The sequence below is a fragment of the Phyllobates terribilis genome, unplaced genomic scaffold, assembly GCF_046119375.1.
Source record: "Phyllobates terribilis strain yellow unplaced genomic scaffold, ASM4611937v1 Scaffold_2__4_contigs__length_985480577, whole genome shotgun sequence".
Classification (NCBI taxonomy): domain Eukaryota; kingdom Metazoa; phylum Chordata; class Amphibia; order Anura; family Dendrobatidae; genus Phyllobates; species Phyllobates terribilis.
Genome location: NW_027362762.1, coordinates 372013713 through 372302070, shown reverse-complemented (window position 1 = coordinate 372302070; position 288358 = coordinate 372013713). Strand labels below are relative to the sequence as shown.

General features: G+C 43.8%; 4 protein-coding genes across 8 annotated transcripts in view; 2 read left to right on the top strand and 2 right to left on the bottom strand.

The window, feature by feature from the left end:
* The window catches only part of GPR45 (G protein-coupled receptor 45), a 25015-nt gene extending 21476 nt beyond the window's left edge, over positions 1–3539 (top strand). For both annotated transcript variants that reach the window (XM_073670489.1, XM_073670492.1), the window contains one exon: positions 371–3539. In XM_073670489.1, coding sequence (XP_073526590.1) covers positions 494–1615 — 1122 coding nt within the window. In that variant the 5' untranslated portion in view covers positions 371–493 and the 3' untranslated portion in view covers positions 1616–3539. The remainder of the gene's footprint in view (positions 1–370) is intronic.
* Positions 3540–10524: 6985 nt separating this feature from the next.
* TGFBRAP1 (transforming growth factor beta receptor associated protein 1) lies at positions 10525–53079 on the bottom strand. Its single transcript, XM_073664749.1, has 12 exons — positions 52980–53079; positions 48331–49065; positions 39019–39213; positions 36382–36536; positions 28159–28241; positions 27191–27532; positions 24538–24595; positions 21414–21557; positions 17577–17723; positions 14320–14479; positions 11552–11985; positions 10525–11323 (listed from the first exon to the last, which is right to left on the bottom strand). Exons 2-12 carry the CDS (start codon positions 49031–49033, stop codon positions 11135–11137), a joined length of 2610 nt encoding a protein of 869 aa, XP_073520850.1. The 5' UTR covers positions 49034–49065; positions 52980–53079; the 3' UTR covers positions 10525–11134.
* Positions 53080–53089: 10 nt separating this feature from the next.
* Positions 53090–59133, top strand: CUNH2orf49 (chromosome unknown C2orf49 homolog). Its single transcript, XM_073664751.1, has 4 exons — positions 53090–53442; positions 55885–56051; positions 57008–57359; positions 58720–59133. The coding sequence occupies exons 1-4, from the start codon at positions 53341–53343 to the stop codon at positions 58774–58776; spliced, it is 678 nt and encodes a 225-aa protein (XP_073520852.1). The 5' UTR covers positions 53090–53340; the 3' UTR covers positions 58777–59133.
* Positions 59134–77035: 17902 nt separating this feature from the next.
* Positions 77036–211305, bottom strand: FHL2 (four and a half LIM domains 2). Of its 4 annotated transcripts, none has more exons than XM_073664748.1 (6): positions 211205–211305; positions 130559–130737; positions 89275–89449; positions 88805–88974; positions 84971–85157; positions 77036–81188 (listed from the first exon to the last, which is right to left on the bottom strand). In XM_073664748.1, exons 2-6 carry the CDS (start codon positions 130712–130714, stop codon positions 81037–81039), a joined length of 840 nt encoding a protein of 279 aa, XP_073520849.1. In that variant the 5' UTR covers positions 130715–130737; positions 211205–211305; the 3' UTR covers positions 77036–81036. The 4 variants fall into 4 exon arrangements, with proteins under 4 accessions (XP_073520849.1, XP_073520846.1, XP_073520847.1 ...); XM_073664745.1 differs by lacking the exon at positions 211205–211305 and adding an exon at positions 192279–192506; XM_073664746.1 differs by lacking the exon at positions 211205–211305 and adding an exon at positions 192183–192293.
* Between the last annotated feature and the right edge of the window lie 77053 nt (positions 211306–288358).

Below are 288358 nucleotides of genomic sequence, written 5' to 3'. Positions count from 1 at the left end.
CATGGGCACATAGCCTAAGACTTGGCCTGTACAACAAAGATTATGCATTATTGATGGAGATTGGTAGACCATGTCATATATGATGATATATGGCAGTAATGTCAGTATCCTGTGGCTTTATGGTATCAGTCTTTTAGGCCACTTATAAATTGTCCGCATGTAGGGTGAGTGGGAGCCTGCTGTTGTTGCTGGGAACAGACTATTCAGCGTCCTACAATCAGTCAGCCTGCATTCTAGAAGTGGAGCAATAAATGTCTCCTGGGGTTTGTCTTGAATAAAGTTAAGTAACTGGTAAAAACTGTGCAAATAACCTTCAGTTTATTCTGTTTATATCTATTTTCTTCATGAGGCTTTCTTGTTTTCTTACCAGATATATCAAGACGTGGAAAGAGATGGAACAGCATTCATCTGACACATGACAACAATAATGTCTGATTTGTGAAGTCGACAAGTCAATGAAAAATGCAAATAGAAGAATATTCCACCTGTTACCATGAGCTGCAATAGCACACCTCTTGTCAGCTGCACCTATTCTAGTATGAATGTGACAACAGGGAGCCAGGACTCCAGTTTTAATGCATTCCCTGCCCCACTCAGGATATTATTGGCAATAATAATGGCATTAATGATTGCCATTGCGTTTTTGGGCAATGCCATTGTTTGCCTTATTGTCTATCAAAAGCCAGCCATGCGATCTGCAATCAACCTTCTTCTTGCAACACTTGCGTTCTCTGATATCATGTTGTCGTTGTTCTGCATGCCTTTTACTGCAGTGACCATTATCACTGGGAGCTGGCACTTTGGTTCACAATTTTGCCAAATATCAGCCATGCTCTACTGGTTCTTCGTATTAGAAGGAGTTGCCATCCTACTCATTATCAGTGTTGATCGTTTCCTAATAATTGTTCAAAGACAGGATAAATTAAACCCACACCGTGCTAAAATAGTGATTGTCACCTCTTGGATATTTTCTTTTTGCATTTCCTTCCCATCTGTTGTAGGGTGGACATTGGTTGAAGTTCCAACACGAGCGCCGCAATGTGTTTTGGGATATACAGAATTTTTGGCTGATAGGGCATATGCAGTAATGCTAGTGGTAGCAGTGTTCTTCATCCCTTTCAGTATTATGCTATACTCTTACCTATGCATCCTAAACACGGTGAGACAAAATGCTGTCAGAATTCACAACCATGCAGAGAGCTTATGCCTCAGCCAAGTAAGCAAGCTAGGGTTGATGGGACTGCAGAGGCCCCATCAACTGAATGTTGACATGAGTTTCAAGACCAGAGCCTTCACTACCATACTGATTCTCTTTATTGGCTTCTCACTTTGCTGGCTTCCGCATTCAGTGTTCAGTCTATTGTCTGTCTTCAATAGGACTTTCTATTACAGTTCCTCATTTTACGTCATCAGCACTTGCATTTTGTGGCTCAGTTACCTGAAATCTGTGTTCAATCCCGTCATATACTGCTGGAGGATAAAGAAGTTTCGTGAGGCCTGCATGGAATTTATGCCCAAAACATTTAAGATCCTTCCCAAACTTCCAGGGAGGACACGGAGAAGAATACGTCCTAGTACAATCTATGTTTGTAACGAGCATCAATCGGCAGTCTAGTAAATATCTTCAGGGATTCTTGTTGAACAAGCACAGAATACTTTTGCCTGATATTTTGCACATATCTTTGCTTCATGGAAAGTGAAAGTGCTCCATGCTTTTACATAGACATGCTTCTCTGATGCTATTTGTAGAGGTCCAATGTGTTAAGTCTTTTATGGAATATAATAGGATTGCACTGACTTATGTACATATTTGTAAGGGAAAGATGACTAAGCAATAGAGAACAGATTGCCCAACCATTTGCAATAATGAAGTAATAAATGTAGCATTTTCATGTATTTGTTCTGTCTTTTGACTTTTGTTTTGCAGAGTGCCTTCACAAGTTTGTTGTACTTTGATTCAGGGTTTCTAGTTCATTTTTCACCTGCAATTTAATATACAGGGTGGTCCAAAAGTAGGTGGCCAGAAAATAATAACATTTATTTTGATTTATATATAAAATTATATTTACTAACACAAGCATAACATTGACAATTAAATTTTATTCTGAACAATAATACAAAAGCCCTTAAATTTTATCACCGCAGGTGCTCAAACTGTTTTCCATTACAATTTGCACAGCTTTGAAGTCGGCCTCTTACTCTTCGACAAATTTTTTTGCACAAGTCTCTTTGGGTATTAATTTCTTAAAATGCATCTCTTATGTAATTTTTCAAATCGCTGACACTTTTTGGTTTTCGACTATAAACTGTGTCCTTGAGTACTCCCCAAAAGAAAAAATCCATTTGGGGTCAAGTCTGGTGAACGTGCCGGCCAATCAAGTGGGCCTCTTTGGCCAATCCATTTATTAGGAAATGTTTCATCAAGATACTCGCGGACTACTCTTGAATAATGTGGAGGGGCCCCATCTTGTTGGAAATAAAGTCCATTTGAATTAGGCTGTTGCTGTAACTGGGAAACAACTTGATTCATTAGAATTTCGAGATACTTATCTCCTGTGACTCTTCCATCAAAAAATATTGGTCTTAAAACACCAAAACTTGAAATACCACCCAAAACATTGACACCAACATTGATTCCACCTTTCATTTTCCAAAGAGTCTGTGAGGAATGAAAAATGGAATCAGATTGGTTGCTAAGGGCACTTTACACCATGTTTGATAAATCTCCCCCTTCATAACCTTATTACACTTTCTGTCCACCTACTTTTGGACAACCCTGTATATATGGCCAATTTAATACATTAACTGACACTAAAGGCCCCAAATGCAAGATAGCTGCACCTACTGATACATGTGAAATTGGACGACACTCTAATCTGTATTGAGGCATTCTGACTCTCCCTGGACAGATAATATTGGGCAATTTGAACTTTATCCAATACTTTTGTTATCTGGGAGATGAGCCACTACCAGTGCTTCACAGCGATTTTCTCTGCTCTGCTAATGAGAAAAGACGTGAACACTTAGCTGTGTATATAAGAGTCAGAAAAGATAGCCATAAGCCAACTGCTTTCGCATGTGTATAGCCACTTTAAGTCAAGTGCAGACAACCGTTTTCTCGCCATCCGAGAAAATCGATGCGGTTATGCTAATCACACCTGATCAGAGTGTGAACAGATGTTCAAAAAAAGTTTCTTCACCTTCTGTATGTCAGTTCGTGAAAATTGGATGACCCTCTTATGCCAGCCGAGTGTGGTCCAATTTTTTTATTTTTTCCACAGATCCATAGTGGTGAAGGGGCGAAGGCCATGCTGCGATTTTTTTTTTTTTTCTCGAGCCCCATAGAATTACGTTGGCATGAGTGCTATCTGATAAAACCATGGATAGCACCCTTCCAAGATATACGGTCGCCTGCACAAGCCCTTAAGGTGCTTTTACACCTAGCGAACAGCGGACTAAATGACCTGTGGGCAATCATTTAACTGCCTGTTTACACTGACAGACCACAATCACGATGTGCACTGAACTATCTGCAATAAATCGCTCAGTGTGCGTAAACTGTCATTGTTCTCTTTGTTTAGACAGGACGATGTGCTGCCGAGAATGATAATCTTTTGTGCTTCCTATCGAAGTAGTAAGGATGTACTTAATTTTTCACACACTGCTTCTATATTTTGGCTTAGTTTTTGCTAACTGAGGATATGGTGTAATTTATCATGCGTTGTTGTTCACCTGAGGTTGTATTTACCTAATATTAAGACCTAATGACCAAATGTTTTTTTGCCTTTCATACGTAAAATCATACCTGTAATATAGATTTTAATGTTTTAGTTGACAGAAAAAAAAAACATTTACTTTGTATTCAAATGATAGGTCCCCTCAATTTGCATACTTAGCACTTTTTCATATCTCAATTGAAAGTACTCAATTAGCGGCTCTGCACCTCAGAAATGACACTGCAAGAGCTCAGCCACGCACCTCTCACACAGTGTCAGTGTGCAGTGATGTCTGGGGCTGCCGCTCCATATTGTGCTATAGACAAGAGCTAGTGATCAGAGTGCACACTGACACTCAGCATAGCTGGATTCCTACAAAGCCAGTGATTGACAACGCTGAAGCGAGCGCTGCCTGAACTCATTCAAGATATAATTTTGCAGCATTTTTAGTGAATAAAACTAACCTAAGGCTGTGTGCCCACGATGTGTTTAAGCGTTTCCGCAGCGGCAGTTCCGCTGCAGAAACGCTTAAAAAAACGCTTGGTAGAAGGCCTGCCATGTTCCCCAATGATAATCCACATGTGCTGTGCACATGCTGCGGAAATTTCCGCTGCGGATTATCATTGCGGAAAAATCTACAGCACTACCAATTATATTGCGTAATCACGGCGTTTTCGCCGCCATTGACTTGCATTGAATCGCTTAATATCTGCATGACTACATAGGCACATGTGGATACTAAGTGATTCAATGTGCGGATGGTACCCCGGTCTGGAGAAGAGGAGACTCTCCTCCAGACCCGGGTACCATAGTACCTGTAAAAAAAAAAAAAAAAAAAAGAATTTAAAATAAAAAAATACATTATACTCACCTTCTGATGGCCCCTGGTCTCCATAGCGATGCGTCCTGGCTTCCTGGAGGCTCGCGGTGGTCGAAAAGGACCTTCCATGACGTCATTTAGTCATGTGACAGGTGACCTGTCACATGACTAAATGACATCATGGAAGGTCCTTTTAGACCACCGCGAGCCGCCCAACGCACCGGACAAGGAGACCATCAGAAGGTGAGTATAATGTTTATTTTTTACTATTCTTTTACTATAACTTGATCACACTATATAAATCCATGCCGTTTGCATGGATTTATATAGTGTGACCAAGTGGTCAAGCACTTTCCAAGTGATGCTAAAATCGCTTGGAAAGCGCTTGTCAACCCGCATGCGGAAATGCATGTGAAAAACGCTTCACTTACGCTTGTACCTGGCAGGAAAACGCATGTACAATCCGCATGTAAAATCCGCATTTTCTGCCAGTGAGATGCAGAAACGCTCAGGAAAAATCCGGAGCATTTCTGCATCGTGGGCACATAGCCTTATTACACATGTAATCTGCATCCAAAATGCAGCATTTTTACTGCCAAGAGAGCAGGTTTTGACCGCAGAAAAAAATGCATGTGAATATAGCCTAACTATTGAATTTTCCCGGTCCTAAATATACAGGAATATACAATTACAGCAGATATACTGTACATAAGTAGCTATGTCCTGTCCATTTAAGAATACAAGTTTCAAAGTTACTTCTCTTGAAAACGTTCAACATGTGCACATATTTATTGATACATTTAAAAGTACAGATACCACCTACAGTATATTTATTATGCTTGCTTTTTTTATGCGACAAGATATTCTGCAGCGGTTTACAGATACCATCATTCACTGGCTCCATTGGAGCTGAAAAGCAAAATTCCCTATCAGTATGTCTTTCAGATTATGGAAACCCATGCAAAGCGGGCTGAACATACAAACTCCGTTCAGTTGTTGTCCTTGTTTGGATTTGATTCCAGGACCCCAGCGCTGCAGACAACACTAGACCTAAAAGTTCATTTGGAAGCAGACTTAAGTCACGGCACCACTATCAGAATTTGGTCAGTAATTTTTCACAGGAGTGGGAGGCAAAACCCATCACATGAACACAGACCTTGCCAAATACAAAATTGGTAATGCAGACTGGTAGTCATGGCTTTACCAGTGTTGTATAGTTAGGGTAAATACGCAACTGGGGATTCACTTGCAGAAAACCCAGTGCAGAAATTGACCTGCGTTGCAGTTTTGAGATCCGCAGATTTTTATTTTATCCTGTAGTTGTCTGCGTATTTTACCCTTCTCAATGCATAAGGTGAAATGTAGGTAAAATCCACACTTTATCCACAGTAAAATACGTAGCTGCGGCATTTTTCGCTGCAAATGTAAAAATTCTACAGGGGATATGACTTATGAAAACATAGGCCCCTATTTATCATTACCTCTGCGCCTGTTTTTTGTTTCATTTTGTGCCTTTTTTTGCTTGCATCCAATTCATTCCATTTGTACCTTTTTTAAATCTATATTATATGTACGAGCATGTTTTTTTTCTGCTTTGTACATGGAGTTTAGCAATTCCAGATGTTATCACCTGATTCATCAATTGGGATTTTTGAAAAAGTAAAATTTGGCTCAACTTCATTCATGTCCCCCCTTGGTGTGTTTTTGAGTATGCCAAAGCGACAAGACAGGAAAGAAGCCCTTTTTTACTTTGCGCCAATTTCATGAATTGTGTGCAACTTTTTGTTGAATTTGGTGCCAAAAAAAACGGCAGCTAATACCACTAAAAGACAAAAATGCAAATGATGAATTGGGACCTATGTGTATCATGCAGGTTGGTAATCTACTGGTGCTCCCCAATTTCAATATGATAGTGCTGACGTCTGTAGTATTATTATAACTCCAGACAGGATGGTTTAAGTAGGGATTTTATTTGCAATATTGAGCAAGAAAAATCTGCAATGGATCTCAGTACAGAAGAAATATTAATCTCATTAACTTTCCAGAGGGAATTTACAAATCTCATTCACATATGATACAATACACTTTGTTGATCCCAAGGGAAATTACAGACCTGCTAAAACTGAAGCATCTGAATTAGGGCTACAAGTCCCAGCCAGATTGCAAGCATACTGACCCGAACTTACAGCTTTAGATCTTCATAATAGTGTTATTTCTTGGTTGTGGACTTGCGACGATAATGCTTATTCTAAAATGCGCCTCTACATTAGGGCTGTCTGAATTGAGGCTAATGGGAGTCATGTGCTATTCAGTGGTATCAAAGCAGGAGTGTTCTGTATTATTAGGTGACTGAAGTAGACTTAAGAGAAGGTAGTACTGTAGGATAGGACTCATTTAAAAAATGATACTCTCAAAACTGATGAAAAACAAAGAGGAATGTTCTTTGTTAGAATTAATGCAGTAGATTAAATATTTTAGAATGGAAATGATGCAAGGGGAAGGGTTCTGCATCATAGGGCTGATAATTATGAGAGCCCTATGAGTGACACAATATCTTGGAGAGTCAAGGATGAGGGGCGAATTTGGGGAAGTCACTTGTTTTTCTTCTAACGTATCAGTCACTGGTGTAGTTAGACATGGAAATAGAAATGTGTAAAAAAACAAAACTAAGTTGGGAAAGGCGGTGTTTGAACGTGTTAATTGTCACATGTCTGCAATCCATTTAAAACATGATTATACGAACCAATGACTTCATGATTTACTCCAGTATAATTGCCTACCAATGTTTTGCATGGAACATACAGCATATGTGCTTGATAAGTAATACAGTATATCAAAATTGAGAGTGCAGTGTTCAGCATGTGATCCATAATGGACATCTACAATATAGGCCTTAAAGCACCACTCCAGCTCTTATGCCGCTACAGTGGTGCCACTAATTAAGATCCCTGCCGCTAGATTTATACTAACCAGCCACTGTCTTAATCTGTTATCGTCGCCCCCCTGGTCATCTTCTGCAGTTTGTGACCTGCCGGATCACTCAAGTGTTTGCAGGGCGAACCGGAAGTCACAACTCCTTGTAAGTCTATGAGAGCCAGAACGAGGCCCTCATAGAACTACATTGAGAGCTTGTAACTGTTACTTCGGCCTTCTGATCACTCAGAAGTTGCGGTCACAAGAGGGCGGCATGGTGCTGGGAAGAGCTGAAGACAGCAACTGGTAAATACTAGGTTTAGGGGAAGTTCGATTAGTAGCACCACTCCAGCGCTGAAATAAAAAAAACAAACGCTGGAGTGGTGCTTTAAAAAATATACCAGACATAGACAAAAATAGAGGTATATTAAAAGTGAGACTGTCACCCTGAAATGTAAACTGAAAGTATTAACAGTTATGTAGGGGACTTAGCCCATATAAAAATCATGTTAGTAGTACCATTATTACTCTGTGACCCACTGAAGACAGGAGCAGCACATAGCCGACCTCTCCTCCCCTCTGCAGTCACTCACAACACTTGTGTGTATAAGCGGCAGTGCAGTGACCAGAGGCAGCACCAGCGGTTAGGATTCAGGAAAGGCTCATTACGGCCAAGTGAGAGCTGGCAGAGTCAGGGAACTGCTCAGTATGCAAATTGAGGGAGGCGTAACAGGGCACCAAGCTCTTGGCCACACCAAGGGTGCACCAAGCATGCACATGTGCTTAGTGGTTTCCTAGCAGCTATTTTACCATGAAGGCCTGCTGCACAAAGTCTCCTCTTAACAGTTGTTGTAGAGATGTGTCTGCTGCTAGAACTCTGTGTGGCATTGACCTGGTCTCTAATCTGAGCTGCTGTTAACCTGCGATTTCTGAGGCTGGTGACTCGGATAAACTTATCCTCAGAAGCAGAGGTGACTCTTGGTCTTCCTTTCCTGGGGCGGTCCTCATGTGAGCCAGTTTCTTTGTAGCGCTTGATGGTTTTTGCAACTGCACTTGGGGACACTTTCAAAGTATGCCCAATTTTTCGCACTGACTGACCTTCATTTCTTAAGGTAATGATGGCCACTCGTTTCTCTTTACTTAGAATTTGTATTATGGCAAGAAAAAAGCAGCTAACAGTCTATTCAGTAGGACTATCAGCTGTGTATGCACCAGACTTCTGCACAACACAACTGATGGTCCCAACCCCATTTATAAGGCAAGAAATCCCACTTATTAAACCTGACAGGGCACACCTGTGAAGTGAAAACCATTTCCGGTGACTACCTCTTGAAGCTCATCCATAGAATGCCAAGAGTGTGCAAAGCAGTCATCAAAGCAAAAGGTGGCTACTTTGAAGAACCTAGAATATAAGACATATTTTCAGTTGTTTCACACGTTTTTGTTAAGTATATAATTCCACATGTGTTAATTCATAGTTTTGATGCCTTCAGTGTGAATGTACAATTTTCATAGTCATGAAAATACATAAAAATCTTTAAATGAGAAGGCGTGTCTAAACTTTTGGTCTGTACTGTATACTGCTAATATGATTTGTATAGGGACCAATTTCCCTACATAACTGTTAAATAAGTTCAGCTTAGGTTCGGATTTTTTTTTTTTGGGGGGGGGGGGGGTATATATAATTTATATATAATTTATGTTCTGAGGAAGAAGTTATGTATTACTTCGAAACACGCTGACTTTTAACCTGTAGGAATAAACCTCATTCAAGAGCACATAGTGTCCTGGATCTCCATCAGCAGCGAAGGTTAAAACACATTTTACCTGGAACATATATTGCTTCGGTCTGATGACCAGTGTTCTGCGGCAGCTGATTAATGCTTTTGGAAAGTTGCAAATGTGCAACAGCATGAGGTGAGCGTATTACCTTCTTATCCATTCCTTTGTTTTATCAGTTAAGACTCTATTTGCGCTTGTTTTGCTATCCAGCATCTCTACTTAGATTTAGAAAGAAGCAGAGCTGAGAAAGCTAGCCCCGCCCACACTAGGCTCTCTGCGTACATATCTACAGCCAGTGAGGTGCTTAGTTGCCAGGACTAGTCCGGCAATGTTAATCTCTTAGTGATAAAGCCTTCACAGTTAGTAAACAACAGCAGCACATCGGCACTTTGACAAGTGACATATTCCTGAACTCTGTGTTTCAGCCTCTGTCTCCTGCTGTCTTCAAGTTACAGAGCAAAAAGCTGCTGACAGATTCCCTTTAAAAAAAAGTCGCAAGTCTGTCTAAAGCAAAAAAAAAAAAGCACCAGATTGAAGATGCTGCCGGAAAGCTTGAATCAGGCAGGGACTGGAGTGAGTTGCACCAAAAAAATTCACCATTTGGTAAAAGTTGCATTACATGAAGCTGTTTAAAATATCTGGATAAGCAAAGTTACTGAGGAAAATTCAAAAAGAGGACCTTTCACCAAATTTTGTATGTTAAACAATTTTTCATGTTGAATAAAATTATATATTTTTTTTATTTTGCCTCTCTGTTGTGGAGATCTTAGCAATCAGAGTATTTGTCACCTGATTACTAAAGTAATGTCCAAATGGGTGTAATTAGATAGTTTCCCCATGGGGCGGATACTACTACTCCCTGTATGAGTTGCTTTCTGATAACTCATTAGTTGCCAAATACTTTGATCGCAAATATCTCTGCAACAAAGAGGCAAAAAAACAATAACTTTTTATTCTGCTCTGCAGCCATAATTACATCCTGTGTCCAGTTCAACATGAAAAGTTTGGTGAAAGGTCATCTTTAGGTTACTCTCGTTTACAACATGCAAACATTGGTTGGAAAGACAAGAACCAACCTAGAATTTTCCAACTGGACCGACAATATTACATTTTAAAATGATATGCACAATAGTAATAATCAACCATATTATACATATTACATGACTAAGTGGAATTTTGGAGAAAATAAGCCATGGTACCTATAAACTTATACATTCTAAACGAGTTAAGCTTTAGTAGACCAATAAGCCAAAGTAAAGAAGTCAAATAAATTCCAAAAAATTACAAGTCATCAGGTCGCAGCACACTGAAATCATCTTTAATACCATGATGTGATTTGAACTTTACAGGGAAAAAATTTAATATACAGTAAGACGTCTCTTCTTCTGCAAAACACATAAAAGAACCCGTGATACAGTTGGCCTCCTCCTGTGGAATGTTCTGAGCAATCATGGTTTCATCTGGTGGGAGAGAAGTGGTACAAAGCAAAATGACATCCATAATGGACTCTGCCAATAATCACCTCCACCAGTTGCTTATGCCGACATAAATCATTTTTCCCCCAAACATGAATAAACCTATGGTGTACAAGCATTGTTTAGATACACCACCCTCCCCCCATCACAGCATATGCAAAATATCTTCAGTGCAAATACCTTTAAAAATGCAAAAAGCTTCATTTGATTAAGTTCAAAATAATGATTCATACGAGGTCCATCTCCGTTACAAATGCCTAACATTGTCCCTGCACCCTCCTCATTCCAAGTCATAACCACTGACTTCCTCCTTCACAAAGGTCGGATTACTGTTTTCATTACTCCGCATGGACGCTTCTCAGCTCTCCTCCATGGAGATCTTATTGTGAGAAGTAACAACAGCTATTCCTGGGCTCAATGCTTTTCTCTCAAGTTCGTTTATTAGGGTTGGACATGTGGCCGTCAATGCTGCTGTTAACACGCAGGCTGGCAGCACAATGGGTATGGACAATATGCCCATTGGTGTTTCTGACGAACATTGGTTCTTGGAATGGCTTCCGGCACACATGGCAAAATTTCTTCTCAGAAAGAATTACAGGTTTCTGCCTCATATTCAGCTGAAAAACAAAAGAAATAAAAGACTTTAATTTGCATTAATCCTCAAAATCCTCACTTGTAAGATGCTCCAAATTCATGAAGAGTTGGGCACCTTTTCATGAATCAGGAGCGTCTGACTCCAACACGTCACCTCATCAAGACCGGCATGAGCAATGCCAGTCTTGATTAATCGGGCCCTTAGTTTAAGATAAAGTCATCTAAATGTAATCCCAAAAAATATCTTATACCTTTTCTTTCTTATAAATGATATTTTCTGCCCTCGCGAGTCCTAGTGCCATTTGGGACATCCTTAATGCATGAACGTGCTCCCTCATGGCCCCAGCTAGGAATGGGGAAAGAAGCTGCACAGACCAGTTTTCTGGCAATAGCCGCAAAACACTGGAAGCATCAAACTCTGTAGGGTGGCTATTCAACAAGTCTACAGCAGCCACAGTCAGTGAATTGTCAGGCGTGGTCTGTGTGAGGTAGGAAGAAAGAAGGCGCTGGAAGAGTCTCTTACGATAAGAGGCATCTCTACCTAGGGAGTTCCATATACAATAGTTCTCAGCAGCAGCAAAGTCTTTCAAATGATGAACCAAGATATTTAAAGCCTGATCATGTTCCTCCAGCTTCCCGTGTAATATTGCCCGCTCCATGTGCAGATCTGTGCCTTTGATTTTATCTGAAGGATGAAAAGATAAAACAATTTAAATTAATATGCAAGAAGAAGTTTAGGTTCACTGTGCACAATAAATTACAGCCCAAAGTACATTTTCTGTTAACCATAGGGAAAGAATCCTCCACACATGTGGCACCACTTAGGTTTGGAGGAAGAAAGGATTGGGCATATTAAAATACCATATTTCTCTGTTTTTCTCTAAACAGATGACAAAAGACAATCAGGCTGCTCTTGTATACTGCAGAATGTGTGATATATACAGTCTTTCTATGTGGTTGTGTGGTATAAAGGGACAACAAAGCTCTGTATCTTATAGTATGCCCTATAGTGTTCCCATATATAAGATCATTAAGGCCATGGCAAACGCTCTCTCACATATCCAGTTCTTAGCATCTCCAGAAACATTAGCATACTTTATGAATGAATGATATCAGAATCTCATCTTTCAAGCTATACTTTTATGTAATGATGACATTAATTAAAGTAGGTTGTAACTTTATAAAATTGCAAAGTGCTCGTAAAAACCAGCAGCTTTATAATTTACTTGTTAATAAAATCCTCTCCATTCTCAGGAACTCAGTAATTTTTTTATCTAATTGTTTATTACTTGTTGCCTAGGTTACCAGCCACTTCTGCAGTCTAGTGGTGCATGTCTGAAAAGGATGAATACTGCCAGGGTGGAGGCCAGTGTCCACAATGACTCAGTTGACTTCATTAAAGTGAATGGCTTTGTCAGGGTTCCCTTCGGAATACAGTTTTTCAGGGATTTCAGCAGAAACCAAAATGTAGTGCTTGACGCATTAATGTGAACCTAGCCTTATAGCCATTAAAATAATTGATAAAACACCTGAAGATCAAAAAGCGGATCAACAAAATAACATGCAATTAAATTACCTTCATTAATACACATATTAAAATGCATCATTAGAACTATACAAACACGACAAACACAAAAACAAGTGTGTAAGCCAAGCATGATGGACTAACACAATATAACCCTAAATAGTCATAAGGTGCACAATATCAGCATATCACAAATCAATACCATCCCTTATGTAAAGGAAAGTATAAAGTGTAAGTCCCCAATGTAGTCTGTAAATAATGCTCCAGCGATAGATACCACCAAAAATCTGCGCAAAATATGGAGAGAACAGTAAAAAGTAAAAGCACAATGGCTTGGTCAATAGTTAACCCAGTCAAAAATACTAAACTTTTCTCCAATGGCCTCATCCAGGTGAATCTATTGTCGGTCCATGCATTAGGCGCCTGGTGCATTAATATGAACTGACTCATGGTGGGTGCTGGCTGCGTTATACAAGCGTTAACAGCTCGGACAACAGCATTCAACTTTTGAAATCCAGTGGGATGCTTCCGTTCTAATACCCATCACCCCTTCATCCCTGCGACGCAGTCACAAAGTGCCTATGGATTGCCATGGAAGGTGGGGCCTAGTGAAAGCCCTGTCACATCCATCATAGCCGTCACCTTTGCAATCCAGACTCATGTATTACTGTATAAAATGCAAGCGAACAAATGATTGCAGGTTCAAGTCTCCAAGAGAGACTATTAAAAAGTCAAAAAAATGTTAAGAATATTAAAAAAAAAAAGTGAAGAATGATTTCATTTTAAAATAAGCATATTAGGTTTTGCCATGTTGTTTAAAGTCTAATCTATCAAATATAATGTTAATTTACCTATAAGATATACACCCCCAAAAAGTGCACTAAAAAGTAATCAAAATGGTGTATGTGCCTCAAAATAATACCAATAAAACTTACAGCTCACAATGTAAAAAATTTGCTTTCATATCGACTTTTGACTTAAAAAAGGTTATCACTCTTGGAAGAAGGGTAGGAAAAAAAACAAACCACAAACTGAAAATTGGCCCCATCAAGAAGTTGGTAAAGAAAACAGCCATTCTAGAATACCTATTTAATATGCCTATAAAGAAAACGACATTAATACTTGGTAGGGTGCTGATCTCTCCCTATATAATGCAGTTTAGAAATGTAGATAGTATGCTTGAACTTTTGTGCTAAGCAGGACCACCAGGTTAGGCACCGCAAGAGCATTCAGGGTGATCACTATCAGTGGGCTCTCCTCACATGTAGGTACTCTGTTAACACTTCTGAACAACATACAAACTACATATTAATTAGACAAATTGCATGTAAAAAAAAACAAAAAAACATTTAGCTGTTTATGCAATAAAAAATACATATAGAAATGGCAGGAAACGCAGAATAAATTTGCCTACAAGGATAAATAATGCACCCAGGACTAAACTGCCCCCCACACTGCCCTCCTGCCTTCTGACAACTTGTCCCCCACACTCACCTATAAGCAAGAGAACCCGATACAGATCCGACTGCTGTAGGAGATTCTGAAACCTCGGACGCAGATCTTCTAGCTCAGCCTGGTCTGGAGACTCCATGGACGTTACACGTAGGATTTCTTCAAGATACAGCACAGCCAGGTGTGTGTGGTATTTTTCTTTCTGTTCACAAAAATGCCAATATAATGTAATTTAAACAAATGTACTAGAGCAAACTGCATGGAATATCTAAATATACCTATAAATGTGACACCTAGTCAGATATGATAAAATATTATTCATTTTATTAGAGAAGTTAAAAACACCCAAACAATAATAAATAGAAGAAGAAAATACCCAGGTGTTGTGGACATCCGGGGTCAACAGGTGAAATGACAAAAGGACAAAAGGACACTGATCTCAATAAAAAAGGTACACCATTAAACTCGCCAATCTAATAATGTTCAAATTTAATCTAAGAGTGCAGTAAAGTGCATAGTGCTATAGATATTCAACCACATGGGTTTGAGGGCACTCACAAATCACAATTGTAGTAGTACACTGTATATGTACACATAATGAGGCACATAATGGGTGTATATATTAGATTGGTGAGTTTAATGGTGTACCTTATTTATTGAGATCAGTGTCCTTTTGTCATTTCACCTGTTGACCCCGGATGTCCGCAACACCTGGGTATTTTCTTCTTCTATTTATTATTGTTTTGGCGTTTTTAACTTCTCTAATAAAATGAATAATATTTTATCATATCTGACTGGGTGTCACATTTATAGGTATATTTAGTTTTGGTGGACACACAGTTATTCAATACTGTTAATTGTCGGATTGATGCCTGGAATATCTGTGAAGTCCTTTCTGAACGTCCCTATAATAAGGTAATTATTGGGGAAATGTAACTGAGTGAGTGGGCACAGCAGGTGACATCCATCAACAGCATCTGCTCACCTGTACATTTTTTTTTGTTTTTACCTCCCACCAATGATTCATAAATCGCAAGGTGCCCATTATGATTTTCAAACTCTTTGATTATTATTATTATTTAAAAAAAAGACGACAAAAAAAACATTAAAGTATTGCAACATATTTATGAAAGAAAGTGTGACTATCTTATTGCTTAAAGAAGCACTCCCATTAACTTTTTTATTCAGTAAATGTGTGTATGTGCATGTAATGTAGTGAGATTGTATTAATATACTCATGTCCAATGCCGTTCTTCTCCTCTTCTCAGTGACGTCACCACAACTGAGACTATGCAGATCAGTCTGTCTGTGAGCCTGAAGTCTCTTTTACAATGTAAGACTATGGCACCTCGTTCTGACACTCCACAGACTTACATTGTAAAAGCCACTTCCAGGTTACGCAGAACGCAGTGTGACCCAATCTGTAGAGTGGTGACATCACTGAGAAGCAGAGAAGACCGGAGCTGGACACCGGAGAGAGCTGCGGTAAGGGAGTACATTAATACACTCATACTATATTACTGGCATACTGTATATACACACATTTACTGAATAAAAAAGTTAGCAGAAGTGCTTCTTTAAAAAACATGTGCATTTTAGATTAGACATTTATGTAATCTATTTGAGCCAAAAAGAAGACAATTTTTCGACAAATTCAAAACTTGAAAGCTCAAAAGATGACGTGGCTTAAGAGTGTCTAAATCGGAGTCATATTTATGACTAGTTTTCAACAATGTGTTGCAAAAAAATCACTTCCAAACTGGCGACGTTTGATATGGTTACACTATACTTGCATGTACAGATGCAGCGTAATAATACGTTTACTTTATGTGACTTGTTCCCTTTATTTTTTTGTCCACAATTTTTGCCACATTTCAATTATTCATTTTGGATATAAATATTAAAAACAAAATTGGAAGCCAAAGTACACCAATTCTTACTTTTGGACATATTTTATGAACATGAATATGCCAAAATCATATATATGTCGAAAACTAAGACAGCAAATAAAATTTTTACACAGTGCAAAATTAGACACTTTTCATAAATATGTTTGTTTTGCTTTGCCCTTTACAGTTTTCTTTCATGTCATTGAGGGAAAGTATTCTTTGTTTTATTTTTTTTAAGCAGTCTGAGCCCCTTTATCATTTTTATTCCCTGGTGTACGTTGTTAGTAACAGAAATGGAACATTGTATTATTAATTGGTAGAAGGCCTGCCATGTCCCCCAATGATAATCCACATGTGCTGTGCACATGCTGCGGAAATTTCCGCTGCGGATTATCATTGCGGAAAAAAACGCAGCACTACCATTTATTTTGCGGAAGCGCTGCGTTTTCACCACCATTGACTTGCATTGGAACGCATGGATTACACATCACTGCATATGTAGATGCGCATTCCATGCGTTTCAATGTGCGGATGGTACCCGGGTCTGGAGAAGAGGAGACTCTCCTCCGGACCCGGGTACCATAGTACCTGTAAAAAAAAGAATAAAATAAAAAATAAATATTATACTTACCTTCTGATGGCCCCCGGTGTCCTTGTCTTCGCTTGCCGGCAGATCGCGGTGGACTGAAGGACCTGCGCTGACGTCATTTAGTCATGTGACGGCAGGTCCTTCAGTGTACCGCTGCCGGCAAGCCAGGACGGATGGAATAAAGACTCCGGGGGACATCAGAAGGTAAGTATAGATTTATTTTTTTACCATTCTTTTACGGTCACACTATATAATTCCATGCCGGTTGCATGGATTTATATAGTGTTACCAAGTTGTCAAGCACTTTCCAAGTGATGCTAAAATCGCTTGGGAAGCGCTTGTCAACCCGCATGCGGAAATGCATGTGAAGAACGCTTCACTTCCGCTTGTCCCCGGCAGGAAAACGCATGTACAATCCGCATGCGTTTTTTCTGCCAGGGAGATGCAGAAACGCTGAGGAAAAATCCGGAGCATTTCTGCATCGTGGGCACATAGCCTAACAGTATACAGTTTTTTGTAGTATACAGTAAAAACGTATGTCTCAAGTGTATAGAAAAAATATTGTTTGTGGTATGAAGGGAAATGTAGCCCGGCATGCAGCAATACTCTTGACTTAAAAAAGATGCACTAGACGAACCTGGCACTACGACGTGGCTTCAGTTATTAACACAGATGTCGGCATTTTATTAAAAAGCAAGTTCCATTGTCTGTCATCTTTCTAGTATTAGAGATTTCAGAAATTTTGTAGAAACATACAGGGGTCATAGATAAAGTTAGTTGTACATCGTTTGGTGCATCCGTGTATTTTATAAGGCCGTTACCTGAATTTTCTTTTCCATGACTAAATGTTCCAGGTAGATAAATAATGCCTTGCGATATTTGCAGAGATGACTGATGATCTTATCTGGACAGAAGCCAGTCTGGAACTGTTCTTCTAATGACCGTTTGGTAAAAATCTGTACCCCAACCTGAAAGATTTCACAAGATGTAACAAGAAATAAGAAGAAAACCAAAAGAAATAAAACGAGTCAAGTTGGTATGCATGCAAAATAGAAGAATGTTCAGACTGGCCGAGAAACAGACAAAAACCAAAACAGAAACAAAATAAATAAGTAAAAGCAATAGTGCATATAAATAACATTGGGTACTTGGTAAATATCCTTTTTGATCAAAAAAAAGCATAGAAGCCATCCCATCAACGCCAAGGTGTACCCAAATCAGGATGGTCCTAACACTATTGCTTTTACTTATTTATTTACAGCTGGGTATTTATTTATTTTGTTTCTGGGTTTTTTTGTTTTTCTTTTTAAAGAAATAAGAACAGTAGAACTGATGAATGATATTGATTTAATGGGGTTATCCAGGACACTCTCTTTTACAATGTGCCTAAGGCTACAACCCCACTATCAGTATATTTCCTCAGCATTTGCAAGCCAAAACCAGGAGTGGGTGATAAACGCAGAATTTGTGATCTTGTTTCTATTATACCTTTTCTCTGATTGTTCCTCACCTGGTTTTCGCTTACAAATACTGAGGAAAAATACTGACCAAATACGGATAATGGGGCCATAGCCTAAGAACGAACAAGCAAGTATTTTCTAACTACCTGCCTGTTGTGCCCGGCACCCATCTCTGCTAGCACAGAGCTGTCACAGACCACCGCTACCGGCAATCAAGAGGCTTCCGCTGACGTCACATTGACAAAGCAGTGGCTTCTCTTCCACACTACTGTGTTGACAGCATGTGACTGCTGACATCATGCTGATTGACAGCCAGCTCCCCACTGCCCAACTGCAGGAAGCGGGCTGTCAATCAGCATGGCATCGCAAATTGCGCTTCGTCAACAGAGCAGCCCGGAAGAAGAAGAGCTGCTCTGTTGATGTGGAGAAGCTGAATCACCGGCTGCAGCGGTCAGTGACCGCTCTGAGCCTGCTCCCGGTACAGCAGGCAGGTAGTAGCCTCTGTTAGTAACTACCTTCCTAGGTTTTTTTATTTGTTTGTTTTTTTACTATGGGCTTAAAAACTAAGTCCTGGACAACCTCTTGACTATCTCCTGTAAGGTACTGTTAGAGTAGACTATCCCTGTAAATACAACCTGTCCATTTTGTGTGCAGGCACAAAGACACCGTAAAATCAGATACGATTAATGTAATGCATTTTATTGTTCATGACACAACAGTTTGAAACTTTAGTGATTGCTTATATTTGATGCATGATGTTGGGGTATGTTCAAATGAGACTTTTTTTGCAGATTTTAATAATCGCAGCAAAACTGCACCTTGTTTTCTAAAGATGTTGCAGTTTTGACACAGTTCGTAAAATAAAAGGCTATGAAAGTCACAAGTGAATAGATCTTCAAAGGGATATTTCTATCTCAGACTTTAATGGCTGAGATAGGAAAAAGTCTATCCAAGCCCAACAACTGGAGCTGGAGCTATGGAAACAGCTTGTTTGGCTGAACTATAAATGTAAGATACTGAAATAGTGGAGCTTAGCTGCTCTTTGCTTTCCGAAGATCCATCTCCAGTGATAGAGTAGATATTTACTATAGAAAATATGGAACCACAATGATCTCATCATTGTAGTTAGACCATAAGGAGAGTACACTGTGTGCACCATTATTAGGCAATGTGTATTTTTGATGATTAACTTTATTATTGAACAACTACCATGCTGTTGGTCAGTCCAAAAGGTTAATAAACCTTAATATTTAAGAAAGTAAAAGTGAGGCTTTGTCTTTCTTATGAGAATATCTATGTGTGAACAATTATTGACGAACTATTAGTGTGCAGAATTATTATACAACTAAATGAAAAAAAACATCTCAATTGTTTATTTACATCTATAAAAGTGAGAATAATAAGGACACAACTTAAAATGTACGAAAATACATTTCTGACATTGAAAAAAAATGTTAGTGACCAATAAAGCTGCCCTTCTTTTCAATAACAGTCTTGAACTGTCCATCAATGAGGTCTGTCAGTTTCTTAATCTGTTGACAATCAACTTTTTGGGCAGCACAAACCCCAGCCTCCCAAACACTGTTCAGAGAGGTGTACTGTTTTCCTTCACCACAAATCTCCCGTTTAAGAAGGGACCACAAGTTCTCAATAAGGTTTAGGTCAGGTGAGGAACGGGCCATGTCATTATTCTTTCATCTTTAAGGCCTTTAGTGGCTAGCCAAGCAGTGGAGTACTTTGATGCATGTGTTGTTAAGCATAAAAATTTTGTTTTTTTTTAATGCAGACTTGTTCCTGTACCACTGCTTGAAGAAAGCGTCTTCTAAAAACTGGCAGTCTGTTTGAGAGTTGATTTTGAATCCATATTCAACTCAAAAAGATCCAACTATCTTATCTTTAATAATACCAGCCCTTAGCAGTAATCCACCTCCACCTTGCTGGCGTCTGAATGAAAGTGAAGATCTGTATCCATAACTGATCTAATCACGGGCCCATCCATCTGGTCACTCATCTCATCAGTCCATAAAACCTTTGATATTTCTAGGCTCAGTCAACATCTGTGTCTTGTTCAATTGTGGTCGGGTTTCAGTCTGCCTTACCTTGGCCATATCTCTGAGCACCTTCTACTTTTGGGCCCTCCAGGGAAGTTGCAATTCTGGAATATGACAGCACTGGAGGATAATGGGTTCCTCATCGCTTCAAATTTGATTCTACTCAAATCTTTGGCAGTTAATTTGCGTATTATTTTTTTCAACACGTTTTTTGTGACTCTCTTGACTATTTGCAACAAATTTTGCAACAACATTTTTGATGATTCTGTGTTCACACCAAAGTATGGAAAACAAGCTGCCTAATAATTCTGCACACCTTGATAAAGGGTGTTGATATCCTTAGGGTGCTTTGACATATCGTCTTTGCCCACGTTTGCGCTCTACTATGTCTGGGTGTCCGCCTCCAGAAGGTGTATATGCCCGAAAATGATGCATTTCAGAGCACACATTGACTCTGTTGGCACCTTTATAGTCTATGGCCCCATCGGTGCTTAAGCCTAAATCCCGTTTTGCGGGGGGTGGGTCCGGACATAAGCCCCGATGGGACCAATGAATGTGGGCAAAAACGCTGTGTGAAAGCACCCTCATTACACAAATATACATCACCTGATTTGCTTCATCTAATAAGCATTCAAGTTTATACAGCTTGGAGTTGGAAAATATGTATAAGAATGATGATATGGTCAGAATACTCACCTAACAATTGTGCAGACCGTGTATAGATTTAAGGTGCATTTACACTGTATTATATTCGTGAACGTGCATGGTTCAAAACGAGTAAACAGGCGGCCATTCACCCGATGAACGAGCAAAACGCTCATTAAATGGGTGAAATGATCTTTTGCACATCTAAAACATCATTGTTGTCAGCGGTGCATAGTCCTGTATGAACAGAACTCGCACCGCCGAGAACCATGGCAGCCTATGTGCACTGAGCAATTTAGTATAGATCGCTTAGTGTGTATCATTTGCTTTGGTCTGCCAGTATAATTAGGCAGTCAAATAACCGCCAATCAGTAAAAGTTTACCAATCAGCGGTCATATCATATCAATGGTCGGTCCATGTAAACGGACCTTTAGGCATGGGAGTACTTCTTAACCATGCATAAAAAACTTACTGCCTTAACCCAAGCCAAGAACCACAAACCTGCTCACTTTTCTGCATAACCCAGTCTGCATATTGCCACACCAGATGCTGGTCTTTGGAGAAAGTCAGAAAATCCACAATATACTCAAACAGGTCTGGCCGAGTGTTGTCTTCAAGCTCACCATTCACAATTCTTACCCAAATCTGTAAAAAAAAGTCAAAACAAAGATTTCTTCATAAAAACTCTTATGTATATATAATGCTTTATCCCTTGAAGGACCGAGCGATTTTTAGTTTTTGTGCTTTAATTTTTTCCTCTCTTTTTTTCCCAAGAGCTATAACTTTTTTTATTTTCCTATTTTTCTACTGACAAAGCAATATGAGGGCTTGGGTTTTTTTGGAGGAGGGTGGGGGGAACCAATTGTACTTTTGATGACACTGTCCATTTTTCATGCGGTGTACTGGAAAATGGGAAAAAAGTTCCAAGTGAATTGAAATTGTAAAAAAAAAATTTAAAAAAAACACAATTCCACAATTGTTTTTTGGACTTTGTTTTTCAGCGTTCATTCTGCATTAAAAATGATCTGGAAATATGATTGTCCAGGTCAGTACAATTCCGACAATACCAAATGTGCATTTATTTTTTTTTAGTTACGGTAAGTGGTGCAGAAAAAAAAAAAAAAATCAGTCAGTAACAAAAGAAAAAAAAATTAACTTGAGTCACCATGTTCCAAAACCCAGAACATTTTTATTTTTCGGTCGCTGGAATTGTGTGAGGGCATGTTTTTTGTGTGGCATCTGATGTTTTTATTGATACTATTTTGGGGTATAAACAAAGCTTTGACCACTTTTTATTGCATTTTTTTATTGAGTTGCAGCAACCAAAACCCCACAATTCCGGCATTTTGATTTTATTCTGTTAACAGTTTTTACAGATCACATTAATTAATTTTACATTTACATAGATTGGACTTTTCTGAACACGTTGATACCAAGTATGTGTATTTTTTATTTCTTTACATGTATTTATTTTTATCTCAGGAAAAGTGGCATGATTCAAATTTTTATATCTTTGGAATTTTTTTTTAATTTTCTTTACTTTAATTTGTTAGTCCCCATAGGGTACTTGAACCAGCAATCATCTGATCACTTCTGCTATATATAGCAATACCACAGTATTGTTGTATATAGTAATAGTCACTATTTTATATGACGCCCGGACTGGACATAACAGAAAAGATCACATGACAAGCAAGGGGCGGTCACCAGGCACCTGGTTGTCATAGCAACTCTTCGGCTCCCCGTGAGCAAGTTGAAAGGAAGCCAATGGCCGGATTGCAGCAACAACTGACAACAGCATTTACGAGGTTAATAGCAGTGATCGCACTCTGGTGCTATCTACATTGGTATCATTGCTGAGCCTAGTGATATGGCTGTCCAGTCAACCGCTGCAGCCTATCAACAAAGACAGGAGGCTGCAGCAGGGAGTCAGTCTGGAAGCGGCAGTGGATATGGATGCATTTTTTTTTATTTTTAACAAGAGGAAGCCAATGGAGTAAAAAAAATAAAATTAAGCACACAACTCCTTTAATAAGTGAGTTTGTCAAATCCCATAAAATCACAGATATTTGTTAATGTCAGTAAAACTATAATCAATTCTCTACTATAGGCAGCAAATCTGGCAGCTACAAGCTTGCTATTATTTGTCTCACACCCACCAACTTCCTTTTTTCTTTTATACGGATTTCTCTGGAAATCTACAAAAATGATATGTAATGAATGATCAACAAAATTGCTTACACAATGTCTAACAACTGTACACATTTGACATGGTGCTGTAAAATTTCACGCTGTACATTGGAGAAGTCACATTTGTATGTACGAAAAAGACAGCAATGTCCTATGTATATAATCTAACTGCAAAAAATGGAAGATGTCATTAATATTCATTAGATACGGTAATTATAAATTAGATATTTCTATTTACTAAACGGTTGTATGGGTTGTTCACATGATTTTTTATTCATTTACGGAATTTAAGTAAGGTGACACGCGGATAAAAATGGGCCCGACAAGGGTATTATCATCTAATAAAGTGATGACTATAATATACTTACCTTGTAATGTCTTCACATCCTGTTCCATCCAGATGTGTCCGGATCCCAGAATTCCAAGCGGCGGAAGTTCGTCAACCGCCATATTGGGACACCCAAGTGATGGGTGTCTTAATATGGAAACCGCTGGTGGTACCAGCCTCTTGCGCGGTACCACCAGCCGAACACCGTCGTGAACACACCGCACACGCCGCCGCCGGGATCAGCCGAATGATTCACTGACCGCCGCCATCTTTGTACAGGAGGAGCGCATGAGCAGTTTTAATGTGACCGCCGCTATCTACCTGCACAAAGATGGCGGCGGTCTGATTTACTGTGCAAGGAGACAGCTCAAACAAGAGAACACATGAGGGAAGAAGACAGCACAGGGGTGGAGAGAGAGAGCAGACTAGGGGGAGAGCACATGGGGTACACAGGTCAAAGAAGAGATCACATGAGAGAAGAAGACAGCAGATGGGGAAGAGAGAAAGCGCTCAGGGGGGGAGAGACACAGAGCACAGGGGGGAGACAGCTCAAACGGGACAGCACATGAGGGGAGAACACAGCACAGGAAGGAGAGAGACAGCAGACAAGGGGGATAGCACATGGGGTAGACAGGTCAAAGAAGAGAGCACAGACGGGAGAAGTCAGCACATGGGGGAAAGAGAGAGTGGATAGGTGGGTGAGCACATGGGGGGGGGGAGATTCTCAACGCTGCAAAGCCTGCCCCCATCAAGACATTACTGACCTCCCGATGCGATAGCATCGGGCCTCCTTCTAGTACTTTATAATTGGCACTGTTCTAACACCGGTTTAGTGCCAATTCCCCTTAGCTGTTTCTTTTCAGTTCAGCAGCGCTCCAGCAACCAATTGTGTAGAGAATTCCAGCACAGCCCCATTCATGTGAGGAAAGGAGCAGCAGCGCTACACCAGCTCTGTGGTCCGGTCATTATCAGGCTCCGTGGAGTCCCACAGGTTGGTGATGGCATAGATGGAAATACCCTTAATATATTCATGCACTAGCAGAAGAGATCACAAAAGCAGACTGAGGTTACAGTATTAAAAAAAATATGTCTGGTTGATTCAATTACCTGCACAGCAGTGGCATCCTGCTTGTTGTAGTAATACAATAGACCAAGTGCAAAGTACCTGAAGCACAAAAAATATGAACACGTTCTGTTAGATGTAAAGTTATATTTATGGTAAAACTGACAGAGGTTTTAGGTACACTGGTCCTGACTGTGGCACCGATGTTTGGCCTTATTCTAAATGGGTTTTCCCATCAGCTACAACTTTCTAATGTTCTTTGTCTTCTGATTTAAACCAGTTCCAATGGCTATGTGCCTATCAAGCTCTTAATTCACACCGTACATTCAGCACTTGCTTTTCCCTGGATCTGAGTCTCCCTAATGTACATGTCATCACAGTAGACATCACACACATGGGCCAGATTATGCTCAAGGAAATACCCTCCCCACATTGGCTCCTGATTACACATAATTATCAAATGTCTCACTATTGCCCCAATTTCTGACCTCCTAATATATGGCCAATTTCAGATTTTAAGTGCAAATAAGCTTTGATCCAACAGGAGAGAGGAGCAAAAAGTTTAATTTTGAATCAGATCTGAGATTTGGGGGAAAAACGCCTCAATTGCAAACTGGTTCTGATATCCCCTTTTAACAAGTCTTCACATTGAATTGTTAGCTAATAAATACAGTTGGTGGTAATCATTTTACAGAACCAATCCATGGACAACACTGCGGCTCAGTGGTCAACAGTGTAGCCTTCCAGCACTGGCATCCTGCAAAGAGTTTGTAATTTCTCTGCATGTTTGCGGGGGTTTCCTCCGGGTACCTCCCACACTCGAAATACATACCGATAGGGAATTTAGATTGTCAGTTCCCAACGGTGACAGTGATGAAAGTGATGGTGATGTGTAAAGTGCTGTGGAAATTAACGGCGCTACATAACCGAGTAAAATACATAGACTGGCCACATTAATAATATGTCGCCAATGGACTGGAGCCCTGAGAACCATCTCCAACCTGACGGCATCCGCGGCTCTTCTGAGTAGCCTAATCTAGTAAGTGGTTCTCATGCCCCCGGGGGTACAGGTACAGCGGTTCTGCAAACTCTATTCAATTCTACAATAAGCCAAAACTAACAGACACTACATTGTCTTTGGTCATTTAGGCCCTGAATGCTTAGTTACTAAGGTGTTAAAATGACTTGCTATCTTCTGAAACAAACATTCAGGTCACTTTGACACGTGTATAATAGAAAGTAAACCAACAATGAGAAACAATACATGAGAATTTCTGGTAAACTATCTATTTGTAATCAGACAAGAATACAGAGAAGACTATGAAAGCTCAGATTCCTTACTAGTTTAGCACTAAATCAGATAAATAATGTAGAGGAGCTCGCAATACCCAATAGATAAAGGTTCCCAATCTGGAACCAGATCAGCACTTGTCACTTTTACAGTAGGGATGACAAACTGCCCAATCGCAGATGCTTGGCAAAACAGACCACATGTGTGCTAGGCCAGAATTATACCATACTTCACATGCCTGTACACCAATGAGAATAGGTGTTCCCCATATTGTTCAGTTGTTCCCCCATGGCTGTGAAGTCGGTAAGCCACACCAACTCAGACTCCTTAATTTCCCTGACTTCCGACTCCACAGCCCTGCCTCACTACTGAGCGTGTACATAAAGTGCAGCACAGATTCATCTCAACTAAAAGCAGAGATCCTTAGATCAGGAACAGAACAGACATTTATAGGACATTTCATATCTCTCCCAAATTCTTATGAAAACATTTACAGCACATCCTGCATTGTACTACTGTACCCAATTTATTTTAGGAGTCGGTCCATTTATGCCGACTCAGACTCCACCAAAATGGACACCGACTCCACAGCCTTGGTTCCCCCATGTTATTAATTAAGTTTTCCACTTTAAGGAAAGCGGATCCTAAATGCTCTTATAAGAAAAATGGATCCCGAGGTTCGGGTCTCAATGTTTTTACAGTAGTGGTGACGGTTACTTCAACAATGTGCATCACCACTGCAGCCAATCACTGAGCTCAAAGACTGTGCCAATGTCAAAACCATCAGAAGGAGGTAAAGATGACCAGCCTTTCCGTTGTACAAAGCACACCTTTTCATGCAAGGCATATGTACAGTAAGTTATAGTTCTAGGGATGGAGCAGAGCGTATATCATGAGACTGACTCTCTAACAGTCAATGAGCAAAAGAAACTGTGGGGCAGCACTTCTCCAGCAATCAAAATGGTGCCACATGAGTAAAGAAAATTCATTTGTAATGGCAATAATAAGAATTCTCCAAACAATAAATCAGTCAGTCAATCACTGAGCCATCTTCCTCACCACTAGTTTGTGTAGATAAGCGTGCTTCTACTTATCCGAGGCTTCATGAGCACATTGTTATTCAGAAATATACCCATCACAGCCCTAATAGGGTACCAGCCAGTGTTAGGGTATCTCACTAAATAGAAGATTTGGTGCAGAAACATTGCTGAGAATGGCCAAAAAATTATGGTGCAAAACAGATGGGAACCATAATTTGCTTACTAAAATGAAAACAGTCTTAAAGTGTTAATGAATTCACCCCCAGGAGTAAAAGCACAAGCTCTTACATGTCAGTGTAAGAGTCTGGAACCCCATAGGCCTAAATGGACAGTTTCACACATTACGGCTATCTACACACCACTTACTTTTTGTGCTTCTCCAACCAGACCGCACTGTCTGACACTTCACAGGAATTTTCTGAGACCAACAGATCCAACAGGCTCTCGTGATCTGCTTCTGCATAAAGTTTTAGTAAGGCAGTATCTACATCTTCCTGGTAGCCATTTGCCACTTCTGTGCTGCGAATTTCACTTAAATAGGACATGAGAAAACGTTTGCAGGTAGCAACTTTTTCCTGGTCGCCCCGTGTCAGCTGATTGAGGTCGGCATATTCATGCAGGGGAGGATGTGCACGGATAAATGCAGAGGAGGATGGCAGGAGAAGGGGGTAAAGAGAGATGAGTTCCCGGATGTCAAGGTGACTGCTTCTGCAATACAAGACAAGGAAAAACAAACTTAACAAATACAAAACAAAACATAAGGAAATAACATTTTCCTATTTTCAGAAGGATGTTTTGTAACATTATTACTAACTGAAATATCTGACCAGGGTCAAAAGGGATTAATGGGGTTTGCTAGTTGTTCTTTATTTTATCAGATGCATTGGAGACAAGGTTATGGCACTTGCTATTATAGAGATATGACAGGTTCTCCTCCTGCCCTTGTTACTGCAGCTTTCCTCACAGGTTACACCAGCTCCGCAGTCCATACAATGGAGGCTGGTGGAGGAACATGTGACTGGATCAGTCCATCAACCTCCTCCAATTGAATAACAATGCACAAGGGAAAGCGGTTTTTCAATTGGACGAAGCTGATGGACAGGACAGGTCCCATGCTCCTCCATCAGCAGCCATATTGTGGACAGGAGATCTGTGTGGACTGAAGTGCAGGAGGAGAACCTGTAATACTTCTATATAAGTAGTGAATTTCCCCTTTCATTTTTACTTACAGTGTCTGATAGGACAGATGACTATACAGCCATACTAATTAATATGAGGTCACCTAATTACCACTGCTACACACATCACATTCTGACCAATTACAGCTATTTTACCTGAATAATTCCTTTGCTTCTAAAAACTGAAGCTGTGCAAATTGTATAAAGCCAGCCTGTTGTAGGATTCTTCTATACATGACCTGCGGAGAAGAAACACTGGTTATGGAGCTTGTAATGCTAGAAGACTAATGGGACTGCTGCTGCATTACTAATAATACAATAAGAAGCTGTACACTCATCGCAGTATATACATATAAAACAAAAGCTTTAGCCAGATATGGAAAAAATTCTGCAAACTAAAAATGTTTTCAGAAATAGAAGTGTTCGGAATTTATTTTTTGTCAGTTAACTAAATGCAAAGTGACTTAACAAAACAGAGGCACCCAGAAATGGGCAACATTGAGGACCGTAGATGCACTGGTCGGTCAAGGAAAATGAGTGCCGAAGATACATCATGATTATTTCCCATCGAAATCAGAAGATGTCCAGCAGTACCATCAGTTCAGATCTGGCAACAACCAGTGGGACTCCCCTACACCCATCAATGTTCTGAGAAGTCTAGCCAGAAGTGATCTTCATTTAAGAATTGTGGCCAAAAACCATACCTTCCACATGGAAACAAAATTCAACTATGCACAAAAACAGAGGAACTGGAATGCAGAAAATGGCAGCAGGTGTTCTGGACTGAGGAGTCAAAATGTGAAATATTTGGCTGTAACAAAGACAGAAGAAGAATCAACACCTTCAAAATGAGGATGTTACAGTGGCATGTAAAAGTTTGTGCACCCCTAGTCAAAATTACTGTTATTGTGAACAGTTAAGCAGGTTGAAGATGAAATGATCTCTAAAAGGCCTACATATACATGTACACAGTTGTGCTCAAAAGTATACATACCCTGGCAGAATTTTTCCGTTCTTGGCCTGGTTTCAGAGAATATGAATGATAAAAAACTTTTTTCTCCACTCATGGTTATTGGTTGGGTGAAGCCATTTATTGTCAATCTACTGTGTTTCCTCTTTTTAAATCTTAATCTTGAGCACAACTGTATATGTATATAATATATTAGTGATTTTTTAAATTTTAAAAATTGCAAAAAGGAAAATGGGCCGATGCTAAAGTTTTGGCACCCTTGGAGATTGTGTGCACTCAGATAACTTTGAACAAGGTTTCAGACCTTAATTAGCCTGTTAGGATTATGGCTTGTTCGCCATCATCATTAGGAAAGGCCATGTGATGCAAATTTCCCAGCTTTATGAAAACCCAGCCTCCTCTAAGCTTGTACCAAAAACAGCAGCCATGGGTTCTTTTAAGCAGCTTCCAAGCAGTCAGAAAATGGTGGAGGCCCACAAGGCAGAAGAAGGCTATAAGAAGATAGCAAACCTTTTTCAAGTTGCCCTTTCCTCTGTTCGAAATGTAATTAAGAAATGGCAGTTAACAGGAACAGTGGAGGTCAAGATAAGGTCTAGAAGACCAAGCAAAATCTCAGTGAGAGCTTGAAGATTGCTAGAGAGACAAATCAGAAACACTGCTTGATTGCAAAAAGACCTTCAAAAAGATTTCGCAGACTCTGGATTTGTGGTGCATTATTGTACTGTTCAGTGACACCTGCACAAAAATATGGTCTTCATGGAAGAGTCATCAGAAGAAAACCTTTCCTGCGTCCTCACCATAAAATTCAGCGTAAGAAGTATGCAAAAGAACATCTAAATAAGCCTGATGCATTTTGGAAACAAGTTCTGTGGACCAATAAGGTTTAAATAGAAAGCTTTGGCCACAACGATCAAAGGTATATGTGGAGAAAAAAGGGCACAGAATTTCAGGAAAAGAAAATCTCGCCAACCATTAAGCATGGTGGTGGATCAATCATGCTTTGGGGTTGTGTTGCAGCCAATGGCTTAATGTGCTTCTGATTAGGTGATCACCTGAACCAAATCTTAATGTAACGAGGGAAAGTATAAAAAACACTGCTGTGGTCTTCACAATCCTCTTGCAATAGGTCAAGCTGGATGCCAAAACAAGTGCTAGGAATAGCCCAAAAGTAATTTGAATGAAAAGTAATTTTTAACCATGCCAAAGGAGTTGAAAAGAAAAGTCTTGAGTGAGGAAAAGGGCGGCTCAATTCTGGCTTTACTAGCAAAGGGATACAGTGAGCGATATGTTGCCTCCATCCTTAAAATTTCGAAGAGGGCAGTCCATTACAATTGGGTAAAGCAGCAGACATTGGGGACAACAAAGCTACAGACCGGCAGAGGGCGAAAGCGACTCTCCACTGACTCGGATGGCCGTCATCTTATTCGAATGTCACTCAGCAACCGAATGGATGACATCAAGTGACCTACAAAAGGAATGGCAAATGGCAGCTGGGGTGAAGTGCACGGCAAGAACAGTTCGTAACAGGCTCCTAGAAGCAGGCCTCAAGTCATGTAAAGCTAGGAAAAAAGCCTTTCTTCAATGAGAAGCTAAGGAGAGCCAGGCTGAAGTTTGCCAAACACCATAAGGATTGGACCATAGAGGACTGGAGTAAGGTAATCTTCTCTGAGGAGTCTAATTTTCAGCTTGCCCAACACCTGTTCGTCTAATCATTAGACGGAGACCTGGAGAGGCATACAAGCCACAGTGTCTTGCACCCACTGTGAAATTTGGTGGAGGATCGGTGATGATCTGGGGATGCTTCAGCAAGGCTGGAATTGGACAGGTTAATCTTTGCGAAGGACGTAGGAATCAAGCCGCATACAAGGTTATCCTTGAAAAACACTTGCTTCCTTCTGCTCAGGCAATGTTCCCCAAATCTGAGTACTGGTTTTTCCAGCAAGACCCTGTCATGGCCAGCCCAATCTCCAGACCTGAACCACATTGAAAACCTCTGGAATGTAATCAAGTGGAAGATGGATAGTCACAAGCCATCAAACAAAGAAGAACTGCTTACATTTTTGTGCCGGGAGTGGCATAAGATCACACAAAAGCAGTGTGAAAGACTGGTAGAAAGCATGCCAAGACACATGAAAGCTGTGATTAAAAATCATGGTTATTTCACCAAATATTGATTTCTGAACTCTTCCTGAGTTAAAACATGAGTATTGTTGTTTCTAAATGAATAAGAACTTGTTTTCTTTGTATTATTTTATTTGAGGTCTGACAGCACTGTTTCTTTTTTTATTATTTTGATGATTTCTCATTTGCTGCAAATAAATACAAAATTTTTAGCTTTGAATTTCGGAGCCATGTTGTCAGTAGTTTATAGAATAAAATAAAGTACATTTTACTCAAAAATATACCTATAAAGAGAAAAATCAAAGAAAATGAAAATTATGCAGTGGTCTCTTAAATTTTGATCAGGGGTGCCTAAACTTTTATATGCCATGGGTGGCAGGAAGAACAAACCAATCAATTTTGTAAAAAATCAAGCCAGATATGTCACTTGAGCAAGGATTACCAAGCTACTTGCCTACTTTGGACACATCATACGAAGAGAGCAGTCATTGGAAAAGGACATCATGATCAGAAAAATTGAAGGAACAAGGCAAAGAAGAAGACCAGTGTGAGAGCAGGAGTTATACTTTATCTATCCTGACTCCATTTTGATCTTTGTACTTGCATCTTCTGCTTAGCAGAAAGGAGTTTGAGCTGGTATGTGTGCAAGATAAGGAGTCTTTTGGAATGTCTTTGTCTAGAGACTCAGAGAGAACAGAAACGAAAGTAGAAAGTGAGAGATTCCTAAAATACAAAAGCTGGGTGTCAGTAGCGTTACCTTCAGCTAATTAGATGTATGTATGCTAATGCCAGCACACATTTAGCGATAAGCTGAGCCAATTATATTGTTTTAAAGTATGAATACTAATAACCTATATAAACCTTGACCAATGATGTAATAAACACAGATCTAGCCTTATGCTCAAATGTATCAGTCATGGCTCTTCCGTGCACATATTTGAATTAACAATTTTGGAACAGGCACAACGTCTCACATTATGTGGCGACGACAACCAGCAACCCAATGGCTTGATCCTATCAAGATAACGGCAGAGAAAAACGTGGACTTATCCAGGCTTGCACAATCTTCCTACAGAGCAGTCATCCATCAAGTCGCCATGGCTCGAGATTGAGCAGAAGGCCGTTAAAATAAAAAAATATACATAAGGCAGTTTGTTCACAGAAGGGCTGGAGAGTGGGTACAATAATGAGTGTCTGCAGGCAACAGTGCAGCATGGTGGAGGTTATTTGCAATAGCATCAGGAAGGCATCTGATTAGCATAAATGAATACATTTTGAGCCACTTTGGAGGTAAAGCACGGTCACAGAAAATACGGATTTGATTTAGATTTTTGTTTATTCACTTTGCATTCTCAGAATGGATATAAATAAACTATTAACACTTCTTTGTTTTCCTATGCAGCATTTTTTCCACAGTACTGGTTATATATAAACATTTATGAATATTAGGCGCTTTTCAGGTTGTCAAGTGATGATCGACAGTGCTATTATGAAGTGCTGCCTGGACATGGGATTTTCAGCTTCCAAAATCTTTATAAAAGAACCTTGTTCCTTTTCCTTGGCGTTGGTTACAGTTTCCGTTTTGGAGCTACATTGCATAGAGACATACTTATAAGGAGGACACATATTCCTACATATTGCTACCTCTAAATTTAGATGAACCAAGAAGCCAAATGTGTCTCTCAGTTCTGAAAGACATCTAACATCCATTGTAATGAATGGAATACATAAAGCTTTATTTTACCTGTGGTTTAGATGTGATGAACAAAAAAAAAAAATAGCAGTTATAGAGCTTCTCCAGACAAAAATATTTTATTACATCTGTAATGATCTGTTTTTCGTGTATTTAGCACTCATGCAGAAGCAAGTCATTCCATCACTGCACCCTGTCTATTACACTCTACATTGCTATGTACACTAGTATACTCACTTCCCTGAATTCTACCTCCAGACTGCTTCTCACCAATTCTTGATTTTTCCATTTCACCTTGCTTTCTGTTCCCATAAACAATAATGTCATCTATTCCATGATGACAGCATCGTATGGGCAGCTACAGAGCCTCTCGTCTTCTCCTGTTTAACTGTAAAACAGGAGCTGTCTAATAAACATCAGTAATAGTGATATGAGTTTGCGTCTACCTCCCCACTTTGGGAGCCTTTGTGAAAGTTTTGGTTTACAAGGCTTCGGTGACTCAGTGTCACTGAAGCCTACTTTGCAATTTTGCTATGCAATATGCCCAGCGTGGTGGCCCTGATTTGTGATAGACACAACAATAAAAGAACAAGTATGAGATTGAAATATGGAATTCAATGATGCAACACAAAAAAACTTTAGCTGTGGAGTTTCTCTTTTCAACAGCTGTTTAATGCGGTTTACCCACAGGAAGTGGTAAACCTATTTCACAAAGCATGATTAAACCACACATAACAAAATGTAGGTTTGGATCCCAGAACAGTCCTCTATACTGGTTCTTGTAACTGGGAGTTTAATTTTCACATGAGTTTCTCCAAATAAAAATGAACAGCTGAATTTATAAGAAGCAGAGGTAATTTACAATAAATCTATTGAGTGGACTTCCCCACAGAGGATTAAGCAACATATGGATATGAACCTTTACGTTAGTAAAAGGGAATCTGTCACCAGATTTTTGCTACCCCATCGGAGAGCAGCATGTTGTAGGAGTAGAGACCTTGATTCCAGCAATGTACTGGGTAGCTTGCTGCAACTTTAATAAAATTTCCGATTTATCTGCCGCAGATCTACCATTTCTCTGAGTGCTGAGCTCCGTATAACCCACCTAAAACACTAAACCACTGATTAGCAGCTTTCTGTGTACACTGTGCATAGGCAGAAAGCGGCCAACCAGTGGTGGAGGCGGGGCTATACAGAGTTCATATATATGGAAGACTACCTGGCAGTAGGTTTACTAGTCCTCTAGTGATAAAATTACTGATTTATCAACAGGAGATTATCAAAAAGTACAGCAAGAGCCTGGAAAGTGACACATAGCTGGAATCAAGGTCCCTGTCTGTACAGGGAGCTAAGATAGATTCCTTTTAAACCAGCTTCATTCATAACATAGCCATTGTAGCGGTCCATAAGAGTATTTGGGTAATAATACATACATTATTATTGCATAGTACATAGCTCAGGACAGTGCACTTCTCTAAAAGTGTCTGACCAAATATTATATTTATATATATATATATATATATATATATATATATATTTACACACACACACACTACAGACCAAAAGTTTGGACACACCTTCTCATTTAAAGATTTTTCTGTATTTTCATGACTTTGAAAATTGGACATTCACACTGAAGGCATCAAAACTATGAATTATCACATGTGGAATTATATACTTAACAAAAAAGTGTGAAACAACTGAAAATATATCTTATATTCTAGGTTCTTCAAAGTAGCCACCTTTTGCTTTGATGACTGCTTTGCACACTCTTGGCATTCTCTTGAGCTTCAAGATGTAGTCACCGGAAATGGTTTTCACTTCACAGGTGTGCCCTGTCAGGTTTAATAAGTGGGATTTCTTGCCTTATAAATGGGTTGGGACGATCAGTTGTGTTGTGCAGAAGTCAGGTGGATACACAGCTGATAGTCCTACTGAATAGACTGTTAGAATTTGTATTATGGCAAGAAAAAAGCAGCTAAGTAAAGAAAAACGAGTGGCAATCATTACTTTAAGAAATGAAGGTCAGTCAGTCTGAAAAATTGGGCAAACTTTGAAAGTGTCCCCAAGTGCAGTTGCAAAAACCATCAAGCGCTACAAAGAAACTGGCTTACATGAGGACTGCCCCAGGAAAGGAAGACCAAGAGTCACCTCTGCTTCTGAGGATAAGTTTATCCGAGTCACCAGCCTCAGAAATCGCAGGTTAACAGCAGCTCAGATTAGAGACCAGGTCAATGCCACACAGAGTTCTAGCAGCAGACACATCTCTTCAACAACTGTTAAGAGGAGACTTTGTGCAGCAGGCCTTCATGGTAAAATAGCTGCTAGGAAACCACTGCTAAGGACAGGCAACAAGCAGAAGAGACTTATTTGGGCTAAAGAACACAAGGAATGGACATTAGACCAGTGGAAATCTGTGCTTTGGTCTGATGAGTCCAAATTTGAGATCTTTGGTTCCAACCACCGTGTCTTTGTGCGACGCAGAAAAGGTGAACGGATGAACTCTACATGCCTTGTTCCCACCGTGAAGCATGGAGGAGGAGGTGTGATGGTGCTTTGCTGGTGACACTGTTGGAGATTTATTCAAAATTGAAGGCATACTGAACCAGCATGGCTACCACAGCATCTTGATGCGGCATGCTATTCCATCCGGTTTGCGTTTAGTTGGACCATCATTTATTTTTGAACAGGACAATGACCCCAAACACACCTCCAGGCTGTGTAAGGGCTATTTGACCAAGAAGGAGAGTGATGGGGTGCTACGCCAGATGACCTGGCCTCCACAGTCACCAGACCTGAACCAAATCGAGATGGTTGGGGTGAGCTGGACCGCAGAGTGAAGGCAAAAGGGCCAACAAGTGCTAAGCATCTCTGGGAACTCCTTCAAGATTGTTGGAAGACCATTTCCGGTGACTACCTCTTGAAGTTCATCAAGAGAATGCCAAGAGTGTGCAAAGCAGTCATCAAAGCAAAAGGTGGCTACTTTGAAGAACCTAGGATATAAGACATATTTTCAGTTGTTTCACACTTTTTTGTTAAGTATATAATTCCACATGTGTTAATTCATAGTTTTGATGCCTTCAGTGTGAATGTACAATTTTCAAAGTCATGAAAATACAGAAAAATCTTTAAATGAGGTGTGTCCAAACTTTTGGTCTGTGCTATATATATATATATATATATATATATATATATATATATATATATATATATATATATATATATATATATATATATATATATATATATACACACACACACACACAGGACTGGACTGCAGATCTTCTTTAACCCTAGAACGCATACCTGTTAATTGTTTTCTATTTTCTGCAAGATTTCTTTAGTTAGAATTTTTGAAACTCTAGGTATTCCTCAGGTATATAGTTGTTTGTCATTTCCAGTTGTTCATTTATTTATTATTTGCACACGGGCCTAAAAGGCCCCAGGTATGTGAAAGTGTAGATTTTTATGGTCATGCGTTCGAGGGTTAATAGAGAAATACCAAGAATATGGTGAATATATTCATATAATATATATAATATATATATATATATATATTTTTTTTACAATAAATCCATAATTAAATTTTGCACACCTGAAATTTCTCCTTTGGAATATTATGCCGGGCACCCTTGGCAAGGACTAAAGCTTCTTCTACTCTCTGGTTTGATAAAAGGTCCTGTATCTGCTTCTCCAAAGGTAAGGGGATCAGTACATACACCCCATTACTGGTTGCTACTATTACCCTTCCTGCAAAACAGAGGAAATAAAAAATATAATTAATAATTAAGATATAACATATGATGCATGGCTTTATTCCTGAAGAAAAGGACCTGTCAGCAGATCGAAAGTAAACAGTTTTTGTTGTTGTTTATTTTTTGCTTTTGTTTTTTTAAATCCACCATACGGTTCCTGGTATATGAGCTTTTTATTTGATGCCAATTGTTAAGGTCTTTACCAACGGGGTGTGGCTTTCAGGATTCTCCAGAGACCTGTCTTTAGGCTGCTCTAAATAATTACCCTACGAATCTCTGGAACTGTATGGTGGTTTAAAACCTGAATACTAGGGAGCAGTAGGAATAAAATAACAGCAACAACTGGTGACAGGTCCCCGTTAAAGAAAAAGTGACAGCTACTTCATGCCTTGGGCAGCATGAGTCCGGCTGCAACACTGCACACATGTATGTTTAAATGGCAGAGGGGACGATGTAACTCAGATGACTTGTCCTAATGGCAGGTCTCCCTGCACCGCTGACCCAGACTGACGGGTTCCTCCGTGTGTGTACACAGAGAGACTTGTCAGTGGGAAAGGCTAAACTAAAGAGAGGGAAGAAAAGTGAAGTAGAGTGTAAAAGATAAGAAGAGAAGAGGATAAGGACAACATGAAGAAGATTAATGCTGGCACATCGTGGAAGCTGTACGCCAGTATATCACACCCGTATCCCGGTAAGGATGAATGCCCTGTTGATGAATCTAATGAAGGCTAAAAACAATGCGCGCACCTCTTAAATGTTTTTCCAACTCATGCACGTGATGCAGGGGCTTCCTAAATATGGTGGTCATCTACAAGCTAAATTCTTCAATGTGTAAGAAGAACGTTTTAGTTTAGCAATCCTTAACAGTTTGAAGTGATGTTTCGGTCAGACTGTTCTCCATGGGTGTAGTGCCAAGTTCTTCTTCACACCTACTCAGGCTCCCCTATTAAATGCAGTGCAGTTTATCTACTACCAGATATTTTTCTTTGCATTTACTTAGAAAAAACTGCTGTAATCACATGGACAATTCTTTGGGCTACAGATTTTAAGGATATTCTCTAATACAGTGCTGCCAATGTGACATTTTTGCGGCCCTGCTGCCACCCTGCATATAGGCACACATGCTGGTCTATTACACAAGAGGAAGGAAGCAAGAACACATAGTCCCGAGAGTGAAACAAGTGAAAATGAGGGAAGAAGACTCTTCCTTTATCAGTGAGGGAAATATCAAAAGTACAAATAAAAACGATAGCGCAGAAGAATGTGTGTCTCCTACCACTTTTATAGGTAGATTAATACAGCGAGGTAACATAAATCTGACACATGAGTTTTCTTGAAAGCTACCCCGAATGTTGTACTTGTGTGGACACAGTCTCAAGATGAAACTACTTTAATCAGAGCAGAGAGGTGTCAGAATAGAGAAGGCAGACAGAAGAGATTATTTTCTGTCCTTCCAGCATAGTCCTCTGTCAGACAGGATCAAACAGGTGATACAATTGCTAAATAGTGGAATCTGACCCTTTTTTCACAGAAATGGTAGTATGCAAACGATCATCTCCCTTCGGAGGCATAAAGGTTTAGAGACCATCTCATCAAAGGGAAGATTCAGGTGAGTGGCCACACCGGGCTCCGAGACACTGTACTGCAAGGTCATTTCAATTGTGGGAATTCTTCCTACTATCACCGTATGGTAATTGTCGCAAGGGGAAGCTGGTGTGCTGACTGATAATCACCTGGCGAAGGCTCTGGTTCAGAGCCGAAAATCAGATAGTGCTTCTGAAGACTCCAATAAAAGGTATTTTCCTACACTTGCTATGTCACCACCTTTCCTAATTGGTCAGCACACCACCTTCCCCCTGGCAACAAGTACCACTTTTAACCAGCTCAGCTCATGAACAGGTAAGGGTCTGGTGCAGCTTCCCGCCCCTCCACTGTGTGTGCGCCCACCCCACCTATATTTGTTCTCCACCATTACCACCTTTTTTCGACTGTCACCATATGAGCCAAAAACAAACAAACATACTGAGACCTGGGGAAGTATAATCATCATAGATTGTTAGAGTTGGAAGGGACCTCCAGGGTCATCATATCCAACCCCCTGCTCAATGCAGGATTTACTAAACCATCTCAGACAGATGTCTGTCCAGCCTCTGTTTGATGACTTCTATTGGAGGGGAACTCACCACCTCTCGTGGAAGCCTGTTTCACTCATTGATCACCCTCACTGTCAAATAGTTTTTTCTAATATCTAATCTGAATCTGTAGTGCATCATCTCCAGGATACATTGGTATGATCACTTGAAACAAAGTATTGCAAGGATTACACATCTCTGGATACCTATTTAGTGTAACGTCACACCGTATTATCAGAGCAGAAGCCTTATTATGATCATGGCCATGAATCATATCAGGAATGGAAAATACGATCATATATAATGCTATCATGTATGTAAAACATGTATAATTATGACTGTTACCTTCAAAATCCTGCAGAATGATACCTTCCTTAAAGGGCAGGCTTTGCTTCTGCTGCTGATCCAGCATGCTGTGCACCGTGATAAACTCTTCATCCAAGGCCAGCACGTAGGGAAAAGAAACTGCCGCGCCAATAACATTCTCAGACCAATGAACGGGCGCACGCTGGGAGATACCAGCTACCGTGGCAAACATCCCTAAAGAGGCAGAAACAAATCTGTCAGGTTATATAGAGAATTGTCCAGAGTGGCAAAAAAGTATCTAAAGTACTTGTACTGCAAGACACCTGTGCCAGATATTTGGGCCAGAATTCTGATACATTTAGCTTAGTAAATTCTTCCCCAAACGGTTAAACTTAAAGATATTTCAATGAAATGTTCTTGCACCTTATACATAAGATCTTACAATTCAACTGACGGCAGAAAAAAAATACATTCCTAAAAGAGAATGTGTTAGCAGCATTATGTAGAGGAATATACCCCAAATCCAGTGATGTGTCACTTACGGAGCTGATTCGTGTAGTTTTGATAGAATCCCTGTTTTCTCTGTTGTAAATGTAGCAGCTATCTGAATGCTGAGCTGTGTATAACCCTGTCCACACCGCTGATTGGCAGCTTCCTATGAACACTGCATTGTCAGCAACCTGTCAATCAGTGGTGGGGCAGGGGTTACAAAGATTAGCTGGACTGGCTTCTAAATGAGACCTAGTCCTCTAGTGATAATCACTTACTGATAAAACACTGATTAAAACTACAACACACAGCCTAATAAGGGACAAATCCCTAGGATTAGGCTTTGCAGCCCTATAATATGCTGTTTTCAGAATACATAGCAAAACCCTGCTGACAGATTCCCTTTAAAAAATTAACGAAACATAAGGGTGTGTGAAACAATTGCAATTGAAAGTGACAACAGGAGCATGGGAGAGGCAATTGCAAGTTTTGCTATTGTCCCTGACACTACTGGTAGCATGAGGCTGTACCTGCTGCCCATTTAGGTTGCTCAGGTAGTTCAGCTCTTCCTGGATGGCACCGTCCATATGTGTAGTCACAAGTAGGTTTGCTGTGCTTCCCAGCACAATCTCAAGAGCATGGAGCAGTTACCAAGACACGGTCCGCTCCATGAGGACAGGCAGAAAGGCCATCACCTCAGCAGCAGGACTGGTATCTGCTCCTTTTTGCAGGCAGGAATAGGAGAACTGTCAGAGCCCTACAAAATTACCTCCAGTAGCAAATGGTGTGCATGTATCTGACCAAATTGTGGGGGGTAGTGTGAGGGCCCGATGGCCTATAGAGGTATCTATGTTCACTGGAATTTGCCAGAGAACGCCAGAATTAGTAAATCCACTATTGGCACTCTTGTCTTCACAGATGAAAGTAGGCTCACACTGAGCAGACATGACAGACATGAAAGAGTCTGGAGATGTGGTGGTGAATGTTATACTGCCTGCAACACCATCCAGCGCAACCAGTTTAGTTGTGGTTCAGTGATGGTTTGGGGGAGGCATATGTTTGGAGGGTCACACGGACCTTCATGCGATCAATGATACCCTGACTGCTATTAGGTAGTGAGGTGAAATCATCAAAGCCATTGTCAGATTTTACACTGGTGCAGTGTGCCCTGTATTCTCAACAGTGCAGGACAATGCCCAGACACATGTGGCCAGAGCACGCAGGTAATTACTGGATCAAAAAGGCATACTGATGCCATTAAATGGTCCTGACATTCCCCAGACCTGAATCCTATTGGGATCCACTAGGACATTATGTATCAGACATTGTCGCGAGAGCATAAAGGCATACAGGGTGATACACATCACTAAGTCACATTATGGCTTGTTCTGAGGAAATTCACTCCAGGATCTGGGTGGGATTTCATTTTTTTTTTTTTTACTTTAATTTTCAGAATGGTTTGGAATCCAGCCCTCAGTTGGTTGATGATTTTTATTACCATTATATGTTGTTGATACGTCATTTTGTTATCAGCGAATTACACAATTCACAACAGTAAAGATGTTCAACTTGAATCTTTTGTTAATCGGGAGCCGATGTGTGATTTAAGCGTTCCATTCAATTTTTGGAGCAGTGTATATTTACAGCCTGTGAAATAAGTATTGAACTTGTCACCAATTTCATAAGTAAATATATTTCTAAAGGTGCTATTCACATGAAATTCTTACTAGATGTCGGTAACAACCCATCCAATCTACACAGGCAAAGAGATCTATAAATTAAGTTATGTGTAATAATGAGAAATGACACAGGGAAAAAGTTTTGAGCACATGAATAAAGAGGTGCAAAAAGCCATGGAAAGTCATGACACCAGCTGAAATCTATCAGTAATTAGAAAGCAATCCTGCCACTTAGTGAAAAATAGTATCAGCTGGTTCAACCAATGGCCTATAAAAATGTGCCTCCTTACCAAGGTGCCACACAAGAAACATGTCATGATGGGTAAAACCAGTTAGCTGTCTCAAAACCTTTGCAACCTTGTGGTTGTAAAACATACTGATGGCATTCTATTTCTAAACTACTGAAGGGTCCAGTGAGCACTGTTGGGGTGATAATCCAGAAGTGAAAAGTACATCATTTCACCATAAACTGGGCCATGACCGGGTGCTCCCCACAAGATTTCAGACAGAGGATTGAAAAGAATTATTAGAAGAGTTGTCCAAGAGCCAAGGACCATCTGTGGAGAGCTACAAACAGACCAGGAATCAACAGGTACAATTGTTTCAAAGAAAACTATAAGTAATGCATTCAACCTCCATGGCCTATATACATGCTCACTATGCAAGACTCCACAACTGACCAAAAAGCATGTTCAAGAGCATTTAAAGTTTGTTCAACAACATTTAGACAAGCCTGTGAAATGCTGGGAGAATACAGTCTGGTCAGATGACCAAAATTTATCTCTTTGGATGCCATAATACACATCAAGTTTGGAGGCCAAAAGGCAGTGCATATCACCCCAAAAACACCATACCAACAATGAAGTATGGAGGTGGGAACCTCTTGGTGTGGTGCTGTTTTACACTGATAAACTTCATATAAATGAAGGAAGGATAACTGAACAAATGTAGATAGACATTCTTAATGAAAATCTTGTGCCATCTACCAGCATAATGAAGATGAAACAAGGGTGGACATTTCAGCAAGACAGTGATCCCAAACACACAACAAAGAAAACTCTCAATTGGTTTCAGAGAAAGAAAATAAAGCGGCTAGGAAGTTTCTCCATACAGGAGGCGTCTTGAAGCTGTTATCAACAACAAAGGCTTTTGTACAAAGTATTAAATAACTTTCAGTAAGTGTGTTCAATACTTTATTCCTGTGTCATTTCACATTATTACACAATTTATGAATTTCTATGGTTTATTTTATTTTTCTGTGTGGATTGGATGGGTAGTTACGGACATCTGGTGAGAATTTCAAGTCAATAGCACCTATAGAAATATATTTACTTAGAAAATTGGTGACGTGTTCAAGACATATTTCACCCGCTGTAAATATCTGAATCCGTGTCATCCCAAATCAAAAATGAAATTTCTCTCAATTCCATTGCCTAGACAAACCAGGTGTAACATTTACAAAGATGGTAAAAGACAATGGATATTTCAGGCAATTAAAGCTCTTATCTATTCCTCTTTAACAGATCAAAGACTAAACAATTGTAAATTATTGAAAGATATTCCACAAACTGAATGGAAAGTATTGTAACACTGGATCTTACATAGCGCAGCTCACTACATGGGACAAATGGCAGCTATAATCCAGAAACAATGGATTTATATATTATGTATGTTATACACATGTATCAACAGCCAGGAAAACACCTAAATGTAATCTGCTATATTTCATATGTAAATATCATTAATTTTATTAGTAAAAAAAAAAAAACAGTATAAATATGTATATTTTTGGCACTTCTATACTTTCCATCTTTTTGATATACAGAATGTGCTACTTACATTGTGAGAAATATATGTAACCCTGCACGAGATTTCCAAAACACATAAGGACCAGGACTTGTGGACCTCACCGGCTCCCATAATTCTTGGACTGTGTGACATCACACGCTGCTCTGACAGTATTGCCTTGTTTTTTCGCTTTCAGGTACGCCAAAGGCTGGGGCTGCCTGATTGCCCCACTTCATTTTTTCTGAAGACCTTCTATATACCTGCCGAACGCGGGTCGTCTTGCTTCTTTATTCCAAGTGACTGAAACCCAGAACTCTGCTGGACTGTATAGTGGTGAGTGGGGTAATTACCTACACCGTTACTGTATATAATTTTTGTTCTCTATGTATGCATGAGCATTCTGACCCGTGACTTGGTACACATGCTACATTGTAAGGGTGGATTCAATTAAGAGGAGTCTCTTTTGTTATTCACTCACTTTCATGTTTTTATAATTAATCACTTGCAGTCTGATTTGATATCTACCGCAGGGCTTGCAATATAGTGTACATTGTATATTCTGTGGTAAGACGACTCGCTCGGCCACTTCTGGAAGTAGACTCAGGAACCCGGGTTTTCTCTGCAGGCTTTATTATATGGCATAAAGCCCTGCAGCCCCAGCAAAATAAACACTGCCTTACTGGCAAAACAACAAAACAAAACATAAATGATAGCACAGTCCATAGCAGTGTAGGGTTCTCTCACACACAGGTTGTAGTCCCAGCTTTCAGCTCCTCTCTAAGCTGTGGCCTTCCAGTCTGGAGCCTTTGCCACTGCAAACTCAACACAACCAAGAAAAAAAAAAACAGGACTGAACATTTAAACGTTGCTCAGCCCCACCCTGAGGTGGAGGTATGGGGAATGACTTCCCTCCCATCTCTATCTCATTCCCATAAAACCACACCCTTTAAAAAAGGTTCACACAGGCTAGCAACCTGCCTGACACATACCTCCCCTCATATGTCATACCAGTGACTTTGTCACAATACAGTCTCACTATTGTTTTTGCTGTGATTTACATAGCCTTTATTTGCATATATATTTATTGTTGCTAATATTTAGATTTTCTTTTACTCCAGCGTATGTACATACTTTCTCATAATGAGTTTTATTTGCGGGCATTCCTATAATCTGGCACAAGTGTATTAGGTGGTTCACTTTATATATACTGCTCAAAAAAATAAAGGGAACACTCAAATAACACATCCTAGATCTGAATGAATGAAATATTCTCATTGAATATTTTGTTCTGTACAAAGTTGAATGTGCTGACAACAAAATCACGCAAAAATCATCAATGGATATAAAATGTATTAACCAATGGAGGCCTGGATTTGGAGTCACCTCAAAATTAAAGTGGAAAAACACACTACAGTCTGATCCAACTTTGATGAAATGTCCTTAAAACAAGTCAAAATGAGGCTCAGTATTGTGTGTGGCCTCCACGTGCCTGTATGACCTCCCTACAACGCCTGGGCATGCTCCTGATGAGGTTGCGGATGGTCTCCTGTGGGATCTCCTCCCAGACCTGGACTAAAACATCCGCCAACTCCTGGACAGTCTGTGGTGCAACGTGACGTTGGTGGATGGAGCGAGACATGATGTGCCCCAGATGTGCTCAATCGGGTTCAGGTCTGGGGAACGGGCGGGCTGGTCCATAGCTTCAATGCCTTCATCTTGCAGGAACTGCTGACACACTCCAGCCACATGAGGTCTAGCATTGTCCTGCATTAGGAGGAACCCAGGGCCAACCGCACCAGCATATGGTCTCACAAGGGGTCTGAGGATCTCATCTCAGTACCTAATAGCAGTCAGGCTACCTCTGGCGAGCACATGGAGGGCTGTGCGGCCCTCCAAAGAAATGCCACCCCACACCATTACTGACCCACTGCCAAACCGGTCATGCTGAAGGATGTTGCAGGCAGCAGATCGCTCTCCACGGCGTCTCCAGACTCTGTCACGTCTGTCACATGTGCTCAGTGTGAACCTGCTTTCATCTGTGTAGAGCACAGGGCGCCAGTGGCGACTTTGCCAATCCTGGTGTTCTGTGGCAAATGCCAAGCGTCCTGCACGGTGTTGGGCTGTGAGCACAACCCCCATCTGTGGACGTCAGTCCCTCATACCACCCTCATGGAGTCGGTTTCTAACAGTTTGTGCAGACACATGCACATTTGTGGCCTGCAGGAGGTCATTTTGCAGGGCTCTGGCAGTGCTCCTCCTGTTCCTCCTTGCACAAAGGCGGAGGTAGCGGTCCTGCTGCTGGGTTGTTTTCCTCCTACGGCCCCCTCCACGTCTCCTGGTAGCGCCTCCAGCCTCTGGACACTACGCTGACAGACACAGCAAACCTTTTTGCCACATCTCACATTGATGTGCCATCCTGGATGAGCTGCACTACCTGAGCGACTTCTGTGGGTTGTAGAGTCCGTCTCATGCTACCACGAGTGTGAAAGCACAACCAACATTCAAAAGTGACCAAAACATCAGCCAGAAAGCATTGGTACTGAGATGTGGTCTGTGGTCCCCACCTGCAGAACCACTCCTTTATTGAGGGTGTCTTGATAATTGCCAATAATTTCCATCTATTGTCTATTCCATTTGCACAACAGCATGTGAAATTGATTGTCAATCAGTGTTGCTTCCTAAGTGGACAGTTTGATTTCACAGAAGTTTGATTTACTTGGAGTTATATTCTGTTGTTTAAGTGTTCCCTTTATGTTTTGAGCAGTGTATAATGACTTGTCATTTTTCAGTACATGTGTTACGGTTCCTATGTGTTTTGCTCCTGGGGAGTGCTTATTAGCGCAAAGGTATATCCCTATCTACGGTTTCTGAGGGTATTATACTGTGTTGGTGGCACAGTGGTGACATTATACTTTGTGGAGCGATACTCTACATCTGGAGTGAAACTGTGTGTGTAGGGGGTTTCACTTTGGGGACACCATACTTAGTGTGTGTGTTGGGGTTGGGGGCATTTTTGGAAGCATCATACTCTAATGGCCATAAAAGGGGGTATCGCTGGTGAGAACACTAAGGGACTTCAATGGGGAAATAATTGCTGTGTACATGTCCTTCTCCTGATTTATAAAAGTTGGGAAATATGACTCCAAATAATATATATATATTTTGTGGGGTGGGGCCAACTTAGAACTTTTCCTATGGGGCCCTGTAATTCCTATGTACACCACTGGGGGAGGGGGGTTTGGAGTTATACAGAGCTCATGAATATGGATGTCTACCTGGCAGCAGATTTACTAGGCCTCTAGTGATGATTTCCTGCTGATAAAAGAGTGCTTTCATCAAAACGACAGAAGGCAGCCTAGTAAGTGACACATCGCTGCAATCAGTGTCTCTATCTCCACATTATGCTGCTCTCAAATTAGGTGGCAGATTCCCTTTAAATGAATTTTAATTAAAATCACATGTTTAGAGTTTTATATAAATGCATATATTCTGTATAAAATAAAGTTATACACAGTCACTCGCTATCTGCAAAAAACCCAAACTACTCTAGCGAGGCATTCACCCACCGAAGCCAGTCCAGCCTGAGTAGCTGCAGTCTCTCCCTCCCTGGTTGTGATTGAGATTGCCTGAACGGCCCGGGTCTTCACAGCCCACCTCGGACCCTCTCTAATGCACATGCAGTTCATGTTCGTCACAGCTCTGCCAAAACATCTGCTTTGGGATCAGGAAGGCTAGGGCTATGTGCAGAGCAGGGAAACAGAGAGCCAGGAGGAGTGCAAACTGCCTGGCAATAACGAGGATCGGGGGTGGGCTGTGAAGATGCTGGCGGCATAAGGACGGTCAATAACAAGGGCATGATTGCAGCTACTGAACCTGAGCTGGTCTCGGTGAGTAAACTCCTCTCCATACTTGTCTGGACGTTATTTGCAGACAGCGAGTGACTCTATATAACTTGATTTTGTATTTGTATAAAACATTACACATATGATTTTAATGACAGAATAAAGGTTTCAAATGTAATGGGACCACTCAAAATACATTAAAGCATTGTACAGGTTCCCTTTAATAAAGATATGTTGGATTTATTAACTACTGATACTTAGACAATAACTACATTTTCACAGCATTTTTTCCCCCCATCTCTAACAGGCACTCCAGTTGCCTGCAGATTGGTGAGGTCCAGGTCCTTTGTAGTCTATGCTTTCTCTAGAATCCGTACTCTGCTCTGTGTTCATGCTCAGACAGCTGTGCGCTCCTGACTATCGAGATGTGCACTGTTGGGGGGTCTACTGAGTGATCAGTGGGAGTCTCATGATCCAGACTTACACAATCTGCAGGATATTTCAGTGCCTACCAAACATACGCAGTAAAAGTTTAGTTACGCTTTACTAGAACTCATAAATAAAAAATGGATATGTTATACAGACGTGAAAAATAACTGACTACAAAAAGTGGATTACTGGTCATCTCTCCAATCCAAAATATTTTAAAGACTGAAAATGGGGGACTGGGAGGAGAGAACAAAATTAAATATTCAGGGTTGCCGCTGCCAGAGATAACTCCCAAAGAACCAACAGCTATTGCCACATAAGTTGGTAATAATGCTCTTGTGGTGGGCAAAAGACAACATATTCAAGGAAAACATACTGCAAGAATGCCTTGTCTACCCCACGTCCAAGTGCTTTGAGATGGTAGTGCTAGCAATGGCTTCACGTGATTATAAACTTATAGAGATTTCCTATTGTTTCATACAGTAAAGGAGACTGAGGCTTAATTACAAAACAGAGATGAAACCAATTAGAAGAGTCCATGAATGCACATACTATGCGTTACATAGGAAAAATAATTAGTATTGCAGTCGCAAGTCGTACTTATTGCGCTAAGGCAGATGCCAGCAAGACCGCACAGGACCGCTGAGGACAATGCTCATCTGCAGCGGTCACATGCCGGCATCTTGTAAACAAAAACTGTCCAGGACTACCAAACCATCAGACCAGAAAAAAACATTTACCCCATCAAAGATTGTATTATTATCTACTGATTTGCATGTAAAAGTAACCAGAGTAAAAAGACTGCATATTCATAAGTTTTATCAGGTAGTGTATTATATTGAATACATACAAAATTAAAGAATTGTGCAGTCAAAATGCACTCTAAATCGCAGTGTAATGCAGGTGAATTGGGTTGCATTGCGATCAGGACAAGCAAATCGCAAAAAGTCCAACTCATTCCGACTTTTTGCAACTTGCTGGTCTCTGTACCTTGCAATGCCATTCACCTGCATTAAGCTGTGATTATAGGAGCCGCCGTGAGACCAGTTTCCCACCCAAAAACACCGGGTAACCCCAGAATTATAAAAATGTCAGAAGGAAACATTGATTTTTTTTTTTTTTACCTAATCCTCCAGGTCCAGCCAGAAGAAACTCCTCTCTACTGATCCTCTTTATGATCGGCCTCTTCTGCTCACTGGGATAGGGGAAGAGATCCTGGCAGTGTCCAGTATTATAGTTCAGGGTGACATAGCGGCTGCTGAGAGCCAGGCACAGAAAATGCCCATCTGCTGCTAGGGCACAAGGCTGCTCTGGTGTGGACACCTCCCGTACTAGCTGGACCCGCTCCTGAGCCACACTGAAGATCTGTACAGTACGTCTCTTAGACGAGATCACACAAACCTCCACACTGAAGGGATCCCCACTCACCGGATTCTCATTGAGGGTGAAGCTGAGCACCCCTCGAATCTTAGTCCCTGCAATTGGTTCAAGAGAGTCACTGCACAGCAAAGATATCGTGTTGTCACACAGCACCAGCAGTCGCCCCAGGGCAGAGGCTGCTCTCAGTTCACATATTGGCTTCTTTAACCCCAATTGTCTCTGCTGTTGTCGGGTGGTGGTGAAGCTAGTGTTAAGGTGGTCGGATGGCTGGACCAGGGCAGTCACTGCAGTGTTGTTCTCTTCTACTAGCAGGAGATGGTGAATGCAGCCGTCATTGGTGCCAATATACAGGTCATGGCCGCAGCACTCCAAGCATTCGATCTGTATTCCTGGGGGAAGATGTTCCTTCTCTGAAGCGCACACCAGTCTAAACGCCTGCACACTCATGGCAAAACGGAGAGAGGGAGCCCCAGGGCGTCCTGGAAAGGTAAAGACGGAAACAATGAGCAAAGCTTCTGCAAACATCAGCACCTTATTACACAGCATCCCATAATGTCTGCATAGTCTAGAAAATCTTCAGCATTTATATACCCCAAAATTTTATAGTCCTGGTAAAAAAATTAAAAAAAAAAAACTTAAAACCATCTCCTGTATAACAGGACTATCACCGCCCTGACAGGCGTATAGGTCCTTTGTATATAAATAGCCACAATCTATAGCTGTAGGGTATCAGTTTCACTGGGATGAGGCAGTGCAATATCCCCGCAATATGAGAAGGGAATGTAGGCAGACGTCTTACACCGCATTACCTCTATTTTTCAGGGTTATGCAGTTTCAATCTGAGAGTCACCAGTAATGGGCAGGATCCCTAGCAAGATCCCCCTACACACATTCTAGCTGCTGAAGTGAATATGAAGCGTTACATGGCAGCCACCTTAATTAACATAACTGAAACTAATGCAGGCAATGCTAACGAGCAGAGGGCCCTCTACCACTAAATGTTTTCCTAGCAGTGAATTTAGGGTATGTTCACACATGGTGAATATGCTGCAGATTTTCTGTCCAGATTTGTAGGTGGGAAACCTGCAGTCTATTAGGGAATGTTCGCACTCCAGAATCCTCCTCAAAAAGACACTATAAAGGTACGCGCACACTGTGACCCCGATTCATCAAGGTGTTTACGCCAGAAAACTGGCATAAAACACTTTTGGAATTTTCCCGCCAGTTTTGACCAGCTCAGCCAAAATGGATGGAACTGGGTAGAAGATGGGAGATGGCTACAAAACGGCTGTCTTAATGGATCAAGTCCTGAGTCTTTTCACTGAGATTTTGGAGCAAACATGAGACCACGTTCACACGTTGAGTATTTGGTCAGTATTTTACATCAGTATTTGTAAGCCAAAACCAGGAGTGGGTGATAAATACAGAAGTGGTGACGTGTTTCTATTATACTTTTCCTCTGATTATTCCACTCATGGTTTTGGCTTAGAAATACTGAGGTAAAATACTGACTGAATACTGAATGTGTGAACGTGGCCTTAAGCAGAAACTCAAAAAAAATCATTGCACGTACTGTAACATTAATAGGCTGCAAGAAAAAAAAATATACTGTATTTTTCGGACTATAAGACGCACAAGACCATATGACACACCCCAAATTTTGGGGAGGAAAATAGGAAAAAAAATTTAATTTTGAAACGGGGGTCCGTCGTATAATCTGAAATTAGGTTACCGGGGGGCAGTGGTGGTGGAGTGGGGTCACAGGAGGCAGGGTTGCTGCAGGAAGACGGCGGCAGGAGTGGGCCGAAGTTGTGGTCCCTGGGCTGGGAGGAGGGGGTGTCCCGGCAGTGCGAGGCTGCGGGCCCTGAACTTCAAGAAAATGTTGGCGGTGAGGCAGGAGTGGAGGCCCCACTCTGTACATTAATTTCCTGGCAGTGGGCTTCAGTAAAATGGCCCCCAGAGGCGGCACATGTGCAGATTTAGATCGCAGCTCAATGACTTCAGGAATAAAAACTGTTGCAAAACTCTTTAAAGTCATTTCAGAGAACATTTCAGGAAAAGAAAAGCTCCTCCAAACACTCAGGTCCCCCACTACCAAGAAAACAAAAGAGTACTTTTTTTTTTTACGCAGTTACAGTGTGAACATAACCCTATAGGGACAGCAAACTGGATGAGATTTTGCCAACATCATCCAGATACTGCAGTAAAAAATCCATACAGAAATTAAAGGGGTTGTTTCCTTTCAGATTCAAACAATGCAAGTCTCCCTGTGCCTGGCAATAGCGATGACGCTGACGTCATGTCAATCAGTGAGCTCAGCAGCTCTGCTAGTATATAGGGATACAGAACAGCTCCCTCAGAGTCACTGAGATCAATTATTGGTTGAAGTACTGTCAAAGTGACATCAGCGCCAAGGGAGCAGTGACCGAGACTCAGTGGTGAACAAGGGGGAGGGGAGTACAGTTGTTGAAAAAATTCCTTCCCGACTCCTCGTATGGCAATCAGACTAGTTCCCTGGTTTAATGTCCCATCACAGAATCTAGTGTCCATAATCTGTTATATTATATTTTCCAAGAAAGGCATCGAGGCCTCCTTGTACTTTTCTAGTGAACCAACCATTACAACATCGTGGTAGAGCGTTCCATAGTCTCACTGCTTCTGTCAACGTCTATTAAAAGCTGGACAAAGGCTGCCACAAGGAGGAAAGTGGCTGTGTGCAGTTACACGCTCCCCCATTACAACAGAATTACCCCATATGGGTGCATATCCCCCATTATCGCCAAGGGGAATTATGGAAACAGCTAAGTAAGGCTCCTTTCACACAGCGTTTTTGCCCACGGTCATTGGTCCTTTTGCGGCTTATGTCAGGACACCATCCCTGCCCCGCCAAAAGGGATTCGGACATATGCGACAACAGGGCCATAGAATATAATGATGCGGACAGAGTCAACATGTGCTCTCTCGTGCATCATTTTCGGGCGTATACGCCTACTGGAGGCGGACACTCAGACGCAGTGTCTAACAGGATTCCTGTTTACTCATCTTCTGTGGCTCCAAAGTTAGAAATGTGTATGGTCAGAATACCACGTAAAGAAGCGTGGGAGGTTTAGTGGCTGCTGCTAATTGTCAGTAGTGACACATGTAGGGTGTAGTCTAAGGAAATGTATCACCACTGAAACTATCTCGGACATCTCATCACACGGGGGAAGGAGGCTTTCCTGCTCATTACAGTCTTCCTGTTTAGCATCCTTCCACTGAAGAGCTCTGCAGTCAGCACCATTCCAGCAACAGATAGCCGACAACATGGGACAAAAGCCAAGGATTGAAATGTTTGTTCGCTAGTAGTGAAGGAATTACGACAGGCAGGATTTGGTAATAGGAGCCATTTAGCTTTTAAACCAAAGTAAAATGAGGGATGAGACCATCACAGTGACACCCATGTGCCAGAGATTCAACACTTGTGCAAAACTGGAGCAGATGACTATAGCAACCAATGAACCTCCAGCTCTACCGCTACAAGCTTCCAATGCACCACTGCTCCCTTCAGTAAATGATACCCACAGATTTTATACAATGAACATATTCTAGGCCAGAAAGATCAGCAGAGATTTCACATTAATTAGTGTCCAGCAGTGAGGCCATACGTTTCTATATGTCCCAGTCTATAGGGGTCAATGCACAATGGAGACCTGTATATGTCCGCGCCCTAGTATACGGATTCCCTATCTGCTGCCACTCCAGCAGACTGCACTGAAAAGAGCCAATACAGCCACTTTACTAGTATGTAGCGAGAGCTGCCTAAATCCAGGAGGGTCCTGGTGACTGATGCTGCATTGCAGTCTTAAGACCACAGAGCAGAAATCCCATTCAGCCCCTTACTTTTATCTGGATAATGACCAATACGCCATCACTACTGCTCGCTCAGCTTTCCTACACTCCTAAATCTTCTTTATGTGCTGCGTCCACTACTCCAGCACTGCTGAAAGCACCTAGGAAGGAGCTAGAAGTGTCACCCCCTACAGAAGAGGATCAGGTACCTAGACTGACACATAATGGACGTTAGTGTACCGTTTATAGGAATCACTGCCTGCTGCAGCCGGAGGCCATACCTACAGGGCACCGCAGCCATCAGGAGTATAGATCAGCACAGGTGTGTATATATATATATATATATATATATATATGACACATACATACAAGTACAGGTGTCCAGCTCGGATATCATACACTATATACGAGTCTACGTGAGTGTATAGATGTCACTGCCCGTGCGACCATCCCCAGTATGGCAGCTCTCTATGTGGGCCCTCCCTGCCTCCTGTCCTGCTGCACACAGCTGTGATCGCGCACAGCACACGTATGTCGTGATATCAGGGTGTACGGGGGATAGTACCTGGCTGTGCTCTGGCTGCCCCGGGCCTCCTCTCTGTCACTGTCACGTGTTACAGAGAGAGGCGTCGCTTCAGTGACACGTGACCTTCTACCCTGCCATTGGAAGCGCTCACGTGATAGCTATGCAGAGCGCGGCGGCGTCCATCTTTCCTGTGGGCACTGGATAGACTTTATATTAGAGGCCATTACACTAATATTCCCCTAGTCCTCCAGGCCCGTTCTATGTCTAGCTGCTGCGCACATGGACATGGAGTGCTTCTGGTTCGCACAGTCACTCATATCACTTAACTCGAAAAGGCACCGAATTTCGTGGCACCTATGATGCCACTTCCGGTGGTCGCTAGGTTTTGTGGGAAGGATTAATGATGGCTGCTGTTGATGTTAGAGCAGGAGGGCAGGAGAGTGATTTTCTCTTGCACCCGGAGCTGCTGTCCAGGGACTTCCTGCTGCTGTCACTGGGGCAGGTAAGACATCCATATGTCCCAGAGGCTGCAGCCATGCTGTAATCTAATCTGCCTGATGGATGGGGCCCATGCTCTATTATATGTGATGTTCTCCATTCCACTGAGAAGTCAGTATTCTGCCAGTGGTCAGGGGCCGCTTCATTTCTGAAGCCATGGCCGCTGGAAGCCTCCTGACTACTAATTGTCATCAATCAGTTCTCTGTCAGATCAGATGGCACCCTGCATCCCATACAGCCACCCTCCAGTCTATGGAAGTTTCCCCGCCAGATCTTCTAGTGGATGCTTGTACATGTCTGCTGTATGGCCTCACTAGGAAGTTAGCGTTGGATCATGTGCTAATTATATGAACATAACATTCACAGTTGCTCCTCAGCACTGGGCATCAATGTGCCACCATGCAAAGAACAACCGATGGCATTGTCAATTGTGCAGCAATTCTTTTTCTAATGATGATAGAGGTTTTCTGACAATGGCCCCCACCCTGCCCCCCGAGCTTTTGCATGTAAAGCTCCGATCCTCTGCCTTTTCATCCCAATGTGATAAGGTACTGCCCATAACTATGGTAAATTGCATGATGCTGTGTCCACCATGACAATGGGACCGTTATAAAGAGTCTTTCTTTCATCCGCTGACAGTGCTCTGTAATGATCTGGTTTTCATACGCTAATTATTGCTCTACTGAGGGTATGTTCACTCTGAGGTTTTTGGACATCGATTTTTCTGGCTGAAAAAGTTACAACCAAACAAAATAAACATTTTGTGGCGTGTTTTCTCTTCTGTATTAGTTGTTTTTTCTCCTTCCCTTGTCAGGTTTTGTGTCTGGTTTTGTTTTTTTTTGTTTTTTTTAATGCAGTGATTTCTCAAGAATTTACATAGTTTCTTTTAACATATAGAAAAACGGAGCACTGTGTGCAACATAAACATTTTTTCTCATTGGCATGAAAAGGAATCTTATTCAAAAACTATTTGAAGAGTTTTTTTGTTGTGGGAACAGACCCTTTGAATACGCTTCCTATTTATTACAATGGGAAAAGATGCTCTAATGCACCTGGTGCTGTTTTATTCCACATGAAAAAACAAGCATCATGTTAATTGTTGAGGTGTTTCTGCTCTAAAACCCTCCAAATTTGCCCTCTGAATTAATTGAAGCAGAATTAAATGTCCTTTACACGAAAAAAAAAAAAGTAAAACAATGCCAAAATCGCTCCCAGAAACTTAGGTTATTGAAGCTTTTTTTTTAACAAGAATTTTTAAGCTGAAAAAATCCACATCAGAATACTTCATCTGAACATACTCTTAAAGGAATTTTCTACAATGCTAAGTACTCTGGTATGCTATCATATGTTGGTTCATACTGTGATCTGGCTTTCAAAACTCCAACAATACTTGAAGGTGGAGACAGCAGCACAAACTACTGACAAATTTGTCCAATAAGGTGGGGTGTGATAAAATAAGTTCTACTTTTCTGCTCCATTCCTCTCTCCATATGTGACCACTGCAGTCAATCACCAGCCTCTGTGGTGCTCTTATGTACCTGTAAATCATCAACAAGCAGACTAAGTACCAGGAACTCACTAACAGAGGTATAACAATTCACACTTGTTTCTCTCTATCTTGGTATGTCTCCTGCTTACATCCCCTGCCATACAACTAGCAAACTTTTCTTATCTCCTGTCTCTTAATTTATCCCTTTCCTTTAAATGTCTGATCTGTCTCCCTATGGCTTCACCCTTCTGTTCTCACCTTGTACCTTTCATGTGCAATTAAAGGTATATAAATTTAGAGCAATAGGTCTTTGTGTACCGCTTCTCAAGTGCACATCAGAAATATGCAAGAAATGTCCTAGAAGTGAGCAGAAAGTAAGAGCTACAACTGTTTACTCCCTGTCATTACCTCTTTATCTTTCCATACTTTCACCATACTTGCCTATGCCTTTACAGTTTTTGCCCCACTAATCCTTAAGGTGCTTTCTCACTGTGTTTTGGCACCCGCTCGCTGGTCCCATCAAGGCTTATGTCTGAACTCCCCACAAAACAGGATTCGGGTGTATGCGCTGACGGGTCCATAGACTATAATGGTGCCAACAGAGTAAACGTGCTCTCTGTTGAGCATAATTTTCGGGCATATATGCCTACTGGATACGGACACCCAGACAGTCTACTACGTCTGAGTGTTCGATGGTGCTCTAAAAATAAATAACAAAAAAATATATAATAGCAGCCTATTAAGATGAAAGTAAAAAAAAATGTGTATATAAATCCACATAATAGGAATAAAATCTGTCTGTAACAGTTTACAGATTGTTTCCAGGTAGCAAGAGTACATTTATTTTCTACATATGTGAACGTAAATGGAGCCTCACTGTATTACATTTCAGCATGTTTTAGTAAGTGTTTAACAATATCTGTTTAGCAAATGTCTAATATTTGATTTTTGTTTCAGAAAAATATTGAAGTCGAAGATGCTGTGAATGACAAGGAGAAGTTAACAGAGCTCTTTGTCCAGCATGCTATGCCCCTTCCCCAAAGACAATTACCCAAGAGCCGATGGGGTAAACTGATGGAAAGTAAGAGGGGAATAAAGAAACATGAAGAGCCATACAAGAAGAGGTGAGACTCCTGGTACTCTGGGCACCAGAGAATATGTAAAGGAAAGCTTGGTGCAGAGACATTTGCCCTGACTTTGCAATTGTTAATTTTGTTCCTTAATGCAAAATTGAGCAACTTTCCAAATAGTCTTTATTGAAGAAAATGACTACCTTTCTGCTGCTGTAGATTGTGTAAGTCCTTTACATAGCTGGTTGTCTTGCTGAATCTGTCAGTGTAACTGCTGTGATATTCCCTGATCACTAAAAGAAAGGTAGCAGTAAGGCAACCAACATTTATGAAAGCAGACACCAGCTCACCTGTCCAATGTGGAAAACTCTGAAGTATGTAACCACACCAACACCAAGTGTGTTTTGGACTACTTTAGAGAACTACAGATAATCCACTTTCGAGATTAGGAATAACAGTAGTTAAAATCCATAGTTTATTGGTTACGCTTAAAACATAGTGATAAAGGAGAAACAAACGCGTTTCTGACATGACTAGGTTGTCTCGTTTGATATGCGTGGGTTTTAAATCTTGAAGCTTGATTATCCGTAATTCTCTAGTTAACTAAAATGTATCACCTCTTGGTTCCACTTGGCTTTGGACACCTGATCTGCCTTTGACTATAATTGGCAGCCTGCATGGAGTTGACAGATTCTAGCCATATGGTATAGATATGCCATGGCATTTGTCCAGGGATGACTCCTATACGGAGCGCAAGGTAAAGCAACAATTGCGTATTGCCAATGGGACAGCCAGAAGCCTCGGTGAGCAGTCCTACTTTTGCAGCATCTACATGACCTGTCAGTACATATGGCTCCTTGCTGCAGTGCTGTACCAGTGTGTTCTGCTTTTACGTTATCCTTGTTTTCCCTGCAGACTTGGTAATATTTCCCCCTACTGCAGCTTAATGGAAATGTGATTGATGCAAATTTAAACTTGCATACTGACTATGAACAGTATTTCTGTTCCAGTGCTGAAAATATCAGAAAACGCCCTCTTATAGTATTTGATGGGGCCTCCACCAGCACAAGCATAAAGGTGAAAAAGACAGAGAATGGACATGCAGCTCAGCGGCTTCATCAGTCATGCACAGAAAAAAGCAGCACAACAGTAAGATCAGGAGCAGTGCCGACCAGTCCCGTGCCCCACCATAATAGCTTGTCAGCCAGCAAAGAAGCCAAGGTCCCTACTGGAAACCATGAACATTCGACTACCACCAGACCAGGGTCCAATACTGCAACAGAGAAAGTAAAGTCCCTGTCACCAGTCAGTGGAAGTGTCAAAATAAAAAGGGCTGCTCCAAAGGAGGACTCTGATGTGTTGGTATGTATCTATGCCGTGGATTGGTAAATACAACTGAAAACGCTGGCGTCTTTCTGTTTCGTAAATGCCGTTGGAGTGTACTTATATACAACACTAAAGGAAAGCTGTCACTGTGAAAAATGACCCAGACCTTCTACATTGTACTCTGAATTCACTTTCATTGCCCTGTAGTAAGTGCATATTTCTCATACTCTGTACTGATGAGTTATTTAGGAGTCCTGCTGTACTGTTCAGAGCTTAGGCATTCAGGGGTTACTTAGACCTGGTGGGCTTACTATGGGGGCATTTGAGTGAGTTCAGAGATAATAAATTACATTAAAGAATATTTGTAGAGATATTCTAATAAAGGTTTGGTCTAATAAAATTAAAAAAAAGCAGTTACTGAAATTACGTGTGCGTTTTAATCACTAAGGCTCCAGCAGCTTATTGTTTTCAGCGCAGTTCTGCCAGCCAGGAAGCTCCATGTCCACCTTGGGTCCCACACAGTTTCCTCTCCCTTTCCTTCTATGACATGCTTGATAGACATTGCCTGTCAGGCTCAGTTCATTAGCTAATCAGCTGCCTTTTCTATCACGGCTTATGCTGAGACAGAGAATGGGGTTAGATGGGAAAATGGAGGTTATGGAAGTAAAGCTTCTTAGATCTCTGGACCATCATTAAAAAATGGAGATCAGTGAAGTATTTAAAAAAAATAAAATAAAAAAAAAAGCTACTAAATACTGTTATTTCAAAGACATGTAAATAGTGGTTTATCTCGACAGACAATCCCTTTAATCACACACTATGCAAGTTTTCAGCTTTCTTTATGTGACATCTTTTTTTAAAAAAAATGTAGAACTTAAAAATTATTTTTAAGCACAACATATCTATAAAATATAGTACAATAGTTGACAAACCTTGACTTCCATTATATGGGTTTTCTGGGAATTTGTTTATTCACATCAGATTGCGCTTGTTGAAAATAACAGGCAAACACCTTACTCACCTTTCCTCCCTCCAGCGCTGCGTCTCCGATCTTTGACAGGCTCCAAGGCTAATGTTATGATTGCAGCGCACGTGACCGCTGCGGGCAATCACTGAGCTCAACAGCTCTGCCAATGTAGAGTCCAGTGATTGCCTGCAGCATTCATGTGTGCTGCAGTCTTGACATCACTGCTGCAGTATATTATTGGAGAATTTAGTGCTTATCTTGACTTTACGGCAATGTTCTTATATAATGGCGACCGTAGACTAATAGTGAGGAGATAGTCATTTGGTAATGCGCCAGGCACTGTGGAGTCTGGTATTAAAAGAAAAGCTGTAAAACTGTTCATTTCTGCTCTTATCATTGGCACATTAAGAATTTCCCTTTCTCTTCCAGAATGAGGAGAAACCTACAGAGGCAAAGAAGAAGATCCACCATGTTACATGGCCATGAGTTTACATGAAGGAGATCTAATTTTAGGACATCAATCCTGGATGAATGATAATGGTATTTAGTCGCAAAGATGTACAGACATTGCCAACACTTTTCTACCAGACGAGGACGTGTTACTGGTGCATGAATCTGTTCAGTGTTTCTCACCTTAGACGTTTTCTTCAAGAACAGCAGCCCTCGCCGTCACGTAGATCACATCCTAAGACATTCAGTTACTAATTTATTACTGTGGACTCTCATGACAATGGTGCGAGGGGAGAAGAAGACTGACACTGTCCTATAAGTGATTGTAGTGTGTTTCTTAGAACTGTTAATACATGACTATTATTTTTATATTATTAAATTGTTTGGATTGCAGTGCTATTTTTATTCTTTGTGATGCCTCTGTGAGGACGCCATTCTGAATGGAGGGATTTTTGGGCTTGGCAATTGGTAAGGTAATTCACGTAGTTATTGGTAAAGTAACTAAGTACAGCTTCATACTGATTTCTTTCGAAAGTTTAAAAACAATAAATTAAAACCTTTATAACAATGGTACAATAAATACCAAAATTTTTCAGCGTCTACCTATAAAAATAGTCTTGTTTTTTTCCAGTAGCCCAAAGCTACTTAACCAACACATTACAAAAAAAGATTAAAAATTGGAAAACCATTATGTCTGGTCATTCACAAAAATATTCTGAGATATATTTTATAGTATGAAAGAAAAATCGAAAGACAGATATTCACCAAATATATTAATAAGAACAACATGTTGTATTTCATTGGTTAACTCTTGAGAGAACATACAGTCCTGCTCATTATTATTGGCACCCATGAAGTGTAAGTACATAATGTGGAATTTCTCCTGAAAAAAATGAATCAAGTGAAAGTTTTCTTGTATAGAGCCCTCGTGTTGAATACAAAAGATCAAATGAGAAACAATAATTTAAAACAATGGGAGGGGAAAATAGAAAAACCTAAAGCTTGCTGTGATACTGGTATTGACACCCATTACATTAATTTAGTATGGAAACACAGTTTGACTCGCCTGTGGTAAATCACAAAGAGATTCACCTGTGATTGTCGGTGCTTGTGTGACATGAATTAGCCAATGAATGATGACTTCAGTGTTTTAAAAAGCCACATGGTAGGCCCTGTTCCTTTGCCACAATGGTGAAGACAAAGGAGCTGTCTGAGGACATCAGAACTGCTATTCTTAGCAAACACAAGACTTCCAAAGGGTATAAGGCCATCTCCAAAGACCTTGGTATCCCAGTTTCAACAGTTCGCAATGTTGTTAAGAAGTTTTCACGCATGGAACCGTCAAGAACCTCCCTGGATTTTGGGGGGAAAGAGGAAAATTGACAGATGTCGTCAAATGTTGGTGTGAATGGTGGAAAAAAACACACGCCGCACACTAGACCAAGGAGATCTTTATGGGCGAAGGCCAAGAAAGAAACCATTGCTAAAGAAAAGACATAAAAAGGAACGACAGATCTTTGCCAAAGAGTACCTTGACAAACCACAATCCTTCTGGAAAATGTTCTGTGGAGAGATGAAACAAAAATAGAGTTTTTGGCAATGCAAAGCAACAGTTTGTTTACAGATGGCCTAAGGAAGCTTATAAGGAAAAGAACACATTACCAACAGTTAGGCATGGTGGAGGATCCATAATGCTGCGGGGTTGATTTACTGTGTCTGGTACTGGAGGCCTTGACCGTACCACAGGAATCATGACATCAGAGAATTATTGAGATTTTAGAGCAAAATCCTATCCAGGGTAAGAAAATTTGGTTTGAGTCCAAGATCATGGGTTTTCCAGCAAGACAATGACCCAAAGCACACATCCAAAAATACACAGAAATAGTTGAAAAAGGAAAAAATTGACTGTTTTAAAATGGCCAGCAATGAGTCCTGACCTCTATCCATTGAAAATCTTTGGGGTGAGCTGAAATCAGCCATTGGGAAAAAGAACCCTGCAAACATTCAAGAGCTTGAACTGCAAAGGAAGAGTGTGAGAAAATTCCAGCTGAGAAGTGCAAGAAGCTTATAGATGGCTACAAGAAACATTTGGAGGCTGTCAGCAATGCCAAAGGGTGTGCAACCAAGTATTAATTAGGGGTGTCTTTATTGCTGCCCATGCTGTTTATTCTGTTTCTCCTTTGAAACTGCAACATGGAAGTTGAAAAACAATGTTTTATTGTTGTATTACCTTGGACCACTAATTAAAAAATCCTGAGGATATAACTTTGGTACATTTCCAATTATTTCGGAAGATATTGTACAGTCTATGAAAAAAATGAAGGGGTGCCAATAATGGTGAGCAGCACTGTAACTCAAAACCATTACTGTGTCCTCAAACTTGGTGCTTGTGAATATCACACTAAGAGCTCGCTCACAAAAGCGTATACATCGTACGAGTGCTATCTGATATATATATATATTTTTTCTAACCGGATAGCACTTGGACCAGTGTTATTCAATGGGCAGTGGTGATGCACAATTTTTTTCACTGACAGTCTGTCAGTGAAAAAAATTGTAGCATGCTGCGCTTCCACTTTGAAATCGAACGCCGCTCACCCATTCAAGTCTATGTGTACTTGGAAAGTATCGGACTGCACTCGGATGACATCTGAGTGCAGTCCAATTTCCTCTGACTCGTAGAATGGAGAAATTTTGTTCTTCATCTTCTCATCCGAGAAAATCGGATCACACTATGCTGACACTCTGATTAAACTGACCAATCTGTCCAATTCTCTCAGATGAAAGAATCTACGGCTGTCTGACCGTAGCCTAAAGGAAGCCCACGTACCAAAACCCTACCATCTAAATGTCAGCCCACAGTAACTGAGATAGTAGGATTATAGAATACAAGTAAGACTCTTTTCACACTAGCATTTTTCCCATTCTGTCTTGTTCTCTGGTATTTTCAATTGCTGCTATGGATCAGTCGGCATGGATGCTAAAAGTGATAGAATCACAAAGGAAACATGACAGACAACCTTTTAAAAATCAAGTGGCTTAGTCAGCATTTCTTGGAAACCATTAAAGGAGGTCTATCAGCAAAAAAATGACTTTTCAAATGACGCTCAGGCGCTTGGTGCACCCCTGACTTTAGTTCTATAGAAAGGCACAGGGAGTTCTGTTAATTGGAAATGTGATATTTCCTCCCTAGAATTAGTGATCATCCGCGTTCCAATGACCCCCACCAATCTAACATTTATCTTATTGTGTATAGGTAATTAGTAGTGATGAGCGAGTATGCGTCATTAACCCTTTCGGCGAGCACGCTCGGGTACTCGCCGAGTATCTTGGCGTGCTCTGCGTTTCATTCATTGTTGCTGCACCTGAAAGTGTCACGGCTGTTAGACAGCTGTGACATGCAGAGATATCCTGTTCTCCAGGCTGGTGAGGTGGCGAAGGCGTGGCTATGTTCCCTGTCAAATTCATCGAATCTGCCAGCGTTTTCTACTCCAGAAATGCTACTCCGGTTCTGACTGGAGTAGCATTGCTGGCAGGTGAACGCCACTTACCATAGGCGCCAAATTCATTAAGCCGCGTGCCCCTCAATGAATTTGACACCATGTAGTTTGTCAATACTGGCATAGCGTGACCTTGCACTGTGCCGGTTTTGATGAGTCAGCCCCAATATCTTTAGAAATGATTGGACATGTATCAACTGTTTATTTTTAGAATTCAGGACAGTCCCATGTGCAGCCTATAGAACACAGCTAAGCTTTTTTTATTATTTTTTTCCTATTGTAGCATTCCAGGAGCAATCATTTTATTTTCACTTTTCCATTAATGTAGCTGTTCGAGTGCTTGTTTTTTTGTGGAATGAGTTGTATTGGTCAGTGGCACCATTTTGGATTACATAATTATTTTTTATTATCTTTTTTATTGAAATGAATGGAATAAAAACAGCAATTCTGTTTTTTTTTACATTTTAAATTATGTGATGTTCTCCATACTGCACTGCTTTGAGCTCGACACTGCGCAAACGCGGCTCCCCCCTCCACACTGCGCAAGCACGGCCGGCTACACACCACGCAAGCGCGGCTCCCCCCTCCACATTGCGCTAGCACGGCCGGCTACACACCACGCAAGTGTGGCTCCACACTGCGCAAGCACAGCCGGCTCCACACTGCGCAAGCGCGGCTCCAAGCGACACACTTTATTCTAGTAATGGTGCAACCGGGGAAAACCATCAATTTGAGTGGGCAACGATGCACATGACTGAACAGAAAATGAAGCACGCCCCTATGACTAAATGAGCAGGTACGATCTAACTATATAATGTGCTTTTTGGACATCATTACAGCGCCATTTTTAATGAGCAAAAACGTGCTAGTGATGCACATTGCATCTCTAACAACGCACTGGAGACAGCTTAGATGCTTGAAATAACATGACAGGTTCCCTTTAAAGGAAACCTGTCAGTAGGATTTACCCCCATAACGTATTGCGTGCTGAATCAGCCTCCTAATCATAATTATAACTAAGTCATGATTATAAAGAGGTAATTTTCTTTTTGCTGCAAAACTGAAGTTCATCAATCCGAGTTTATCAAATTTTGTCAGATTCTCATCAATTTTCTTCTTTCCACCACATCCTTAAAGGTTCTTTCCTGTTGCATGAGTAGCAAACTTTGGAGATAGTCTTGTTCCCTTTAGACTGCTTGTGCTTGGTGATCATAGCATTTCTGGTCTGCTCAAAAAGCTCTCTTTGCCATTTAGAACAAGGAATGTGAATAAAACCGGTCTTTTTAACCAATCCCTTTAAGCAGCAGAGCCACCGTTCATAGGCTAATAAAGTCATGTGAACAGCAACAAAGTAGAGACAGGTGAGACTGATTCTCAAATAACAGGAGAGTTTATAAATATCCAAGCAGTTTCACTAAACACTTTAGTATTTCAGGAGCTATAGTACATAGTATACTTAATATTCAGGGGTGCCAGTAATATGGTCCACAATTGTAGATAAATAACTTTTACATGTTGATTTTTAATTATTCTGTGTTTAGTATGTTTTTTTATATGTATATTGTATTTAATGGAATATTCATGATGCTGAATCTTTGGTTCATATATATCAGACAATTTGAACAATGTTGAAATTTGTATATTATTTATTTTTCTAATAAATTATGAAAAAAATGTTCTCATGTAATCCATACTTTTGATTATAGGATTTCATGGTTATCGGACAGTTTTAGTGTATCCCATTCACTCTCTCAATATTTCCACCAGAGGGCGCACTGAAAAAATAAATTTCACACAATAAACCTGTTTTTGAAATTAGACATTTTTCTTCTTTCAGTTTCCTTGTTGAAGTGTACTGTACATACTTTATTTCATAGAATAGCTAAAAAGTATTCTGAGAAATACAGATCCTTGGAAGGAAATAATAATTTTTCCATATCTTCATACATAGAAGAAATCAACAATTTATGCTCAGATTTTTGTGAATATAACACATCGTCAATGTACACTACGGACAAATGAATTTGAATACCTACACATTGTACTTACACAAACTGACACAATTCTAAATCCATAGGCATTAATACCGAGTTGGGCATCTTTTGCAGATAAAACAATTTCCACTCGTCCTCAAAGACTTTAAGATTTTGTAGTGTGTCTGTGAAAATTTTTGCTCATTCTTCGAGAAGACAATTTTTAGGTATGACACTGATGTTGAATGAGAGGGCCTGCCTTGCTGTTTTTCCCATGACTAGTATGACACTGATGTTGAATGAGAGGGCCTGCCTTGCTGTTTTTCCCATGACTAGTATGACATTGATGTTGAATGAGAGGGCCTGCCTTGCTGTTTTTCCCATGACTAGTATGACATTGATGTTGAATGAGAGGGCCTGCCTTGCTGTTTTTCCCATGACTAGTATGACACTGATGTTGAATGAGAGGGCCTGCCTTGCTGTTTTTCCCATGACTAGTATGACATTGATGTTGAATGAGAGGGCCTGCCTTGCTGTTTTTCCCATGACTAGTATGACATTGATGTTGAATGAGAGGGCCTGCCTTGCTGTTTTTCCCATGACTAGTATGACACTGATGTTGAATGAGAGGGCCTGCCTTGCTGTTATCCCATGACTAGTATGACACTGATGTTGAATGAGAGGGCCTGCCTTGCTGTTTTTCCCATGACTAGTATGACACTGATGTTGAATGAGAGGGCCTGCCTTGCTGTTTTTCCCATGACTAGTATGACACTGATGTTGAATGAGAGGGCCTGCCTTGCTGTTATCCCATGACTAGTATGACACTGATGTTGCATGAGAGGGCCTGGCTTGCTGCTTTTCCTTGACTAGTATGACACTGATGTTGAATGAGAGCGCCTGCCTTGCGGTTTTTCCTTGACTAGTATGACATTGATGTTGAATGAGAGGGCCTGCCTTGCTGTTTTTCCCATGACTAGTATGACACTGATGTTGCATGAGAGGGTCTGGCTTGCTGCTTTTCCTTGACTAGTATGACACTGATGTTGAATGAGAGGGCCTGCCTTGCGGTTTTTCCTTGACTAGTATGACATTGATGTTGAATGAGAGGGCCTGCCTTGCTGTTTTCCCATGACTAGTATGACACTGATGTTGCATGAGAGGGTCTGGCTTGCTGCTTTTCCTTGACTAGTATGACACTGATGTTGAATGAGAGGGCCTGCCTTGCGGTTTTTCCTTGACTAGTATGACATTGATGTTGAATGAGAGGGCCTGCCTTGCTGTTTTCCCATGACTAGTATGACACTGATGTTGAATGAGAGGGCCTGGCTTGCTGTTTTTCCTTGACTAGTATGACACTGATGTTGAATGAGAGGGCCTGGCTTTCTGGTTTTCCTTGACTAGTATGACACTGATGTTGAATGAGAGGATCTGGCTTGCTGTTTTTCCTTGACCAGTATGACACTAATGTTGAATGAGAGGGTCTGGCTTGCTGTTTTTCCTTGACTAGTATGACACTGATGTTGAATGAGAGGGCCTGCCTTGTTTTTCCTTGACTAGAACTAAGGGGCCAAGGCCAACCCCTAAAAACAACCCTATAGTTTTATCCTTCCACGAAACTTTACAGTTGGCACAAAGAAGTCATGCACGTGTCATTCTCCTGTTTGCCAAACCCAGACTTGTCTATCAGACTGCCAGATAGAGGAGCATGATCTTTCATGAAACAGGACACGATTCCACTTCATCAGAGACAAATGTCAGTGTGTTTTACACCACTGAACCTGATGCTTAGAATTGAGCTTTTTGATGTAAGGCTTTCATGCATCTGCTCAGCCATAGAAATCCATGCCATGACATTCACTGTGTAGATTTTGAGCTCATGGACTGTACAGACATCACATGGATTGCCAGTTTGTGGATAAGTTGCTGTGGTTCCTAAACACTTCCTCATTTTAATGATATCATTCAAAGCTGATGGTGGAATATTTAGCATGCAAAAAATTTCAAGAGCTCACTTCCTTCCAGGACTCCTTGTTCTTTACCATGAAGATAGTTCCTTATGACATTGGCTGTATGTTTGGGGTTGCTGTCCTGGTGCAGAATAAATTTGGAGGTAGTCATATGCCTCACTGATGGTATTGCATGATGGATTATTATCTTCCAGTATTTCTCAGCATTCAGGAATCCATTATTTTTTACCAAATCCTCTTGCAGCCCCAAATTTGCAAGGAACCTCCACCATGCTACACTGTTGCGTGCAGACACTCATTAGTCTATTACTCTCCAGCTCTTCAGTGCAGAAACTGCCTTTAATTACAGCCAAATATTCCACATTTTGACCCATCAGTCCAGAGCACCTGTTGTCATTTTGTAAGCACCACAGTTCCTTTGTTTTCATGCATAGCTTGTTTCTATATCAAAGGTATGGTTTTTGGCCTTAATTTTTCAATGAAGACCAATTTTGGCCAGACTTTTATGAACATTATATTATTGTAGCTGGATCCCATTGGTTGCTGCTAATGCTAAGCTGATGTCACTGCTGGACATCTTCCGATTTTGAAGGAAAACATGAATTCTGCCCACTCATCTTTGCACAATTGTTGTAATTCAGCCACATTGGAGGGTTTCCGAGTATGAGTCGCCTTTTTAAGGTCATGCCACAGCATCTCAATCGGATTAAGGTCAGGACTAGTGTTGATCGAATAAGTCTCATTAACCCTTTCCGGCGAGCACATCTGACAGGCAATCTGACATGTCTGACAGGCAATCTCTGCATGTGTCACAGCTGTCTAACAGCCGTGACACTTGCAGGCGCGGCGATAGTGAATGAAATGCCGAGCACGCCAAAATACTCGGCGAGCACCCGAGCGTGCTCGCTGGAAAGGGTTGATAAGACATACTCGATCAACACTAATCAGGACATTGACTAGGCCACTCCAAAGTATTAATTTTGTTTTTCTTAAGCCATTCAGAGGTGGACTTGCTGGTGTGTTTTGGATCATTGTCCTGCTGCATAACCCAAGTGTGCTTCAGCTTGAGGTCACGAACAGATGGCCGGACATTCTCATTCAGGATTTTTTGGTACACAGCAGAATTCATGGTTCCATTTACCACAGCAAGTCTTCCAGGTCCTGAAGCAGCAAAACAGCCACAGATCATCACACTACCACCACCATATTTTACTGTTGGTATGATGTTCCTTTTTTGAAATGCTGTGTTACTTCTATACCAGATGTAATGGGACATCCACCTTACAAAAAGTTCAACTTTTGTTTCGTCCGTCCACAGAGTATTCTCCCAAAAGTCTTGGCGATCATCAACGTGTTTTCTGGCAAGACTGAGACAAGCCTTTATGTTCTTTTTGCTCAGCAGTGGGGTTCATCTTGGAACTCTGCCACGCATGCATTTTTGCTCAGTCTATTTCTTATGGTGGAGTCATGAACACTGACCTTAACTGAGGCAAGTGAGGCCTGCAGTTGTTTGGATGTTGTTGTGGGGTGTTTTGTGACCTCTTGGATTAATTTTGGTCGGCTGGCAACTCCTGGGAAGGTTCACCACTGTTCCATGTTTTTGCCATTTGTGGATAATGGCTCTCACTGTAGTTCGCTGGAGTCCCAAAGCTTTAGAAATGGCTTTATAACCTTTTCCAGACTGCTAGATCTCAATTACTTTGTTTCTCATTTGTTCCTGAATTTCTATGAATCGCAGCATGATGTCTAGCTTTTGAGAATCTTTTGGTCTGCTTCACTTTGTCAGGCAGGTCCTATTTAAGTGATTTTCTGATTGAGAACAGGTGGGGCAGTAATCAGGCCTGTGTGTGGCTAGGGAAATAGACCTCAGCTTCCTAAAGATGTGATAAACTACAGTTAATTTATGTTTTAAAAGGAGGTGGGGCCAATCACTTTTTCACACAGGACTCTGTAGGTTTGGATTTCTTTTTCCCTTAATAATAAATACCTTCATTAAGAAACTGCATATTATGTTTACTTGTGTTATCTTCGTCTAATATTTAAATTTGTTTTGTGATCTGAAACATTTAAGTGTGACAATCATGCAAAAGAATAAGAAATCAGGATTGGAGCAAACACTTTTTCACACCACTGTAAATAGACCCCCTACCTTTAGCCAATTTCAATAAACTAAGGGACATTGGCTAGAATCTAATATATCAAAGGAGTTTTCCCACGAACAAAGGTTCATTTTATTCACTAAATCTTGGAATGAAAATAAGGTCCATAATAGGAAGTGATTAAAAAAAATGTTCCTGTATGGAGATAATCTTATAAATGTGCTCCTGCTGTGTACTGTAATGGCCATGTTTGACCGTGCTGGAACATAGTCTGATCATACCACAGCACCTGGGCAGCATTTTTTTTAATCACATCCAATTGTGCAACCTATTTTTATTTCAAGATCTAGTGAATAAAATGAATTTTGTTTGTGGGAAAACCACTTTAATACCCTGTAAACTGCACTTAGGGACTTTAGTCGCTCACAGTTGCACAGCATACAAATTATCTAGTATGCAACAGTGGTCTTATATATGCTAAACTATTTACTGGATATTTGAGAATATTACTTTATAAACATTTAGTAAATACATTTTATATATAATTAATAAAAGTTATATTTTATACACACTACTCCTCTCCCTCTTTCCCCTAATATATTTTTTTAATTGTTTGCCTGTCCCTCTATAGTTCAGCAACATGGCTGTAGAATGTCCTTAAATGGTTAAAGCATTGTATTCTTCGGGAGAAAGGTTTTTCTTAGACAGCTATTGATCTGCGATGGATCTGGAAGCAGTCCATTCTTCTGGCAAAAAAGTTGGAGGGAAAAACTCATGCACTGTATGAACCTGCCTATACATATAAGGTAAAGTTGCACAATTTCAGCCAACTATCATATGCAAATTTTACATAAATTTGCCAATGGCAGTCTTATTTCCAATTTAAGTATGTGCCAGGATTAAATGTGTTTGGATTTTTTTGACTGATGTGTAAAATACGGATGACACACAGATAACAATACGAATGGAAAACCGCCCGATTTTTCATTCCTTCGCCTGACCACAGTCTTAAGGAAACAAATATAAGTTTTTCTTTTCTTTTTATTTTTATACAGAAGTATGTAATATAGTGCAATTTGAATCCAACAGATATAATACTGACAATGTGTAGTTTTTTTTCATTGTTGCAATTCACTCATCCATTAAAACACGCAACAAAACATCTTTATTGTGAAATGTAGCACTATGTAGTTCTATAGAATTCTAATAAGTTCTATTTAAAATATAGTTCTATATAAACTCTTCTTCTGCTTCTTCTACAATATATAGCTTTATTTTGTATCCATGTTACACTAAAAAAAGAAAAAAATGTTTCCCTTACATGGTGAACATTAGCATTACTTATTATTTAAGATTACTCCGTTAAAATTTTCAATTAATTGAAAGTGTTCTTTTACATCATCATGCTTAAAGGAATTTTCCTATCTGGACAACCCCTTTTTTAGGAGGATCTGCTGGCAATCAAGTAATTCATCCTAGCAGGTGGGGTTTTATAAAACTTCAAAAACATACAGAAACAAACGACATGTGTCTATATGCTCACCATGTAATGCTAACTTAGGCCACTGCCCTACTATCAGTATGTGGTCAGTATTCAGTCAGTATTTTTTCTCAGGAGTGGGAGCCAAAACCAGGAGTGGGTGATAAATGCAGAATTGGTGACTTGTTTCTATTATATCTTTTCTCTGATTGTTCCTCACCTGGTTTTGGCTCCCACTCCTGAGAAAAAATACTGACCAAATACTGACCACATACTGATAGTGGGGCCGTGGCCTTTGCTCAGAAGTAGTTAGTCTGCATTATTTTAGCTAGTTATGTGCAGCATGGTTGTTTTCATGCTGTAGAGCTTAAAGGGGTATTCCCATCTCCAAGATCCTATCCCAATAGGCACCGCAGGACCTTAGGTATCCATGGTTACGACCACTGATATAGTGACAGTTAGCTAGTTGGTGGTGGTCGTAACCGTGGATACCTAAGGTCCTGCAATGCCTGCACATGAGGAAAGAGACATAGTGAATCAGAAAAATTATACTACATTTCTAATTGAATGTATTTGCTAATATAATTATTATATCACCTACTACATATTTGGATAGGATCTTGGAGATGGGAATACCCCTTTAAGCTAGAAGGATTATCAATAGGGATGAGCGGACCCGTGGAAGTTCGGGTTCGACCGAACTTTAGTTCTAAGATGAAATGGAGAGTCTCTTTTCGAACGCACATTCAGCTGAAGTGTATTGCGGCGCAGAAACCTTTTGGGTCCGTGCAATACACGCTGCTGGCCAATCAGAGGCCAGCAGCTCACGTCAGCGTGCATATGACTAGAGGCACATGGCAGTGCCATCATGCTCTCCCGTCGCTTGCACGCTGAAGTCAGCTGCTGGTTTCAGAAGAGGATGCTGCGCGTCAGGCAAATGGAGGGAAGGTGTGTATAATTGTGTGTGTGTGTATATATATATATATATATATATATATATATATATATATATATATATATATACATATACATACATATACACATACACATACACACACACACACACACACCAGGATGGGGGGGGGCCCAGTCCAAATCTTGTACCGGGGCCCATTGGACTCTAGTTACGCCTCTGATGGTATGCCTCACCTTAGGTGAACATTGGTGCATATTAAGCCTCATTTTCTTTAAGCCATGATCCTTTTCTAGACTTTCTAGTGAGGCTTAAAAATTGTTTAAAACACATATATCTGCCTGCATGCCATTGTATTACAAGGTGTGAGGTAGGTACACAGACAACACAGCTCTGTTACATATTGACACTGTGTGATGCTGTCTGCTGCCCATTATGGGAATCATGTCCCCCTCGAGAGACAGGGAGGATGAAATTTGTTTTGTTCCACAATTTAGGGAGAGGACAAATATCTACGTGACGATTGTATGAGATGGCACACAAGTGAGAGATATACACTAGAAGCATGGTCATGAAACTGCATGTGAGACAGAGGCATTTCAGCTACAAATGGTGCATTAGTAAGTGATAAATTACAATACATCTATATGGATTGCATACAATTTGTAGGGAAAACTACTAAATACCACAGGGATGACAACACTCCTTTTTGCTGTTGCTAACCTTATGAAGCCCCTGTAAGATGAGAATCTATGAATACAATATACATATACAGTGAGTGAAATAAGTATTGAACACATCATCAATTTTTTAAGTAAATATATTTCTAAAGGTGCTATTGACCTCAAATTCTCACAGATGTCGGTGACAACCCATCCAATTTACACAGGCAAAGAAATCAAACCATAGAGATCCATAAATTAAGTTATGTGTAATAATGAGAAATGACAAAGGGAAAACGTATTGAACAAAGGAAGAAAGAAGCGTGCAAAAAGCCATGGAAAGTCATGTCACCAGCTGAAATCTATCAGTAATTAGAAAGCAATCCAGCCACTTAGTGAAAAATAATATCAGCTGGTTCAACCAATGGCCTATGAAAAGGTGTCTCAATACCAAGGTGCCACACAAATACATCATGATGGGTAAAACCAGTGAGCTGTCTCAAAACCTTTACAACCTTATAGTTGCAAAACATACTGATGGCATTGGTTACAGAAGAAATTTTAAGACACTGAAGATTCCAATGAGCACAGTTGGGGCCATAATCCAGAAGTGGAAAGAAAACCATAACCCAAATCCTTCAAGATTTCAGACAAAGGATTGAAAATAATTATCAGAACAGTTGTCCAAATGCCAAGGAGCACCTGTGGAGAGCTACAGAAAGACCTGGAATCAGCAGGTACAATTGTTTCAAAGAAAACAATAGGTAATGCATTCAAACTCCATGACCTGTAAGCACGTTCACCACGCAAGACTCCATTTCTGAACAAAAAGCATGTTCAAGTGCTTTTAAAGTTTGCTGAACAACATTTAGACAAGCCTGTGAAATACTGGGAGAATATAGTCTGGTCAAATAAAACCAAAATTTAACTCTTTGGATGCCATAATACACATCTTATTTGCAGGCCAAAAGGCAGTGCATATCACCCCAAAAACACCATACCGACAGGGAAGTTTGGAGGTGGGAACATCATGGTGTGGAGCTGTTTTTCAGCATATGGCACTGGCAAACTTCATGTCGTTGAAGGAAGGATGAATGGACAAATGTACAAAGACAATCGCCTACCTTAATCCAATAGAAAATTTATGGAAGGAACTAAAACTCAGAGTTCATAGAAGGAGCCCATAGAACCTCCAGGATTTGAAGAGTGTTTGTGTGGAAGAATGGCCCAAAATCACACCTGAGCAATGTATGCGACTAGTTTCTCCATACAGGAAGCATTTTGAAGATGTCATTGTCATCACCAACAAAGGCTTTTGTACGAAGTATTATCTAAATTTCAGTAAGCGTGTTCAATACTTTTTCCCTGTGTCATTTCTCATTATTACACATAACTTAATTTATGGACGGCTATGGTTTGATTTCTTTGCCTGTGGAGATTGGATGGTTTGTTATCGACATCTGGTGAGAATTTCAGCACCTTTAGAAATATATTTACTTAGAAAATTGGTGACATGTTCAATACTTATTTCACCCGCAGTATACATTTATGTGTATACATATATAAATATATACACACACATAGATAGATAGATATCTATATATACATATATCTATCTAAAGGGTAACATTTCTCCATGTGGAGTGTGACTTGCCTAGCCTGGCATGCCAATGTGAGGAGGCTTATAAACCTTGCACTGATCCACTGGGAAATTAAAGATGCAAATTGCCTCTTTAGAGAGGAAGAGGACTTGAACTCTAGTGCCACCCATTGGAAGTAGCAATCTTAAAAGTCACTATCAGCCCTTTAATGACCCTTGCCATATGATTTAGGATTAGGATATTTTATGGCTTTCATTCTAAGTTGTATGGCAATTTTTATATATATACAGTGATGAGCAAAAGGGTAACAATGTTTTGAACTTTTTAACTTTCAGGTTCTATATATCACCATCCACTACTGCTTTGAACGTGAGACTACCATCATTTTATAGACAATCATCTTGGCTATCTCATACATAAATTTGACATGCAACTATTTAGCATATGATTAGTTATGCTGATTCTTGCCATGTCACTGCATTGTTATTGTTTTTCTCCTGGTGGTGGAAAAATCTTTTTCTTCCTGTATACTACAAAAATATAACCTATTCCGACATTTCCAATAGATCAGTGTGTTAATAGGTTGATTCCCAAGCAAAAGGTCACTGGTTCGAACTGAGGAGCAGCCATGAAGAAGTTTTCCCAAGAAAAGAGAAACAGCATCATCCAGCTCATCGATTGTGGTCTCTGGGGCCAAGAAAATTGCCAAAGTGCATCGCATGAGCGCCATGACAATTGGAAGAATAGAAAATGAAGTCCGTCCATCCATTCAAAAGCCGAGAGGTGGACTTCTAGGCAAAATCAATAAATCAGCTCATCACAAGGTCTATCAGTTCTGGCACAATAAACACGGCAGTGCAAGTGACTCGTATGCTTCGTAATAGTTAGATCACAGACGTCCATGCAAGCACCATGCAACACACGTTACACAAGTCTGGAATGGTGGCCCGAAAAAAAGTGAAGAAGCGTCAACTTCAATATTGTAATAACAATCGTCAGCTCAAGTTTGCAAAAATGTATGAAAAGTGGACAGTAGAAGATTGGAAACAGGTGACTAGGAGCGATGAGACGAAAGTCAATAGACTAGACTCTGAAGGGTGCAAATAGGTCTGGAAGAAACAAGGAAAAAAGGGGCTAATGGATCGATTAATTAAAGGAACTGTCAAGTTTGGTGGAGGATGCCTTGAGATATTGGGTTGTTTCACAGCCAAATGCGATACTTGACCAGGATCTACATGTGAGTATTCTAATAGAACAAATTACTTCGTACACTCAAGTACTAAGGGAAGGAAAAGGAGAACATAATTTTCCAGCAGGGCAAAGACCCGAAGCGTACATCAAGATTGGTGAAGAAATGGTTCAATGACAATGAAGTAGAGGTGGTGAATTGGTCCACACAGTCCCCAGACCTCAACCCAATCGAAGTCTTGTGAGTAGAGTTGAAGAAAAAACTGTATACATACTTAAGTGAGTCGACCAATATGCACCAACTTTGGGAATGTGTAGAAGAGAGCTGGCATCAGATTTCCGTTAGGACATGCTTGAATCTGATGAAGAACATGCCGAGAAGGATTCAGGCAGTGTTGAAAGCCAGAGGTGGATTTACAAAATACTAACAAAATAATAAAAATTTTAATTTAGATTTTAAGGAGCAAAACAGTAACAATGCAGTGTCATGACAAGAAACTGAATAACTAATCATATGCAAAATAGTTGCAAGTCAAATTTATTTATGAAATAGCCAAGATGATTGTCTATAAAACTATGGTAGTCTTATGTTCAAAGCAGTAGTGGATGATGATATGATGATGATATGGACCCTGAAAGTCAAAAGCTCAAAACATTGTTACTCTTTTGCTCATAACTGTATATATATATACCGTATATTCCGGCGTATAAGACGACCTGGTGTATAAGACGACCCCCCTACTTTCCTGTTAAAATATAGAGTTTAGGATATATTCACCGTATAAGACTACCCCTTTTCCAACGCATACCAAACACCGGTAAAAATTAAAAAAAAACAGATTTGAATTTAACATGGTCCTTTTTTAATTTAAATTCTTATGACATGCAGGAATATAGCAGGAAAACTGTCACTCATAAACATATTAAAATAGGGGGGACCCCACGTCATTTTTTGGGGGGGTCCCCCATTCTAATAGCTAGTAAAGGCTAGGTATTCAGCTGGGGGCTGATATTAGTAGCCTGGGAAGCTCCGTGGGTATTACCCCCTTCCCAGGCTTCAAACATCTGCCCCAGCCGTCTGCTTAACCTCCGCTAGAGACTATAATGATGGTGGATCCCACGCCAATTTTCTTTTTAAAAAATCCTTTATTTTAACACTAAATGACAATTGAGGGGTTAATAAAGATGCAGTCCCTAAATTATTATTAATTTTGTAATTAATTTTTCCCAAAAATGTTGACGTGGGCTTCGCCATATTTTTGTGTCCAGCCAGGTACAGCAGGCAGGAACGGGCTGCCCCCAACCACCAGCTGCCTATTTGTACCTGGCCGGACACAACAATATAAGGAAGCCCTTTTTTTTTTAATTATTTCATGAAATAATTAAAAAAAAAAAAGACGTGGGGCTTCGCCCTATTTTTGTGTCCAGCCAGGTACAACTAGGCAGCTGGGGGCTGGAATCTGCAGCGCAGGGAGGCCCAAGCTTTCTGGCCCCCCCCCCCGCTGCAAATTGCAGTCCGCAGCCACCCCGGAAAATGGCGCGTTCATAGAAGCGCCATCTTCTGGCGCTGTACCCAACTCATCCAGGGCCCTGGTGCGGTGGCTCACTGGGTAATAAAGGGGTTAGGGCCAGCTTGGCATTATCAGCTGGCCCTAAGCCCCAAATTCATGGGGTCACGCCAATATTAGACATGACCGCCATGAATTTCTAGTAAAGTAATTAAAAAAAACACAAACACCCAGAATAAAGTCCTTTAATTGAAATAAAGACACAATTTTTTAATGTTCTAAATTAAACCATACTTACCATCACGCCCATTCCAGCTGAAGCCAACGATCTCCTGCAATAAAAGTAAAATAATAAAGCAACCTCATCCTTACCTCTCCATGGTTCCCAGGACCGGTCCAGCTCTGCTACATTCACATGACAGGCTGCACCGCAGCAGAACGCTGCCGTTCAGCTTGCCATGCGGCAGACACTGAGAAGCGCAGGCATGCTTGTGCTCCTCAGTGTCTGACTGTGACGGCATCCAGATGAGCCGAGATCATGTCCAATGAACTCGGCTCACCTCATGCACGTCACTGACAGCGTGGGAAAATTCTCCTGTTCCCCGCATGCGCAGTAGAAGTTTCCCACGCTGTCAGTGACGGACGTCCAGGAGGTGAGCTGAGTTCATTGTCGGCTCATCTGGATGCCGTCACAGCGAGACACTGAGGAGCGCAAGCATGCCTGCGCTTCTCAGTGTCTGCGGGATGACAGGCTGGATGGCAGCGTTCTGCTGCGGTCCAGCCTGTCATCTCGATGTAGCAGAGCTGAAGCTGTCCTGGGAACCATGGAAAGGTAAGGATGAGGTTGCTTTATTATTTTACTTTTATTGCAGGAGATCGTTGGCTTCAGCTGGAATGGGCGTGATGGTAAGTATGGTTTAATTTAGAACAATAAAGAATTGTGTGTTTATTTCAATTAAAGGACTTTATTCTGGGTGTTTGTGTTTTTTTTAACTTTTACTATGGGGTTAGTAATGGGGGTGTCTTATAGACGCCTCTCCATTACTAACCTGGGCTTGATGTCAGCTGGCATTATAAGCTGACATCAACCCCAACCCTATTACCCCACTGCCACCGCTACAGGGCAGTGGGAAGAGCGAGGCTAAGTGCCAGAATTGGCGCATCCTATGGATGCGCCATTTCTGGGGCGGCTGACGGCTGGTGTTTCTAGCCTGGGAGGGGGCCAATATTCATGGCACCCTTCCTGGGCTATTAATATCAGCCTCCAGCTGTCTGCCTAGCCTTTGCTAGCTATTAAAATAGGGGGGACCCCACGTCATTTTTTTGGGATCCCCCATTTTAATAGCTAGTAAAGGCTAGGTATTCAGCTGGGGGCTGATATTAGTAGTCTGGGAAGCTCCGTGGGTATTACCCCCTTCCCAGGCTTCAAACATCTGCCCCAGCCGTCTGCTTAACCTCTGCTAGAGACTAAAATTAAGGGGAACCCCACGACAATTTTTTTTTAAATAAATCCGTTATTTTAACACTAGATGACAAGTACAGTAACCAGCACTGTCACTGTACTTCATATATATGTGACTGACATGTTTCTATCTATCTAATCTATGTGTGATGCTCTATTCTTTCTGTTATAAATTGTCGGGTACAGATGCTGAAATGCCAGCCGGCTTTTTTAAAGAGACGGTGCATGAAAACACTAATATTTGTTTTAATAAATCCTTTACACTAAATGACAAGTACAGTAAGCAATACTGTCACTGTACTTCATATATATGTGACTGACATGTTTCTATCTATCTAATCTATGTGTGATGCTCTATTCTTTCTATTCTAAATTGTCGGGTGCCGGCTTATGCCGCTGCTGAATTGCCAGCTTTTCATATATTGTCACAGAAGCGATGCGAACTTCCCTGCTCCGGACACAGCGCAGCGCTTCTGTGACAAGTGAAAGCTGTCGGCACAGAAGCCCTGCGCTGTGTCCGGAGCTGGGAATACGCAGCGATGTGTCAGTTTCAGCACAGAAGCGCTGACTGTCTGGACCTACCGCCGCCGTATTTTAACTCCCTCCACCTTATATTAACTCCGACATGGCAGGGATACGGCCACGGCAGCTTATTAACACCCCCAGAGTATCCCCGCATGTCAATTTCTGAAAGTTCAAAAGCATTACCGGCGTATAAGACGACCCCAGACTAGACAGAAGATTTTTCAGTCTTCAAAGGTCGTCTTATACGCCGGAATATACGGTATATATATATATATATATATATATATATATATATATATACATATATATATATATATATATACAGTCATGGCCAAAAGTTTTGAGAATGACACCAAAATTATATTTTCACATGATCTGCTGGCCTCTGGTTTTTATTAGTGTTTGTCTGATGTTTATATCACATACAGAAATATAATTGCAATCATATTATGAGTACCAATAGGTTATACTGACAGTTAGAATGAGTTAATGCAGCAAGTCAATATTTGCAGTGTTGCCCCTTCTTCTTCAAGACCTCTGTAATTCTCCCTGGCATGCTCTCAATCAACTTTTGGACCAAATCCTGACTGATAGCAGTCCATTCTTGCATAATCAATGCTTGCATTTTGCCAGAATTTGTTGGTTTTTGTTTGTCCATCCGTCTCTTGATGATTGACCACAAGTTCTCAATGGGATTAAGATCTGGGGAGTTTCCAGGCCATGGACCCCAAATCTCTATGTTTTGTTCCATGAGCCATTTAGTTATCACTTTTGCTTTATGGCAAGGTGCTCCATCATGCTGGAAAAGGCATTGCTGGGCGCCAAACTGCTCTTGGACGGTTGGGAGAAGTTGCTCTTGGAGGACATTCTGGTACCATTCTTTATTCATGGCTGTGTTTTTAGGCAAGACTGTGAGTGAGTCGATTCCCTTGGCTGAGAAGCAACCCCACACATGAATGGTTTCAGGATGCTTTACAGTTGGCATGAGACAAGACTGGTGGTAGCGCTCACCTCTTCTTCTCCGAATAAGCTGTTTTCCAGATGTCCCAAACAATCGAAAAGGGGATTCATCAGAGAAAATGACTTTGCCCCAGTCCTCAGCAGTCCACTCCCTGTACCTTTTGCAGAATATCAGTCGGTCCCTGATGTTTTTTTCTGGAGAGAAGTGGCTTCTTTGCTGCCCTCCTTGAAACCAGCCTTTGCTCAAAGAGTCTCCGCCTCACAGTGCGTGCAGAAGCACTCACACCAGCCTGCTGCCATTCCTGAGCAAGCTCGGCACTGCTGGTAGTCCGATCCCGCAGCTGAAACAGTTTTAAGATACAGTCCTGGCGCTTGCTGGTCTTTCTTTGGCGCCCTGGAGCCTTTTTGACAACAATGGAAGCTCTCTCCTTGAAGTTCTTGATGATGCGATAGATTGTTGACTGAGGTGCAATCTTTGTAGCTCCGATACTCTTCCCTGTTAGGATATTTTTGTGCAGTGCAATGATGGCTGCACGTGTTTCTTTAGAGATAACCATGGTTAACTGAAGAGAAACAATGATACCAAGAACCAGCCTCCTTTTAAAGTGTCCAGTGATGTCATTCTTACTTAATCATGACTGATTGATCGCCAGCCCTGTCCTCATCAACACCTGTGTTAATGGATCAATCACTAAAACGATGTTAGCTGCTCCTTTTAAGGCAGGACTGCAATGATGTTGAAATGTGTTTTGGGGGTTAAAGTTCATTTTCTGGGCAAATATTGACTTTCAAGTACAGTAATTGCTGTTAAGCTGATCACTCTTTGCCATTCAGGAGTATATGCAAATTGCCATTACAAAAAATGAAACAGTAAACTTTGGAAAAATTACTATTTGTCTCATTCTCAATATTTTTGGCCATGACTATATATATATATATATATATATATATATATATATATATATATATATATATATATATATATATAATGTATGAATACATGTATTTATATATTGTATGTACTTTATATACCAAGTGCTGTTTGCAAAATATTTCACAACTGTGGCTGTAGCAGTTCTAGTTAGAATGTGCCGGTCTGTAAAGTAGACCTGCATTGCCTGTCTAAGGGTAGGAAATAAATTTGACTTTATAGAAAATTGTGTATTTGTACTTGGAGGTACGAATGCTATAATTCATTACCAATGAGGATATCTGTATTCTAAACTATCTGTAAATATAAAGTAATCATAAATATTTTAAAAGTAAATTGCTCATAGACTACTCAACTGCACTATGTAAGGAGCTAGATATTACAGCTTGTAGATGTTGCATCAGGGAGAGGTTCTTGGACTTCTTGGTAGAGGAACGTTATATACTACTATACTGAAAGAAAACTCCAAAAGTAGCATGACATTGATGTGCTTTACTAAGCAAAGTAAAAACATGAAGAGAGCCATTAGGTGTAAATCTATGTTCACATTAGCGTCATTTCTGTTCATATCAGAGCAATTATTTTAGATCTGCCTACATATGAATTCTGATGAATAATGAAGGGCCCTATTGACCTACAATTGGTCTGTCTCATCTTCCTTGTTTTTTTTTTAGTATTTTAGCCATCAAGTAAGGTAGCCATGTAATATCATTACAGCAATGTGCTGATATCAGTGTATATTTTTGTCATGGTACAATGATAGACCCATTGTAAGTGCCAGCGTAGAAACATGGTGCCATAAGGAAAGAAAATGTTAAAGGTTATCAATAGTTGTTTCCAATCCCATAAATTTCCTACATTCCAACTAAAGCCATGTTTACACTGCATTTCTGCATTATGCCCGCGGGTTTTGTCTGAATCCCAGAAAAATGTGATTCAGACAGAAACCCCCAAAATGAACTCCGTTTGTATTATTTAGATGGGCACAAGAACATAACAGACTCCATTCTTGTGAAAGTCTGAAAAGACAGACACTTTTAGAAAAAAAAACCTCTTGAGTTCTGTTCAGGATGTAGCAGTCTTCGGCTCACTTGAGGGTTCCATCTGAATCCTGTTTCTTGGGAAATTTAGACATAAAACCCATATGTAATGCAAAACTGCATTGTGGAAAGGGTGTATGCTTTTATAAACATCACAATGAATAAAAGAGAAAATATATTTGTGAATAACTAAAAAGAAATAAAGTTTGTACATTAGCAGAGTACCGTTGTACATACTGTAATAAAATATACTTCTAATATATGACGCCAGAAAACATCTAGCTTATAAAGTTATATGAAGCTCTAACATTTGTAATTAGCATAATCTATCATCATCTATCATATACAATCTGCTCAGGAATATCAAGGACAAACACGCCTGGGCTCCTGTATTAGGGAACAGCACACAAATTGCACATATTTCTTGAAGCATATATGTTATATTGTTGATTTCTGCATTTGTTTATCTTTTCCATATTTCCTTTTATATATCCTTTCCACATTCAGGACACAGAATGTCATCTCTTTCTGTAAGAAATCCACGACCCACCAAGGAAATAGCACACTTCTTACAATTAAAGCAATCACTGTGCCATTGACGTTCCTCAAAAGATATGTATTTCGTTCCTCCAAGCCCTGGTAATTGAAAGAAATCACAAATATAAAACAATATTACAGTTTTGTGGGAAAATAATTAGTATAACATATTTTATTTATTGAAAACCCTGGTGTTTGTATGTACATTGGATGTAAAAAGTCTACACACTCCTGTTAAAATGGCTGGCTTTTGTCTTCTACACAAATCATACAAAGAACATTCTTTTCAGAACTTTTTCCACCTTCATTGTCACCCATAATCAGTACAAATAAATTGAGGATCAAACTGAAGTAATTTTGAAGAGGAAAAAAAAATCAAAACTAAAATAATGTGGTTGCATACACTACCGTTCAAAAGTTTGGGGTCACCCAGACAATTTTGTGTTTTCCATGAAAACTCATACTTTTATTTATCAAATGAGTTGCAAAATAAACAGAAAATATAGTCCAGACATTGACAAGGTTAGAAATAATGATTTTTATTTGAAAGAATAATTTTCTCCTTCAAACTTTGTTTTCATCAAAGAATGCTCCCTTTGCAGCAATTCCAGCATTGCAGACCTTTGGCATTCTAGCTGTTAATTTGCTGAGGTAATCTTGAGAAATTTCCCCCCATGCTTCCTGAAGCCCCTCCCACAAGTTGGATAGTCTTGATGGGCACTTTTTGCGTTCCAAACGGTCAAGCTGCTCCCACAACAGCTCTATGGGGTTGAGATCTGGTGACTGCGCTGGCCACTCCATTACAGATATAATACCAGCTGCCTGCTTCTTCCCTAAATAGTTTATGCATAATTTGGAGGTGTGCTTTGGGTCATTGTCCTGTTGTAGGATGAAATTGGCTCCAATCAAGCGCTGTCCACAGGGTATGGCATGACGTTGCAAAATGGAGTGATAGCCTTCCTTATTCAAAATCCCATTTAACTTGTACAAATCTCCCACTTTACCAGCACCAAAGCAACCCCAGACCATCACATTACCTCCACCAACTTTTTTCCAATCTTCCTCTGTCCAATATCTGTGTTCTTTTGCCCATATTAATCTTTTCCTTTTATTAGCCAGTCTCAGATATGGATTTTTGTTTGCCACTTTGCCCTGAAGGCCGGCATCCTGGCGTCGCCTCTTCACTGTAGACATTGACACTGGCATTTTGCGTGTACTATTTAATGAAGCTGCCAGTTGAGGAGCTGTGAGGCGTCGATTTCTCAAACTAGAGACTCTAATGTACTTGTCTTATTGCTCAGTTGTGCAGCGGGGCCTCCCACTTCTCTTTCTACTCTGGTTAGAGCCTGTTTGTGCTCTCCTCTGAAGGGAGTAGAACACACCGTTGTAGGAAATCTTCAGTTTCTTGGCAACTTCTCGCATGGAATAGCTTTCATTTCTAAGAACAAGAATAGACTGTCGAGTTTCACATGAAAGTTCTCTTTTTCTGGCCATTTTGAGAGTTTCATAGAACAAACAAATGTAATGCTCCAGATTCTCAACTAGCTCAAAGGAAGGTCAATTTTATAGCTTCTCAAATCAGCCAAACCGTTTCTCAGCTGGGCTAACATACTTGTGCAAGGGTTTTCTAAACATCCATTAGCCTTCTTACATAGTTAGCAAACACAATGTACCATTTAAACACTGGGGTGGTGGTTGTTGGAAATGGGCCTCTATACACCTATGTAGATATTGCAATAAAAACAAGACTTTTGCAGCTAGAATAGTCATTTACCACATTAACAATGTACAGAGTGTATTTCTGATTCATTTAATGTTAGTTTCATTGAAAAAAAATGTGCTTTTCTTTCAAAAATAATGACATTTTAAATGACCCCAAACTTTTGAACAGCAGTGTATGTGTGAACATCCTTTTATAATTGGGAAAATGATTGCGTTCACTATTAACTGACTACTATTTAAACTCATGTTTAATAGTAGTCAGTACACAGCCGCTGTCATTTACTGGGATTCTGATTAACCCCATATAAAGTTTAGCTGTTAGGATTTTCCTGACATTTGACATTTTCTTAGCTGCATTTTACAGCAAATGCCATGATCCATAAACAGCTTACAACACAGCAAATGTATATCATTATTGAAAGTTATCAATCAGGAGATGGGTAGAACAAAATTTCCAAGGCATTAGATATACCATGGAACAGTCATCAAGAAGTGGTTTGAATTTGGTACAAAAGTGATATTAGCTAGAACTGGACGTATCTAAAAAATTAATGAAAAAGACAAGAAGAACATTGGTCCAGGAGGCTGCCAAGAGGTCTACAGCAAATTAAAGGATCTGCAGGAACTGCATGTGACAACAATCTCCTGTATTCTTCATATGTCTGATGTGTGGGGTGGGGTGGCAAAACAGAAGCCTTTTTCATATACAGGAAAACATTCATGCCCAGCTATATTTTGCCAAAACTTACACTGTGTCTGCCAAAAGCATGTGAGAAAACTTGTGGTCTGAAGAAACCAAGACTGACATTTTTGTCCATAATTCCAAAAAGGTATGTTTGGCGCAATGCCAACACTGCGCATCCCCAAAAGAAAACCATCCCCACATTGAAGCATGGTGGAGGCGGCAATATGCTTTGGGGCTGTTTTTTTTCGACAGTTAATTTTGCACCAAAACCTTCAGGCCTCTGCTAAAAAAAATTGAAAATGAAGAGGAATTTCACCTTTCAGCACGATGACCCTAAGAATAACTCTAAATCAACAAAAGAATAGCTTTGTCAGAAGAAGATCAACGTTTTGGAATGGCAAAAGTTTTTAAATTATTCTTGGTATGATATTTTACATGACAAAAGCCTGGCATTTTAACAGGAGTGAGTAGACTTTTTACATCCACGCTGTATAAGTCAAATGGGTAGTTCCACTAGTGATTAACAGCTATCTCTGCATGCACAGTCATAGAGGGAATTTGATCAATCAGGAAATAGGACCACCCATTGGTTCATCTGAACGATCAATACAGACTGACATCAAATATCTCCTATTAGTATTTTGTGTCATTATGAGACTGTTGTGCACTAAGATTGTTAATTATAGCTATTGAAGTTAATTGTATCTATTGTAGAAAAAATGTTACATTGTTGCCTATGGGACATATGCATATCCACAACATCCCATCCTAGGGTTAATACTTTGCTTTTCCGGTGCTGTTAATATGTGATCTCATCTAATTAGTGAGCTTTATATATTTTTATTCTTGTCATTTTTGAACTTTATCTACGATTAAGAGTCAGCTAGACTTGAAACGCATCAGTATTTTTCTATGGCCTTGCTACTATTTTAATGAGGTCACAATAGAGATTTTTTTTTGCTTTTAATTCACTTTGCTGGATTGAAAAACCTTTTTACCACTTCGATCAAAGCTGCTTGATACCTCACAAGCCTTATGCCTGCACAGCGGAGTGGATTGGCCAGGAACCAGATCGAACAACATTCATATAATTGATGCTGCATGTACAATCTGAGTTTCCCTTTAATATTTAGTAACATAATTAATTGTCTACATTTCATACATCTCAGTACTTTTTTAAAGTATAGGTTAGATCAGGGTTTGTTTGACACTTGACACTTCCACGTATCAGCTGTAATCATCTTGGCATGGAGTGGAATACAACAGCTCCATACACTGTTTAGTGCCCGCTGAATACTGTGTCTACTGGCAGGGCTAATCACAGCTGATTGGTGGAAGTGCCAGATGCTGGACCCCCAATCATCTTATATTCAGTACTTATCTTAAACATAGGTCATCGTTATAAAAGTAGTGGCCAATGTTTTTAATGTCAGATATAATATACTAAATATAAAAAAACATTATGTATATGTACCACTTATGGGACTGGTGCATCCAGCACATTTCTTGGCATACAAATTGCAGAAGCAATTCAGGCAATAAGCAAACTCATCCCGGGAAGTGAATCTTTGCCCAGACAATGGTTTCTTGCAGCCCGTACAAATAAAACACTCCTTATGCCAGGGCTGATCCCGATAGGTGACACCTCCTGTTGTGATGGCCTTGAATGAAAAAAAGAGTTGATATCAGATTTCATTTTAGCTTTTGGAAATAAATGTTTTAATTGCCTTGAAGATATGAAATGGTTTAAAAACAAGACTTTAAAGAGTAACTAAACATTTATATATATTTTTTTGTCCAGAATGTTATGAAACTTTGCAAATTTATTTATTAGGGGATTAGTCTTCATTCCTGTGAATGAATCACGTTAGTGGCTTCCAAAACCCTCCTTTTCCACAATCTGTTTGCCTTTAGCTGCATTGATACCAGAACGTAATCATTTGGAGTACAGATGCTGGCAGTGAAAAGGTCAATGCCTGTCTCCTCCTCTGAGTGTTGTGCTTATCAAAACAATCTCCTGCAGCAGCTTGTCTCCATATTTAAAAGGGTTGTCCAGGACTTTTACATTAATGGCCTATCCTTAGGATAGGTCATTAATATCTGATCAGTAGGGGTGTGAAACCTGGCGCCTCTGCTGATCATTTGTTCCCAATGTGCTCAGTTGCAAAACTACACAGCACAGCTCCATCAATGGTATAGTGGCTGCGGCCTGGTACAGCACATCCGCCCCTATCCGAATCACTAAGCTCCGAGGGGGTGTCAGGTGTCGCACATTCACTGATCAGATATTCATGACCTATCCTAAGGGTAGACCATTAAAGGGGTAGTCCCATCTCCAAGATCCTATCCCAATATGTAGTAGGTGTGTTAATAATATTAGTAAATACTTCCAATTAGAAATGTAGTATAGTTTTTCTGATTTGCTATATCTCTTTCATCATGTGCAGGTCATTGCAGTAGCTTAGATATCCATGGTTACGACCACTAGCACCTGGCTAACTAACTGTCACTATATCAGTGGTCGTAACCATGGATACCTAAGGTCCTGCAATGCCTGCACATGAGGAAAGAGACATAGTGAATCAGAAAAACTACACTACACTTCTAATTGGAGGTATTTGCTAATATTAGTATTATTACACCTACTACATATTGGGAAAGGATCTTGGAGATGGAAATACCCCTTTATTGTAAAAGTCCAGAATAACCCCTTCAAGATTTGTTTACATGAGTAGATAATCGTTTAAATGATGAACGATGCAATCAAAACTCACGATTAGTAAACTTTGTCAGGCAAGTATTTATATAGGAAGACAATCGTGAATAAAATGTTTGAATAGTGATCATAACATCAAACATTGTGCACTGTGATCACACAGACAGATAATCTGAAGTATAGGTGTGTTCAATGCTCAAATCCCACAAGAGCTCATTCACACGTCAATTTTTCATGTATGAGTGCTATCTGTTTTTTTCATGGATAGCACTCGTACCTATTATGGTCTACGGGGCTGTTCACATGTTCAATATTTTTACTCCAACCATGTGGCCTGTGAAAAATTGCGAAGACATGTCAGATATTGATCAGAGTGTTGGATCAAAATTGGCAATGCAAGTCTATGGGTCTGTGAAAAAAAAATCAGGATTCGGATGCCAACCGTGTGCTGTCCGTTTTCACTTACTGATATGAGAAGGTGGAGACACTTTTTTTCATCAGTGAAGAAAACTGATGAAACTCGGTCCGTTTTTCATAGGCGTCAAAAAAACAGACGTCTCAATAAGGTCTAAGTGACACTATTTATTTCGATTACATGAATTCATAAAGTATTGTACAAACATCTCTGTTAATACTGTACAAGAAAATGAAATCGAATTAGTGAAGTGGAAAATGTTTTGCTAATCACGAACATGTACTGTTTCCAATGCTCCACAAGCTGCTGAGCTATTTATTGCCTTAAGACAAGTCAACAATCTCCATTTATAAAACACAACGTTCTAAAGTTGAACAAAGTTTTTCTTTGGTTTCCTATTCAATTTCATACACCATGAAGGATTGTTTATTGACACGTAAACTTGCTCAACCCACTCACATTACACAATTATCATGAATGATGGGTCGTTAGCATTAGAATCGATTATTGGCCAGTGTAAATGCAGCTATTGTGAGACACAGATGCCAAGTTGACTCTTTCACTGGCATCATCTGTACTCCCAAATAAACTAGGGAAAAGAATGGCTTTGGAAGCCACTGACATGCATTTTTTTTTACAGGAATGAAGACAAATTCCCAAAGTGATTTACAAAATTTCTTAACTTTCCAAGATGGACAAAATTATTAAAAAAATAAAATAAAAGTTTAGTTATTCTTTATATTGTCCTCTTCTATAAAGCTGGTAAAAAAAAAATCTCTTGAGCTTTTACTAAGTCATATGTGTTTCATTAAACGCCCGTTGACAACAAATGTTACAGCTCCCAGATGTTATTTCCAAGAATTACTAGATTCCTGAATAGCTAATCTGTCTAGTTCAGCTGTGATATATTCCCTGCTTTGCCATTCAGGAAATTGGGAAACCTGCACAACAATCCTAATGGCAACCATTACAACTCCCACCCAGCATTCCCAAGAACGGAAATAATAGAGAACTTGGTAAGTATATGGAATTTTTATCAGTTTGATGCTCAGCAAGTCCTGACATGCTTGACATCTTTTCAACAATATTTGAATATTCTTAATAAATCTTATATAATGATGGGAAACTGTCACTCTGGAGCCAAATATCGACCATCATTATTTCCTCATGCTCCATCTGAGTAACATTGCCAAAATGAAAGGGAACCTGTCATGTCCCCAAACATTATTAACCTGCAGGTATGGGGTTAATCTGCAGGTGATCTAAATCTTGAAATTAATGAAGGCTTCATTGAACTGAGATCTCGATCTGCGCATATGCCATTTTATTGAAGACCAGCCGTTAAATCAAACTGCGCACGCGCCACCCATGCTAGCTTGAAATTTCAAATAGGAGGCAGGTTACTGAAGAAACAGTGACCTGCCATTGAAACCGTGGAGGCAGATGGAGGGGCCGGAACAGGAAAAGAAGACCCTACCCACAGTCCTACCCTTCTATACTGAAATATCATTAGAAGAAAATTTCAAATCCTGATTAAATAAGAACCACAGATCGGATTGATTCACAAAATGTATCAATTTAATCAGTATAGCAACACCATTATGACCATACCTTTACTTTATATTGCTAAATCCTGCTGACAGGTTCTCTTTAAGGGCTCACTCACACTGCCATATTTTCTCTCATGCGAGAGAATTGGGCCAATTACTAATGACCATCGGATCAAACTCTGTCAGAATGTGAGCCGAGTGGCTCCTTACTGTGATCCGAATCTCTCGTATGAAAGAATCGTATCACAGGTACGGAGAAGATGGAGAACTTAATTTCTCCATCTTCTCCATTGTCTCTGATCGCGTACATTGGACTGCACTGATATTTGAGTGCAGTCTGATGATTGACAAGCACCCATAGATTCGGGTGCCCATGATCCAAGTTTCGAGCCCATTCGCAGTATGCTGCGATTGTTTTCTCATGCAGAATTGGCATGAGAAAAAAATAGCAGATCTGCACTGCCCCATAGTATAACATTGACCCGAGTGCTGTCTGATAAAACATCGGATAGCACTCGGCCATGTTATGCACCAGTGTGAGCGACTCCTTAAGGAGACACAGTTTATTACTTTTTACTAATAAACTGCTGGAAAGACAGACATACTGTGGGGATTTTGATCACCTACTTTTTTACACTGGACGCAGTGCATTGCAAACTGCTTTTCATAACATGGCACACAAAAGTTTTGGTTTTCTTTGGGGATGAAGCTTTTTGTTCCAATCGGCTGCTGGCATCGGGCACAAATAAAACAAGTCTCATGCCAGCTGTTCCCCTTGTATTCCATCTTGCGTGTTCCTGTATGGCAATAAAAAAATGTTTAGCTCCTCACTGCCAGGAATAGAACTATTATATTAGCCCAGAGAGAAACAAAATGTGCAAAAATACAGAGTGAAGAGACACAAACAAATCTAATATTTTTGATCATTCTTGATAAAATATACTCAATGCTACATTATAAAATAGTATTAAAAGACTAGGTAGTTAAAGCAGTTACAAGTATTAGCACTTAATAGTAGTGAAAATAGAAATATAGGAATAGTGAACAAAATTCCTTTTTCTTTCCATCCTCTTACAAATCCCCCAAAATGAACTAACCTGGCATAATTGTTTTCTTGCATTCATTGCACTTGGAGGAATATTCATTAGAGTAACATTCAGTACAAATGAGATGCTCATCCTTTGCAGCAAATGGTTTATCCACCAATGAGCGCTTGCACTGGAAGCAGTGAAAACAGGCTTCATGCCAGTGGCGATCCTTGTATGAGAGATCCTGAAACATTAGTAGGTCATACATTGATTAATATAGTCTTGTATTTTAAGGCAGTTGTACCAAGTTTGGAGTTTACCCCATATCCCTGATTGCTGGGGGTCTAACCCCTGGGATCACCACTAATATTAGTATTTGGGCTCTGGAGAACTCCATGTGAATGAAGTTAAGGTTGATCATGTACAATGTCACTTTTCTGTATGGGACTGCAGCCGAAAGTCAAGAACATTTGGTCATCTCCGTCAATCTTATAGAGAATGAATGGAGTTGAAATGAGCATGCTTGACCTCTGCTCCCTTCAGACAGGGTTCTCCAAAGACCCCATTCTTGGGAATGATGTGTTCCCCCTTGTCCAGAACCCCAACAATCAGGAAGTTACTTCCTATTCTATAAATAGGGGATAACTTGCAAAGTTGATACAACTCCTTTATCAATGTTGTTTGGTTCACACAACACATATTCAAATATCCACTTATTCTACTATAATAACGTACAGTCCTTAAGTATGGACCTATCAATTAGTCATTGGGGCGAGCAGCTCCAATGAGTGTCCTTCTCAGTGGAGGACACAGCACATTTGTGCATTTCAATGATTTCCAGATGAAAGACATAACACGGCTCTGTCCATTTAAATGGGACGTGTTTCAGTTCCCTATAAAGTGGGTGGCTTGGAGTGCAGCTGTGCACGGAAAATGCTGAGGGTGAGGAGACCCATGTCTTTTGGTTCTTCAGGCCAGAGGGGGTCTTAGCAATCAAACACCCACCAGTGGTAATGTTATTTCACATGTTAGCATTACAAAATAAGAAACACCACTTTAAATTTCACAGAATTATTTTTCATTTTTCCTCTTCTCTGTATTCTCACCACTGTAATTTAGCTAAAAGCAACAAAAACCGATGCCGATAAAAACCAAAAAAATCACATCCAGTTTTAGTTTTTTATACCTTTTTTTTAAAAAATTAAAAAGTCAATCTGATTGTTTGGCAACTCTCCAACTTTTTTTTAGAAACGCAATCTTTTTTTTTTTAAACTGTATTTAATATTTCAGCACTTTTTTCAGCCCCATTAGAGAACTTTAACATAAATTTCATAATTTTTTTTAGTTGTTTTTTCTTTTTTTTTTTAACTAAGGTAATGAAATATTGTTGTATGTAATTCCCTTATGCCTGTGCACAGGGAACTGTTAAGGCATATCTTTCTATGTCCTAACATTTAACAGGTATTTTCATGACTTATTAACAACCAGGCTTGGACTAGCCAACAGGGAAACCGGTGAATCTCCTGGTGGGCCTCTGTGCACGAGTAGGATCCGATCTTCCTATATGAGCAGTAGTTGGCACAACACACATGATTCTCTATGTACAAACAAAAGTAGGATCTCATCATTCATTTAACAAACCACCCAATTTATTATTATAGAGAATCATAGGCAAATTTGGGAATTAGGGTAATGTAATATTTGCATGTAGCTGAACAGTGGTCCTCCAGAGCCAGTTATTGGTGGGTCTTTGTCACCTCAGTCCAACAGTGGTAACAGCTGTTGCAGAATGTCAGTGTCATCCCCTTGAGTCCATGCTACTACACATGAAAGGACTGTTGGCTTTCCCAGTTCTTCTTGACCAAAAATCAGACAGTGAATAATCCCCATCAGTGCTGACTCCTCAGTTTCTATGATATTCACTTATTAATCTGCAATTACAGATTTGAAGGGGGCAGGGGAGACTCAGCAGATAACATTTTGTCTACCAGGCGGAGTTTGATTTTTAATACCACTGGAAGTAGCAGATTTTCACCTGTGCTCAGTTACTACATTATATATTTCATGCCGTTCACAAAACTGCCAAACTTATTTCAAAATCAATCATCATTTATTTATCACATCATCAAAAAATTAAGAAGTTCTCTTTTTTTTGTATTTTACTAAGAGCTGCCAGATCACATGATCTGAATAAATCTGTCACATTACATAATGCAGATTCTGCAGAAAACTTGGCAAGGCTAGCATGAGCAATAATTCTCTACATAAATAATACAATGACTTCACACAGGATATTTCCCAATGTGGAGGAATCTCTAGCAGTCCAGTAAGGAATATTCTTAATTCCGGTAGATATTAAACATCAATAAAATGTTACAGTGGCTTGAGAAAGTGACTTCATGTGACTTATGAAGGTAATTGCTTGCACCAGTACAGTGTCCATTTTAGGACATGATCAGATATCAAAATCAAACATCAGAATGATGTCAGTTTGAGGCTAAATACCCTGTCTGAGAACTGATTCTCACAAGTGATTTTGACGAGTGATTCTGACAAGTGATACTGACGAGTGATTCTGACGAGTGATTCTGACGAGTGATTTTGATGAGTGATTCTGACATGAGTGATTCTGACATGAGTGATTCTGAGGAGTGATTTTGACATGAGTGATTCTGACGAGTGACTTTTACAACTGTAATAATAATAAAAAAAAAGTAACTGTTCGCTGATGGGACTTGAACCCAAAATCCTGTGTCCCAAAGCCAGTGCACTAACCACTAAGCTATTAACTTAGTTGTAAAAACCTTGGAGTTCTATTTGGTTATATGATATTCAGTGCAAACTTGTCTAAAACTCATTGGGACATATACACAGACTGCAAGCAAGCCAAATTCAAATGATGTGTGAGTCTGATGTGTGACTTTCTTCAAACATCAGAATCAGAATCATAATGACTTTTAGTCACCCTGAGTATTTTCATGGTTGATCTCATAAGACAAGAAAAGCTGCCAGCTACTATCATTTGACTGGATAGTGTAATGGCAAGGCGTTAGTCTCTGAAACTACAGTGTCAGAGTTCAACTCCTCACATGAATAAGATTATTATAATTTTTTTTAATTATGACTATTTAGCAGACAAACTACAGGGGTGTTTTACTTTTAATATCTGACACTCTGATTGTCATCCTGATCTGTTAAGAGTTTCAGACACGCTGTCTATTTGCATGGTAAATTACATAGCCAAAGTAAATTGGGAGGCAATAATTTACTACATATCTATTTCCAAGTGACTTTATATTTGCATAATTTCTTAAAGGGGTCTAATGATAAAATGTCTTTATTGTAAATTTTTATTTCCATCCACCCAAGTACTGACTGCAAACTCCCAATTTATCATTTCTATTGATTAAATAAATGTTATATTTTACAAACAATTTAGTTTATGTGTCACATATGTAGGTTTTTTTATAGACTAAAATGGGTAAGATGTACTAAAAAAATGTTCTTTTGACTATGTTTTCTCAGATTTATGTCATATTGGAGTTTTTTGGACATACAAAGTTGACCACGTATTTTTGGTCACCAATAAACATTTGAAAGATGTATACATTATTTATCCACTATTCTCATTGGAAAACATATAGAAGTGTTTAGCAGTACATCTCAATATGTCAAAAACATAAACATTTTCCAATCTTTACCATTAAAAGTCGAATGAGAAAAGAAAAATATAGTATACTTTAAAAAAAAAGCTATAATAGATGTAGATGGACATAGAAGGACATAGATGATACATGTGTCAAAATTCAGACAAATGTAGTTCGACATATGACAAATGCTTCCATGCATTTTTTACATATACGTCCTACGCAAACATCATACGTCTGCAGACATACAACATCAATTCATGAAGACCGGCGTTGTTCACGTCAGCTTTTGACAAGGGGTCATAGGTGTCTGACTCATTGAGAGGCGCATTTCTCGAAACGAATCTGGAGTGTCTTAAAGGGACCCTGTCAGTCACTGATAGGACCGCCCACTGGACCAAAAATCCCAGAAAGAGCAGATGTTTAACTGAGGAAAACACAGGTTATACTGACTATTTTCTCACAAAACAATATATCAATCTACACCACTCCTCCTGCTCTATAACATGATGCCTGCAGATTAGCCTGCATTGTTATGGTGACAGGTTACCTTCAAAAGTGGCATGTACCTCTGTGTGCACCTCACCACAATCTAACTCTGGTTCCGCCTCAGTCCTGCCCCAGCACCACCCATTTTGGCAGAGCTCGCAAAAAAATTAGCAAACCTCACATTGTGCAAAAATGTTGCAATTTTTCAAAGTGTGTTATCTAGCATAAACAATTTGATGAATTTGGGACATAGTGTTCATATAAATGACCACTGTAGATTACTAAAGTTTGCAATTTGTACACTGCTGTAAGAAAATATCTTTCAAGCTTGGCTCCATATTTATAAGCACTTTGTGCAAATTTTTCTTCTAGATGCATCATGTCTAATTTGGGACTGGAAAGGTAGATACAACCTCTCAAATAAGTGGAAAATGATTTCCCTACATTAGTCCATGTTCCCACGTAGCCTAAACACTGTGTTTTTTTTCTGCTGTGTTTTTTGTAAAGACAATCTGTTGTGTTATCTAGTCCAGGCAGAGTGGATATGATTTCATGAAAACTCATGCCCACTGTGCATTTAAAGATGCTATTGAACTCTTCTTTTTTGAAGCATTTTCTCTATAGTGTTTATGGGGAACCTAACAAAATGCATATAAAAACCGCAATTGTGTTTTTTTTTTAAGTCCAGCATCACAATGTTTAAAAAAAAAGCAGCAACATATCTAAACCAAAACTGCATAAAAAGGGAGAAACTCATCCAGAAAAGCATAGTAAAAATGCAATAATAAAGTGCATTGGTTATTGCATATGATGATGCAGACACTTGCAGAAAAAACCCAGCAGGGAAAAAAAATTTTTTTCCCCGTGCGAACATTGTCTTAGTCAAACTTTTTTTTCTATTTTTTCCACACAAAGGTTTTTTTAGACGCTGGCAAACCCATCATTCAGAAGATGCTTCTGAAAAATGTTGGTGCTGTTTTTCCTGAAGCATCTTCTTTGGTTGCTTATTGGTCTCTTTTTTTAGGTGATGGTGTTTTTTTTTCTTTACTTGTATTTATAAAATAGTGAGAGGCATCCAAGTTGAAGCCACTTGAAAAATAGTCAGGTCACTTCTTTTAATCACTTGGCGTCTTTACAAACGTGAGGTTGATAAAATAAGCTCAAAAGACTAAACATATGCACAGAAAGTCTTTTTTACCTTGAAATGTACATGTTCATTCGCTTCAACATTTATTTAGAGCTTTTTCAGGCTTGTTATGGAGCGTTCCCACCTGAAAAAGACGTGTGCACATACCCTTGGGGTTTTGTAGTATCTTCTAAAGTTCCCAACAAATATGGACCAGGTCTTGCCTCCCAGAATACAGACCACGACACTGCCGTCTTAATGAATCTTTGAGAGTGAAAATTTACTACTGATTATGACGTAATATTTACAAGAAGAAGCTTTGATATCCATGTTTATATGTTGTTCGACTGACCCACAGACGAGCAGGTAAATCCCGCGGGCGGCCCCTGTGCAGGAATTCTGCCTTAGACCGTCACCCCCACTACATGTGCAGTGCTAGTCAAGGCCACTTGATGCCCTATACACAGACAGAAGCAGCATACAGCAATCATTATTATTTTGAGAAACTACCCAATATACACCCCACACCATTACTGACCCACTGCCAAACCGGTCATGCTGGAGGATATTTCAGGCAGCAGATGGCTCTCCACGGCGTCTCCAGACTCTGTCACGTCTGTCACATGTGCTCAGTGTGAACTTGCTTTCATCTGTGAAGAGCACAGGGCGCCAGTGGCGACTTTGCCGATCCTGGTGTTCTCTGGCATTTCTTTGGAGGGCCACACAGCCCTCCATGTGCTCGCCAGAGGTAGCCTGACTGCCATTAGGTACCGAGATGAGATCCTCAGACCCCTTGTGAGACCATATGCTGGTGCGGTTGGCCCTGGGTTCCTCTTAATGCAGGACAATGCCAGACCTCATGAGGCTGGAGTGTGTCAGCAGTTCCTACAAGATGAAGGCATTGAACCTATGGACTGGCCCACCCGTTACCCAGACCTGAATCCAATTGAGCACATCTGGGACATCATGTCTCGCTCCATCCACCAACGTCGCGTTGCACCACAGACTGTCCAGGAGTTGGCGGATGCTTTGGTCCAGGTCTGGGAGGAGATCCCACAGGAGACCATCCACAACCTCATCAGGAGCATGCCCTGGCATTGTAGGGAGGTCATACAGGCACGTGGAGGCCACACACAATACTGAGCCTCATTTTGACTTGTTTTAAGGACATTACATCAAAGTTGGATCATCCTGTAGTGTTTTTCCACTTTAATTTTGGGGGTGACTCCAAATCCAGGCCTCCATTGGTTAATAAATTTGATTTCTTATTGATGATTTTTGTGTGATTTTGTTGTCAGCACATTCAACTTTGTACAGAACAAAGTATTCAATGAGAATATTTCATTCATGCAGATCTAGGATGTGTTATTTGACTGTTCCCTTTATTTTTTTTCAGCAGTGTATTATTTTATACATGCATAAACTGGCTGAGATGACAATAAGGAGCAGTAGCTGAAGACCCAGCATGCTTCCTCCCAAGATCTCTACTTATAGCCACAGGGCCCCTTCCCCAACTATCATATTTCAGCTTTTTGCTGCTGCTTCAGACCTGCGGCTGTCTGGCGTGAGCATGTATTTCGACTCATAGAGCTAGGCGAGCCCTTATCCAGACACCAGGCTTCTGAGGGGGGTCCCAAGATGGTAAGTCTGAGGCAAGGCTAACATTGAAAAAAATGTGCACTCTCTCTCCTTCAAGGTAAGAAAAAATAAATTCATTTTAAAATTCTTGTCATCACTTGCTCCTCCATGGGGAAATATAATTCCCAGCATGCCCTGACAATTGCAGACCTGCAAGACCCGCTAGGAGTTGTAGTCTTTTCCACAAATTGCCTTTCGCAAAGGACCTTTTATAATGGTGAGTTCACATGTCTGACAAAGGCGCAACTTCAGTGCAGCCACAAACCTCACTGACATGCTCTTTCAACACTAAAAGGCATAGTTTTCAAAATGATTGTTAATTGCCACACAGTTTTTCATCAAACTGATTTTTATTTGCGGAAAATCAAGCAGCCATTTACAATCAGTTGATAAACTGCAAGATTTTGTGGTAAAACTGAACGTAGATTCAGTATTGGGTCCCATTATGAACACTGCGTGTGCACTTTTTACTTCCAGGATATGCTATACCATAAAAGTATCTTTAGGAATCGCACCGATTAGGTGACTGGGGGCCCAGGAATTCCTGCCTCTCCGCATTTTTATTTGTGGAGATGTGGCCACATTTCTATTCAAATGTATAGAAAATGTGTTGGCTTAGATTTAGCAAATGAGGTGGGCACTGTAGCAAGCCAGGTATGCTAGAGTAAGATCCTAGCACTGCAGGTCTTCATTAGATACACCTGACTTGCTTTAACTAAGAACCAGGGCCTGTGTTCACTATGTGTGTCAGTCTGCTGAATGAAGCAGAGTGGAGTGTGCTGCTGGTGAGTGTCCAGCCAAAATGTGAGCTATAGGTGGGAGAGAGACAAGCCAGAGTCCCTCTGTATGGAGATTGCATGGGTCAGCTAGGAAAGCTGAGCTGTCTATGTGTCTGAGCTGCAGAGAAATGTATGGAAGCTGCAGCCTGCTCAGTGTGAACTATGCTCAGAGTTGAATACTTCTGTTTTTGCACTGGAAGCTGCTGGAGCTCGGCCTCTTCTGTGTATGAAGTTTGCTCTGGGAGAAAGAACTGTAACCTGTTCGGACGAGTCCACTCTGTCATATATGTGCCATGCTAAATGATCTTTTTCTTTGCTGTTACACCTTTGTGCCCAGTAGAGGCTGTTTTTGGTTTTGTATCCCTTGGAGTTTTATGAAAGCAATAAAACTGCATCTGTTTTGACCAAACCACATTGTCTTTGTGAACGCTGCCTAAGGCCTAATGCCTACCAGAGAGAGTGAATCCCTACAGCACCTAGAAACAATTTTACTCCTGTGCGATTAGCACAAACAAGACATCAGTAAGTGCATACATTCTATGTATATATTAACATCAGGGACAAGGTATTTTGGTGCCTTAGGCAAATGAAGCCATCGGCTCCCCCCCAACCACAAAGCAAAGGAATGGCTCAGAGACTAAGGTAATAGGACACCCTACCCCCTTTCCCTCCGATGGGTTAGGTAGCAAACTCTGATAACCACTTCCAATAAAAAATTGTTACCATTTAAAAAAAAATGGTCATCAAAAGTAAAAAAAATGGGGTACTTTAGCGATATGACTTAACAGGGAGTGCAATTTCAAAGTTAGATTCAAAATCAATCTTTTTTTACGGACCATTTACACAATACAGGGGAAAAATTAGCGATATTCATTCCTGACATCCTATATTTTAAATGTAGAACCCAAGGATAGTCATAGAAACTAATAATGCGTAACTATAATCGGGGCAGTTTGGTTTCAATTAAGGAGTCCAGCATTTGGCAGATACCCTAATGGAAAAAAAACAGCCCCCCATCATAAATAAGGGATATGTCTGATGTTTTTTGCTTCTGTCATGCGGCAAATACAGTTTGCATAAAACTGATGATGGTTCTGGTGATATATTCCGGTTCTGGTGACATATTCATTTAGTGATGGTTGTTCTGGTGCTGTATTCATGTAGTGATGAGAATTCTAGTGATTCTATATTCATCATCATAACCATTATCAGTACATGACTACAAAGCCAAAATCATCATCAGTAAATAATTAGTGCAACAGAGCCATCAATAGTACATGAATATGGCACCAGAGACATCATCAGTAAAGAAGTATGTCACCAGAACCACCATCAGTACATGAATATGTCACCAGAACCCCATCAGTACATGAATATGTCAAGAGAACCACCATTAGTACATGAATACATCACTAGATCCATCATCAGTGCATGAATACATCAACAGACCCACCATCAGTACTTGACTTCAACCTCCAACAGTACATGAATATGTCACCAGAACCACCATACTGCCCACCATGCTGCCCTCTTCAAGCTGTAACCACTCCTTACACTGTCCCCCTACACAGTATGATGGTCACACAAACATTACCCCAAACAGTATGATATTCACCACAGCCGCCTATCCAGTATGGTCACCATAGTCCCCAGTATAATGACCTCCACAGTCCCATATACAGTATGGTTACTAAAGCTCCTCATATACTTTTCTGTCCCCCCTTCACAGCCCATCATTTCATGGCCCAAATGCACAGCCATTAATTTCCTGGCCCCCGCACAGCCCCTCATCCCCCCCCCACTACCTCTCATTTCATGTCCCTCTGCATAGCCCCTCATTTTATGCCTCCCTGTACAGCCCCTCATTTTATTCCCCCTCGTCTGCACAGCCCCTCATTTTACTCCCCCCATCTGCACAGCCTCTCATTTTATTCTCCCTCATCTACAAAGCCCCTCCTTTTATTCCCCCATCTGCACAGCCCCTTATTTTATCCCTATTTGCACAGCCTCTCATTTTATTTCCACCTTTTCTGCACAGCCCCTCATTTCATTCCCTCCCTCTGCACAGCCCCTCATTTCATTCCCTCCCTCTGCACAGCCCCTTATTTTATTCCCCCCTGCACAGTAATATAAGAATTAAAATAAAAATAAAAAAAGCTTATACTCCTAATCCCAGCTCCCATCCACATCTCCTCTTCTGTGAAGTGCAGCAGTGGATGCTGGATGGCGCAATGACGTCACTCAATTGCGTCACCCAATGTCCCCTGCATGCACTGCTGTCTCCAACAAGGCGCAGGCCGGAAGTGGCCTGCGTCTTGCTGGAGATCCTGGCGGAGCAGGGAGCTGATTACAGCTCCTCTGCTCCTGTCCCGGGTGGTGCACACAGCAATTGTATTCACGTCTGACAGATGTGAATACAATTGAGTGAAGGGATGCAGCGATGTCTAGGGCGCAGGCAGAGAGAGGTGTGAGTGGTGTCAGTGACTGACACTGCTTCACTGTGTGCCCGTGACCCAGCCATCACTGTGCTGAATGCCTGCGGCCGGAGGAAGGTGATGGACGGCGGCAGGCATTCAGCAACTTTTTTTTCAAAGTGCGCCCCCCACGGGTGAGCAGGAGGTAGCTCCCTAGGCAGGTGCCCACCCTGCCTACGCCTTGTCGCGGCCCTGATTGACATTATGGTATATGGCAGTGCTATAATAATAATGGATAACTAAGGTACCTACTTTTGAAAGGAATCTGTCACTAGGTTTTTGCTACCCTATCTGAGAGTAGCATAATGTAGGAGCAGAAACACTGATTCCAGCAATGTATCATTTACTGGGCTATTTGCTATCATTTTGATAAAATCATTGCTGCAGGTCTTCTGGTTCTCTGAATGCTGAGCTCTGTATAACCCCGTCCCTGCCACTTATTGACAGCTTTCTGTGAACACTGTGCATAGGCAGAAAACTGACAATCAGTGGTGGGGGACAGGATATTTCAGAGCTCATGAAAATGAAGGACTACATGCAGGGCTGGACTGGGTCAAAAAAGCAGCCCTGCCACACAAACCTCACCAGCTCACATACTATAAAGGTATGTGCACACGGTCGGTATTGGCAGCGCTTTGAACGCAGCATACTGTATGCTGCGTCCAAAGCGCTGCACGCAGGTCAATCCGCATGTGTTCATTGAACCATGCGGATTCCCCGCATTCAGTACATTGCACTGATATAATTTCTCATGCTACGATCCGGAAAGACGCGCCACATATGTGTCCGCAGGTGATCCGCAGGTGCACGGAGACGCATAGTGGACATGGGATGTCTACAAATCCCATCCACTATGCTGTAACATCTGGCCACTGCGGATTGCACGCAGCACATGTGTGCTGCGTGCAATCCGCAGCAATTACTTATCGTGTGCACATACCCTAACACTTATTACCCCGATCAGTGAATTTTCCTTTACTTTGTCATGCCCCTCACTCTCCTAAAATGGGTTATTTGAAGAGCCGCATGTGAATGGCGCCACAGTGCATATGATCGGCCACGGCTCTATTTACATGGTGCTCAACAGAGCTCCGATTCTCGGGATCATGGGGGTCCCAACAGTTGGATCTCCAGCGATTGGACAGTTATCCCCTATCCAGAGGAGAGGGGATTACTTGAGATAATCAATTTAAACAGGTTTTCAAATATTTATTTTTATTTGCCCATAGTAATATTGAAATTACTAAACCAATATTGACGCCTCTCTGACAACAGAACAGGAGAAGTGGTACTGTGCAGTGTATATATACAGGACAGGAGAAGTGGTACTGTGCAGTGTATATATACAGGACAGGAGGAGTGGTATTGTGCAGTATATATACAGGACAGAAGTTGTACTGTGCAGTGTATATATTCAGGACAGGAGAAGTGGTACTGTGCAGAGTATATATACAGGACAGGAGAAGTGGTACTGTGCAGTGTATATATACAGGACAGGAGGAGTGGTACTGTGCAGTGTATATATACAGGACAGGAGGAGTGGTACTGTGCAGTGCATATATACAGAACAGGAGCAGTGGTACTGTGCATTGTATATATACAGGACAGGAGGTGTGGTGCTGTGCAGTGTATATATACAGGACAGGAGGAGCGGTACTGTACAGTGTATATATACAGGACAGGAGAAGTAGTAAGTATTACAGTGCAGTATATATATATAGAAGACAGGAGAAGTGGTACTGTGCAGTGTGTGTATATACTGGTACTTAGATTTGCACGGTCTCAGCCCGGCACCTTATCACTTCTGGAACCCTTGCCCCCTTAACATAGCCCAGCTCTGCTTCATGAACACTGTCATTTTGTAACCACATTAGTATTTTCCCAGTGAATACTGGAGGAATGGTACCTGTGTGAATGACTGCTCTGACAATGACAAACTGTTCAGAGCAAACTCTGCAGTTAGAGGCATTAGAAGCTATTAATTAGTGCACAATATACAAGACTAGCTTTTCAAAGTCAAATCTGTGTCAGGATTGCCCTCCTAAACTCATAGACCTCTGAGTTGTCCAGTCATTTGTTTATTTACCTACCATAAAGATAAGTAGATAAGCAGATAACCTCAGACTCCACACAGAATGCATGACTCACTGATACACAATGGTACACTGACAACAGTAGCCAGGCAGCCCATTTTATGACCTAACAGACCAGCCCACCAGGCATCTGCCCGATAAGGCAGATTAGCAGTCCGGGCCTGACTACATATGAGCAGGTTTACGTCTAGTAGTATCTCCTGTGAATAAAACTTTATTTATTTAAATTTCTCAAAACTACGGCAAGCATTCCCCATAAATTCCACATTGCAGGAATCAGTCTCTACATTATGCTGCTCTCAGATTAGGTAGCAAAAATGTGTGGTGACAGATTCCCTTTAAATATTTCACGAGAATGATTAATCTTAGGTAATATAAAATATTATGCTGAGACTGTAAATGTCTTTGTCTAGTCTCCCAGAGTATTGTGTATATGCAAGTGTTGGGCATACACAGGTTCTGTACAGTGCAATCAGCAGCTACATAGTCTCACTTTATTTATTTAAGATGAAGAAATATTGTCCTGAATAATCCATTAAACTATGAGAACAGAAATAACCAGCCAAGAACATTTCTAGAGGAATATGCTCATACACACACTACTCAGCTTCAGTTTTTATTGAAATCACTGTCCAGAATAATATTTATCCTTCAACTCAAATAAATAAAGAGAAATCCAAGACTTCTTCTGCTGAAAGTTGTGTTTTCCTGAATTTTTTACATCCATTTATAATCTACTTCATGTCATAGTTTATATGGCTACCATCTGCAAATATGGACAAACAACAACTAATAATAGGATTAGGCAGTAATATCCTGCTGCCAAAAATGTCAAAACAGTAAAAAATACATTGTTTTTTTTATGGAGTGATGATCCCCTTTGTATGCATACAGCTGTAAATTATACTGTGGACCTCACACTGCAAATTCCACGATAACCAATCTGGCTAATAACTTCATGGTAGGTTTGTGTTTGAAGATGAAATAAGGAATGTGGTTAACGAGTCTCTCCAACTAAAACTGGCGTTTCAATTTTGGGCTTACCTGAACCTAACAACTATATAATTGGGATTTCTAATGTGGAAAATAGAGAAGTGAGGCACAAAATATTCAAACTTCAGCAGAGCAGAATTAATCAGGCTATCTAGTCAGATCTTATAAGTAGATAATAACTTAAAGCGCACCTGTCAGCAGGATTGTGCCCAGTAAAACACATACACTGTCAGGTGGGCGCCATTACACTGAGTAAAATGATACCTTTGTGATAAGGCTCATTAAAGGGTCAATATTGATTTTTAGGATTGCTACTTCCTGTAGGTGGCACTAGAGTTCTAGTCCTCTTCCTCTCTGAAGAGAAAATTTGCATATTTCCCAGAGGAGCATTGCAGCTTTAAAAGTCTCCTCATCTGAGGTGCTTAACATGTTACTCTCCGCAAGGAGAAATGTTACCCCATAGATACCGGTCTAACGCCTTTCATCCAGCCAAACCAGAACTCACACTTTGCACTGACGAGGGGCAGTGCCTTTAAACACAGTGTCTGCAAATTGAGTTTCTGGTATTGGCTCTTATTCTAAGTCATGTGATAAGGCTCGTTAAGGGTCATTATTGACTTTTAGGATTGCTACTTCCTGTAGGTGGCACTAGCGTTCTAGTCCTTTTCCTCTCTGAAGAGACAATTTGCACTTTTGTTGATGAAATCAGTCCAGTGGTTCTTTTATAATCTTTATTTTCATTTCTGCCATAATGATATGGTCGTGCTTTAGGGCGGACCTTTGGGGAGGGGCTCTGCTTATGTATTCATATGTATGCCTTCTGACAGGTCACTATGCTTTCAGTGACCTGTCTACTATTTTAAATACTGCCTGTGGAATTTGTGTGCCAAACATGAAATTTACATTCAGCAAAATGGACCCCACCGCCCGCGCATGCACAGTAGCATTTCTCGCTTTACGAGAGATGCTACTGTGCAAGCACGGCCTGTGGTGTCATATTGCTGCCATAAGGCAGACATAGGAATACATAAGCAGAGCACCAGTTATAGGCCCTCTCCAAAGGCCAACCTGAAGCATGACCATATCATTATGGCAGAAATTAAAATAAAGATTATAAAAGAACCACAGGACGGATTTCATCAACAAAGATATAATTTTACCCAGTGTAATGGTGCCCACCTGACAGTGTATGTGGTTTACTAAGCACAATCTTGCTGACAGGTGCGCTTTAAAGGGGTTGTCCGATCTCTAAAAAATGTCCTAATATGACAAATACTTACCGGCTCTAATCCCTATGGAGCTCAAGCTGGCCACTTCCTTATTCTCCGCCAGGACAAATAGGAATGATGTTCCATTCTTTGGCTAACTTACCCCTTAGGCTTCTGATTGGCTGCAGCAGTCAAGTGAGTGTAATAGTATGTCTTTCAAAGCACATCCAATGACTTCCCTTCCCTTGTCTGAAGAACAGGACATCATTGCTTGCTGTCCCAACAGATAGCATCAGAATGTCCTGTGCACAAGGGTTAGAGAGGAGGATTAAGCAGACCAGAGGAGAAGAAAGAAAGGCGGGCTTATGAGGATCAGAGGATATGTGTGGGGAGGTAGCGGGAGTTTAGGTCAGAGAAGTATGGGGGAGACATGTTATGGACAGCCTTGTAAGTCATTGATAGTATTTTAACCTGAATTCTCTGTGTAAGAGATAGGCAGTGAAGGTACTCGCATTGGGGAGAAGAAAATGAGTAATGAGTGGATAGCTGGATTATCCATGCAGTATAGTTGAGGATAGATTGGAGGGGAGCAAGGGTGTTGAATAAGTGGCTAGAAAAAAGACTGTTGTAGTATTCTATAAGATAAATGATAAGATAACTAAAATTTTGTTGATTTAAAGTAAAATTCAAGAAGTTTTTCTAATTTAAAGGTGGCAGCAGGTGGTAAGAACTTAGATGTACAGTATCAAAGACAGGGCAAGGTCAAGGGTTGCACCGAGGCAACAATTGTCTAAATTGGGGAAATTGTGAGGGCATTATTAGTGATTGATTGGTTGATGGAGTAGTTGAGTAAGTTGGTGGAAAGATAATGAATTCATAGAATTACTGTATATTATGAGCTGTGCCAGATCAAAGGTATAGACGAAGAAGAGTAAGGCTATGTGCCCACGATGCAGAAATGCTCCGGATTTTTTCCTGTTATTTGAGTGTTCCCTTTATTTTTTGAGCAGTGTATATAAAATGAAATACACAGCTCAAAAAAATAAAGGGAACACTCAAATAACACATCCTAGATCTGAATGAATGAAATATTCTCATTGAATACTTTGTTCTGTACAAAGTTTAATGTGCTGACAACAAAATCACACAAAAATCATCAATGGAAATCAAATTTATTAACCAATGGAGGCCTGGATTTGGAGCCACCCCCAAAATTAAAGTGGTAAAACACACAACAGGCTGATCCAACTTTGATGTAATGTCCTTAAAACAAGTCAACATGAGGTTCAGTATTGTGTGTGGCCTCCACGTTCCTGTATGACCCCCTACAATGCCTGGGCATGCTCCTGATGAGGTTGCGGATGGTCTCCCGTGGGATTTCCTCCCAGACCTGGACTAAAGGATCTGCCAACTCCTGGATAGTCTGTGGTGCAATGTGACGTTGGTGGATGGAGCGAGACAAGAGTTGAGCCACCCCCGTAGTGTTCGGGTTCGGTTCGGTCTGGGGAACGGGGGGGCCAGTCCATAGGTTCAATGCCTTCATCTTGCAGGAACTGCTGACACACTCCAGCCACATGAGGTTTGGCATTGTCTTGCATTAGGAGGAACCCAGGGCCAACTGCAACAGCATATGGTCTCACCACGTGTCTGAGGATCTCATCTCGGTACCTAATGGCAGTCAGGCTACCTCTGGCGAGCACATGGAGGGCTGTGCGGCCCTCCAAAGAAATGCCACCCCACACCATTACTGACCCACTGCCAAACCGGTCATGCTGAAGGATGTTGCAAACAGCAGATCGCTCTCCACGGCGTCTCCAGACTCTGTCACGTCTGTCACATGTGCTCAGTGTGAACCTGCTTTCATCTGTGAAGAGCACAGGGCGCCAGTGGCGACTTTGCCAATCCTGGTGTTCTGTGGCAAATGCCAAGCGTCCTGCACGGTGTTGGGCTGTGAGCACAACCCCCATCTGTGGACGTCGGGCCCTCATACCACCCTCATGGAGTTGCTGCTGCTGGGTTGTTGCCCTCCTACGGCCCCCTCCACGTCTCAAGGTGTACTGGCCTGTCTCCTGGTAGCGCCTCCAGCCTCTGGACACTACGCTGACAGACACAGCAAACCTTCTTGCCACAGCTCGCATTGATGTGCCATCCTGGATGAGCTGCACTACCTGAGCAACTTCTGTGGGTTGTAGAGTCCGTCTTATGCTACCAAAAGTGTAAAAGAACAACCAACATTCAAAAGTGACCAAAACGTCAGCCAGAAAGCATTAATACTGAGATGTGGTCTGTGGTCCCCACCTGCAGAACCACTCCTTTATTGAGGGTGTCTTGATAATTGCCAATAATTGACATCTATTGTCTATTCTATTTGCACAACAGCATGTGAAATTGATTATCAATCAGTGTTGCGTCCTAAGTGAAGTGGACAGTTTGATTTCACAGAAGTTTGATTTACTTGGAGTTATATTCTGTTGTTTAAGTGTTCCCTTTATTTTTTTGAGCAGTGTATATTAAAACCTGTAGCTTAAATCTCCTAATCATTCATATCTCCAAATGAGACATAAGTGATTAGTTAAACAATTCATTTATTTACTCTGATACAGTCTGTAAGGGAAATAATATGACAACAGTTGTATTTTTCAGATTCTTAAAGGGAATCTGTCAGCAGGATTTTACTCTCCAAACTATTTATATGTGCAAGTAGCTCTTTCAAAGACAAGTCCAGCAATACCTTAACATTTGCAGTCCATTCTTCCATTACTAAGAAATCAGCATTTGAATTGATATGCAAATGAGGAAGTAGATCTGAAGCCTCTGTCTTTCCAACCCTATTATTATTTATTGTTATAGCGCCATTTATTCCATGGCGCTTTACATGTGAAAAAGGGGTACACATACAAAAACAATTGCAATAATCTTGAACAAAACGTGACGGCGACTGGTACAGGAGGAGCGAGGACCCTGCCCGCGAGGGCTCACAGTCTACAAGGAATGGGTGAGGATACAGTAGGTGGGTGTAGAGCTAGTTGTGCGCTAGGTGGAACGATGCTTACTGCAGGTTGTAGGCTTGTCGGAAGAGGTGGGTCTTCAGGTTCTTTTTGAAGGTTTCCATGGTAGGCGAGAGTCTGATATGTTGGGGTAGAGAGTTCCAGAGTAGGGGGTATGCACGGGAGAAATCTTGCATGAGATTGTGTTAAGAGGAGATTAGAGGGGAGTAGAGCAGGAGATCTTGTGAGGATTGGAGGTTGCGTGCAAGTATGTATCGGGAGACTAGGTCACAGTTATATGGAAGAGACAGGATGTGGATGGCTTTGCATGCCGTGGTTGAGGTTTTGAACTGGAGTCTCTGGGCAACGGGGAGCCAGTGAAGGGATTGACAGAGAGGAGAGGCCGGGGAATAGCGGGGGGATAGGTGGATTAGTCGGGCAGCAGAATTTAGGATAGATTGGAGGGGTGCAAGAGTATTGGAAAAGAGGCCACAGAGTAGGAGGTTGCAGTAGTCAAGGCGGGAGATGATGAGGGCGTGCACTAGTGTTTTTGCAGATTCGTGGTTGAGGAATGTGCGGATTCGGGAGATATTTTTGAGTTGGAGTCGGCAGTAAGTGGAAAGAGCTTGGATATGTGGTTTGAAGGAGAGATCAGAGACCAGGGTTACCCCAAGGCAGCGAGCTTGGGGGACTGGGGAGAGTGAACAGCCATTGACGTTGATAGATAAGGTGGGGGGGATGAATGAGATGGTGGAAAGATGATGAATTCAGTTTTATCCATGTTAAGTTTTAGAAATCTAGCAGAGAAGAGGGATGAAATAGCGGACAGACATTGTGGGATTTTGGTTAGTAGGGAGGAGATATCGGGTCCTGAGAGGTAGATCTGTGTGTCATCAGCATAGAGGTGATACTGAAAGCTGTGAGACTCTATGAGCTGTCCCAGGCCAAAGGTGTAGATGGAGAAAAGCAGGGATCCTAGAACTGAACCTTGGGGGACACCAACAGATAGGGGGCGAGATGAGGAGGTGGTGTGTGAGTGGGAGACACTGAATGTCCTGTCTGTTAGGTATGAGGAGATCCAAGATAGGGCCAAGTCTGTGATGCTGAGAGATGAGAGAGTCTGTAGTAAGAGGGAATGGTTCACTGTGTCGAAGGCAGATGACAGGTCTAGGAGGAGGAGGACAGAGTAGTGTCGCTTGGGTTTGGCAGATAGTAGGTCGTTGGTGACTTTAGTCAGGGCAGTTTCAGTAGAATAGTGCAGACGGAAGCCAGATTGGAGGCGGTCAAAGAGAGAGCAGGAGGAGAGGTGGGAGTTGTGTTGTTCCAGTATGTTGTTCCAGTAGTTCTATGTAGCTCTTTCAAAGATAAGACCTTTATGTGAACAGTATGTTCTACCATAACTGAGAATTCAGCATTTGAATTGATATCCAAATGAGGCTGTACATCTGAAGCCTCTGTCATTCCAGTCCTATTTCCCACCCAGCGGCACCTCCTCCTCCTTGACTGACAGCTCTTTTGCAAGAAGTCACACAGCATAGAGGCTGTCAGTTAGGAGGCGAAAATAGTCAGTGAATAGAGATGGAGTAACAGAGGAGGCTTCAGATAAACAGCCTCATTTGGATGTCAATTCAAACACTGATTTCTCAGTAATGGTGGAATGGACTAGCCATATAAATGTATAGCTGGACTTGTCTGTTAAAAAGCTACATGCACATATAAATAGTTTGGGTTGTGCTGACAGATTCCCTTTAACTAGAGTCATTCTGGTCATAATGATATGTTTCTTAGAATCAACAGAATAAGACAATTGTAGTGTTCAAAATAATATCAGTGTGTTCAAAAACATGAGTTAAGCACAAAATCTTTATACTAGTTTTTATTTCCAAGCATTGGGAACATTGCACACTGTATTTTAATATATGCAAACTGGTCCATGATCCCTGATATGCAGTAAATAGGTCCAGCACCATAGTAAGAGAAACATGCCCATATCATGATGCTTGTACCACCATGCTTCACTGTCTTCAGAGTGTACTGTGGCTTGAATGCAGAGTTTGGGGGTCGTCTGACAAATTTACTTTCATCAGTCCACAAAATGTTTCTCCATTTCTCTTTAGGTCAGTTGATGTGTTCTTTGCCAAATTGTATCCACTTCAGTGCATTTCTTTTATTTTTAACAGTGGGACTTTGCGGGACTTCTTGCTAAGAGATTAGCTTCACACAGGCATCTTCTAACTGTCACAGTACTCCCAGGTACCTTGAGACTGTCTTTGATCATCCTGGAGCTGATCATTGGCTGAGCCTTTGGCATTCTGGCTATTCTTTGATCCATTTGAATGGTAGTCTTCTATTTTCTTAAACGTCTCTCTGGTTTTGCTTTCCATTTTAAAGCCTTGGAGATCATTTTAGCTGAACAGCCTATCATTGTCCGCACTTCTTTATCAGTTTTACCCTCTCCAATCAACTTTTTAATCAAAGTACCGTATATACTCGTGTATAAGCTGACATTTTCAGCACATTTTTTAGGCTAAAAAAGCCCCCCTCGGCTTATACTCAAGTATATACTTACATTCCAGCTGTGGAACGTTGTGGTGGAGTTGCGGTGGCGGAGGAGCGGTGCACAGGCAGTAGCTGGCTGCTGCAGCTACCATATGTGCCCGCTGCTAAAGAAAATGAATATTCACTCTTCTCCACATCCATGGGAGTGGAGGGGGAGTGAATATCCCCGCAGCTCACCTCAGAGTCTGAGGGCGCATGGTATCATGCACTGCTCAGATGCTGAGGTCAGCTGCTGCCAGAACAGGATGCAGCGCTGAAGCAGTGGGAAGGAAGGTGAGTAGAAGTGTTTATTTTTTTCATGTATGCAGTGATGGGGGCCATATATACCAGGATAGGGGGCCATGCATATGAGGATTGGGGATGAGGGGGCCATGCATACCAGGATTGAGGATGAGGGGCCCATGCATACCAGGATTGGGGATGAGGGGGCCATGCATACCAGGATTAGGATGAGGGGGCCATGCATACCAGGATTGGGATGAGGGAGCCATGCACACCAGGATTGGTGATGAGTGGTTTATGTTTACCAGTTTTTTGTGGTACATTTAGGTGCCTTGGCTTATATTCGGGTCAGCTTATACTCGATTATATACAGTACGCTGTTCTTCTGAACAATGTCTAGAATGACCCATATTTCTCAGGCTTTCAAGGAGAAATGCATGTTCAACATGTGCTGGCTTCACCCTTAAATAAGGGCCACCTGATTCACACCTGTTTCTTCACAGAATGATTGACCTCGATAATTGAACTCCATACTGCTATTATTTTGAATACTCCCCCTTTCAATTAATTATTCAAATACACAGACTCAAAAACATGCAAATCATGAATGCTGAGTCAGTTGGTTTCCTTAGAATCTATTGCACCAACTGGTAAATTGTTTGACATGTGGTAATATAATTTATACCAAAAACAATGATTAATCTGGTTAGTCATATTGGACTGCTATTATTTTGAACACTACCGTATACAGGACACAGCTCCATTGGGGTAGGATATATGGCATAGCTCTAGTAAAGGGACATCTTCCAAAATACCAGCCCTCCTTACTATTTACTTCAGGAATGTGTAGCTCGTTGTATAAATCTTTAAATCGTGCATCGTATACACATTCCAAAACCAACTACATTTTTCACTAATTTTTGCCAGATCACTTTACCACAAAATATGCAAGAGTTTGTAATCTACGTACTGGTTTTACAAACAATAACTTGAAATGATTACATGCAATGTGATGGCTTTATTCCAATTATGTTATTAGTACCACATGTAGTTGTTAGTCACTGAACAGAAAGATATTAGAAATAAGCTAAATTAAATGCTATTAACGATGTCATTAATCATACATCATTTTCAAAGCAGGGGAATAGCTAGAAGGGGGGCAAAGGTAGCAGTCGATCAGGGACTTGGTACATAAGGGCAGCCCTATGGACCCTGTGACACATAAAAAGATACCAGTATTATAAATGGCGAATGGTGAGTGGAGACCCGTTCTAGATGTTGCATTAGGGCCCAAGATACTAGTGACAAATCCCTAGGGCAAATCCTACACAATGTTTCTGTTATGTGCAGGTTATGAGAGGAAACGTTTTCTAACGTAATGCAGAATACTTAAAATAATAATAGTGGTAATTATAGTCTAATGCTACTGTTAAATTTCATCTTTACCCAAGTGATAAATCTAACACATTATCAATTTTTAGGGTACGACCACACATACCTGAATTGGTTTGGGTTTTCTGTTCAGATTTTCTCTCAGAAAATCTATAGTACGTATTTTACAGTAGCAGCAACGTGGATAAAAATTTCAATTTCCGATTCACAAGCTGTAGATATTTTTCATAAGAAAACGTATCTGTGATGAGGATTGTCAGTTACTGTTGTGGGAAAAATGTTCTTATATTGCAGAACTTTCCTATTGAGTTCAATGAGAAAATAATAATATGCAAAGAAGTCCATTGGTGTGCAGATTTTGCTACAGATTACCTGCAGGTCAGCAGCAAAATCCGCAAGGTCAGAATGAAGAAACTTGAGAAGTTAAATGGAAATTCTCATTAAAGTCATGCTGACCAAACCACGGGCAGCATGAATCAGAGCCTGGTTGCACAATCTTTCTCTGAACCTCAGCCGCATTTCAGAGAAAACATGCGGTAGTTGAAAATCTGGCCAGAGACTATAGTGAGAGACGTCAGTAGACCAATGTGGGTTTTGGCCAGCTTCTACCTGCACTGTTCCAGTTGACTGACAGGTCTTTCTCTATGTGCAAACATGAGAGAGACCTGTCAATCAACTAGAGTGGGGCGGGGAAAAGCTGGCTGGGTGCCACACTGGACCTGTCATTTCTCAGAGAGAGACATATCTGACTGCAATCACACAGCCAGGCTCTTAATGGAAGCATCATAGGGCTTCCTTAGAGGTGTATAAGGCCTGCTGGAGGTTTTTCTGTTGGATTACACAGCTAGTGTAGCATGCTCCATTCGATTCCCTATCAACAGAGATATTCTCCCCTTCTAGGGATTCACTTCCACCTCCTGCAGATTGTACATCTGCACAGGTGAGGGGGTGGTGGTCAGTAGAGAGGTATGGTTTGTGGGTTGTAAGACCTGTAATGTGTATGAGCCCTTAATTCAACATTCATGAATACGGTTGTGACTTCAGTGCCTATATGGATTAATAGAAGAAGGAAAGGAACTGTATATTAACCCCTTAATGACATATGACGTATAGGGTGATAATCAGCCATCATCTGCCTCTAACAAATGTGGGTGGAACAAAGCTCCACCCGCAGCTTTTAACATGTCAAATGCCCCATCAATCTGGCGCTGATGGGCTTCCATGACAGCCAGGAGTCTGCTGAAGACCCTTGTGCCTGTCATGACTGTACTTGTGTGAAAGCCAGACTGAGACTAGCATTCATAAGAGTCCGTGATTTTTGCTATGTACAGCAATACTGTGGCATTGCGGTATATAGTAGAAGCGATCAGACGATCGCTGGTTCAAGTCCCTTAAACAGACTAACAAGTACAGTGAAAAGTAAAACTAAAATGTTTTAAATAATATGAACATTTTTTTTTTATAAAAGTTCAAATCACCCCCCTTTTCACCCATTAAAAATTAATAAATAAATAAAAATACACATATTTGGGATCACTGCGTTCATAAAAGTCCGTTCTATCAAAATATAAAATAGATTAATCCGATAACAAAAAAAAAAATCAAAACACCAGAATTGCACTTTTTCGGCCATCGCAACAACACAAAAAAGTATAATAAGAGGCGATCAAATCATTTTATCTACCCCAAAATGACATCAATAAAAACATAGGCCCGGGGTGCAAAAAATAAGCGCTCAAGCAGCTCTAAATCCAGAGTAATAAAACCGTTCTCGGAAAATGGCGTCATGAGATTTTTTTTTTTACATATTTCTGAATTTTATTTCACCACTTTAATAAAGCAAAAACTTTACATGTTTGGAATCTACTTAATTGTACTGACCTGGAGAATCATATTGCTGGTCATTTTTACCGTAAAATGAACACTGTAAATAAATTTTAAAATAAAATTGTGGAATTGAGTTTTTTTTGTTATTTCATTACAATTGTTTTTTTTCACTCTCTAGTAGAGATGAGCGGTGTTCGACTCGAACTGTTCGCCAATCTCAAATTCGAGCTGTTTTGGGCGGTGTTCGAGTCGTTCGACGAACCCGAACGATTTGAAAAAAATTCGGCTGTTCGAGGTTATGTTCGATAACTGTTCGTGCACCAAAATCATAACTGTATTTTTTCTCAGTAATGCTGAAAATTAATATTAATACGCAGTTTGAGTGTACAGTGGGGTGGGGGGAGGGGCAGGGGATGGATCTCCGCAGGAATAATGAAGATCTCCATTTTTTTTCTCTTTCCCGCATTTACAGTGGGGAGGTGCAATCTGTCAGCCTATCAGCAGCGCACACACGGAGCGAAGTGCTTTTTTTCACACAAGCAAGGGCATGTGTCATTGGCAGTGTATGTCACATGTCCTTGCCCTATAAGACCCAGCCATTTTCCCCGTCGCCACCATTTTCTCACTGCTGCAGCTGCGTGTTAGACGGCACCGCTGTTGCTGTGTGCGCTATACTTTGTTAATTTCAAGCCAATTTTCGCACAAATCTACAGATAGCTTGGGAGTAGGGAAGAGTTGTGATTGCAGTCCTTTTAAGGACTAGGTTACAGCATTTCCTATGACTTTTATCAGGCAGGTCTGTGCTCTTAAATAGATAGGTTTGGAGTAAAGACTAATTGTAATTGAAGTCCTTTTCAGGGCTAGGTTACATCAGTTCCTATCACTTTTTGCCAGGCAGGTCTGTGCCAGTGCTGTGCAAGTTTTTTTCACAGCATTTGGCTAAATCTAGCAAAGCTAATCCTTTTTGGCCTATTGCAGAGTGTGTTAGTCAGTGGAGTAGCCCATCTGTGTTGCAAGCTACACCACCTGTGTATAGAATACAATTTTTTTTACTGCACCTAGTGAAGTAAAACCTTTTGGGCATAGCATCATTCTATTAGTCCATCTATACTAACCTCCACCAGGTTGCAAATTCAATATAATTTTTTTCTGCATCTAGCTCTGAAAAAATATTTCGGCTTCTAGCAGTGTGTGGGACTTGTTCTATTAGTCCATGTATACTAACCTCCATCAGGCTGCAAATTCAATATAATTTTTTTCTGCATCTAGCTCTGAAAAAATATTTCGGCTTCTAGCAGTGTGTGGGACTTGTTCTATTAGTCCATCTATACTAACCTCCATCAGGTTGCAAATTCAATATAATTTTTTTCTGCATCTAGCTCTGAAAAAATATTTCGGCTTCTAGCAGTGTGTGGGACTTGTTCTATTAGTCCATCTATACTGACCTCCATCAGGTTGCAAATTCAATATAATTTTTTTCTGCATCTAGCTCTGAAAAAATATTTCGGCTTCTAGCAGTGTGTGGGACTTGTTCTATTAGTCCATCTATACTGACCTCCATCAGGTTGCAAATTCAATATAATTTTTTTCTGCATCGAGCTCTGAAAAAATATTTCAGCTTCTAGCAGTGTGTGGGACTTGTTCTATTAGTCCATCTATACTGACCTCCATCAGGTTGCAAATTCAATATAATTTTTTTCTGCATCTAGCTCTGAAAAAATATTTCGGCTTCTAGCAGCGTGTGGGACTTGTTCTATTAGTCCATCTATACTGACCTCCATCAGGTTGCAAATTCAATATAATTTTTTTCTGCATCTAGCTCTGAAAAAATATTTAGGCTTCTAGCAGTGTGTGGGACTTGTTCTATTAGTCCATCTATACTGACCTCCATCAGGTTGCAAATTCAATATAATTTTTTTCTGCATCAAGCTCTGAAAAAATATTTCAGCTTCTAGCAGTGTGTGGGACTTGTTCTATTAGTCCATCTATACTGACCTCCATCAGGTTGCAAATTCAATATAATTTTTTTCTGCATCGAGCTCTGAAAAAATATTTCAGCTTCTAGCAGTGTGTGGGACTTGTTCTATTAGTCCATCTATACTGACCTCCATCAGGTTGCAAATTCAATATAATTTTTTTCTGCATCTAGCTCTGAAAAAATATTTCGGTTTCTAGCAGTGTGTGGGACTTGTTCTATTAGTCCATCTATACTGACCTCCATCAGGTTGCAAATTCAATATAATTTTTTCTGCATCGAGCTCTGAAAAAATATTTCGGCTTCTAGCAGTGTGTGGGACTTGTTCTATTAGTCCATCTATACTGACCTCCATCAGGTTGCAAATTCAATATAATTTTTTTCTGCATCTAGCTCTGAAAAAATATTTCAGCTTGTAGCAGTGTGTGGGACTTGTTCTATTAGTCCATCTATACTAACCTCCATCAGGTTGCAAATTCAATATAATTTTTTTCTGCATCTAGCTCTGAAAAAATATTTAGGCTTCTAGCAGTGTGTGGTACTCATTGTATTAGGTCATCTATACCAAGCTCCACCAGCTTTGAAATTAATAATAATTTTTAGCTGCATCTAGCCCTGAAAATAATTTTTCTTCCCAATAGTGGTAGCAATAGAAATATGGGGCGCGCCTGGCTAACAATAATATACGATTCATTACAAAAAACAGCCTAGCACACTGCATTAATAAGATGGCATCATCGTCTCTCCCAGTTCTAGGCCTACTACGCCGGCTAGCATTCCTGTGCCTAAAACACAATGTATGGGTCCGCGCTAGCCACGATGCTGAGGGGTCTAAAGCTGCTGCTAATGCTTTATCACAATTCAATTGGCAGATTTTCACAGAGCTCTTCCCCAACGCCCACCCATCGGGCAACAGTTGCCCACCCTCCCTATGGGGTCTAGTGGCGAATATTTGATGCCATTAATCAGAGCGTCAGTTGCCTCGTCGATGTGGCAAGCATACGGTAAGGCATGGGAAGAGTGGACTCGACTAGTAGCAGGCAGACAGGTTGACCAATGTGAACAAGCCAGATCACAAGTCACCATAGAATTTCTCCACCAGCTAATGATGAGGGGCATATCAGGGGCGTCAGCGCAGCGGTGTCTGACCAGAGTAGCATTTCACTTCCAACTACTGAATTGGGGAGATGTGACACAGATTCATCATCAGACAATCCATAAAAGGGTGGAAAAGGGGTCAGCCAAGTCAGGAGTGTAGACGTCCCCTCCCGTGTCACTAAAACTGATTTCTCACATCATATCCCTAACACCATTAACATGACACTCACAATTTGAAGCAACACTACTGTCTACTGCATTTGCGATCGCCTTCTTCGGGGCGCTATGCATAAGCGAATTAGTCCCTCAATCCAAAATTACCACCAGTGGAGGCTTATTACACCAGAACGTAGTCATAGCCAATAATGCAATACGTCTACGCATACGCCAATCGAAAACGGTTCCAGCGGGCAGGGGCACTTGGGTACTTCTACAACCCACAAACGGTACACTGAGTCGGGTAACAATAGTAAAAACATATATAACCATCAGATCACAAATTAATTTCTTCCTATCACACATTGATGGAACGCCATTATCAAGATACCAGTTCCAAGCTATATTTAATAAATGCATAACATCGGCAGGGAACCACCCCAAAGATTACGGGACACACTCATTCCGCATAGGTGCGGCCACGGAAGCAGCAAGAGCAGGACTGTCAGAAACGGAAGTTCAGAGGATAGGGAGATGGCGATCCACGTGTTTGGCGAGATACATAAGACCGGACTTGTTATCCTAACGTGGTTTGTTTCTTTTACAGGTGACGCTAAGCCAACAGTGTGGGTGATAGGCCACTCGTATATATATTGGGCAGAAAAAAGGGCGAAAGTCCGCCCAGGCGGGAGGAAATTAGAGTTTCATAACACATATTTCAACTGGAGAGGTATTAGAGGCCTGCTATGGCCACAGGTACTAATGGAGGTAATCAAGGTAGGGAGAGAGGCAAGAGGTCTGGTCATCTTAGTTATACAGGCCGGGGGAAACAACCTAGGTCATCATAACTAATGGCAATAATGAAACTAGACACTGAGCGCTTCAGAGAATTTTTCACAAAACTAACTATAGTATGGTTAGAGATTGTGCCGATAGCGGTATGGCAAGGTGCACGAGTCATCACGGCCATCGAACGGACAAGGCGGGTAATAAATATTCGGATGGCAAAATTTAGAAGAGACAGAGGCGGTGTAGTGATACGACACCGACAACTGGAAGGAGATAAAGCAGGCCTCATATGGCCTGACGGTGTTCACTTAATGGATATTGGACTGGACATATTCCTGTCAGGACTCCAGGATGGAGTGGAACAAGCGTTAAGAGTGATGGGTGGGGGTCAGAGTCCTGCATACGAGTACGCAGGATCCTCCGTGGCCTGGAAATAGAAAGGACATGTTGGAGAGCTACACTTGTTGGCCAACTTGCCACAGTGGAGACCCAGGGCATGCTGCAACAAGCTGAATTATTTTAGAAATAAAATGCCTTTCTAATGGAATGAGTATAAAGAGTTAATAAAGCTGTGACCGATCCTCACCCATCCAGTTGTAAGAGTTACATTATTGTATTGTCAAGGAAAGGTGGGCGGTAGGGGGGCTGAGCGTCTGGGTTTGGTTGGGGGTCCCCACAGTCTGCCTAGGCTAGATGCATTTAAAAATTCTTATTAGATACACAGGCGGTGCAGCTTGCTTCGCAGCTGGGCTACTACGCCCAAAGTATTGCCTAGGCTAGATGCAGTTAAAAATTCTATGCTGACTAGCAGACACTGAAGCTTTGGAGCAGACCTCTGAGTAAACAGCTCTTCAGACTCAACCATCTGTGTTACCCAAAGCCATAGTGTATGTAGTTTCTTACAGTTAAAAGGGGAGGGGGGGAGCGACCCAACCCACCTGAAATTGACGATGCCAACGTCACGTAAGACACAGCAAGGGGACTCCAAAAAGAGTCTCCATTTTTTCCCAAAATTGTGGCACAGACACCACTTAACCCTAGAAAGCATACCTGGGGCTTCGCAGGCCCGCCCTGTTAATTGTTTTCTATTTTCTGCAAGATTACTTTAGTTAGAATTTTGAAACTCTAGGTATTCTTCATGTATATAGTTGTTTGTCATTTGACTTTGAGTTATTCCATGTTATTTGCACACGGGCCTAAAAGGCCCCAGGTATGTGAAAGTGTGGATTTTTATGGTCATGCGTTCTAGGGTTAAGTGGCATCAATTGCCCCACAGTTGCTTAAAACGGTTGGTGAGGTGATTTTACCAAATCCTCAAGCTTTTAGTCTCCCCAGGATGACACAGGGGTAGAAAAGTCCTTGCGAATCCATGATTTGTTCATCTTTATGAACGTGAGTCTGTCTATATTCTCAATGGACAGCCGCGTGCGCTTATCTGTCAGCACACCACCAGCAGTGATGAACACACGTTCAGAGAGAACGCTGGCTGCAGGGCATGACAAAATCTCCAAGGCGTGAGTGGCGAGCTCCTGCCATTTTTCCAGATTGGAATCCCAAAATGAGCAAGGGTCCAGTGACACAGTCATGGCTTCGATGTTCACTTGGAGATACTCCTGTACCATCCTCTCTAGGCGTTGACTATGTGTCAGACTTCTTGTCTCCTGTGGCCTTGCAAAGGATGGTCTAAAAAAGTGGTGAAATGATTCCACAAAATTGCTGTTACCAGCAGATACTGTGTTACTGTTACGGTTTGAGTGATGAAGACTCGACAGTCACACAGTTTGCAAGTTAGAACTGTGAGATTCACTACGTGCACCACTGGTGTTTTGTGGAAAAGCACATGTAAGATTCTGCAACAGCGTCTGCAGATACTCATGCATGCGTGAATCCCTTTCTATGGCAGGAATTATTTCAGCAAATTTACTTTTGTACCGGGGATCTAAGAGTGTGGCAACCCAGTAGTCGGGATTACTTCGAATTCTGACAATCCGAGGGTCATGTTGCAGGTAGTGCAGCAAGAAGGCACTCATGTGTCTTGCGCATCCAGGAGGACCAAGTCCTTGTTGTGTTGGTAGCGAGGTAAGAATCATGCTTCCTTCCTCTGCCCTCGTCCCCCAACCTCGCACAACAGAAATGTGATCAAGGTCTCCCTCATCTGATGAGTCTTACATGCCCATCGCCAGTTCGTCCTCCACGTCTTCCTCGGCTCCTGCACCTTCCTCAACAGTTTGGCTGCTACCATGCGCCCTTGTTAATCCCTCTCCCCCACCCTCCCATGCCTGCCGCCTTGGTGCTGCCGACCGTCTGGACCTTGGAGATGTTATCCCTTCCGCATACGACTCCTCCTCTACTTCCTCCACCTCCTCTTGTCCCACCACCTGACTCTGAATTCTGTTTAACGTGTGCTCCAGCATGTAGATCACCAGAATAGTCATGCTGATAATGGCATCGTCGTCAGCACTAAACATCTTCGTCGCCATTTCAAAACTGTGCAGAAGGGTGTGTGGCGCCCCTGTGGGTTCAGTCGCCACAGAGTTACTGCATCTCACCCAGAGGTGTGGTATCTCACCCTCAGGTAAGGAAGGAGTATGGCTCGGGACCCTAACACCTGCATCCAACACATACCCGCAGTGGGGGTAGGGCGAGATTGCTCCTAAAGGGTGAACACAGTCCCAGGTCCCTAGCTGGCGGGAGGGTCCTATGTAGTGGGTGCTTAGGGGAGCACATGACGGGGAGAGTATAAATAGGAAGCCATCTTATAAAGAGCAAGCCAGTCAGAGGAGCTGCATGAGCTCTGCTTCGGAGGCGGGCCTAGCCTGGGAGGCCCAGGACTGAAGGAGAGAAGAGAGGAGTGGGAGCAGGAAGGCTCCAGGAACCGAAGGGACCATAGGGGTACGGGCCGTGCAGAAGGCCACCCGTACGCCCGCTGCTACCAGGAGGTAGAGGGGTCAGGCCAGATAAGGGGAACCGGTCCCTCAACTAGCGGAGAAACAGCAAGGCTCAACTAGAAACCGGAGGCTGCAGCTTTCCTTGTACTGCAAGCCAAAGTCCACACCAGTCTCACTAAGAAGGTAGCCACATAGGACCCAGGGGACGGAACACATGTCGCCCGCCAAGGCCCGAGGATACCGGATAGAAGTGTCACTGGGTGTGAGGTGCAGGGAGAAGGCCAGAGAAATGACACAAAGAAGGGGGTCCTGCTAAGTACTCTGGAGCTATCTGGGGGTGGACTGAGCCCCTCACTGAGTACGCACAGCACGACGGGGGAGATTGCTCTGGTACCTGTAATCTGGACTGCAACAACTGTGAGTAAAGATCTTGGGACTGCATCACACGGACTCTGTGTTCATTACTGACTCCCTGCACTACAACCACCATCATCCACGCACACTGCCCTGAAGCTACACTCTTCCTGTGGGGAGTAATAATACCATTGCTGCAAAACCACCAGCTTCAGATGACTGTTCCGCAGCGGCGGCCCCTTTGCCCGCACTCCACAGGTGGCGTAGTCGGACATTATAAAACCCATATATACAAATTACCCTTGGATTGACCACCCTGGGTCACGGACCGGGTCACCACCACAGTGACTACAACCCCCAGCGCCCACGGCCCAGGGGGCGCGTCAACTTCATAGGTCCCTGATCTGAGACCACTCCTGCAGCGTGATTTGCCCCACCTCTGGATCTCGTTGGCCCAGGCTATACGTCAGAACGTATTGCACCAGAGCTTGTCGGTGCTGCCACAGTCGCTGCAACATGTGCAGAGTTGAATTCCACCGTGTCGGCACATCGCATTTCAGCCGGTGAACTGGCAGGCCCAACGACTTCTATAGAGATGTAAGTCGTTGAGCTGCGGAATGCGAACGGCGGAAGTGAGCATACAGCGACCGTGCCCTCTACAGAAGGCCATCTAGTCCGGGATAGTGGGCTAAAAATTGCTGGACAACCAGGTTCAACACGTGAGCCATACAAGGCACGTGTGTGACATTGCCCCGGCGAAGGGCCGCACCCAGGTTTGCAGCATTGTCGCACACGGCCTTCCCTGGTTGCAGGTCCAGTGGAGACAACCATTCATGAAACTGGGTCTCCAGAGCTGACCACAACTCCTCAGCTGTGTGACTCACATTTCCCAGACATTTCAAAGTAAACACTGATGCCGTTGAGCCCTGCTGCCAGCATAGTAAGGAGGTGTGCAGGATTCCTTCTGTGCAGTTAGAAAGCAGGTGGCATTACCAGACAGGCTTTGGGTACAGGTGGAAGACCGAGAGGAGGTTGAGGAGGCAGAAGCAGTGGAGGAACTTCGAGATAAAGAGGATTGATGCACAACTCGTGGGGACGGTAAGACTTGGACAACAGCCCCTTGTCCTGCTGTCACCATAGTTACCCAGTGCCCAGTCAGCGACATGTAACGCCCCTATCCATGCCTACTCGTCCAAGTGTCTGTGGTGAAATGCACCCTGTCACACACAGAGTTTCTCAAAGAAGCGGTGATGTTGTGTGCGACATGCTGGTGGAGCGCAGGCACACCTTTCTTTGAGAAGTAGTGCCGACTGGGCATCTGGTACTGGGGCACTGCGACGAACATAAGGTCTCGAAAATCCTCTGTGTCCACCAGGCGGAAAGGCAGCATTTCTGTAGCCAAGAGCTTGCAGATGGTGAAATTCAACCTCTTAGCTTTCTCATGGCTAGGAGGAAATGGTCGTTTACTTGTCCACATCTGAGGGACCGAGGGCTGGCTGTTGTGCTTAGACGGGGTTGAGTAGGGTGTCCCCGGCAAACTGCCGGTCTGTGAGGAAGATGCAGGCGGACATGTTAGGTTGCCTTGATCCAAAGGTGGTGCTCTCAATGTCAGAGAGCGCTCAACACCAGCAGGTGTTTCCACTTCCAAATGAACTGACGACCTGCCAATCAAACTGGCTATTGCGGGTAAAGAGGTGGCAGGTCTGCGTCCAAAAACATGTGTGACTGCTGTCCCCCCAGTCACAGAGGATGAAGAGGCCGCGGATGCACAAGATGGGGCAGACGGTGGTTAGCCCGGCCCGCTAGGCCGCATTGTAGCAAGGGTGAGCATCCCACTGCAACTTATGCTTCATATCCATGTGACGGTTCATGCATGAAGTACTCAAACTATGGATTTTTTGGCCTCTACTTAGCTTTTGGTGACAAATATTACAGATAACACGAGTTGGGTCATCCTTATCGATCTGAAAAAATGCCCAGGCTATGCAAGGCTTAGAGCCCATGCGACCTGAAGAGCCACTACGACTTGTGGTCAGAGGCAGAGTTGTGGTTGAGGATGCAGTTTTTGACGTGCTTCCAGTACTCCGTCTCTGTCCAGGAAGGCGCAACCTAACCTCGTCGTCAATAGCATCTGTGATGCCCCGCTGCGCTTGGTATCACAGATCCTAGAAGAGTGCATTGATGGAATCCTCCACAAGAGGCCCCCATAAACATTCACACATCTCCACCTTCCACCTCAGACCAGCAGAGGGAGCCCGTTAGGGATATAAATAGGGAAGGTGGAGCTAGGCAGTTCAGTTCCTCTGAAGAGTTCCTGCAGTAGAGAAGCCTAAGAGAGGTCAGTCTGCAGTGGAGCTCAGTCTAGTCTAGAGAACTCAGTTAATAGCTCAGCAGTGGAGCACGAGGCTCCTGCTAGCTAGATTCAGGGAGCCCAGTTACAGCTTAAGGTGTGCCGGCGCCATAAGATCGGTGAAGCACGGCAAGCTGGCGTTAGTGTGTATAGCATAGTGAGGGCCCGAGTAGGCCGAAGGCGAGTGGCGAGTTAGTACATAAGGGGCAGAGGAGCTTAACCAGCTCACCCCGAAGCATTTACCGGACACCGGATCAGAGCTTACTGGGATCTCTATGACCCAGAATCCCTGGAGAACTACAAGTCCCAGGATCGCTAAGGTGCTGATACATAACAGAGCCAGAAGACGCTTAGGCCCCGCATACTGGGAGCGTGAACTCCAAGACAAGGCCCTACCACAAGGTCAGCCAGCGCAGGACAGAGACAAAGTTAGGCCTAGCTCCAGGCAGGTCAGAAACTTACTACGCAGAGGCAAGAAACAGGAGGCCCTACACCCGCTCATTGGGGAGGATCCTGATATGCACCCTTCACCCTACAGTGCTCCGGGATGTGCCTGAATTTCCACCAGTAAAAGGTACTGAAGTGACTACCGTGTCCGTTCCCGTTCTTGCTCTGACCCAGCTGGGTCTCGCCTGTCCTGCATTCCCCCTGCATACGCTTTTCTGAGGCCTAGCTCCACCTGTGGGGAGCTATACCATCGAGCTGCCTTATCACCGGCCTCAGTGGACTGCTGCAGCGCTGGTGCTTCTCACCAGATACCACAGGTGGTGTCACAAACTCTTATAAAATTAACTGTTATCCACCCTTTTAAAGAGTGACCCCAGGGTACGGGCCCGGGAGCCGACCACCGCGACATCCCAAAGGCCAGGCAAAGGCCCGGGTACCGAGTCATCCCCATCCCCTGGGCTAGTCACATCCTCCTCCACCTCCTCTGCTGACCTCATCGACTGGCTGACTGTGGGTTGACAGTAAGTGGGATCTCCAACCTCGTCATCATCACCCTGTGTGTTCTCACACCCGTCGTCCTCAGAGCCAACCTCTTCCTGCCCTGACCGAAAAGTCAAGTTGTCGCTCCAATCAGGTATTTGAGTCTCATCATCGTCTTCATCATTGTCTCCACCAACAGGAGTTACAGTTTGGGAACGAGGGTCTACATTATGCTCAGAACCTTCTTCATCTGGTCCTGGATCCGACTTATAAAGATTCTGGGCATCAGTGCAGATCATTTCCTCGTCTGGATTAACAGAAGCTCTGGAGCAGATCTCCGTTTCCCAGGCTATAGTATGAGTAAACAGCTGTGCAGACTCAACCATCTGTGTTACCCCATACTCAGACGGGCAGCTGGAGACTTGGGAGCTGTGAGGAAGCAAGTGCGATTCGGGTGACACCTCTGATGACTGGAGTATTTGTGATGTTGAAGTTGAGGTGGAGGAGAGCCCACTTGAAGGAGCACTTGATATCCGTTGAAGCACCTGCTGTTTTTGTGCCTCATCTGGAATTTGTAGCGATGGGCGTGTCCGTAAGAAAGGGATCGTATCACATTGTCCACGAAAAGAAGTAGACATCTTAGTTTGACTGGAAGATGGTCTTTCTTCTGCAGATGCTACCCCCCCCCCCCCACCGCGGGGGGGCTCGACCCACCAGCGGACAGGCACCAGTATTGGGAGAGGGGGGCTGGCCGTAAGGGTCCACCGCGGCTCTGGCACAAACCCGGCGACACGGAGGTCGCACGGGCAGGAACGGACTGGCCGTGTCGGCTTCGCACTTTTTTGGTTTTAGAAGGGCATGACATGCCTATATCTGTGTCTCCCCCTCCTTTTACTCCTCCACCTCTTTTCTTTTCGCATGACTATATTTACTTGTCACTTTTCCATTTGTTAGTTGTGTCTTCTGAGCAGTTTGTCAGCTTTTGGACACCTTTGAAGGTGTTTTCTATGTGTTTCTATGTGTTTTTGTTTGCCTGCCATTGGTTTTAAGGGTGTTCGAAGGTGTTCTTCGAACAGTTCGACGAACAGTTCGGTGAACATACGGGTGTTCGACGAACCGAACCGAACTCGAACACTACGGGGGTGGCTCAACACTACTCTCTAGTAGATCGCATGATAAAATGAATGGTGTCATTCAAAAGTACAACACATCCCACAAAAAGCCCTCACACGGTTAGGTCTATGGAAAAATAAAAAAGTTATGGCTCTTGGAATAAGGGGGGAGGGGGGAACCAAGGCACAAAAATGAAAAATCTCCCGGGCCTTAACCCCTTACTGGCCCAGGGCGTATTAGTACGTCCCAGACCTGCACCCCCGGTTCAGTGAGGGCTCCGGCGCTGAGCCCGCACTGAACCGGACACATGTCAGCTGACATGTGCCCGCAACAGCCGCGGGTGCAAACGCTAACCACCCGCGGCTGTTAACATGTTAAATGCCGCTGTCAATCTCTGTCAGCGGCATTTAACAGCGCCGAGCCGGAAGCGCGTCACTTCCCCGCCCATCGGTGACCCCATCACGTGATCGCGGGTCACTGATGGGTGGTCATGACAACCCTGGGTCTGCAGCAGACACCAGTGGTTGTCATGTAAAGATTACTATGAGCGCCATCTAGTGGTTGGCGCTCATAGTACAGGAGCATTTCTGCTACATACAGGTGATCTGCTGATGTAGTAGAGGCGATCGGACAGTTCCTGCTTCTAGTCTCCTATGGAGACTATAGAAGCAAGCAAAAAGTTTAAAAAAAAAGTTTTTAAAAATATAAAAAAAATATAAAAGTTTAAAACACCAGAATTACGTTTTTTTGTTCGCCGCAACATTGCAATAAAATGCAATAACGGGCGATCAAAACATCAGATCTACCCCAAAATGGTATTAATAAAAACGTCAGCTTGGCGCGCAAAAAACAAGCCATCATTCAGCCCCAGATCCCGAAAAATGGAGACGCTACGGATCTCGGAAAATGGCGCCATTTTTTTAAAAAAAATTTTTAGCAAACTTTGGATTTTTTTTTTCACCACTTAAATAAAAAAGAACCTATACATGTTTGGTGTCTACGAACTCATAATAACCTGGAGAATAATAATGGCAATTCAGTTTTAGCATTCAGTGAACGTGGTAAAAAAAAAAAAAAAAAACATCTGTGGTATTGCACTTTTTTTGCAAATTCACTGCACTTGGATTTTTTTTCCCGTTTTCCAGTACATGATATGGTAAAACTAGTAATGGCGTTTAGAAGTACAACTCGTCCTGCAAAAAATAAGCCCTCACATGGCCATATTGACCAAAAAATAAAAACACTATGGCTCTGGGAACAAGGGGAGTAAAAAACGAAAATGCAAAAACGGAAAATCCCAAGGTCGCAAAGGGGTTAAGGTAAAGGGATTAAAGTAGGATGCTAAGTTGTCCACTTTTATTTTCCTTTATCTTAAGGCTGAGTTCACACGATGCGTTTTTCATGCGTTTCCGCGGTGTTTTTGCAGTTGCGGAAACGCCGCGGAAACGCATGAAAAACGCATGGTAGAAGGGCAGCAATGTTCCCCAATGGAAATCCGCATGTGCTGTGCCCATGATGTGGATTTTTCCGCAGCGTAAACGCTGCGGTCAAAAATCCGCAGCATGTCAATTAATTTTGCGGAAACGCTGCTCTTTTGCCGCCATTGACTTGCATTAGACCGCATGGAATCCGCATCACTGTATATGTTGATGCGCTTTTCATGCGGTCTAATGTGCGGATGGTACCCGGGTGTGGATGAGAGGACTCTCATCCAGACCCAGGTACCATTAAAAAAAAAAGAATAAAATAAAAAATATATATATTCTCACCTTCTGACGGCCCGCGCTGCGTCCTGCCGGCTTCCCGCGCACTTCGCGGTTGAATGAAGGACCTTCGCTGACGTCAGAGTCATGTGACGGGTCACGTGACGCTGACGTCGGAAGGTCCTACAGTCTTCACTGCCGGCAGCCGGGACCGATGAAGCAGGACACCGGGGGCCATCAGATGGTAACGTATAGATTTATTTTTTATTTTTTGACATCACACACTATATAAATCCATGCCGGTTGCATGGATTTATATAGTGTGAAGTTGACAAGCACTTTCCAAGTGATGCTAAAATCGCTTGGGAAGCGCTTGTCAACCCGCATGCGGAAATGAAAGTGAAGACCGCTTCATTTCCGCATGTCCCTGGCAGGAAACCGCATGTACAATCCGCATGCGTTTTTTCCTGCCAGAGAGATGCAGAAACGCTCAGGAAAAAATCCTGAGCATTTCTGCATCGTGTGCACATACCCTAATAAAGGAATTTTTCCAACAAAACCGTGGAGAAAGAAACCAAAAAATGGTGGTTGGAAACAGGATAAGAACATAGATGTTAATGCTTCTTTAAGGATAAAGAAGATCTTCTTGGATCGAGTAACAAGATAAATGAGGAATTTGTGGACCATTCTTTAGTAGGAGTTTTCGTTCTCTCTTTTTTTTTTTTGCACAAATCCACTACATTTTGACTGTATAGACTCATTAGCAGTTTTGTCTGCCAGCATGAAATGATTTTTCCCTTTAAACAGTTATTGGGAAATTATATTTGATTGTTTCAAGTAACAAATCATAAATAAGAGTTGAAAAGTTCAGACTGATGAATTCCTAAATATTTCTCTGACTTCTTTCCAACTTTTGAAATTCCTGGTGTCCCATGCAGAAAACAAAAATGGGATACAACTCCAGAGAATTATTGTTTGCTTTCACTGGAAGAGGAAAAAAATGGAGACATTCTCACTTTTCTTGCTTTTTAACACAACTGGATGAAATAGTGAATCGAAAGAGTTTTCAAGATGTCCAACAACTAGATTTTGAACTGAAAAAAGGAAATTATATTTAGAACAGAAAAATGTGACTTTATTTTAACTGTGAGTTCCAAAATGTGATTTCGGAAGGGAAAAAAAACAGAATTGTGTGGATTTCTTCTGGCTGCCTTATGCTGCACTGACTGGGTCATGTCAAAGAAGAGAGAGCATAATGTTCTTTCTTTGTATGTGTTTTAAACAAACAGGCTTAGAAGATGGGAGCACAGTTATGTGAATACATACCACAGGAAAGTACTGATGCCATGCGGGACGCAGATACATTTCCATATGTAGCAGTCGACATTGTAGAGAACAGTATTTATCTTGATACTTCTCCATCTCAAGTAGGGCAAGTCATAGGACATTTATTAAGAATTCAGATTATGGCCTAGCCTGAGTACCTGGAACCACTGCTTATATAAATTTGATCTTTGTAACATATTTTCTTCAGAACACACCCAAAAATTATTCCACGGTCAGTCACCATCGATCCAGTCATTTTGGCACTTTTCAGCACGGGCATAACTATAATAGGGGTACCCAGGCCTAGGGGGCCCAAAAGTCCCCTTTGGCCTGTATGAAAAAAAATTACTATGACTTGCAAATAATGAGGGGCCCCATTGGAGCTGTTCCATTGGGTCCCACAAGATTTAAGTTATGCCACTGGTCTTTAGTAGTAGCAAAAAGGCTAGGCAGCACGTGCACAGAGAGCTTGACAGTCAAGACGTTCAGGAAGACCGGATCTCTCGGTCTATGGAAAAGTTTGGCTGACTAACCAATCAGAAAGCAGGCTGTTTCCACAGCCAAGTAGCAAGTCTTATGCTCTGTTTAGAGGGGTTGTCCGGCCTTACGCTACAAGCCTGCAGCCATTCTATGTGACTGCAGACCTGTGAGTGGGTGCGTGACCAAGTATGTGCTGACCAGATGGGCACGGCCTCGCTCAATGCAAGTGTATTGAGCTAGGCCAGACACAGTCTAGTCGGAATGTGGCTGGAAGTATGCAAATCGCATACTTGCAGTCACATGGCCACACGCTCCCAGTGCCGTAGAATTCTCACAGCATGCAGTGCGCGCAATGTTAGTATTAACAAGTCTGCAGTCATATAGAGTAACTATAGACTTGTACCCCAAGGCCGGACAACCCCTTTAGAGTTCCCTGGGATGCAGTTCTTTGTCACTTTTTAGAAGTTAAAGTGAAAACCATTGCACCTGTGTATTTCTTAGATTTTGCCAAGCATGGTATCCTGCACCAAGCCTGGCTGTGGAAACCATTCATGAACTGATGTTAATTGTTACAATTGTCATAGGCACTGCACCATTGAGAAACATTACAAAATTGCAAAATACTACTGATGGGTATGGAAAAAACATCATAGGTTTGTGGTGGAATGGGAAATTACACTGAAAACCAAAATTGAAACGTTCGTATTTAATTTGTAGATGCACATATAGGTGTCACGCAAGGTGAGGGAAGGAACAAGTGAACAATGACAGAAAGAGGGGGAAGGGAGCCCAACAACTAGGGAAAGGAGGAGTGGAGACACCTAGGGAGATCTAATATCACACTGACTGCCCTATCGTCCCCATATAAGTTCCGCACCTATCGCCGAGCAGGAAACTTAATCCCTGAATGTCCCTAGAGCTAGGCCCTAGGTAGGGAGGGGATGGGGTGAACACTAGTCAGGCCCCACTGTAACTAAAGACAACAAGGTAAACAAGCAAAGGGGATACACTTAGCTTCAGAAGACACCAGAGAGATAACGCCAACTGTCCTCCAAGGGAAGTCCAAGAAGAAACTAGCCGACTACTAGTACTCCAGGCATGGACGGAGGAACATAGAACTATCACTCTGGAGACACTGAGAATTTTTAACTACCAAGCAAGGGTGTGTCAATTAGCAGCAGAAGGTTAAGGAAATAGGATATCACTACACTACAGAGATGAGAGGATCAAGAAGGCATCTACAATGCCAAGCGCAGTGACCTTCTACAGCCGGATCTAGAGCGACTGTCTTTCACACTTGATACACCCGTGACAATAGGCCCTGATTCATCATTGACTTTTTGCCTGTATTTTTGTCTAGTTTTGTGTGTTTTGTGCCTTTTTTGTTTGCACCCAAATGATTATTCTATTTGCGCCTTTTTTGAAGTCTATGTCATGTGTGCTCACCTGTTATTTTTTGTTTTCCACTTTGTGGGCGGAGTTTAACAATTCGCCTGATTTTTAATTTGCAACTTTTTAAAAAGACAAAAAACTTGGCGCAACTTCACTACCATCCACCCGTGGTGTATTTTTGAGTACACAAGTATTTTTGGGCAACTTTGCCCTATTTTTTGAAACGTGCAAGTTTTTGGACCAAAAAGTCACAAAAACAGTTCAAGACAGAAAAAAAGACTATTTTTGACTTTGCATCAAATTCATGAATTATTTTCACCATTTTGAAGAATTTGGCACCAAAACCAGCAACTAATACCACATGACAAAAAAAGGAAAGTGACTTGAAAAAAAGTGCAAATGATGAATTGGGGTCATAGTGAATGAGTATGATTGCCTAGATTTGTAAAACATTTTTGCACAAGAATAATGTTCAGTGCACATTTATACTTAATGACCTCAAGATTATTACTTATCTTGTCAACATGGCTAATTTGTGGCCCATCTCTGGGCTGTTTTTTCTGTTTTGTCATCTTTCTGTCTGTTCTGTCCATCCCTCTCATTTTTCAGTGTATCTCCTTCTCCTTTTTGTTTGGTCTTTCCTGTTTTTCTTGTTCAACTATGTAGATTACTCAAGAGCAAAGTCTATCAAGGAACCATGTTTCACACCTACCTACTTTGCATATATAAGATATTACATATAATTAACCCCTTCCTGACATGACCAATTTCCGTTTGCTTTTTTTTGTTGTTTTTTTCTTCCTCTTCCAAGAACTATAACTTTTTTATTTTTCTGCCCACAAAGACATATGAGGGCTTGTTTTTTGTGTGATGAGTTGTACTTTTGAATAGTGTATTGGAAAAAGTTACAAGTAAGGTAAAACTGTCTGTGAACAAAAAATGCAATTCTGAGAAGCGTTTTTACAGTATACACCGAACACAGATTTTACACGTAAATTGGGAATTTTGAATATGTAAGATTAGTCCAGGAGGAGAAAGAAATTGATTTTTCTGATAAAATTCATTACACAGTTGGTATTTTCATGTGTACTACTGATTTATAAAATAAAAATTTATCTAGCCAGCCATTACATCCAGGTAGAGAGCAATTGTAGAGATGGCCGTGTATCTGCTTTCCGTTCCTGTGTGTGGATCCTAGAATCGTGACCTACATCTATAAGCTATTTATGGCACACAGATAAAAATAAGATTTTTTTTTCTGAAATGGTCATTGTAGATGTCACTTCCAGTCATAATTTTTTCAGCTTATTGACGGCTATAAAAAATCTTTTGAACTACTTACTTCAGTAATCAGAAATATCTACATACCTTGCCATCACAGCCGATTGGCTTCTTGCATTCTTCACAGGAGTTGGAGTACAGATTCTCATAACATTTTACACAATACGGGTTTTCTTCCCTCAGAAGGTACTTTTTTCCAAAAAGAGATTCCTTGCAGTAATGACAATCAAATCGCTCAGTCATTTTTAATACCGTTCACATGTAACCTGTAAGAAATCAAATAATTAACACTTAGCAAAAGTGCAACTGGAAAAGCTTCAAGAATAGGAGAGTTTAGTATTCACTTTAAATCATATCAGCCAAACTAGTACTAGTAAGTAGTGATGAGCGAGCATGCTTGTTACTCGAGATTTACGAGCATGCTCGGGTGTTTTCTGAGTATCTTCAGCGTGCTCGGGTGTTATGTTTCAATCACTCTGTGCTCATGATTTGCGACTGTTTGACAGCTTTAATACATGTGAGGAATGCCTGTTTCTTAGGCAGTCCTCACATGTATTAAAGCTGTCAAACAGTCGCAAATTATGAGCACGGAGTGACTGAAACATAACACCCGAGCACGCTGAAGATACTCGGCGAGCACCCGAGCATGCTCACCGAAAGGGTTAATAGCACATACTCACTCATCACTACTAGTAAGGCTTCTCACTGATCCAGAACTCTAAAGTGGATCTGTCACCAGATTTCAGAGTGCAAACTGTGAACATTAATAAATAGATCTTGGACCGATAAAGCTTAAGTACTTACTTTGAAAATTCAGAGTCAAAAAACTTTCAGACTGGGTTATACAGTCTTTATGCAGACGACAATATAATTGGTCCAAGTGTGATCAAACAAAACATAGGATCACACCTGGATCAATGTTAGTCTATGGGATCCATATCAGATTTTTTTTCCTCGGACAGTGTCTATCCAAGGAAAAAAATCGCTGCAAGCCCAAGTTTGTTACAATGTTCGGATCAAACTTTTCCATGGAAGTCAATGAGTGAGTGGAAATCAATGACATCTGAGTACAGTCCAATTTCCACGCACGGCACAGTGGAGAAGATGGAGAAATTTAGTTCTCCATCTTCTCCTCACAGTGTGCTTCTATTCTATCATTCAAGAGAATCAGATCACATTATGCTGACACTCAGAATGTGATCAGAGTGTCATTTGCATAATCTTCCCGATGAGAGAATCTACATCCGTCTACACCTGCTATAATATTGTGACATCTGGTGACAGATCCGCTGCTGCATCTTAGTCTTGGAGACTCTTTGGCAACATTATATTACAACAAGACATGGAGTAGACAAAGAATACATATGACGTACATATCTGCAATTGTAGTATAGTATATAATTAAAAGTCATTAGTAATATTATTTTTACAATGTGGTTAACATATAACTAACATCACTAGCCTTGAAAAATATCTATTACTATAATCATTTTAGTAAAACTCCTATGCCCACCGTACAGTTAGCTCATAGGTAACAAACCCTTTATGCAGTCCGAGCCTACAGGCATGTATTATTACCCTTCCTATGCACCTTGTTCTTGGATACCTACTTAGGTACACTGGACATGAAGGGTGGTATTATACCTAGACAGTGACAGATTCGAGACACTGGCTGCACGATTGTAGACAGGTATGCTTACTCTGAAATGCTGCAGCTATCAGAGTAAACATACAGGGCCTGATTCATTATTGTATTTTTACCTGTTTTTTGTTTAGTGTTTGGTGTTTTGCGCCCTTTGTGTTTGTACCAAATTCATCTCTCCTTTTGCGCCCTTTTGAATTCTATTTTATATATGTTCAGTTATTTATTTTTTTTATTTTACCACTGTGAACGTGATTAAGAATTTCCACATGTTTTTGCCTGTTGCATCATTTGCAACTTTTCAAAACTTTGCGAGATAAGTTTTAAATCTACTCCAGTTTTCCCCTGGAGTAATTTTATGTACAACAGAAATTTTTATGCAATTCTTGTGACATTCTTCAAAACGTTCAACTTTTGTGCACTAAAAAGACGCAAAAAGACAGAAGAAAAGACCATTTGTTTTACTTTGCGCACAATTCATGAACCGCATGCACCATTTTGACAAAATTGGCACAAAAACGTTAGCGAATGCCACAAGGCAAAAAAGAAGTGACTTCCAAAATGCAAATGATGAATCAGGCCTATAGTACTTTGGGGATTATGGGTCTGATTATTTGATATAATAATAATGGGCGTGCAGGAGTAAGAAGCACCCAATTCATTAAGAGGCATACGTCACATTGAATTACACATTGAATTAGGCATATTTTATCCCAGGTGGATCTTCAAGGACTGGAGTGAAAACACCAAAAGTAATTAAACTTTTGAGCAATTTCAAATTGCACAAATGTTGCTTTTCAAAATGTTTTAAGCCAGAAATCTAGTGACAAATACTTTGGTGAACCGGAGCCTATGTGTCTTGGCTGACTAGTCTGAGGCAGGTCCCCAGTGGCTTTTCCTCTCCCCAATCCCTTTGACTGACAAGGGTCTATCAATGTACACATATGGAAGCAAGCTGAAAACCCGCCTCCCGGACTAGTCAGCTGACAGATAGTCCCTGGAAGGCTTTGCAAAGTATGTTTACTCTGAAATGCTGCAATGTTTCAGAGTAAAACATACCCTTTAAAATGCACCAAATTTATCACAGAGGTTTATGCTGAATGATACATTTTGCAGTAGCTTGGTACACATAGTAGCATTTTAAGCCACATACCCTTCAATCCAAATCACACCGCTCTCCATGAAGCCACACCACAGCTTTAAAAGTGCGACAGAATTTTAGACATATAATAGGTCTAAAACTACATACTCTAATAAGTGTCAAAATTAACCACATTTTTTGCCAAAGTCAAGATGCACTGATCATAACAAATCTGTTGCAGTTTTAAAATGACCAGTTTGGTGTATAAAGCTAAATAATTATCACTCTGCGTATAAAACTTTTATGTTATATATATATGTGTGATAAAGATGAGAGAGGAAGATATATAAGTTATAGCACTAACAGAAGGCACAAGCAGAAAGAATGCATGATAAACAGGAGACACCCACTGAGCTCAGTGCTTGCAGCTTCATATATACTATATGTCAAAGGCAAATCTTTAAAATATTAAAAAAAATTCAAGAAATTAGCCAGCATCGTAATGGAACCTGAACCTCTCCAGGTATATAGTCACATATCTAAGAATTAGTTTCTTTCCGTGAGTTGCACATCCCCTTTATCTAAATGAAGGACTTCAGTGCCTTATATTTGTCACGCTATATCTTGCAGTCCTTGCATCTGGAATTTCTAAACAAAACCTCCCTGTCACCAGAGCTGAATTAGTGAATTAAACAACTAATCTTCAATTTTTTTTCTCTCCATTTCAGTATTTTCACATCTATGTCCAAACAATGCCATCCCGTCTCTCGGCTGTCCTGACCTCCTGTGCAAATAAACAGCTTACATCTTGTTCTTGTATATTTTCTGTGCATGCTCGTATATTTAATCAAACTAAATCTCTTGCATGTAACACTGAGCCAATTGTTCCACATGATTACTCTGCACCTCTCTTTTTTTTTTGTTAAGACCATCAACCATTTGGAATATTTCACATTTTTCCCAGAGAGGAGATGAAAGTGTAATCCGAAAAGAAAATATCTTAGACATGCTGTTACAGGAAGAGGAGATCCAATTCCTTAGTTCACTAAATTACTAGGTGAATCTACCACATTTTCTTGCCTTCCTTCCAGGTTCGTGCATTTGGGGGATATGCTGAGCGCAGATAGTCCACCTAGTACTTATTATGTTACTATTAAATCTACGCTGGACCTGTTTGTTACTTTAGAATCGAAAATCAACTCATTATCAAAATGTCTGATCTGGATTGTGTCATTTTACACAGGTGGAATATAAACAGCGCGATGTGAGGATAAGCCATAGACTTCTCCTAAATATTTAGAGCAGACACATACAGATGGAGACTAACACTGTCATTGCTGTATAAATGTGGCTTGGTGCAGCTAATCCACTTAACCACTATTTATTTTAACACTTGAATATTAATATTTGATCTAACAGATTTGATTATATATCTCATGCTAAACAGGGGTCAGTGGTTACTGTGATAGCGCGTAAAGGAAAGATGCGCCATACAGCCACATTAAAGTTGTATGAGTGAGTTGCACGATCATCAATTGTCGTATATATATGTGGTATTAACCCCCCTCCCCCATCCCTTATATGTGTAGGAGTCATTCTGGTGAAGGTAAAACTATAGTTGTATAATACAGATACAGTATATAGATGTAAAGTGCCCACAACTTGGGAGGCAATGCCAGTTACTGTGTCAGTTACTGTGTGCCGGTCTATGCTACTTGATGTATAAAGATAACTTGAAAATGTGTAGCAAGCTACTGTACTCACATCCTAGTACAGAGCCAACTCAATGCCAACCTATTCTTTCATGATTACAAGCAACCACAAAGCCCTGGCGCATCCCCAATCTATTGTCCTGTGTATGCCGCTCTCCATTGTGTCTTTATTACCTATCATTCAGCATCTTCTCCACTCATGAACACCACCTGACACAAGTGGATGAAGGGTAGGCAGCCTAAACTCCAACTTCTTTAATGCTTATGCACCAACATTTCTTCATGACAATTACCAGGAATTGCTACTGCCAATGTAAAATTATTATTATTATTATTATTTATTTTTAGGTCACCATTGATTCCATGGTGGTATACATAGGCGGATTATAATGAGGGCAATCTGGGCTACCGCCCAGGGCCTGAGGCTCCGGAAGGCCCAGGAATTGCTCCTATTATAATGCGCAATCCCATGGGTTCTTTTTGTCACCACCGCGCCGGCCGAAGGTTCAAATCATTGTGTACTCCCTCCCCCCATCATCTTAGAAATTTTGCTTGCATCATCTATTTGTATAAATATATGATGCAATGCAAGCAAAATTTCCAAGGTGGAGGGGCACATAGTGTGCAGGTGCATTTGTCCCATGTAGTTTCAGTCCACTCCCATCCCCCACATTTTTTACACAATGAAAGGCTCCTTGCCCTTAGATACAGATCGCCACTGCAAATTCTGCTTGTACGTGCCCACGATCAGGAATTGGTAGCGTTTTGGATGCAGCGTATTTTCGCTGCATTGTAATTACCGCACTTGTGTTTAGTTACATGGAGATTTATCGTGTAACATCCCTGCAACATCCCAGTAGGAGGTGCCTGAGCAACACTTTCCATCTGTTTGTTTCTTGCTACTGAGTTGCCAGGTCCTGTCCTGTATCTAGTCAGTTTCCGCCACCCTGGGGCTGAGTTCCCAGGCTCGTTCCTGTATCTTGTTCTTGGTACAGATCTTGTCTGAACAGTGTCCTAGTCCATTACTTGTTTGTCTCTGTCTGTACCCTTCCCTTTTCCTGCAGTGTCTGAACCTGCACCTAACTCCAACTCGTTGTCTCTGTGCTTCTGTTTGTGAGTTTTGTGTAAACTCGTTACTTCATTGCAAGTACCTTGTGTGTATCTGGTTCAGCTCCATATCTAACTCCAGTGTTCCAGCTATCTTCTTGTGTTTTCCAGTCTGTTCCATGTGAACAGAGCCCTGTCCTGTCTACCGCTACTGCGGGTTTTGCTCTGCTCTGCTTGTCTACCGCACCTGCGGGTTTTGCTCTGCTCTGCTTGTCTACCGCATCTGCGGGTTTTGCTCTGCTCTGCTTGTCTAATGCATCTGCAGGTTTTGCTCTGCTTGTCTACCCCATGTGCGGGTTTTGCTCTGCTCCGCTTGTCTACCGCATTTGCGGGTTTTGCTCTGCTCTGCTAGTCTACCGCACCTGCGGGTTTTCCTCTGCTTGTCTACCGCACCTGCGGGTTTTGCTCTGCTCTGCTTATCTACTGCACCTGCGGGTTTTGCTCTGCTCTGCTTGTCTACCGCACCTGCGGGTTTTGCTCTGCTCTGCTTGTCTACCGCACCTGCGAGTTTTGCTCTGCTCGTCTACCGCACCTGCGGGTTTTGCTCTGCTCTGCTTGTCTACCGCACCTGAGGGTTTTGCTCTGCTCTGCTTGTCTACCGCACCTGCGGGTTTTGCTCTGCTCTGCTTGTCTACCGCATCTGCGGGTTTTGCTCTGCTCTGCTTGTCTACCGCATCTGCGGGTTTTGCTCTGCTCTGCTTGTCTACCGCATCTGGGGGTTTTGCTCTGCTCTGCTTGTCTACCGCATCTGGGGGTTTTGCTCTGCTCTGCTTGTCTACCGCACCTGCGGGTTTTGCTCTGCTCTGCTTGTCTACCGCATCTGCGGGTTTTGCTCTGCTCTGCTTGTCTAACGCATCTGCGGGTTTTGCTCTGCTCTGCTTGTCTAACGCATCTGCAGGTTTTGCTCTGCTTGTCTACCCCATGTGCGGGTTTTGCTCTGCTCCACTTGTCTACCGCATTTGCGGGTTTTGCTCTGCTCCGCTTGTCTACCGCATTTGCGGGTTTTGCTCTGCTCTGCTAGTCTACTGCACCTGCGGGTTTTGCTCTGCTCTGCTTGTCTACCGCATCTGTGGGTTTTGCTCTGCTCTGCTTGTCTACCGCACCTGCAGGTTTTGCTCTGCTCTGCTTGCCTACCGCACCTGCGAGTTTTGCTCTGCTCGTCTACCGCACCTGCGGGTTTTGCTCTGCTCTGCTTGTCTACCACACCTGCGGGTTTTGCTCTGCTCTGCTTTTCTACCGCACCTGCGGGTTTTGTTCTGCTCTGCTTGTCTACCGCATCTGCGGGTTTTGCTCTGCTTGTCTACCGCATCTAGGGGTTTTGCTCTGCTCTGCTTGTCTACCGCACCTGCGGGTTTTGCTCTGCTCTGCTTGTCTACCGCATCTCCGGGTTTTGCTCTGCTCTGCTTGTCTAACGCATCTGCGGGTTTTGCTCTGCTTGTCTACCCCATGTGCGGGTTTTGCTCTGCTCCGCTTGTCTACCGCATCTGCGGGTTTTGCTCTGCTCTGCTAGTCTACTGCACCTGCGGGTTTTGCTCTGCTCTGCTTGTCTACCGCATCTGCGGGTTTTGCTCTGCCCTGCTTGTCTACTGCACCTGCGGGTTTTGCTCTGCTCTGCTTGTCTACCGCACCTGCGAGTTTTGCTCTGCTCGTCTATGGCGCCTGCGGGTTTTGCTCTGCTCTGCTTGTCTACCGCACCTGCGGGTTTTGCTCTGCTCTGCTTGTCTACCGCACCTGCGGGTTTTGCTCTGCTCTGCTTGTCTACCGCATCTGCGGGTTTTGCTCTGCTTGTCTACCGCATCTGGGGGTTTTGCTCTGCTCTGCTTGTCTACCGCACCTGCGGGTTTTGCTCTGCTCTGCTTGTCTACCGCATCTGCGGGTTTTGCTCTGCTCTGCTTGTCTAACGCATCTGCGGGTTTTGCTCTGCTTGTCTACCCCATGTGCGGGTTTTGCTCTGCTCCGCTTGTCTACCGCATCTGCGGGTTTTGCTCTGCTCTGCTAGTCTACTGCACCTGCGGGTTTTGCTCTGCTCTGCTTGCCTACCGCATCTGCGGGTTTTGCTCTGCTCTGCTTGTCTACCGCACCTGTGGGTTTTGCTCTGCTCTGCTTGTCTACCGCACCTGCGGGTTTTGCTCTGCTTGTCTACCGCACCGGCGGGTTTTGCTCTGCTCTGCTTGTCTACCGCATCTGCGGGCTTTGCTCTCCTTGTCTACCGCATCTGGGGGTTTTGCTCTGCTCCGCTTGTCTACCGCATCTGCGGGTTTTGCACTGCTCTGCTAGTCTACTGCACCTGCGGGTTTTGCTCTGCTCTGCTTATCTACCGCACCTGTGGGTTTTGCTCTGCTCTGCTTGTCTACCGCACCTGCGGGTTTTGCTCTGCTTGTCTACCGCACCGGCGGGTTTTGCTCTGCTCTGCTTGTCTACCGCATCTGCGGGTTTTGCTCTGCTTGTCTACCCCATGTGCGGGTTTTACTCTGCTCCGCTTGTCTACCGTATCTGCGGGTTTTGCTCTGCTCTGCTAGTCTACTGCACCTGCGGGTTTTGCTCTGCTCTGCTTGTCTACCGCATCTGTGGGTTTTGCTCTGCTCTGCTTGTCTACCGCACCTGCAGGTTTTGCTCTGCTCTGCTAGTCTTCTGCACCTGCGGGTTTTGCTCTGCTCTGCTTGTCTACCCCATGTGCGGGTTTTGCTCTGCTCCACTTGTCTACCGCATTTACGGGTTTTGCTCTGCTCCGCTTGTCTACCGCATTTGCGGGTTTTGCTCTGCTCTGCTAGTCTACTGCACCTGCGGGTTTTGCTCTGCTCTGCTTGTCTACCGCATCTGCGGGTTTTGCTCTGCTCTGCTTGTCTACCGCACCTGCGGGTTTTGCTCTGCTCTGCTTGCCTACCGCACCTGCGAGATCTGTTCTGCTCGTCTACCGCACCTGCGAGTTCTGTTCTGCTCGTCTACCGCTCCTGCGGGTTTTGCTCTGCTCTGCTTGTCTACCGCATCTGCGGGTTTTGCTCTGCTTGTCTACCCCATGTGCGGGTTTTGCTCTGCTCTGCTTGTCTACCGCATTTGCGAGTTTTGCTCTGCTCTGCTAGTCTACTGCACCTGCGGGTTTTGCTCTGCACTGCTTGTTTACCGCATCTGCGGGTTTTGCTCTGCTCTGCTTGTCTACCGCACCTGCGGGTTTTGCTCTGCTCTGCTTGCCTACCGCACTTGCGAGTTTTGCTCTGCTCGTCTACCGCACCTGCGGGTTTTGCTCTGCTCTGCTTGTCTACCGCACCTGCGGGTTTTGCTCTGCTCTGCTTGTCTACCGCACCTGCGGGTTTTGCTCTGCTCTGCTTGTCTACCGCATCTGCGGGTTTTGCTCTGCTTGTCTACCGCATCTGGGGGTTTTGCTCTGCTCTGCTTGTCTAACGCATCTGCGGGTTTTGCTCTGCTTGTCTACCCCATGTGCGGGTTTTGCTCTGCTCCGCTTGTCTACCGCATCTGCGGGTTTTGCTCTGCTCTGCTAGTCTACTGCACCTGTGGGTTTTGCTCTGCTCTGCTTGTCTACCGCATCTGCGGGTTTTGCTCTGCTCTGCTTGTCTACCGCACCTGCGGGTTTTGCTCTGCTCTGCTTGTCTACCGCACCTGCGGGTTTTGCTCTGCTTGTCTACCGCATTGGCGGGTTTTGCTCTGCTCTGCTTGTCTACCGCATCTGCGGGTTTTGCTCTGCTTGTCTACCCCATGTGCGGGTTTTACTCTGCTTCGCTTGTCTACCGTATCTGCGGGTTTTGCTCTGCTATGCTAGTCTACTGCACCTGCGGGTTTTGCTCTGCTCTGCTTGCCTACCGCACCTGCGAGTTTTGCTCTGCTCGTCTACCGCACCTGCGGGTTTTGCTCTGCTCTGCTTGTCTACCGCATCTGCGGGTTTTGCTCTGCTTGTCTACCGCATCTGGGGGTTTTGCTCTGCTTTGCTTGTCTACCGCACCTGCGGGTTTTGCTCTGCTCTGCTTGTCTACCGCTACTGCGGGTTTTGCTCTGCTCTGCTTGTCTACCGCATCTGTGGGTTTTGCTCTGCTTGTCTACCCCATGTGCGGGTTTTGCTCTGCTCTGCTTGTCTACCGCATTTGCGAGTTTTGCTCTGCTCTGCTAGTCTACTGCACCTGCGGGTTTTGCTCTGCACTGCTTGTTTACCGCATCTGCGGGTTTTGCTCTGCTCTGCTTGTCTACCGCACCTGCGGGTTTTGCTCTGCTCTGCTTGCCTACCGCACTTGCGAGTTTTGCTCTGCTCGTCTACCGCACCTGCGGGTTTTGCTCTGCTCTGCTTGTCTACCGCACCTGCGGGTTTTGCTCTGCTCTGCTTGTCTACCGCACCTGCGGGTTTTGCTCTGCTCTGCTTGCCTACCGCACTTGCGAGTTTTGCTCTGCTCGTCTACCGCACCTGCGGGTTTTGCTCTGCTTGTCTACCGCATCTGGGGGTTTTGCTCTGCTCTGCTTGTCTAACGCATCTGCGGGTTTAGCTCTGCTTGTCTACCCCATGTGCGGGTTTTGCTCTGCTCCGCTTGTCTACCGCATCTGCGGGTTTTGCTCTGCTCTGCTAGTCTACTGCACCTGTGGGTTTTGCTCTGCTCTGCTTGTCTACCGCATCTGCGGGTTTTGCTCTGCTCTGCTTGTCTACCGCACCTGCGGGTTTTGCTCTGCTCTGCTTGTCTACCGCACCTGCGGGTTTTGCTCTGCTTGTCTACCGCATCGGCGGGTTTTGCTCTGCTCTGCTTGTCTACCGCAACTGCGGGTTTTGCTCTGCTTGTCTACCCCATGTGCGGGTTTTACTCTGCTCCGCTTGTCTACCGTATCTGCGGATTTTGCTCTGCTATGCTAGTCTACTGCACCTGCGGGTTTTGCTCTGCTCTGCTTGTCTACCGCATCTGTGGGTTTTGCTCTGCTCTGCTTGTCTACCGCACCTGCGGGTTTTGCTCTGCTCTGCTAGTCTACTGCACCTGCGGGTTTTGCTCTGCTCTGCTTGTCTACCCCATGTGCGGATTTTGCTCTGCTCCACTTGTCTACCGCATTTGCGGGTTTTGCTCTGCTCTGCTAGTCTACTGCACCTGCGGGTTTTGCTCTGCTCTACTTGTCTACCGCATCTGCGGGTTTTGCTCTGCTCTGCTTGTCTACCGCACCTGTGGGTTTTGCTCTGCTCTGCTTGCCTACCGCACCTGCGAGTTTTGCTCTGCTCGTCTACCGCACCTACGGGTTTTGCTCTGCTCTGCTTGTCTACCGCACCTGCGGGTTTTGCTCTGCTCTGCTTGTCTACCGCACCTGCGGGTTTTGCTCTGCTCTGCTTGTCTACCGCATCTGCGGGTTTTGCTCTGCTTGTCTACCGCATCTGGGGGTTTTGCTCTGCTCTGCTTGTCTACCGCACCTGCGGGTTTTGCTCTGCTCTGCTTGTCTACCGCATCTGCGGGTTTTGCTCTGCTCTGCTTGTCTACCACATCTGCGAGTTTTGCTCTGCTTGTCTACCCCATGTGCGAGTTTTGCTCTGCTCTGCTTGTCTACCGCATCTGCGGGTTTTGCTCTGCTCTGCTAGTCTACTGCACCTGCGGGTTTTGCTCTGCTCTGCTTGTCTACCGCACCTGCGGGTTTTGCTCTGCTCTGCTTATCTACCGCACCTGCGAGTTTTGCTCTGCTCGTCTACCGCGCCTGCGGGTTTTGCTCTGCTCTGCTTGTCTACCGCACCTGCGGGTTTTGCTCTGCTCTGCTTGTCTACCGCACCTGCGGGTTTTGCTCTGCTCTGCTTGTCTACCGCATCTGCGGGTTTTGCTCTGCTTGTCTACCGCATCTGGGGGTTTTGCTCTGCTCTGCTTGTCTACCGCACCTGCGGGTTTTGCTCTGCTCTGCTTGTCTACCGCATCTGCGGGTTTTGCTCTGCTCTGCTTGTCTAACGCATCTGCGGGTTTTGCTCTGCTTGTCTACCCCATGTGCGGGTTTTGCTCTGCTCCGCTTGTCTACCGCACCTGCGGGTTTTGCTCTGCTTGTCTACCGCATCTGGGGGTTTTGCTCTGCTCTGCTTGTCTACCGCACCTGCGGGTTTTGCTCTGCTCTGCTTGTCTACCGCACCTGCGGGTTTTGCTCTGCTCTGCTTGTCTACCGCATCTGCGGGTTTTGCTCTGCTTGTCTACCGCATCTGGGGGTTTTGCTCTGCTCTGCTTGTCTACCGCACCTGCGGGTTTTGCTCTGCTCTGCTTGTCTACCGCATCTGCGGGTTTTGCTCTGCTCTGCTTGTCTAACGCATCTGCGGGTTTTGCTCTGCTTGTCTACCCCATGTGCGGGTTTTGCTCTGCTCCGCTTGTCTACCGCATCTGCGGGTTTTGCTCTGCTCTGCTTGTCTAACGCATCTGCGGGTTTAGCTCTGCTTGTCTACCCCATGTGCGGGTTTTGCTCTGCTCCGCTTGTCTACCGCATCTGCGGGTTTTGCTCTGCTCTGCTAGTCTACTGCACCTGTGGGTTTTGCTCTGCTCTGCTTGTCTACCGCATCTGCGGGTTTTGCTCTGCTCTGCTTGTCTACCGCACCTGCGGGTTTTGCTCTGCTCTGCTTGTCTACCGCACCTGCGGGTTTTGCTCTGCTTGTCTACCGCATCGGCGGGTTTTGCTCTGCTCTGCTTGTCTACCGCATCTGCGGGTTTTGCTCTGCTTGTCTACCCCATGTGCGGGTTTTACTCTGCTCCGCTTGTCTACCGTATCTGCGGGTTTTGCTCTGCTATGCTAGTCTACTGCACCTGCGGGTTTTGCTCTGCTCTGCTTGTCTACCGCATCTGTGGGTTTTGCTCTGCTCTGCTTGTCTACCGCACCTGCGGGTTTTGCTCTGCTCTGCTAGTCTACTGCACCTGCGGGTTTTGCTCTGCTCTGCTTGTCTACCCCATGTGCGGATTTTGCTCTGCTCCACTTGTCTACCGCATTTGCGGGTTTTGCTCTGCTCTGCTAGTCTACTGCACCTGCGGGTTTTGCTCTGCTCTACTTGTCTACCGCATCTGCGGGTTTTGCTCTGCTCTGCTTGTCTACCGCACCTGTGGGTTTTGCTCTGCTCTGCTTGCCTACCGCACCTGCGAGTTTTGCTCTGCTCGTCTACCGCACCTGCGGGTTTTGCTCTGCTCTGCTTGTCTACCGCACCTGCGGGTTTTGCTCTGCTCTGCTTGTCTACCGCACCTGCGGGTTTTGCTCTGCTCTGCTTGTCTACCGCATCTGCGGGTTTTGCTCTGCTTGTCTACCGCATCTGGGGGTTTTGCTCTGCTCTGCTTGTCTACCGCACCTGCGGGTTTTGCTCTGCTCTGCTTGTCTACCGCATCTGCGGGTTTTGCTCTGCTCTGCTTGTCTACCACATCTGCGAGTTTTGCTCTGCTTGTCTACCCCATGTGCGAGTTTTGCTCTGCTCTGCTTGTCTACCGCATCTGCGGGTTTTGCTCTGCTCTGCTAGTCTACTGCACCTGCGGGTTTTGCTCTGCTCTGCTTGTCTACCGCACCTGCGGGTTTTGCTCTGCTCTGCTTATCTACCGCACCTGCGAGTTTTGCTCTGCTCGTCTACCGCGCCTGCGGGTTTTGCTCTGCTCTGCTTGTCTACCGCACCTGCGGGTTTTGCTCTGCTCTGCTTGTCTACCGCACCTGCGGGTTTTGCTCTGCTCTGCTTGTCTACCGCATCTGCGGGTTTTGCTCTGCTTGTCTACCGCATCTGGGGGTTTTGCTCTGCTCTGCTTGTCTACCGCACCTGCGGGTTTTGCTCTGCTCTGCTTGTCTACCGCATCTGCGGGTTTTGCTCTGCTCTGCTTGTCTAACGCATCTGCGGGTTTTGCTCTGCTTGTCTACCCCATGTGCGGGTTTTGCTCTGCTCCGCTTGTCTACCGCATCTGCGGGTTTTGCTCTGCTCTGCTAGTCTACTGCACCTGCGGGTTTTGCTCTGCTCTGCTTGTCTACCAGACCTGCGGGTTTTGCTCTGCTTGTCTACCGCACCGGCGGGTTTTGCTCTGCTCTGCTTGTCTACCGCATCTGCGGGTTTTGCTCTGCTTGTCTACCCCATGTGCGGGTTTTACTCTGCTCCGCTTGTCTACCGTATCTGCTGGTTTTGCTCTGCTATGCTAGTCTACTGCATCTGCGGCTTTTGCTCAGCTCTGCTTGTCTACCGCATCTGTGGGTTTTGCTCTGCTCTGCTTGTCTACCGCACCTGCGGGTTTTGCTCTGCTCTGCTTGTTTACCGCATCTGCGGGTTTTGCTCTGCTCTGCTTGTCTACCGCACCTGCGGGTTTTACTCTGCTTGTCTACCGCACCTGCGGGTTTTGCTCTGCTCTGCTTATCTACCGCACCTGCGGGTTTTGCTCTGCTCTGCTTGTCTACCGCATCTGCTGGTTTTGCTCTGCTCTGCTTGTCTACCGCATCTGTGGGTTTTGCTCTGCTCTGCTTGTCTACCGCATCTGCGGGTTTTGCTCTGCTCTGTTTGTCTACCGCACCTGCGGCTCCGTTCCTGTGTCCCAGTCTGTACTGGTCCCTATCCTACCTGAGTTCCTACCTACCAGTACCCGCCTGTCTGCATGCCAGCCGTGCCTGCCAGTGCCCACCTGGCAGCATGCCAGCCGTGCCTGCCAGTGCCCACCTGTCTGCATACCAGCCGTGCCTGCCAATACCCACCTGTCTGCATACTAGCTGTGCCTGCCAATATCCACCTGTCTGTATGCCAGCCTAACCTGCCTGTTCCTGCATTCCCCGGTGTGGGTCAACAGCTGTGACCGGGGTCTGACCTGGAGTAACACCTGGTCCCTCTGCTCGGTTCCTCCCTGGTTCACGGAGTTGATTGAGCCGCCGTGTGACCTTGGTCGGACCGAGTTGATACTTAGTTACGCCCCTCCAGGCACTCCTCGGTTCATGGTACAGTGGGATCACTAATCATGCTCACGCCAGTCAGTCCGGGCGTGTGCTTAACAGTTTGCTCAGGCCATGGTTCCCGTTGAGCCCCACGGCCCTTCGCTCTCAGAGACATTTGAATCCTTGTCTGGCGAATACGTGCACCAAGAAAATGTTTTTTCTCAAGCTAAGGTCCAGGCAATTTACGCACCATCCCAAATGGAGCTATCAGCACTCGTTCCTGCGGATCCACCATGGTATTATGGGAACCCAAAACAAAGCCATGCGTTTGTGGAGGAATGCATGCTACATTTCAAATTTTATGCTCACTATTTTCCCACTGATCGGGTTAAAGTAGCATTTCTGATGTCCTACCTAGCGGGTGATGCCTTGAAATGGATCACCCCCCTATGGGAAGCATGGGATCCTATCGTCTTGGACCTGCAGGCCTTCCTGGTGGCCTTTCTAATGGTCTTCGATGACCCTAATCCTGAAGCTTCTGCTAAAGCTTCCCTTCCCAATATCTTGGAGCAGCCCCGATGGGTAATGTGTGAAGGTAGCCTACCAGTTCTCTACACTTCTCTAGCCTGAAGAGACTGCTGCCCACACAGAATCCATACAGGATGACAATGCTCCACAGAATACTTCTCTTCCCAACCTCAAGAGGCAGTCCAGACATGCAAGGCGTAGAGGTAAACCGTCACGCCAGGTTCTGTCCTCCCAAAGACCTCCTGTTCCCCAGCCTGTAGAGGCAGCTATCCACACAGAATCCATAAAGGATGACTATGTTCGTCAGGCAAAGCAGAGGCCAGAACTCAGTCACAAAATTGGATTGCGGTCCCACTGCGCTTGTTTGGGACCCCCTGATGGTCTTTGTCCAGCGAAGGTTGGAGAATCCCAAGACATTAGGCCTGTAGGAGAGGTTGCCTTTGACGTTAGTGTTTCCTCTCCACAGATGACCATGACTGTCTCCGTGGCAAGTGAAGGCCTCGGATTAACCGGAAGTTTCGGGCTTAAAGCCTTGAAGAGTCTGTGTCTGATTCCCGTCCGACAACTCCAGAAGCCAGTTTGGGCATTGTCAGCGGAAGGACGAGCCCTACTCAGAAACAGTCAAAATATGTCTGTACAAATTAAGCTCCAGATTGGAGCATTACACATGAAGAAGTTCACATTCCAGGTGCTGTCTGGTTTACCCACAGGTCGTCCAAAGCCGAGAGATCTAGTGCCCGCTCAGGTCTGGAGATCCTGCCTGGTGTTTCCTGGGGGACTGCTGAGGTGCAAGGGGTGTCCAGTCCCCATATCTTCAGGACAGTCAGCAGTTTCTTCTTCTTCTTCACCAGATCTGCTAGTCGCTGACTCGCTGTGCGCTGAAGTCTCCGAAGGAAGGGAAGCGGAGGCAATGTCCCCACACAGTCTCGACGATTGTACCAATGATCTGGCTTCAGGTACCGCCCCGCCTCGCAGACGTGTCATCTCAGAAACCAGACTGAAGTTGGTCCCTAAGCAAGGATCCTTTATTTCTAATAAATCTGGCAATACGTCCATCAAGGTGGTGGCTACCTCCAAGTCTTTGCACCCATCCAACCAGGCGGAGGACCTCCTGTTGTCTCCTGAATCCTCCGGGGTTCTACCTGATAACAAATGGAGTGAGATTTTTCTACACCTTGTACCTGGTACTTCGCCCTCTTCATCCAGTAAGCTTAGCAAAGTGTACGTCAAAGCGGTGGTTAACCCCGAGTCTCTGCACCCCTCCAACCCGGTGGAGGACCTCCAGTTGTCCCGTGAATCCTTTAAGATACTACCCGATATTAACAAATGGAGAGAGACTTTCCTGTGTCCTGTTCCTGGTACTTCACCCACTTCATCTGTTGCTGAGGATGGCCCGATGGGAGGAAGTATCCTAGTCACCAAGATGGTGAGACCAGTTTCGTTCCCTCTAGTGGACAGAAGAGGTAATCTTCTTGAAGAGAAGGATCGGCCTCCAAATTCTCTGCAGGAAATCCTTGCAGGCTTGAAGAAGAGGGGGGTACTGTAAAATCCCTGGCGGCGTGCTTGCATGGCTTACCACCTCCCACCATGCAAGACCACAATCTTACCTATCAGGCCAAGCTGCACATTTTGCTCCAGTACCTGCTGTTTGTATGTCTCTTGTCTGCTGGCTTAGGGCGGCGGCGCTGTTACTTCTTGATTCTTAAAGCTACAGTGTGCGCAGTTCTAATGCGTCCCCAGCCTATTGCTGTGAGTCACTGGATACTTAAACCCCCTCCACCCAGTAGGAGGTGCCTGAGCAACACTTTCCATCTGTGTGTTTCTTGCTACTGAGTTGCCAGGTCCTGTCCTGTATCTAGTCTGTTTCTGCCACCCTGGGGGCTGTATACCCAGGCCTGTTACCTGTACCTGTGACTTCTAGTCAGTTTCCGCCACCCTGGGGGCGGAGTTCCCAGGCTCGTTACTGTATCATGTTCCTGGTTCAGACCTTGCCTGAACAGTGTCCTAGTCCGCTACCTGTTTGTCTCTATGTCTGTACCCTTCCCTTTTCCTGCAGTGTCTGAACCTGCACCTAACTCCAACTCGTTGTCTCTGTGCTTCTGTTTGTGAGTTTTGTGTCCACTCGCTACTTCATTGCAAGTACCTTTGTGAGTATCTGGTTCTGCTCGTTCTGTTTCCCTGCCTCCGTATCTAACTCCTATGTTCCAGCTATCTTCTTGTGTTTTCCAGTCTGTTTCATGTGAACAGAGCCCTGTCCTGTCTACCGCTTCTGCGGGTTTTGCTCTGCTTGTCTACCGCTACTGCGGGTTTTGCTCTGCTCTGCTTGTCTACCGCATCTGCGGGTTTTGCTCTGCTCTGCTTGTCTACCGCAGCTGTGGGTTTTCCTCTGCTCTGCTTGTCTACCGCATCTGCAGGCTTTGCTCTGCTCTGCTTGTCTACCGCATCTGCAGGCTTTGCTCTGCTCTGCTTGTCTACCGCACCTGTGGTTTTGCTCTGCTCTGCTTGTTTACCGCACCTGCAGGCTTTGCTCTGCTCTGCTTGTCTACCGCACCTGCGGGTTTTGCTCTGCTCTGCTTGTCTACCGCATCTTCGGGTTTTGCTCTGCTCTGCTTGTCTACCGCATCTGCAGGTTTTGCTCTGCTCTGCTTGTCTACCGCATCTGCGGGTTTTGCTCTGCTATGCTTATCTACCGCACCTGCGGGTTTTGCTCTGCTCTGCTTGTCTACCGCACCTGCGGGTTTTGCTCTGCTCTGCTTGTCTACCGCATCTGCGGGTTTTGCTCTGCTCTGCTTGTCTACCGCACCTGCGGCTCCATTCCTGTGTCCCAGTCTGTACTGGTCCCTATCCTGCCTGTGTTCATACCTGCCAGTACCCGCCTGTCTGTATGCCAGCCGTGCTTGCCAGTGTCCACCTGTCTGCATACCAGCCGTGCCTGCCAATACCCACCTGTCTGCATACCAGCCGTGCCTGCCAATATCCACCTGTCTGCATACCTGCCTAACCTGCCTGTTCCTGCATTCCCCGGTGTGGGTCAACAGTTGTGACCGGGGTCTGACCTGGAGTAGCACCTGGTCCCTCTGATCGGTTCCTCCCTGGCTCACGGAGTCGACTGAGCCGCCTTGTGACCTTGGTCGGACCGAATTGATACTTAGTTACGCCCCTCCAGGCACTCCTCGGTTCATAGTCCAGTGGGATCACTAATCATGCTCACGCCAGTCAGTCCGGGCGTGTGCGTAACATCCGGTTTGCGTTTAATTGGACCATCATTTATTTTTCAACAGAACAATGACCCCAAACACACCTCCAGGCTGTGTAAGGGCTATTTGACCAAGCAGGAGAGTGATGGGGTGCTATGCCAGATGACCTGGCCTCCACAGTCACCAGACCTGAACCCAATAGAGATGGTTTGGGGTGAGCTGGACCGCAGAGTGAAGGCAAAAGGGCCAACAAGTGCTAAGCATCTCTGGGAACTCTTTCAAGATTGTTGGAAGACCATTTCCGGTGACTACCTCTTGAAGCTCATCAAGAGAATGCCAAGAGTGTGCAAAGCAATCATCAAAGCAAAAGGTGGCTACTTTGAAGAACCTAGAATATAAGACATATTTTCATTTGTTTCATACTTTTTTGTTAAGTATATAATTCCACATGTGCTAATTCATAGTTTTGATGCCTTCAGTGTGAATGTACAATTTTCATAGTCATGAAAATACAGAAAAATCTTTAAATGAGAAGGTGTGTCCAAACTTTTGGTCTGTACTGTATCTGATTTTCTAAGTCTATTAAACCAACTGTTACACACATACATTTGTCTAAAGTTTCATAAAATATTTCATGATCTGTCATGCTCATTCCTACTCATTACTAGTATAGTATCTAGGTCACTATGTCCAATACCACACCAACATATTTGAAAGCACATGCTCTTATTTCTAAGAAAGAAAAATATGAATAAGAAAATATGAGTGATATGATAAGCGGGAGTGCAACATGTATTGTGTCCAGTAATGACATTTTGAAATATATACTTAGAGGAGTTGTCCAGTATTAAACTAAGAATTTGCAGTTACTCTGTATGTCTGCAGACTTATAACTCCTCACATTGCTCGCACTACACTCTATGAGGATTATCCAATACAGGCATCGGGACCGGCGGTCATGTGACAGCAAGTATCAAATATGCATAATATGCACTGCGCGTGCGACATGAGGATTCGCTAGTCTGCACTCACATAGATTGAGCACAGACTTACAGTTTAAGACCGGACAACCCCTTTAACCCCTTCCCGACCCGTGTCACACCGTTTGTGACATGGAAAACAGTTCCTTCCCGACCCATGTCACAGCGTCTGTGACATGGAGGGAAAGAGCCCCTGCAGCGCCTGCGAGCGGGGTCGCTCAGGTTTCACAGTTGCTACTGCAACTGGACATCCTGAAGTCGACCCCCGGGGGGTGGATTAACCCCCCCGTGCCTGGGACCCCTCCGATTGGCTGTTTCATTTTCACTTTTAATGAAACTGCCAATCGGTATGAATTAAATATTTCACCAATGAAAATTGGTGTAATATTTAAATCTGGGCATGGCCTGATGCTTACAGCGCTCCCCCCCGACCTTCCTCCACTCCACCCTGCCCCCCCCTCCACCCCCCCTCCACTTTCATACCTGCACCCCGACCTCCGCCTCTGCTCCCTCTCCCACGTCTTCATCCACCGGCTGCTGCTCTCCTTCTGACAGCCGGTGGACTGTGATCACAGCAGCAGCAGGCTTAGTGTAAATGCCCTGCTCCTGTGATCAAGCCCACCATCCCCCAGTCCCAGTGATATCACCCCTCCCCCCAGTGTTCACCCCCCTGTCCCCAGTGTTCACCCCCCCAGTGTTCACCCCCCCTGTCCCCAGTGTTCACCCCCCCCTGTCCCCAGTGTTCACCCCCCCTGTCCCCAGTGTTCACCCCCCCTGTCCCCAGTGTTCACCCCCACCTGTCTCCAGTGTTCACTCCCCATCCCCAGTGTGCACCCCCCCATCCCAGTGATCACCCCCCTGCTGCTGGCTCCTGCTCCGCTTTCTGCCCCAGTAATCACCCCCCTGATGCTGCCGGCCTCCTACCCCCCTTGCTGCTGCCGGCTCCTGCCCCAGTGATCACCCCCCTTGCTGCTGCCGGCTCCTGCCCCAGTGATCACCCCCCTTGCTGCTGCCGGCTCCTGCCCCAGTGATCACCCCCCTTGCTGCAGCTGCTGGCTCCTCCATCTCTTCAGCCCCCCCCTACGCCTGACAGCCCCCTACGCCTGACAGCCCCCTACGCCTGACAGCCCCCACACGTGACTGCAGAAGGTTACACCAAGCACACACACACACACACGTACACTCACACTATAATAAAGTTTCGATTTTTTTTTTTTTTTACACACGCACACAGCACACAAAATGTCCCGCCCGTCCCACTCATCCCAGTCTAGGGCGTACTCAGCTTAGGAGGCTATGTCAGGTTGGTGTGTGTGTTGTAGTGTGTGTGTGTGTGTGTGTGTGGTGTATACACTACAATATACCACACCGCACACCAACCTGACATACACTACACAATGGTGTCCACTAACAAATTGGAACCATGTTGCGTTTGGAGAGTCCCTGTGTGCCCAAACATTGGAGCTCCCCAACAAGTGACCCCATTTTGGAAACTAGACCCCCCAAGGCACCTATCTAGATGCATAGTGAGCACTTGAAACCCCCAGGTGCTTCACAAATTGATTCATAAAAATGAAAAAGTGGAAAAAAAAACACTTTTTTATTTTTACGGATTAATTTGTGAAGGACCTGGGGGTTCCAAGTGCTCACTATGCATCTAGATAGGTGCCTTGGGGGGTCTAGTTTCCAAAATGGGGTCACTTGTGGGGGAGCTCCAATATTTGGGCACACAGCGGCTCTCCAAACGCAACATGGTGTCTTCTAACAATTTGAGCCGACAATTTGTTAGCGGACACCATGTTGCTTTTGGAGAGCCGCTGTGTGCCCAAACATTGGAGCTCCCCCACAAGTGACCCCATTTTGGAAACTAGACCCCCCAAGGCACCTATCTAGATGCACAGTGAGCACTTGGAACCCCCAGGTGCTTCACAAATTGATTCATAAAAATGAAAAAGTGGAAAAAAAAACACTTTTTTATTTTTACGGATTAATTTGTGAAGGACCTGGGGGTTCCAAGTGCTCACTATGCATCTAGATAGGTGCCTTGGGGGGTCTAGTTTCCAAAATGGGGTCACTTGTGGGGGAGCTCCAATGTTTGGCCACACAGCGGCTCTCCAAACGCAACATGGTGTCTTCTAACAATTTGAGCCGACAATTTGTTAGCGGACACCATGTTGCGTTTGGAGAGCCGCTGTGTGCCCAAACATTGGAGCTCCCCCACAAGTGACCCCATTTTGGAAACTAGACCCCCCAAGGCACCTATCTAGATGCATAGTGAGCACTTGGAACCCCCAGGTGCTCACAAATTGATTCATAAAAATGAAAAAGTGGAAAAAAAAACACTTTTTTATTTTTACGGATTAATTTGTGAAGGACCTGGGGGTTCCAAGTGCTCACTATGCATCTAGATAGGTGCCTTGGGGGGTCTAGTTTCCAAAATGGGGTCACTTGTGGGGGAGCTCCAATGTTTGGCCACACAGCGGCTCTCCAAACGCAACATGGTGTCTTCTAACAATTTGAGCCGACAATTTGTTAGCGGACACCATGTTGCGTTTGGAGAGCCGCTGTGTGGCCAAACATTGGAGCTCCCCCACAAGTGACCCCATTTTGCAAACTAGACCCCCCAAGGCACCTATCTAGATGCACAGTGAGCACTTGGAACCCCCAGGTGCTTCACAAATTGATTCATAAAAATGAAAAAGTGGAAAAAAAAACACTTTTTTATTTTTACGGATTAATTTGTGAAGGACCTGGGGGTTCCAAGTGCTCACTATGCATCTAGATAGGTGCCTTGGGGGGTCTAGTTTCCAAAATGGGGTCACTTGTGGGGGAGCTCCAATGTTTGGCCACACAGCGGCTCTCCAAACGCAACATGGTGTCTTCTAACAATTTGAGCCGACAATTTGTTAGCGGACACCATGTTGCGTTTGGAGAGCCGCTGTGTGGCCAAACATTGGAGCTCCCCCACAAGTGACCCCATTTTGGAAACTAGACCCCCCAAGGCACCTATCTAGATGCACAGTGAGCACTTGGAACCCCCAGGTGCTTCACAAATTGATTCATAAAAATGAAAAAGTGGAAAAAAAAACACTTTTTTATTTTTACGGATTAATTTGTGAAGGACCTGGGGGTTCCAAGTGCTCACTATGCATCTAGATAGGTGCCTTGGGGGGGTCTAGTTTCCAAAATGGGGTCACTTGTGGGGGAGCTCCAATATTTGGGCACACAGCGGCTCTCCAAACGCAACATGGTGTCTTCTAACAATTTGAGCCGACAATTTGTTAGCGGACACCATGTTGCTTTTGGAGAGCCGCTGTGTGCCCAAACATTGGAGCTCCCCCACAAGTGACCCCATTTTGGAAACTAGACCCCCCAAGGCACCTATCTAGATGCACAGTGAGCACTTGGAACCCCCAGGTGCTTCACAAATTGATTCATAAAAATGAAAAAGTGGAAAAAAAAACACTTTTTTATTTTTACGGATTAATTTGTGAAGGACCTGGGGGTTCCAAGTGCTCACTATGCATCTAGATAGGTGCCTTGGGGGGTCTAGTTTCCAAAATGGGGTCACTTGTGGGGGAGCTCCAATATTTGGGCACACAGCGGCTCTCCAAACGCAACATGGTGTCTTCTAACAATTTGAGCCGACAATTTGTTAGCGGACACCATGTTGCTTTTGGAGAGCCGCTGTGTGCCCAAACATTGGAGCTCCCCCACAAGTGACCCCATTTTGGAAACTAGACCCCCCAAGGCACCTATCTAGATGCACAGTGAGCACTTGGAACCCCCAGGTGCTTCACAAATTGATTCATAAAAATGAAAAAGTGGAAAAAAAAACACTTTTTTATTTTTACGGATTAATTTGTGAAGGACCTGGGGGTTCCAAGTGCTCACTATGCATCTAGATAGGTGCCTTGGGGGGTCTAGTTTCCAAATTGGGGTCACTTGTGGGGGAGCTCCAATGTTTGGCCACACAGCGGCTCTCCAAACGCAACATGGTGTCTTCTAACAATTTGAGCCGACAATTTGTTAGCGGACACCATGTTGCGTTTGGAGAGCCGCTGTGTGCCCAAACATTGGAGCTCCCCCACAAGTGACCCCATTTTGGAAACTAGACCCCCCAAGGCACCTATCTAGATGCATAGTGAGCACTTGGAACCCCCAGGTGCTTCACAAATTGATTCATAAAAATGAAAAAGTGGAAAAAAAAACACTTTTTTATTTTTACGGATTAATTTGTGAAGGACCTGGGGGTTCCAAGTGCTCACTATGCATCTAGATAGGTGCCTTGGGGGGTCTAGTTTCCAAAATGGGGTCACTTGTGGGGGAGCTCCAATGTTTGGCCACACAGCGGCTCTCCAAACGCAACATGGTGTCTTCTAACAATTTGAGCCGACAATTTGTTAGCGGACACCATGTTGCGTTTGGAGAGCCGCTGTGTGGCCAAACATTGGAGCTCCCCCACAAGTGACCCCATTTTGGAAACTAGACCCCCCAAGGCACCTATCTAGATGCACAGTGAGCACTTGGAACCCCCAGGTGCTTCACAAATTGATTCATAAAAATGAAAAAGTGGAAAAAAAAACACTTTTTTATTTTTACGGATTAATTTGTGAAGGACCTGGGGGTTCCAAGTGCTCACTATGCATCTAGATAGGTGCCTTGGGGGGTCTAGTTTCCAAAATGGGGTCACTTGTGGGGGAGCTCCAATGTTTGGCCACACAGCAGCTCTCCAAACGCAACATGGTGTCTTCTAACAATTTGAGCCGACAATTTGTTAGCGGACACCATGTTGCGTTTGGAGAGCCGCTGTGTGGCCAAACATTGGAGCTCCCCCACAAGTGACACCATTTTGGAAACTAGACCCCCCAAGGCACCTATCTAGATGCACAGTGAGCACTTGGAACCCCCAGGTGCTTCACAAATTGATTCATAAAAATGAAAAAGTGGAAAAAACCCACTTTTTTATTTTTACGGATTAATTTGTGAAGGACCTGGGGGTTCCAAGTGCTCACTATGCATCTAGATAGGTGCCTTGGGGGGTCTAGTTTCCAAAATGGGGTCACTTGTGGGGGAGCTCCAATGTTTGGCCACACAGCGGCTCTCCAAACGCAACATGGTGTCTTCTAACAATTTGAGCCGACAATTTGTTAGCGGACACCATGTTGCGTTTGGAGAGCCGCTGTGTGGCCAAACATTGGAGCTCCCCCACAAGTGACCCCATTTTGAAAACTAGACCCCCCAAGGCACCTATCTAGATGCACAGTGAGCACTTGGAACCCCCAGGTGCTTCACAAATTGATTCATAAAAATGAAAAAGTGGAAAAAAAAACACTTTTTTATTTTTACGGATTAATTTGTGAAGGACCTGGGGGTTCCAAGTGCTCACTATGCATCTAGATAGGTGCCTTGGGGGGTCTAGTTTCCAAAATGGGGTCACTTGTGGGGGAGCTCCAATGTTTGGCCACACAGCGGCTCTCCAAACGCGACATGGTGTCCGCTAACAAATTGAATGGAAAATCGGCTCAAATTGTTAGCGGACACCATGTTGCGTTTGGAGAGCCCCTAATGTGCCTAAACAGTGGAGCTCCCCCACAAGTGACCCCATTTTGGAAACTAGACCCCCCAAGGCACCTATCTAGATGCATAGTGAGCACTTGGAACCCCCAGGTGCTTCACAAAATGATCTGTGAAAACAAAAAAGTACTTTTTTTTCACAAAAATTTTCTTTTAGCCTAAATTTTTTAATTTTCACATGGGTAACAGGATAAAATGCATCCTAAAATGTATTGGTCAATTTCTCCTGAGTACACTGATACCTCATATGTGGTCATAAACCACTGTTTGGGCGCATGGCAGGGCTCAGAAGAGAAGGAGCGCAATTTGACTTTTGGAGCTAATTTTCCATTCAAAAAGTAAAATGGCGCTCCTTCCCTTCTGAGCCCTGCCGTGTGCCCAAACAGTGGTTTATGACCACATATGAGGTATCAGTGTACTAAGGAGAAATTGACCAACAAATCTTAGGATGCATTTTATCCTGTTACCCATGTGAAAATTAAAAAATTTAGGCTGAAAAAAAAAATTTTTGTTAGAAAAATAAAAATGTTCATTTTTTTCTTCCATGTGGCTTTAGTTCCTGTGATGCACCTGAAGGGTTAATAATCTTCTTGAATGTAGTTTTGAGTAGCTTGAGGGGTGCAGTTTTTGGAATGGTGTCACTTTTGGGTGTTTTCTGTCATAAAGACCCCTCAAAGGGACTTCAAATGTGATGTGGTCACTAAAAAAATGGTTTTGTAAATTTTGCTGGAAAAAAGATAAATTGCTGATGAACTTTGAACCCTTCAAACTTCCTACCAAAAATTTTTTTTTTTTCCAAAATTGTGCTGATGTAAAGTAGACATGTGGGAAATGTTATTTATTAACTATTTTGTTTCACATCACTCTCTGGTTTAGTAGAATAAAAATTCAAAATTTGAAAATTGCAAAATTTTCAAATTTTTTTCCCATACTTTTGATTTTTTCACAAATAAACGCAAATATTATCGATCTAAATTTAATACTAACATGAAGCCCAATATGTCACGAAAAAACAATCTCAGAATCGCTAGGATCCGTTGAAGTGTTCCAGAGTTTTTACTTCGTAAAGGGACACTGGTCAGAATTGACAAAAATGCCAAGGTCTTTAGGGTCAAAATAGGCTGGGTCCTGAAGAGGTTAAAGCGGTTGTCCGGTCAAAAGTGATAAGTCTGCAGTCACTCACGTACTGTGCACTGCGTGGATTCGCCGGTATGAGACCCCAGACTGGAGGCTATGGATACGTTATACATACTCCCGGCCATTTAGTACCACCTCGCTCCATACACTTTTATGTGTATGACGGCCAGTGGGCGCGTCTGACTAGAAGGTGCGACCTCGCTCAATACAAGTGTATGGAGAGCGAGGCTGCGCCCCTACCCAGGGATATGTATAACACATACCCTCCATTACCGGGTCTCATACCGGCGAATCCCCGCAGAAAACAGTGCCTGCTCTTGGGGGAATTCATAAGTCTGCAGTCACACCGAGTGACTGCAGACTTATCACTTTTGACCGGACAACCCCTTTAATTAGGAAAGCTTGGCTCCATTCTTCCAAAACAGTGGCACACCTGTCCATGGGTTGTGTCTGGTATTGCAGTTCAGCTCTGTTGCTAATTTATAACTCTTTATTAACTTGACCGTGTCTAATGCAGACACTTCTGGAATGTAATATATTTTGTGACCCTGTAAACCTTGCACAGTGTTGTGCTTACACTCAATAGCTCTGGGCTCCGCTAAGTAGCTTACTGAGGATCTAAAAATAATCAAATATATAAAAGATTTCTACTTACAATGTGCAATTTACAAAATATTAATTGTTCAAAGTTGCTTACAATCTGTTCCCTATAGTCAGTGTCTCGAGTGCCAAAGAAACCATAACTCCAGAAGCATTCTGAAGTCTAGATTCATGTCTTTGGCTACAGACACCAATGTATATTTGGAGAATGTGTATTTGGATGATAAAGGTAGAAGCAAAGAAATACTTTAAAACTGTTCAGTAGCACTGGAATATAGTGCAAATGGAGGGAAGAAAGAATACTCACCTGTCTCAGCTCCAGTGCCGGGCTGTGCTTCCTTCATTTCATACATCTGGCTCCCTTTGTGCTATTGTACATCGGTTTACCATAATAACCTGACACACACCCCTGAAATAAACATTTAAGGCTCACCAGGTGAGCCATAACAGATTTCTACTAAATATACGCAAATGCAGGAAGCCGATTTCCCACAGTCAGTGAAGAAACGGAAGTTAAAAGTGTTTGTCTAATACATAAAAGACAGTGATCCAAAACAGACTTAAAAATCAACCTAAAATTTCTGCATGCAAGACATAAAAAACATATCTACGCTAGCAGTGTTTTGTCAGAAGAGTGGAGAAACATTCCAACGGCAAAAATGCAAAAATCAATAATAGTATTGTCACGCTAGGCGAGGGAAGTGAATGACGATGGGAAAAGGGGGGAAGCCCAACAACTAGGGAAAGGGAGAATGGAGACCCCTAGGCAGATCTTATAACACCCTGATTCCCCTACCGTCTCTGAATAGGTTCCGCACTTATCGCCAAGCGGAATACCTAATCCCTAACTGTCCCTAGAGCTAGGCCCTAGGTAGGGAGGGGAAGGGATGAGCACTAGTCAGCCCCCGCTGTAACTAATGACGAACAAAGAAAACAGACAAGGGGATACACTTAGCTTGAGAAGACACCAGAGAGAAGACGACAATAATCCACCAAGAAACTCCAAGAAGAAACTAGCCGACTGCTAGTACTCCAAGCCTGAGCAGGGGAAAATAGTTCTATCACCGGCGACTCTCTGGAGACACTGAGTTTTTTTTTTATATCAAGCAAGGGTGTGTCAATTAGCAGCAGAAGGTGGAAATCACTGCTGGATCCTAGCGAGAAGGATATCACTACACTTCAGAGATGAAAGGATCAATAAGGTGTCTGCAAAGCCAAGCGCAGTGACTTTCTACAGCCGGATCCAGAACAACTGTCTGTCAAACCTCATACACCCGTGACAAGTATGCTTCAAGAATGTTTGGAAGTTTTGATTTCCTCCATAAGAAGCATTACTAGATATTGACAGACTGGATGCCCAATCAGTAATATGCCATAGTATATATGATGCCTCATATATCATACTCCAAATGTGACAAGATACAGGGGTTAGGCAATGATCTCTGTCACACTGTGGTCAGTATTGATGTGTATACACAAACCATTCTATGCCCTACATAGTATATTTATCATATTCATCTTGGTACTTTAACAGAATGAGCCTATACAAAGTAAAACACTGTTATTGAACTGTAAATGGCCAATCCAGCATAGTCTACAGCACCATTAAATATACATTGCATTTTACAGTTTTGTACAATTAATCATGTATCAGTATCAAATCTTTGCATATCTGGGTGCATATAGTTGAATGTTTTAAAAACAAAGCTTTCATTGTCTAGTAGCACGATTGATAATGTTAACTTTTTTCAATATTTTTCCCAGACACACTGGGTAGTGATATGCCTAGAATTTATAATAATGATTAAAGAAACCCATAACAGCATTTACTGTGAAATGTAAAATGCTGATAATTACAATATTACAAGTAAATGTCTAAGGCTACGGCTACATTCACACATTGACGGCTTATTCAGACAAGTGTATTATACGGATGTAGCACCCTGAGGATTCGGCTGCTACAGGGGTATTGCACCTCAACCCAGAGGTGTGATATTCCACTCCCGGGTAAGGATGGAGTGTGGAACTGAGCTCAGATAGACTGCATGCACTACATACATCCCATTTCAGAGGAGCAGGCCGACGGTACTCCCACTTAGAAATGTGCAGGTACAACCGAGCCTGTTCCTGGCTGGAGTGGGAGGGGGGTGGTACATCCCATGTAGTGTAGGGGCAGATAGGGGGAGCAGTCTGGGTAAAGTTAGGAGCTCATTGGGTGCTGGTCACCTGAGCTCACACATAGAGGGTGTATATAAGGTGGGCACCAACTAGAATCAGGGTCAGACGCAGAGAGTCAGTCAGCTGCAGAGAACAAGTCTGGAGCAGAGGAGAAAAGAAAGACCAAGACCCAGAGTGAGAGAGGAGAAAAGAGAAAGACCCAGAGAGGGAAGACTGAAGGGACCCAAGAACCCAAATTAGAGCACCGGGTGAGGAGTCAGCATCAGGGTACCGGAACCCAAGCTGGTGGGGGCAAAAACAATCCCTAGCCAGAGACCGGAGATCGTGGGCAGCGTTTGCCACGGTCACCCATCACATTCACCCCGAAGGCACACCACATGAAGGGTCAGGGAACCCAGGGCCAAGGGTGTCCCAACAGAAGGCCCGAGGGAGCTGGACCTAGGTGAATCACTGGTGGGGACGGCTGAAGAAAGGACAGAGGGAGAGCTCAGGGCCACGCTCCGGACTTGTTTGGGGGTTGGCTGGATCCAGGACCTGGTGGACGCAGCACGGCTCGGGTGGTCACTAGCAGCTGGAGTGACCAGTACAACATCTGCAGTAAGTAAACACCCTTAACTGCACAACCCGAGTCTGTCTTCATTGCCGGCTGCACCGCACCATCACAACCCCCATCCTCTGCGCCTGTCCCCTCTGAGGCTATACCCCTCCCGTTGGGGGTTATCCCACCAAGCTGCGCACCCACCATCAGCCTCAGCGGACCCTGCTGCAGCGGCGGCCACAGTGACCGCATCACAACGGGTGGCGTAGTCGACACAAAAGAACTTTAGTAACATCTGTAAAGCTGCCACATAACACTGAGCTTGACGCCCTGGGCACGGGGCCGGGTCACAGCCGCTCGGAGACTACAACCCCCCATCTGATCCGGTGCCGGGTATTCCCCTCAAAAAGGAATATGTCCCAGGGGGCGCGTCAACTTTGGCGTAGTCGGCAGGATTACGTGCCCGCAACACCCGGGTACTGCGTGCCTGAAGAAAAGTGCAAGTTTACCTCAGAAAGAAGTCTCCCGCCGGTTCCGGAGGGTCCACGCCATCGGACTCCATCACCAGTCGTTTCCCGCCGATTGTCCGCCATTTCCAACTTGTTCCCGCCATCTGCAGAGTTTCCCGCCACTGGGCGACGCTTCCCGCCAAAACCGCAGATTTCCCGCCTTGGAAGAGCAGCGGACGCCATTATGGGCGTGCCAAAGGAGGGCAAGAGGCCACCTCCCATCGTGGGCCAGGACAGAAAATGGCGCCAAAAGTGGAAACCGCCCCCACCAACGGAGACTGTGATGCTAGAGGTGTCTGTCAGCGTGAAAGAACTACCCCTGGAGCTGACAGTCACCGAGTTGCCCCGGGACCGCCCTCTAAGTGGGAGGAGACGAAAGAGAAGAGAAAAGATGGGTGTCGCTTGGAGCAGTCTGGAGCGAGCGCACCCGGAGGCAGGAAGCCTGGAAAGGAGCAGCAGAAAAGCTCACCCGGAGATGTCCAGAGAGCAGAGCAGCACCGGCCCGCTGGCCAGGAGCCTGCTGGAAGAAGAGCAGAGCAGCACCGACCCGTTGGTCAGGAGCCTGCTGGACACCACGACCCCACTAGGCCTAGTGGAGGTCCTTGCACAGCTCCCCCGAGACCGGGAGTGTGCACAAACTGCCCTGGAGGGCCTCGCACGGAGGATGGCCCGGGTACAGCGGGAGATACTGGCGGAGTGGAGCCGGGAGATGGCTCAGCACGCAGAGACCAGTCAGCGGAGCACGCTACCCTGGAAGAGGAAGCAGACCGCCTCTGAGGATGGCGCGGGAGGACCCAAGGCCGGAGACGGCGCCGAGAAGGGAGCCGAAAGCATGGAGGCAGGTAAAAGGGACGCCTATACCCCAAGCCGTGACACCGCTCACCTGCCCCAGCTCCCCGTCGCAGAGCCCGAAAGTCCCCCTGCTGTGCCCGTAGCCGCCACGTCACCGCTATGGACTAGGCCCCGACCGGAAGCCGCCGCAGCGACCCCTGTGACGTCACGCGCCTCGACCCGGAGCGTGACAAAGCAGGAAATACCACCAGCCTGGTCGCAAGGCCTAGTACCCCCGGGCGCCGCATCACCAACAGCGCCCCCTACCTCCGCGGAGCCTCCGGCCTGGCCGCAAGGCCAGGTAGCCCAGGGCGCCGCCGTCCTAACGGTGCCCTTCACCTTCCAGGTGCCCCAGGCCTGGCCGCAAGGCCTGGGCAACCCGGGCGCCACCACCACCGCGCCCGCAATACCAAGGGTGCCACACCTGGGGGAGGACTTGTTCAGCCAGCTCACATGGCCGGACGGGCGGCCCTTCATCTGGCCCGAAGGATACCATGAGCTGGAACGGCAGCAGAGACTAAGACCCCTGGATGAACCCCTGATTCCGGCTCCGAAGCCCGTGGCACGGATCTCGCCCCCGCTAGCGGAAGCACAGTTTGAGTGGGACCCCACCGGAGAAGATCTAATGGGGTTCACTCAGGAAACTAGGGCAGCTGCAGCAGACCGCGCCGAGTGTTGCCGACAGCAGCTCGAGGAGTTCGCGAGGGAGCGGAGAGAGAGGCGGGTCCGGGAACAACAGGCCCAAATAAGGAGCGCCGAGCAAAAGAGCCGGACCAGAAGGGACCCCCGTGCAGCGCACAGTCCCCGTACCACCGGGACTGTCATCAAGTTTAACCAGCAGCACGGGTGGGGCTTCATTCGAGACAACAACACTCACGGCGACGTCTTTGTCACGCGCAGAGACGTGGAGTCCCATCTGCCGGAGGGGCACAGAGGTCGTGACCTCTACATCGGAGATGAGGTCACCTTTACCCGGCACAAGTGTGCCAAAGGACCTTACGCCCTCCACGTACACCGCCTGACGGAGGAGGAGTTGCGGTGCGAGGAGGAGGAGCAAGAGGACCCGGACGGGTCTGAAGTTCAAAGAGCAGGAGGAAGACGCCGTTGAGTGCGGCAGAGCAGCTGCTGTAAATAAGTTACCCCATGGGGGTATAAAGAAACTGAAACTGTTGCTGCTAAAATAGTCCCCGTTGGGACCAGTGAACTGTTACCCGTTAACCCCTTCATCCTACAGGCTGAGGACTGTGAGCAGCCATTCCCATCCCTCTACCTGGCCGAGGACTGAGAGCGGCCAACTTTCCCTGTATATAGTTGCGCGTCCTAAAGCGCCCCCTACCGGTTTTATAGAAAACCAGATTTTCTAAGAGACTGTCGCACTTTTCCCGGACACACGGTGCACAGTGTCCGGAGGAGGAACCAGAGACAAGAGAAGTCTACGAGAATGTTTATATAAAAAAGTTTTATATATATAATGTTTTATATGTTTTATATGTTTATATGAAAAATTTTGTATGTTTTGGTGTTATTTATGTCTTTACAGCCCGAGGACGTGCTGTGATTTACCAGGGGGGAGTGTAGCACCCTGAGGATTCGGCTGCTACAGGGGTATTGCACCTCAACCCAGAGGTGTGATATTCCACTCCCGGGTAAGGATGGAGTGTGGAACTGAGCTCAGATAGACTGCATGCACTACATACATCCCATTTCAGAGGAGCAGGCCGACGGTACTCCCACTTAGAAATGTGCAGGTACAACCGAGCCTGTTCCTGGCTGGAGTGGGAGGGGGGTGGTACATCCCATGTAGTGTAGGGGCAGATAGGGGGAGCAGTCTGGGTAAAGTTAGGAGCTCATTGGGTGCTGGTCACCTGAGCTCACACATAGAGGGTGTATATAAGGTGGGCACCAACTAGAATCAGGGTCAGACGCAGAGAGTCAGTCAGCTGCAGAGAACAAGTCTGGAGCAGAGGAGAAAAGAAAGACCAAGACCCAGAGTGAGAGAGGAGAAAAGAGAAAGACCCAGAGAGGGAAGACTGAAGGGACCCAAGAACCCAAATTAGAGCACCGGGTGAGGAGTCAGCATCAGGGTACCGGAACCCAAGCTGGTGGGGGCAAAAACAATCCCTAGCCAGAGACCGGAGATCGTGGGCAGCGTTTGCCACGGTCACCCATCACATTCACCCCGAAGGCACACCACATGAAGGGTCAGGGAACCCAGGGCCAAGGGTGTCCCAACAGAAGGCCCGAGGGAGCTGGACCTAGGTGAATCACTGGTGGGGACGGCTGAAGAAAGGACAGAGGGAGAGCTCAGGGCCACGCTCCGGACTTGTTTGGGGGTTGGCTGGATCCAGGACCTGGTGGACGCAGCACGGCTCGGGTGGTCACTAGCAGCTGGAGTGACCAGTACAACATCTGCAGTAAGTAAACACCCTTAACTGCACAACCCGAGTCTGTCTTCATTGCCGGCTGCACCGCACCATCACAACCCCCATCCTCTGCGCCTGTCCCCTCTGAGGCTATACCCCTCCCGTTGGGGGTTATCCCACCAAGCTGCGCACCCACCATCAGCCTCAGCGGACCCTGCTGCAGCGGCGGCCACAGTGACCGCATCACAACGGGTGGCGTAGTCGACACAAAAGAACTTTAGTAACATCTGTAAAGCTGCCACATAACACTGAGCTTGACGCCCTGGGCACGGGGCCGGGTCACAGCCGCTCGGAGACTACAACCCCCCATCTGATCCGGTGCCGGGTATTCCCCTCAAAAAGGAATATGTCCCAGGGGGCGCGTCACGGACATGTGCTGTCCACGTGAGAATCGGACAGCAAATTGACCAAAATAATTCAATAAGGCTGTTCAAATGACAGTTTTTTTCATACGGAGTGAGTATTTAATGTGAAAAAAATTCCACCATGCACTATTCTTATCCGAGTCTCGAATGAGACTTCCCTATTCAAGTCTATGTGCATGGGTGTGCAAAAAAATCAGATCCTATACGGATCATCTGTGTAGCATCCAATTTTTACAGAAAGTTTACTGTAGTAATGATTGCAATCTATGCATATTTTAAACTGTTGATGTATAAAATTGAATGCCACACTGATGTAAAAAACTGACACACAGATGGCACACGGATGACAATATGAATGAAAATGATCCGAGTTCTCTGGATGAAACTTGTACAACTTTTCATACACTTGTCTGACCCTGGCCTAATTCGGAGGAATTCAGAGTTAGGCTGCAATCAAATCAGCATATCAAAAATCGTCCAAGTTTCAGCCAGAAAACTTGATGACATACTGTCATCCAAATGGCATCCATGTGCCCTCAATGTGTCTTTTATATCCGTGTGGAATCCATTTTTATACATCAACATTTTAAAATGTACAGCGGGTACGGAAATTTTAAAATTTTTCACTCTTTGTTTCATTGCAGCCATTTGGTAAATTCTAAAAACTTCATTTTTTTCTCATTAAAGTACACTCTGCACCCGATCTTGACTGAAAAAAAAACAGAAATGTAGAAATTTTTGCAAATTGTGGCAAGGCACAGATCTGGCCAAGGTTATAAAAGAATTTCTGCATTACTCAAGGTTCCTAAGAGCACAGTGGCCTCCATAATCCTTAAATAGAAGAAGTTTGGGACAACCAGAAGTCTTCCTAGACCTGGCCGTCCAGCCAAACTGAGCAATCATGGGAGAAGATCCTTGGTGAGAGAGGTAAAGAAGAACCCCAAGATCACTGTGGCTCAGCTCCAGAGATGCAGTAGGGAGATGGGAGAAAGTTCCACAAAGTCAACTATCACTGCAGCCCTCCACCAGTGGGGCCTTTATGGCAGAGTGGCCTGATGGAAGCCTCTCCTCAGTGCAAGACATATGAAAGCCTGCATAGAGTTTGCTTAAAAACACATGAAGGACTCCCAGACTATGAGAAATAAGATTCTCTGGTCTGATGAGACGAAGATAGAACTGTTTGGTGATAATTCCAAGCGGTATGTATGGAGAAAAATCAGGCACTGCTCATCACCTGCCCAATACAATCCCAACAGTGAAACATGGTGGTGGCAGCATCATGCTATGGGGGTGTTTTTCAGCTGCAGGGACAGGACGACTGGTTGCAATTGAAGGAAACATGAATGTGGCCAAGTACAGAGATATCCTGGATGAAAACCTCTTCCAGAGTGCTCTGGACCTCAGACTTGGCTGAAGGTTCACCTTCCAACAAGACAATGACCCTAAGCACACAGCTAAAATAACAAAGGAGTGGCTTCAGAACAACTCTGTGACCATTCTTGACTGGCCCAGCCAGAGCCCTGACTTAAACCCAATTGAGCATCTCTGGAGAGACTTGAAAATGGCTGTCCACCAACGTTCACCATGCAACCTGATGGAACTGGAGAGGATCTGCAAGGAAGAATGGCAGAGGATCCCCAAATCCAGGTGTGAAAAACTTGTTGCATCATTCCCAAGAAGACTCATGTCTGTACTAGCTCAAAAGGTTGCTTCTACTCAATACTGAGCAAAGGGTCTGAATACTTATGACCATTTGATATTTCAGTTTTTCATTTTTAATAAATTTGCAAAAATTTCTACATTTCTGTTTTTTTCTGTCAAGATGAGGTGCAGAGTGTACTTTAATGAGAAAAAAAGAACTTTTTAGAATTTACCAAATGGCTGCAATGAAACAAAGAGTGAAAAATTGAAAGGGGTCTGAATACTTTCCGCACCCACTGTACATGATCAGTGCAGTTTCCTAAGTTAATAATGGCAATGTATCCATAAAAATTGGATGCTAAACAGATGATAAGTCCATATAGGATCTGATTTTTTTTTAGAGCACCTATAAACTTGTATAGGCAATTCTCATCCACTACTCGGAAGAGAATAGTTTATGCTGCGTATTTTCTGTCATCTGAACAGCCCTATTAAATTACATCTATCAGTGTGATGTCCGATCCTACGGCACACGTACATATAATAAGCTCATCTGAATGAGTCCTCGATAGAAGAATCCCGGACTTATCATCCTCTGCAGTTTTCCAGAATGGAGAGTGGTTATAAAAGTATCTCTCACTCTGTAGGACCCAGCAAGTCCATTATATAACCCATAGATCTACATGGGAACTGCTATATGCAATGCTTAATTTTTCCTGTGGTGGTGCAGCTGTGAACATGAACACATGCCTAGTCCAGCTCCAGATTACAGCATATATTTGGTAGGCCCAGCATCAATTTATTGTCATGGAACCCTCCTAACAAAAAGGTAAATTCCAAATTAGAGAATCTCTTTAAAGAATATTTAAAATCATAGAATACTAATAAACATACGTCACTGATTTTTTCACCTGTCCTGCATCCCCCTTCATATGCTGCCCTGAGGCCTAGCTCCACCTGTGGGGAGCTATACCATCGAGCTGCCTTATCATCGGCCTCAGTGGACTGCGCAGCGCTGGTGATTCTCACCAGAAGCCACAGGTGGCGTCACGAACTTTCATAAAAATAAACATCTATCAACGCTTTTAAAGAGTGACCCCAGAGTACGGGCCCGGGAGCCGACCACCGCGACATCCTTAAGGCTAAAGGCCCGGGTAACCGAGTAATCCCCATCCCCCCTGGGCGAGTCACCTCTTCCTGGCGTCACGAACAGGATCGCGTGCCAGCGGCAACGTTGGAGTGTTATGCCCGTTGCCACCGGGTACTGTGCGCCTTTATTGAAGTGAACTGTGTATATTTGACTGTGGTGAAGATTGCCGCCATTGTTGGGCCGCCGATCGAGAAGAAGGGCATAACCGCGGGAAAATTAGGGGCGTACCTGCAAAAGAGCACGAAGCTTCGGACACGCCCCATGCCTCGACGTCAAACCAAGAAGCGCCAGGTCCTGTAAGGAGCGTCGCTGAACGCTCTGACGTAGGACGCAAGCGACGCAAGGTCCTGAAGACGACCGTCACCTGTGGAGCTGCGGAGCTGCCAGAAGAAAAACTAGAAGGTAGGCCACGGTTAGCTAGGGGGGCGCCAAGATGTTTGAGGAACAGCAGAACGCCGGAGCGCAGGTAGTCGGCCCTGATGTTCAACCCGCACCCGACGATGAGCAGGCCGAAGCGGCTGCTCCACCAGCAGCGCCTGTAACACCTGTCATTCCTATGACTTTACCATACATTCCTGGAGCAAAGTGGCTCCCCCAGTACAACGGCAAACCAGATACCACATATCTTCTGTTTGAATCCAGACAGGGTATCTTAGACATGTACTCTATGATCGGCAAACAAAGAGCCGCCGTTGTATTAGGACAACTGACTGGTGCTGCGGAACGGGAAGTGGAAATGTAGCGCCCCGAGGGTTCGGCCGCTACAGGGGTATTGCACCTCTGCCAGAGGTGTGATATTCCACTCCCGGGTAAGGATGGAGTATGGACCAGGGCTCAGTTAGCTGCATGCATCACACACACCCCATTTCCGGGGGACAGCTCAACGGTGCTCCCATTTATACAGTAATGCAGGCACGACAGACCATGTCCCTGGCTGGAGTGGGGAGGGGGGAGGAAAACCCAGTGATGTAGGAGCAGAAGGGGACGGTTTCTGAGCATAGGTAGGAGCTCATTGGGTGCTGGTCACCTGAGCTCACACTCAGAAGGGAGGTATAAAAGGTGGGCACCATCTTAGGTCAGTCAGTTAGTTCAGAGTGAGAGGAGAAGACAGGGAGCGGAGGCTCTGTAGGAGCTCCACTCAAAGGCAGGCCTAGGGTGAAGGCCGGAGCCTGGGAGGAGAAGGAGAAGTAAGCCTGGAGAAGAAGCCGAGGGAAGGAGGAGAAGAAGGAACAGGAGAGGAGGAGAAGTGACAGAGAAGCAGAAGGGCTCAGAAACAAGAAGGCAGAAGGGACCCAAAGGACCAACGTGAAATCGGGTGACGGGTCAGGCAAGAAAAGGGTACCGGATCCCAAATTGGTGGAGGTAAATTATCCCTTAGCCAAGAACCGGAGGTCGTGATCATCACTTGGTGCGATCCCCAGCTAAACCTTGCTAGGAAGGCACCATATAGGATAGCGGGAAACGGGGCCCACGTTTACCCGCATAGATCCGCGGCAGCTGGACAAAAGCTTGGTCACTGGTGGGGCACGAGCCAGAGGAAGGATAGAAGGGAGTCCTGTGCCATGCTCCTGAATTGCCTGGGGGTTGACCGAGCCCCTCACCTGGTGGACGCAGCACGACTTGGGAAGTCATTCCCTGCAGAAGTGACTTGGACTATACGAACTGTGAGTAAAAGACCCTGGACTGCAACATGTTGTCTTTGTGCTTCTTACTTCACCAGCACTAACGGTACTGGGACTCCCTGCACCATCACCCCCACCATCTACACCTCGCTGCCCTGAGGCTACACTCCTCCCGTGGGGAGTCGTACTATTCCCTGCTGCACCCACAACACCAGCCTCAGCGGTCTGCACTGCAGCGGCGGTTAGCCCTGACCGCAATCCACGGGTGGCGTAGTCGGACATTGCAAAGCACATAGTAGACTACCACTGGTCTGACCACCCTGAGCCACGGACCGGGTTGCCACTACTACCCCCATCATTACACTGAAGCCCGGTTCGGAGTGCCCCAAGGCCCGGGGGGCAAGTCAGAAACATGGTCGGCCGCAGACCAGGAGTCAGTGTCCGCAATATTTCAAAAGCTACAGACTGTCTTTGAGGAACTTACTGAGGCGGACCTCCGGATGAGGTTCTACAACTGTTCTCAACAGCCGGAGGACAATGTTCAGGACTAGGCCTGGCGTCTACAAGGGGCCCTGCGGGCTCTGTACCAGGTTAGTCCAACCAGCATCGAAAATGAGAACAAAATGCTGAAGGAACAGTTTGTCCGGGGACTGAGGTCTCCAGAGGAGAGCAGGACTGTGCGTTGGTGGTCCCTGGATCATCCAGATGCCACTTTTGATAATCTCAAGGACATGGCTATAAAAGGACTGCAGCCCCTGGAAACAAATGCCATCCAATGTTACCAGGGTGGGGCTACCCCAGTACCTGCTGCACCCACATTTTCCCCAGTGGCTGCTGAAGCCAAGGTTCCAGCAACGTCCCCTAGAGAACTGGACAGCCTGCACTCTGAGGTGCGTCAGTTGAGCAAACCCCTGACCACTGTGCTGAGTGCCCTACAGCTGCGGACGGAGCCCGAGGAAGGAGGGAAAATCCTGTTAGCCGATAGCCCTGAGGATGTCCCCTGGATGCGAAGGAGGAGGAGGACAACACCACCCTCTACGAGGACCAGTGACCAGCGCCGTCCGCCGAAGGACCCTACCTGATACCGCTGCCGCAAGACCAGGCACATCGCCCAGAATTGTCCTTTAAACGAGAAAACCCTGGGTCCGAGGGCCGACACCCAGGAGTAGACTAACCAGGCCCATCAGACTGGTACAACAGGTTCGTCGGAGGAAGACCTTTCCTGTCCATTGTGTTGGACGGGATCCCGACGCACGCTCTGCTGGACACAGGATCTCAGGTAACCATCATGCCTGACGTCCTCTACAAGAGGTTCTGGTCCATGGACGACTTACGTCTGCCAGCTCCAAATCTTTCTGTATATGCCTCAAATGGACTCCCCCTTAACCTACTCGGGGTTAAGAATGTGACTGTAAAGGTGGGGAGAGTGGAGCTAAAGGACCAGGGGCTAATTGTAGTAGAGACTAATCCTGATGACACCAATCCGTATATGGTACTAGGCACTAACATTGTTGGTAACTGTTTGGGAGAAGTTGTGTTCTTGCTCCAACAGATAGCCGACACTGCCAGACCAAGACAGAGGAGGGCGCTGCAGAAGGAGATCCGAGTCCTGATGTACCAACAGCAAGTAAGGTTAACAGACGGTGAAGTCGGTAACGTGCGGGTGACGGACCCAATACCCATTGTCATCCCCCCTATGAGTGAAATGCTCATCTGGGGCAGAGCTGCTGTAGGTCTTAGAGGACAGAGCTACCAGGCGGTAGTAGAACCCCTTTGCTCCGAGCACAGACCCATGCTCTTAACCGCCAGAGGAGTGGTAGATGTACGCAATGGGAGGGTACCCGTCCGTCTTCTCAATTGTAGGGAAGATGAAGTCAAATTGCCCCGTTATGCCACTGTTGCCAAATTACATGCTGTAAATAACAACTGCATTCACAAGGTGGAGTCCTTAACCTCACCAGATGAAGTGGAGGATAATGACACTGCAACCCAGGTGGAGGATTGGTGTCAACAGCTCCATGTTGGGACAGACACCACTCCTGCCCATCAAAAACAGGGTGTACACCGGGTGGTTCAAGAATACTCGCAGGTGTTCAGTAAACATCCACTTGACTTCGGGAGGGTTAAGGGGGTTCAACATCATATCCCCACAGGCGACCATTCCCCAATCAAAGAACGTTACAGACCTATACCACCAGCTCACTACCAGAAGGCGAAGGAAATGCTGCACGACATTAGAAAGGCGGGGGTAATAAGGGATGGTTGTAGTCCCTGGGCAGCTCCCCTAGTGCTAGTTAGGAAAAAGGACGGGAGCATGAGAATGTGTGTAGATTACCGTCAAGTAAATCGCATTACACATAAAGATGCATACCCTTTACCACGCATAGAGGAGTCCCTAGCTGCCTTAAAGTCTGCAAATTACTTTTCCACCCTTGACCTCACTAGTGGGTACTGGCAAGTAGCTGTGGCTGAGGAGGATCGGGAGAAGACGGCCTTCACCACCCCGATGGGACTCTGCAAGTTCAACAGTATACCGTTTGGACTCTGCAATGACCCCGGAACGTTCCAGAGATTGATGGAGTGCTGCCTGGGACACCGCAACTTCGAGACTGTGTTACTTTACCTGGACGATGTAATAGTGTACTCCAGAACGTACGAGGACCACTTGAAACACCTGGCAGAGGTATTTGAGTCACTGTCCCGGTACGGGATGAAGTTGAAGCCCTCAAAGTTCCACCTGCTCAAGAGAAAGGTACAGTACCTGGGACACATTGTCAGTCCGGAAGGGGTAGCACCAGACCCGGAGAAGGTCACAGCCATCCAGAAGTGGCCGGAGCCGAAGAACCTCAAGGAGGTGCGTCAGTTTTTGGGACTAGTAGGATACTACCGGAGGTTTGTAAAAGATTACACCAAGAAAGCAGCTCCTCTGCAAGACCTCCTGGTAGGGCTGTCCCCCAAAGGCAGAAATCCCCCATTCCACTGGGGTAAGGAGCAAGCCGAGTCGTTTCAGGAGATGAAGGAGACCCTGACAGGCGATGAGATCCTAGCCTACCCTGACTACAGCCAACCGTTCCTGCTGTATACAGATGCCAGCAACGAAGGTCTGGGCGCTGTCTTAAGTCGGAAGCAGAATGGCCAAGAGAAAGTGATCGCATACGCAAGCAGGAAGCTCTGCCCGACTGAGAGGAACCCGGAGAACTATAGCAGCTTTAAGTTAGAGTTCCTGGCCTTGGTCTGGGCCATCACTGAAAGGTTCAAGCACTATCTGGCCTCCAGCAAGTTCACTGCCTTCACTGATAACAACCCCTTGACCCATCTTGAAACAGCTAAGTTGGGAGCACTGGAACAACGATGGATGGCTCGGCTGTCAAACTACCAATTTACAATTAAATACCGGGCGGGCCGCAAAAACGCCAACGCCGATGCCCTGTCCAGGATGCCTCACCAGTCAGACAGGGAAGAAGAAGTGGATGACCTGGAAGAGATAGAGATACCTGCCTTTCACCGGAATGTGATGATCCACGAGCAACGAGCCTCCAGGAGGCAGCGTGAAAAGACGTTAAACCCCCTGCCTCACCACAGCTGGAAGGAGACCCAGGACAGCGACCCGATTGTCAGCCGCATCAAGGAGCTGATAACCCAAGAAGGTGCCTCCCTGGAGAAGGAAGCGTCTCTCCAAGCAAAGCAGCTGTGGAACGAGAGAAGCCGGCTGTTTATCTACCGTGAGAAGCTGTGCCGGAGGTACGTCAATCCAAAAACCCATGAGATGGTATGGCAGATAGTGGTCCCTAAGACAGACATCCAAATGGTATTAGAAGCCTACCACGATCATGCGGGGCACTTTGGATGGAAAAAACTAGAGACCCTGCTGAAGTGTCGATTCTACTGGGTAGGAATGCGCAGCTCCATTGAGAGGTGGTGCCAGGACTGTGGACCCTGTGGCCTTAGAAGAAAAGACTACAGCAGCCAAAAGGCACCCCTGAAACCCATCATGACGACTCGACCCCTGGAGATCGTGGCCCTGGACCATGTCGAGCTGTCCCCCAGCAGGTCAGGGTACTCCTACGCTCTGACCATGGTGGATCACTACTCACGTTTTCTGGTGGTCGCCCCCGTCAATGACCTGATGGCAGAGACAGCAGCAAAGATGTTCCAAGCATATTTCTGTAGACCCCATGGTTACCCTGAGCAGGTGCTGACGGACCAAGGCCCGGCCTTTGAGGCTGAGTTGTTCAAGGAGTTCTGCATCTCTATGGGTGTAAGAAGAACTACACCGTACCACCCACAAACCAACGGTCTCTGCGAAAAGATGAACAACATCATCATCGACTTGCTAAAGACCATACCACTTGAGGAGAGAAATCAGTGGCCAGACCTACTACCTGACCTAGTGGATCTGTACAATCATATACCAGTAAGTTCCACCAATTGCACTCCGGCATACCTCATGCGGGCAAGGCCAGGAAAGCTGCCCATGGATCTGGAGCTTGGTGTTGTTGAGCCTGAAGCTGATATGACCACTGAGGACTGGGACACGACCAGACAAGAGCAGTACAGAAGAGTACAAGCCTGTGTCGAGGACAGTCTCACTCGGGTGAGAGAAAAGCAGGAGGCGCACTACAACAAAAACGCGCCCGCAGAACCCTTCACACCTGGTGAAACAGTATTGAAAAGGAAAAGAAGAAACCACAAACTTGATGACCAGTGGGAAAAAGAACCCTACACTGTTACCGTTAAGATTTGATAACAAGAAGACCGTCGAGACGGAGGAAGGACGACTGCAACAGTGTCCAGGGACCACCTAAAGTTGTGTCCAGACTTACTGAAACCCCAGGAAGAAGTGCCTCTCACAATCCCGGAAGAACCTGAAGAAGCAGTGATACACACTGACCTAGGAGATTTCCCGGCAGATTGGCCTCAAATAGGAGGTGCAGTAATCATTCCAACACTCCAATTCTACGAACAGCCAGAAAACCCTCCACAGCAAGTTGAACCTGTAAGTGCTGCAGAAGAGCCAGCTCAAGAAGTATCCCCGGACAAAGGATCCCCGGTAGGAGCAGAGCAAGAGGGCCCAGCCAATGGTGAACTTGCCAGTCCGAGAGGTTAAGGCAGTTTTACAACTTGGTTACACGTAGAACTGGTAGGGTAACTGAAAATACAGACTCTGATACCCCACAGACCACCGCACTACGCAGATCAACACGTAGCACGCGAGGTAAACCCCCTGTCAGATACACTGAGTAAAATAGTTAAACTCTGACAAGTGTAAATAGTTACCCCTGGGGTATTGTGTATTATTGTACTGAATTATTGTGTATTTTCATGCATATGTATATTACTTTGTGTTTTACTTAATGACTTCCTTTATTGTTCATCTAAGAACTTCGTGGCTGAGGACTATGTGCAGCCCAAAAACTGCTTTTGTATATAATTACGCTTCCTGGAGTGCCCCTTTTAGGTGACCTCAGAAGGAAAACCTGTCTGGAGTGGCTCTATTGGAGGTCCAACTCGGTATCTTCATGCCCTGCAGCCACCCCAGGGCCTACTTTGAGGGTTTGGGACAGGTCCCTCAAACCACCAAGTACTCTACCCTGTGAGATGGACATCCTGTCTGGGGACCTCACCACAAGAGACTTGAATTCCGAGGACACTTTGTATTTGTTTATAATGTTATGTAACGTTTAAGGTTGGTGCCTCCCATAAAGGGAAGATTGTTCTTATTGTTCTTATTGTTTTATAAAATGTACTTCAGCCCGGGAGTGCTGAGCTTTGCTAGGGGGGAATATGACACCCAGCTGCGCTTGGTATCACAGATCCTAGAAGAGTGCATTGATGGATTCCTCCACAAGAGGCCCCCATAAACATTCACACATCTCCACCTTCCACCTCAGACCAGCAGAGGGAGCCCGTTAGGGAGATAAATAGGGAAGGTGGAGCCAGGCAGTTTAGTTCCTGCAGAGTGAGACATTGAAGCAGGTCAGTCTGCAGTGGAGCTCAGTCTAGTTTAGAGAACTTAGCTAATAGTTCAGCAGTGGAGCACGAGGCTCCTGCCAGCTAGATTCAGGGAGCTCAGAATAGTGAGCTTTAGGTGTGCCGGCGCCATAAGGTCGGTGAAGCGCAGCAAGCTGCCGTTAGTGTCAGTAGCCTAGTGAGGGCCCGAGTAGGCCGAAGGCGAGTGGAGAGTTAGTACATAGGGGGCAAAGGAGCTTAACTAGCTCACCCTGAAGCAGTAACCGGACACCGGGTCCAAAGCTTACCGGGATCTCTACGACCCAGTAAGGCATAACCGGAATCCCTGGAGAACTACAAGTCCCAGGATCGCTAAATGCTGATACGTAACAGAGCCGGGAGACACATAGGCCCCGCAATCTGAGGAGCGTGTACCCCAAGAAAAGGCCCTACCACAAGGTCAGCCAGCGCAGGACAGAGACAAAGTTAGGCCTAGCTCCAGGCAGGTCAGAAACTTACTACGCAGAGGCAAGTAACAGGAGGCCCTACACCCGCTCATTGGGGAGGATCCTGACATGCACCCTTCACCCTACAGTACTCCGGGACATGCCTGAATTTCCATCAGTAAAAGGTACTGAAGTGACTATCGTGTCTGTCCCTGTTCTTGCTCTGACCCGGCTGGGTCTCGCCTGTCCTGCATCCCCCTTCATATGCTTTTCTGAGGCCTAGCTCCACTTGTGGGGAGCTATACCATCGAGCTGCCTTATCATCAGCCTCAGTGGACTGCGCAGCGCTGGTGATTCTCACCAGAAGCCACAGGTGGCGTCACGAACTTTCATAAAAATAAACATCTATCAACGCTTTTAAACAGTGACCCCAGGGTACGGGCCAGGGAGCCGACCACTGCGACATCCTTAAGGCTAAAGGCCCGGGTAACCGAGTAATCCCCAACCCCCCTGGGCGAGTCAGGTACCTGGGTAACAGTTAGAAGAAGGGGTAGGGGGAAAAGTGCCAGGGAGCCTAGTCCTGATCTGACACAACCTAGTAAATATGCCTGTTTGGCTAATATTAGGATTGCAAGCCCAGGTCTGGGATCACAGCAGCAGAACATTGCTCCTGGCAACCAGGAAAACAACTGCTGTAGGAAGGAGGGAGATAGGAGTGCAGCAAAGATGAGACAGATGTTGGTGTTAGGGGACTCTATAATTAGGCGGACAGACAGGGTCATCTGCCGCCGAGACCGTGAATGCCGAACAGTGTGCTGTCTGCCGGGTGCTCGGGTTCGACATATTGCGGATCGGATAGACAGATTGCTGGGTGGGGCTGGGGAAAACCCTATGGCATGGTACACATCGCTACTAATGACAAAGTTACAGGGAGGTGGAAGGTCCTTAAAAATGATTACAAGGTGGTATTTTCAGAAATACTGCCGGTACCACGTGCGTCATTAGAAAGACAGCGAGAGCTTAGGGAGACAAATAAGTGGCTTAGAAATTGATGCAGGAAGGAAGGGTTTGGGTTCAAGTAGCTGTCGGCTACAGGCTCTACGGTAGGGACAGGCTGCATCTCAATGGGGAGGGTGCAGCTTTGCTGGGGGAAAAATTGGTCAGACAGATGGAGGAGCTTTTAAACTAGGATCTGGAGGGAGGGAGGGTATTCGTGCTAATAAGGGTATAGATAGAGTAGACAGAGAGTGGGACAGCAGGGGTTATAGAGGATCTAGGGAGGCCTGGGATACGCAAGGAAAGTAGGGAGCTGAGTAGGAGTAATAAATGTGCTAATTGTATGAAATGTTTGCTGGCAAATGCAAGTCTCGCAAACAAAATGAGTGAACTTATGTCAGTCACGGAATATGAAGTCGTGGGTATTACGGAAACCTAGTTGGATGAAAGCCATGACTGGGTGACAAACGTGAAAGGATATACGACTTTTAGAAAGGACAGGAAAGACAAAAAAGATGGAGGGGTGTGTATTTTTGCCAGATCCAACTTAAAACCTGTGCTTAACTACAACATTGGGGAGAGCTGCGACAATGTAGAGTCATTCTGGGTTAATGTATATGGGGATGGCAATAATGGAAAACTGCTAATTGGAGTTTGTTATAAGCCTCCTAATATAATTAATTCAAACAAAAAAGATGCATATTAGAGACTCTTGTTTAACCATGCATAACAGAATATACCTACATTAGACTACACAACAAAAATGTATTCTAATAAAATAGTAATTTATTTATTGGTTATGATATTAAAATCAAATAAGGAATAAAAGCAACAGGTGGAAAAAAACAAGGCAGGGGACAGATAGTATATATCACAATGCTAGTTGCAACAATACAATGTACGACAATATTACACTAGAGCTATATAAATATAAGAAAAAGAACACATATGTAACAAAAGAGCATTTTCTATTTGACATCAGCCTACTGACCCCTATCGGTGTCTCTATCAGCTACTCATCTATGTCACACTGTGGACTATATACATAGTACCTATCTAGTGAGGCACTGCCATTTTAATACATCTTTCCATCTATGTAATATACTTATGATACCTGACCAGGGGTTATATGTACTTACTGTAGTCACCATTTTGTGCAGGCAAATTGTTTCCTTTCCCCCTTTCTTTTTGGATCAATTTCGTAACATATGTATTCTTTTTCTTATATTTATATAGCTCTAGTGTAATACTGTTATACATTGTATTGTTGCAACCAGCATCGTGGTATCTATTATTATCTGTCCCCTGCCTTGTTTTTTGCACCTGTTGCTTTTACTCCTTTAGTTGATTTTAATCTCATAACTAATAAATAAATTACTATTTTATTAAAATACATTTTTGTGGTGTAGTCTCCTGTAGGTATATCCAAGCCTCCTAATATAGCTGAACTGGTAAAGGACGAAATGCTGAAGCAAATTAAAAATGCAGCTAATAATAATAGGGTTCTTATTATGGGGGATTTTAACTATTCAGATATTCAATGGGACATAGAATCTTCCAGTTTTGCTAAAAGCTGCAAGTTCTTATCCACAGTTCAGTACAATTACCTCTCTCAGCTGGTAGATAAACTAACCAGGGGAGATAATCTGCTGGATCTGGTTCTGTCAAATAGACCAGATACAATTTCAGATCTACAGGTCCGGGAGCATTTGGGAAACAGCGACCATAATATGGTAAGTTTCAATGTAATATTCAATAAAACATTTCAAAAAGGAAATGCAAAAACCTGGAACTTTAGGAAAGCTGATTTCACCAAATTAAGGGAAGAGCTTAATCAAGTAGACTGGGACCATATCATGGTAACTGGGGATACCGAATGTAAATTGGCCATGTTTAAGGAAATACTACTAGAATCCTGTAGAAAATTACCCTCTGGTAATAAAATGTCCAGGAATAAAAATAAACCATTAAGGATAAATAAAGATAGTACAAAGTTTACTAAGACAAAAACAAAGGACATTCAAAATCTTGAAGGTCGAGAATACAGAAATAGCATTTCAGGAGTATAAAGACCCAAAGAAGAAATGTAAAAAAGATATCAAGCTAGCAAAATTGTCTACAGAGCAACAAATCTCCAAGGTCATTAAAATAAATCCCCCAAAAAATTATACATACATCAATGCCAAAAAGAAAAAATCAGATGGTTTAGGCCCCTTAAAAGATGATAATAAAAAGATATTTATAGAGGACAAAGAAAAGGCTGAGATATTAAACAGACACTTTTCATCCATGTTCACCAACAAACAGTTTGTTCCAGGGATCTTTCAACAGGGCAAAAATCAAAGTTTGCCACCTGATATAATTAGTTTAGCACAAAGAGAATTACACCTGCATCTGAGCAAATTAAACATTTACAAATCCACTGGCCTAGATCGTATTCATCCACGGATACTGAGGGAATTGAGCTCAGTAATTGACAAACCGCTGTATCTCAAGTACTCAGACTCTCTTTGCCACAGGATTGGAGGATAGCCGATGTGGTACCGATATTTAAGAAAGGTAAGAAGGTGGATCCAGGTAACTACTGTCCAGTAAGTTTGACATCAGTAGTGTGCAAAGTTTTTGAGGGCATCATAAGAGATGACCTACAGAGTTATATCACAGAGAATAATATAATAAATGATAATCAGCACGGATTCATGAAAAATAACCAACATGTTGGGGTTCTGTTGGGGTTCTATGAAGAGGTAAGTGCAAATCTGGATATTGATAATGCGGCTGATGTGATTTATCTGGACTTTGAAAAGGCATTTGATACTGTACTACATAGCAGCCTTATACTGAAGCTACAGAAGCAAGGACTTGGGGGAACTATATGTACATGGGTAAGGAATTGGCTACATGATAGGAAACAAAGAGTCGTCATAAATGGTACGTTCTCTAAATGGGACATAGTCAGCAGTGGGGTGTCGTAGGGATCTGTGCTAGGCCCGATTCTTTTTAACCTCTTTATTAATGACCCTGGGGATGGGATTGAGAGTAAAGTGTCAGTTTTTGCTGATGACACCAAACTATGTAGGATATTAAAATCTGATCTTGACATTACAATATTGCAGAATGATCTGGATAAGATGACTGAATGGGCAAACACTCGGCAGATGAGGTTTAATGTAGATAAATGTAGAGTAATGCACCTAGTCCTAGTACTAAGAACCCAGTGTTCGAAACACATCAGTTGCATGCTCCTGACAAATAGCGCTTTTTATCATGAATTTTTAAATCAAGCTTTTCAATAAATGTTGTTGTTTTTTTTAAAAAAAATTTTTTTTTTTTCCGGACTGAAGGTGCTGGATCCTCTTTTTTCTAATGGCAGACACTATAACAGCTTTCAAAAAAGGGCTGGATGATTTCTTCGATACAGGTAACATTGTGGGTTACAGTTAAATTAGACAAAATGTTACACCTATAGTAGTACATTTAATACGATAATCGTAATTACATAACTAGTATCATAATTAGGTTTGATCCAGGGTTCTAGGACTGATCGCCTTTTCTCGGGGTCAAGAAGGAATTTTTCCCCGTGATGCAAATTGACTGAATGTGTCCTGGGGTTTTTGCCTTGTTCTGGATCATCAGATTTAGGCATAGGGATTTTAGTAATGCCATTATTAGAATCACAAGAGAAATACAAAATATAAAACTAATCAAGAAATTATAAACGGGTTCATTTTTAATTGTAATAGTGCAGCAATAATAAAAATGGTAATAATATATTTGTGAGGCCTAGTCCCAGTAAGTTAGCATGTTTGTGTAGTGTTAGTGTAGGGAGTACAATTGGGGGAGAAAGGTAGAACTGGATGGACCTAGGTCTTTATTCAACCTACGTTACTACGTTACTATGTAGAGAAATGGTTGCAATTCCTAAATGTTTCACAGTATATTTTTTCAACCCCTTTAATTAAACTTGAAAGTCTACACTTCAATTGCATCTCAATTGTTTCATTTGAAATAAAAAAGTGGCAATCACAAAGATTTGGTCACTGTCAAAATATTTCTGGACCTAACTGTATATGTGCATGGCGTTCACGCTGCTTGAGCATCACTTACTATAATAATCACTGTGCACCTGCAATCACAACTCATTGATTATGTATGAAACATGAAATCCTTTACTGTAAACATCAGGGATACTGCAAGTCATCCAGGAATTGTATCTCCATATAAAGGTGTGAAGTCTGAAGTTATGTTATATTGATGGAGGCTAGGCTGCACGTCTAGAGGTATAGCCAGTAGAAAGGGAGATTTTGACCCCACTGTGTAAAGTTTTTGTGATACCACATCTGGAATATTGTGTTCAGTTCTGGAGAAATCACCTAAAGAAAGACACTGACTTAACAGAACATGTCCAAGCTACAAAATGTATCAGGAAAGACAGTTGCACTGTTAGGATCACTGCTTATTAAAGGGAATGTCAGCCGGTTTTTCTATGTAATCTGACAGCAACATGATGTAGGGACAGAGACCCTGATTACACCAATGTATCACTTAGTTTACTGGGTGCAACAGTTGTGATGGAATCACCATTTTCTCTGCTGCAGATCTAGCAGACCTCAAAATGCTGAGCTGTTTATAACCCAGTTCTCACTATTGTTTAGCAGCTTACTGTATACACTGTATATTGACAGAGAGCTGCTAATTCAGTGTTTGGGGCAGGGAAGAACTAGGAGGCATGAGACAGCTTGTCAACTAGTGATAATCTCCTGCTGATAAAACACTGATTTTATTGAAGCAACAAAACACAGCTCAGTAAGGGAGACATCAATGAAATCAGGCTCCCAGTTGCTACATAATGGTGCTCTCAGATTAATAAAAACCTGCTGACAGATTCCCTTTTAGAAACATAATTTGTATAGCTTGGAGGAAAGAAAAGAAAGGGAAACATAATCAAAGTTGCCTAAAGAGAGATTGGCCCAATAGAAACATGTGTCACCTATTAACAGGATTGATGATAAATGTATGATTTCTGGGGCCTCACTACTGGAAGCTTCACTAATTGCAAGAGTGAGGGTCTTATGTCCACAATTTTAATGGAGCCATGGTCACGCATGTGTACTACCTCTCTATTCATTGTCTATGGGACTGATAAAGATAGCAGAGTACACTTAACAATCTCTGTCAGTCCCATAGACTTTGAAAGGAACAGGAGTCCACATGGCTGGCCACGGTCCCATTGACACAGAGGGGAACTGACCAAGTTTTAGTGATCAGTGTGGTCCAAACTTGTCCCCAAGCGATCATACATTTATTTACTCTCACATATATAATTGATAAATCTTATTCGTGGGCCACGTATGGTAAAGTTGCTGGCCTAGTGATTGGTTGCAGTGAGCACTTGATGTAGTAATGACATTACTGCTGCAGCTGTGTTAAGAAATCAGGAACAGCGCCAAACGGTATTTAAGACTCCAGAGTTGGTGCGAATAGATTTACAGGATCCTGTCCTGCAGCCATGTCAGTAATCTGTGGCCACTGGATGGCAACTTGATGGCATGTATAGCTCCTATTTTTACTAGCCAGCCTGTAACATGTGTTTCACACTGCAATGATGCCGTCATGCCAGGCCAATTAATTAAAAGAGGAGTCGGGCATACCTTCATGTAGGAGGCAGTTCTTAGGGCTCCCGTCCAACAGTCACAGATTACTGACTTGGCCACTGGACTGGGCCCTGCAAATTGATTCACACTAACTCTATGAGTGGCATCTTCCAGGAGCTGCCAAGGAGAAGAGGAGTCCAGACGTGCGTCAAGGTGGTCATTTTATTTTCAGATAACTCTTTTCAGATGCAGAAAAGGTTGAGCCAACTCCAAAACACATTGTATGAGTAAAATCACCACCTTGACGCACGTCTGGACTCCGCTTCTCCTTGGCAGTGCCCGGAAGACACTGTTAATTTCCTTCAGCCTTTTCAGTTTCTTCCCCACTATAGTGTGGGTAAGCAGCTGGAGCAGCAGTCTGATCTTGGACCGATTTGTACGGACATAGTAACATAGTAACGTAGGTTGAATAAAGACCTAGGTCCATAAAGTTCAACCCTTATCCCCCAATTGTACTACCTACACTAACACTACACTAACTTACTAACTTACTGGGACTAGGCCTCACAAATGTATTATTACCATTTGTATTATTGCTGCAGTATTACAATTACAAATTAACCTGTTTATAATTTTTTTAATTCGTTTTATTTTTTGTAATACTCTTATGATTATAATAATGGTATTTCTAAAATCCCTATGCCTAAATCTGTTGATCCAGAAGAAGACAAAACCCCAGGACACATTCAGACAATTTGCATCACGGGGAAAAATTCCTTCTTGACCCCGAAAAAAGATGATCAGTCCAGGAACCCTGGATCAATCCTAATTATGATACTAGTTATTTAATTACTATTACCGTATTAAATGTACTACTATAAGTGTAACATTTTGTCTAATTTAACTATAGCCCACAATGTTATGTGTATTTAGGAAATCATCCAGCCCTTTTTTGAAAGCTGTTATAGTGCCTGCCATTTCTACCTCTTGTGGTTGGGCATTCCACAGTCCAACTGCTCTTACTGTAAAGAACCTTTTCCTGTTTAGGTGCCAGAATAACCTTTCTGACACCATTAAAGAGTGCCCCCTGGTCCTTAGTATGGTGTTTGGAAGGAATAAGTCAGGTGCCAGTCCTTTATACTGATCACACATAACTGTATATTTATACATGTAAATGTCTGAGGCATCGTTTTTCTAAGCTAAACAAACTCAACTTTTTCAACCTCTCATCATATGAGAGGCCTTCCATCCCTTGTAATAATCTAGTTGCCCACCATTGAACTGACTCTAACTTCTGAATATCCTTTTTAAAATGTGGAGCCCAAAACTGGATCACATAGTCCAGATGTGGCCTCACCAGTGATTTATAAAGAGGTAACAATATCTTGGGATCGTGGGATTTTATTTCTCTTTTTATACATCCTAAAATCTTGTTGCTTTTGCGGCTGCTGCTTGACATTGAGTACTGCTGCTCAGCTTACTTGTAACCAGAATACCCAAGTCCTTCTCCTGTTCTGTAGTCCCGAGTATACACCCATTTATTGTATATGCAGCAATAGGATTACTCCGTCCTAGGTGCATTACTCTACATTTATCTACATTAAACCTCATCTGCCAAGTGTTTGCCCATTCAGTCATCTTATCCAGATCGTTCTGCAATATCGTAATGTCAAGATCAGATTTTAATATCCTACATAGTTTGGTATCGTCAGCAAAAACTGACACTTTACTCTCAATCACATCCCCAAGGTCATTAATAAAGAGGTCTGAATGAGCCCTAATAAGAACATGGTCAGTATCCAATAATGTTTTTGGTGACACCAATACATAGAAACCATGTATTGTAGAGGAACCAATAAAGTAACATTATTGAATGCTGGTCAAGTTCTTTATATTTAGGAGGACCATGTGGTCTATTTCTGCCATTAATATTCTAATAGTCACAGGGAATATCTTTGCGAATATTCCACTTATGAGTCTAAACACTGAAGCGATCATCGTTCATTAATTATGAGCTATAAAATGGACTTTACCATTTAGTTATTTTATTTGCTGAAATGTATTCATTAGAATCAGTTAAAAGGTTATTCTGCACTAAATGACATATTAATAGTTAGTCTCTATTATATATAAATATATCTATGGAAAATTAGCATGGCAGAGCTCAGCAAATACTGTGTAAAGATATAAATGTTTAAAGTGAACTCATAACAGAGTGTCAGGAAAGCTTTATAATGTTTAACTTATTAGCAGCGGTGGTTGTCATTATTCAAAGACTCTTTGAAAATGATTTGCATGTTCAATTCACTCTTCAGCCCTCGAGAAACACATGGGTGCCTATAAATGACATTGGTGAAAGGAAAGTGAAAACAGATCTTTAAGAATAAATATGTGGATAAAGCAGGAGGACAATTGGTTATTTTACAATGTATAGAAAGGTCTTTACTGTCACTTGAATGAGGTTGAGCTGCAATACCAGAAACAGCCCATGACCAAGCGGGAGCCCATACACGCTAAATAACAGTCAACTGAATGCTCTCTCCTGATTCCCCCAAAACATAAATGATCATGCAAGTGTTTTCTTACAGGAGGATTCATCACGAGGACCTTATACATATTAATTGTCCATTTTTTCTTTAATTTGTAGCAGCTTGTGAAGATTATGGTGATTGTATTTATCTTCATTTTCCACATCACAGTAAATGCTGCTAAAGTGTCCATATAATACTTGTGAGCTGTAGACATATATTATTTATCATACTTTTGATCAATGATAGCTTTCTAGCGTAAAATGTCTGTCCATGTTTTTTTTTTTGTTTTTTTTAAATCTAGAAAAAAAAAGCCTCATTTGGCTGTCCGTTTGCAACTTTCTCTTCTGCCTCCTAGCAATGGGTTCCAAGTGGCTGACCACTCTCGATTATATGCCTTAATAGGACAGGGTGTCTACTGAAATTAAGACATTGTGAGGGGGTATCATACTTATTGGGAACACTGTGGGGGCATCTAGTGAATTGGGTGTACTTTGGGGACAGCATGCTGTTTTAGGTGCAAAGTGTGGAGAGCATACTGTATTGGGGGGCACTGTGAGGGCATCATACTATGTTGGTGGCAATGGGGGCATCATATTGAATTTGAAGCAAACTGGTAGTATACTGTTTTGGGGGCACCATATTGTATTAGGGACACTATGGGGATATCATACTGCAAAGGGGAATCATACTGTAGTGGGGGTGTGGTGTGGGCATCATATTGTATTGAGGATACTGTGGAGTTATCATAATGTGTTGAGAGTGCGTTGTGGGGTGTCATTCTGCATTGGGAGGCATCATACTGTGTGGACTCCATGAATGGAATATTGTAGTGGGTGGGAACATTAAGGGCTGTAAATACTTGCAATGGAACAATTACAGGTAAATTATACAGCTGCGCTGTGATCCCACTGAATAATTTGCGGGGGGAAGCATGAATTCCGCGCCAAAGTATTTCTGCACAGTTGTCGGCTCTTGTACCATTAAGGGCTCACTCGGACTACCATAGATTCTCTCATTGGGAGCCGAGTGTCATGTGATCCGATTCTCTCGAATGAGAGAATCACAGCACAGGTGTGGAGAAGATGGAGAACTTAATTTCTCCTTCTTCCCCATTGTCTTTGTGCGCGTTCCATCGGACTGCCCTCGGATGAAATCTGAGTGCAGTCCGATATTTCACATGCACCCATAGACTTGTATGGGTGCGCGTGATCCGGCTATCGGATGCACTTGCCCATAGTGTAAGATTGGGCCGAGTGCTATCTGATAAAACATCGGATAGCACTCAGCCGTGTTATACACTCTTGTGAGCGAACCCTAATGAACATATTACATAAGCCAACATTAGTATTACAATTACCATTTTAAGTACAAAAAAATTAGAGAACCCTGAAAATTAGGCATACAGTACTAACAAATGGTAACTGTGAACACAGAGGAGCAGTAAACATTGCACAGTGTGAAAATTAAGAAATCCATATCCAGTTCAAAGGGAAAGTTTGAACTGGAAACCAAAACAACCCCCGTAACCACTTGAAGACGAGACTAAGGAATGTGTTTCTGGAGGTAACAATAACTGCAAATCCTGTGACATAACTGAGTAACTGCACTGTTTGCTTTGGAAATAGTACACTGGTGATGTAGGAAAAAGTGCTAAGCTTGCTGAATCTGGATTTCTGTCACGCAGAATGTAGTTAATGAAATAATTTGGGAAAAGTAAGGATGTTGGCTCGTTTGAATCCATAGTTTAGATTGCTTCACTGGCATACACTGTGGGACTGACTATGCCCGAGCTATGATTTTATGGACTGTCACATGACGACTGCATTCCACAGCCCAAGGTATGGCTGTACAATGCAAGCTTTGTAGTATTTCAGATCCAAGACATCAATGCTTATATCCTATTTATATAAATAGTCCGCCACCTAATTTTCTATTAGAAAAGCTGCAGAGATTGGTACCAGGTAGTACTTGGTATTTAGTAGGTTATACAAACAAGAATCAGACCGGAATAAATTTTTGATTTTTTTTTTAATCTCTTTACACTTGTAGGAAAGACTCACAGCCGTCCTTACACCAAGTAGTAGGATGCCTGAGGATATTTGGGTTCCAGATATTAATTTGTAAACTGTTCCCCAGGTTTTCTGGCACAAGACATTATTCATGACTCTCTTGCTTGCACTATGTCTATTTATTCAGCAGAACGATATAATTAAATGAAATACAAAATGTATGTAGCCTCTAATAATCTGGTTAAATATAATCACATAAGCGTATTTTTGGCCTGTGCTTTAAAGTGTTCTGGAGATAATGACATTACGTATTAAAGGGAACCATGGGCAGAATGAATCCGAGACTGGCTTCACAATTGCAAACAGGCTATGCACTGCAGTGTTTCAGAGAAAGCGTAGTCTGAATAGCTGGTGGGGGATTATAGGGAGATACCTGACTAGTCCCATGCAGCCCCCCGTCAAGTTTCTCCCTTCCACGCTCCAGTTGATTGACCAATTTCTCCCTATGAGGAGAGGCCAGCCGGTGGCGAGGCTGTAATGGCCAGTTTTGTTCCTATAGTCTTTGGCCAGCATTTCAAACTATGTTCTCTCTGAAATACCATAGCATTTCTGAGCAAAACTTACCTGGCTGCAATCGCTAAACCAGGTCCCAATTCATGCTGCCTGTGGTTTGGGTATCATGAATCGAGTACCAGGTTCCCTTTAAGTATTCCTTGTTGCTCTAGCAGAGGTTATAAACCATGTATCCAGTTACATACACACAACAGCATTACCTGTCTAACACACAAGGAAGATGAAAATCCATAATACATAAAACGTTTTCTATATTCCCCACAACAGACACCAAATAGCTCCACCGACTATAGTAGCTACCTTAACAACTGGAACCTGCTTACTAAGAGTTAAAAGTCGGTGTCCTTAAAAGGGTTAGCCACTTTATTTTTAATTTTACAAATGTGTGACATTGGGAAATGATTTTAAGACATTTACTAATGTATAAATATTACAGGTTCTCCTCCGGCATCAGTCTCCTCTAATTGACAAACAGCTTTTCCATGCACAGTGTTTTTCAATCGGAAGAAGCTGATGGACAGGACTGGTCACTTGCTCCTCCACCAGCAGCCTGTTATGATCTGCAACAAGAACTAAGGAAAGATAGGGGAAAGCTGTCCCTACAGTAAGACTAAGCTGAATCCCTACGATGTAGTGGGCTGCCTGTTCCTAGTGAACAGACCCGACTTCGTCCTCGGCTAGTCTGAACGAAGACCTATAGAATTAAGGGAGGGGTCCCTAAAAGAACTAAGGACTGGGACAAAAATGGGACACCTCCTAAACAGAAATTGTTGTAGAACACAAAAGACAAACTGACAAAAAGTACTAGAGGTCCCAGAGGACCAAGCAAACTGACAGAGAAAGCACGAGGCTAGCAATACAGTCAAACAACACTGAAGTCCAGCAAACCCAGAAGGGCGGAGCTGGAATATATAGGCAGGTGGTCACGTGACCGCAAAACACAAGATGGAAAAAACTAACAGGAGGGTTCTAACACAGCCACTCTGTGGTTAAGACCTCTGCGCAGACGGTTAGGAGGGCTATACAACTTATGTAGGTCGAGCAGAACATTAAAATTTTATATATTAGTAAATGCCACAAAATCAGGCTCCCAACATAATTGTTGAAATATAGTCGCTAAAAGGTTATTCTCAAGTTGCCTCTTGAGCAACACACAGCTTTCCAGTCTGTTTCACTTCATGGTTTCCGGTGGGGCGGACACTCTGCTTTGAGCAACAGTTTTGGTGAATAGCAGAGCTATAGTAGTATTTGTTATTAGTGTTAGAATTATAAAGCTCAGCACAATTTCTGTTGTAACACATTCAGCGATCAGAGGTTTATTCTGGAATATACACTGCTATCACCGTATTTACATATAGAGATAACAGAGCATCTGAGCAAGCACACAGCTCCAGACAGTGAGAGCCATGATGTTGGTGGCCAGGAATCGTGAATCTACAGGATTCAAAAAAGCAGCTCATCAGGAGCTCAGAGGGAGGTGAAGGGAGGAGAGCAGTATATAAATCAATGGGCTGGAGAGAGCTAACTGGGATGCTAACTGCAGTCAACACCCTCCTGGAATGTAACTACTGTGCACACTCTGCAAGGTCTGGGCAGATACTAGTGTTCCAGCTCTATGGAAGCCTGCTGCACACTATGAAAAATAAAAGCTGTCATTGCAGGAGAATGACAGCAGATAGAAAAAGCAAGTCAAATACAAACTTGCTTGTTTTCATGCTGGATAACTATTTAAAGCAATTTAATAACTTTAGAATACCCCTTTAAGGATGATAAGTGATACTATTGAACAGAAAAATAATATTGCAGAACACAGATTTTCAGTACATTGTTATTAATATCATATTTGATATAATTAATTGATTAATCACATACAGGGATGCCACATTTTAGTTTATTATCCTAATATTCTAAAATGCTTTTCTGGCAAGGGCTTGACAAGCATCCTTTGACCACTGAACAGGCAAAAATTAGTTTTTTTCCAAAAGAGTGCCACCAAATTGTTTACCATAGTGCCGCCAAAGTAGCCGCTAGCACATCCTATGAGTGCCCCCACATGATTTCACAACACAGGGCACTTATTAGAATCAATTATATTGCCCTCACATGTGTACTTGCCACAATGCTCTCATGAACAGCAATCATATTACCCCAACTAATATGAGCCCAAATGTCCACTGTTAATTAAAGCAAGAGTGCACACATTAGTTCCATATCCCAGAGCCCCATCAGGAGAAATCACAGTTCCCATTTTGTGCATACTACAGTACCTCCCCATCCGAAATTGCTGCAGTGTCTCTATAGTTTCCATATGCTCCAAGATGTCACCAACTTATGATCTTGTGAAGAATGGGAAAAATGTATGTGCATAAACTGTTCCTCGCCATGCAACTTTAAAACTTCACTTACGGAAAATCTGTTCCTGCAGTTCCCTTTAGTGAGCAGTCTGTCTGATCAAAAGACAACTGTGTGCACAATCCTTTATATACCCAAGCCCTAATCTGTAAGAGGAACGACTTTTATATCCTAGACCAAGGGTCTTCAAGCTGCCGCTCAAGAACCACATGTGGCTCACGGGCCCTTGATGTGTGGCTCGCGGCTGTCTGACAGTTTAGTGCATTAGCACCAGGTGTAGCAAACAGCTATTAACAGCAGATCTCTAGAAGATGACTATTGTGTGTAGCCCTGCACAGAAGAACACAGGAGCAGATCTGAATGGGGGTAAGATAGGAAACCCTGGAGCTTGGCATACTGCCTTGGTGTGATTTCAGTGGAAAAGCCTTGGTAATAGGTGGCTCTGGGTGTCACTACTGTGAGTGGGGCAGGAGCTGGATGTGCCTCGCGACTATCTCTCAGAGCTGAATGTGGCTGACGTCCCTCTTTCATAGCTGAATGTGGCTTGCGACCCTCTCTCTGAGCTGAATGTGGCTCGCGACCCCCTCTCCGAGCTGAATGTGGCTCGCGACCCCCTCTCCGAGCTAAATGTGGCTCGCGACCCCCTCTCCGAGCTGAATGTGGCTCGCGACCCCCTCTCCGAGCTGAATGTGGCTCGCGACCCCCTCTCCGAGCTGAATGTGGCTCGCGACCCCCTCTCCGAGCTGAATGTGGCTCGCGACCCCCTCTCCGAGCTGAATGTGGCTCGCGACCCCCTCTCCGAGCTGAATGTGGCTCGCGACCCCCTCTCCGAGCTGAATGTGGCTCGCGACCCCCTCTCCGAACTGAATGTGGCTCGCGACCCCCTCTCCGAGCTGAATGTGGCTCGCGACCCCCTCTCCGAGCTGAATGTGGCTTGTGACCACCTCTCAGAGCTGAATGTGGCTTGTGACCCCCTCTCAGAGCTGAATGTGGCTCGCAACCCTCTTTTATAACTGAATGTAGCTCTCAAGGTCAGAAAGGTTGGAGACCTCTGTCTTAGACCATCAGATATTTTATTAATTACCTCAATAGATCACCAAGGAGGCAAGATTTTGTACCATAAATGGGTCAGGATTTATATAAATTGTTTTAGCGTAACTGGTCACTTTACACATATATATATATATATATACTTGTAGAAATGTAGAAATTGTGCATATGTTACTACATGACTAGGTCTATGGCCGTGATCAGTGGTTTATTTGGTTCCCAGGCCCCCATTCACTAGAACAAATGCTTAAGGGAAACATTTTGGGCAAAAGTAAAACTATCAATTTCTAACTACAAAATTACTACATTTTTGCTTCATATTTTAAGGGCAAACTATTTACTGCTTTCCTGCATTAATGCTCTCTTACCTGTAATTGTACAAATGAGAGCAAAGAATAGGTAGGAGCAGGTAATGCATTGAGCATTGGTGGACAATGTTATCCAGAGCATCATCTATTCAATGGGGGGAGTTTATCATGCAGTTGCACCAGTTTGTGGTGTCAAGAAATGTTACCACACTGTGGTTTTTTTTTACAAACATTTCCGCAGAAAAATCACAATTCCCAATCTAGTAGGGTGGAGTAACAAGTGAGAAAACAACAGTAGACAGTAGTACACCTACATATAAAACATTGTGTGACATTTTGCTAAATTCGGAAAAAATAAAGACAGCAGCAGTCACAAGCAAAACTTGATATCGAAAAAACTTAATAAGCTTGATATCGATAGTGTATTTATACATTTTAATTATTAAAATGCACCAATACAATACAAAAATATAGTAAAATTTATTGCTTGTCTATCAGTGTTTGGAATATATAAAACTCTTACATTCATGTGCATTACCTGGCATCAATAGCACACGGCATAATTTTTTCTATAGTACTATATTTTAAATCCATTAGTAGTTTATCATAAATTGATTTTATCATTAAAGGTAATCTGACAGCAGATTCATGCTGTCCAAACCATGGGCCGCAGGAATCAGACATTTGATGCACTTTTTTAGCAGTGCAAATTTTAGGGCTTATTCAGACATCAGTATTTTTCATGTACGAGAAATACTACATACAATATTCTAACCAAACTTTGATCAGAGTTTGGCCAGTGTGTGGTCCATGTGTCATCTGTTTTTCTCCTACTTGGAAAGAAAAAATTATTTCTCCACCTACTCTTTTCTGACATGTCGTCTGAGTGCAGATTTTTTCACGGACCCATAGACTTTCATTGCAGATTGTGATCAGACACTCAGATCAAAATTGGACCTATCTCTGATATTCTCTGTGGACAACACGGTCCAAGGAAAAAAAATCAGACATGTGCACAGCCCCATAGAACATCATAGGTATGAATGAAAAGAAAAGGATAGGGTTCGTGCGAGAAGAACTGATGTGTGAATGAACCCTAAGGCTAGCAGGTCCCCAACAGCTTCTCTTCTACCCATTCACCTAGACTGGTTGGTCTCTCCCTTGACAATGAGAGTCAGCATTAAGTCTAGGTGGAGTTGAGGGAGCAGAAGCCACTGAGGACCTGCCTTGGATTGGTCATCCGAGAAACATAGTCCTCTGCCAACTTTCCAAAGAGTTTTTTTTTTAAAACTCTGCAGTGTTTCAAAGTAAGAGCATGTTCATATGCTACATTTTTTCTGCATTTTTTTCTGTGCATTTTTGATTCAGAAAAAAAGGCAGAGTTTTACAGTACCAGAAAAGTGAATGAGATTTCTGAAATCTCATGCATATGCTGTTTATTTTTTCCTTGCAGGTTTCAACCATCAAGGCGTTTTCTCAAATTTGCAGCATATAAATTCTTTTCAATGTTTTTGCAGCGCTTTTCATTCATTCAAATGACTCGGGAACGAACGCAAGTAAAAATACGTTAAAAATGTGCATATTTTAGGCAGTGTTTTTCCTGCTGCAAAAAATCTGCTGCAAATATTCAACATGCGTATATACCTTAAAACATACCTGGCTGCAAAAACGCAGCCAGTGTCTAATTCATGGCAGCATGAATCTAATGCCAGATTCCTTTAAAAAGCTTGCAATAATTTATGCTTTAATTCACATGCAGGGATTTTTTGCAAAATAATGTATCAATAAAACATATAAAAACGAGATATCACTTACTAAATATAGCAATTAATATTCTTTTAAGCATTTATGTAAAATTACACCCATCATTAGTTTATAGGAATTCTCTGCGTCAAGTGCATTATGTCGTCCTATTTTACCCATCCATCATAAAAAAAAATTTCACTTTCCAAATATTTTAATTTGCATTGTTCATTCATATAAATAGTACAGTTTGTTTACATTGCAGTCATAAAATAATGGATATCATATCATCCATTGTTCCATTTTTATCCAATGTTTTCTCGACCAAACTATTGACTGTTATGTTAAAATAGATAAAAAAAGACATATTGCAGAAATAAAAACTGTATTAAATGAAAAAAAACTGTGTTAATATAGTCTAAAATAATGATAGATACATTGAGTTGTCTATTTTCCGTAGCATTACCATTCATTAGAGAAGGCACACAGCACACGTGACAGCAGTACATAGATGCTGCCTACATCTCTCACCTCCTGGCTCCTAAGTATTTCCTCCATCAGCCAGCATGCTAACCCCTGGCCAACAAGCAGAGCTATTTCTAACAAAAGAAAGTAGCCTGTACTTACAAAGCAGCAGCCAGCGAGTGCTCTCTCTTCCTCCCAGGGGCAGGGGCTTGGAGGAAGTCACACATCCAGTGGCAGCAGCGGTGCTGTTAGGCAGCTGCACAGCTGGAGCACTGACACCGCAGGATCCAGATTGTGTGCCTTCACAGCAGTGAAACCCCTCATATCATTTTACCATATAAGGAGACAAACGCATCCCACTCTCGCACTATTTTACTCAGCAGCTGGCATCCAACACTTTCTGTTTTCCAGAGGTTGTGGCTTTTTTTCATTTTACAGATAAATGTCTTTGTTGGAATGTTTCCTGCAATCAAACCGACTCTTCCCCCCTCTAACCTACTTCATCAAATAACTCAGGATGAAATATCCCCTCAAAATCAGGACAGATCGTTCGCGCACAACCACATTAGCCGCCAGGTCCGCAGCCAGACGCACAAGTACCTGTCAGTCATCCGTCTATTACAATCGTACATTAGTCATGGAGGTGACGGCAGCATCGGAATAATGTTTTATTTTTACTACATCCAAAGAAAATGATAAAACAGGATCTTAAATGTATCATAGGGCTCATACATCAATGTAAAAAGGCACCTAGATGATGCGCCATACTTAATATAGTATGTAATCAAATAAGTAATTTCCACAGCATAATTAGTGACACACTTTGAGAGTCAAAAGCCCAGACCTGTCCTACAATCTTTCTTGTCTGACATCCGTTAAAGTATGTCACAGACAGGACAAACCCATAATGATAAAGAATGTGTAGTACAAAAACACTATTGATACATGAGCCCCATTGCTGTTAGGTAGGATGAGGTCAGGAGTAATTACGGAGCAAACATCTGGATCGTTCTCTCAGAAACACTCCATTCCCGGCTAATGTCACCGTGACCCCACATTTTCTTACAAGGGAATGTGTTGTAGTTAATATTGATTAAAAAAATATATCTCCACCCAAACCTGAAAAATGACTTAGGATGAAACGAAGGGAATATAGTGAAGCATGAAATGTTACACATTTCTGATCTCCTTCTTGGTGGAGACATGTCAAGACTAAGGCCATGTGCACATGTTCAGTATTTGGTCAGTTTTTTACCTCAGTATTTGTAAACCAAAACCAGGAGTGAGTGATAAATACAGAAGTGGTGACGTGTTTCTATTATATAAACGAAAAAACTGACCGTCACCAAAACAGAAAACTGGTGTGTACAGGTGCCTACTAAGAGCAGCCACCTCCATATATAACTACCAAGTAAAGTAGCACTCTGTAGCGCTAAGTATGCAAACATGAAATATGTGAAATTTGAACAGCACTAATGCTCAGGACAATAGAAATAATTGAGAAATATTAGCTCATAAATTGGCCAATTCATGTGTACCTGGTAGCCACGATAAGGTGTTTCTCATTTCCAGGAACCTACCAATGTGTTTCCTCTCTTAGAGACTAATGTCTGCATGTGTATGGGAAGGTAAGACCCTGCTATAATTAAAACTGCCTGTGACACATATCGTGTACATACCGCTTGTGGTATCTAAAAGTTTGAGCACCCCTGGTCAAAATTACTGTTATTATGAACAGTTAAGCAAGTTGAAGATGAAATGATCTCTAAAAGGTCGAAAGTTAACGATGACACATTTCTTTTGTATTTTAGGCAAATTAAAAAATATATATTGTCTTTTTTTACATTTTAAAAATTACAAAAAGAAAAATGGGGAGATGCAAAAGTTTGGGCACCCTTGGAGATTTGTGTGCTCAGTTAACTTTAACCAAGGTTTCAGACCTTAATTAGCCTGTTAGGCTTATGGCTTGTTCACTGTCATCATTAGGAAAGGCTCGGTGATGCAAATTTCCCAGCTTTATAAAAACCCAGCCTCTTCTAACCTTGTGTCAAAAAGCAGTAGCCATGGGTTCCTCTAAGCAGCTGCCTAGCACTCAGAAAATGAAAATGGTGGAAGCCCACAAAGCAGGAGAAGACTATTAGAAGATAGCAAAGCGTTTTCAAGTTGCTCTTCCCTCAGTTCGAAATGTAATTAAGAAATGGCAGTTAACAGGACCAGTGGAGGTCAAGATAAGGTCTAGAAGACCAACCAAAATTTCAGTGAGTGCTGGTCGTAGGATTGCTCGATAGGCAAACGATACGCTCCACTTGACTGCAAAAGACCTTTAGAAAGATTTAGCAGACTCTGGAGTTGTGGTACATTGTTTTACTGTTCAGGGACACTTGCACAAATATGACCTTCATGGAAGAGTCATCAGAACAAAACCTCTCCTGCATCCTCATGCATCAGAAGTATGCAAAATAACATCTAAACAAGCCTGATTCACTCTGGAAACAAGTCCTGTGGACCGATGAGGTTAAAATAGGACTATTTGGCTACAATGATCAAAGGTATGTGTGGAGAAAAAAGGGCAGAGAATTTCAGTAAAAGAACATCTCGCTATCCATTAAACATTGGGGGTGGATCAATCATGCTTTGGGGTTGTGTTGCAGCCAATGGCACGGGGAACATTTCACAGGTAGCGGGGAGAATGGATTCAATGAAATTTCAACAAATTATTGATGCAGATATAACACCATATGTAAAAAAGCTGAAGAGGATGGTTTCTAAAAAAGGAAAATGATCCTGAACACATGTCAAAATGCGCAATAGACTACCTCAAGAGGCACAAGCTGAAGGTTTTACAATGGCCCTTACAGTTCCCTGATCTGAACATCATTGAAAGTCTGTGGCTAGACCTCAAAATAGCAGTGCATGCAAGACGACCCGGGAATCTCACAGAACTAGAAGAATTTTCCAAGGAAGAATGGATGAAAATCCCTCAAACAAAAATTGAAAGACTGTTGGCTGACTACAAAAAGTAAGCGTTTACAAGCTGTGATTACTTTCAAAAGGGGTGCAAACTAAGTACTAACCATGCAGGGTGCCAAAACTTTTGCATCGAACATTTTCCTTTTTTGTAAAAAATGTAAAAGATGAAAAAAAAAAAAAAAAAAAAAATATATATATATATATATATATATATATATATATATATATATATATATATATATATATATATATATACAAACACACTGCTCAAAAAAATAAAGGGAACACTCAAATAACACATCCTAGATCTGAATGAATGAAATATTCTCATTGAATACTTTGTTCTGTACAAAGTTGAATGTGCTGACAACAAAATCACACAAAAATCATCAATGGAAATCAAATGTATTAACCAATGGATTTGGAGTCACCCCCAAAATTAAAGTGGAAAAACACACTACAGGCTGATCCAACTTTGATGTAATGTCCTTAAAACAAGTCAAAATGAGGTTCAGTATTGTGTGTGGGCTCCATGTGCCTGTATGACCTCCCTACAATGCCTGGGCATGCTCCTGATGAGGTTGCAGATGGTCTCCTGTGGGATCTCCTCCCAGACCTGGACTAAAGCATCCGCCAACTCCTGGACAGTCTGTGGTGCAATGTGACATTGGTGGATGGAGCGAGACATGATGTCCCAGATGTGCTCAATCGGATTCAGGTCTGGAGAACGGACGGGCCAGTCCATAGCTTCAATGCCTTCATCTTGCAGGAACTGCTGACACACTCCAGCCACATGAGGTCTGGCATTGTCCTGCATTAGGAGGAACCCAGGGCCAACCGCACCAGCATATGGTCTCACAAGGGGTCTGAGAATCTCATCTCGGTACCTAATGGCAATCAGGCTACCTCTGGTGAGCACATGGAGGGCTGTGCGGCCCTCCAAAGAAATGCCACCCCACACCATTACTGACCCACTGCCAAACCGGTCATGCTGAAGGATGTTGCAGGCAGCAGATCGCTCTCCACGGCGTCTCCAGACTCTGTCACATGTGCTCAGTGTGAACCTGCTTTCATCTGTGAAGAGCACAGGGCGCCAGTGGCGACTGCCAATCCTGGTGTTCTGTGGCAAATGCCAAGTGTCCTGCACGGTGTTGGGCTGTGAGTAGTGATGAGCGAGCATGCTTGCTACTGCTCGGTGCTCGCCCGAGCATCTCACTGCTTGAGATGCTCGGTGCTCGCCGAGTATTTCCGGGTTGCTCGGGCAGGAACTTGGGTCCCCTCCATGCATGTTTGGCGCTCTTTAGAGAGCCAATGAACATGCAGGGGTTGCCTGCCATGCACAGTAATGCCGTAGCCATGTTGGTTGTGGGCATTGCAGTGATTGGCTGGCCGCACAGCGTCATCGGGTCTATATCAGACCTGGCGCCGCCATGCTCGTCACAGTCACTTCGGATCAGACAGTGTAGGGAGAGCTGCTGCTGCATTAGGGAGAAATTTGATTGTGTATTAGGTAGTGTAGGGAGAAAAAACGTACATTATACATATCCATCTTAACAAACAGTCCTTCTGAGGACTAATCCATCTGCCTAGATATCAGGCAGGGTGTGTAGGCAGGCAGTGTATATAGCAGACTGCAGTGCATATAGCTCAAGAGGCTCCATTCCAATTCTGCCTTCTGCTGCTGTTAGATATTTCTATACAAAGGCCCAGGTCTCAGGGGCCAGGAATACTTTTCTTTGGATCTTAATCCTCATTATTTGCTTAAAAAGCAATCCAGAGAATACCGTTTTTTTCTGCGCCATTTGCTTGTTGGCACTGCAGAATACAGCGCTATTAGAGCGCTAGAAATCCAGCTATTTAAAACTGTGTTTTCTCCGTCAAACGGATCACATATACGTTGTCAGAAAATACTGCCATTTCTGGCCTCCATTAAAAATTTCCTTTAGTGTCAGTGAAGCAATTTACCGCAGTTTGCTGTTCAAACTACTTACTTACAGGCCAGGTGTTTAAAACTCTGTTTTCTCCATCACATGTATCGCATATAAGTTCGCTCCAAACTCATTTGTAGTGAGCGTGGAAGATACTGTCCTCCATTTAAAATGGGCAAGGCACATGGCAAGGGACAGGGAACTGAACGTGATGGTAATGGTGCATGCAGAGGCTGAAGACAAGGCCGTGAGCAAGCCGAAATTGTGCCACAACAAACACCCACATCTTCTCGCCTGACCTTCCTGTCCCAATTTCTAGGGTACCGCAGCACACCACTATTGAACCCAGAGCAGTGTCAAAATGTTGTTGGTTGGATTATGGATAATGCTTCCGGTCACTTGGCCACCACCACCACCACCCTGTCATCCACACGGTCAAATCTCAGTAGCCATGAGTCTGGACCGCATATTCCTCACCCTGATCCTCCTTCCTCACACCATGCCGAGTACCCAGAGACAACTGATCCCACACTTGGACACTCTGAAGAGCTGTTCACTTTTCCATTTATAGATTCGGGCCTCTCGCCCGGTCCACTTGAAGCGGGGCAAGTATTTGAGCAGCCACGGTCACACGAAGGCGACGGTGGGAAAGTATCACAAGAGGTGGACGATGATGAGACACAATTGCCAGAAAGTCAGGAGGAGAACCAGGGTGCGGAAGTGGAAGACGAGGTGGTGGATGATATAGTAACTGACCCAAACTGGCACGAGGACATGCAGAGCGAGGACAGCAGCACACAGGGGGAGGGAGGCAGAGCACCCCAGCAGGCAGGAAGAAGCAGTGTGGTGGCCGCAGACAGAAGGCAGGCAACCATTCCCTGTAACACCAACACAAAGGAAGTTGCCAGTACAACTGTTAGGTCTTACCCAGTCTGGTTGTTTTTTAAAGACTCTGCAGATAACCCCAAAAAGGCCATTTGCACCACGTGCCAGGCCAGCATCAGCAGGGGTGGCAAAACGACTAGCCTGACCACCACCAGCATGATCAGACACATGACAGCAAAGCACCCGACTTTATGGGCCGAACTCCAGGGTCCAGGAACAGTGTCTGCGGGTGGCACCATTGCTTCTTTCGCAGTTGTGCATGCAAGCCAATCCCCTTTCCATGGTGCATGCAAAGATGCCTCCTGCCCTGCACCTGTCGTTACACACTCTCAAGTAGCAGCATCAGGAAGCACAGCCATGTCCTTGTCCCAGCGCAGCGTTCAGTTGTCCATGCCCCAGTCCTTGGAACGCAAGCGCAAATATGCAGCCAACGCGGCACAGGCCACACTACTAAATTCTCACATTTCACGACTGCTTGAGCTCGAAATGTTGCTTTTTAGGCTCGTGGAGACGGAAGCATTCCGCAACCTGATGGCGGCGGCTGTCCCTCGGTACTCGATCCCCAGCCGCCACTATTTCTCCCAGTGTGCCGTCCCCGCATTACACAAGCAAGTGTCCCAAAACATTAGCCGTGCTCTCAACAACGCAGTTACCGGTAAAGTCCACCTAACCACGGACACGTGGACAAGTGCTGTGGGCAGGGACGGTACATCTCGCTGACGGCACACTGGGTTAACATAGTGGAAGCCGGGACCCAGTCGGACCTTGGGACGGAACACGTCCTCCCGACGCCAAGGATTGCTGGCCCTAGCTCAATCAGGGTTGCCCTCACGGTCTACAGCTCCTGCGCCTCAAGCTCCTCAGCCTCCTCCTCCTCTTCAGCCTCCATCTCCGAAATGACCACATCAGTCACAAGCTGAAAGCACTGCAGCACTGCCTCGGCCAAGTGGCAACAGGCTGTGCTGAAGCTAATATGCTTAGGTGAAAAACCGCACAATGCTGAAGAGTTGTGGACAGCTCTGAAAGAGCAGGCAGATCTGTGGCTCACACCACTGAACCTACAGCCAGGCATGGTTGTGTGTGACAATGGCCGAAACCTGGTGACGGCTCTGAGGCGAGGCGAGCTCACACACGTACCATGCCTGGCCAATGTGCTTTACCTCGTGGTTCAGCGGTTTCTCAAATCCTACCCGGAGCTGCCGGATCTGCTTGTTAAAGTACGCTGCCTGTGTGCCCATTTTATAAAGTCAGCTACAGCTTCCACCGCCCTTGCAGTGTTTCAGCAGCGTTTGCAGCTTCCGCCTCACAGACTGGTGTGTGATGTCCCCACGCTTTGGAACTCTACACTGCAGACGTTGGGATGGATTTGTGAGCAGAAGAGGGCAGTTGTTGAGTACCAGCATCAACAGGGCCGTCGGTATTCAGTTCAGACTCCACACATAAGATGTTATGATCTGCTACAAGGACTAAGGAAAGACAGGAGATCTGTCCCTACAATAGAACTAAACTAGATCCCTACGATGTAACGGGGAACCTGATCCTGCGATCAGACCCGCTAAAGTCCTCGGCTAGTCTGTACGAAGACCTATAGATGTGAGGGAGGGATCCCTACAAGAACTAGGGACTGGGATAAGTTGGACACCTCCTAGCAGAAATAGTAGCAGTCAAAGACAAACACACAACAAAAAGCATAGAGGTCAGAAGACCTAGCAAAACTAACAGAGAACGGCAACAGAGCACCAAGCTAGCTCAAGAGTAGTAAATACAATGAAGTCCAGCAAGGCCAGGAGGGCAGAGCGGAATTAAATAGGCAAAAATGGTCATGTGACCAGCAAACTAAAAAAAACCTAACAGGAGAGTTCTAACAGTACCCCCTCTTCTAAGAGGATCCTCTGGATCCCCTAGGCCCAGGCTTACCAGGAAACCTCCTGTGAAAAGCTCTGACAAGTCAGGAAGCAGAAACATCATCCGCCCTCACCCATGAGTTATCCTCAGGTCCGAAACCCTTCCAAGCGACGAGATACTGCAAACTCCCTCTATACCGTCTAGAATTTAGGATGCGGGAAATTTCATATTCCCGTCCTCCACCACCGGAGGAACAGTGGCAGAGGCGTCACCATCCGACACATCAGCTTTTTTCAACAGAGAAACATGAAACACCGGGTTAATCTTCCAGGACGTAGGAACCTCCAACCTAACAGCAGATTGGTTAACTATCTGAAGCACCTTAAAGGGCCCTACGAACTTGGGACCCAATTTTTTCGAAGGAATCCTCAATCGCAGATTCTTAGAGGACAACCAAACCATGTCACCAACAGCAAACAAAACCTCTTGCCGTTTCCTATCAAAGTACCTCTTAGATTTTTTGTTAGCCTCCTGAAGATTACCACGCACATCCGTCCAAACTCTCTCCAAATCACCGGAAAAACTCTCCTCCTCAGGCACAGCCGAAACCAATTTGGAGAATGACCCAAAAGACGGATGTCTCCCAGAACAACAAAAAAAAGGCGAACACCCAGCAGAAGAGGATGTATGGTTGTTAAGAGCAAATTCAGCAAGTGGCAGAAACTCAGACCACCCCTCTTGATTGTCTGCCATAAAACAACGCAAGAACTGCTCAACATCCTGGTTCTTCCTTTCTGTCTGACCATTAGACTCAGGATGATATCCGGATGAAAACGACAAATGAACTCCCAACCTGTCACAAAAGGCACGCCAAAAACGAGCCACGAACTGAGGTCCCCTATCAGAAACAATGTCAGTAGGAACACCATGTAGTCTGACAATTTCCTTGACAAAGGCCTTAGCGAGTGTCTTAGCGCTAGGCAGTTTGATGAAGGGAACCAAGTGACACATCTTGCTAAAACGGTCCACGACCACCCAGATGACCGTGAAACCTTCAGAGGGGGGAAGGTCAGTAACAAAGTCCATAGCCAGATGTGTCCAAGGTGCACTAGGAACCTCCAGAGGGCAAAGCAACCCCGCAGCAGGAGCATGCGAAGACTTGGATCTAGCACACACAGTACATTGGCGCACCCACTTAATGACTTCCTTCTGCCATCCAGGCCACCAAAAACTGCGACCCACAAGTCTCTTGGTCTCAGAAATTCCTGGATGACCTGCCAACCGAGACTCATGACACTCAACAAACAAATCTCTCCTAAAGGTCCTAGGCACAAACAACCTCCCATGGGGAGTGTTAGATGGGGCATTCTCCTGAGCTTTAAGAATTTCATCCTCCAAAACGGAGTCCAAAGCAGCAATCACAACACCTTCTTGTAAAATGCTCTCCTCTTCCTCCTCAACACCGACTATGGGAGAAAAGCTGCGAGACAAAGCATCCGCTTTAACATTCTTGGTACCCGGGATGTAAGTAACGGAAAAATTAAACCGCGAGAAAAAAAGTGCCCACCTAGCCTGACGGGCATTCAAGCGCTTGGCAGCATCAAGATAGATCAGATTTTTATGATCAGTGAAAACCTGAATGGGAAATTCAGCACCTTCCAAGAGGTGACGCCAGTGTTCAAATGCGAGTTTAATCACCAGCAATTCCCGATTACCAATATCGTAATTAAGTTCAGTCTCAGAAAATTTTTTTGAAAAAAAGGCACAGGGATGTACTCCATCCTTGTTTTCCTGAGACAATACCACACCGACCCCCACCGAAGAAGCATCAACCTCAACCAAAAACGGCTTAGTCACATCAGGCTGCATAAGGATGGAAGCAGAGCTGAACCTCTCCTTTAGAAACACAAAAGCTTCAATGGCCTCAGAAGTCCACTGAACCGCATTAGCACCTTTCTTGGTGAGATCGGTCAGCGGTTTGACAATAATAGAAAAATTTTTTATGAATTTTCTGTAATAATTGGCGAAACCCAAAAACCTCTGTATCGATTTCAAACCAATAGGCCTAGGCCATTCCTGCACAGCTTGAACTTTAACCGGGTCCATCTCAAAACCTTCACTGGAGATAATGTAGCCCAAAAAACTAATTCTCTGTACAGCGAACTCACATTTCTCCAGCTTAGCAAAAAGTGAATTGTCCATTAATAACTGTAATACCTCACGTACGCTCCGCCAATGAGACTCCAGATCAGGCGAATAAATCAGAATGTCATCCAAATACACAACCACATTTTTGCCGATTAAAGGTCTAAGGATGTCATTAATAAGATTCTGAAAAAATGCTGGAGCATTGGTAAGACCAAAAGGCATCACCAGATTCTCAAAATGACCCACAGGAGTGTTAAAAGCAGTCTTCCATTCATCACCCTCCTTCATGCGCAACAAATTGTATGCCCCCCGGAGATCAATTTTAGAGAACCACTTGGCCCCCACTAACTGGTTAAATAAATCCGGAATCAATGGCAGTGGGTAAGGATTGCGTACAGTAATTTTATTAATCTCACGAAAGTCCAGACAAGGACGTAAACCGCCATCTTTTTTTTTTACAAAAAAAAATCCAACAGCCACAGGAGACTTGGAAGGCCTAATGTGACCGGCGGCCAAGCTTGTCTGTATGTATTCCTCCAAAGCCTTTCTCTCAGGAATAGTAAGATTAAATAAACGACTTTTAGGAAGAGTCGCTCCAGTGACAAATTCAATGGTACAATCATAGTCTCTATGGGGAGGCAAAATTTGTGACTCCTCCTCAGAAAAAACTCTCCAAAAATCCTGAATAGGTACAGGTAATTCCCCTTTTTCCACCGCAGCAATACGTCCGTTACAACACTTGTCATAACACTTAGGGCTCCAGGACTTAATTTCATTGGTAGACCAATCCAGTACAGGATTGTGCAATTTTAACCAGGGTAACCCCAATATTACTGGAGAAGGCAAATTATCCAATACCACCAAATCCAAATTCTCTTGATGAATACCATTAATAGTGAGGGGAAATTCACAGACCTTATGAGTAACACTCTTCAAGGGAGAGCCATCAACAGAAACCACAGCAATAGGGGATGGCAAAGTTTTAGGTTCTAATCTAAGTTTTTCCAAGAATCCCCCATCAATCACATTCAGAGTAGAACCACAATCCACAAATACCCGAAATTCAATTAATTCATCCTGAGCAACAGTAGTAGCAGATAGGAATACTCCCTTAGAATTTAAACAGGCACTACGTGCATGACTGACCATTTTTTTTTCTTTCTTCATATGAAGCACACAGTTCTTAATAAAATGACCAGAATTTCCGCAATAGAAGCACAAGCCTTCAGAAAGCCTGCGGTCTTTTTCCTGAGAGCGGGGTGCCATCGCCCCAATCTCCATCGGCTCTCCACTGTCAACACAGACCCTCTCAGGACTCGGAGCTGACATAGCAGAGGATTTGCTCTCATTAACCCTTGCACGCAGTCTCCTGTCCACCCGTATAGCTAATTGCATTGCCTCCTGCAAGTTTCCAGGTGTGGGATAAGCAATCAGTAAATCCTTAACCCTTTCACCTAGCCCTGCAAGAAACAAGCTTTTCAAAGCTGAATCGTTCCACCCCACCTGGGCAGACCACCGACGGAAGTGAGAACAATATTTTTCCACATTACCTGATCCCTGCCTCAAACGTCTCAATTCAGACTCAGCAGATGAGACACGATCAGGATCATCGTACAACAAACCCAAAGCAGAAAAAAAACTATCCACTGATCTAAAGCACAGATCACTAGGTTGGAGAGAGAAGGCCCATCCCTGAGGATCTTTGCGCAAAAGTGACATTATGAACCCTATGCGCTGTGATTCATCACCAGAGGATCCGGGTCTCAAACGAAAATACAATAAACAAGCATTTTTAAAAGAAAAAAAATCTTGTTGTTCGCCAAAAAATAAATCAGGCAGACGTACCTTAGGTTCCACAAAATGTGCTCCAGAACAGCTACTCACGTGTTGGAGCTTGGCCACCTCCAGAGAGAGTCCCTGCAAGCGTTGAGCCAAATCTTGAACCGAGACCATGATGGAAAACTGGAGGTCTTTCCTTAGAGAAAATTTATTTATTTTTTTCTTTTAGGGCTGGACTTACTGTTATGATCTGCTACAGGGACTAAGGAAAGACGGGAGATCTGTCCCTACAATAGAACTAAACTAGATCCCTACGATGTAACGGGGAACCTGATCCTGCGATCAGACCTGCTAAAGTCCTCGGCTAGTCTGTACGAAGACCTATAGATGTGAGGGAGGGATCCCTTCAAGAACTAGGGACTGGGATAAGTTGGACACCTCCTAGCAGAAATAGTAGCAGTCAAAGACAAACACACAACAAAAAGCATAGAGGTCAGAAGACCTAGCAAAACTAACAGAGAACGGCAACAGAGCACCAAGCTAGCTCAAGAGTAGTAAATACAATGAAGTCCAGCAAGGCCAGGAGGGCGGGGCGGAATTAAATAGGCAAAAATGGTCATGTGACCAGCAAACTAAAAAAAACCTAACAGGAGAGTTCTAACATAAGACCTCAGAAGTGGACATGGATGTCAGACATATGTACCATCCTCCAGAACTTTGAGGACTCCACCAAGATGGTGAGTGGTGATGACGCCATAATTAGCGTCACTATCCCGCTTCTCTGTCTTCTGAAATGCTCTCTGCTCACAATCAAAGAGGATGCATTGCAGGCGGAGCACGATGAGATGGAGCAAGGAACCATACAGGGTGATTACACACAGCAAAGCCTCATCTCATCCCAACGTGGATTGGGTGACAATGAGGAAGAGAAGGAGGAGGAGGAAGGACAGGAGCTAGTTTCATGCACTATAGATGGTACTACCTGCACAGCTGTCATACCGTCTGTTCAGCGTGGATGGCCAGAGAACAGAGAGGAGGAGGAGGACGAGAGCATGGTCAGTCATCCTCTTGGTGAGGACACGGAAGTCTTGCCTGTTAGTAGTCTGGCACGCATGGCTGAGTTTATGTTATTCTGCCTTTCCCATGACCCTCGTGTTCTCAAAATTTTGGGTGAAAGTCATTACTGGTTGGTGACACTTTTAGACCCACGCTGCAAGGAGAACTTTATATCTCTTATTCCTGAGGCGGACAGGTGTACAAAAATGGGGCAGTACCAGAAGGCCCTTGTTGCGGAACTACTAAAAAAATTCCCATCTGAAAACGCTGGCGGCAGAGGGCACACTTCGTTGGACAACCAAGGAGTACAGGCGAGAGAGACACAAATTCAATCCAGCAGAGGCAGGCGAATACTGTCAAAGTTCTGGGAGAGTTTTCTCAGACCCTCCCATCGCACAGGCCCTGAGGCGCGGGGTACTCTCACAAGGAGTGCAAAGTTTGGGAAGATGCTGAGGGAGTACCTTGCCAACCGTACCAACGTCCTCCGTGATTCCACTGTGCCTTATAATTATTGGGTATCCAAGCTGGATACGTGGAATGAACTGGCTCTCTATGCCTTGGAGGTCCTGGCCTGCCCTGCTGCCAGCGTTTTATCAGAGCGGGTTTTTAGTGCCGCTGGTGGAATTATAACTGATAAGCGCATCCGCCTGTCAACTGAAAATGCTGACAGGCTGACTCTTATAAAAATGAACAAGGGCTGGATTGAGCCAGACTTCTCAACACCACCGAATGATAGCAGCGTAACATAAACTCAAATCCAGTGTCTTTTCTTGGGATGTGTATTCCCATGCACCTTTTCACACCCACACATGGGTATAAGCTTCCTGATTTTGGCTATTTGCTCTTGTCCTCCTCCTTCTCCTCATCCTCCACCACCATATCACCAGGGTGACCGTTGTCCGTGATGCAACACCCACATAATTTTTTTAAAGAGTGTTTATGATGCCCGTAAAAAAAAATTTTTATACAGTATGTTCATGTATACCCCCCAGGGGTAAATATTTGTCAGCCCATACACTTAGTGCATGGGCATTACAAGTATAGGAGGCCCGCTCCTTTCTAATGGGAACATTTTTTTATGAGGCCCTCCTCCACGTCTCTTCCATGGGTCATTGAAGTGCCTCCAAATTTGTGGCAGCCCTTGCATTCACTACATAGGCCAACACTATGGGAGACTCTCTCCTTTCAAATGGGAATTTGTCGTTACTGTGGCCCTGCTCTATGTGTCTTTAAATTCTTAGTGGGGTTTTTCCTAAAATTGGTCAGCCGTTGGACTCACTGCATACCCTATAACTGTATAGCAGACTCTCTCCTTTCTAAAGGGAACATGTCGTACTTGTTACTGTGGCCCTGCTCTGCGTGTCTTTAAATTATTAGTGGGGTTTTTCCTAAAATTGGTCAGCCGTTGGACTCACTGCATACCCTATAACGGTATAGCAGACCCTCTCCTTTCTAATGGGAACATGTTGTACCTTGTTACTGTGCCCTGCTCCGTGTGTCTTTAAATTCTTACTGGGGTTTTTCCCAAATTTTGGCAGCCCTTGCAGTCACAGCATGGGCATTACCACTATAGGAGACCCGCTCATTTATAATGGGAACATTTTTTTTACTGAGACCCTCCTCTATGTCTCTTCAAAGGGGTATTGGGTTGCGTCCAAATTTTTGGCAGCCCTTGCAGTCACTGGATACGCAATAACAGTATAGGAGACCCACTTGTTTATAATGGGAACAACAAAGCATAGCCGGCTGATGTCTCTCTAACAATAGCTAGGACCGACAGCTGGCCTTTTAAGAATAGTAAGGGCCGTCTGATGTCCCTATAAAAATAGGCTTTATGACTTTCAGAGTCCCTCCATCATAAATAAAACAGGATGTGTCTGATGATGTGTCACACACCACATTGCCAGATAAGGTTGTAAAATGTTAAAATTACATTTCCCGGTGAAAGTATTTGTCTTAAAAAATAAGGTAAAACCCAAAACAATGGGATCTTTCTTTAGTATAAAAAACAGCGTCACCAATTTAACCTCAATGTAATCAGATTGTTCAGCTCATGCACCTTCTCCTCCATCTCCGAAATGACCGCATCAGTCACGAGCTGACAGCACTGCAGCACTACCTTGGCCAAGCGGCAACAGGCTGTGCTGAAGATAACATGCTTAATTCTTAATTGACAAACCACCCAGCGCTGCAGAGTTGTTGAAAGCTGTAACACAGCAGCCTGATCTGTGGCTCTCACTGCTGAACATACAGCCAGGCATGGTCGTGTGTGACAATGGGCGGAACCTGGTGACGGAGAAATGACATCCGGGGTAGATACAGTTTCCCTCTATGCCAGTCCTTTCACCGAGCTAAAGAATATGGCTGTGGTGAAATACAACTCCCACTGAGAAGCTGTTTCAGATTGAAAAACATTGTGCCCATCAGAGGATTTGATTCTGAGGGCTAACCTTTCTAACCCGCTCAAGAGCCCCACAGCAGCTGCAAAGTTAGTGCTATTATGAACTCTCCTGAGGTAGAAGCCAAGGCACACCAGAGGATTCTCTGGTGGTACCATCCAACCCTGCCGAGAAGCAGTCCTGGCTAAGAAAATTGGGTGGGAAGGTTCCCGGACACTCTGTGGCTGCTTTTTTACTGAGGAGGAAACACACGCAAACACAGGGAGAACATACAAAGTCCTTTCAAATGTTATCCTTGCTGGGATTTGAACCCAGGATGCCAGCGCTGCAAGACTTCAGTGCTAACCACTGATCCAATGTGCTGCCGTTCACCCTCTAATATCTAACAGGCTGGAGAAACTAGCACCTACTGCCACTCTATCTTCAGCTCCTTTGTGAGAAAATGTATTTGGGCAGCCACTCAGTCTCCCAAATAAAATTCCTGAGAAGGAAATTGGGGATGGCTTCGCTACTGGTACTGGGGGCAGTGCTAATACCATGGCGTCATACCATAATTTGCTGGAAATATTCCAGGCTGGTAGGAGGCAAGCAAATTCCCACAGAAAAGTACCAGCAGTAATGTTCAGGCCACATTTCAAGTGCAAGCAGCTTTAGAGGACTTCCTGGGAGAAATGACACGCAGGGTAGATACGGTTTCCCTCTATGCCAGTCCTTTCACCGAGCTAAATACAACTCTTAGCCAAAAAAGTTGTGGACTGGCTCCGTCCCGTCCCTGGCCACATTCACCTGTCCACGTGTTTGTGGTTAGGCGGTGCTTCCCAGTAGGTGCACTGGGGAGGGCACAGGGAATGTTGTGGGACCCGTGCTTGTGGAAGGCTGAGGCGATACCAGGAAATATAGTGGCGGCTGGGGACCGAGTATGGACACCCGGCCACCGCCGGCATGAGGTTGGGAAAAGCTTCCGCCTCCAGGAGCTTAAAAGGCCATATTTCAAATGCAAAGAGCTGCCCAGAAATCTGGCAGTTTAGTGTTGCAGCCTGTGGGTGGGTGGGTGGCTGGCTGCATACTTGCACTTGCATTCCAAGTAACAGAAAACTAAGCAGATGGTGGCCTCTATCCTCATCATTGCCTCACCTCGGCACTATGAACTCTCCTGAAGGAGAAGCCAGGGCCCGCCGGAGGAGTCTCCGGTTCTCTGGTCGGCCCGTCCAACCCTGCTGAAAAGCAGCCCTGGCAAAGAAAAGTGTGGGGGAAGGTTCCCGGACACTCTATGGCTGCTTTTTTAATGTGGATCAGCCATGCTTATGCATGTTATTTCTCAAAACGCATTACAGATCAGGCCATTGTCCAACTATATTCAAGAAATTAAATGCGCAAAGAAATATGTGTGTGTGTCAAAGCACCACCGACAAGTGCGAGTTGATATTGGACGGGCTGCCATTGGTTCTGCAACAAGCTGCATTACAGGACTTCCTGGGAGAAATGACACCCAGGGTAGATACGGTTTCTCTCTATGCCAGTAATTTCACCGAGCTAAATACAACTCTTAGCAAAAAAAGTTGTGGACTGGCTCCGTACCGTCCCTGACCACATTCACCTGTCCACGTGTTTGTGGTTAGGCGGTCCTTCCCAGTAAGTGCACTGGGGAGGGCCCGGGTAATGTTGTGGGACCCGTGCTTGTGGAAGGCGGAGGTGATACCGAGAACTATAGTGACGGCTGGGGACCGAGTATGGACACCCGGCCGCCGCTGGCATGAGGTTATGAAAAGCTTCCGCCTCCACGAGCCTAAAAGGCCACATTTCAAGTGCAAGCAGCTGTCAAAAATTTGGCAGTATAGTATTGCAGCCTGTGGGTGGGTGGGTGGCTGCCTGCATACTTGCACTTGCATTCCAAGGAATGGGGTAGGGACAACTCAAAGCTGCAGTGGGACAAGGACGTGGATGGTGATTGTTGCAAGTCTGCAACGACAGGTGCATGGCGGGAGGCATCTTCGCATGCGCCAAGGATTACTTATGATGGGCACACTTTTAGGCAGTGACCTGGGAGTCAGAGATGCTTCCAGAGGTCTTCCCCATGCTGTTCCCATGTCTTTTCAGCACTGTATGCATGTGTCTGATGATGCGCCACACAGCATATGGCCAGATAAGGTTGTAAAATGTTAAAATGACATTTCCTGGTGAATACATATGTCTTGGTTGAAAGCAATGCAAAAGTGCAAAAACGCATCAAAAACGCTACGTGTGAACATAGCCCAAGGTGTGGAGGAGTCAGAGATGCTTCCAGGGGTCTTCCCCATGCTGTTCCCATGTCATTTGAGCACGGTTCCCATCGATTTGGGCAATTTTTAGGCCCTCTGCAGACCGCCAGCGGAAGCCGCCTGAAAAATGCTCGAGTTTCCCATAGACTTACATTTTGCTCATTGCTCGGGTCGAGCACCCGAGTATTCCAATTTGCTCGACCCAAGCAACGAGGACCCGAGCATTTTAGTGCTCGCTCATCACTAGCTGGGAGCACAACCCCCATCTGTGGATGTCGGGCCCTCATACCACCCCCATGGAGTCGGTTTCTAACCGTTTGTGCAGACACATGCACATTTGTGCCTGCTGGAGGTCATTTTGCAGGGCTCTAGCAGTGCTCCTCCTGTTCCTCCTTGCACAAAGGCGGAGGTAGCGGTCCTGCTGCTGGGTTGTTGCCCTCCTACGGCCCCCTCCACGTCTCCTGGTTTACTGGCCTGTCTCCTGGTAGTGCCTCCAGCCTCTGGACACTACGCTGACAGACACAGCAAACCTTCTTGCCACAGCTCACATTGATGTGCCATCCTGGATGAGCTGCACTACCTGAGCAACTTCTGTGGGTTGTAGAGGCCGTCTCATGCTACCACGAGTGTGAAAGCACAACCAACATTCAAAAGTGACCAAAACATCAGCCAGAAAGCATTGGTACTGAGATGTGGTCTGTGGTCCCCACCTGCAGAACCACTCCTTTATTGAGTTTGTCTTGATAATTGCCAATAATTTCCATCTATTGTCTATTCCATTTGCACAACAGCATGTGAAATTGATTGTCAATCAGTGTTGCTTCCTAAGTGGACAGTTTGATTTCACAGAAGTTTGATTTACTTGGAGTTATATTCTGTTGTTTAAGTGTTCCCTTTATTTTTTTGAGCAGTGTATATATGTATATATTGCCTAAAATACAAAGGAAATGTGTCATCTTTAACTTTAGGCCTTTTAGAGATTATTTCATCTTCAACTTGCTTAACTGTTCACAATAACAGTAATTTTAACCAGGATTGCCAACACTTTTACATGCCACTGTACTCAGTAATGCAGTTTCAAACAAAAGATATAAAGGTGTCAAACGATTTACATTTCAAAGGCCTGCATGATAACCTATTTACAAAACACCATGAAGTACCATAAAGTTTGAAAAAACAAAGTTAATAACCCTACACAAATGTGTCTCACTTTAATTAAAATGTTATATCTTTATTAAATCTTACTTATAAAAAATATCATATCAATAACATGATAAGATCAAGGAAATGCAAAACATAAAAGCAGCCATACAGTATATGGGCGGGGATGTAAAAGTGTTCAATCATAAATGTACATGTGAATACAATACTTAAAGTGTAATTAATTAATTTTTATTTCATAAATCAATAGTACACATGAAAAAGAGCAATTTTGTAATATATCTTATCAGAAAAATCAGCTTCTTTCTCTGCCAAAATTGATCAGTAATTATTAAAAATCTCAATTCTGATGTAAAATCTGTATTTAAGACAAGACAAGCTTTCCCATTACTGAGATAGGAGATGGCAGTTGCTACTGATACAATTCTATGTGGATGGGAGGGGGGGGGAGCTAGAGACAGAGCCCCTCCCCCCCCCCCTCCTAGAATCTTATCAGTTTTAACTGCCACCTCTTCACTGAATACAGATTCTACCTCAGAGTTCAGGTTACTCTTTAATGTGTATACAAATTGAGCATCTTAATCAAAATACATGGACGCAAACTGCTCAATATGGAATAATAACAAATACATGATAATAGGTATGATAAGTTATGATACCATATGAATGTCCATACTCCGCCTCACGTTTCCCTGCTGCATTCTCGAGGGCCGCCGGACCTTTAATTGCTCCTGACACAATGTGCACGAACACATAGCATTCACTACTGAACACTGAGGCACGTGCAATGAAGGCTTACTCCCTGACGTGTGTCAGCATCAGGACGTCCTACCAACTATGACAACAGAGGCAGCCCCAGCCTCTCCTGTAATGTATATGCCCCCAGCCCCTCTTGTAATATATATGCTCACAGCCCCTCATGTAATGTATATGTCACCAGCCCCTCCTGTGATGTATATGACCCCAGCTCATTCTGTGATTATATATCCTTCCAGCCTCTCCTGGATGTATATGCCCCCAGTCCCTCCTGTGATGTATATGCCCCCAGTCCCTTCTGTGATGTATATGCCCCAGCCTCTCTTGTTATCTAAATGCCCCCAGCCCCCCTGTGATATACAGTATATGTACTTAGCCCCTCCCGTGATCTATATACCCAAGCCTCTCCTCTGATGTATATGCCCCCAGGCCCTCCTGTGATGTATATTCACCAGCCCCTCTTGTGGTATATATGCTCCCAGCCTTTCCTGTAATCTATATGCCCCTAGCCCCTCTTGTGATGTAGATCCCCCTAGCCCCTCCTGTGATGTATATGCCCCCAGCCCCTCCTGTGATGTATATGACCCAGCCTCTCTTGTGATGTATATGCCCCCAGCCCCTCCTGTGATGTATATGACCCAGCCTCTCTTGTGATGTATATGCCCCCAGTCACTCCTGTGATGTATATGACCCCAGTCTCTCCTGTGATATTTATTGCCCCAGCCTCTCTTGTGATGTATATGGCCCAGCCCCTCCTGTGATGTATATGACCCCAGTCTCTCCTGTGATATTTATTGCCCCAGCCTCTCTTGTGATGTATATGACCCAGTCCCTCCTGTGATGTATATGACCCCAGTCTCTCCTGTGATATTTATGCCCCCAACCCACCTGTGATGTATATGCTCCCAGCCTCTCCTGTGATATATATGCCCCCAGTCCCTCTTGTGATATATATGCCCCCAGTCCCTCCTGTGATATATATGCCCCCAGTCCCTCCTGTGATATATATGCCCCCAGTCCCCCCCTGTGATATATATGCCCTCAGAGCCTCCTGTGATGTATATGACTCCAGTCTCTCCAGGGCGGTCAATCAAAAGGGGATATTTACAGGGGAATTAATAAAGTTTTTATATAAAGTTCGTGACGCCACCTGTGGTATGCGGCTAAAGGGAGCTGCCGCTGCGGAGCAGGTCCTCTGGAGCTGATGTTAGTGCAGCAAAGCTGATGTTAGTGCAGCAAAGCTGGTGTGGCTCTCCACAGGTAGAGCTTAGCTCCAGGACAGTGTAGATGTTATAAGTGGTAGAGTTGATGCTGGGCGTTGTAGTGCAGGGGTGATGGCGCAGATAATAATCACAGAGACAGTGGGGTGCAGTCTTCCGAGTTTACTCACAGTTGTTAAGTTCCTCAGGTTACAGGTTCCGGACTACAACCTCCCACGTCGTGCTGCGTTCACCAGGCAGGGGTTCAGCAATACCTCAGGTAATTCAAGAGTGCCTGACAGGACCCCTTTCTATGTGCCTTCCTCAGTCGTCTTCCTGCGCTGGCTCTCGCCCTCCTGCCCTGCGCTTCGCAACCAGTGTCCCAATCCGGTAGCCTCGAGTGTTGTCGGGCGACCTGCAGTCCCCTGGACCCTATGTGGCCACCTTTTCAGCGATATAGTTGCGGATGTGGCCACTGCACCTTGCAAGTCCAGCAGCCTCCGGTTCCTAGCTGAGCCTTGTAGTTCTCCACTAGTTTAGGGGCCGGTCCCCTCTGCAGCTCGATCCCTCCACCGCCTGGCAGATTCGGGCGTACGGGTGGCCTCCAGCACTGCCCGTACCCCTGGGATCCCTTATGTTCTTGAAGCCTTTCTCCTGCTCCCTCTCCTCTCTCAGTCCTGGGCCTCTCACTAGGCCCGCTCTGGAGCAGAGCTCCTACAGAGCCTGTGCTCCCCTCACTTTCCTCCTCTGACTGAACTGTCCTTCTAAGATGGCTCCCCTTTTTATACAGCTACTGAAGTGCTCCCCTGATCTACGTCCTCCACCCACACCCACTACATGGTTCCCCCTCACTTGGTTCCCCTCCACTCCAGCCAAGGAAAGGGGCTCAGCAAGAACCAGAGACATCTTGCCCCCCCCCCTTGCTGGCCTGGAGTGGTGTGTTGGATGCAGGTGTTAGGGTCCCGGGCAGTACTCCATCCTTACCTGAGAGTGAGATACCATACCTCTGGGTGAGATGCAGTACCTCTGTGGCGACTGAACCCGCAGGGGCGCCTCATGTGATCTCTATGCCCCCAATCCCTCCTGTGATCTATATGCCCCCAGTCCGTCCTGTGATCTATATGTCCCCAGTCCCTCCTGTGATCTATATGCCCCTATCCCCTCCTGTGATGTATATGTCCCAGCCTCTCTTGTGTTGTATGTGCCCCCAGCACCTCCTGTGATGTATATGACCCAGTCCCTCCTGTGATATATATGCTCCCAGCCTCTCCTGTGATGTATATGCCCCAGTCCCTCCTGTGATATATATGCTCCCAGCCTCTCCTGTGATGTATATGCCCCAGTCCCTCCTGTGATATATATGCTCCCAGCCTCTGCTGTGATGTATATGCCCCAGTCCCTCCTGTGATATATATGCTCCCAGTCCCTCCTATGATGTATATGACTCGCCCAGGGGGAATATAGGGGACTCGGTACCCGGGCCTTTACCTTCTTTGTAGGATATCACGGCAGTCGGCTCCCGGGCCCGACCTCTGGGGTCACTCTTTAAAAGTTTTTTTTTTTCTGTTAACAGTTTGTCTCGTGACGCCACCTGTGGTTCCTGGTAATGAATACCGGCGCTGCTACAGACCTCCGGGGGTGATGGGATGGCAGCTGGGATGTTTATGCTCCCCACAGGCGGAGCAGGCCCCCCGGGGCAGGGTAGTTGCAGATGGTAATGCTGGGCGTTGTAGTGCAGGCGCGGTAGCGTGATGGAAATAACTGACAGAGACAGTGGAGTGCAGTCATCCGAGTTTACTCACAGTTCTTTTTAGGTTCCTCGGGTACACAGTCCAGGTGTCAGACTCCCGCGTCGCACTGCGTTTGCCAGGCAGGGGTTCAGCACTCCTTCAGGTAGATTAGAAGCACTTAACGGGACCCCCTTTCTTATGTTCCTTCCTTGACTGACTTCACGGGCTGGGTCTTCTCCCTCTTGCCCTGCGCTCCCCACACACAGTCCCGATCGGGTGCTCTGAAGTCCCTTCTGGGCAACCTGGAGTTCCTGGACCTACTTGATGCCCTTCACGGCGACTAGGGTGAGGCTGTGGCAACTGCACCATGGAAGTGCAGAAGCCTCTGGTTTTTCCAGCCGAGACCTGGAGTAACACGGCTGGTCCAGGGACCGGTTCCTTTCCTGCGGCCTGATCCCTCTGACTCTTGGCAGATTCGGGCGTACGGGTGCCGTCCTGCACTCACCATACCCCCTGGGATCCCTTCCGTTCCCGGAGCATTCCTCCCTTGCTCCCACTCCTCTCCTGGGCCTCTCTCACTAGGCCCACAATGGAGCAGAGCTCCTGAAGATACTCTGCTCCCCTCCTCTCCTTGCTACTCACTGGCTGAACTGCACCGCACTAACTAAGATGGCTTCCCTTTTTATATCTATTCTCTAAGTGCTCCCTTGTTCTACATCCTCCACCCACACCCACTACTGGTTCCCCCTCTTTTTGGTTCCCCCCACTCCAGCCAGGGACAGGGCAGCAGAAGAAGTGCATAATGCCCTTCCAGCCGGCCTGGAGTAGTGTAGTGTTGAGTGCAGGTGTTGGGGTCCCGGGCAGTACTTCCTCCTTATCTGAGAGAAGGAGATGCCACACCTCTGGGTGAGGTGCAGTACCTCTGTGGTGACTGAACCCTCAGGGGCGCCACATATATGCCCCCAGCACCTCCTGTGATGAATTGATGAATTTCCCACTGTGAGGAGACCTGCGGTGTAATATACTTCTGTGTTCAGAAGTTACTACTGCAAGTTCTTTTAAAAATTCATCACAGAATTGACTGCGCTCCAGACCCACGCAAATCTGGAAAAGCAGTCATCAATACAACCTAGCATGATTGCACCAAAGAGAATCAGCTGGCTCCAGCCATCATATTAGGGGCGGAAAAAAGGTTCCCCATCACTGCACTACAACATAAAGATCTTAACAAGGAAAAACAGTGATTTTAAAAAATAAATAACTAGACATTGGTGATATTTCTTTTGAGGATGAGTGAGAACTTCCTTTTAGTTACTTAAATAATATTTGTTCGATTTTAATCAGAACCTATTTTAATCTTTAATTTACTGAATGTAGGCTGCCATGTCTTCTATTTTATGATGTATGGTTCTTATATCATTTGATATTTATGGATGTACATTGTACACACATTAATCACCAATCTAATCATTCTACCCTTAATTTATGTTCGTGTAATATTTTTTTAATTGAAAGTACTGTATGTAGTAAAGTATAACAATGTATAAGAAAATAGTGAAAAAAAACACATATATTCCATAATAGAAGGATGAAAAAAATATATATTCCAGCCTTACAGGGCTGGACACAAGGAAAATATACAAAGAAAATCAGATATATTAAGAAAAATCAACAAGAGAGATCCCCAACTTTCCCACTTTGCATTATCACCTGAGATCTAAAACAGCTTGATCCCATTATTGTTAGCAGTAGTGGGGTGCATGTAACAGCGGAGAACTGTATTCATGAAAAATTCACATATTTGAAACAAGTTTGCATAGCTCCACGTGTTACATATGTCTCCATCAAGTAGAAAGAGATGATGGACAAAGTAGCCCCAAGAGAATAAAGGAAGCCAGAGGAGGAAAAGGGAAATTCAAAAAGAAGAGAAGAAAGAGATGACATAAATAAAATTAAATAAAAGGATGGGGATAGGAAGATACCGGAGAGGTGGAAGGTAAGGGATTTCTCCCACCACTCTAATTAGGTTTTCAATCAAGGTGTCTTTAGGACTATGGTTGAATAGGCTTTATTAAGTAAACAATGTCAGGAAAGCCCAATGAATCTTTAAAGAGAAACCAATAACTCTACCCCTTAAAAACTGTTTCATTGTTACCAATACTCTCTGCCAAAAGTTCCTTGATATGGGATATGTAGGACATCTCCTGCTGCCATTCTGACAAAGGACACTCAATTTCTATTTACAGGATATACATTTTTTAATTATTTTTTATATATTATATAAACCTTTTAGATTGAAGTCGTGACACTCCACCCATTGCTCAAACTAATGTGAAGAAGTGTTTGGCTTATGCTGAAGCGCACACAGGGCAATGTATGGGCTCGATAGAATACCATCCACCTTTCGTGTCTCCCCTATTTCCTCATAGATTGTAAGCTTGTGAGCAGGGCCCTCTCTCCTCTTGGTATCTGTTAATTTATGTGATTATTGTTATTCTGTAGTGTGTTTATTATCTGTACAAATCCTCTCTAAAATGTAAAGTGCTGTGGAATATGTTGGCGCTATAGAAATAAAAAATATTATTATTATTATTATTATTAATAAATCTATGGGTCCATGCACCACTGTGTGCACGCTTGATCATAAGCTGATCACTTCTGCCACTTGGCTTGAGCAATTGGTGGGGATCACAGAGTATGGACCCCCCTCTGACATTGCAGTGCTAAAAAGGGACTACAATATATCAAAAATGAATGGGGAAGGTAAAATACAAAAATGTGATTATCATTTGAAAGACAAACGACAATGTGGCACCACAATAATCTCTCAGCACAGATGCCCCAGAACAAATCATGCGTTATAATATGAAATGAGAACAAATAGACAATATTAAAAATTTAAATGATCAACAGGTACCTGTTTCTGAATCTGTCCCAGCAGTGTTGGCAATGTACGTGGTCTTCCTCAGCTCAACACTCTTCGAAGTGTAGTTAAACATACATTTCATATGCAGAGATGATTTACTACACAAAAATATGGAAAATATTCTACGTAAAGCATAGCTCATAGGGCAGAGCATACCAAGGGTCCACATATAAAGTTACACACTTCCACATTCATGCCTTCAATTACATTGCAGAAGAGAATCTGTTTCAGATGGATTGTTATGACCCAAAAATAAAGGTTTGAATCTGCTCATAACAATAAAGGGATTCTCATTGCCTTTCGTTTTAAATAGAAATAATAGAACATAACAAGTCATAACTATGTTATTCATTTTGTCTTTATATAGGAAGTTGTGTTGGACTTTAATACAGAAATAATCTTATAAATTCTCTTGATAGGATCCAAGACAAAAAACTGAAGGAAACACAGACCTGGTTTAGAATTGCCTATTAGTACAGTATTTGTTAGCACCCACATGTATTTTAATATTTTAGAATCTATTGGGGAGATTTTTCAGTACTAACATCAAATTCGTCAATTTAGAACATGTTGAAGAATAGTGCAAATTGCACAACACAAATTATCAAACAGGAATATTACATTGGTGCGTTAGCCATACTTTACTGTCTATTGGCTCACGGTCTTGGTGCATTTTGCACACTGTAAGCCGCACTTATTTTCCTAAACACTTTAAAATTGTGAAGATTGTGAAGATAGATGTAAAAAATTGGCCATAAGACCTCATAAATATAGCGCTGGCTCATTTTGTTTTTTGCCACAATTTGGAATAAATTTCTGTCACGTTTTTCTTAGTTAATATTTTTCTATATATTTTAAATGAGAAGATACAAGAATGTAAACCCCCACAAGGGTAGGGTCCTCTCCTTTCTGTACCAGTCAGTCATTGTTTGTTTGTTCATTGTAATTTATATTTGTTTTTTGTTCTCATATACAGCACCCTGGAAAAAAATAATAATAATATCATCTGACAACACTTACCTACTGTGCATTAGGTCTGTTCCCCAGAGAATGTAAGAAGGAGTGATGAAGAGTGGTGACTACTCTACAGCTTTGATTGCATGGATTAGTCAGACAGTGGCATTGGTTACTAAGATGAAATGTTCCTGCCCGTTGAGCTATTAATACTGTATCTCCTGTCTAAAGATAACGATTGCAACACCTCAGATCCAGCATCCTTTTAAGGCATCAAAGTTAACCAACTGCAAAAGTTCAGAAACGGTGCAACTCACTGATTAAGAAAACTTTATCTGCATTCAGTGGCGGTATAACATTCCTTACAATACATCGTCCACATATCTCAACTTTCTTAGTCATCGTTAACGCGTATTTTAAGATATACAGTAGCATTGTTAATTCATTTTTTTTCTTATAAACCAATATGGGTCTCCTTTTGGATTTCTTTTCTGCATATCACTACTTGTGACTAGGTGCTGTGTAGGAACTTCAAGTCAGCCCTAGCTGTGAACAGCGCTGTGCAGGGTCGGACTTGCAGGCGAGGTACCGGTAAAATTCTCAGTGGACCCCGGCCTCCACCACCCCAGAGACTGAGTAAGAAGACAACATTTTTTTAGGGACATGGGCCCTTTAAAAGCGCAGGAGGCAGGGGCGCGCGCACGCATGCACGCGAACCTGACCCGCCGCGATGCCCATGGCCGGCGGCCGCGTCACCACCCGGCGCACCCAGGTAAGTGCTAGGGCCCTGGGGGTAAGGCGTGCTATTGAGTCGAGGGAGGGAGAGCCCCCCCCTCCAGGAGGGAGAGCCCCCACTCCAGGAAGAACCCCCCCACCTCCTCCTCAGATACATACCTCTCCTCGTTCCCTGCAGCTCGAGTGAAGTCACCATCTCTTCTGATTCCGACGTCTCAGGGCAGAGAACGAGATGACGTCACTACCACCCTCTGCTCTGATCACTGCAGAGTCAGAAGACGCTGACTACACCGGACCTGAAGGGAACAGGAGAGGTGAGGATTTGATTTTTTTCATGTGTACAGCAGCATGGGGGCCTATATACTGTATGGGGCAGCATGGGGGTCCATATACTGTATGGAGCAGCACCATGGGGGCCCATAAACTCTATGGAGCAGCACCATGCGGGCCACATATACTGTATGGAGCAGCATGGGGGCCAATATACAGTATGGAGCAGCATCATGGGGGCCCATTTACTGTATGGAGCTGCATCATGGGGGCCCATATACTGTATGGAGCAGCATGAGGGACCATATACTGTATGGAGCAGCATGGGGCCAATATACTGTATTGAGCAGCATGGGGGCAATATACTGTATGGAGCAACATGGGGCCAATATACTGTATGGAGCAGCATGGGGTCAATATACTGTATGCAGCAGCATGGGGCCAATATACTGTATGGAACAGCATCGGGCCGATATACTGTATGGAGCAGCATGGGGCCAATATACTGTATGGAGCAGCATGGGGCCAATATACTGCATGGAGCAGAATCATATGGGGCCAATATACTGTATGGAGCAGCATTACATGGGGCTCATAATTCTGTATTGAGATGGTCACTGTATCACCTGTATATACCTGTATTACAGCATATACGGGTACTCTGTCACCGGTGATCCCTGTATTACCTGTACACTGACACTATATACAGAGCTCCTGTGTGTAATGTCACCAGTGATAATATTAGTGTTATTAGTATTGTGTTTTTTATTAATGATTAGTATTGTATTATTCGGTCACTATGTGGTGGTAATATATGATCTGGTCATGGTGTGACGGTATTATTCAGTTTCTATGTGGAGGTAATATGTGGTCTTGTCATGGTGTGACTGTATTAATCGCCTGTATGTGGTATTCGGTCACTATATGGTCTGGTCACAGTGTGTTGGTATTTCTCCTATGTGGTATTATTCGGTCACTATGTGATGGTAATATGTAGGTCAGTCTTGGTGTGGCAGTATTTCTCCCTTGTATGTGATACTATTGGTGTTGGTATAGTGGATTGTGCTGTGTATGGAGGCCATTTGTTCTCTCTGATATCAATAAGGGGAAGATTCTTGATTTCCAATAGAAATTAAATACTTGGATGTTTAACCCCTCCCTGTCCTGTGACTGTTACACAGTAGCAAATATGCACTTACAGGTGTTCTATGGTGGAAACAAGTAATCGCCTATCCTAAGGTCTTATTCACACATTCAGTATTTGGTCAGTATTTTACATCAGTATTTGTAAGCTAAAACCAGGAGAGGGTGATACATACAGAAGTGGTGACGTGTTTCTATTATACTTTCCCTCTGACTGTTCCACTCCTGGTTTCGGCTTACAAATACTGATGTAAAATACTGACCGATTACTGAATGTGTGAACGTGGCCAAAGGATAAGTGATAAGTTATTGATTGGTGTGGGTCTGACTGCTGGAACCTGCACCGATCTGCAGAATGTGGAGCTTTTATCCCCATTAGTATGTGCGACTCGACCACTGATCCATTCATTATTTAAGGGGCAGCAATTGGCTTTTTCTGGAAGACCCCAAAGAGGATGAATGGAGCTGCAGTCAGATATACCATCTGCCGCTCCATTTTAAAATGGGGATAAAAATTTCCCATTCTTCTGATCGGTGCGGTTTCCAATGCTCGGATTCCACCGATCAATAAGTTATCACCTATCTAACCTGTGGATCGGTGATGATTTGTTTTCATCAAAGAACCCTTTAATGCAAACTACCGTAATTCTGTGTACATCCCAGTTATAATGGTGCACAGTAGATGGGCAGGAGCCGCCTGTGTTTTACAGTCGCCGCTCCACTATAACGGGAATAATGTCTAACAGGTATTTGCATATGTATGTAGGGTGGGCTCCTAGAGTCAATTTTTCCTGTGGGCCCCAGACAACCCAGTACGACCCTGGCGCTGTGGTCCTTTCTTTGGGGATTGGTGAGGGTCTCAGCAATTGCACCACTGCGATAAGTCACGTGATATAATGTGATAATATGACTATGTTTTGTGTGAACAAAAATCTAAACCACATCTTTCAGTACAAGACCCTTAGGGAATAGAATATGAAAATCCAAGACTCATATCTTAAAATGTAATGACACAACATAATAATTTCAAACATCCATGCATGATTTGGATTGGTATTTCTTTTATGTCTTGCTGTAAGAATGATTTCAGATCTGGCTAGGGGCCTGGACTGTTAGGTAATAAGTAAATGTGTAAGTCATATGTGAAAAATACAGACTACTTTCAAATACCCAGAATTTTTGGAAGTGCAGAAATGCTGTGAAAGTGATCATTGCACAATTTATTGCCACACTGCATTGTTGTGTAAGACTTGATGACGTCAATGTGTTTATTTGGGGTGTACTATATTCCAGATGACAAAGAGATCACACTTTGCTGCTCCTGAGATGTCAATCATCTTTAAATTAACTATACACCACACTAATTCGAAATTGTTCCACAGTTGCACTAATGAGTTAGACCTCTTGCGCTTTTTCCAACAAGAATTAACACAACTTGCGCAAAAACACAAACTAATGAAATGAAATAGTAAGTCTGCAAACAGTTCCAGTAGTTATTTCTGCTTTCTCGTATGGTACCATTATACTCCAGATATTTACAGACATTATCATAACTGTCCTCAATCTACATTCCCTATCATTATGTCTTTGGAGTGAAGGAGGAAACTGGAGAACCCGGAGGAAACCCACACAAACACGGGGAGAACATACAAATTCTTTGCAGATGTTGTCCTTGGTGGGATTTGAACCCAAGATCCCAGCACTGTCCAGCTTTTATGCGCAAATTGTGCCAGAATTCTGGCGTATTTAGCATGGTCAGTTTACCCCAATGCTTTTAATTTGTTTCCTGATGTTCAATAATGTGGACAGTGTTCCCTGAAAGTCATGTGCTGTATTGGGGAACATTGAGCACTGTGTTTTGCAGTCTGTTTCCATAAATGATAAAGCCCACTGTAGCACCACACTTAAAAATTTGCCCTGTCACAAACATTAATATTTATATACCATTGTACTACTAATACTGTACCATTACAAACCATGACCATATAATAAATTCTTACCACTATACAGAGGCGTAACTAGGGATTCTGCTCGGAAGGGGGAGAAAGGGCGAAACATCTGAGTGGGCTCCCAACCAGGTAACCCTGATTACAACTATTGTGGCACACCCTAATTGTGGGTATAGGGGAACCTCAGCAGATGACAGAGCTGTTACTGAAAGTACAGTAAATATTGAAAATAAATATCTACACAAAGACCATCACTGATATTACCGCCACATGATGACCATACAGTGGTAGATACCAGTCCTGCAGAGCATATAAGAGATTACAGCACAGTTACAGATAGTGACTTATAGCTGACATTCTTTCCGATGGAGTTGTTCACTTTTCCCATCTTTTCCATCTTGCTCACAGCAACACGACAACTTCTTCCAGCAACAACTCGTTTGCAGAGATTACAACAAAGACACATTTGAATTCTCACATTTACTGCACCGTCCCCATCTATTCCAAACCTGCACAAACTATTCATCCTACTGTCATCCCAATGCTGAGCAGCTGCTGCCATGTGTGTCCCTATTAATGCACCTGCTGTGTGGTACAAAAACAGGGCTCCTCTTACCGCCCCACATAGTAATGCCACCACTGTACCCCTTACATAGCAAAATGCTACTTTGTGTACTGTATACAAAGGTATGTAAATGAAAATAGCACCTGCCGGGGAACCCTGAGTGTGTCTGTGTGCAGCTGGCTAGACATTTGGGGCAGGACGCTTATTATAGGAGTGCCTAGTGATGCCCCTGCCTGCTGTAGACCGCAAGTCGTTCTAAACCTGCGGTGTACAGAACAGAGAGCCTTAGTGCAGGGAGGTTGTATCTCCTTGCTCTACCACTGAGCTTAACTATATCTGTTGAGGGCAGTAATGACCCTTCACGGTTGACCAAGTGAGTGTCAAATTATTACGTTACAAGGTTGATTGCGCAATCCAACAGAAAACCAGACGGAGGCAAAGCTCTGTATGGGGGATTCAAGAATCTCTAACCCCGTTTATTTCTACTTAGCATTTTATTTTGTTTTGAGTTCATTAATGTCCAATCACCTACAGCCATACTACAAGCTTGAACCAATGTTAGTACAATTAATACGGAAATACACATATGGTCATATTATCGTTAGTTCGGTACATGGTGGAAAGTTACAAGGTCGTACATCCCGGCTCAGACTAGCTAGATAACAGGAGCAGGGTGTCTCATAGAATGTTCCTGAGAGAAAAGGTTAGTGTGGGAAAGTTGCATGTGAATCAAGAGGAAAGAAGGAAAGAATGTATGTTATGCAAAGAGTATAATAACATGATTTTGAAGCAAGCAGACAAAATGGAGTTGCCATAGCATGAATATCAATATGTCCTTTACATATCGGTGTGCTGATATAGTTTACAGAAACAGTAGCACCAGGTGGGTCCCTCTGAGAGCGGGGCACCGCAGAATCTGCACCCCTGGTAGCTACTCTACTGTCGCCATAGAGTAACTAAATAAAAATACAATAACGTAACTGAATCATACTGCAGCCATATAGAGTAGCAACCATATAGAGATCCGAAGGTTCACCTCTGATAAGTTTGACATGCAGACATCTTTGTGTCGTAACTTTTGAAGCACATTGCCCCCTGTATAAAAGCACTAGTTCTCTATCTTGCCAATTCCTAATTAAAATCATTCAACCGCTACCCACAACATTGTGCCTGCCATTAATAGTGTACCTGCTGTGATGCTCAGGGTCCCTTAAAGGGGTTGCTTCACAAGCAAAGCCCATTTTAATCAATAGATCTTAGAATAATAATAATTTCCACAATTGGATGTGTTAAAAAATGTTCCTGTGCTGCGATAATCTTATAAATGTGCCCCTGCTGTGTACTGTGTAAAGGCAATGTCTGACCGTGGAGGAACATGGTCTGATCATACCACATCTCCTGGGCAGGGAAGGAATCAAAACAGACAGGACAGCATGGAATCGCGGATCATAGAATCTTAAAATGTTAGAGTTGGAAGGGACCTCCAGGGTCATTATGTCCAAACCCCCTGTCCAATACAGGATTCACTAAACCATCTCAGACAGATGTCTGTCCATTCTCTCATTGAAGGAGAACTCACCACCTCTTGTGGCAGCCTGTTCCACTCATTGATCACCTTTACTATCAAAACATTTTTTTCTAATATCTAATCTGTATCTTCTCCCTTTCAGTTTCATTCCATTGCTTCTCGTGTTTTCATGTGAAAATGAGAATAAGGATGATCCCTCTACACTGTGACATCCCTTCAGATATTTGTAGACAGCTATTAAGTCTCCTCTTAGCCTTCTTTTTCGCAAGCTAAACATTCCCAGATCCTTTAACCATTCCTTGTAGGATATAGTGTACAGTCCGCTCACCATCCTGGTAGCTCTTCTCTGAACTTGCTTCAGTTTGTCAATTTCTTTTATAAAATGTGGTGCCCCGAACTGGACACAGTATTCCAGATGAGATCTGACCAAGGAGAAGTAGAGGTGGATAATTACTTCACGTGATCTAGACTCTATGCTTCTCTTAATACATCCCAGAGCTGTGTTTGACTTTTTTACTGCTGCATCACACTGTTGACTCATGTCCAGTATGTGATCTATTAGTATACCCAAGTTTTATTCACACCTGCTGTTTCTTAGTTCTATTACTCACATTTTGTAAATGTTATCTTCGTTTTTTGTTTTTCTTGCCCAGATGTAGAATCTTGCATATCTAGATCCTTCTGAATCCATTCTCTGTCTTCTCTACTGTTAGCTATCCCTCCTAGCTTTGAATCATCTGCAAATTTGATTAGTTCTCTTATCTAGATCATTTATAAAAATGTTGAACAACACCGGAGCCAATATAGAGCCTTATGGTGCCCCACTTGAAACACTCTTCCAATTGGATGTGCAACCATTTATTACCACTCTTTGAGTATGATCACTGAGCCAGTTATGAATCCAGGTAACCATAGCCTTGTTAATCCCATACTTGGATGCTGCTTTCTGTGAGGTTAAACATTTCCCTGACTGTTTGAAAACATGTTTTGCCTCACAGAAAGAATCAGTTGCGATCCCATGCTGCCTTGTTTCTGTTTTATTACACAATAAGGCAGATTCATCCCTCCATAATACTAGTGCCGTTCATATAGAGTTCCCATAAATAGCATCATACATAGTGACCCTGACAACAGTGCCATACACATCTCTCCAAAAATAGTGCCGAACATTAAATACAATCAGTTCATAGTGCTCCCTCTGAAATCTTTCACAGTAATCAGCGCTATGTACATAGTACTTTCTGTAAAGAGCCTGATGGTAAGTAGTGCAACACATCTAGTGCCCTACTGAAGTGCCTACAGTGAAAAGCACCATACATAGTGCTCCCTCTAAGTAGCTCACAGTAAATAGCTCCCCATAGACAATGCAACACCAAAGTGTTTCATAGTAAGTAGTGCTATGCCTGCCGAAGTGACTGCATAAAATATTATCCTATAGTGCTACATATAATACTGTGCTATATAAAAAATTGCGCAGGTGCCCAATATATAACTGTGCCATATAATGTCCCCAAAGTGCCCCATATGAAATGATGCCTCTAACATGACAAATATATAATTACGCTATATATAAATGGTTGCATGAAGAAACTTTCTACCAAGTTACTCTTGATAAATGATTCTGTACAAGATATACCCATCAAATTGGCCGATGTAAAATGGTGCCCTACATATTTTCACCTATCTTCATTCCTAAAAGAAGGAAAATCGCATGAGACCCACATTAACTTTTACAGGCATTCAGAAGTAGTCTGCTGATTGAAAGAACCGAGTGACTCATGTTGTGGTTGTCCGGGCTGAATTCACCATCATTTGTCACACAGTATTGATCATGTTTGGGGTATAATACCTCAACACCTCCCCAATTGGATTCAATCTGAAGTTTTGCGTGTGTTCTTGCTATGACGCCACATATTGCCTACGGTACAATATGATCCTGATTGTGCCTGGTGTCATATCTTCTATTAGTGCCTCGTCATATCATTTAGAAATAATGTAGTAAAAATTACCATACCATACAGTGCAGTGACAAGCATATAGTATGTTTTATACTAATCATCATATCCCACCTCCAAGTGCAGTAAACAATGGCCAGCATTTACTGTATATATGCTATGCAAAGCCAGATTTTTTAATCTCTTCACGAATATGGAATTTCAAATTTTAAAGTGGTTATTCTCATGAAGTTTAATTGAGAAAATTGCAAAGTGATTGTAAGGCTGTGTGCCCACGATGCGTTTTTAAGCATTTCCGCAGCGGCAAAAACGCTGCAGAAACGCTTAAAAAACGCTTGGTAGAAGGTCTGCCATGTTCCCCAATGATAATCCGCATGTGCTTTGCACATACTGTGGAAATTTCCGCTGTGGATTATCATTGCGAAAAAAAACGCAGCACTACCAATTATTTTGCGGACGTGCTGCGTTTTCGCCGCCATTGACTTGCATTAGAACGCATGCATTCCACTTCACTAGATAAGGACATGCGGAATGCACGCGTTCCAATGTGCGGATGGTACCCAGGTCTAGAGGAGAGGAGACTCATATCCAGTGAACTCAGCTCACCTCATGCACGTCACTGACAGCGTGGGAAAATTCTCCTGCGCTTGCGGTGAGCGTGAGAGAATTTTCCTGCGCTCACGGCAAGCACAGGAGAATTCTCCCACGCTGTCAGTGACGTGCGTGAGGTGAGCTGAGTTCATTGGACATGAACTCGGCTCATCTGGATGCTGTCACAGCCGGACACTGAGGAGCGAAAGCATGCCTACGCTTCTCAGTGTCTGCGGCATGGCAAGCTGGATGGCAGCTTTCGGCTGCGATCCAGCCTGTCATGTGAATGTAGCAGAGCTGAAGCTGTCCTGGGAACCGTGGAAAGGTAAGGATGAGGCTGGTTGATTATTTTACTTTTATTGCAGAAGACATTGGCTTCAACTGGAATGGGCGTGATGGTAAGTATGGTTTAATTTAGTACATTAAAGAATTGTGTGTTTATTTTAACTAAATGACTTTATTCTGGGTGTTGTGTTTTTTTTAAATACTTTACTAGAAATTCATGGCGGTCATGTCTAATATTGGCGTGACCCCATGAATTTCGGGCTTAGGGTCAGCTGATAATACCAAGCTGGCCCTAACCCCTTTATTACCCAGTGAGCCACCGCACCAGGTCCCTGGATGAGTTGGGTACAGCGCCAGAAGATGGCGCTTCTATGAACGCGCCATTTTATGGGATGGCTGTGGACTGCAATTTTCAGCGGGGGGGGGAGGGGCAGACAGCTTGGGCCTCCCTGCGCTGTGGATTCCAGCCCCCAGCTGCCTAGCTATACCTGGCTGGACACAAAGATAGGGCGAAGCCCCACGTATTGTCTTCCTATATATTCTGCCTGCTTGATGTTTAATTGAGCACCGTTCCCATCGATTTGGGCAATTTTTGACCTTCTTGCAGACCGCCGGCAGGGACCACCAGAAAAATGCTCGAGTTTCCCATAGACTTACATTGGGCTCGTTGCTCGGGTCGAGCACCCGAGTATTCCAATGTGCTCGACCCGAGCTTTAAGCACCCGAGCATTTTAGTGCTCGTTCATCACTATATGTCACTATGCAGTATTTTTAGCGAATGTTCATACTGTAATTAAAGAACGAAAAAATGCCTCAACAAAATCTCAACAAGGACTACACTAGGGGCATGAAAGCCACTTTAGCACATAAGAATCCAGCTAGAGAGAAGATATCTAAAGAAGGTCTGGGAATTACTAAATCAACATGGTCCTTTTGCTAAGTTGATTGCAATATTATTTTAGAGAACTCCCTGAACTGGTTAGGAGACTTATTTGGGGCCACTATTATTCCTGGAGTTGTCCACTACTGGACAACAACAGCTTAATCAATTCAGATCCCGAATTACAATATATATATATATATATATATTTATATTTATATATCTATATGTATATATATATATATAATCTATACTCTTCTCCTATAGCAACACTGTTCCAGCGGGTGCTGGCTGTAGTCAATGAGCAGTTGCTCATCAGCTGCAGCTCAGCAATATTCCATCAGGATGGAATGTCATGACACCGCATCCAGAAGTATAAATTGTTTTTTATTTTAATTTGGGTTCTGAATTTGTTCAGTAGTGGACAACCCCTTTAAGTGTACTACGTAAAATAAATTGTAATACTAGCAGAAAATTGGCGTAACATGTTTCAGTTTTACAGAAAAACGTACCTCCAATGTACATAGGTTAAAAAAGTATAAGTAATATATAATAAGAACTATAAGGTAGCCTTCTCTGATTCTGCATAAGACTTTTTTCTACTTTTCCTAGCAAGGTTAATTTATAGGCTAATCCCTTTCAAGCACCACTCCAAAGTTTTTTTTTCAGCACCGGAGTGGTGCTTCTAATCCAATGTTTCCCAAATTCCAGTCCTCACTGCCCCAACAGATCATTTTATCAGGATTTAATTCTCTCACCTGTGCAATACTGAATAAATCCTGAAAACATGATCTGTTGGGGGCCGTGAAAACTGGAGTTTGGGAAGCACTGTTCTAATCTAAGGTCTCTACCCCTAGGCTCATACTCACTGTCTGGCGTCTTCACCTTTTTTCGGCACTGCTCTGGCCTGGCGGCACCATCTTGTGACGGCAACTTCTGACTGACCAGAAGTCAGAAGTTACATCACAAGCTCTCAATGCAAATCTATGAAAGCCAGAACAAGGCTCTAATAGACTTGTTTTGAGTTGCGACCTCTAATTCACTCCATGAATAGAGATGAGCGGTGTTCGACTAGAACTGTTCGCCAATCTCAAATTCAAGCTGTTTTGGGCGGTGTTCAAGTCCTTCGACGAACGCGAACGATTTGCAAAAAATTCGGCTGTTCGAGGTTATGTTCGATAACTGTTCGTGCACCAAAAGCGTGTCCTGCATGTCTGGCGCTATTTAGAGCACCAATCATTCAGGGATTGTCTGCCACTCACTGTAATGCCACAGTCATGGTGGTTGTGGCATTACAGTGGTTGCCCAAATCGATGGGAACAGTGCTCACAGTGAAACATGAAAAGCCGACAATTCAGCAGCAGCATACACCGGTACCCGACAATTTAGAACAGAAAGAATAGAGTATCACACATAGATTAGATAGATAGAAACATGTCAGTCACATATATAAGAAGTACAGTGACAGTGTTGGTTACTGTACTTGTCATTTAGTGTTAAAAGATTTATTTAAAAAAATAATAGTATTTTCATGCACCGTCTCTTTAAAAAAGCCGGCCGGCAATTCAGCATCGGTACCGGACAATTTATAACAGAAAGAATAGAGCATCACACATAGATTAGATAGATAGACACATGTCAGTCACATATATAAGAAGTACAGTGACAGTGTTGGTTACTGTACTTGTCATTTAGTGTTAAAGGATTTATTAAAAAAAATAATAGTGTTTTCATGCACCGTCTCTTTAAAAAAGCCGGCCGGCAATTCAGCATCGGTGCCCGACAATTTATAACAGAAAGAATAGAGCATCACACATAGATTAGATAGATAGAAACATGTCAGTCACATATATAATAAGTACAGTGATAGTGTTGATTACTGTACTTGTCATTTAGTGTTAAAATAAAGGATTTATTAAAAAAAAAATTGGCGTGGGGATCCCCGTAATTTTAGTCTCTAGTGGAGGTTAAGCAGACGGCTGGGGCAGATGTTTGAAGCCTGGGAAGGGGGTAATACCCACGGAGCTTCACAGGCTACTAATATCAGCCCCCAGCTGAATACCTAGCCTTTACTAGCTATTAAAATGGGGGACCCCAAAAAAAATGACGTGGGGTCCCCCCTATTTTAATAGCTAGCAAAGGCTAGGCAGACAGCTGGGGGCTGATATTAATAGCCCAGGAAGGGTGCCATGAATATTGGCCCCCTCCCAGGCTAGAAACACCAGCTGTCAGCCGCCCCAGAAATGGCACATCCATAGGATGCGCCAATTCTGGCACTTAGCCTCGCTCTTCCCACTGCCCTGTAGCGGTGGCACTGGGGTAATAGGGCTGGGGTTGATGTCAGCTTATAATGCCAGCTGACATCAAGCCCAGGTTAGTAATGGAGAGGCGTCTATAAGACACCCCCAATAGTAACCCCATAGTCAAAGTTAAAAAAAAACACAAACACCCAGAATAAAGTCCTTTAATTGAAATAAAGACACAAGTCTTTATTGTTCTAAATTAAACCATACTTACCATCATGCCCATTCCAGCTGAAGCCAACGATCTCCTGCAATAAAAGTAAAATAATAAACCAACATCATCCTTACCTTTCCATGGTTCCCACGACCGCTTCAGCTCTGCTACATTCACATGACAGGCTGGACCGCAGCAGAACGCGGCCATCCAGCTTGCCATGCGGCAGACACTGAGAAGCGCAGGCATGCTTGCGCTCTGCAGTGTCTGGCTGTGACGGCATAAAGATGAGCCGAGGTCATGTCCAATGAACTCAGCTCACCTCATGCACGTCACTGACAGCGTGGGAAAATTCTCAGCGCTCAGCGCTTCAGCAGGAGAATTCTCCCACGCTGGGATGGCATTGAGATGACAGGCTGGATGGCAGCTGAGCGCTGCCATCCAGCATGCCATCCTTCATAGACACTGCAGAGCGCAGGAATGCTTGCGCTCTGCAGTGTCTCTGAAGGATGACAAGCTGGATGGCAGCGCTCAGCTGCGATCCAGCCTGTCATCTCAATGCCATCCCAGCGTGGGAGGATTCTCCTGCTGAAGCGCTGAGAATTTTCCCACGCTGTCAGTGACGTGCATGAGGTGAGCTGAGTTCATTGGACATGACCTCAGCTCATCTTTATGCCGTCACAGCGAGACACTGAGGAGCTCAAGCATGCCTGCGCTTCTCAGTGTCTGCTGCATGGCAAGCTGGATGGCAGCTTTCGGCTGCAGTCCAGCCTGTCATGTGAATGTAGCAGAGCTGAAGCTGTCGTGGGAACCATGGAAAGGTAAGGATGATATTGCTTTATTATTTTACTTTTATTGCAGAAGACATAGGCTTCAGCTGGAATGGGCGTGATGGTAAGTATGGTTTAATTTAGAACAATAAAGAATTGTGTGTTTATTTCAATTAAAGGACTTTATTCTGGGTGTTTGTGTTTTTTTTTTTTTAACTTTGACTATGGGGTTAGTAATGGGGGTGTCTTATAGACGCTGCTCCATTACTAACCTGGGCTTGATGTCAGCTGGCATTATGGATGCGCCATTTCTGGGGCGGCTGACGGCTGGTGCTTCTAGCCTGGGAGGGGGCCAATATTCATGGCACCCTTCCTGGGCTATTAATATCAGCCCCCAGCTGTCTGCCTAGCCTTTGCTAGCTATTAAAATAGGGGGGACCGCACGTCATTTTTTTGGGGGTCCCCCTTTTTAATAGCTAGTAAAGGCTAGGTATTCAGCTGGGGGCTGATATTAGTAGCCTGGAAAGCTCCGTGGGTATTACCCCCTTCCCAGGCTTCAAACATCTGCCCCAGCCGTCTGCTTAACCTCCGCTAGAGACTAAAATTATGGGGAGCCTTTATTTTAACACTAAATGACAAGTACAGTAATCAACACTATCACTGTACTTCTTATATATGTGACTGACATATTTCTGTCTATCTAATCTATGTGTGATGCTCTATTCTTTCTTTTATAAATTGTCGGGTACCGATGCTGAATTGCCGGCCTGCTTTTTTAAATAGACAGTGCATGAAAACACTATTATTTTTTTAAATAAATCCTTTAACACTAAATGACAAGTACAGTAAGCAACACTGTCACTGTACTTCTTATATATGTGACTGACATGTTTCTATCTATCTAATCTATGTGTTATGCTCTATTCCTTCTTGTCTAAATTGTCGGGTACCGGTGTATGCCGCTGCTGAATTGCCAGCCGGCTTTTTTAAAGAGAGTGTCTTCTGAGCAGTTTGTCAGCTTTTGGACACCTTTGAAGGTGTTTTCTATGTGTTTCTATGTGTTTTTGTTTGCCTGCCATTGGTTTTAACAGTGTTCGACGGTGTTCTAAGGTGTTCGACGAACAGTTCCACGAACATCCCGGTGTTCGACAAACCGAACCGAACCCGAACACTACGGGGGTGGCTCAACACTATCCATGAAACACTAGAGCGATCCAGCAGGTCACAAACTGTCGGAGACCGACAGGAGCGGCGGTGATAAAAGGTGAAGAGTATGAGAATAGGGTCAGGGACCTTAGACTAGAAGCACCACTGCAGCGGTAAAATTAAAAAAGACCGCTGGAGTGGTGCTTTAAGTTATTAATGAAGGTTCTTTGACCAATGTTGTAGTCTATTATCAATACTGAGCAGCTTCTTCAAGACCTAAACCCAGATTCAGGGAGTTCTGCAAAATTCTCTGCCTCGTAGCTTATAATTTGGTATCTCTTATGCGGTGAAAGGCACACACGGTTACTAATGTGTGAGGAGTCAGTGTTTTTTATGGACTTCTGGCAACATCTGCAGATTGCACATCAATTTTTACTTACATGCAGAAAAGGTTGTTATGACCCTGAACTATATTTTAAGATTTCCAATAAATCTGTTTTTAAAGAATCCTCACCATCTTCTGCTGTGCAAGAACAGAATTTGAGCACCTTGCTTTCCAGAATCAAATCACAGATCCCCCCCCCCCCCATTATGTATCTCTAAAAACTCCCTAGTAATTGAGAGACATGAAATTCATTAGCCTGGTCCTAGAATGTGGCAGTGGACCGTCTGTCCTTCTGCCTCTCCTGATCTGCCCTTCAGCTTTTGGCAATTCATACCCCAGAGAAAGACTGCATAAGGGAGAAGAAACAACAATCACAGAAGTGGAGATTGTGACAAAATGTACAATCTTATGTGCAAAGTTAGAGGAGGAGACAACTGTAAGTGGGAGAGGACCAAAATGTTGCTCACTTTTTTTTTACGTAAATGCGTGTATTTTTTACTAAAAGTCACTTTTTGCAATGGGGTTAAATTAAAAGTTTTTCATGGTTAGCCTTCTATAGCCTATGTCTATTGCTGGCTGCAGAATGAGTTAACTGACAATCTGTCAGTTAGCCAGCTATGATAGTCTGTAACTCTTTTATGTCTTTTTTTGAGCGCCTTTCAGCTGATTTATGACCAAAGATTACATCAAAATTTAATGTGCAGAGAAACCTTTAAAAGCAAAACAGTGCAAAATATTTAATGAAGCACAATTGGAAAAATTCTTTTAGTCACAAATTCATGCAGGGGGGAGAGGAGGGGCGCAGAGTTGGACCAGGATGTACTCACTGCTGTGTCTGACCAAGGATAAGCTCTTGTTGCTAAAACAATCTTTGCAAGTAAACAACAGCACTGAGCTCAATAAGAGAGGCATTGTTGAAATCTGTTTTAACCCCTACACCATGCTGTCTTCAGATTACATAGCAAAAACCTATGACAGATTCTCTTTCAGTGAATAAAAAAATTGCTCCCAGCTGTGGAAAACCCCTTTAATCCCTTTATGACCTTAGACTTATCCATACATCCAGGTAGCCTGGTATTACCGACCTTGGACGTATAGATATGTCATTGCGATTTTGCGCTCACAGAGCGCATGGATTTATATAGTGTGACCGTAAAAATAAAAAAATAAAGCTATACTTACCCCCGATCCCCCGCCGCGTATGCTGTCGCGCTCGTCCTGGCTTCTTCTGGGTTGCCGGCATCTCGCGAGACAGCCTGCGGTCACAGCCTGCGAGACAGCAATGCTCCTGCATTGCTATGCCTTATAACAGCGATCAGTCTCCAGAAAGTGAAAGTCCCATAGTGGGACAAAGTAAAAAAAAAAGTTGTAAAAATATTTTTTTAAAAATCACAAAAAAAAGTAGGTGGACCGAAAATAATAACATTTATTTTGATTTATATATCAAATTATATTTACTAACACAAGCATAACATTGACAATTTTATTCTGAACAATAATACAAAAGCCCAGTGGCGTACCGCCAATGGCGGCAGACCACGTGACTGCTATGGGGCCCATGAGCCGGTGGGGGGGCCCAATAGCAGTCTAGGGGTGGACATACCGCTGCCGGTGCAGCAGCGCCGGGTCCCCACCATGCAGCTGCACCAAGGGGCCCGCAAGGTGCAGCTGCTCCCTGCACGCGGCGGTCAGGAAGCGATCCCTGCAGCTCCGCTGCTGTCAGGAGGAGAATAGCAGTGGAGCTGGAGGGTTCATCCTCTGCTTCCTCCCTGACCCAGGCGCGCGCAGCTTGATGACGTCATCATGCAGCGCGCACCTGGGTCAGGAAGAAAGCTGCCGGCAACCAGGAGGATACAGCTGCAGTGGAGCGAGCTGAGGTAAGTTGTTGTTTTTTTTTTGTTGTTTTTTTTTTTTTACTGAAATGCTGGGGAGGGGAGGTGGGGGGAGAGCAATGGTGGGGCTGGGGAGAGGAATGATGGGGCTGGGAAGAGCAATAATGGAGCTGATGGGACTGGGGAGAGAAATATTGGGGCTGGGGAGAGGGCTGATGGGGCTGGGGAGAGGAATAATGGGGTTGATGGGGCTGGGGAGAGCAATAATGGGGTTGATGGAGATGGGGAGAGGAATAATGGGATTGATGGGCTGGGGAGAGCAATAATGGGGCTGATGGGGCTGGGGAGAGGAGTGATGGGGCTTGGGATAGGAATAATGGGACTAATGGGGCTGGGAAGAGCAATAATGGGGCTGGGGAGAGGAATGATGCGGTTGATGGGGCTGGGGAGAGGAATAATGGGATGGTGGGGCTAGGGAGAGCAATGATGGGGCTGGGGAGAGGAATGATGGTGCTGGGGAGAGCAATGATGGGGATGGTGGGGCTGGGGAGAGCAATGATGGGATGGTGGGGCTGGGGTGAGCATTAATGGGGCTGATGGGGCTGGTGAGAGGAATAATGGAGTTGATGGGGCTGGGGAGAGGAATTATGGGATGATGGGGCTGCAGAGAGAAATGATGGGGCTGGGAAGAGCAATAATGGGGCTGATGGGGCTGGGGAGAGGAATGATGAGGCTGGGAAGAGCAATAATGGGGCTGATAGGGCCTGGGAGAGCAATGATGGGGATGGTGGGGAAGGGGAGAGCAATGACGTGTTGCTGGGAGAGAGCAATGATGGGGGTGCTAGGAGCGAGCAATGATGGGGGTGCTGGGACAAAGCAATGGTGGGGGGCTGGGAGAGAGCAATTATGTGGGGCTGGGAGAGAGCAATGATGGAGGTGCTGGGACAGAGTAATGATGGGGGTGCTGGGACAGAGCAATGATGAGGGCTGGGAGAGAGCAATGATGGGGGTGGTGGGACAGAGCAATGATGCGGGTGCTGAGAGAGAGCAATGATGGAGGTGCTGGGAGAGAGCAATGATGGGGGTGCTGGAAGAGAGCAACGATGAGGGTGCTGGGACAGAGCAATGACGGGGGTGCTGGGAGAGAGTAATGATGGGGGTGCTGAGACAGCAACGATGGAGGTGGTGGGAGAGAGCAATGACGGGGGTGCTGGGAAAGAGCAATGATGAGGGTGCTGGGAGAGAGCAATGATGGGGTGCTGGGAGAGAGCAATTATGGGGGTTTCACTTTGCTTGTACTGTGAAGCCTTGTATGTTTTCCGTGTGCACATAGCCTTACACTTAATTGGGGAGGGTCACAGAGACTGAATAATTTATATTATTGGCCGGTGCGGATTATAGTTAATGGGGGGCACAGTGCTGCTTATCACTTTATATTTTGATTACTAAGTGGCTAATAGTATATTAATGGGGGGTTACATATCTGTATTCGAGGACACAGAGAGGGGGAGACACATGTATGCATACAATATGTGACCTTGTTTTTTTCTAGGCTGGAGATCATCGTGACAAGACGAGTCGTGGCTGGGAGATGTCGACATGAAGGTCTGACCAGATGGAGAAGAAGCAGCAGAAACCGTCTCTGATCAGTGAGACGTCAGTGGTAAGTGCCTGGATGTAAATATTATTCTATATCTGCACTGTGTGACTTGAAGTGATAATGTTATCTGTAAAATCCCTTTGGCCACATTCTCACATTTGTGTGAAATGTCCGTGTGCTGCCAGATCTTTTTATCGGATGGTCCACGGACTCGTACAGTTTTATAGATCCATTCACACATCCATGAAAATCACGTATCTGAGAATGAGATCTAAGGGGGTCAGAGAATGTCCTGTTCAGATCCGATTTAGAGGATTAGAATAGGACATGCTCAATGCGTCGGTAAAACAGGGCAGCACACTGACACTGCACACAGATGCAGGAATGTAGCCTTATTATGTATAGCACAGTCCCTTAGTATATAGTGTACTCACTTATTATGTATAGCGCCGTCCCTTATTATGTACCATCCTCTCTAGCGGCTCACAGTTGGGGGATCATACTGTGCTGGGGTCAGCATACTTTACCCTGGGAGTTAAGGTGGGGTACAGTAGGGTCATTATACTGTGCATGTGGAGGAATTCACCATTCAGGTTTCATACTGTGTTTCGGGGGCCCTTTTATTGGCATCACACTTTATGGGGCAATGAAAGAGAGATCTAGGACGTCAGCAGGAGGAAAATTACTATGTAAAGGATGGAAAGTTGTGAGATCTGATCTGTGGTGACCCCAACAATTATTTAAATTTTTTTTTTGGGGGGGGGCAATTAGAGCTTCTGCTATGGGGCCCCATGATCCCTATGTACGCCCCTGCAAAAGCCCTTAAATTTTATCAACGCAGGTGCTCAAACGATTTTCCATTACAATTTGCACAGCTTTGAAGTCTGCCTCTTGCGCTTCAACAAACTTTTTTGCACAAGTCTCTTTGGGTATTAACCCCTTTCCGACCCAAGGCATACTAATACGTATCTGTGCCCTGGGACTTATGGACCTGATACGTATTAGTACGCCCTATCTTTAAAGCGGCACTGCGACCGAAGTCGCGGTGATAAAATTAAAATTCCGGTGCCACCTTACCTCAGGGTAGATGGCGCCGGCATCTCGGGGGGTGGCGCCGCCCCCCCGCACCCACAATCACTGTGATTGACTGTTCAATTCTGAACAGCCAATCACAGCATTTCTCACTGTTTCCGGCAATCAGATTGGTGCTCCTAAGAGTAACCCCAGCCCTCTCCCCAAACTGCTAGGATCGGTGCAATCGCCGATCAAACCGATCGCACCGATCACAGCGGGACCGCGCGGTAACAGGGCGGTCACGGGGCGGTGACCGGCTTGTGACCTGCCTGTCACCTCCCCATGACCCCCTGTGAAGTCATACAAGCCCCCTGCCAGCCCCCAATTTGAGCCGATTTTCCATTCAATTTGTTAGCGGACACCATGTTGCATTTGCAGAGTCCCTGTGTGCCCAAACATTGGAGCTCCACCACAAGTGACCCCATTTTGGAAACTAGACCCCCCAAGGCACCTATCTAGATGCATAGTGAGCACTTGGAACCCCCAGGTGCTTCACAAATTGATTCGTAAAAATGAAAAAGTGTTTTTTTTTCCACTTTTTCATTTTTACGAATCAATTTGTGAAGCACCTGGGGGTTCCAAGTGCTCACTATGCATCTAGATAGGTGCCTTGGGGGGTCTAGTTTCCAAAATGGGGTCACTTGTTGGGGAGCTCCAATGTTTAGGCACATCAGGGGCTCTCCAAACGCAACATGGCGTCCGCTAATTATTCAAGCAAATTTTACAATCAAAAAGTCAAATGGCGCTCCTTCCCTTCCGAGCCATGCCGTGCGCCCAAACAGTGGTTTTTCCCCACATATGGGGTATGTGCGTGCCCAGGGGAAATTGCACAACAAATTTTGGGGTCCATTTTTTCTTGTTACCCCTGTGAAAATAAAAAAAATTGGGTGTAAAATAACATTTTTGTGAAAAAAGTTAAATGTTCATTTTTTTCTTCCACATTCCAAAAATTCCTGTGAAGCACCTGAAGGGTTAATAAAGTTATTGAATGTGGTTTTGAGCACCTTGAGGGGTGCAGTTTTTAGAATGGTGTCACTTTTGGGTATTTTCTGTCATAAAGACCTCTCAAAGTGACTTCAAATGTGATGTGGTCGCTAAAAAAATGGTTTTGTAAATTTTGTTGGAAAGATGAGAAATCGCTGGTCAACTTTTAACCCTTTTAGCTCCCTAACAAAAAAAAATTTTGGTTCCAAAATTGTGCTGATGTAAAGTACACATGTGGAAAATGTTATTTATTAAGTATTTTGTGTGACATATCTCTCTGATTTAAGGGCATAAAAATTCAAATTTTGAAAATTGCAAAATTTTCAAAATTTTCACCAAATTTCCGTTTTTTTCACAAATAAACAAGTGATATCGAAGAAATTTTACCAAAATCATGAAGTACAATATGTCATGAAAAAACAGTCTCAGAATCAGGGGCATCCGTTGAAGCGTTCCAGAGTAATTACCTCATAAAGTGACAGTGGTCAGAATTGTAAAAATTGGACTGGTCATTAACGTGCAAACCACCCTCGGGGGTAAAGGGGTTAATTTCTTGAAATGCATTTCTTATGTAATTTTTCAAATCACTGACACTTTTTGGTTTTCAACTATAAACTTTGTCCTTGAGTACTCCCCAAAAGAAAAAATCCATTGGGGTCAAGTCTGGTGAACGTGCCGGCCAATAAAGTGGGCCTCTTCGACCAATCCATTTATTAGGAAATGTTTCATCAAGATACTCGCGGACTACTCTTGAATAATGTGGAGGGGCCCCATCTTGTTGGAAATATAGGTCATTTGAATTAGTCTGTTGCTGTAACTGGGGAACAACTTGATTCATTAGAATATCTCCTGTGACTGTTCCATCAAAAAATATTGGTTCTAAAACAACAAAACTTGAAATACCACCCCAAACATTGACACCAACATTGATTCCACCTTTCATTTTCCAAAGAGTCTGTGAGGAATGAAAAATGGAATCAGATTGGTTGCTAAGGGCACTTTACACCATGTTTGATAAATCTACCCCTTCATAACCTTATTACACTTTCTGTCCACCTACTTTTGGACCACCCTGTATATATAGTGACAGAGTCACTGGTGTTTTATGCGAGGGGAGGTATGTGTCACTCCGGCTGCTAGCCTGTGTGAACTGAAACCTATAAACTTTCCTCCAGCATGTTATATGTTGGAGGTAAATTCACTTAAAGGGTGTGGTTTTATGTGAATGGCAAAGAGGGTGGGAGGTCATTCACCCTACCTCCCCTCAGGGTGTGGCAAAGCAAGCTTAAATGCTCAGTCACTATTTTTTTTTCTGTGGTCTGGTCTGGAGAGGGAAGTCTTCAGACTGTGAGTGGAGGCCAGCGAACTCCACTGAAGGACTTTGCTGGACTGTTTGTGATACCGAGAGTGGGCGAAACCCGCTCACCTATGAACTGTGCTTTACTTTATCTTTTTGTTTCCCATTATCCCGGAGAGGACTATTTTATTTTTGTGGAACCCTGCTAGAGTTTATGCCACATATAGATAAACCCGCAGAAAGTTAACCCGTGACGTGTGTCTTGTGTTTGCCTCTGTGAGATCCGAGCAAGTCGCTTTACCACAAATATATATATATATATATATATATATATATATATATATATATATATATATATACAGTACAGGCCAAAAGTTTGGACACACCTTCTCATTTAAAGATTTTTCTGTATTTTCATGACTTTGAAAATTGTACATTCACACTGAAAGCATCAAAACTATGAATTAACACATGTGGAATTATATGCTTAACAAAAAAGTGTGAAACAACTGAAAATATGTCTTATATTCTAGGTTCTTCAAAGTAGCCACCTTTTGCTTTGATGACTGCTTTGCACACTCTTGGCATTCTCTTGATGAGCTTCAAGAGGTAGTCACCGGAAATAGTTTTCACTTCACAGGTGTGCCCTGCGGGGTTTAATAAGTGGGATTTCTTGCCTTATAAATGGGGTTGGGACCATCAGTTGTGTTGTGCAGAAGTCAGATGGATACACAGCTGATAGTCCTACTGAATAGACTGATAGAATTTGTATTATGGGAAGAAAAAAGCAGCTAAGTAAAGAAAAACGAGTGGCCATCATTACTTTAAGAAATGAAGGTTAGTCAGTCCAAAAAATTGGGCAAACTTTGAAAGTGTCCCCAAGTGCAGTTGCAAAAACCATCAAGCGCTACAAAGAAACTGGCTCACATGAGGACCGCCCCAGGAAAGGAAGACCAAGAGTCACCTCTGCTTCTGAGGATAAGTTTATCCGAGTCACCAGCCTCAGAAATCGCAGGTTAACAGCAGCTCAGATTAGAGACCAGGTCAATGCCACACAGAGTTCTAGCAGCAGACACATCTCTACAACAACTGTTAAGAGGAGACTTTGTGCAGCAGGCCTTCATGGTAAAATAGCTGCTAGGAAACCACTGCTAAGGACAGGCAACAAGCAGAAGAGACTTGTTTGGGCTAAAGAACACAAGGAATGGACATTAGACCAGTGGAAATCTATGCTTTGGTCTGATGAGTCCAAGTTTGAGATCTTTGGTTCCAACCACCGTGTTTTTGTGCGACGCAGAAAAGGTGAACAGATGGACTCTTCATGCCTGGTTCCCACCATGAAGCATGGAGGAGGAGGTGTGATGGTGTGGGGGTGCTTTGCTGGTGACACTGTTGGGGATTTATTCAAAATTGAAGGCATACTGAACCAGCATGGCTACCACAGCATCTTGCAGCGGCATGCTATTCCATCCGGTTTGCGTTTAGTTGGACCATCATTTATTTTTCAACAGGACAATGACCCCAAACACACCTCCAAGCTGTGTAAGGGCTATTTGACCAAGAAGGTGAGTGATGGGGTGCTACGCCAGATGACCTGGCCTCCACAGTCACCAGACCTGAACCCAATCGAGATTGTTTGGGGTGAGCTGGACCGCAGAGTGAAGGTAAAAGGGCCAACAAGTGCTAAGCATCTCTGGGAACTCCTTCAAGATTGTTGGAAGACCATTTCCGGTGACTACCTCAGTCATCAAAGCAAAAGGTGACTACTTTGAAGAACCTAGAATATAAGACATATTTTCAGTTGTTTCACACTTTTTTGTTAAGTATATAATTCCACATGTGTTAATTCATAGTTTTGATGCCTTTAGTGTGAATGTACAATTTTCATAGTGATGAAAATACAGAAAAATCTTTAAATGAGAAAGTGTGTCCAAACTTTTGGTCTGTACTGTATATATATATATATATATATGTTGTACACATAAATAAATATTATAATGAACAAAAAAAAAAACAATAAAGCTACACATATTTGGTATTGCTGAGACCTGACCTATTGAACTGTCCCACTAGTTAACCTCTTTAGTGAACATTGTAAAACATAAAATAAAAACGAGGCAAAAAAATACACTTTATCATTACACAGCCAAACAAAAGTGGAATAAAATGCGAACAAAAAGGCGAATGTAAATAAAAATGGTACAGCTTAAAACGTCATCTTGTTCCGCAAAACAAGCCGCCATGCAGCTCCATCAGCCAAAAAAATAAAAAAGTTATAGCTCTCAGAATAAAGCTATGCAAAAATAATTGTTTCTGCAAAATAGTTTTTATTGTGTAAAAGCACCAAAACATAAAAAAAGATATAAATGTGGTATCGCTGTAATCGTACTGACCTGAAGAATAAAGATGCCTTATCAATTTTACCACATGTGGAATGGCATTAAAAAAAAAAAAAACATAAATACTGACTTGTTGGTTTTTGTTTATTCTGCCTTCCAAAAATTGGAATAGAAAGCCATCAAAAAATGTAATGTGCCCAAAAATGGTAACGATAAAAACTTCAACTCGTCCCGCAAAAAACAAGCCCTTCCATGACTGTCAGCAGAAATATGGAAAAATTATAGCACTCAAAATATGGTGGAGCAAAAACTAGTTTTTGCAAAAAAAGCTTTTTTTAGTGTGTGATAGCAGCCAAACATAAAACCCCAATATAAATCTGGTATCGCTCTAACCGCACCGGCCCGAAGAGTACAGTCATTACTTTAACCACATGAGGAACGGTGTACAAAATAAATAAAATCAATTCTTCACCTGCTGCTTATTTGTTCATTCTGCCTCCCAAAGATTGCAGTATGGCTCGGATCACATTTATCCTGCGCTCTGCGCTGAGTGCTTACTTACAATGGGGTTTCCTAATAAGTCACTGAAATACGTAATTCAGATGGAACCACCGGCAGAATAATCCCTTTAATGAGGCAGAAGGAGGCACTGTGGACGCTGTCTGGCTTATGATCCGACGGTGTCCTTCTCTTTACTAGGCGTACATAAAAGTGCCATCATCCACAGTTTTGTGCACCTCTGAAAAAAAGGACAACGCTGAACAGAGACCAGATGGAATCCAGAGTAACTCTGCAGTCTCATTATAGTGAGTGGATCCCTCGGGGGTTTCATCTGAATTACATCACATGCAGATTTAGATGGAAACCCCAAAGTAAGTGCTCAGTATAGAGCACTGGATTAATGGGAACATTTTTACATAACATTTTGGATCACAATAAAAGCTTCAACTCAATCCACAAAAAAAAGTCCCTACTCAGGTCCGTCATCTGTTAACGGAAATATAGGAGGCTTCCACGTTACTGGTTTTGGAAAAGCAAAATGGCCCTTGCCTCCCAAAAGAAATTCAGCAAGTTCTGTGCTCCCACATCCAAATGCCCCCCTCCCTTCTGAGCCCCACAGTGTGCCTGAACCGCAGTTAGCATCCACATGTTTGGCATTTCTGTATGAGATCCCGCCTAATTTATAGGTGCATGTCTACAGAAGCATGAGCTGGGCATAACGTACTGGTCACTACAACACACTGGTCACTACAACGGCAGTTTGCAATTTTCACTCAGCAACATCCACTGCTGCTTGTTTCCGGAAAACACCCATGTAGTTAAAATCCTCACCACATCTGTAGTTAAATTCCCAAAGGGGTATAATTTCCAAAGTGGAGTCACTTGATGGGGGATTCTGCTATTCTAGTACTTAGGGGCTCTGTACTTAGAAATTATTCTAAGCAAAGCAGTACTGTAAAGCCACATATGGGGTATTTCTACATTCAGCAGAAATTGTGTGACAAATTTTGGTGCCATTTTTACCCATTTCCCAGCGTGAAAATGTCTGTGGCAAAAACAAAACTTTTGTGGTAAAAATGTAATTATTCCAGCAAATTTTGCATTCAAAAAGTCAAATCGCGCTCCTTCCCTTCTGAGCCCTGCCATGCACCCAAATAGTAGTTTTCCTCCACATATGGGGTATCGGCATGCTCAGAAGAAATTGCACAACAGATTTTCGGGTCCATTTTTTACTTTTACCCTTGCAAAAATAAAAAAAAAATTGGTCTAAAATAACATTTTTGTAAAAAAACGTTAAATGTTCATTTTTTAATTCCACATTCCAAAAATTCCTGTGAAGCACCTGAAGGGTTAATAAACTTATTGAATGTGGTTTTGAGCACCTTGAGGGGTGCAATTTTTAGAATGGTGTCACTTTTGGGTATTTTCTGTCATATAGGCCCCTCAAAGTCACTTCAAATGTGATGTGGTCCCTAAAAAAATGGTTTTGTAAATTTTGTTGGAAAAAGAGAAATCGCTGGTCAACTTTTAACCCTTATAACTTCCTAACAAAAAAATTATGTTATGTTTCAAAAATTGTGCTAATATAAAGTAGACATGTGGGAAATTGTTTATTAACTATTTTGTGTGACATATCTCTCTGATTTAAGGGCATAAGAATTCAAAGTTTAAAAATTGCTAAATTTTTTACATTTTCGACGAATTTCCATTTTTTCACAAATAAATGCAAGTCATATCAAATAAATTTTATGACTATCATGAAGTACAATATGTTATGAAAAAACTATCTCAGAATCAGTGGACTCTGTTGAAGCGTTCCAGAGTTATTACCTAATAAAGTGGCACCAGACAGAATTGTAAAAAATGGCCAGGTCATTAAGATGCAAACAGCCTTAGGGGGGGGTAAAGGGGTTAAAGAAGCACACCCATCCAAATTTTTCTCCTCTTACAATATTGCAATCATCATATTATATGGCACTGTGTATTATTATTATTTATTTTTAGTGCACCATTGATTCCATGGTGCTGTACATGAGAGGAGTTTACATACAAAATACAAATATAAATTACAGTGAACAAACTAACAATGACAGACTGATATAAAGGGGAGAGAACCCTGCCCATGCGGGCTTACATTCTACCGGATAAAGGGGAAGGAGACCGTAGGTTTGGGCAGTTGCTGCAGCTCCAGTGGTGGTGAGGTGGCATCAGGGTTATTGCAGGCTGTGAGTGACGCGCCCCCTGGGCCGTGGGGTACCCGGTGCCGGGCCAGTAGATGCTGGGGGATGTCACAGTGGCGGTGACCCGGTCCGTGACCCAGGGCGGTCAATAAAAGGGGTTATATTTAGGGGATTTATAGAGTTTTTATAGAGTTCGTGACGCTACCTGTGGAATGCAGCTAAAGGGAGCCGCTGCTGTGTAGCAGATCCTCTGAAGCTAATGTTACTGCAGCAGGGATGGTGTGGCTCTCCAAAGGTAGAGCTTAGCTCCAGGGCAGTGTAGATGTTGTTGCAGGTTGTGCTGGGCATTGTAGTGCAGGGGTTGATGGCGCAGCAAGAAATACAGAGACAAGGAAGTGCAGTCCCAGGGTCTTTACTGGTGCTGATTAAACAAGCCGGGACTAGAGTACTGGCAAGAAGTGGAAGTCCGGGCAGCCTGGAAGCAAGTAAAGAATCCTCCTTGCCAGGTGAAGTTGGAGGCCTTCCCTTTCCACTAAACTTTTTGGCCCTGCTGCTTGTAGCGGTGCGGTGACCCTCGTTCCTGAGTGCAACGTTTCTGTGCTCACCCGTATGGCAGGCAGCTCGGGCCTTCCTGAAGTGTCGCTCCCACGTGGCGGTGCTGGACCCTGTGGTGCTGCTGAGCCTCCGGGCGTCTGATGGGGCCAGGAGACCTGCAATCTCCTGCCCTCCGGTTTCTGCGGCTGGGCCTTCAGTGCCCCACAGCCTCGGACTCCGGTGTCCGGTTCTTCGGTGTTTGCTCCTTCTGGGGTGAGCTGCCGCGCAGCTCCAGTCCCCATCTCCTTTCTCCTCGACGTCCTCGCTTCAACTCCTCACACTAAGACTAACTAACCCCGCCCCCAGATCCCAGTTGCCAAGGGGAGTGGCCAGGAAAGTGTTGCATGTTTAGTATACCTGACTAGGGGACCCCTCCTTGCTTCCAGGCATGGCATTACCTCTTTTGAGGGAGGCAAAGCCACTGTGGCAACCGGACCCCTGGGGTGCCACATAAGCTTTCTTGCAGAGATGCGTTTTCAAGTTTTGTCTGAAAGGTCAGAAAATCTGATTTGTTGGGACAGAATTCCAGAGTAATGGGGGAAGCTCAGAAGAAGTCTTGGAGGTGATTGGGTAACGAATGTATAAGTGAGAGAAGGCGGTCTTGAGATGATCGAAGATTACATGTTGGAAGGTAATGGGAGATTAGCTCAGAGATATACGGAGGAGACAGATTATGGACGGCTTCGTAGGTCAATGTTAATAGTGTGAACTGGATACATTGGGGAATTCAAAGCCAATGAAGGGATTTGCAGGAGGGAGAAGTGGAGGAATAGCGAGGTGAGAGGTGGATTAGTTGTGCAGCAGAGTTAAGGACAGACTGTAGAAGTGCGAGAGTGTTAGCAGGGAGGTCACAGTAATCGAGGAGGGAGGTAATGGGGGCATGCACTAACATTTTAGTAGATTCATGGTTGAGGAAAGGACGGATTATAGAAATATTTTTGAGTTGGAGGTAGCAAGAGGTGGAAAGAGCTTGGATGTGCAGTTTGAAGGACAGGGTAGAGTCGAGGGTTACTCTGAGGCAGCAGACTTGTGGTACAGGGGAAAGCGTCATTTATTGTGATAGATAAATCAGGTAGGGCAGTTAGGTGAGATGGAGGAAAGATGATGTGTTCTGTTTTGTACACATTGAGCTTTAGGAAGCGTGATGAGAAGAAGGATATGGCTGATAGACAGTCAGGGATTTTGAAAAGCAGAGAGGTGATGTCTGGCCAGAGAGGTAGATCTGAGTATCATCAGCATATAGATGGCACTGGAAACCATGGGACTTTGAGTTGTCCCAGGTTAAAGGTATAGATTGAGAAAAGTAGGGGTCCGAGAACAGAGCCTTTATGGACACCAACAGAAGAGAGAGATAGGGATGAGCAGGAAGTATGGGAGTGGGAGACGCTAAATGGGCAGGTGAAGAGGTATGAGGAGATCCAGGAGAGGGCAAGATCTTTGACAACAAGGGAAGAGAAGATTTGTAGTAAGAGTAAGTGGTTGACTGTGTCGTAGGCAGAGGACAGGTCTATAAGGTGTAGTATAGAGAATTTTCCATTAGCTTTGTTTGTAAGTCATTAGTAATTTTGGTCAGAGCAGTTTCGTTGGAATGGTGGGGACAGAAGATGGATTGAGACTTGTCAAAGAGTGACTTAGATGAGAGATAGAAGGAAAGTTCAGCATGGACATGCTGTTCAAGGAGTTTGGAGGTGAATGGGAGCAGCGATATGGGGCGATAGTGCGACGTAGAGGTCGGGTCGAGGGATGGCTCCTTCAAGATAGGTGTGATCGTGGCATGTTTGAAAGCAGAAGGGAAGGTATCAGAAGTAAGTGATAGGTTGAAAAGATGGGATGGGGTCAAGTGAACAAGTGGTGAGGTGTGATATGGAAAGGAGATGTGTGAACTCTCCTTCTGTGATGGTGGGGAGGAAGGTTATGAGAAAGGGGCAGTGGTCTTTTATGCATAGGGGTTGAAGTGGATGGGCGATAAAGATTTGCCTTGTTTCATCTACCTTATTTTTGAAATGTGCTGTGAAGTCTCCTGCAGAGATGAGGGAGGTCAGCAGGGACAGTGAAGGGCGAAGGAGGGAGTTAAAAGTGCTGAATTACTGTTTGGGGTTGTAGAATAAAGAAGATACAACTGCTGTGAAATAGACCTGTTTAGCAGAGGTGAGGGCCGATTTGAATGTGAAAATTGCTGTTTTGAATGCGGTGAAGTCTTCTTGCTGTGTGTTTTCTTCCAATGCAGCTCCGCAACCCTTGACACTTGCTGAAGCTCTTTAGCATGAATGTAAGGAATATTCAATTCACGAAGCAGCATACTAAAAATAGAGGGATAGACAGGTGTGTGCTTACAATTGCTCATTTTGCCTCTCTACCCAGCTAATTGTTGCTTTCCATTAGGTCTGTGATATCAAATGATTAAAAACTAGCTGAATTCTTCTAAGCTCTATGTAGAAAAATTTTGTGTACACAAGTCATAAGCCATTGCAAAAGTCTATGGCAGGGGAGAGGAGTCGAGCAGCTGGGTAATGAGTTGAAGAGGGACTTATAAATGCAGGGACAAGAGACTTCCTGTTTCTACATACAGCAGAGAAAAGAGAATAATTTACTGGGTAGAAAGGCAAAATGAGCAATTGTAAGTACACAGTGCTATATAATGTGATCATAGCAATATATTAAGAGGATGAAAACTTTGATGGGAGTGCTTCTTTTGCTTCTTTAAGGAGGTTGTCCAGTCCAAAATGATAAGTCTGCAGTCACTCTGTATGACTGCAGGCTTATGCATCAACCCAGTGCACGCACTGTGCACTGTGGGGATTCTCCGGTTTCTGAGCTGGGACCGGCAGGTACATATGCCTTATGCATACTCCTGGCCACAGCCTGACTAGTGGGCGCAGCCTCGCTCTATACAAGTGTATGGAGCGAGGCCGCACCCACTAGTCAGGCTGTGACCGGGTGTATACATAACACATACGTACCTGCCGGTCCCGGCTCAGAAAACCGGCAAATCCCCTCAGATTGACTGCAGACTTATCATTTTGGACCGGACAACCACTTTAATGTAGAGATCATATTACAGATGTATGAATAAAGAATAATTGGATGGAATGGAGACAAATGTACTCACTGAATAAACTGAACAGTACACCACGATCATTACACTTCTAAATATGCTTTATAGCCAGACAATAGTCACAATGCCTGGATGATAAAATAGTTGTTCCTAAGTATCCAAACACACATTGACTTCATTAGATTGTCTCATGTGTATTACCTCATTCATCTCATGCTTATCTCCTTAGCGAATGTGATCCTAGAATATTAAGTTAGATTGTAATTTAGAATAAATGACTATAAAAGGTGTCTCATATCTTTTGCTATTCAGTCAGGGTTTATTACTATATTTACAGAGCATATTTAAGCTGTAAAAGTATTGCTTTGATCATGAAGGTGTACAGTATTATTATAAAGTCACAGATTCCTAGCCATATGTTGATCTAAATAACAGGTAAATGTGAATATAAACAGAATGCTATGTCATATTGCGGCAGATGATAGAGAATGGCATGGTACAAATGCTTCATTTACTTCCAATGTCTTCTTGAGTCCTCTCAAAAGAGAAATGTGTTGTGGCTCTGCGGTTATGTGGATTTGAAATCCGTGTTTTGAGTTTGAATATCAGTATTATGCCGTGAAATCAGCCCAGATTTTTTCTTTCACTTTTTTACACCTGACGGTTGCTACCAGTATACCAGAAGCCCATTTGGCCTGCAAAGAGACCCAGCTACCTTCCGGAGGGCCATAGACCAGATCTTAGCCCCTCACAAAAAGTATGCCGCAGCTTACCTCAACAAAATTTTGATATTCAGCCTGGATTGGGGAAGTCATCTGCAGAAGGTCCAGGCCTGCTGGATAAGGGGGGTTTACCACAAACTCAAAGTGTGCCATCGGGAAAAGGAAGGGAAAATACCTGGGCTACATCGTTGGAAGAAGCAAAGTAAAGCCGCAGGTAAATAAGGTGGAGGTAGTTCAAAATTGTCCGAAACCGGTCTCCAAGGAACAGCTTCAGGCCTTTCTGGAAATGATGGGATACTATCAGCAGTGTATCCCGAATTTCGCCATGATAGCCGCACCCCTGACCGACCTTCTTAAGGGCACGAAGACGTCAATGGCCAAATGGCCTCTTGAAGCAGAGATGGCATTCCAAGAGTTGAAACGCAAGGCTATTGGTCTTCATCTTTCATGTGGAACACAGGCCTGGGAAGATGCCAGTTTAGACTCCCCTGTTTGGTGACTGAAAGTGCCAAAACCTACAGCTTTGAGACGGGGGGGAGATATGTGACAAAGTCACTGGCAATATACTGGAGGGCAGATATGTAGCACTGACATTGTTACCTTCAGTAATTAAACATAGGAAAAAGGTTCCAGCACACAAAGGAATAAGGGGTTAATCAGCCATCTTTAGTACTAGGATGATTGAACACCCGTAGAGAGGGAGGAGGTCAGAGGATAAAATTCACAGCCTTTAGAGCATTTGGTGTGGGGTGGGCCTGGAGGTAAAAGTTCTGAGCTGTTTGTTTCACACATGCTGGAGGTATGGAGATTGCAGGTCTCCTAGACTGAATGTCCTTTGTTAAAGGACATGGAAGATGGACGCTAAGCAAGGTGGGCTAACCAGCACTATAGTATGGACATGTTATTTTATATTTTACATTCTGCCAAACAAAGACTGTATTTATGTTTTCTGGTGATGTGGTTTATGAGGATTGTGTGGCACCCCAGGAATGCGGTTGCCACATTGGCATTGCCTCCCTCACAGGGGGTGATGCCATGCCTGGAAGCAAGGAGGGGTCCCCTTATTAGGTAACACCAGCATCCAACACTTTTCCTGGCTCCAGACCAGAAGGGGGAGCTTTAACCCAGTTTCAGGGGAGCTTTCCCTTTAAATTGGGGCCCGGAGGCAGGGGTTAGGAGAGTCAGTTGGACACAGAGGAGAGTCAGTTGGAGACGGAGGAGAGTGAGTGAAAGACGAGGGAGAACCTGGGGAGGGGAGCTGTGACCAAGCTCGCCCCAGAGAAAAGCGCCAGAAACCGGACACCGGAGTCCGTGGTTGTTAGGGTACTGAAGTCCTGGCAGCTAAATCCGGAGGGCAGGAGACTGCAGGTCTCCTGGCCCGACCAAACACCCGGTGGCTCAGCAGCATACTAGAACCCGGAGCCGCCACGAAGGAGGGACACCTATAAAAGGCTCGAGCTGCCTGCCATACGGGCTAGGATTTAACGATCACTCAGGAAAGAGGGCCGCAGCATAGCTTTAGGAGGCAGGGCCAAAGAGAACAGCGTAGAAGGAAGGCCTACAACCCCACCTGGCGAGGTGGATCCCAAATTGCTTCTAGGCTGCCCGGCTCTCCATTAACTTCTGTTACCAGTGCCCCTGTCTGCACCATCAAACATCAAGTAAAGGTAGAGGAAACCACCATTCCTGTGTAGTCTGGTCATTATCTGCAACCTCAGTCCTGCACCCCAACATCCACAATTCCCTACATAAACCGTACCGGTAGCCCTGGGGCCCCGCTCTACCAGTGGGGAGCAAATCCATCCCAGCTGCGTGACCAACGGCCCCAGCGGTCTCTTTCAGCAGCGGCGGCCACCTATAGCCGCATACTACTGGTGACTGGTGGCGTCACAAAACTTTTCCCCTAAATAAACTGTCCTTTTTATTGATCGCCTAGGGCCCCGGACCGGGTCACGCCCCGGTGACCATCCCAAGGAACCAACCAACCCAGTGGCGAGTACCCCACTGTCCTAGGGGGCACGTCATTTTTGGTGTCACGAACAAGATTGTCGTAGCCCAGTATAACCGGGTACTGTGTGCCATAGACTTTGTTGAACTGTATAATCGCGTCATTTGACATCAGCCGGGGGGAAGCAGGAGGCCCTGATCTGGAACCGCCAGGTAATCGATCCCTCTCTGCAGAGCAGCAGACTGGTACGCCAGCAGAAACCCAGGACCTGGCTGAGGTTCACTAGGGGGGGGGGGGGGAGATGCCCAACCTAGAAGAGGGTCCAGCTGCGGGCACGGTCGTAGCAACTGTAATGCCTTTATCCATGCCGTATATCCCAGGGGCGGCATGGTTGCCTCAGTACTCAGGGGAGTCGCACACCCTGAGCGAATTTGAGGAGAGACTTCATAGTTTGTTCGAAGTATACCCCCTGTCTGAGAAGCAAAAAGTCAGCATCCTTATAGGCCAGCTAATCGATGCAGCCCAGAGGGAGGTGAAGTCCTGGCCGGGCAGGGACAAAAGAACTGTTAAGCAAATTCTGGCCAGGTTGAAGGATACCTTTGACACCCGCACAGCAGAGGAGATTTAAATGAAGTTCTACGGGTGCAAACAAAGGTTGCAGGACAGTGTACGGGACTATGCTCTAAATCTGCAGGAGGTGCTGCAGGCCATTAAACAGGTAGACCCTGACAGTGTGCGAGACGAGGACAGATTGCTAACCGAACAGTTTATTGAGGGGCTCCTGTCTAACGCTCACCGGACACAGCTGCGCATTATGGCTCTGCAAAACCCTGATCTAGACTTTGAGCAATTTAAAGACCAGGCCAACCGGGTGCTGCGAGAATCAACCCCAAGTGGCACTGCATCCCTCCGGCGCCCAGCTATCACATACCACCAGGAGGCGGCGTCCTTTTCCCCGTCACCTGTGGAGGCTGACGTGCGGACCCTAGATAATGACCCCTCTGCAGACCTACGCCTTCAGGCCCAGGATCTGACCAAAAGTGTGGCTACACTAACCAAAACCGTGCAGGCCATGCAAGTGTCTCCAAAGGAAAGGATCCAGCTGGTTTCCAGTCTGGATGACATCCTGTGGCGACGGCAGAGAAGAATTCCACCGACCAGAGAGAGAGACAGCGATAACTACGACCAGAACGGACAACCATCTGCCGCCGCTGTCAAAAGGCGAGGCACATCGCAAGATTCTGCGATTTAAACGGGCAACCCCTGGGGCTGAGGGTCAACCCCCAGGAGTAAGATGACCAGGCCCACAAAGCTGGCGAGACAAGTACGTGGGAGGATGACCGGTCCTGCCTGTCGTGCTTGATGGCATCCCGGTGAACGCGTTACTGGACACTGGTTCCCAGGTGACAACGATGCCATATATCCTTTTCAAACGGTACTGGGCTGATTCAGACATTACCCGCAGTCCAGATGAACACGTTAACATCTTTGCCAGCAATGGTCAGCCCTTGCCTCAGGTAGGGTATAAAGAGTTGACCATAAAGGTTGGCCGAGTAGAATTGCCATCACAAGGATTGATTATTGTAGATATTGATCACCGAGAAAGCCATCCTATAATAACCTTAGGCACCAATGTGATAGAAAATTGTCTTGGGGAAATTATTGTTTTATTGCAACAGGTCACAGAGACTGCCAGTTCTAGTCAGCAGCGAGTTCTGCAAAAGGAGATCAAAGCCCTGATGCAGAGACAACAGGTAGAGCTGTCTGGTGGAGAAGTCAGCAGTGTCAGAGTGAGTGATCCATTCCCCATTGCAATACCCCCTAAGAGTGAAATGTTAATATGGTGTCGGGCAGCAATAGGTCTAAGGGGTTAAGATTATCAGGCCCTGGTAGAACCCGTGTACTCTGATAGTAGGCCCACCATCTTGACGGCCAGGGGCGTAGTCGATGTCCGCAAGGGGAGAGTACCGATACGCATCCTGAATTGTGGGGAGAAAGAGGTCCTTTGACCTCGGTATGCCACCGTTGTTAACTGTTCACTGTCAGTAACAACTCAATAAAGACAGTGGAACCTTTGCCTCCGTCCGAACAGGCGGAGGACAATGACTCCAAGGGGCAGATGGAGGATTGGTGTGAGAAGCTACAAGTAGGCACTGACTCCACCCCTTCGCACCAAAAGCATGGGGTGTACCGGGTGGTCCAAGAATATGAGCGAGTCTTTAAAACTCCTTACTTACCGGGGACGTATTAGTACGCATATCTGCGTACCGCCGGTTCAGTGAGGGCTCCGGCGCTGAGCCCTCACTGAACCGAGCACATGTCAGCTGATTCTTACAGCTGACATGTGCCCGCAACAGCCGCGGGTGGAATCGCGATCCACCCGCGGCTGTTAACCAGTTAAATGCTGCTGTCAATCTCCGACAGCAGCATTTAACGCGCGCTTCCGGGTAGCGCGTCATAAGCCCAGCCCACCGGCGACCCCGTCACGTGATCGCGGGTCGCCGATGGGCGTGCATGACAACCCAGGGTCTGCAGCAGACGCCTGTGGTTGTCATGATCTTGTCGCTATGAGCGCCACCTAGTGGTCGGCGCTCATAGCACAGGACCATTTCTGCTGCATGCAGGGGATCTGCTGGTCCCCTGTATGTAGCAGAGGCGATCGGACAGTTGCTGCTTCTAGTCTCCTATGGAGACTATAGAAGCATGCAAAAAGTAAAAAAAAAAGTTTTTAAAAATATAAAAAAAAATAAAAAAATATAAAAGTTTAAATCACCCCCCTTTCGCCCCATTCAAAATAAAATATATAAAAAAAAACCCCACATACACATATTTGGTATCGCCGCGTTCAGAATCGCCCGATCTATCAAAATAAAAAAAGAATTATTCCGATCGGTAAACGGCGTAGCGAGAAAAAAATTCTAAACGCCAGAATTACGTTTTTTGGTCGCCGCAAATTTGCAATAAAATGCAATAACGGGCGATCAAAACATCGGATCTACCCCAAATGTTATCAATAAAAACGTCAGCCTGGCACGCAAAAAATAAGCCATCAACCAGCCCCAGATCACGAAAAATGGAGACGCTACGGGTCTTAGAAAATGGCGCTATTTTTTTATTTTTTTTTTTACCAAATTTTGGAATTTTTTTTCACCACTTAAATATAAAAGAACCTATACATGTTTGGTGTCTATGAACTCGTAATGACCTGTAGAATAAGAAGGGCAGGTCAGTTTTAGCATTCAGTGAACATGGTAAAAAAAATAAATAAAAAACAACTGGGGTATTGCACTTTTTTTGCAATTTTACCGCACTTGGAATTTTTTTCCTGTTTTCCCGTACAGGATATGATAAAACTAGTAATGGCGTTGAAAAGTACAACTCGTCCCGCAAAAAATAAGCCCTCACATGGCCATATTGACCAAAAAATAAAAACGCTATGGCTCTGGGAACAAGGGGAGCAAAAACGAAAATGCAAAAACGAAAAATGCTCCGGGGCTTAAGGGGTTAACAAACACCCACTAGACTTTGGGCAGGTAAAAGGGGTCCAACATCATATCCCCACAGGAGATCATCCGCCAATTAAAGAGAGGTACCGGCCTGTACCCCCAGCTCACTATCAATGTGCCAAGGGAATGTTACGGGAGATGAAGGAGGCTCGGGTGATCAGAGATAGTTGTAGCCCTCGTTAGAAAGAAAGATGGTACAATGAGGATGTGTGTTGATTATAGGCAGATTAACTGCATTACACATAAGGACGCCTACCCATTACCCAGAATTGAGGAATCATTAGCTGCACTGAGATCCGCTAACTATTTCTCCGCTTTAGATCTCACCAGTGGGTATTGGCAGGTTCCCGTGGCAGAGGCGGACAGAGAGAAGATCGAGTTTACGACACCAATGGGCCTCTGCGAGTTCAACTGCATACCATTCGGGCTTTGCAACACTCCGGGAACATTCCAGACGTTCTGCTGTACCTGGACGACGTAATTGTCTACTCAAAGACGTACGAAGACCACCTGGAGCACCTGGCCGAGGTGTTCGAGGCCTTATCCGGTTTTGGCCTGAAAGTAAAGCCGTCCAAGTGCCACCTGTTGAAGCCCAAGGTGCAGTACCTAGGCCATGTAGTAAGCGCCGAAGGTGTAGCACCAGACCCTGAAAAAGTCACCGTGATCAAGGACTGACCAAGACCCTCCACTATCAAGGAAGTGCAGCAGTTCCTTGGGCTGGTAGGCTACTACAGGAGATTCATCAAGGATTTCACCAAGATAGAGGTACCCATACAGGACCTCTTAGTGGGCCAGTCCAAGAAGGCCAAGAACCCGAATCCTCTGTTCGAGTGGGGTAAAAAAGAAGAAGAATCCTTCACTCGGCTGAAGGTGGCTCTTACGGGAGACGAAGTCCTGGCCTACCCCGACTATGGCCAACCCTTTATACTCTATATGGATGTCAGCAACGTGGGATTGGGAGCGGTGCTGTCCCAGGTACAGCAAGGCAGAGAGAGAGTGATTGCCTACACCAGCAGGAAGCTCCATCCCACAGAAAGGAACTTCGACAACTATAGTTCCTTTAAGTTGGAGTTTCTAGCCATAGACTGGGCTGTAACGGAGCACTTGAAACACTACCTGGATTCAGTGAAGTTTACCATTTTCACAGACAATAATCTGCTGACCCACCTTGAAATGGCCAAGCTAGGTGCGCTGGAGCAGCGATGGATGGCCCGGCTGTCCAACTCATAGTTTACCATCAAGTATCGGGCGGGGCATAAAACGCTAATGCTGATGCGCTGTCCAGGATGCCCGATTTGCAAGATGGGGGAGAAGACCTGAAAGAGCTGGAGGAGATAGAGCTACCGGCTTTACATCATCACGGGGTGACCCAGTGCTCCCACTGTGTGAGGGACAAGCGCTCCGCCAACAGGGAGGCCACGTTTAACCCACTGGCCCGCCATAGATGGGCAGAGACGCAGGATAGCGACCCGGCTGTCCACCTAGTAAAGGAGTTGCTGACACAAGCTGACTCGCACCCTGGTCCAGATGCTCCACAGGAGACCCAACAGTTGTGGAAGGAGAAGGGCAAGCTGTTCATCTACGAGAGAAAGCTGTGTCGGAGAAGCATCAACTCCCGGACACACAAACTGGTCTGGCAGGTGGTAGTCTCGAAGCGGGATGCGCCAATGGTCTTAGAGGCGTACCATGATGGAGCAGGACACTTCTGTCGCACCCCCAGGGCAATGGGGTACTCGGAGTCCGGGCCGATAGATGCTGGGGGGGAAAGGGGATATGTCACAGTGGCTGGCCCGGTCCGTGGCCCAGGGCGGTCAACTAAAAGGGGGAATAAAGTTTATATGGGGTTTATAGTTCGATCCTGACGCCACCTGTGGTTTCTTGTAATTTGTACCAGCGCTGCTGCAGACCTCTGAGGCAGTTGATAAGGCAGCTGGGATGGAACGGCTCCCCACAGGTGGAGCGGGCCTCAGGGCAGGGTAGAGTTTAATGGTGGGTGGTGCTGGGACTTGTAGTGCAGAGGGAGAGATGGCGCAGCTGAAATAATTGACGGAGGCAGTGCAGTGCAGTCATCCGAGTTTTTACTCACAGTTCTTATGTAAGTTCCACAGGTACACTGTACGGGTGTCAGCGTCCCACGTTGCGCTGCGTTCACCAGACCGGGGGTTCAGCTCTTCCTCAGATTGATCAGGAGCGCTTGACGGAACCCCGCTTTCCTTATGTTCCTTACTAGACCGACTTCTCACGCTGGGTCTTCTCCCTCCTGCCCTGCGCTTCCCCACACACAGTACCGATCGGGTGCTCTGAAGTCCCTCTGGGCAACCTGGAGTTCCCGGACCTACTTGACCCTCACGGTGACTACGATGAGGCTGTGGCAACTGCACCATAAAAGTCAGAAGCCTCCGGTTTTTCCAGCCGGGACCTGGAGTAACACGGCTGGTCCAGGGGCCGGTCCCCTTCTTGCGGCTTGATCCCTCTGACACCTGGCAGATTCGGGGCGTACGGGTGCCGTCCTCCACTCGCCGTACCCCCTGGGATCCCTTCTATAGAATGGAGCCTTCCTCTCTGCTCCCCTCCTGGGCCTCTATCACTAGGCCCCACTTGTGGAGCAGAGCTCCTGAAGAGACTCTGCTCCCCTAACTGCTCACTGACTGACTGTTCCGTCCTCCTCTGCCACCCTAAGATGGCTTCCCTTTATATACCTCCTACAATGGTGCTCCCCTACTCTACATCCTCCACCCACACCCACTACTGGTTCCCCCTACCTTTGGTTCCCCCCCACTCCAGCCAGGGACAGGGCTCAGCAGGAACACAGTGCATCTTGCCCTTCTAGCCGGCCTGGAGTAGTGTAGTGTTAAATGTGGGTGTTGGGGTTCTGGGCAGCACTCCCTCCTTACCTGAGAGAAGGAGACACCACACATCTGGGTGAGGTGCAGTACCTCTGTGGCGACTGAACCCTCAGGGGCGCCACACTCCCCCCTGGTAAAACACAGCACGTCCGCGGGCTGGAACTGAGCAAAACACAGTATATTAGACATAAAAATTTTAAGAATGCATTCGCATATAAGATTATAAACAAAAACATTTCTTCCCTTTATGGGAGGCACTTTTCTTTGAACATTCCAGGTTATCAAACATTATAAAACACTTTTCACTAGCATATATGTTTTTCAAACATCTTGCAGTAAGATCATAAACAGGGTGTCCATCTTACTGGTAAAAGGTGCAAAATCAAGCAGCATGAGGGACCCGTCCGAAAACCCTCAATGTAGGCCCTGGGCGTGGCTGCAGGGCTTAGGTGATCCTGGTGCTGGACCACGTCTTCGGCCACGCCAAACGGGTTTTTGTTCTGAGGTCACTTGGTTGCAATTATAAAACCAATAGAGAGCACTTTAAGAAGTGCAAAACTATGTACAAGGTCAGTCTTTGGCTGCTCACAGTCCTCAGCCTGAAGTCTGTATACCCTGACGGGTAATTATGCACACAAAACACAGTTTAAATTTCTGTACCCTTACAGGTGACTATTTACACAGTTTCCAGTCCCATTTACTGTACTTAGTAATGGGGTCCCCGCCTGGGGTATTTCTGATTTTTGCTTGACCCAGCCGGGTCATCAGCCATGAACTGCGGGGGCGTGTCCTCTCCTTCCTCAATCACGCGGTACACCTGGAGGGCATACCACCCGCGTTCCCCGTGGTGTCGAGTGTAGGTGACACGGTCACCGGAGTACAAGTTCCGGTCGGGATGCTGCTGTAGGAGGCCCAGGAGCAGGTCGGCGCTTGCAGCGCCTCGGACAGGGGAACTCTTCTTACCTGCTCCTGTGCTGCACACAGCCTCCTGGCACTCACTCATCTGGCTCCGCTGGGGCTGGAGGGCCGCTGCTGGTACCCAGGGCTGGCTGCCGCCGAGCTGCTAACTTCTCCAGCAGCTCCTTCTTCCACCTGGTGACCGCTGCTTGCTGGGCCCATTCCACCTGCTGGCTCAGCTCCTGGATTTCGCTCTGGAGGAACTCGGCATCCTCCGGGGAAAGTTGCTTTGTCGCTCGCTCCAGGGTGAGGGAAGGCACTTTCTGCTGCAGGCCAGAGGCGGAGGCTTGATCCTTGCTTCCGTCCATGCTGGCTGCCGGGTGCGGTCTGTCTAGACTCATTAAGACCACACCCTGTCTCCACTTCTTCTCTCCTCCTTCCCTCCCCTTTCGGAGGCGGTCCCATGGCAGCCTGTTGTCGGTCATTCCCTGAGACGTCCTCCCTGCCTTGACGGACACATCTATGCGGACAGTCACAGTTGCAAGGGGCAGGTTGTGCTTTTGGCGCCATTCTTGGACCCGGCCCACGGTGGGAGGTTCCATATTGTTGTTTTTGATCACGCACATAATGGCGCCCGTTCTTCTGGGGCAGGCGCCACATTCAGCAAAATAACACAGTTCATATAAGGCACACAGTACCCGGTGGCAACGGGCACGAAATCCTGTTAGTTGCAATGGGCACAAAATCCTGTTCGTGACGCCAGAAGTTGTCGCGCCCCCAGGGCAATGGGGTACTCGAAGTCCAGGCCGATAGATGCTGGGGGGGAAAGGGGATATGTCTCAGTGGCTGGCCCGGTCCGTGGCCCAGGGCAGTCAACTAAAAGGGGGAATAAAGTTTATATGGGGTTTATAGTTCGATCCTGACGCCACCTGTGGTTTCTGGTAATTTGTACCAGCGCTGCTGCAGACCTCTGAGGCAGTTGATAAGGCAGCTGGGATGGAACGGCTCCCCACAGGTGGAGCGGGCCTCAGGGCAGGGTAGAGTTTGAGGGTGGGTGGTGCTGGGACTTGTAGTGCAGAGGGAGAGATGGCGCAGCTGAAATAATTGACGGAGGCAGTGCAGTGCAGTCATCCGAGTTTTTACTCACAGTTCTTATGTAAGTTCCACAGGTACACTGTACGGGTGTCAGCCTCCCACGTTGCGCTGCGTTCACCAGACCGGGGGGTTCAGCTCTTCCTCAGATTGATCAGGAGCGCTTGACGGAACCCCGCTTTCCTTATGTTCCTTACTAGACCGACTTCTCACGCTGGGTCTTCTCCCTCCTGCCCTGTGCTTCCCCACACACAGTCCCGATCGGGTGCTCTGATCCCTCTGACACCTGGCAGATTCGGGGCGTATGGGTGCCGTCCTGCACTCGCCGTACCCCCCTAGGATCCCTTCTATAGAACGGAGCCTTCCTCCCTTTATATACCTCCTACAATGGTGCTCCCCTACTCTACATCCTCTACCCACACCCACTACTGGTTCCCTCTACCTTTGGTTCCCCCCACTCCAGCCAGGGACAGGGCTCAGCAGGAACACAGTGCATCTTCCGGCCTGGAGTAGTGTAGTGTTGAATGTGGGTGTTGGGGTTCTGGGCAGCACTCCCTCCTTACCTGAGAGAAGGAGACATCACACCTCTGGGTGAGGTGCAGTACCTCTGTGGCGACTGAACCCTCAGGGGCGCCACACTTTGGGTGGAAGAAGTTGGAAGTCCTGCTACGTGAGCGATTCTACTGGGTTGGCATGAGGAAAGCAATCCAGAGATGGTGTAAAGAATATGGTCCATGCAACCAGAGACGGAAAGACCGAGACCCCTGCAGCCCATAGTCACCAAACAACGACTTGAACTGGTAGCCTTGGACCACGTGAAGCTAGCCCCAAGCTGGTCAGGCTATGTCTACGCTCTCACCATAGTAGACCACTACTCCCGGTTCCTGGTAGTAGTGCCAGTGAAGGATCAGACGGCTAAGGCGGCAGCCAAAGCGTTTCAACAACACTTTTATCGCCCGCACGGTTACCCTGAATAAGTGCTTACCGACCAAGGCACAGCCTTTGAGGCAGAAGTGTTTCAGGAGTTCTGTAACTTGTACAGCTGCAAGAAAATAAGGACGACGCCGTATCATCCGGCAGTTTCTCTCTGCTCTGCCTTGCTCACTGCACCAGCGGTTTCTCTCTGCTCTGCCTTGTCCACCGCTCCGGCGGTTCCACTCTGCTCTGCCTTGCCCACCGCACCTGTGGTCTTCGCTCTGCTCTGCTTGCTCACCGCACCAGCAGTTCCTCTCTGCTCAGCCTTGTCCTCCGCTCCGGCGGTTTCGCTTTACTCTGCTTGTCTACCGCATCTGCGGCTCTGTACCTGTCTCCCAGTCTGTACTGGACCCTATCCAGCCTGCGCTCCAACCTGCTAGTACCTCCCTGTCTGCACTCCAGCCGTGCTTGCCAGTATCTCCCTGTCTGCATACCAGCCGTGCTTGCCAGTATCTCCCTGTCTGCATACCAGCCGTGCTTGCCAGTGCCCACCTGTCTGCATACCAGCCGTGCTTGCCAGTACCCTCCTGTCTGCATACCAGCCGTACTTGCCAATACCCACCTGCCTGTATGCCAGTCTAACCTGCCTGTTCCTGCATTCCCCGGTGTGGGTCAACAACTGTGACCGGGGTCTGACCTGGAGTCGCACCTGGTCCCTCTGCTCGGTTCCTCCTTGGTCCCCGGAGTCGACTAAGCCGCCGTGCGACCTTGGGTTGATACTTAGTTATGCCCCTCCAGGCACTCCTCGGTTCATGGTACAGTGGGATCACTAATCACACTCACGCCAGTCAGTCCGGGCGCGAGCATAACAGAGCGACACCTGTAAAAGGCTTGAGCTGCCTGCCATACGGGCTAGGATTTAACGATCACTCAGGAAAGAGGGCCGCAGCATTGCTTTAGGCAGCAGGGCAGAAGGAAGGCCTACAACCCCACCTAGTGAGGTGGATTCCAAATTGCTTCTTGGCTGCTCGGATCTCCATTACCTTCTGTTACCAGTGCCCCGGTCTGCACCATCAAACATCAAGTAAAGGTAGAGGAAACCACCATTCCTGTGTCGTCTGGCCATTATCTGAACACTCAGTCCTGCACCCCAACATTCACAATCCCCTACATAAACCGTACTGGTAGCCCTGGGGCCCCGCTCTACCCGTGGGGAGTAAATCCACGGTCTCTTTCAGCAGCGGCGGCCACGTATAGCCGCATACCACTGGTGGCATCACAAAACTTTTCCCCTAAATAAACTGTCCTTTTTATTGACCGCCAAGGGCCCTGGACCAGGTCATGCCCCCGTGACTATCCCAAGGAACCGACCGACCCGGTGGCGAGTACCCCACGGTCCTAGGGGGCGCGTCAATTGCAATAAACCAGCTGCACTGTAAATAGAAATGGTTCCTGTGTCTGCCTCTTTACGAAGCCGAGTGAGTCAATCTACCACAATACATTAACATATAATTCAGTCAAAAGGATATTTACTCCCTCACCATTAACAAAAGGAATAAATAATACAAAAGTCTCTAAATAAACTATAGATATTCTGATACATGTGGTGCTATGTAATGGATTATAATAGCATAAAACAGCATTGGCACAAACATTGAGGCCAGTACTCTGTAATTTATAGTTTTGACCGTTTAATACATCTAAATGGGGTTTACAGAAATCTACGCACTTGCTACAGAAACAACCCCATTCTTATATATGGAAGGGATTTTCAGTGGCAATCCCCTCTGTGGTGTGTGAACATCGGCTAATAGTTTTCCCACAATAACTCAGTGTAAGGCTCTTTTTAGGCTTAATGGCCATACCCAGAATTGTCACTTTTGATATGAGGCATCAGCCTACAACCACTTCAACTACTTTAGCTTAGAAAGGTGTTAATAGCAAGAACACTCCTTGTCATATTGACAAGGAGCTGATAAATTGCACCCCTGTGCAATCTATTTATAAGCTTCTAGGCTGAAGTTTGCTTTTCAGGATAATCCCTTTATAACACTACAAAGCACATATTCATCACTTCTATTGTCACTTGATGATTATGAGGCATCAAATTATCCCATGGTTTGTCATTGCTGTTTTTAATTATAACTTCCAGTGCTAATCCACATGCGATTCTCCAAAAACAAATTCTTTTTCGTAGCTAAAAGTGACCACTTACCACATAGAGGAAGGCTCATAGCTTATTCATACTAATGAAGACAATGCATTGAGTGTTTGCAAACAGAATGACCACTTAGTAGCATTCAGCATTTCTTACAATTTATATAATTTGATATAATAATAATAATAATAATAATAATTAATAACACTGGTGTCTTGCAGCACTAGGGTCCTGGCTTCAAATCCCACTAAGGACAACATCTGAAAGGATTTTGTATGTTCTACCCGTGTTTGCGTTGGTGTCCTCTGGGTTCTCCAGTTTCCTCCCACATGTCAAAGACATAGTGATGGGGAATTTAGATTGTGAGCAGTAAAGCAGTAATAGGGACAGTAATGATGATGATGATGTCTGTAAAGCATCGTTTTATTAATGGCGCTATATAAGTAAATAAATAAAAATCTCCTCTGAAATTATCTCCTCAAAGCTTATTTCACTGCCAATTTTGTGAATACGTTGCTTTACAGCAAGATGCAGTCTGTATTAAAGTGCCGAGCTGCATTCATAGTTCTTCACGTTGATATTGAAAATAGTATATGGTTGGCTGAGACTATTGATTTTGGACAGGTACACCATACCCAAGATATCAAGACTGGCTTAACCTTTAGGTAACCTGGGGGCACTTGATCAACGTTATTAAACGTCTCCTTATTAAGATTTTGATGCATTAGAAGTGAATTCCTAATATTTACTGGAGAACAGGTAGTTTTATTAAGTATTTGAAAGGTAGGGCTAAAAGGGTAACTTTTAGCTTCAAAAGACTTCACATTTAAGTAAGCAGGGCTGTAAAATCCATAAATGTGTATCTTAATTCCACATAACACTTAAGACAGCAGCGTGTTGCTGATGGTATACATGTCGCTTCATCTGGACATAGTCACCTCACACTTCAAAAGACGTCAGGTTGGTGTTGAAGTGATGGTGAAGAATTCTTTGAACCGGTCCACCAATTTCAGTGTACTCTCTAAATAATGTTGTGTTGACTGCTGATAACGTGCAAAAATAACTACAGATTGAAAGAAAGATGCCAACCATAGAAGTACCGCTCAGAAACTGTCAACAATGACCTTTATGTTCTTCTTCAATGGTCACTGGCCGATGGGATTTACAATCACATATTAAATAACCTTCCCCCCAAGGACAGACAGCTGCAAGGATCCATTCTAATCCTCAATAACAAAAAAAAGTATTTTTCATAGGTACAGTGACTATTTTCAGGGTATACAGCTGCTTATCACTATGAATACATAATATTAAGTTAAATGTTAACAAATCAATGCTATGCAAAAGATTACTGTACATGCATCATTGTACCACAAATCTGGGAACAACTGTGCAAACAATCTACACACAATATTAATGCACAGCAATAACACATCTGAGAAAAATGACCTCCTGCTTTTGAAGGACACTGGCAATCATTGGTAAAATATGGTGGTCAACATCATCGATACCTTGATTCCTTGATATATTGTTATATATCATTATTGTACACATTGCTTTTTCCCTGTGTATGTACAGTAGGAATATAATATTTGACGTTCAGCATTTTTACAAAACATTTTTTTGCACACAAAAACCTCAACAAGCGAATAATTGATAAAATGACAAAAATGAACAAGTACTAAACTACAATACTAGTAAGAATACAGTTAGAAATTGGCAAAACAATTGCTAACACCATGTAAATATTACACTCTTTAATAATAGTGGTATACTTAAAAAAGGGGAAATGTAGTTCATAACTCAAATAAGACAAACATATACAAACAATATTGTTACCACTCACAGCAAAAAAAAAAAAAAGAAAATCAATTGTGTTGTCAAATGGAAAATGAGAACAAGAAAATTTAAGACAAAAAAAGTCAGAAAGAGTACAGATGTGGTGGAAAAAAATATGTTGAAGTGTTTGCCAGAAATTTGCTATGAATATGTGGCAAGATCCATATGTATTACCTGATGATCTTAATATGAATTTCCCGTAGTTTTCACTCTTTGCAATAAAAAAATTTGAAATGTATAGCAGAAATCTGCAGCTTTAAGGTGTGGACTAATGGCATGTTAAGAAGAAATTAATTTTCTCTGTCATGGTCTTCAAATCCACAGTAAATGTGACTTAAAGTTTGAATATGTCACATATGGATTTGGCTATGGATTTAGTTGAGGATTTCTGTTGCATTTCTGTACTGTATTGGTCCCACTTTCATATCCTTTTCTGAAAGAACATACATGTGTAGTAATCGTCCATATAAACAAGGTTTTTACAAGGCTCTTATCTCTTAATGTAGCCGTGCATACCACTTTTATAAGTGAAAATATGCAACAGGGCAATAAAACATGACACATGAGTTATGTATGTTTATACTGGTATAAACATATTGTTTCTTTACACCCTACACAGACATGTTAGCACTTTCTAACAACGGCATGCTTCACCAGCAGCAAGAAATGAGTTATATGTGACAGATACCAGAGCACTGTGTCATGCTTCTTACTTATGCCAGATTAACCACTTGGCATTTTTGTTATGACTATGGTTATACAAAAAAGCCATTTTTGGTATTGTTATATGTTTGTTCATTTTTTTCCCTTTTCTGTTGTTCAAGCCCAACTGTCTTAAATTAGTCACACATGGAATCAGACAACAAATCCAAAATCTATACCAAATTGAATGTGAGAATTTTACAAATAAGAAAGCATATTAAATTTCAAGATTTATTTAAACAATTTAGGCGTTCTGAATGGTATTAACAGCTTATTTTGTCAGAGGAAGATGTGGCCAGTTACATATGACATTCATACGCCCTCAGAGGACAGAGGTTGTTCTTAACATGGTAACACAATCTCCAAGTAGTAGAAAAATCTTTATGGGATCTTTATTCCCATGATTACCATTTCACCAGTTTTAAAATTCTTATGTTACTTCACATTCTTAAACCCTCCTAGTTGTCTATAAGACAAACGTCCTGCAACTTCAGACTCTACGGCACTTATGTCATATACAGTATATGAAATATCCAACTGGGAGGTAGATGAAGGTCCAGTGTCTGACAAGCAATGGCAGCTTACTTTGGAGACTCCACGGATGGTTTCTGTTCTGCACCTGTCTCGGCTGTGCCGGGCTCTGATCCCTTTCCATATGGCCACCAACCTTATCTGTGCTCCACTCCATGTACTGATTTAGTAGTTGCCCTGCATGTATCAATTACATCATCTCCCTAGGACTTTTATGGCCCAATTGGGGACACCTTGTGTCTGAGTATTAAGACAGTACTTTAATCATCGACTGTGTGTTTGAACTCTGCCAACATCCAGCTTCTTCTGTTGCCATTTCCTCCTCAGACTTCTGTGATTTCTGCTGTACAGTCTATAAATTGCATCTTCTCTGGTTAACCCATTGTGGTATTACAGACTGCTCTCACTACGTTACAATCTGGACTCTAAAAGTTGCACATGCTTTGGCTAATCCATCATTTGCTGTAAGCATCACAAACTTTTATTAGAGTCAGTACACATTACATTGCTACCTGCTGTGGATTTGGTACCTACATCTGTGTGCGCTAGAGACAAGTCATTTTCCTCTGCATCTGACCTCCTGGTTTTGTGGCTTCTGGTGTGTCCTGCATCACTTGATTGTCTACCATTCAGCATAGTCTGTTGTAATTTTCAGCAGTATCGGCCTATTTGAGGCAGGCACCAAGATGTGATTGACTCCATCTTGGTATTCGTCTCAAAAAGGTGGATACTGCCGAAAATGATGTCCGATGTAGCACAACATGACTCCGTTTGCATCATTAAAACCAATGGCCCTGTCAACGCAAATGTCCGAATCCCGTTTTCCACGGATTCAGACTTAAAGGGGTTGTCTGGTCTAAAACGAAATGTCTGGAGTCACTCTACATGACTGCAGACTTGTGAATCTTTACATTTTGTTCACTGGACTCTGCAAGTATTCTCTGGAGAGCGCTGGGAACGCTGGTCCTGTGACCGCAAGTATGCAATATGAATACTCCCGGACAGAGTCCGTCTAGATGGGCGCGGACTTACTCAATGCAAGTATAGTGTGCGAGGCTGAAAACAGTCTTGTCAGTTTGTGGCCGGGAGTCTGCATATCGCATACTTGCAGTCACATAACTTCAGTCAGGGTTGCCAACTTAACTTTTTTGTTTTTATTTCCAGACAGCTTACCAAAAAATCACGGACTGAAAATATTTTTTACAGACATATTGGAAAACCATAATAAATCATTATGATTATAAGTGAAACATGCCTACAGCCCAAAATTCTGATATGAAGACATCAGCTGAATTCACTGTAAACTGTAAAATAATGATAATTAGGGTGTGTGCAGACGATCCGGAGCCGCTGCGGGTTTAATGCTGCGGACTTACGCAGAGTCAAACCGGCAGCAGCCAGATGTTACAGCATAGTGGATGCGATTTGTAGAAATCCCATGTCCACTATGTGTCTGCGGCTTTCCAGACCGCAGCATGTCAATTTCTCTTGCGGGTCCCCATGCGGACTTACCCCATAGACCGAGCCTCTATGAGGAAAGTCCGCAGGTAAAAAAAAAAAAAAAGGCGGCGTCATTTGTATATCTGTCTGCGGCTCCTCCGCAGCATCGGGGCCGCAGGCTGGGAGTCATCGTGTGCACCTACCCTTACAGTCATAATAATCTGTACAAGTTTCTTCAGCTTAAAAAAAAAAATCTCGGACGCCTGAAATTTTTTTTATGGACAGGGCAAAAAAGTGACATAAAAGTACTGTCCTGGAATTTCTGGATGGTTGGCAACATTGTGCCAGCTTCCGGCGCTGACACAGGAGAATCCTTACAGCGCGCAGTGCGAATTCACAAGTCTGCAGTCACACAGAGTGACTGCAGACTTGTAGTTTTGGACCAGACAACCCCTTTAGTCCAAACAGAGCCGCAGACAGTAGGCTAAAATGCAATGTGAACATAGCCTAATAGACATAACACAGTCTATTAGTTTTGCTGTATGCCCCTTTCATGATTGTTGCTTATTTTTGTAGTATTGCTGTAGTGTAGGCTGTTACTACTGTCATAGATTTTACATTGTAGGAAACAACGGTGCATTTTTTTTTTAATGAACAGATAGACTGGAAATATCTTGGGTGATTATTTTGCATCAATTCAATTAAAATAGAAAATGCAATAATACAAGCACACAAATAGCATGATGACTGCATATGTGGCTCTATATCATACAAACAGTATAATTACCTTAGGAATCTGGCCCGCTGCCAGGAAGAGCTTCTGTTTGTTGATTCCTTCCAGGAGGCTTTTCTACAGAAGATATTTATAGACTGCTCAGAAACATGCAGCTTGTTAATATACTAAATAATGCCATGGCAAGAAGATTTCCAGAAAATCTGGATCTAGTCAGGGAGGAGTGGAACAGCTAAGCTATTGTGAAATGTATTTTAGTTTATTTTTTTATTTAAAGGGGTCGTCTCAAGATGAATCTTCAGGAGCGCACCACTCCACCTTGCTGCTTTTGATGGGGAGGGGTGCGCTCCAGAAGATTGACAGATCAGACCAGCGGTATGGTTGTGCCATTAGTCTGACCTAAGCGCTCTCACAGGCTGCTAGTAATGGCATGTTTGCCTCTGGGAGAAACGCTGGTGGACTGAGGCAGGTCAAATCTAGCAATCTGGCCAGCTTCAGAGCATTGCGAGCAGGCTGTGAAGCTCATGCCACGCACTCCTCGACTGGCAGGGCGGTCCGTAATCTAACCAATGAGCTGTAACTATAAGGCCACGTGCACACGTTCAGTATTTGGTCAGTATTTTACATCAGTATTTCTAAGCCAAAACCAGGAGTGGGACAATCAGAGGAAAAGTATAATAGAAACACGTCACCACTTCTGTATTTATCACCCACTCCTGGTTTTGGCTTACACATACTGAGGTAAAATACTGACCAAATACTGATAGTGTGAACGTGGCCTTAAAAAAAATCTCTTCCTTGAAAACGGGGTAAATTGCAAAGTTAAAAAAAGGAAAATTGCAGAGTTGCTTGTTTTTACAAGCCCTTTTCAATTTTACCCATTTATGAACTTGAGACAACCCGTTTAAGAGGTCTTTCCTAAATGAGACATCTACTACTTGCTACTATTACTGCTCCATTTCGCATACCTGTCCAGTAGTAAAACTTACCTTGCTGCACATAGCAACCAATCAGAGCACATCTCTCTATTTAATAACTGCTCTGGAAATATCAAAGCTGCACTGTGATTGGTTGCTATGGGCAACCAGGTCAGTTGTACTATTAGCCAGTTTGATAATAGAGGCCTTTTGTGTATGATTCCTCACCATTAGATTCTTAAATAACATGGCCTAAACTGATACATTGTAACAAAGCCACAGCTATGAAAGCAGCACTAAGGCAATACAGGATTTCTGCATCTGAAAGTAACAAAGAATGTTAATTTAGATTTTAGGGTAAATTTGCATTGCGTTTCGGTCAACTTTGGACTCCACTGGAGCTTTTTTACAGTAGTATGTGTCTTTGAACTTTCACGTCAGAAACAATAGTACAGTACAGTAGACTACACTATTGTTTCCGACTCTGGAAAATTAAGATTATGGCTCCACGAGGGGAACATCCAAATCCTGTTTTCCCAGGGCTCAGAGCGGAGTCCCCAGCAGAGTCATGAACGTGTCACTGAAACATGATGTGAACACAGCCGTAGGTTCATTAACTATGGAGAACTCATTTAACCTCTACACACCCAGTTTGGTAACAGTATGTCATGGTGGATGGCTTCTTTTTGCATACAGTATACTTTATGGTGCGGGTGCAGAAGCCTACGTCATCATTTGATGGTGCCAGCTGTATCGTGTGGCATCTAAGTGGTTGACATCATGAGGTGCTCCCTCTGTAACCCTATCAGTCCCTCTATAACAATCATGTGGTGCTATTGTATGGTGCTAGTGACATTATAAGGCAGAGGCGTATCTAGGTTTTCCGGCACCCGGGTCAAGAATTCAGTTTGGCGCCCGCAACCCCCACACCACCCCCCACTCCCAGCACATATGCAATTTGCACACTTTGTCACGTGCCGACGAGCTGCTCTTCCTAATTCTCTCAATGTTCAGTGAAAAATTGAGAGAAGCAGGAAAAAAAGCTAGTTGTCATGTGACCATAATTATGAAGACTGCATATGAATGAAGTGGCCATGTGATGACTGCTGGAACCAGCAAGAAGAGCTGAATCCTGACAGTGAGTATATTACACACTGTTAGAATTGGCTACAGGGCTTCATTTTACAATTAAAGGGCTTGTCCAGGTTTGAGATGAAAGTCTGCAGTCACTCTATGTGACTGCAGGCTTCTGAATTCTCACAGCGCATGCTCTGTACACTAAGGATTCCCCCTTGCCAGTGGCAAGAGTGGACGGTCATGTCAGCACAAGTATGCAATTTGTATACTTCTGGCCACATTCCGACTAGACGTGTCCGGCCTCATTCAATTCATTTTCATTGAGTGAGGCCACACATGTCTAGTCAGCAAGTGACTGCATGTATGCAAATGGCCGGCACCAGAGAATCCTGACAGCGTGCAGTGTGCACTGTGAGAATTCAGAAGTCTGCAGTCATATAGAATGACTGCAGACTCATCACAAACTTGTACAACCCCTTTAGTGTTCCAAACATAAATAAAAATAAGAGAATTAGTCAGCATCACAACAAAACATTTACATCCAGGTACCTGATAAATGACGTTGTCTCTGGAGTCGTTCTCTTTCTTTTCTTTATCTTGTCCAGATTCCTTGATGAGTTTTCACAGCCACAGCTAGTCTCTGCAGACTTCCATCATCTCCTTGTCATACTGTTCCCTCCTGGCTGTGCCCTTACTCTGTCCCCCCATGCCACCTTCCCCCACACTACTCAGTCTCTATTTTGTGCCCATTAACACTTTTCTCCCCCATACTATCTCCTCACACTATTCCTCTCAATAGTCTCACACGTTTCCCCCTACATCCTCATACTGTCTCTGCTCACATACCCCCTGCTAGCCATACTGTCTCCTCATATATTTACCCACTCACTCTCCATACTGCCTCCTCACACATCCCCCGACTCCCCATAGTGTGTCTGCACACATCCCAACACCTTCTGTCCCTATACTGTGTCTGCATACATCCTATCACTTTCATTCCCTATACTGTGTCTGCACACATTCCATCACACTCGCTCCCCATACGGTCTGCACACATCCCATCACCCTGACTCCCCATACTGTGATACTGTGTCCGCATACATTTTTCCCCTTGCTACTCATACTGTGTCTGCACCCATCCCCCACTCACCATACTGTGTCTGTACCCATTCCCCCACTCACCATGCTGTGTCTACAACCATATCCCCACTCACTCCCCATACTGTGTCCGCATACATCCCCCGCTTGCTTCCCATACTGCGTTCGCACCAATCCCTCCACTCATCACTGTGTCTGCACCCATCTCCCCTCATACATTCCCCCCTCGCTCCTCCTACTGTGTCTGCACCATCCCTCCACTCTCCATACTGTGTTTGCACCCATCCCCCCACTCACCATACTGTGTCTGCACCCATCCCCCCATACTGTTTCCTCATACATGCCCCCATCTCCTCCCTTTCTTCTCATACTGTGTCTTCAAATTTCTCCTGCTCTCCATAGTGTCTGCACTTGTCCCTTCCTTGCTCCCCAAACTTGTGTCCACCTTGGGCAGCACGGTGGCTCAGAGATTAGCACTGCAGCCTTGCAGCGCAGGGGTCCTGGGTTCAAATCCCACCAAGGACAACATCTGCAAGGAGTTTGTATGTTCTCCCCGTGTTTGTGTGGGTTTCCTCCAGGTTCTCTGGTTTCCTCCCACACTCCAAAGACATACTGATAGGGAATGTAGATTGTGAGCCCCAATGGGGACAGCAATGATAATGTATGTGAATTGTCTGAATTGTAAAGCGCTGCAGAATATATTGGGGCTATATAAATAAATATTATTATCTTCCCGACCCCCGTTAGACTAACTCTTCCCCACCCATCCCCCACACTAAATCTCCCAAACACACTGAATCTCCCTATTCCCACACACTAAATCTCCCACAAGCACTAAATCTCCTCCACACACTAAATCTCCCTCACACATTAAATACCCCCATCTCCACACTAAAACTCCCCCTGTTAAACTAACTCTTTGGTGTCTTCAGCTCCACTGGTCTGGGGCACCTACCACCAATGTTCTTCGCGCTCGACTCCCAGTCCGAGGGGCAGCAAAATGCAGCCACCTGGGGAGACACTTCGGATTGCCGCATTAGGAGGCCTGACAGCGCCCCTCTGCTGGCTGCGCCCAGGACACATGCCCACCATCCCCCCTTTTTAGATACCTGATCTTTCTATCACAATAAATGACATCACACTTTCCCCTGTACCGGCATTCAGCTGGCTCGGAGTAACCCTTGACTCTGCCCTGTACTTCAAACCCCAGATCGAAGCTCTCGTCATCTCCTGTCGCCTCCAGCTCAAAAATATTTCCAGAATCCGTCCTTTCCTCAACCCTCAATCTACTAAACTGCTTGTGCATGCCCTCATCATCTCCCGCCTCGACTACTGCAACATCCTCCTCTGTGGTCTACCTGCTAACACTTTCACACCCCTCCAGTCCATCCTTAACTCTACTGCACGTCTAGTTCATCTCTCAACTTGTTACTTCTCTGCTACCCCCTTTGCAAATCCCTTCACTGGCTCCCAATTGCCCAGCGTATCCAGTTCAAACTACTAACACTGACCTACAAAGCCATCCATAACCTTTCTCCACCGTACATCTCAGAACTAATCTCCCGATATATTCCCTCACGTAATCTCCGGTCCTCCCAAGACCTCCTTCTCTCCTCCACACTTATTCGTTCCACACCCAATCGCCTACAAGACTTCTCCCGAATATCCCCCATCCTCTGGAATTCTGTGCCCCAACACGTCCGACTATCCACCACAATCGGATCCTTCAGACGGAACATGAAAACCCATCTCTTCAAGAAAACCTACAGCCTGTCATGACCCCGCTGTTTCCTCACCACCACTGGAGCTGCTGCCTTACCAACACCGGAAAAATATTGATTGAATATACAAACTAAACACGCCATGTCCATTATTTTTGACATATTTGGCTGAACTGCTTCTCACAACACTATGGCTAAATTTCCGCTTAATTTAAAATAGTGAAGAAATGACCCTTTACTACCATCTTGTGTTCAATTTGTGCTGTGCATGCTTCAGATTTGGCATTGGCCTTATGAATACAGGAAAAGCTCTTTTTTCATTTAAGAGGAATTAGCGCAGAACAGTGTAAAAACAGGATGGTGGTGAGGTCAATCACAGAAAATACACCAAATAAGTGATGCATATGACATCTTTACAGGTTCCTGAGACACTTATAATGTATCATTCATCTTGGTTGCCTTGAGTTTATATATTGTATGATGGTCTGCCAGCAATTCCAAAACACACCGAGAGTCAGAAACAGCATTCCATAGACAGTGTATACAGCAGAGAACATCTAGCAATGCCTGTGATTGTACACAGTTATATGAAAAAGTTTGGGCATCCCTATTAATCTTAAGCTTAATGTTTTATAAAAATTGGTGTTTTTGCAACAGCTATTTCAGTTTGATATATGTAATAACTGTTGGACACAGTAATGTTTCTGCCTTGAAATGAGGTTTATTGTACTAACAGAAAATGTGCAATCTGCATTCAAACAAAATTTGACAGGTGCATAAGTATGGGCACCTCACCAGAAAAGTGACATTAATATTTAGTAGATCCTCCTTTTGCAAAAATAACAGCCTCTAGTCGCTTCCTGTAGCTTTTAATGAGTTCCTGGATCCTGGATGAAGGTATTTTTGACCATTCCTCTTTACAAAACATTTCCAGTTCAGTTAAGTTTGATGGTCGCCGAGCATGGACAGCCCTCTTCAAATGATCCCACAGATGTTCAATGATATTCAGGTCTGGGGACTGGGATGGCCATTCCAGAACATTGTAATTGTTCCTCTGCATGAATGCCTGAGTAGATTTGGAGAGGTGTTTTGGATCATTGTCTTGCTGAAAGATCCATCCCCTGCGTAACTTCAACTTTATCACTGATTCTTGAACATTATTGTCAAGAATCTGCTGATACTGAGTGGAATCCATGCGTCCCTCAACTTTAACAAGATTCCCGGTGCCGGCATTGGCCACACCGTCCCAAAGCATGATGGAACCTCCACCAAATTTTACTGTGGGTAGCAAGTGTTTTTCTTGGAATGCTGTGTTTTTTGGCCGCCATGCATAACGCCTTTTTGTATGACCAAACAACTCAATCTTGGTTTCATCAGTCCACAGGACCTTCTTCCAAAAAGAAATTGGCTTCTCCAAATGTGCTTTTGCATACCTCAGCCGACTCTGTTTGTGGCGTGCTTGCAGAAATGGCTTCTTTCGCATCACTCTCCCATACAGCTTCTCCTTGTGCAAAGTGCGTTGTATAGTTGACCGATGCACAGTGACACCATCTGCAGCAAGTTGATGCTGCAGCTCTCTGGAGGTGGTCTGAGGATTGTCCTTGACTGATCTCACCATTCTTCTTCTCTGCCTTTCTGCTGTTTTTCTTGGCCTGCCACTTCTGGCCTTAGCAAGAACTGTCCCTGTGTTCTTCCATTTCCTTACTATGTTCCTCACAGTGGAAACTGACAGGTTAAATCTCTGAGACAGCTTTTTGTATCCTTCCCCTGAACAACTATGTTGAATAATCTTTGTTTTCAGATCATTTGACAGTTGTTTTGAGGAGCCCATGATGCCACTCTTCAGAGGAGATTCAAACAGGAGAACAACTTGCAAGTGGCCACTTTAAGTAGCTTTTCTGATGATTGCATACACCTGGCTATGAAGTTCAAAGCTCAATGAGGTTACAAAACCAAAAAAAGTGCTTTAGTAAGTCAGTAAAAAGTAGGTAGGAGTATTTAAAACAAGAAAATGATAAGGGTGCCCATACTTATGCACCTGTCAAATTTTGTTTGAATGCAGATCGCACATTTTCTGTTAGTACAATAAACCTCATTTCAAGGCAGAAACATTACTGTGTCTAACTGTTATTACATATATCAAACTGAAATAGCTGTTGCAAAAACACCAATTTTTATAAAACATTAAGCTTAAGATTAATAGGGGTGCCCAAACTTTTTCATATAACTGTATATATACAGAGTGGTCCAAAAGTAGGTGGCCAGAAAAGAATAACGTTTATTTTGATTTATATATAAAATTATATTTACTAACACAAGCATAACATTGACAATTAAATTTTATTCTGAACAATAATACAAAAGCCCTTAAATTTTTTTCAACGCAGGTGCTCAAACTATTTTCCATTACAATTTGCACAGCTTTGAACTCTGCCTCTTACGCTTCGACAAACTTTTTTGCACAAGTCTTTTTGGGTATTAATTTCTTGAAATGCATCTCTTATGTAATTTTTCAAATCGCTGACACTTTTTGGTTTTCGACTATAAACTTTGTCCTTGAGTACTCCCCAAAAGAAAAAATCCAATGGGGTCAAGTCTGGTGAACGTGCCGGCCAATCAAGTGGGCCTCTTCGGCCAATCCATTTATTAGGAAATGTTTCATCACGATACTCGCGGACTACTGTTGAATAATGTGGAGGGGCCCCATCTTGTTGGAAATAAAGGTCATTTGAATTAGGTTGTTTCTGTAACTTGGTCCTAAAACACCAAAACTTGAAATACCACCCCAAACATTGACACCAGGCTCATTTAGTTGTTGCTCTAATGTTAAATGCATATTCTCATTATACCAGTAAATACAATTATGTCTGTTAATATGGCCGGATAATTTGAAAGAAGCTTCATCACTCCACATAATGTTATCTAAAATTACTGGATTTTCTTCAATTTCATTAAGCATAATCTCACTAAATTGCAGCCGCCTGTCTGGATCATCCTCCAATAAACCATGAATTAGACGTGGACGATAATATAATAATTGGTGATGGTGCAGCAATTATTCAAGGACACAGTGGGGTGCAGTCTTCAGGTTTTACTAGCAGTTCTTAAGTTCTCCAAGTTACAGTTACCGGTGTGCAACCGCTCATGTCGTCCTGCGTCCTCCGGGGTAGTGATCCAGCAAACTCTCAGATATCTCAGGAGCACTTGAACGGGACCCCGTTCTATGTACCTTTCCAGGTCGTCTCACTGCGCTGGCTCTCACCCTCCTGCCCTGCGCCTCACAATCAGTGTCCCAAGCCAGTGACCTCGGGCCTTGTCGGGCGACATGCTCTCAGTCCCCTGGACCCTATGTGGCCACCTTTTCGGTGAAGTAATTGTGGATTTTGGCTGCAACACCTTGAAAATGCTGCAGCCTCTGGTTGGCTAGCTGAGCCTGGTTGTTCTCCACTAGTCTGGAGCCTGTCCCCTTCTGCGGCCTGATCCCTCCACGTCAGCTTGAATTCGGGCGCACGGGTGGCCTCTGCACTCGCCGTGCCCCTGGGATCCCTTCTGTCTCTCTGGAGCCTGTCCCACTGCTCCTCTCTCCTCTCCTCCTGGGCCTCTCTCACTAAGCCTGACTCCTCTCTCTCCACTGAACTCCTGCTCCAAGCACTGGAGCCAGGAGCATGGACCCTTCTGCCCTGCTCTCCTGAGCAGGACTGGACCCTTCTAGATGTTTCTATCTGCCTTTTATACCCTTTCTGTCTGTGCTCCACTGAACTTCTTCCTCCATTCAACTCCTCTACCTAGTTCCACCCTCCAGCTAGGGACCAGGGACTGTGCTCTCCCTTAGGAGCAATCTCGCCCTTCCCTTCTGAAGTGGAGTGTATTGGATGTGGGTGTGTGGGTCCCGGGTAGTACTCTGTCCTTACCTGAGAGTGGGGTACCACACCTCTGGGTGAGATGCAGTACCTCTGAGGCTACTGGACCCGCAAGGGCGCCACAGTTGTTTTTTGCATTTTGATGCTACAAATCATGTGATAACAAATTTTATCTAAGGGTTAACATTTCTCCTTGCAGAGAGTGACATGTTAAGCATGTCACGGTGAGGAGACTTTTAAAGCAGCAATACTCCTCTGGAAAATATGCAAATTGTCTCTTCAGAGAGGAAGAGGAGCAGAACTTTAGCGCCACCTACAGGAAGTAGCAATCCTAAAAGTCAATAGTGACCCTTTAACGAGCCTTATCACATGACCTTAGGATATAAGCCAGATCCAGAAACTCAATTTACAGACACTGTGTTTCGAGGTACTGCCCCTCGTCAGTTCAAATTGTGAGTTCTGGTTTGGTTGGGTGAGAGGGGTAAGACCTGTATCCAAGGGGTAATGTTTCTCTTAGCGGAGAGTGACATGTTAAGCATGTCAAGTTGATGAGACATTTAAAGCCGCAATTCTCCTCTGGGAAATATGCAAATTGTCTCTTCCTAAGTCAAGGTGTACAACCCCTGACAAAAATTATGGAATCACTGGGCTCGGAGGATGTTCATTCAGTTATTTAATGTTGTTGAAAAAAAGTAGATCACAGACATGGCACAAAACTAAAGTAATTTCAAATGGCAACTTTAGGGCTTTAAGAAACACTAAAAGAAATCTAGATTAAAAATGTGGTACTCAATAAGGGTATTTTTTTTCAGACCAAGCAAAGGGAAAAAATTATGGAATCACTCAATTCTGAGGAAAAAATTATGGAATCATGAAAAACAAACACACAAAAGAACACTCCAATACATCACTAGTATTTTGTTGCACCACCTATGGCTTTAATAACAGCTTACAGTCTCTGAGGCATGGACTTAATGAGTGACAAACAGTACTCGTCATCAATCTGGCTCCAACTATCTCTGATTGCTGTTGCCAGATCAGCTTTGTAGGTTGGAGCCTTGTCATGGACCATTTTCCTCAACTTCCACCAAAGATTTTCAATTGGATTGAGATCCGGACTATTTGCAGGCCATGGCATTGACCTTATGTGTCTTCTTTCAAGGAATGTTTTCACAGTTTTTGCTCTATGGCAGGATGCATTATCATCTTGTAAACTGATGTCATCATCCCCAAACATCCTTTCAATTGATGGAATAAGAAAACTGTCCAAAATATCAATGTAAACTTGGGCATTTATTGAAGATGTAATGACAGCCGTCTCCCCAGTGCCTTTACCTGACATGCAGCCCCATATCATCAATGACTGTGGAAATTTGCATGTTCTCTTCATGCAGTCATCTTTATAAATCTCATTGGAATGGCATCAAATAAAAGTTCCAGCATCATCACCTTGCCCAATGCAGATTTGCGATTCATCACTGAATATGACTTTCATCCAGTCATCCACAGTCCACGATTGCATTTCCTTATCCCTTTGTAACCTTGTTTTTTTCTGTTTAGGTGTTAATGATGGCTTATGTTTAGCTTTTCTGTATGTAAATCCCATTTCCTTTAGGCGGTTTCTTACAGTTCGGTCACAGACATTGACTCCAGTTTCCTCCCATTCGTTCCTCATTTGTTTTGTTGTGCATTTCCTGTTTTGGAGACATATTGCTTTAAGTTTCTGGTCTTGACGCTTTGATGTCTTCCTTGGTCTACCAGTATGTTTGCCTTTAACAACCTTCCCATGTTGTTTGTATTTGGTCCAGATTTTAGACACAGCTGAATGTGAACAACCAGCATCTTTTGCAACATTGCGTGATGATTTACCTTTTAAGAGTTTGATAATCGTCTCTTTTGTTTCAATTGACATCTCTCGTGTTGGAGCCATGATTCATGTCAGTCCACTTGATGCAACAGCTCTCCAAGGTGTGATCACTCCTTTTTAGATGCAGACTAATGAGCAGATCTGATTTGATGCAGGTGTTAGTTTTGGAAATTAAAATTTATAGGGTGATTCCATAATTTTTTCCTCAGAATTGAGTGATTCCATAATTTTTTCCCTCTGCTTGGTCTGAAAAAAATTACCCTAAGGCTGTGTGCCCACGATGCGTTTTTGGTGCGTATTTTGGTGCGTATTTGCAGCGCGTAAACGCTCCAGAAACGCATTGCATACCTTATCCCATGACTTCCTATGACATTCTGCAAGTTCTGTTCACATGGTCCGTATTTTTTCTGCGCAGATTTTACTCGCAGAAAAAATACGGACATGACCAATTCTTGTGCGTTTCTGCATGCGTATTTGCCTATACAATGCATTGGAAAAACGCATGGCAAATACGCATGCAAATACGCATCAAAAATGCATGTAAAAAACGCATGCGTTTTTCTGCCAAGGAGAAGCAGAAATGCTCAGGAAAATTTCTGCTTCATTTCTGCATCGTGAGCACTAAGCCTTAGGCTATGTGCCCACGTTGCATTTATGAAGCAGAAAATTTCTGCTTCATAAATGCAAGTCCTCTCCCGGAAAAACGCATGCGGAATTCCGCACGCGTTTATCGCGCATTTTTCGCGCGTTTATCACGCGTTTTCCACATGCGGAATTGCCTTGCGTTTTTTATGCATTGGACAAAGGCAATTCTGCTTGCGGAAACGCAAAATTAAATGACATGCTGCGGATTTTTGAACGCAACATAAACACTGCGGAAAAATCCGCAGCATGTGCATAGAACTTGCGGAATCCCATTGGGGACCATGGGGTGCGGATATACATGCGTTTTTCAAGCGTTTACGCTGCGGAAATTCCGCAGCATATACGCTTGAAAAATGCTACGTGGGCACATAGCCTTACTGAGTACCACATTTTTAATCTTGATTTCTTTTAGTCTTTCTTAAAGCCCTAAACTTGCCCTTTGAAATGACTTTAGTTTTGTGCCATGTCTGTGATCTGCTTTTTTTTCAACAACATTAAACAACGGAATGAACATCCTCCAAGCCTGGTGATTCCATAATTTTTGCCAGGGGTTGTATATATGCTGACAGACCATGTGCACACAGGTGGACTTCCTTTCACTAAGCATGTGACTTATGAACGTAATTGCTTGTCCTAGAAATTTTTAGGGGCTTCATAGCAAATATGTACATGCCGATTTTTCAACAGCGCACAGTATCCACTTTTCATCTATTTTTGGTCTGTTTGACCATTTTTACCATCAGTGTGTCATCAGTTTTTTTCATCCCAAGGTTGTCCTACAGATTAACCCCTTTAGGAGCTTAGACGTATCCATACATCCAGGTTAGCTGGCACTTACTGACCTTGGATGTATAAATATGTCGTATCTTTAATGCGGCTGTAAGAGCTGGAGCCTAGCAACACCAGCATCACTTCACCAGGGCCAGCTCTGATTGGTGCGATCGACGATGACTTCGAATGCACCAATCAGAGTGCACAGACGCAGTGTGATCTGGCAGTGACACCCTGTACTTCCTCATTCTAGCGGATTTGTACAGGGTGGTCACTCTGTCGCTCTGTGCGCCGTGCTGGGCCTTGTGGTGCCACAAAGCCAGTGCCATCACAGTTCTTGCTGCTGCCTGTGCTCCTGCTGCTGAAGAAGAAAGAAGAGTTCCTGATCCCTTCCTGATCCTTGCCTGATCTTTCCTAATTCATCCCAATCCCCTTCTCCCTTTCCCCACTTTTTCACCCTCTCCCCCCTTCTGCCACTGAGCGCTGATCAGTACTTGATCGATCAATTTTTGGCAGTCTTTTCCTTTTTTGAGCGTCCTGCAGCCACCAAGCGTTGATCACTAAATATTTCCCCCCCATCTTTGCACCACTCAGTGCGTGCATCCTACAGCCACCGAGCCGCTGATCAGACGTACAAAATTTATTAGCACCTGTGCTCGTTTTTTGGCAAGGACTTTTTTTTAATTTTTTTTATTCCCTTTTGCACCACATCCTTGCGTGCGTCCTACATCTGTCGAGCACTGGTCGGTGACGAACATCATTGACAAGCCTCAGGTGTTTTTGGGTTTTTTTTTTGGTGAAAAAAGAATCGAGTAAAAAATCATTTCGATTAGTTGATAGGACTGGATTAGGGACAGTAAAAATATACTGTAATAATCGTCTACTACAGTATTTCTTTACTGAATTGAGTTAGTGTCAGATAGTAAATAATAAAAATATACCATTGTAACTATTGTCTACTACGGTATTTTTTACTGAATTGAGTTAGTGTCAGCATAGAATAAAGAATCATCTGTGCGTTCGTCTTACAGCCGTCGAGCGCTAATCACTGGCGCACATCAGTGATCAACCTCTGATTCTGGTTTTTTGTTTTGTGAAAAGAGAATAAAAAAAAAATTTAGGTTAGGAACAGTAAAAACATCCCGTAGTAATCATTGTCTACTATAGTATTTTTTACTGAACTGAGTTAGTGTTAGCGCCCCCAAAAAATAATCAGATCCATGCGTCTGTCCTACAGCCGTCGAGCGCTGATCACTAACACACATCAGTGATCAACCTATGGTTGTTGCTTTTTTATTTTTATCTTTTTCTTTCTAGATTCTTTTCTTCTTTTTTTTTCTCTTCTAAATAAAAAAAAGTATACACCAAGCACTCACACACACACCTGAATAAAATTTGGTAATCATGCAAACACCATATGAATAAAAAAAAGTCCCGCTAGTCCCAATCACTGTATTCAGTGGGAGAAGCATACGCCTTCCTTGTCTCCGACACTTCATTTTTCCTCCTCCTCAAGTGATAGTAAACCGCTACACAGACGCCCCAGGACAGAAACTGAACCAACATCCACTCTGCTACTGACCTCGTATGGACCTCACCCCCTGAAGATTATGAGCCACTGATTCCTGATTTTGTGGCACAATCAGGAATCAAATTTGACACCACCGGCCTCATAGAAATGGACCTTTTCAGTCTTTTTCTCTGAGAATTTTGTAAACCTAATGGTGGCCCAAACAAATTTGTACGCCCAGCAATTTTTGGCACAAAACCGCTCTTCATCATTTTCTAATTGGACTCCTGTAGACGCAGTAGAAATTATGACATTTTGGGGCCTAGTCCTTCACATGGGGATAGTGAAGAAGCCAGAACTTCGGCCATATTGGAGTGTTGATGTTTTATACAACACTCCACTGTTCTGCATGGCCATGACTCGTAAATGTTTGGAGGCCATCCAAAAATTTTTGCATTACTATGATAATGCACGGTATCCTCCCCGAGATGACCCCAACTTTGACCGCCTTTTCAAAGTTCGGCCAGTCATTGCTGAGGTGTACTTGCCCCAAAGGGACATCTGTGTGGATGAGTCACTAATCCGTTTCAAGGGGAGGCTCAAATTCCGGCAATACCTGCCCAGTAAGAGGGCAAGGTACAGAATTAAGCTCTACAAACTGTGTGAGAGTACCTCAGGGTACACTCACAAGTTTAGAGTTTATGAAGGGAAGAACTCTCGGATTGAACCCCCTAAATGCCCCCCTGTCCTGGGAATGAGTGGGAAAATTGTGTGGAATTTGGTGCACCCACTACTGGATCAAGGTTATCACCTCTGCATAGATAACTTTTATACCAGCATCCCACTCAAGTCCCTCTCTGTGCGAGTTACTGCAGCCTGCGATACTATCCACAAGAATCAGAGAGGCCTCCCTAAGATGCTAAATGAGCAGCTGCTCAGAAAGGGTGAGAGCAGAGCCCAACGTAGCAACAACATGCTGGTGGTCAAGCACAAGAGGGATGTCCTTTTCTTGACCACCATACATGGTGATGGCAGCACATCCACTACTGTATGAGGTACCTCTACACAGTTCCATAAACCACCCTGTGTACTGGGGTACAACAAGAACATGGGGGGAGTTGAGCTCTCTGATCAAGTCCTCCAGCCGTACAGTGCCATGAGAAAAGCCAACGTGTGGTACAAGAAGCTGGCCGTGCACATCGTACAGATGGCAATGCACAACGCTTTCGTGCTATCACAGTGTGCAGACCAGACTGGTATGTCATTCCTTCAGTTCCAGGAGGTAGTGATCAAGGCTCTAATCTTTGGAGATCAGGAAGGAGCAGGCCTCAGTACTTTCAGAACTGAAGGTGCTCGTATCGTACCAGGCCAACTTTTCCCCGGGGAGGTCCCTCAGAGCACAAAAAAAGGAAGGTTGCAAAAGAGGTTACACTTGCGAAAATAAAAAAAATTGGGTCTAAAGTAACATTTTTCTGAAAAAAAGTAAAATGTTCATTTTTGACTTCCACATTGCTTCAGTTCCTGTAAAGCACCTGAAGGGTTAATAAACTTCTTGAATGTGGTTTTGAGCACCTTGAGGAGAGCAGTTTTTAGAATGGGGTCAAAGTCACTTCAAATGTGATATGGTCCTTAAAAAAATAGAATTAGTCCTTACCGGTAATTCGGTTTCTAGAAGCCTTCCACGACATCATTGGAGGATGTTGTCCACGCCCTATCGGGGGACAGGAACACAGAGAGGTTAAAAGCCCCTCCCCACCATCAATCCCCAGTGTTTACCAAGATCACCTGGAAAAATGGCTACCTGACAGTTATATGGAATCCATAGGGAGGGAAATTCACGCTGTCGTGGAAAGCTTCTAGAAACCGAATTACCGGTAAGGACTAATTCTATTTTCTCAATACGCCTTCCACGACAGCATGGGAAGAATACCAACGATATTTTACTAGGGAGGGACAATAGCTTGTAGGACTTTCCTACCAAAGGCTAAATCCCTAATGGACGATAAATCTAATCTATAATGTTTAGAAAATGTGTGAAGGGAAGAGCATGTAGCTGCCCTGCAAATCTGCTCCGTAGAAGCGCTCGCTCTTTCGGCCCAAGAAGTTGATGTGGATCGGGTAGAGTGAGCTTTTAAGGCAATCGGTGGATCCAACTGTTGATTGACGTAGGCTTCCTCGATTGCTTTTTTAATCCAGTTTGCTATAGTGGATTTAGCTGCCTTCCTTCCCCTGTTATGCCCTGAGTGTTGTATGAATAGATTTTCATCCTATCTCCAAGACTCAGTCTGTTGCAGATAATAAAGAACAACTCTGCGGACATCTAAGAGATGGAACTCTGCTTCCTTTGAATTAGAAGGCTTCTGGCAGAAGGAGGGAAGGATGACTTCCTGGGAACAATGGAAATCTGTAACAACCTTTGGGAGAAAGGAAGCGTCCAAACGAAGAGTAATTCTATCTTCAGTCACAGTCATGTAAGGTTCTCTGATGAAGAGAGCCTGCAGTTCTCCTACTCTCCGTGCTGAAGTGATGGCTACTAAAAGGGCAGTCTTATGAGAGAGTCTGTATTGTGCTGGAGGATAGAGGCTCGAAGGGAGAGGGGGTTAGACCCCGGAGCACCACATTAAGGTCCCAGGATGGGTCATGGGACCGAATTTTTGGGTGAAGTCTGAGTGCCGAAGTTATGAATCTTTTGATCTATCTGTGAGGCCAAATCTTGGTCGAATATGGAACTTAGGGCTAAAATCTGCATCTTTGAGACCCAACTCCAATCCATTCTGTAAAAAATCAAGGCTCCGAGCAATGTTGGGGTGTGAGGTGTCAGGAATATCCGGGCATACCATGATAGGAATTTTTTCCATATTTTGCCGTATATAGCATTGGTTACTGGTTTCCTACTTTGTTGAAGAGTTCTTATAACTTTTTCAGAGAGACCTTTGGATTTTAAGATCTCGGCTTCAGTAACCAGGCTGCAAGGTTTAGCCACTGAGGATTTGGGTAAAATTAGGGGACCTTGTGAGAGAAGGTTGTTGACCGGTGGAAGTATCAAGGGACCGTCCAGGCAAAGTTCCGTGAGGTCTTTTGGGCCACAGAGGGGCCACTAGAATTGTTGCCACTCTCTCTAACCTGACTTTCTGGATAGTTCTTGCTATCAGTGGAATTGGAGGAAACGCATAGACCAGTTTGAAATGCTAGGGATGGGCTAATGCATCTAGATTCATGGCATTGTCTCTTCTGTCCAATGAAAAGAAGAGGGCGTTTAGGTGACTGGCAAAGAGATCTACTTCGGTGAGACCCCATTTTGCTACCAGTGACTGGAATATTTGAGGATTCAAGCTCCATTCTCCTGGCTGAATGTGTTCCCTGCTTAGGAAGTCTGCTTGAATATTGTTTGAGCCGTTCAGGTGAATTGCTGAAATTGACAGGAGATGTTGTTCTGCCCAGGAAAATATTCAACTTGCAATTTGTTTCAGGCTGTCCACCCTCGTACCTCCTTGATGACGAAGGAAGGCGACTGTAGTCACATTGTCCAAGAGTATCTTGATGTGAGTACCCTGGATTAGGTTGACTGCTTTCCTGAGCGTTTTTTCTACTGCCTTCATCTCCCTGAAGTTGGAGGATCTGACACTGATCTCGGGACTCCATCTGCCTTGAAAAGGAGTCTGGGCCACCATGGCACCCCATCCTTGTATACTGGCATCGGTAGTCACTGTGATTAGAGGGTCCTGGGTCCAAGAAATCCCCCTCCGAAGATTTTGGGTGCTTAACCACCAAGAAAGGGAAGCTTTTACCCAGCCAGGAGTCCTGGTCCATTTGTTTAGTGAGTCCCTTTGTCTCTTCCATGATTTTAGGATATGATCCTGGAGGGACCTTGAGTGGGCCTGAGCCCAGGATGCTGACTGGATACAGGCCGTCATCGACCCCAATACAGACATTGCCGTTCTCAATGCTGGATTCTTCTGGTGTCTGAAAATTGAGATCTTGGTTCTCAGAGCTGTTTGATGCACCAATGTAAGAAAGGACATTTGTCTGTTGGAGTCCAGTAAGACACCAAGGAACTTCCTCCTCGACGAAGGAAGGAGTTCTGACTTTCCCAGGTTCGGAACCCAACCTAACGAGCGGAGAGTTTTTACGGTTATGGAGACATGAAGATTGAGAATCCCCACTGAAGGGGCGATGATCAGCATGTCGTCCAGGTATAGAATTATGCAGACCCCTTGTTTTCGGATAAGTGCAATGACTTCCGCCATAATCTTCGTAAACACCCGAGGTGCTGAAGAGATGCCGAAGGGCAGTATGTTGTACTGGTAGTGTTCTGTTATGTTGTCCCTGGAAATCACAAAGCGCAGGAACTTCCTGTGGGTCGGATGAATCGGCACGTGGTAGTACGCATCTTTTAGGTCTATGGTTGCCATAATGTAATCCTTCCCTATTAAGGGAATAGTTGACCTTATGGACTCCATCTTGAATCGCCTGTATTTGATGTGATAGTTTAGGGATTTCAGGTTGATTATGATACGTGGGGTCCCTGACGGTTTCCATATTAGGAAAATTTTTGAGTAGTGACCTGTACCCTCCTGGCCAGGGGGAACCGGAGACACCACCCCGTACTTTAGCAGGTTTTGTAAACCAACTGATAGCAATTCCCAAGCCCCCCCAAGAGGGAAGGGACGTGACCCTCAGGACCCGAGGGGGGCGACTCTGAAATTCTAATAGAAGACCCCCCTTGATAGTATTGAGAATCCACTGGCAGGAAGAAATTGTCTGCCACTGGGGAAAGAAATCCGAGAGACTCCCCCCTACACGGCCCAAGTCATTGCTTGTCCTGCTGTTGATGTTGCTGGGGAACAAGGATGTTACGACCCCTGCCGCCCTTCGGATAGCTCCAGCGCCCAGACTTTCCCTTTCCCCTACATTGTGAGGGGTGACTCTGGGAAGGTCGAAAGGGACGTTTTTTAGGTTGTTTCTGTTCAGCAAGGGTTTTCTTCCTGTCCGAGGCCTTCTCCAGGACATCATCCAGTGCTGGCCCAAATACATATTTCCCTTGAAATGGAATAGAACAGAGTTTAATCTTAGAGGTGACATCCCCACTCCATGTTTTGAGCCACAGTGCACGGCGAGCAGTATTGGATAGGACAGCTGCTCTAGCCGCGATCCGGACTGACTCAGCCGAGGCGTCCGCTAAGAAGCCCGTGGCTTTTTGAAGGAGAGGGATGGAGTCTAGCAGGTCTGCCCTGGAGGTGTCCTGAGACAGATGTTCCTCTAGTTGGGCCAGCCACTTGAAGAGGGATCTGGCCACACAAGTCAATGAAATATTCGTATTGAGAGGCGCAGAAGAGGTTTCCCATGATTTTTTAAGGACACTTTCCATTTTTCGGTCTAATGGATCCTTCAATTGGGATGAATCCTCAAAGGGAAGTGAGGTTTTCCTCACTACACTTGCCACCTGGATGTCCACCTTAGGGACGTCCCAATCAAATGCTTCACCTTCCAACAGAAATCTATGCTTTAATTCCGAAGGGGTGGTGAGACAATTTTCCGGGATTCCCATTCCTGTCGGATGAGATCTCTAATGACCTCATGAACAGGAAACCCAGTCTGCTTTTTTGATCTAAGGCCCCCAAACATTTCATCTTGAACAGAACAGGGGACCTCGACTTCCTCCAGCCCCATAGTGCGTCTAACTGCGTCCAGTAATTCTAAGTTGTCCGAGGAAAAATAGTATCTTCCGGTTTCAACTTTTTTGACAGGCCCTAAGGATACTATTTCATCCAAATCATCAGAGGCAGAGCTACGAACGTCAATAGAGACTACATCTGAGTCTAACTTTTGGATCTTCCTCTTCTTAGGGGGAGAGGGCCTGGAGGACGAGTAGACAGGCAGCGCAGCAAAAGAGGCTAGGACCTCCTGTTTAACAAGAGATCTAAGCTCCTCAATTAGAGAGGGATTTTCTTCTTTAATTATTCTATCTGTACAGGGCCGGCACAACTTCTTCTTATAGGATGAGGACAATTTTTTAGCGCAGATGGTCTTTATCCTTCTTAGAAGCGGGGGCCTTGTCTTCCTAAGAAAGGGGAAGAGAAGGGGACCCATGTAACTAGAAGGAGGGGAAATCTAGTGTCATCTAAAGGAGAGGCTAAGATAAGCCCTTAGTGACCACCCAGGTACTACTCACTGTAGCCGAGGGCGAGCTGGGCTCTGCAGATGCAGGGATACTGCATCTGTCACCTTCCATGGTCGAGATAGCCTTACCTTTGGCGTCTTCAGGCAGGTTTTTATAGGGAAAAACCGTGCCTCCCAGCAAGGAACCTCGGTCCCCTCCCCCTTCCGGTCACTTTGAGGGCCAATCCGATTCGATATGGGCCTTGCCGGCCCTGGGACGCGCTCAATCTCAGCGTCCCGGCATGGAGCACACAGGAGCGCCCATACCGTGCGTCCCAGCATGGAACGCACAGGCTGGAAGAGACAGGACCTGCGCTGACGCCACTTCGGGTGCGCGCGCGCCCAGAACACCGGAGGAAGGAGGAGATGCCGGGGAGATGGAGCAGGCCCCCGGCATGAAAACCACCCGGCTTGATTTACCCTCTATGGGGCGCAGGAAGCCAGGAATGGTCCCAATGGGAGCAGCATGGAGGGAGGAGGGAGTGCCCCGACCGACCACTGCCCGGCAAGTATAGCCTGATACAATGCTGCCTGCCGGCCCGACAGCACTGCAGTACCTCTCCATGCCCCAAAGGGGGACAGGAAAACACTGGGGATTGATGGTGGGGAGGGGCTTTAAACCTCTCTGTGTTCCTGTCCCCAGATAGGGCGTGGACAACATCCTCCAATGCTGTCGTGGAAGGTGTATTGAGAAAATGGTTTTGTAAATTTTGTTTAAAAAATGAGAAATTGCAGGTCAACTTTTAACCCTTATAACTTCCTAACAAAAAATATATTTACAAAATTATGCTGATGTAAAGTAGGCATGTGGGAAATGTTATTTATGAACTATTTTGTGTGACATAACTCTGTGATTTAAGGGCATAAAAATTAAAAGTTTGAAAATTGCTACATTTTCCAAATTTCCTTTTTTTTAACAAATAAACACAAGCCATATTAAAGAAATTTTACCACTATCATGGAGTACAATATGTCATGAAAAAACAGTCTCAGAATCAGTGGGATCCGTTGAAGCGTTCCAGAGTTATTACCTCATAAAGTGACACTGGTCAGAATTGTAAAATTTGGCCTGGTCATGAAGGTGAAAACAGGCTGGAGGTGAATGGGTTAAACAGTAAAAAGTGAACAGCACTTGTAAATGGTGAGGCTATAGACAGGGCCTAAATGTCACTAATCCCC

What these genes read in the sequence shown, in the direction of transcription:
- CUNH2orf49 (XM_073664751.1), top strand. Translation starts at nt 53,341, where the DNA reads ATGATGGCTGCTGTTGATGTTAGAGCAGGAGGGCAGGAGAGTGATTTT. An exon ending in TGCTGCTGTCACTGGGGCAG is followed by an intron (nt 53,443 to 55,884) that starts GTAAGACATCCA and finishes TTTTTGTTTCAG; the next exon opens with AAAAATATTGAAGTCGAAGA. An exon ending in AGGAGGACTCTGATGTGTTG is followed by an intron (nt 57,360 to 58,719) that starts GTATGTATCTAT and finishes TTTCTCTTCCAG; the next exon opens with AATGAGGAGAAACCTACAGA.
- FHL2 (XM_073664748.1), bottom strand. Translation starts at nt 130,714, where the DNA reads ATGACTGAGCGATTTGATTGTCATTACTGCAAGGAATCTCTTTTTGGA. An exon ending in CAATCGGCTGTGATGGCAAG is followed by an intron (nt 89,450 to 130,558) that starts GTATGTAGATAT and finishes CTAATGTTTCAG; the next exon opens with GATCTCTCATACAAGGATCG. An exon ending in CAAGAAAACAATTATGCCAG is followed by an intron (nt 88,975 to 89,274) that starts GTTAGTTCATTT and finishes ATTGCCATACAG; the next exon opens with GAACACGCAAGATGGAATAC.
- TGFBRAP1 (XM_073664749.1), bottom strand. Translation starts at nt 49,033, where the DNA reads ATGAGTGTGCAGGCGTTTAGACTGGTGTGCGCTTCAGAGAAGGAACAT. An exon ending in TGGTTGGAGAAGCACAAAAA is followed by an intron (nt 24,596 to 27,190) that starts GTAAGTGGTGTG and finishes TTTGTGCTTCAG; the next exon opens with GTACTTTGCACTTGGTCTAT. An exon ending in TCATTTATAAGAAAGAAAAG is followed by an intron (nt 11,324 to 11,551) that starts GTATAAGATATT and finishes TTTGTTTTTCAG; the next exon opens with CTGAATATGAGGCAGAAACC.